We start from the raw sequence: 288,358 nt of genomic DNA on the forward strand, positions 1-288,358 counted from the left end.
GTAGAAGTAGGGAGGTGATTTTACCTCTCTGTATGGCATTGGTGATACGGATACTGGGATACTGCATCAAGTTCTGGTGTCAACATTTTAACAAGGATGTTGAAAATTGGCGAAGGTGCAGAAAAGAGAAAAAAAAATGATTCAAGGTCTGGAGAAAATGCCTTACACTGAGCTTAAAGAGCTCAGTGGACCACACCCTGAAAAAATTCTTTCCCAATCCCTCTCTTCTGGCCTTCAAACAACCCAGCCAAGCTCATCATCAGAAGCAAGCTCCCCAGAGACCAGGATCCACCAACTCAAAGCAACGCCAGATCCTGCCAAAATAACAGATGCAAAACTTGCAGATATATCCCCATTGCTACAATAATAAATACCCACACAATACACCTTTCAAGATCTTTAGGTCCTACACATAGCCATCACAACATGTGGTGTACCTCATCCTGTGCACTAACTGCCCCACTAATAACTATGTGGGTGAAACAATACAATCATTACACTTGTGAATGAATTCTCACAGGAACATGATATAAGACAAAAAAAAGCCCATATCATATGTGGGAGGACACTTTTCACGAAACAATTACTCCATATCTGATCTCTCAGTCCTCATCCTCAAAGGAAACTTGCACAACACCTTCAAAAGATGAGCCTGGGAACTTACATTCATAACTTTGCTAGACACTAAAAATCATGGTCTTAATAGAGGCACTGGATTTATGGCTTATTACAATTTGTAACCCACTAACTCCCATTTTTGTCCTAAGACTGCAGGGATGTTAAAGGGCCACTTCACCTTGAATGGTCTCTAAGAATATGTGCTAACTACTTCTCCTAAACAATTTGTTCCACTTTGTATGTTGCTTTAATACTCTGAGTACCTTTTTGCGGACCCAAAGCAGAGCTCTGTGTATTTGTTACTTTCCTGACTGCACTTCTGATCAGCACTGTAGCTCATCCCTCCTGGTATTGCCAGTGTCCAGTGATGTGTTCTATGTAGATATCCCTCGACCACCTGATGGCATCTGACACCATGAGTTGCTTCATCAGCCAAGCATAGCGTTGACCAATTCCGCATTCTCTCAGCAGTCACTCATTACTGGGATCCCATGCGCCTAAGGCTCCGACAATCCGTGTGTGTGTGTCTGGACCTGATAACTTTTAGCTCAAAAGGTTTTGGCCAGAGGGGCATATTTCTCTACCTGTCGAGCTCGGGCATTGTGAAAGGCCGGGGTCCTGTTCTTGAATGGCACTGCCACATCCACCATGGTGATCTTCTTCCGGTCCTCATTGGTGATGATGATGTCCGGTCGCAGTTGTCTGTCGGTTCCGGGGATGGCGGCATTTACGGCAACCTTCCCCATGGGTGGTGGGACAGCTTTGGCCAGGTGATCTTGGATGGCGTTGTCGCATCTGCCAAACTCTCAAATGGGGCTTGCAGCTACACAGTAACACATATTTTCCTCATGGATTGCATTTTCTAAATGGACAACCAACCTAATTGTCAATTACTGAGGGACAATCTCCACTCATTGATATATTTTGCTTTCCACAACCAAATCTCTGTCTTTCATGAGTGATGTACCCAAGTATTCAGATTCTAATATCTAAACTGTACTGTTAAATCTATTCACCTCAATTTGGATTATTGCTGATTATGTACTCTATGTATCATATCACTTTTAAAAACAAACTTTGTATTTGTGGATAATCTAAGCACTACACCCAGATGTACAGACACTCTTTTCCCAACCTGTGTATTATATAATTTTTTTAACATTAGCTTTAATAAAATTTTTAAATCTGAAAGCTTGTATCTTCCACCAACAGAAGTTGGCCCAATAAAAGATATTACCTCATCCACCTTGTCTCATTAAAGAGCTCAATCTATTTATTTTATCAAAAAGAAGATTGCGAGATAACCTGATTCAAGTGGGAGACATACTGGGTAGCGGTGGTCTCTTAATTTAGTGGAGAAAAGCAGAACAAGTAGGAATGGCTGAACTCTAACTCAGGCACAAGTTTTGTGACAGTGAGGGTGATTAGCCACTGGACCAAACTACCAAGGAATGTAGTGGATTCTCCACCTTTTGATGTTTTCAGATCAAAACTAGCTGCCTTTCTGGAAGATATGCTTTAGCCAAACACAAATTATGCATAAATGAAACAAATTATTGGGCTCTGCTTAGTTTCCCTTCCTTAATTCCCTTTCCCCCCACTCTTAACTCCAGGCTTTTTTCACATTTTCTTATTCTATTCTATTCTTATACCACCCACAATGCCTAATATTTGATTGCCTTTGAGTGATGCATTAAGTGATATGACTAACAGCAGTCACCTGTGTTTCATTGTGTCTCTCTCTCAGATCTCCCCAGGGGGATAATTGTGTTCAATGAAATGTTTCATTTAGGTGGGGTATTGTTTTTATTTTTTGTTTATTAAATGTTCATACTGCTCTGTTGATACTGAAGAAGGCAAGTCAAAAAACTGCCCTTTCCACTTGAAGTAGAAAATGGTGAGGTCTGTGGTGGTCTTTCATTCCTCTGGGAGCTAAGTTCACAGTCCTGAACTGTTCCCTAGGAAAGCGGTCTCCTGTCCAGATAAGCTTTACCCTTAGTGTAGAAAGTTCCATTGTACCAGAGGAGCTGAGCTGTCTGAGTTGTCTGTCTTAAGCGCAGAGCTTTTGGCCATCTTCTTTCTATGCTGGGTCAAGGTTATTGAGTGATTTCAGGATAAGGAGCGAGACCTTGAAGTTGACTCGATAGAAGAGGGAAGTTGTTCCATGTATGACTATGTGCTGAGCTTCTTCCAACTCCACAATCCTCCTTAAGACTCACAGCTTTTTGCTTAATCCTCCATTGTTGATCAGCCATGACTCAGTCTGCTCTCCGCCTCACGCTTTATCCTTTTAGTTGTTTGGTTTATATTTATCCGATCTGGATGGTAAGCAGCTTGGTGAAGTGCAGTGCTCCCATAGTACTTGCATGTGTTGTAAAGCTCTAGTGTGCTGTCCTCTGGTGCTATGTAAGTAACTAAAAGTAATAACATTGTTGTAAAGGTTTCATAAAGCTGGGAAATAGGTGAGCCAATAAAGGACAGCTCACTGGTGAATTGTAGATAAGATAAAATAGGTTTCGATTGCGTAGTGAAAGGAAATAGTCGCAACAGGATTCATGACTTCCAAAACCTTAAAGGATACATTTATTTAATTGTTGTCTACTTTAAATAGTATTTGATCATTCTACACTTGAAATAATAAGACCAAAAGAATAAATAGCACTGGACTGTTTTAAGCACATGCTTAAATCCATCTGTTCAGCAAAACACTTACACACATGACTTCAAAGGGACTTTAACACACACTTACAGTTGGGCACTGTACAAGTGCTTTGCTGAATCAGAGCCTAAGAATATGCACGCTCCTCTCACCCCACCAAATCCTCCTTGTGGTTTCTCTTTAGTTTGCTTTACTATTCTCCTGGGTTGCCACTGTTGTCTGTAAGACAGGACCATACCAGCCAGTACAATACACATTACCAGCCCCACCCTTCTAATAAAAATTAGAGTGAAATGTTGTCTCAGTATGTTGAAATATCAGCATGGAGAAACTCTGAAGAGGGTGGGGTGGGATGACTGCAGAGTCAGGCACACGGTATGTGCAGATTAAACAGGAAGAGTTCAAAATACCTTTACAAGATGTTATTCTCACTTCCCGTGCAAACAGAAAGCAACAAACATTATACCTTTTTTTTGATCCTGCTTATTCCTTCTTTCACAACATTCTTGATCACACTAAATATGAATTAAATGCAAAATGTAAGCACAGAAAAGCCAGACCAGTGCTTTCCAAAGCAAATACAACTTTTCTACTTCCCTCATAGCATAGGTGCTATTTTTATTACTAAACATAGTGTTGTTAGTTGTCTTAGTACATGTCATGTGGTTGTTATAATGGCTGTGTTTTCTGACTTGTGTACCTTTAAGATCTTATTTGAAATTAAACAAATTCAGATACCTGTTTAGAAGTCTTTTGACTTTGGCCAAGAAATGTATTCCATCACCGTAGCTGCAAAATCAAATACCAACTGGCAACATGTGGTCAAACAGAATAAAAGAATTAGGGGAAATGGAACGATTTAGTGCCTGTCTGAGATTAATGGCTGAACTGTTTGAGGAAAGATGGGCCAAACAGGCTAAAACGATTTTAATAAAAAAATCATGGGTATAAGTTTTACTGTATACACATTATAGACAGTGTATGTAAAAATCTACAGTAGGTGCACTTAAGAGTTCACTCCGGTTCTCGCAACATTTCCAGTTCTAGTGGTTGTCCTAAACATCTATTTCCCAAAATAGGGAATAGCTGTGAAATCGTGAGTATCTCTAGGAGCAGAACGAACATTTTAGGTGTTCCCACTGTACTGTAACTAAACTACTCTGAGTCTCAACTCCATCGTTTTCACCTACTTTTTGTCTTGTCAACCTTTCTTTTAATACATTAATAAAATAATTGTATTGCCCTAAATTTTGGTTATCTTTAATAAAAAGTTAGTGACCAAATCTTAACCGTAACGTTGTATGAATGCACAAGTAGGATATTTTTACATTTAATTCTTTTTTTCTATAAAGGAAAAGATTACACAAATGTTACTGCCTTGGAACAGGAGGAAAGAGGTGTATTTGACAATGATTTCAGTGTAATCAGCCAATACTAGCAAATGACATTGCACTCTTTGAGAATAGAAGATACCCACAAATTAGTTCTTGGCTCACTTCTCTTTTTCGTATCCTTGGCCATGCAACTGAAGGCTGTCTTAGTGCTTTTCTCCCCAAGCTCTAAGCATGCTCCTGGATTACTTTAACTCATCGCTAGCCAAAGAGCAGTTGTTCAGATGTCTTACCATTGTTTTGATTTGGTCATGTATTTGAATAAGGAACTCAAATGGAATTGCTGTAAACCAAGTCAGGTCTCCCACACATCATGCTTTGACCCTGAAACAAATCATTTCTTTTTCTCTTTCTTTCCTCCACTTCATATGACCCACCCCCAGCTCAGGGCTTGGCCGTAAGTCAAAGGCTCAGATTTCTAAAGCTATTTAGATGTTGCTCTGATCCGTGTTGCAAGGCCTAAATGACTTAGATGGCTAAGTTCCATTTTCTAAAGTGACCTAACATCCTAAGTCCCACTGACTTTCAATGATACTGAGGCCTGGACTACACTAGGAATTTACTTGGGTATAACTATGTCTCTCAGGGTGTGAAAAATCCACACACCCCCTCCAAGAGACGCAGTTAAACTGACCTAATCCCCAGTATAGGCTAGGACTAGGTCAACAGGAGAATTCTCCCCTCCACTTAGCTACCATCCCTTGGGGAGATGGATTACCTACGCCAGTGGGAGAAGCCCTCTCAGCAGAGCACTTCACTAAAGTGCTACAGCAGTGCAGTGGTCGATTTAGCAGGTCTAGTGAAGACATGCCAGATGGACAGCAGATTGCTCTCCAGTCGACCCCATACTCTACCCCTGATGAGAAGAGTAAGGTAAATTGACTGGAGAGTTTTTCCCGTCGACCCCCCATGGTGTAAACCCCGTGGTAACTCAACCTAAGGTATGTCAACTCCAGCTACGTTATTCACATAACTGGAGTTGCGTAGCGTAGGTCAACTTACTGTGGTAGTGTAGACATAGCTTAGACTCCTAAGGGCCTAAATCACTTTTTAAAATGTTATATCCTAAACACCTTTAAAATCTGGGTTAAAATCAAGTTTGATATCCAAATGATCTTGGATTATTTCCTACAGAAATAGCCTGGAGCATCCCCAATGACTTCGCCAGGAGTACTCAGGGAGGAAGCACCAGCAAGGGTATCAAAATCTGGCCTCTTCGATAAATGCCCAAGTAGAATAATAAATAGCTGGGATCGGATAGCAAAGCCTTCGCTTTCATTGCTGACCACTTGCTCATGCAAGCAGGAGCAGCCCTAGCCAGGTAGCTGACCAGAAAACATTTTTGGTGCTCACCTCCCATCCCCCAAGTGGCTGAATTAAAAAAACCCAACCCAAAGACCAAACCAACAAAACCCACAGCCAGCCAACCCCTGGAGAAAGAAAAAGGCTGAACATTGCAGTGGTCCAGCACCCCCTGGAGTCCCAGGCCTGGTAACCACTATCTCAGAACAACTGGGCAGGGAGAAGTGGGGAGCAGGTGGAGTGATGCTCCATACCAGCCAATATATCCATCCAGGCACCACAGGGGCAGTAGAAGAGGGTTTGGGCAGCTCTTAAAGGGACATTGCACAGTACGCCTCCACTCTCGAACACAACCAGGGAGCTGCAGAAAATATTGTGCCTCCCTGGTGCAGCCTACCACCTGGTGCTGCCTGTGGAGCATTGTGGTTGTGCACCACCCCCAGTGCAGTGCTGGTGTGGCTAAAAGCCACACTCTCTCCCTCGGTGGAGTTTGTGCAACATTTCAATAAGCTGTTCAACCAGTTACTTTCCCCATTATTCACATACTGTTGTTCCATCAGTGGAGTCAGACTCACTCATGCTGGTTCTAAATTTAGCCCAAGAACTTTAAACCACAAATCACTGAGATTCCCCATGAGTTGGGAAGCTAGGAAGCCCTCTGCAGGCCTGATTCTGACTCCACGTGCACCAGTGTAACGCCACTGACGTAAACATAGTTACTCCTGCTTTACACCAGTGTATGTGAGTGCAGCATCAGGCCCTATCTCTCTTAGCCCTGCCCAGGGCGTCAGCTCTAATGGATAAATCAGGAGGAATTATTCCATGTCCAGAAGCTGCCTGGCAAGCACTCTGGCATTTTATTTTCTCTTCTTGAATTCACAAACAAAGTAGATAGCCAAATGGCACTCTGAATCATTCCACTCTCCCGTGCTGAGCATTTCCACACAGTCCTCATGCACAGACACATCCTTCGGCTCCCCTTCCTTCCAGTTGCTGTAATTCTGCAGTGGGGTGTTGTCCACATACATGAACTGCCCTTCCTTTTCCATATCATTCACCCCAATGAACACGCGGAAGAGGCCGCTCTTGGAGATGTAGTCGGCAATCAGTGCATTGGTTGCCTCATCCTTCGGCATTGCCAGCATCCCCCCTCTGATCCTGCAGTGGGTCATGGCCTCCTTGTAGCTCTTTTCTTCTTGGACAATGTAATAGAATTTCTCATCTGTTTCCCTGATTCCTGCTATTACTTTAGAAAGAAAAACAAACATCCTATTAACGGTCTCTCAAAATGTACACGAGCCTCTCCTTAAACAGAACAACAATGGAAATAGCCCATAAAATGGGGAAATGGGTTTCCCACAACTGAGTTTCTGGTGACAATGATGAAGGCTTGAACAGGGAATGATATTAATGAGGATGGCATGCTTCTTATACAAGTGAGGGCAAGGCATAGTGCTCCTCAGTCCTGAATGCCCGGCATCTCCCTTGGCATTTCAGTTCTGGGCCTCTCTGCAGCAGTGGTTCTCAGATCATGTCCTGCCAGATGGACAAACAAGCCTGGGCAGTTAGAGGAGATCATCACATTCGCTTCACTTGTGACTTAATATAGTGCTCCAGAAAGCAAAAGCGAGAATGCTAACAGCATTAGGGCCCTCTCAGTGTAAGTGGAGGCCAATGTTCTGGGTGACTAAAGCTAAGCCTTTGAATTTGGCCCAATTTTCATAGCTGCTGTGTCTCCACAATATCCATGGACTACAAAGGGTGCTGAAGGTGCTCAGCATCTCTAATAATCAGGCCTCTGAGGGTTCAGTCATGTCATACAAGCACTGCCCTGCACTGTGCATAGTGTGGAATCCTACCCAGAGCTCCCAGGTGTGCTGGGGCAGAGTAGCCGCTCTTCTGTCTCTTCAGGGAGTACAGCACATTCCCCAGCTGCATGCTTGGGCAACTCTGACCACAAGCATGCTTCCTCGTTATCCATGCTTACCCCCTTTCGGGTGTCTGGCACCCCAGGTGCACTAGGAAAGAGTGAGCACTGGGACTCCAATTGCACCCAGCTACTGTGCAAGGGTAGAAGGGGCAGGCGGTTTCTCATGTCCTCCTTTTCCCTTGTACACCATGGAGCAGACTGGCACACACTTGTTCCTTGTATAGTCAGGGTAGTCAAAGTGACTATAAAGTGCTATCACCCTGATTGCTGCACATGTGGAAGTGACTAGCCCAGGTGGCAGGCAGTGGAGAATCGGAGCTGAAGGCTTTTAATTATATTTTTAACATTTTCCAACAAGCAACTTTGTGCTTTCTCCCTGACCACCCCTCAAGCTTGGGCGCAGCTCCTAGTAAATATCTACAAAGTCACCCCATTGTCCTCCTTCAAATCCCACCTTAGCTCTTCTCTGCTGTGATGCCTACTACAGACTTGACAAAGGTTGGGCAGTGGGTGTGCTGTGCCCAGTGACACTCATGGTAGTACCTATCATCTCCTTGGTCCCTGGGGCACCCTTTACCTCTTTGTTTGTATCCCCCTGTTGCTTATAATCTTACACTTAGATAGGAAGCTCTTTGAGGCAGGGACTGTCTCTTTATATACATTTCCACAGTGGCTAGCATAAGGGGGCCATGGCCTCTAGGCAATACCTTAATATAACAATAATAATAATGAATTAAAAGGTGGGAACTGTAAAATAAATGATAATGAAGTTTACCATTTTTGACAAATTTCATGGATGTCTTGAGTCGAGCAACATTAATATCCAGTTGTCCAACAACTTTGCGGTATCTCCCACAGTCACAGACTGTGCCTGGTACAACACAGAAAACACCTGATTCACCAGCTGGGAAGGGCGGGCGGGGATGCATGGTATTGCCTGATCTGCCATGATACTGCTGTCAGACCTTCTAGAAGACTTACTGCTGACTTGTGACAAGCTAGCATCTCTTTATCCCCAGTGCTGCACCCATGGATGATAACACTCTGATTGACCTAACTGGGAGCTGGACTTTGCCTCCTTAACACGGGATTGTAACTTTTCATTGATGTTTTGGTTTAGATTTTTCTCACCCACTTAGATATCTCTGATCTTGAAAAAGAACAGTTCTTTCCTGGGGTAGGGGAGGCCCATCCCAGATGTAGGAGGTTTCACCCCCAGCTGGCTTCCTAGCTCCCCCTACTCTTGCTCCAGAGAGTTGGGGTGGGGAACTTCTATGAGGTCAGAGAAAGGGATGAACATGCCACAGACATGGAACACTCCCCCTTTTCAAGCGTAGACTCTTCTCTACCAGGGACATAGAAAAGAGCATGGAGCCCTTAAACTGGAAACTTTTTGGAGGTGGGGATTATGTCAATAAACTGTCTTGTGCACTTATGGTGCAGTAGAAATAATTAACGACCATCACAACTTGAAACCATTGAAGTTTGGGTTGTGTTTGGGCCTGATAATATATGACCTCTGGGGTGCTGTGTATTTTATTTCATTCTTCTGCTACTCCCAGGAAGACGAGGGATGCAGTTAATTTCTCACAAGGATCTTTATGGTTTGCACAGCCTAAGCTGCCATTTAGTTAGAAATCCATATTTTGTTTTAAAAAAAATCTTGATAAAGAAACAGGTTTAAATTAAGGATGAAAAACATTTCATGGATCTCAATTTTTGCTGTGAAACCCCAAACTTACAAAATGTCAGGAAACCCCAGGACCCCAGCAAGTTCAACCACCCTTAGTAGAAAGACACAATGCAGGAAATGTAGTGATAACCAACATACAGTACCTGCTTTTCCCTTCCCTCCAGACACCCCAGATAAACCTTTGACTCCTTTGTCACCTGAATGAAGAAAAAAAATATGTTCACATGTCTCAGGAGAACATGTTTGAAAAACACGTTGGAAATTTATTTAGTAATGTATTAGCAGTGTGCATTTGGCAGAAGCACACTGATGTGCTGTTCTAGCAGATGTGCCAAATCAAACAATCTATGATTAATTCTGGTGAATGAAAAGAAGGAGAACACTTTACTAGCTGACTAATTGATAGCTCAGGCTTCTTGTGGGTGGCTGGTGCCTGGTACCCACTCAATTTAAGGGGGAGCTGCACAATGTCCTTTATATAGCTGGATCATGAGATGCTGAAAGCCCTCAGCAAGTCAGTGAGAATTCTCTCAGCATCTTGCAGGACTGAGACCATACTGCATTGAATTACATCATGTAAAATTAAGATACAGGATAAGGCTGGCTTGACAAAACCCAGTGAATTTCCATGGATGCATTAAGCAATGCACACAGCTGGCAAACGGCTCTCTAGCTGAGGTAGGTAGGGGACCTCATTTCATTTCAGAATGTGATATTTTTTATTATGATTTATTTTATCACAGAAATGTGATATTTTTTATTTTGATTGTGTTTCTCATATTTTGAAAATCATTCAAATGATCCATATCTAAGTGGATGTACTAATACAAAAAGATGAGTGAGCAGCTTTATTTCAAAGTCACTAATAATTATTTGAATCACAAAACTGCCTGACTTTATTTAAAATTCATTTCAGTGCTCTCTGGTAGATTAAATAGCACCTTTAGTTCAGAGCTCAAACCCTGCTTAATATTAATTCTATCTTGTAGAATTCTACACACCATGTATTTTTACATTATTTCTTTTCCTTCATATAGTTGTATTTTTTTGGAAGACATCAGGAGCTTACACACATTTTAATTAAATATAACTGACTCCCTTTTGTACAGAGAGATGGAAATTCTGGAAAATTTCATTAAAGCACCTAATACTCTATAGCGTTAAACCATGAATGGGTTTGGATTTTCTGTTCATATACTGAAGAATATTAATATATCTAGTGTGACAGGGTCGGGCCAGATGGCTACAGGAGAGTAATAGAAGGCAGATATATTAGCCCCAGGCTAAGTAGGTCCCTTTTCCCTGAGTAAGGTAACAGGGAAGGTTCCAGAATAATCAGGAACCTTCTGGAGACAATTAAGACAGACTGATTAGAACAACTGCAGCCAATCAAGAAGCTGCTAGAATCAATTAAGGCAGGCTAATCAGGGCACCTGGGTTTTAAAAAGGAGCTCACTTCAGTTTGTGGTGTGCATGTGAGGAGCTGGGAGCAAGAGGCACTAGGAGCTGAGAGTGAGAACGCAGACTGTTGGAGGACTGAGGTGTACAAGCATTATCAGACACCTCGGGGAAGGTCCTATGGTGAGGATAAAGAAGGTGTTGGGAGGAGGCCATGGGGAAGTAGCCCAGGGAGTTGTAGCTGTCACTGTTCCAGGAGGCACTCTAGACAGCTGCATTCCACAGGGCCCTGGGCTGGAACCCGGAGTAGAGGGCGGGCCTGGGTTCCCCCCAAATCCTCCCAACTCCTGGTCAGACACAGGAGGAGTCGACCAGGACTGTGAATTCAGAAAAACGGCCAAGCTGAGGGCTGCCATGAAGCTCCAAGGTGAGCAAATCCGCCAATAAGCACAAGACCCACCAAGGTAGCGCAGGAACTTTGTCACACTAGTAAAAGCTAAATTCTATGGGCAGTTAGTGCTCTTAGGCAAGCCAGGATGCAAACTGGCAGTGCACCAGCTTGCTGTACATCAACATCCCTGTGTGGACACAGCTGTGAAAGTCCCGGGTATGACTGATTATTACCACTTGAAAGCCTAGTACACTAAGCTGCACTCAAGGACTTCCAGTGTTCTGTAGATTCTCACAGTAATTTGCCATGTAGAAACCCAAAATTACATCAGTGTAAATACATAACAACACTACTGCCTTCTTATCTCATGAAAATCAATAATAGACATTGGCCAACATTTTCAAAAAATGACTCGTGATTTGGGGTACCACAATTCTCGGGTGCCTTATTTGATGCACCTTAAAGGGGCTTAATTTGCAGAGGGTGGATGTTCATTAAAATCAGGCCCCTTTAAAGTATCTCAGATTAGTCACTTAGAAACGGAGGCACGCAAAAACACCAGTCACTGTTTTGAAGATCTTCGCTGTTGTTTGTAATGGCATAAGGAGCCGTATTAAAGAATCACTTGCTGTGGACAAATTCTTGACAAATGTTGATAATAAAGAATGGGATACTTTGGCATCAGAGCCAGTTCCCCCATTTTCAGAATGACCTTTTCTATTTTTAACCTGAGATGCCAAAAATTCTTTCCCACTGTCTGCCCCCATCATAGATATATGGTAAGTTAGCACAATAAAATACATTCATCTCTTGGTCTGTGTATAACCTCAGTTTTGTGACAGGAAACACCTGGAACACCTAAAGCAATAAACTGAACCCTAATACCAGCAGCAATTTCTTCCATCTGTCTTGAATGGCCTTTGCTTCTGGAAACAGAACCACATTTTTTATTGTTTGTTTCCTCATTTTCTTCCAAACAGATGGTATAATTCTTTCTCGACCATCAGAGGCGGTATAAATGTAACAGTCACTATGCTAGACAAACAGCTGGACTGAGTTAAAAAGTTGGGGTCAGATTTTCAAAGATATGTAGATATTTAAGGATGCAAGTAGGCACCTAGTGGGATTTTCAAAAGCATCTTAGCAAGTTATTGAAATCAGTGGGAATTAGGCACCTTACATGTTTAGGTGCTTTTGAAAATCCACTAGGTGCCTACTTGCATCCTTAAATATCTACGTATCTTTGAAAATCTGTCCCTGGGGTCAAATTCTGCAAATGCTGTATAAATCTGGAGTAATTCCACTGAAGTCAATGGGACAGAGGAGATCTAAGCCACTTTTCTGCTTCCTTAATTTTGTCTAGGAGCCTAAGGGCCAACTGTTCTCAATTACGTGGTCTACATCAGTCAGCTAGGGACCACTCCTTCCGCTACCCATCTCCTGCCTACTCCTACTCTTGGGAGCATACTGTAGCTTTACACCAACTGGGTATTTCCCCTGTGTCAGGAGAGTCCCCAGCAGAGGTCTAAAGCAGCTCTCTATTCTCTTTGTGCAGCTCTCTTTATTCAGCCATGTCTCCCATTGAAGCCAATAGGAATTGATGTTCAAAAAGGCTGTAGGTTGAGACTCAGTAATGCAAAGCCAAAAGTTAGACTTGGCTTTTTTTCTTATTTGCCTTGCAAAGTCCATATAGTTCTTTCAGATTATTTAAACAAATGTTTCGGTGTTCTTTTGTCTTAAAAACGAACACAAACAGTGCTAGTGCCCAGGAATCACACACTAATATAAAGCTGAGTACACAGGCGTTGCATTTTATGTTTGGTTGTTACAAGCCGTAGTAAAAATTAAACCACACAGCACATCAGGCAGTCGTGTAGCTGTATCAAATTTCCATTCCGCTGTAATAAAAGTGTTGTTCCTTTTCCTCCTGCCTAAGTGGAAGTTAAACCAAACAATACAAATAAAGAGGGCACATGTTTATTGATGTATTTATACAGTAACTTATAATTGTTTGTGTATAGTTTGTAGATGTGTGTGACTGAAATAACAGTCTTCCACAACTAGATTTCTACTGAAGCAACTAGGAAAACTGAGGGCCTCTTCTGACAGGTCAGACAGGTGTAGTTATATTCTACCTTGATATACAGGGGACAGGCTCTCAGACTAAGGAATTGCTGTCAGAACATGAGTCCTAAAATCACTGCCAAATTTAGGTCTCCTGCAAGGAGCTTGCCCATTGCACCCCAACGTGGTTAGTTAGCTCCAGACTTTAGGCATGAATAATAAGCAGCAGAATATTGACTCATGATCCTTGGCTTTGAAAGCAAGGAGGTAAAATCCTGGCCTCATTGCAGTCAATGGGAGTTTTGCCATATTGAAGCCAGGATTTTAGCCTGTGCTTTTTATTTTGTAATCTAAAAGAGATCAGCTTTCTTAGTTTAGCTAGAACATACACACACCAGACTGTATCATGATCCCCAATTTGCTTATGTAAATATATTTGGGGAAAATAAACCAGACATTATTTGAAGCTGAATTATTTTTACCTAATAGCTGTAATTCTTAAAAACATACAAATCATGTCATAATTGAATATGTACCTTTACAAAAAAAAAAAAAAGTAACATGAAACAATAAATTACCTTTGCCACCAATTGGGCCAATTTTCCCAATCATTCCCTGATCCCCACTATCCCCCACTGCTCCTTTGTTTCCTGAAAAGGAAAGCAATGAAAAGAAGATGAATGGTTCAACCCATCCAGAGGACACTGTTTAACTCTTTAGATGATTTGTTACTTTTTGAAGGTGTGCAAGTGCAATCAAGCAATGTGTGTTACCGGGCCTCTTCTGGGCCGATCCACAGGGAATATGAGTCTGTGACATAGCAGCTCATGCCGTTAGCTTTGGAGGTCCCGCAATGTGCTGGCCAAAAATTAAGCTCTCTATCCTTGTCAGTCTCTGTAATTGACAAGTTCTTAGCAGGCATCAGAAATGTAACTTTCATGCTGGAAAAAAAAGATTTAAACAAGATTCCCATTGATTTTATGCAGAGGATCTTCTATCTTTCCCCCTCCTGCTCAGTCTCCCTGGCCCAGAATTTTAAATGTATTTAGGGATTTGTCTGCTCAGCACTGCAAGGCCTGTGTCTGGAGGTATTAGGACAACTACTAATGGATGGTTCTGACCTCCTGTACCATGGACTAAACAGCATGACATTTCAGAACTGTTATATTAAAACTCTCAATTGACATACCCAGAGGCATCTTTTATATTGAAAATACAGATTAAAAGCCATTTTAGTTATTCGTATATTAATTATGCTACAGAGCTAATCCATAGCCAATAGCTCAGTGATTCTCAAACTATGGGTCGGGACCCCAAAGTGTGTCATGACGCTGTTTTAATGGGGTCACCAGGGATGGTATTAGACTTGCTGGGGCCCGGGACCAAAGCTGAAGCTTGAGCCCCAGTGCCTGGGGCCAAAGCCCAAGGGCTTCAGCCCTGGGCAGCAAGGCTCAGGCTACTGACCCCCTGCCTGGGGCTGAAGTCCTCGGGCTTCGGCTTTGGCCCCCCTGCCTGGGGTGACAGGCCTCTGGTGGGCTCAGGCTTCGGTCCCCACTCCTAAGGTCATGTAGTAATTTTTGTCAGAAGGGGATCACAGTGCAGTGAAGTTTGAGAACCCCTGTCAAGTATTTTTTTTTACTTCTTTTACCGGACCAAATTCTGAAGTCCTTACTTGTGATAAAAGTCAGGATTGCCAAATGTGGCCCAGTGTTTTCGCTGAATGTCACTACAGGATTTTTCCGATGGTAATACGCACCTTTATACTTGCCATTGTTTTATGTTGCAAATTGGCTGGCTAAATTATGAGCTCCTAGTTTTCTGGGCTCTGCATCTGCACATATGACTTTAATGCCACAAAAACATTTAATAAACACACTTGTTAACTGATCCCTTTCCTTCTGCTCTGCTCCAGTCACTATTTTATGATTTGAAGCAATGGCATGCATGGTCCTATGTAGCCCATGTATATACAGAATTAGAGGATCTATTCATTATAACAGCTAGTAAATAAAATTTTTAAAAATATTCTAGCTATAAAATGTAAAACAATGCTATGGATTAGCACCCTGAAATACTTAGCCCATTGCCAGATGGGAGAATGAACATGTGTATGCATCAGTATTGCAAAAACAGCTGGTTAAAGTATGAGATGGGACACCCAAATAAGCTTTACTCTAAATCTGTAATTAGCAGTACTTATCTCTGCCTCTGAATGCTGTTGTACTGTTCATTATCCAAGGAGGGGGTATGTCTAATACAGCAGAGTGCTGAGAGTCCTTGGCTCTAGTCCCAGTTGAGACAGCGACTTGCTGTTTGACCGTAGGTAATTCACCTAGTCTCTCTGGCCCAGATCCTTACAGATATTTAGGCTCCTACCTTCCATTGATTTCAATGGATGGGAGCAGCCTAAATACTATTGAGATATGGGCCTCTATGCATCAGTGCTCATCTGTAAATTTGAAAATTCCACAGATATTGGCTTCTGTTGAGATAAATGTCAAGATTTATTGACCTAGAGGCAACTCTTAGCCTAGATTTCACCCAAGGCGGTATTTGACTCAAGGGACAATAAAACCTTGATGTATGTTGAAATATGAAGTCAGGCTATGTATTGTTACATGTGGCTTTGAATGTTCCTAATCAGAGCTAAATGGAAATCCCTCCATCATAGCCATACATTTCAGACATGTTGCAGTTTTTCCTCTCGTTCACATTCTGAAGAGGAGATTAAATTAGGGCCCAGGTTACTTTTGATGAACTAGCCCTGAGGCCAAGATGTGCATATGTGATCTGATCGGCTAACAATCTTCCACACGCGTCAGTCACGATGAACTGCCGCAATAGAAGGAAGTCAGCAATAGAAACTTATTGGCCTGTCACACAACTGTTTTCAGTCAATCATGAGTTGTGACTTTCTTATGGTATAACACAGTAATAGTAATACCCATATTAATAGTAATTCTGGCATGTTGTTAGCCTTAATCAATTCATGTTTAGAAAATATTCTGAGATCTCTTGGTACAGCATCAGTCCAAGGTATTAAGCATTATCATTACTAGCAATTGGCATATTGTTCTGTTTTATTTATATTAATATCCTTATATTAATACTGTCAAAACTACCACACGTACCTCTTGGTCCTTTGGGGCCTACTTTTCCATGTTTTCCAACCTCCCCTTGATCTCCTTTTTCACCGTCATCCCCTTAAAAAGCATAAAATAAAACATCATACTCCAGCTCACACAGTCCAATAAACATTACCATGTGTTTCTCCAAAAGTAAAATTGACTGTCTGATGCTACTGGCTTCTTTAGTTGTCATTCTGAAGGTACAGTGGATATATATGGGACAAACTTCAGAGGAGAGCAGGTCCAGCCAGTGTCTGACCGGCTTCTGGAAATGCTGCAATACGTTCTGCTTTGAAAAAACCTTCCCACCATAACAATGACATTCACATTCCCTTCTGCCTCAAAACCCTCCCCACCCAAAAAACAAAATAAAGGCCTATCCCAAGCAGAGCTGTGACTCCAAAAAGGTAGAAATACCACAGTGCACTAGGGCCTTTGCTGTTTCTATTGATTTTATCTGGAAGGCATTCAGATACTGTTGTGATGGACAGCAGGATAAGACCTTCAGGTAGATAGATTGATAGCTGTAGAAATTGGAATAAAGCAAACTGTAGATCCCAGTAAGTCAACCCATCAACCCTCAGCAGGTGCTGTATGTGTGTCTGAATATAAAATTTGTGTTTTGCAAATACTCCCACACATGCCTCTGAAATTTGTCTGCAGGGAAAGTCCATAGCAGTAAGTTCCTTGAACTTTACTTCCGTAGCACATAGATACCCCAAGTAAGACCAGGGTCCCTGTCAACGTTCCTTCCCAACTCTGAACTCTAGGGTACAGATGTGGGGACCTGCATGAAAGATCCCCTAAGCTTATTCTTACCAGCTTAGGTTAAACGCTGCAACCACCAAAGTGTCTAACAATAATAACAGGGGAAGTGACCACTTGGAAATGTCTCCCCCCAAAAAAATCCCCCCAAGCACTACACCCCCTTTCCTGGGGAAGGCTTGATAAAAATCCTCACTAATTTGCATAGGTGAACACAGACCCAAACCCTTGGATCTTAAGGACAATGAAAAGCAATCAGGTTCTTAAAAGAAGAATTTTAATTAAAGAAAAAGTAAAAGAATCACCTCTGTAAAATCAGGATGGTAAATACCTTACAGGGTAATCAGATTCGAAACACAGAGAATCCCTCTAGGCAAAATCTTAAGTTACAAAAAGACACAAAAACAGGAATATACATTCCATTCAGCACAGCTTATTTTATCAGCCATTTAAACGAAACAGAATCTAAAGCATATCTAACTAGATTGCTTACTGAGTTTTTACAGGAGTTCTGACTTGCATTCCTGCTCTGGTCCTGGCAAAAGCATCACACAGACAGAGAGAACCTTTGTTTCTCCCCTCCCCCGCAGCTTTGAAAGTATCTTGTCTTCTCATTGGTCATTTTGGTCAGGTGCCAGCGAGGTTATCTTAGCTTCTTAACCCTTTACAGGTGAAAGGGTTTTTCCTCTGGCCAGGAGGAATTTAAAGGTGTTTACCCTTCCCTTTATATTTATGACAGCTCCATTGCACACATGGTGCTTTACATACAGTAGTAAGAGACAGACTTGCAGGAAAGCATTTACACTCTTAGTAGACAAGGCAGACAAATGGTGGCAGAAATAATCTCACTTTACAGATGGAAACCAGAGGCACCGGATAATTGAATTGCTCAAGGTCACACAAAAAGTCTGGGGCAGAAGTAGGCCTTGAACCCAGATCTCCTGAGGCTCAGTCTGGAGCAGCAAAAAAACCAATAACCCCAAACTAAAACAACAACCAAAAACTTCTCCTCTGATGTACACAGCTACATATCGCAGCAAATAGAGAAAAATGGAGTCTGCCTTGTCAGTGATAGGGAGGTCAATAATACAACCAGCAAGTGAGCCAAATGAAAATGTGGGAAATAAGCTGGGAAGTTGGGCCCTGCTCTGATCTCATATCATTTGTTTCTGAACTATACCTGATGGTGCCAAAAGAGAAATGAAGTTTGCACTTTCTTTATATGAGGCAGGTTTTTAGATTTGGTTCTGTGAATAAACTAGTGATATGCAATTGAGACCAGCTTTGACAGGATTCATGTCAAGCTTTGGGACTCTGGTGATTTATGCCAGCAGCCGGACCAGCGCTCATTAGCTCAAAATAAGGAAAATAAAGGTTGAGTGTCAAGCTGAGATTAAAGCGAGAACATCTGCTAGAGGGAGGGACGAGAACTCCTGGGGATAAACAGCCTGGGAGGAAATATGGCTGAGGAACGTGCTAAACTGTCAGTGAGTGCAGTCAGTAAGTACAGTCCGTGCCCATGGATTTGTTTAAGTTAATTAATTGCTTAGGTAGCAGAATGAAGACAAACCTCAACTCACTCCTAAAGGTGGCTTTGCACAAGAGCCTGCCATGCATATGCTGGATGGGGATTATGCTCACTTACATAAACATTGTTTTGGATTTTTAAAACTGATTGTCACAAAACAAATACAGAAATTCCATGGCTTTCAATTAGCAAATAAGGGACCATTGAAGAACCTTTATCTTGAAGATCTCTGCAGTGATTCTGCAAAGGTGCTTCATAAAGCCAATACAGATACAGGTTGGGAAGCTAGGCCCTTTAGAGATCCAGATCAGCCTTTGGGTCCAGCCCTGGAGTTAGTGGGAATGTTGGCATTATTTGTATTATGGCAGTGTCTAGGGGCCATCAGTCAAGCATCACGGCCCCACTGCACTAGCCACTGTGCACGCATAATAAAAGATGGTCACTGCTCCGTAGAATGTGTGTCATTGTCAGGTACTTTCCCCTAGTCCTCCCAAAGAGTGATAAAAGCTGCAATGGTTCCTTCTGTATCAGAGTACCTAATGAGCAGCATGCATTCAGAGTTCTGGGCTGTCAATGGTTTAACTGTGATCTTGTGTGAGGCACTTGACTGAGAGTTGCCAGCAACTCATTGTATGATTAGAGGTGAGCCAGTTCACTAAACTGTGCCTCAGTTTCCCTCTCTAGAAAATGGGGAAATGCTACTTGCCTGCCTTTGTAAAGAGCTTTGAGATTATAACGGTTGAATATTAATTCTGATTACTTTCCATACCATTCCCCCTGTTAATTAACTCGTAGATGGGCTGTTGTGAAGCAAGGAAAGCCTGGACGAGGAAGTAAGGACAAGCAGAGTGAGGTACTATCTTTTACTGGACTAACTTCTGTTGGAGAGAGAAACAAGTTTTTGAGCCACACAGAGCTCTTCTTCAGGTCTGGGAAAGGAACTCCCAGCGTCACAACAAAATGCAAGGTCAAACTTGTTTAGCATAATAAGTAGTTAACACATGTTGTAAGGGACCATTCAATGGAGAGTGGCTCTGCAGTCATAGGCCAAAACAAGGGGCTTAGTGGGTTACAGATTGTTGTACTAAGCCATAAATCCAGTGTCTCTGTTCAGTCCATGGTTTTTAGTATCTAGCAGAGTTACGAATTTAAGTCCCCTGCTTCCCCCTGCTCCTCTTTTGAAAGTATTTGCAAAAAGAACAGGAGTACTTGTGGCGGTTTCCTTTTGAAATGTGAAGTCTTAAGTGATGCTGCCCTCTTGTGGTTTGTTACTGTGTTGGAAGGACTAGGATGGATGCATTTCTTTAAATGAGCAAGTCCCTCATCATCTCTTGTGATTTAATATGTACAGGCCACCTGCGTCTTTTTATCCCCTTACCTTCTTTCAGCCTGTACATTACAAATGATATTTATGTTCACATCAGAGAGGGGCTTGAATCACAACTCTGGATTGAGATCAGAACATCCTATGACATGCATCCGACGAAGTGGGTATTCACCCACGAAAGCTCATGCTCCAATACTTCTGTTAGTCTATAAGGTGCCACAGGACTCTTTGCCGCTTTAACATCCCACTGCTTTTCTTTGTACAGTACATGTTGCTTTACAGAAAAAGAAGACTGAGTCTTTGCCCCGAGGAGCTTACAGGCTAAGGCCTACATTCTGAGCTGCTCTTGGTGGTATTCAGGGGTGGAGGCAAAGGTGGCTGTGTAGTAGGTTCAGTTTTATCACAATTAACCAATTGTCTCCTTAAACTACAGTTGCCCAGAGGTGACTTTCTTCTACCCCTATGTGTTGGCACTTCAGTGCATCAAACTGAAGCACAGTTATGTCTTCTGTACCCTTTTGGTATTCCACCAAATTGATCCACTTGCCATGTGTCACTAATTTAAAATACAAAGCTATTAAAATGAACATACTGAACAGGAAGTTGCTCAGCTTTCTTGCATTTGTGTGAACCAGGAGAGCAAAAGCTACAAAAAAGCACTTAGAGACCTTTAACAACCATCACATCACCTCTTCTTGTAACTGACAAGGAATGAGGTAAAAAACAAAACAGTCCCAAGAAAGTGGCTTGAGCATTACCAATCAGTAGAACCTTTGTGCAATTTAAAGGGGCACTGCCAATATAGAAAACAACAGTTAAAGAGAAAAAAATATCATTTTATTGTTCTTCTCTCACTCCTATCCCATTCCCAGTTAGTAGATAGAAGCCCAGTTATACCCATTCAGAGTTTAAAGAACTCCTAGTGTATACCCATTGACTTCAGTAGAGTTACTGCTGATTAGGACTGGCTGGAAAACAATCATCCTAGTTTGCAAAGAATTTCAAAGTTTCTGAAAGTTTTGTTTGTTCTACATCAGGATGAAATGGACACAGCAGGAAATGTGTTTGAAGAGGTGAGAACACCCCTTCCCCCCACCAAAAAAACCCGTTGCACAAAAAAGAGAGAAACACCCGCTCCATTTCTTGAATAGCCAATAACTCACTTCAAGTCCCTGCTTTCATCCCAGGCAAGCTAACCCATCAGGCTATACCATCTGTTTTTCTCAGATTGGAGCTGTTCATTTTGAATACATGATTACATCCCATGGGGCTGTAGAGACTGGAACCTGGGTTTCCCCACAGCATAGATGAGTGTCCGAGCCCTTGGGCTACAGTGTAGGTGATCACTTTTGCTCTCGCCCCTCCCCCCGCATATTTAATTAGCTATACAATGGCACAGCTCCCACAGGAGAGATTGCCTCAATAGTCCTGTGGATGGGGACTTACCAGCAATGAGGGAGACTCAGGATGAAGATCTGGCTCCAAATCAGGTGCTAGGTCTCCCACATGCCAAGTGAGACCCTAACTGGGCTATTCCCGTCTCTGGCTCTTTGGTTCCACCTGGAGAAACCTGTTTCAACAAATTGGTATTTTCCAAACAAAAATTTCTGACCAGCTTTACTCCTGATTTCCATGAGGATTGATAGGCCAGATCCTTGGCTAGTGTTGACTTTAACAGAGCTATGCTGAGAACCTGGGCCTCTGGGTGGGATATTTTGGTAAATAACAGAAAAAACATTTACACATTGGGCCCAATTCTCTTCTTATTTACATGTGTTTTACACAGGTGTAACTCTTGGCCTAATTCTCCTGTCACTGCCCTCATAATGTTACTCCACAGACTCATGATTTACATTGGTCTGCATGGGGAGTCAAACTAATGTTGTTACACTGATGTAAAACCAGTGTAAGTGATAAGAGAATCCAGCCCTTCATGTTCTGAGTTTATATATATCACCTCGCTCAGGTAGATATTCTGTTAAAAGAATGCACATATACTACATGCAGAGTACAGCAGAAAGAAAGAGAGCTCTCAAGATTCCAAATACGTACGAAATTGGATGAAAGTAACTTCTGAAATTATAGGGTTTTTTAGCTCAAACATATGAGGCGCTGACAGGGAACACGGGTTAGAACAGCCTATGGGATGTGGTAAGGTCATTTATATATTCAGCAGGAAAAGTGAACACTGGCAGGTCTGGTTTCTGACAGAGTTTGAGATTTTCCAGAAAGAGAATTGTGTAAGCTCAGGAAGTAAGGCTGAGAGATGGACAGCAGTACCGGAGACCACAGTAAATGTTACTTTGAAGCACTGACCCATGTCAGAGAGTTTACAAGCAACATTTGTCAGAATAATTAAAGGAAAACATTAAAATATATATTATATATATTGCTAGAGGGAAACTCCCTGTATCCTTCAGATTTCATTCCAGTCCAGATTCTCATCCTGGCCCTAATCCAACTCCCTTTGAAGTTCCTGGAAAGACTCCCATGGACTTTATAGGACTTGGACTGAGACCTTAGGGAGCTGGCATGGTCTAGGGCCAGGTCTTCAGAAATACTGAGCACCTCCACCTCCAAAAGAAGTCAATAGCAGCTGTGCAGTGCACTTTTGAAAAATCAGGCCCCCAGTGCTTATAGACTGAGACTAGGGGTATTGCACATGAACTCCAGGCTCTGACTCAGGTTTTAGCCCAACCCCCTCTTGTGTCCACAGACAAATAGTCTGAGTCAGGTCATCAAGCACTCAGGACCTGGGTCCTAGGATCTTGCCAGGGGGCTGGGTCAGAGCTCATGTCCCTCTGTGACTCAGGACCAAGCCCTGTCATTTTGCAGTGTGGGCATAGTGCAAGCCACAGACCTGAGTCCAAAGGTCTGCTTAGTGCAGTATAGATGCATTAGCACAGATGTGAGACCAAGGTCCAGTAACTGCAAACCTATGTTTACAATGCAGGGTGGATGCTCAAGCATGGGTTTGGAAACACTAAGTCCACAAGCCCAGGTCCCAGAGACCCAGGAGTGTAGACATACACTTTAACTCAAAAGATCTAGGTTCTATTTCTGATTTTACCCTGAATCACTATTTGATCTTGGTTAATTCTCCTGGCCAGATTCTGGTCTCATTTGCAGTGGGGTAGTCATCAAGTTCTGAATTTGGCCCTTACTGCCCTAGCTACCCTGGGTGTACAATGCTGATAAATGTTAACTTTGTAAAGTGTTTAGAGATCCTCGGATGAAAAGCTCTAGATAAATGTGATGTATTATTTAAACATGATTTGACACATTAAAACATTGACATTAGTTCGTTTTTGCCCAGATACCAGGTGACAAGATGCTTTAGAAATATGAAAACCTAGGCAGATCTATATCGTTGTGTTTCTGTACAGTAAAAGCAGCCAACAGTGCGGTTTATGGTGTTCTCTAGTACTACTTCCCATGTCATCCTAAGTAATTGTGTTTACACAAATCTGCTTCTGGAAAATCTCAGTCTCTGTCAGAAACCAGGCCTGCCGCTGTCCTACCGAGGTAATAAGAGACAAAGTTGGGTAAGTAGTAGAAGTAGGGTCATGAAGGCAAGGAGAAGAAACTTGCACCTGATATGCTGGAAAAGGGGAACTAGTAGAGGGTTCAAAGAGGAGTTGATGTAATCAGATTGGCATAAAATTTGATTTTAGTGGCCTAATTTTATGTGGATTAGAGGAGGGCACTATGGGGGGTCAGAAGATACAGAGAAAAGCTTATAACCATCAAGATGGGAGAGTATAAGGGCCTCGGTGAGAATTGTAACGGTCTGGACAGAAAGAAAAGGTCAGGTTTTTGAGGAAGAAGTGATAGGATTTGGATGCGAGAGGCATGGGAAAGGAAGGAGACCAAGATTACCCCTGGTATCATGATGCATTTAACAGTGACAGAGAATGAGGGGAAATGAGAGGAGGGTTTCAAAGAAAGACCAGGAGTTCACTTTTGGCCAGGTTAGGTTTAAGTTGATGGTGTGACATCCAGACTGAGATATGGGACTGGATAGAGTGAGACATCCCAGAAATGGGGAGCAAGATTTATGAGGCCTCAGTTCAGAGATAGTAACTAAAGCTGTATGAAAGGATGGTATCACTCTGAGAGGATGTGCAGGGAAAAAAGGAAGAGGCCAAGGATGGAAACTTGTGAGACTGCCAAGGAAAGTACAAAAGGGAAGGGAACACTGAAGGAACCATCGGACACAAGGCAACCAAGAGAGGTCACAATTGTAAAAACTAAGGGAGGCTTAAAGTTCCCTAAACATCCCTTGGTGATGGTGTGGGGTGTGAGAGAACAGGCTATTGTGAAAGAAAGAAAGAAAGAAAGAAAGAAAGAAAGAAAGAAAGAAAGAAAGAAAGAAAGAAAGAAAGAAAGAAAGAAAGAAGCAGCAGAAGCGATCCCAGAAGGTTTCTGTGGAATTTTTTTGGCTCAATGTGTCCTAGTAGTTTAGACTTGATTAATACAGATGCTGTCTGGGAAATGTCAGTGACTTTATCTCATCAGACAGAGATGTCAGAAGGGTAATAAAGTGACCTGGTGCACACTGGCTGTAACATGTGCTTAAGGAACCGCTCCGTACACTGTGCTCATGAAACATTTTTTTTTCTGTGTAATTTTTACTGATGATGCATAAACAACCACATCAATCTAGAAACCACATTCCACTAATAACAGTACTGATCACAATGTCCAGTTCAGAGGCTCATTGCTCAAACTGGATGAAACTTGGGTTGTTTAATTAGAGGTTTGTGCAAATTTTATCCTGGCTTCTTTTTGTATGGGTTTGCATCCATTGGGCTTTGCTTTGGGCTGATGTCTTCAGTGAAACCAAGTGAGAGACAGCAGTGTTTCCATTGCTTCTGTCTGGGACTGTACGCAAGGTCCAGTTTTTCCTCTTAAGTTGCCTACTATGTGTGTAGTTAGGGTAGTCTTCCCCCTTCAGGGCATCAACTGAATCCAGGAATTGGCCCTTGTCTTCTAATTTTTAATCCTGAATAGTAGCCTAAATTTTCAAAATTGGCTAGCAATGTTGAATTTTTGGGGGGTACAAGTTGTGGCACCTTAACCTAATTTTCAGAGAGTGTGTGCTCAGCCCTTCTAAAAATCAGATCCCTTTAATGTCTCCCAAGTTGGGCATCCAAAATCACTAATCACTGTGTTGACCTAAGTTTTCAAATTCTTATAGAGATTTTGGCCCAAAATACAGAATTCTGTAGTGAGGTTATAATCTGCTGTTAAATTTCATCGGTGAGTTTACAGATTCTATAGAGAGGTCATCAATCTTGATGACATTCTATAGGTTTATTCTGAAGAAATTGTATAGAACCCTATTAGAATTTATCAGGGATGAAACCTTCTCAGAAAGGTGGGACCACAGTAAATTATGCTATGTTACTGCAGTAATATTATGCTCAAATTCATCAAAAGGATTAGTAGCCTTCTTTGCAAACCTGAGCTGAGTTTTAGATTGGAGGGGAAACTGGAAACCAGTTGAAGTTTGCCTGCTTCTTCGTGTATGTGTGGGTGTGTGTGTTAGCATGCATGCAGAGGTTGGTCATCTGCTCATATAGTGCTTTAAAAAATTATAACAGATCTGTACGCACTAACAGTAGAAAAAAGGGTGTGTGAACAGAAAGATGGAGAAAACAAACAGGAATACTAAATTAGTCAGTCATTAAAACATGCATTGTAGATATAATTCATGACCACTAGAGGTCAGGCTTTAACGTCTATTAAGTTATTAATAACAAACACTTCTAATAGATACTAACTCGAGGGCTTTATCATAGAAATTAAAGATGGTAAAGATTTATTAGGCCCTCTAGTCCATCCCTACTGCAGAATCATTCCCTCCAGTACATTGTCTAGTGTTTGTCCAGTCAACTTTTCAAGGCCTCGTTTTGCCTCATTTCCCTGTGAGCCTAATAACTCTCTGTCATGAAGGCTTTTTTTCTGATATTCAGCCTAACTTTCCCCTCATTTATTTTCACCCCATTACTCATATCCCCTTGTGCTACCTCAGTAATTAATTTGACATCTCTTGATATGAGTGTAAAAAAAGTTACCAATGTTTTGAGCAAATAATTTTTGGGTGAAAACTGGCCCTTTTTGAACAAAGGTTTCCACACGGAGCACATGGGAAAATGTAAGTTCTTACTGCTGTTTCCTGTAGGAAACATGGACTATAAAGTAATGCAAGTGCCCAGTACAGCTTCAATTTAATGTGGAGCCATAGGGTCTGAGGCAGTCAGTGCACCTACAGGCCTCTTACGGTGAAGGTAGATTATGTCACAGGAGAGGCACAAAGCCTGTGAGGGGCACAGCTACAAAGTGATTGCCCAGCATATTGTGTGCTCTCTCAGCAGAATAAATTATGCTATGATGCCTGCCACTAGAAGAGGAAAGGAGATGGTAAAAGGATTAAATGTGGGCAAACTGACTAGGAAGCTGGAGAGTTGCCTATTTTCTGAAGACTGGAAAACAGGCTGCCCCACAGATACAGCATTTTTAAAGAAAAATAATGTTGGTGCTAAAAGCAATAGAATCCTTCATTTGAGATACTACAGTTAGAAATACAGTAGGAAAGTTTTGTTGGTGGATTTAGTGCTGTTAACAGCTAGAATACCTGGTGTCTGGAGTCCTCTAGTCACAGGACAGGTACAGTGTGGGCAGCAGTACTGCAAACTTTCTCATGCCCTCTTTGGCCAATGTGCCTCATCACTGACCTTGAGAGACTTGTCTACAGGTAAGGGGGAAGTTCAGACATTGTTCCATTCAGTCTTTAGATTCTCACTTGGACTGCAGATAAGGCTGTCATGCCAGTAAAAGCCATCTGTGACTTTTCTAACATGGGCTCTTGTCCACTAGGAACTGGAGTGAGACCACAGATTCATCTCCCATAGAGTATAGAATGCTGTCAGATGGTCATTTGTCACCTGTTTGGCAGGAGATTTGAAGCAGTGACTTAAAGGTGATGAACTCCATGTCCAATTACTAGTCTTGAGCCATTCAGTCCTTTGGAAATAGTAATATTCTAGTTCTGAGGAGCATTAAGCATCCCCTCAATATACTCCTTTTGTTCTTCCCCTCCCCTGGTGTCATCATGCCAACCCATTATTCAGGCCAAGAACAACAGAGACTGAACATCACAATTGCTGGATTCGCTCATTGCTAGGCTTGAGTTACACTGAGTGCTCCTAGTCCCTGCTGGATGAGACCAAGGGAACAAGTCTGAGACCTGGACGTATATCTTAGCTCTATTCATGATATGGTGTCACTAAGCCATGTCTACACTACCACCTATGTCAGCAAAACTTAAAAAAACCATGCCCCTGAGCGACATATTGGCATAAGTGGGAGTGAGCCCAGCACTGTGTTGGCAGGAGAGCTTGCCACTCATCGGAGGCAGTTTCATTATGTGGTAGACCAGCTACATGAGCAATAGTATAGCTGCGCTGTTGCAAGGTCTCTAGTGTAGACATAGCCAACTCAGGCATATTTGAATTGCAAAGTTTATTGTCAGCCAAACTCTCTCTTCCAAGCGTGTACGCTTCCATTATTCAGATAATAACTAAACGAACTTGTACCACTCCCTCTGGTTTCATTGTAGCTCCCTGAGTTTATACTGCCTCAGCAAAGATTAAACATCAGGCTTCAATCTTAAAGAAATGAATGTGATGATTAAAAATGGTACTTTAAGCAACATTCATTTGAATAATCCATCAAAAAAACAAATGAGCCTTCAGCAATGTTTTTGTGTTGATAAAGTCTCTTTTCTGTTTAAACTATAAATCACTTGCATTTGTTCCCCTATTCTGTAGCCTACGGAGAAATATAATGAATTCCTAACAAGGAAGCAGCAGTCTAAGCTTCAATAGCCATTGCCTGGAATAAATGTTTTAGAACTGCCACTGCAAGATATATCTCTTTTTTATGGGCTAAGTTCCTGGCTGATTCACACCCTAGGCAATTCCATTGACTTCAGTTAGGTTACATGGGTTCAGTTGCATAAGCTGATGCATGGAATTTGGCCTCAGATATTTGCAAAGTGTCTTAGAGATGAAAGAATGATATGCTAAAGAGCCGACTGAGATCCTGTGGAAGTCAGCGGTGAGGCCCCTATGGACTTCAACAGAAGCTCCTAGATCAAGTCTGATATGTGCTGCAGTGATCACCATAGAATCATAAAATATCAGGGTTGGAAGGGACCTCAGGAGGTCATCTAGTCCAACCCCCTGCTCAAAGCAGGACCAATCCCCAACTAAATCATCCCAGCCAGGGCTTTGTCAAGCCTGACCTTAAAAACTTCAAAGGAAGGAAATTCCACCACCTCCCTAGCTAACGCATTCCAGTGTTTCACCACCCTCCTAGTGAAAAAGTTTTTCCTAATATCCAGCCTAAACCTCCCCCACTGCAACTTGAGACCATTACTCCTCGTTCTGTCATCTGCTACCATTGAGAACAGTCTAGATCCATCCTCTTTGGAACCCCCTTTCAGGTAGTTGAAAGCAGCTATCAAATCCCCCCTCATTCTTCTCTTCCACAGACTAAACAATCCCAGTTCCCTCAGCCTCTCTTCATAAGTCATGTGTTCCAGTCCCCTAATCATTTTTGTTGCCCTCTGCTGGACGCTTTCCAGTTTTTCCACATCCTTCTTGTAGTGTGGGGCCCAAAACTGGACACAGTACTCCAGATGAGGCTTCTCCAATGTCGAATAGAGGGGAACGATCACGTCCCTCGATCTGCTGACAATGTCCCTACTTATACATCTCAAAATGCCATTGGCCTTCTTGGCAACAACGGCACACTGCTGACTCATATCCAGCTTCTCGTCCACTGTAACCTCTAGGTCCTTTTCTGCAGAACTGCTGATGAGCCATTTGGTCCCTAGTCTGTAGCGGTGCATGGGATTCTTCCGTCCTAAGTGCAGGACTCTGCACTTGTCCTTGTTGAACCTCATCAGATTTCTTTTGGCCTAATCCTCTAATTTGTCTAGGTCCCTCTGTATCCTGTCCCCACCCTTCAACGTATCTACCTCTCCTCTCAGTTTAGTGTCATCTGCAAACTTGCTGAGAGTGCAATCCACACCATCCTCTAGATCATCAATGAAGATACTGAACAAAACCAGCCCAAGGACCGACCCTTGGGGCACTCCACTTGATACTGGCTGCCAACTAGCCATGGAGCCATTGATCATTATATCTATAAGTAGGCATTTATAAACAGTGACCACATGATGGTATTCTCCCCCTAAGTGTAGAAACAACTAGCGTAACCATGAGCTGTCTCTTGGTTAATGCTTGCTTTTAAGGGAAGTCACGGTGTTATTATTTTGTATATCAACTGCCTGGGAACACGTACGTTGAACAGGAGTGATCTGATTTAGCTGAAACAATGTGGACAAGACATTTAGTTTATATTAGTGGTGTTCAAATAATGTAGTTTACCATGTACCCCCTTCTAAGATAGGTAGAGGTGATGTGTGGGATGGGTACATGGGGTCACGTGCTCCCCACAGATTTCTGCCTTCCATTTGGTAACAGCTTCTAGAGGTTTTCAAACTGTGGGGCATGTCCCTCTGGGGGGCATGGAGGAACATTCAGGGGGGCAAGCGGTAACTTGAGTTTGAACTTTTTGAGCTGAGCCCCCTGTGTGCGTTACAATTTTTGGTTGCATCCCCCCCCACCAACCCAGACAGGCTGGGTGGCCTGCTGAGGAGAGTCAGGGGGTGGCGGTGGTGCTCCCTCTCCGAGCCCTGCCATGCAGGGCTGGTCAGAGCCCTCTCAAAACATTCCTTGCACCCCCTAGGGGAGCATGCCCCACCACTAAAAATATCTCTGATTCTGAGTTGCACAGTGGCTGCAATTTTAATTGAAAGGAGACTAAACGTTGATTAGATTGCCAAGTCTTACTAAATAAAATGCATTGTCTGGCATTACAGAATTGTTCCAACGTACCCCAGACAAAAGCTTATGTACCCCCAGGGGTACGCATACCCCAGTTTGAAAACACTTTATATGAAAGTGCAGGAGCTGGTTCCAGTAACTTTTTTAAAAAATTCCACAATTCTCAAGTCTCCTCACTGCAGCCCTTCTTTCCCCTTTCCTTACAAATTTCATTTGGCCTGGTCTGCAATTCTTCAGATCCTTCATCTCCAGCCCACTGGTGAGGCACATCCCACACCACAAATCCCTTCATGGCTCAGATTTCAACTCTGATCAGCTTGGTATTAACTAGCAGTTTGGTATTCCTCACCTTTTGGTCCAGGTAAAATGGTGTGTGTCGAACAGATGTCTGTTGCAGGTTGATTGTCAGCATCGAAACCAAAAATTTGAACTTGAAAAATAAAGAACACTACTAAAGTTCCACATGTCCTCCACTGTTGTCCTTTCATGCTGCTCATCCCTGCAGTTCCTCAGGAAATGCCTTTCGTTGTTCCAGTCTTGAAAAATACAAGTTGATTCTAAAATAAATGTTTCACTAAATGAGGCAGAGCAAAGACTTGGAAGCTTACATTTGAAAGAAAGCTAAATAAAGTGGGGAAAAGGAGGTCACTGATGTGTTAGTTTTTTTGTATCCTGCACAGATGATACATTGTCCAGAATATTTATTTAACAGTGACAGCTGTTTATTCCAATTTATCTTTTAGTTGTGAAATATTTAGCTGCATTGGCCAGAGGAAATGTCTTGGATATATGAGGCTCTCTCTGTTTTTGTTAGCCTTTTCTTTTTACACTTATAATGGGGAAACCCGACACTCCATTCATTCAGAATAGAAAGACTTTGATTTTCTATCCAAATGAATGTCAATTAATTATAAGATGCTTGTACTGTGTTGTTAGGTAAGGAAATTAATTTATGCTCGTCCTAACAGGTAAGGGACATATACCAACAAGAGCCTGCCAAAACCCCCAGAAGCAATAGAATGGTGCAGCTCTGCTTCAAGGAGAAGTCATAGAATGGGACTTCACACCTCCTGCATGCCATGCTGCAGAATTCTCTGGTGGCTCCAGGCAGCATGGTGGAGGACTGAGAGGGAAGGGTGAGAGATGGGTGTGAGCAGTGGGTCTGTGAACCAAGCTGATCTGCCAGCCAGAATCCACAGGACATGGCTGCTATTAGGGCCTCGAAACTGTTGTAGTGGTTGCTTTGTGGCCTCCCTGGCTTTGTTGCTGGACAAGATCCAGAAGGACAACTTTGAGCACTGAAGCCACAGAAGAGGTAAAGTTTGAGCAATAGCAGTGCAAAATTCTCCACCCCGCCTTTACCCCATGCATCCCATTGCCAGCCAGGAGAGATGATCTCCATAGGCAATGGAGTAGTTCAGGCTCCATGCCCATTCAGTCTTTGTTTTCTCAGCTGCACTGCAAAAGAGGTTTTCAGTTAGTGCTGGTTTTGATTTGTGTGACATGGTTCTCCGAGTTTTGCTCTGAGTTTGTGGGTTTGAAGCTCAAACTCAGAGACAAAGGGGTGTAAAATCCCCTGTTTAGAGGAACTAGTGTGTGATTCCCTGGAGGAATTCTGGCAATCACAAGAATTCTTCCTGGGGCCTCTGTTTACTGTGTGGTCCCGGTGCACCTTTTCCCAGAGCAACCCTACCCAAAAAAGGCAGGCTCTAGCTCTTAATTAGATAAAAAACATAGTAAGAACATCAACGAATCATGGCAGGTGGGGAGCAAAGGCAGATGGATGCTCATATTAATCTCTGGTGGGACTCTACTAACTTTTGTCCCATTACATCCTGGATGACTTTAGCTCAATAAGGGGAGAGCTGCTCTTGAAGTGGGGGCCAATTTGTTAGAGCTGAGCAATTTATTGCTGGCTACACACACGTTTGTTTATGCTACACACACATGTTTGTTTAAGCGAAAACATATTAAAGAGGAGAAATACCTTTTCAGATGCTTTCCTCATTATTTAAAGAGAAATTAATTTTATAGCCCTACAAGCTTTTGACAGACAGATAACATCGCAGCAAGTATTCCCATACAGAAGTGTGCAGTTACACAAGACACTACTCTTTTTTGATGGCTGGAGACCTTTGAATCTCAAGCACGTGGTGGGGAAATCTTGGCCACATTGGAAAATTACCACTGATTCGGCAGGGTGAAGATTTCGCCTCCAATATCCAGTCTTGTCATGGGTTACCATGCTGTTTCAAAACAAACACTCCCTCTCTCTTTATTATTGTGCCATGCACTCTGCTTTTCAGAAATGTAAGAAGACAGATCCTTGTCCCAAAGAGCATGCAGTCTAAGTAAGACGGAGGGAATGAAAACAAATACACCATAGCTAGAGGGGGATTCAGGAAGAATAAGAATTGGGATTGTGGGTGGATGGAGTTGCCCCTGGAATAAACTTGACTGTGGGTGATTTGCATTGTGAACTGTGCCTATCACTTCGTAAATTGTAAATGTGTGTTGTTTATCCTTGCCCTTTTTCTGACACTTCACTTCCATTTTGGGGGCAAAAAGTCCATTTAAGCACAAGACACCCATGGTGTAGGAGCAGGAAGTTAGTGTAGTTGGTTCTGAGGAGAGCTTTAAAGAGGCATGTTGGCAAACCAATGTGAATGGCAGAATCTGCTCAGCAGTGCTGAGAAATCTTCCAGCAATTGTCTGATATTCTTCAGCAGTAAATAGTGATCGGGGAAGTGATGCAGGCAAACGTTTGCTCAGAGAATTCAGTGGTGACTGAGCTGTAATGAGGTACATTGGCCATTGTGAAGGAGTACTTGTGGCACCTTAGAGACTAACCAATTTATTTGAGCATAAGCTTTCATGAGCTACAGCTCACTTCATCGGATGCATAAAGTGGAAAATACAGTGAGGATGTTTTTATACACACAGAACATGAAAAAAAAATTGAAGATGTTTTTATACACACAGACCATGAAAAAATGGGTGTTTATCACTACAAAAGGTTTTCTCTCTCCCGCACCCCACTCTCCTGCTGGTAATAGCTTATCTAAAGTGATCACTCTCCTTACAATGTGTATGATAATCAAGGTGGGCCATTTCCAGCACAAATCTAGGGTTTAACAAGAACGTCTGAGGAACAGTGGGGAGAGAAGGGGTAGGAAAAAACAAGGGGAAATAGGTTACCTTGCATAATGACTTAGCCACTCCCAGTCTCTATTCAAGCCTAAGTTAATTGTATCCAATTTGCAAATGAATTCCAATTCAGCAGTCTCTCGCTGGAGTCTGGTTTTGAAGTTTTTCTGTTGTAATATCACAACTTTCATGTCTGTGATCGCGTGACCAGAGAGATTGAAGTGTTCTCCGACTGGTTTATGAATGTTATAATTCTTGACATCTGATTTGTGTCCATTTATTCTTTTACATAGAGACTGTCCAGTTTGACCAATATACATGGCAGAGGGGCATTGCTTGCACATGGCGGCATATATCACATTGGTAGATGTGCAGGTGAACGAGCCTCTGATAGTGTGGCTGATGCTATTAGGCCCTGTGATGGTGTCCCCTGAATAGATATGTGGGCGCAGTTGGCAACGGGCTTTGTTGCAAGGATAGGTTCCTGGGTTAGTGGTTCTGTTGTGTGGTATGTAGTTGCTGATGAGTATTTGCTTCAGACTGGGGGGGCTGTCTGTAGGCCAGGACTGGCCTGTCTCCCAAGATTTGTGAGAGTGTTGGGTCGTCCTTCAGGATAGGTTGTAGATCCTTCATAGTGCGTTGGAGAGGTTTTAGTTGGGGGCTGAAGGTGACGGCTAGTGGCGTTCTGTTATTTTCTTTGTTAGGCCTGTCCTGTAGTAGGTGACTTCTGGGTACTCTTCTGGCTCTGTCAATCTATTTCTTCACTTCAGCAGGTGGGTATTGTAGTTGTAAGAATGCTTGATAGAGATCTTGTAGGTGTTTGTCTCTGTCTGAGGGGTTGGAGCAAATGCGGTTGTATCGTAGAGCTTGGCTTTAGACAATGGACCGTGTGGTGTGGTCAGGGTGAAAGCTGGAGGCATGTAGGTAGGAATAGCGGTCAGTAGGTTTCCAGTATAGGGTGGCATTTATGTGACCATCGCTTATTAGTACCATAGTGTCCAGGAAGTGGATCTCTTGTGTGGACTGGTCCAGGCTGAGGTTGATGGTGGGATGGAAATTGTTGAAATCATGGTGGAATTCCTCAAGGGCTTCTTTTCCATGGGTCCAGATGATGAAGATGTTATCAATATAGCACAAGTAGAGTAGGGGCATTAGGGGATGAGAGCTGAGGAAGCGTTGTTCTAAGTCAGCCATAAAAATGTTGGCATACTGTGGGGCCATGAGGGTACCCATAGCAGTGCCGCTGATTTGAAGGTATACATTGTCCCCAAATGTGGAATAGTTATGGGTGAGGCCATATGGGTGGCCATATGGGTGGCCAGATGCTAGTGCCAACTTGATTGATTAGCACAGTCCCACATACTGGCCTCAACTCTTTACACATACTGCCTATACCGGAGATAAGACTCAGATCGGAGTGCTCAGGGTCCACCTGCAGCAGCTCTAGCCCAAGACTTCAATAGTTCAGGGAGCTTCCCTATACTTGTACTGACCAACTACTAGGATCTGCAGGTGTTCAAAGGCAAAATGTCTGCCAATGGTACTTACATGGCCCAGTGGTTTGAGCATTGGCCTGCTAAACCCAGGGGTGTGAGTTCAATCCTTGAGGGGGCCATTTAGGGATCTGGGGCAAAAATTTGGGATTGGTCCTGCTTTGAGCAGGGGGTTGGACTAGATGACCTCCTGAGGTCCCTTCCAACCCTGATAGTCTATGATTCTATGATACTACCACAGTATCTGAGGACAAGACTTTCCAGCCTGCCATACCAGATATTAAGTTAATTCCAATACTGTCAAAGCTTGGAACTGATTAGAGAAGGAAAGAATAGAGGGAAATAGAATGGTATGATATGGCACACAAGAGACGGGGCGGGGGGAAGGTATTTTAAAGCTTTTAGGCCCAGATTGGGATTTAGGTGCCTAATTCTCATTGATTTCTCATTTAAAATCTGACCCTTTGTGTTCTGACACCATGTCATATTTTATAACATTTGCTTTATGTGGCTGTAGTCTGTAAACAGCAGCTCTGCACTACGTTATTCCAGTCAGAGACTCGGGCAGTGACTGGAATAACGTAAGCAAACAGCTTTATGAGCATCGGCAAACAGCTTCCAGAAAGAACTGCACTTTACAGCTGATTAAAAGAATTCATCCCAAGTCTTGTTGCCTGTACAGTCAATTAAATAGAGATTTTAAGATAGTCTGCAATAGTCTCACATAACTTCCAACATGATATTCAAGAGGTTACACGTGACCCAGCCGTCTTGGTGACAATGGCCTAATATCCATTCTGGCCTTGCTTATGTTGCATTGTTCAAACATATCCAAGTTACGCTTAGCCTCTGCTCACACTTATACTGGGACGTCACAGCCTTGTGTCCCTAGTTATGCAGCGTGCAAGGATTTACAAGATCAAAGCCTACATTTATTATAGATCTTCAAACATGTGGCCTGAAAATAATATATGGTCAGTTCTTACTTAAAGCCCACTTCAGTGGGGTGTATAAAATATGCAGCAACAGGCCCTCTTCACGCTTATTCACACCTCCCAGGAATCACACCACATTAACAGGAACATCTAGGTTAATTTCATCCCTATTGTCAGTTCAAGCAGTTGGCCACAGAGCACTTCAAGTTTTTCCTGTTACTGAAAATGACTGTTGGCTACAATAATACTCTCATGAGACTCCATGAAAGTCCTGATATTAACTAATGTCACCCTTATGGCTGTCCATGGAAACACACATAGATACTGCCAAACATTGGGGTTGTTTTAAAAAAAAGGAATTCCAAGTTCTGTTATATATATATATAAAGGTATATATATAAAGGGAAAAGCTGCAATTGTTTCATAATTTGTGTTAGAGTGCAGCCTGTTCCTATGTCAGAACAGAACCCAGCAAACAAGCAGGCAGTGATTCAGTTCCAGTGAATGACTTACAAAATAGCCTCCAGCTCTTGCTGACCTGAGTAGCACTGAATAAGTGTCCTACCCTGGGAAAATATTTCCTGCTTCATTTTCATAAATATTTATGTAATTCCTTCTGGGAACCATGCCTCCTTTAGAAAACTAAGCCCGCTGCTTCATGACACAAATTTAACTCTGTTTACATTTGAGAGAGGAGCCCTATCTCAGATATCTTTTTTTTTTCACTTGCATATCATTCTCCCTTCAAAAATCTAATAATGGGCCCGAGTCACAGGATTAGGATCCAGATCTGCAATTTGGCCATTCCAAAGGTGGTTTGGAGTGCTAGTATTTCACGTTGTCAACACAGGGGCCAGATGCAGAATCCAGACCTGAATCTGAGCTTCCCCATCAGTTCAGATCCACGGGTCTGGTTTGAGACCCATCTCTAAACACTATATACAAGGAACAAAACAATTGCAGGGTAGAACTCTCAAAACTTTTATAGTTGGAAACAGCCCTCCATTTATAGCAGGAAATGCACTGCTTCCAACCTAAATGGAGTTAACCTGGTATCTTCAAGTATCATCTCTCAGTGCTTGATGATACCACCCTTGTATTGGCAGGGGGAGGAAGGGAATCATGCACAAAAGATGGGAACTGAGAATCCCCCTGGGAGAGCGAGCATTTTCTTCTTCTCCACAAAAGCTAAGTTTAGGGTGACAACATGTATTTTAATATATTAAAGCACAGATAGACCAAGGATCTTGGGGGGAAAGGGGGAACTGACAAGAAGTCAGTATGGCATACACCCTAACACACTATTGTCCCCTCCACTGAAGGATAGGCAGTGTTTGGGACTTTGGAGGAGGTTTGTTCATTGCTGGGAGAGAAGTTATTGACAGAGGGTGAAATTTGGCCTTATATAGAGAGCCAGCACAAGACGTAGACCTTATGCTGGTTCTCTGCTTAGGGCTGAATTTCATCCTAACACCTAAGCCTTGTGCTGCCTCTCTACATAGGGCCAAATTTCACCCATCTTGTACACAAGTCCTGTTTACCTTGAACAATAATGGCAAAACCAACAGCAAAGCTCCTCAGCGAAAGCTCCACTTCCAGAACTGCAGTGATAGTACTGAGCACCATTAGCCATCAGATTCTCTGGCCAAGTCTGTCCCTGTCTCCCTCTTCCAGCATTCTGGCTGTTGTGTTCTGCCTATCCCCCTTTGTTTTAAATGTTGCTACCAAACACATGGTGGTGTATTATAAATCGTGTTAAAACTTTAAATGCTCAGTGGTTATTTCTGGTCCTGCCTGCAGACTAGAGGGCTTTGTAAGGAAGCAAGGGATGTGGGCCCAGCAGAGTCAGTGATCAGAGAGCCAGGCTAGAGTCAGGTGGAGTGGGTTGTGCTTTCTGTTTTGGGTTCTTGTGTGTTATTGTTCTGAATTCTAAGAAATAAAGAAGTGTTACATTGCAACCTTCCAGCAAGAGTAATTTATGATTTTATCTAATGCGTGTGTGTCTGTGTGTGTGTGCCTGGAACATAACACCCCCACACACACAAACACACACGCACTTGCTTAGTTATTTATTTATCTTTTTTCACTATTTAGTGTATGATGTCATCCAAACTTGTTACCCACACAAATTCTCTGTTACACACGCACTAGGGCACCCACCCTTACCCAGTTCCCAAGGCTCAAGGCGTGACCCACTTGATTTAGACAAACCCACCCTTTCCCAATTGCCAGGGCTCAGGGTCACCAGCTCCCAGGGCTCAGTGCATAATCTGGTTAATTTAAGTACTCACCTGTCCCTTTCCTAATTCCTAGGGCTCAGGGCATACTCTTTACGGGTTTGCATGACCTTTTACCAGCAAAAGAGCCTTACACAGTAATATACTTTTCCTCTATTTATTAACAATTAACAAGCAAAATGTTATGCTCACCAATCCTGATCATGCAGGCGGACTTTCCCTGTTGGCCAGGCAAGGTCACTCTTGTCTGTATTCTGGTTGCTGCACGTCATGGTCATGCAGAGGATTCTTAGCAGTTCTGATCTTAGGCTGTGCCTTAGAGGTGAGTTCTTCTTCTTCCAGGTCTTTCCTGCTTCTTATTCTGTTCCTTCTGCGGGTCTCCTTCTTGGACCCCAGTTTATATAGTAAATAGCTATACCTGCCTAGTTATACCTTAACCAATCAAAACTGTGCTAGGCACTTTCCAAACAAGGGTCCCTGCCCTGAAGTGCTTTCTTAGAACTTCTCTAGAATTTTACATCTGCAAATCTCAAAACACTTTATAAAGTGGTGCATGGTAGAGCAGGCAGAGGAGAGAGGAGGCAGCTGGTGGTCCAGAGTAATTTCTGAACTCATTCTAGCTGCTTCAGTAATTTTTGGCCTGCAAATTAAGAAGGGGGGAAAAAAACCCAAAGGGACTCAGGTGGGAAGTGAAGAGAGCACTGCATTGTTGGGGTGGGGAACGAGTAAGTGGGAGCAGGACCCACTGGGAACTAGAGAAACCTTGAAGGTTTAGAGTGCATTCTGAAGCACAGTTTGGCAAAATGTGGCCTAGAACACTGTGTTGGTATCCTGCTAGTAAAATATTTGTTTAAATAGACTTCTAGCTAACACAGTTCCAACTCTAGCATAGTCCATGTCTAGCACAGTCTGTGTCCTAGCTGAAGGCTTCTTCGCTTCTTGGGTCACATCATTGTGCAGCGTGGGGTATATTGGCTCTGTAACACAAAACCCCTTACAGCTCTGTGCGTGTTTTATGAATGTCTTATACAGCCATCTAGTGTCTGGCACACAGAGGCTAAGGGACTTACTAGTAGATACAGTTCTCCTTTGTCTTAAGTGGTAGAGGCTTGTGATTTTGGATCTGAAAGACCAGGTGCTAGTCCCAGGTTCATGTGCATATCTGATTTACACAGTCATTGTTGTTTTTTGTATTACATGGATTTGTTATAATGTCGCCTTGCATAACACACAAGTGTACAATTCAGTACTAGTATGTAGTGATTTCTCTGCTTCTGGAGAAGTTCACACCTCTCTAGACATTGTCCAGCCATCTGTGACAGAAATAAATTTTATCTCCGGGGCTCATTAAAGTACTTCTGGTTAGTAATTTCCCATTGGAATGTACCAGTGTGAAGCAAATAGCAGGTGTTTTCAGAATATGTTCTTGGGATAGGATAACCAAAACTACAAGCTATTTCCCCCTCATGTTTCACATTCCATACATTTAGGTGCTTTGCTCTACAATTAATCTACTGCCTGCACTTACATATTTAGTCCTGGGTATACAAGAAATGTTCATAAGTCACAGAAGTATTTCAACCATCTCCAGATTTTGCCCTTTGGCATTGTTTAATCATTGGAATTCTAAGCTGATGGGTAATGGAATTTGTATTTAGAAATAACATTAAATCAGTGCCAGAGAGAGATAGCGTAGGTAAAATCTTATCCAACATCTTAATTTCTTCAAATGTTTCTTATCTAGATCCAGCTGGAACAATGTTTTATTAATATGAACCACACTCTTTTTCAGTTCAAGGTCCAGATCTCCAAGGACTTTACATTAGGAATTATACATTTCTGACCAATATTGCCTAATCCAAAGCACTGCATGCTAATGTGTTTTTATCCTAACTTAGATATATTTTAATTCTTTGTTTCCAGTGGAGAGACCTAAAGCCCTGGGTAATAACTAGAACTTGGCATGAGCTGCATAGTTCAGAGCTAGATTAAGATCTGAATTCTTCCAGGGGTCTGGGTTCTCAATGCCAGACCATTTCTAATATTAACCAGTTCCCATCCACAGTGCATAACAGGTATGTGCCATAAAAAGCACACACAATGCTGCATCACATACCTGGTATGGTACCTTTTAAATGCTTATTTCCCACATCAAGAATGATGGTGATTCACAGGGTTTGAATGTGACAAAATGAATAAAGTAATATCATGAAATCTCTCCTCCCCAGTCCTTGTGCAACACACATTCTGGTCCCTGAGATGCAAAAAACTCACTTTGCACGGCGGTGGAGGCAGTTTGGCTGATCGCTCAGTGAATCCATCTCTGTGTTGTTGACATGGCTCATTAACTACAGAATATGTCCACATGAGCAAGACATGCAGCTGTGTCCACATTCCTGGGCTTGGAATCCTGCCCTTGTTGCCCACAGTCAATGTATGCACATGATCATTTAGGTACCCATTCTAATACCCATGTGGTAGGATGGAGTAGTGCCTACTCACATAAGTGGTAAGCCAATTTCACTAGGGCACAGATGAACACTGAAGATGGACTTAGATTAGCATCCTGCTTACTGCTGCTAGTGCCCGCTCCTTTGCTGCAATCAGTCTCTTCTCTATGAAAACAATTTCTTTATGAGTGAATGAGTGAAACCAAAAGGGATTCACAGAAAGCATGTGTTTCACTTTACGGAGGATGTGGAATGAGTCATTTATTCCTGAGAGACTATCCCTGCATGTGGGTGTCAATATGCGCTCAGTACCACCCTGGGCTGACTCTTTCTGAGGTCATTAGAATGGACCTCTTTCATACATAGGTGTGGGGGTGGTGTGTCTTGACATTCTACACCACCCCAGCACCAGAGAAAGTCATGGAATCCTGCACTTTAAGGGGTGACAGGCAAGAGATGTGATTGGCTGAATAGAGTCCTAAACCGAGATTGCAAACTCATGCTGACCTCCTATATGTCTGTACAGCATCAAGCACTCTCTATATAATGATGAACAAAAGCAAGCAATTAAGAACAAAGAGGGGAAACAAAGAAACCAACTGATCTAAAAGAAATAAAAGATAAATGAGAAGACACAATCCATCTATTAGTCAATTGCAAAGGATTAAAACATAGACTAGAAACATATGTTATGCTGAGTTTACTGCTGCCCTGATTCTACAACTCTTACTCCTAAAAGTAATACCTACCTAAGTGGTAATTCAAGGTAGCAGATTCTGGCCACAAGAAAGCCTTTAAATCCTATTCACTATTTAGAATGTGAATCTGTCCTGATTAAAGATTTGGTTTTCTGATTTTCTTTGAATTAGCTGAGCTAAAGGGAATCTGTAAAGGAGTGTGTCACTGGTTTTTTAAAAAGTGATGCAAGGGGTCATATCGGTGATGCAAACAGCCATTAATGATCTAAATCATAAATGTGTGTCAAACGCCAGTTTACAATAACCATAAAGTACTATATATGGAACATATTATGGTTTCTGTCATTAAGCATGCATTCTGATAATACCTTATCATAGACAAAGTGCAGCCACAAAAATGATGCATATGGACAAAATATAAAAGGAAATTATGGGTTTCTATATTGAAATGGAACTACTGATGATGCATATGCCAGACATGAATGACACACAGAGTAGAATTGTTAGTAAACATGGGATAAACTATAAATACACATAAGACCAGACATCACACATTTTTTCAAGTGCCAAACTTCGTATTAACAGAAACAAAACACATCACAAATCTAGACAGACAGTGCTGCTAAGTTATATGGCTGCATGATTCATTCCCTAATGAAATCAATGTCAAGATGACATTTTCCCTCAGGCAGTACTGGCAGTGGCTTATAATTTGGGTAAACTTTCTCTTCCCTATAAAAAAACAAACCATCAAACCAAAAGGTAACCACTGAAATAGCTACCACTTAGCCAAAAAAACAGTATTTAAATGGAGAACAATATAAACCTGCATGAGTCAGTCTACTGTAATTTTTCAGAAAATAGTATGGGTCATAGGGAACAACTTCTGTGTTTCCAAAGAACATAGACCTATTTGGTACGCTTTTTGGAAACAAACTTTGTTTGAATGCATCCGACTAAGTGAGCTGTAGCTCACGAAAGCTTATGCTCAAATACATTTGTTAGTCTCTAAGGTGCCACAAGTACTCCTTTTCTTTTTGTTTCAAATAGTAATTCCCTGCTTTCAATAAACCATTTATCCCTCCTCCTCTTCCCCCCAACACACTGTTCCTCAGACGTTCTTGTCAACTGCTGGAAATGGCCCACCTTGATTATCACTACTGTAAGCAGTGTCAGGATGAGCTCCACCCTGACATCTGGTGGTGAGGTGTGGCAAGTTGTGGAAAAGAACTTCAGGGGCCGATCTCATTTGCATAGGCACACCCACCCCGCCTAGAATGAGGCCATAGCTGCCCAAATGGTCACTTTGGCTGCTGTGGGATCCCCAGTGTCTCTGTTATTGGGGCAGGAAGAATAAATTGTTATTACCCTGATTATGGGAACTGTGCTTGGAACTGTACTTGGCCTTTTGTTATGATGGAGGGACTCACCATCAACTAAGTAGCACTCCCTAGGCAAGGGTCATGGGTTTTAAAACTCTGTGACTGGAGAGAGGCTGGGGACAAGTATTAATACTTGGTGGTATGGGCCCCTTGGTGAGGGCCTTACATGCTGATTGCACTTCCTCCTCTCTCCACTGTGGAATATCAGAGCTAATTTTGATTTTTATTAGGAGTCTAGTTACAGGCTGCTGAGCTCACTTTGAGCTACTAGTGCACCAGCACTGAGGCTCCCCTACTACAAGCTGAATTCACCAAAGAGCTGAACTGACTAAGAGCTGAAATCACTGAGCGTTGTGTTAAGTAGTGGGGGAGCCTGAAGATAGATTGTGGAGCAGTTTGCGGGACGGCTGGAGTGCCTTGTGGACAGGCTGGTGGAGCAGTTCGTGGGACGGCGGGAGCTGCTTGTGGGCCGTGGAGCGGAGCTAAGCGAAGGAGTTCGTGGGGCGGCTGGCGGAGCGGAGCGCCACTATGGAGCTGTGGGGCGGTCAGCTTCAGATCACGTAAGGTGCCTCTTACCCCCGTCCCATCTCCACCCAGGTTGGGAGGTAAAGCTCCGCAGATAAACTTTCGAACTCTGGAGCTGCCCTGACCAGGGACAGAGACTTTTGGGTCATTGGACTTTTGGGACTTTGGGTGATTTGGGGTTGCCGGACTCAAGAACCAAAGGGAAAGGGGCATGCCCCAATTTGTTTGGGGTGGGTTTTTTGCTCATGGGTTGTGTTATGAATCCTGTTGGTGGTGTTTCCCCAACATAATGCCACATTGTTTCTCTCTGTTATTAAAAGGCTTTTTGCTACACTCAGACTATGTGCTTGTGAGAGGGAAGTATTGCCTCTTGGAGGCGCCCAGCGGGGGTGGTATATATTTGTCCCAGGTCACTGGGTGGGGGCTCGAGCCGGTTTGCATTGTGTTATTGGAATGGATCCCCTAGATATTGAACCCGGCCCTTGTTGCTGCCAACTCTGATGGGCAGAAGGGTTACACTACGAAAGGTTCCCCCCCCTCCTGCTGGTAATAGCTCACCTTTCCAGGCAGGTGCACGGCTCTACCTGTGTGGATCATTTTGCAGGATCCTGGTCTTAGACTGTACTTAGATTGTGAGCTTCTCAGTACCAGTGTATTGTCTTCAGGTTTATCTGCAAAGCAGCTAGAATATGCTGGTGTTATATAAATCAATGTAATAAGTAGAGGGGCTTTAGGGAGGCAGAGGGCAATTTACCCATAGAGTATTAGAAGCTGGTCACACCACATGCTCACAGAAAGATGGCACAGGTTGTTTATCAACAAGAATAAAATATTTTTTGCCTTTAAACGTAAAAGTTCAATTTTTGCACAGACACATTTCCTCAAAGAAAGGATATTTTTATACTGCTAGCTAAATCAAAATGAGTTGTAATGGGGAATGTCTTGCCCTAACATATTGTGACCCATCTCTGCTTACTACTTCTCTTGGGATAATAGTTTGGAGGTCCAAAGATTTTGTTCACTGCAGTAGATAGCGCACTTGACAACTCCACAACTGTGTGTATTGGTGTCTTTGGTATTACCTTGAATGGGAAGAGACTGCGAAGATGGTATCTGGCTGTCTTCAGTGACCTTGGTTGTTCTTATTTGATTCATCTTTGCTTGTTAGTCAAGGAATCTCAGTTAAAGGGGTTGGATCCAGATGTTGAGATCTTTGATATCATTTTTTTGACTTGCTATCATTTTTTGATGAGATTGCAAGTGTGACAGATAAAGGCAATAACACAGATGCAAGATAGTTACACTCCTGGAAGGTATTTGACTTGGTACTGTACAATATTTTGATAAGAAACTAGTGTAATACCAAGTCAACGTGGCACACATTTAAACAGATTAAAAACTGGCTAACTGATAGGTCTCAAAATGTAATTGTAAATGAAGACTAATAATCAAATGGGCATGTTTCTAGGTAAGTCCTGTAGGGACTGGTTCTTGCCCATATTCTATTTAACATTTTTATCAATGACCTGGAAGACAACATAAAATCATCACTGATAAAGTTTGCAATGACAAAGACTAGGGGAGTGGTATGAAGACAGGTCACTGTTACAGAGCAATCTGTATTGCTTGATGACTAGGTGCAAGCAAACAATATGAGTTTTAGTACGTCTAAATGTAAGGTAATACATTTAGGAACAAAGAATATTGGCCATGCTTAAACGATGGTCTTCTCTATAATGAGAAGCAGTGACTCTGAAAAGGACTTGGGGGTTATGGTCGATAACCGGCTGAACATGAGCTCCCAAAGCAATGCTGTGGTTGAAAGGAGTAATGAACTGTTTGGATAAATAAACATGAGAATATTGCGTAGGAGTAGGGAGATTATTCAACTTCTGTTTTTGGCACTGGTGCAACTGCTACTTGAATACTGTGTCCAGTTTGTGTCCATTCAAGAAGAATGCGGATGAATTGGAAGTAGGTTCAGAGAAGAGCCAAGAAAATGAGTAAAGGAGTGGTGAGCAACATAAGGAGCTCAGTCTATTTAATTTATCAAAGAGAAGGTTCAGAAGTGATGTGATCGTACTTTATAAATACCTACATGGACAACAGAAATTTGATTAATAGAGCTCTTTAATCTAGGAGATAGAAATATAACAAAATCCAGTGGCTGGAAGTTGAAGCTAGACAAATACAGATTAGAAATAAGGTGTACATTTTTAACAGTGAAGGTAATTAACAATTGGACCATCTCACCAAGGTTGTAGTGGATTCTCCATCGCTGGAAATTTTTAAATCGAGATTGGATCCTTTGCTAAAACATATGCTCTAGTTCAAAGAGGAATTAATTTAGGGAAGTTCTATGGCCTATGTTATACAGGAGACTATATATCAGACTAGATAATAACCATAGTCCCAACTGGAGACTATATTATCAGACTAGATAATAAGCATAGTCCCACCTGGCCTTAATATCTATGAATTTAATAGAAAACGTTAACTTTTCCACTGGTTTTTTGGGCAATCCCATAGAACATAATAGAAAATTATACTCCTGTTACAGATTTCTATAGGATAGTGCAAAAATACTGTTAAAAGACAGTAGTTCTCAGCTAACTTTGATTTCTTTTTAGACTAACAGCTATAGAACTCACTTCAATTTCTATAAATTCCAATTGGTTTAATATCTATGGAACATTCCTATAGAGTTTAATAAGGGTCAATTTCCCCATATGTTTAACAGAAATAATAATTATGTACAAAGTTCACCAAGATATCATTAGCTTAATTAATATTTGTATAACACTTTGTGAAATGTTAATCCCTAGATATGATTTTTCATTTTGTTTTTGGAAATAAACTGAATAAAAACAGCAAATCATGTAATAAAGATCCTGAGAATCATCTGGAATTGTTTCTCATGAAGACTGTTCTACACTTTTTTGTCAGGCAACAGGATTTTCTGTCCTTCAGGGCTTTCCTTCTGATATGGCTCATCAATCTGAGTTAAGTCTAGTGCAGAAGCTCTTGAGGCCTATGTAAAACATAGGCATGAAGCCAGTTTCTTAGGGAGCAATCACAAGGAGAAGCTGTTGTGTTTAATATTAAAACTCACATTATATGTAAGCAACATCCCAAACAAGGGGGCAGATACAGCTGGTTCCATCATTGTCTTAGCAGGAATACAGCCCTGTGCATTTGATTATGTGGTGCAACCTGTTGGAGACCAGCAAAAATTGGTCAGTGAGAGTGATATTTATGGATTTGGTTATACTTTAAAGTGGTCAGTAAAAGCAAGGTTTCTAATAAATCTATCACAGAAAGGAAAATGTCAGTGCTGACTATACAGATGTTCTTGGATGGTTGAAGAGCATCAGTCTGTTTTTGTTTTGTTTTTTTAATCTTACAGGAAAAAATAGTTGTGTAGATGTGTTTCCTTAAATGGATTTTAAACTTCTGAGCCAATTCCACAAGGCAAATTCCCTATAACCTGTATCAGATGTTCTATGCTGGATGCCTTGATAAATTTTGCCAGTAATTCAAAGAGAATTATTTGAACACAAACTTTCCAATATATCTTGATAAATGGGAATGTTACAAACGTTTTTCTCCTAAATTCAAAATGCGCCTCTTCTTGGCTTCATAAGAAAATCTGTTGTCATCTGCATCTATGTGTTCTTTTTAGTCATTTGGGAACTATTAACATAATCTCTTGCTTTCTCTGCTATTATTTTTGCAGTACTGACTGACTGAAAAAGGAAGAAACATGTAACTGTAAGCTCTCATTTGGAAAATCCAAATCTTTTGCAGAAGAGTCATGTAGAAGGTCCCTTCTCTGAACTTTCTGGTGGTCTGTTGAGTCAAGAAAGACCTAGGTCTGGCAATCCCCAAAGACGAACCAAGTAAGAAAAATAATTTATTTTGAAAGGATGTTTCCTCATCAAAGCTCATTGAGAGAGAATGTGTGGCAACTGGTGAGGAAAAGGATCTCTTTTCTGAGAATATTCATGGCAGACATTCAGACTTTTCCACTATATATCTAATATCCTGATTCATACAGGCAGGCCAGATATCCAAGATGATCAGGGCTCCCGACCTTTTTCACACTGAAGTAAACAGTAAAACTCTTATTGACTTTAACTGGACCAGAAGTGACCTCCCCATTCCACCTTTATGCTAATATGGTAGCATTAACAGGAAGAACATAAGAACGGCCATATTGGGTTAGACCAAAGGTCCATCTAGCCCAGTATGCTGTCTTTCGACAGTGGTCAATGCTGGGTGCCTCAGAGGGAATGAACAGAACAGGTAATCATCAATTGATCCATTTCCTGTTGCCTATTCCCTGCTTGTGGCAAACAGAAGCTAGGAACACTTCAGAGCATGGTTTTAAATTCTTGTCCATCCTGGCTAATAGCCATTGATTGGACCTATCCTCCATGAACTTATCTACTTCTTTTTTAAACCCTGTTATAGTCTTGGCCTTCACAACATCCTTTGGCAAAGAGTTCCACAGGTTGACTGTGCATTGTGTGAAGAAATACTTCCTTTTGTTTGTTTTAAACCTGCTGTCTATTAATTTCATTTTGTGACCCCTAGTTCTTGTGTTATGAGAAGGAGTAAATAACACTTCCTTATTTACTTTCTCCATACCTGTCATGATTTTATAGACCTCTATCATATCCCCCCTTAGTCATCTCTTTTCCAAGCTGAAAAGTCCCAGTCTTATTAATCTCTCCTCATATGAGAGATGTTCCATACCCCTAATCATTTTCGTTGCCCTTTTCTGAACCTTTGCCAATTCCAATATATCTTTTTTTAGATAGAGTAACCAGATCTGCACACAGTATTCAAGTATTCAAGATGTGGACATACTATGGATCTATATAGAAGCAATATTATCTATCCCTTTTCTAATGATTCCCAACATTCTGTTAGCTTTTTTTACTGCCGCTGCACATTGAATGGATGTTTTCAGAGAACTAGCCATGATGACTCCAAGAGCTCTTTCTTGACGGAAAATAGCTAATTTAGACCCCATTATTTTATATGTATAATTGGGATGATGTTTTCCAATGTGCATTACTTTGCATTTATCAACATTGAATTTCCTCTGCCATTTTGTTGTCCAGTCACCCAGTTTTGTGAGATCCATTTGTACCTCTTTGCAGTCTGTTTTAGACTTAGGGTATGTCTACACTACGAAATTAGGTTGAATTTATAGAAGTCAGTTTTGTAGAAAGCGATTTTATACAGTCGATTGTGTGTCCTCCCACACAAATGCTCTAAGTGCATGTAGTCAGCAGAGTGTGTCCACAGAACCGAGGCAACCGTCGACTTCCGGAGTGTTGCACTGTGGGTAGCTATCCCACAGTCTCCGCTGCCCATTTGAATTCTGGGTAGAAATCCCAGTGCCTGATGGGGCTAAAACATTGTCGCAGGTGGTTCTGGGTACATATCGTCAGGCCCCCGTTCCCTCCCTCCCGTCGTGAAAGCAAGGGCAGACAATCATTTTGTGCCTTTTTTCCTGAGTTACCTGTGCAGACGCCATACCACGGCAAGCATGGAGCCCGCTCAACTCACTGTCACTGTATGTCTCCTGGGTGCTGGCAGACGCGGTACTGCATTGCTACACAGCAGCAGCAACCCATTGCCTTGTGGCAGCAGATGGTACAATAGGCCTGAAAATCATCCTCATCATGTTTGAGGTGCTCCTGACCGCCTCGGTAAGGTCGGTCAGGAGTGCCTGGGCAGATATGGGTGCAGGGACTAAATTAGGAGTGACTCGACCAGGTCATTCTCTTTAGTCCTGCAGGCAGTCCTATTGTACCATCTCATGGTTAGCAGGCAGGAGATGAGGATGGCTAGCAGTCCTATTGCACCATCTGCTGCCAGCCAAAGATGCAAAAGATAGATGGAGTGGATCAAAACAAGAAATAGACCAGATTTGTTTTGTACTCATTTGCTCCCCGCTCCCCCTCCATGAAGTCCTGCCTGAAATGCCAGAGGGAGGGATAGCTTAGTGGGTTGAGCATTGGCCTGCTAAATCCAGGGGTTTGAGTTCAATCCTTGAGGGGGCCATTCTGTGTGACAGCTGTTTTTGTTTCTCCTTGATGTAAAGCCACCCCCTTTGTTGATTTTAATTCCCTCTAAGCCAACCCTGTAAGCCATGTCGTCAGTCGCCCCTCCATCAGAGCAACGGCAGACAATCGTTCCGCGCCTTTTTTCTGTGCAGACGCCATACCACGGCAAGCATGGAGCCCGCTCAGATCACTTTGGCAATCAGGAGCACATTAAACACCATGTGCATTATCCAGCAGTATATGCAGCACCAGAACCTGGCAAAGCAAAACCGGGCGAGTAGGCGATGTCAGCGCGGTGACAAGAGTGATGAGGACATGGACACAGACTTCTCTCAAAGCAGGGGCCCTGGCAATGCAGGCATCATGGTGCTAATGGGGCAGGTTCATGCTGTGGAACGCCGATTCTGGGCCCGGGAAACAAGCACAGACTGGTGGGACCGCATAGTGTTGCAGGTCTGGGACGATTCCCAGTGGCTGCGAAACTTTCGCATGTGTAAGGGCACTTTCATGGTGGGACACAACTGAGACTGTAAATTCAGGACAAATTGCTCAGGGCAGTTACAGCCCAAGGCTGGGGGTTTTCCACCCCTAAGGCAAACCAGCCACATGGAGAAAACTTTGGTTTTGCCCCACTGGTTAACCACAAGTCTCGCAAGCAATTCACTTAGACACTCCAGTTTCCCAGTATCACCACCAGTGCCACTTGTTAGGGGGTTGAATGGTAATGAAAACCAATATCCCAGTAAAAGAAAAAAGGTTCTCTTGATCCCAAAGGACCAAGGCCCAGACCCAGGTCAATATACAAATCAGATCTTACCCACAAATCATGCTTTTGTCAATCCTTTAGAATCTAAAATCTAAAGGTTTATTCATAAAAGGGAAAAATATAGAGGCGAGCTAAAATTGGTTAAATGGAATCAATGACATACAGTAATGGCAAAGTTCTTGGTTCAGGCTTGTAGCAGTGATGGAATAAACTGCAGGATCAAATCAAGTCTCTGGAGTACATCCACAGCTGGGGTGGGTCATCAGTCCTTTGTTTAGAGCACCAGTTTGTAGCAAAGTCCCTCCAGAGGTAAGAAGCAGGATTGAAGACCAGATGGAGGAGCTGCAGCAGCTTTTTATAGTCTCTTGTCATGTGGTCTCGGCTTTCTTTGTACAAAGACAAGCTGTCCATCACATGGCCTGGAAAAACCTTAGAGTTCTGTCCATAGGCATGCCCCTGCATACCTTGCTGAGTCACAAGGTGTGTCTGCCGGCTCTCAGTGGGTCAGTTGTATAGCTGATGGTCCTTAATGGGCCACCAAGCAGGCTAGGCAGTGCTGATGCCAAACTGTCTGGGGTGTCACCCAGAAGTATAGCACAAGTTTGAAATACAGTCAGTATGGAGCCAATACTTATAACTTTAAATACAAAAATGATACATGCACCCAGATAGCATAATCATAACCAGCAAACCATAAGCTTTCCATAAACACCTTACACGACAACCTTTGTACAATATTTGCTGCAAATACATAACAGTGGTTGCAACCATGATTTATACAGTCACAGGTTATATTAATAACGTCACACCGGACACCTTCCATTACAAAAAATTCTTGTGATCTTTTTGATCATCTTTAACACCTTCTGTTGTTGTTAGTAGGCCTTGAATTAGAGAAGTGCCTTTTTCTTTATCCTATGAATTCTGCTAAGGTTTTGCTGACATACAAACACTGAAAAATCACAATTTCCCATTTCACTTGCATTGCTCAGGAAAATGTTGGCAGCCTGCCAAAGTAGCAATTGAACACAAATGTTCTAAGGTTGGGCCCATGCTTCCACCAAAGCATCAGGTTGATAGCTGCTGGAAGAGCAGCAGTGAAGGGGGAGTTTGGGGGAGGTCAGACTTCCTTACACCACCTTCTTGGGCCCAGCACAGGGAATGTATTGGAGACAAGTTTTTATTTCAGAAGGTGGAGAAAGCCACTAGGGGAGAGGCTGGTCTAGATTTGATTTTGACAAATAGGGAGGACCTGGTTGAGAATTTGAAAGTGGAAGGCAGTTTGGGTGAAAGTGATCATGAAATGATAGACTTCATGATTCTGAGGAATGATAGGAGGGAAAACAGCACAATAAAGAAAATGGACTTTAGAAAGGCAGAGTTTAGCAAACTCAGGGTGCTAGTCGGTAAGATCACTTGGGAAGCAAGTCTAAGGGGAAAAACAGTTCAAGAGAGTTTGCAGTTTTTCAAAGAGACTTTATTAAGGGCAAAAGAGCAAACTATGCCACTGTGTAGCTTGCATAGGAAGTATAGGAAGAGACTACTCTGGCTTATCCAGGACATCTTCAATTATCTAAAATTCAAAAAAGAATCCTGAAAAAAGTGGAAACTACGTCAAATTACAAAGGATAAATATAAACGAACAACACAAGTATGTAGGGGCAAAATTAGAAAGGCCAAGGCACACAACAAGATTAAACTAACTAGAGACATAAAGGGTAATAAGAAAACATTCTACAAATACGTTGGAAGCAAGAGGAAGACCAAGGACATGGTAGGCCCATTACTCAAGGGGTTGTGGGAGGTGAAGGAAATAATAACAGAAAATATGGAAATGGCAGAAGTGCTAAATTACATTTTTGTTTCAGTTTTCACCAAAATGTTTTAGTAGCAATTATCTAAACAAATTCTCGTGAAAAATGAGATAGGATCAGAGGCTAAAATAGGGAAAGAACAAGTTTAAAATTACTTCGACAAGTTAGAAGTTTTCAAGTCACCAGGGCCTGATGAAATACATTCTAGAATACTCAAGGAGCTGACGGAGGAGATATCAGAACCATTAGCAATTATCTTTGAAAAGTCATGGAAGACAGGTGACATTCCAGGGGTAATAAGATAAGATAATAAGGTGATAAATAACAGTCAACCTGGATTTGTCAAGAACAAATCATGTCATACCAACCTCATAGTTTTCTTTGACAAGGTAACAAGCCTTGTGGATAGGCAGGAAAGGGTAGATGTGGTATATCTTGGCTTTAGTAAGGCCTGTCTTGCATAACCGTCTCATCAATAAACTAGAGAAATGCAACCTAGAAGGAGCTACTATAAGGTGGGTGCATAGCTGGTTGGAAAACTATTTCCACGGTACGCATCCGATGAAGTGAGCTGTAGCTCACGAAAGCTCATGCTCAAATAAATTGGTTAGTCTCTAAGGTGCCACAAGTACTCCTTTTCTTTTTGCGAATACAGACTAACACGGCTGTTACTCTGAAACCTATTTCCAGAGAGTAGTTATCAGTGGTTCACAGTCAAGCTGGAAGGGCATAACAAGTGGAGTCCTGCAGGGATCAGTTCTGCGTCCGGTTCTGTTCAATATCTTCATCAATGATTTAGATGATGGCATAGAGAGTACACTTATAAAGTTTGTGGACCATAACAAGCTGAGAGGGGCTGAAAGTGCTTTGGAAGATAGGATTAAAATTCAAAATGATCTGGAAAAACTGGAGAAATGGTCTGAAGTAAATAGGATGAAATTCAATAAGGACAAATGCAAAGTACTCCACATACAAAGGAACAATCAGTTGCACACATACAAAATGGGAGATGACTGCCTAGGAAGGAGTACTGCAGAAAGGGATATGGGAGTCATAGTGGATCACAAGCTAAATATGAGTCAATAGTGTAACACTGTTGCAAAAAAAGCAAACATCATTCTGGGCTCTATTAGCAGGAATGTTGTAAGCAAGACACAAGAAGTAATGCTTCTGCTCTTCTCCGTGCTGATTAGACCTCAACTAGAGTATTGTGTCCAATTCTGGGTGCCCCATTTCAGGAAAGACGTTGCCAAATTGGAGAAAGACCAGAGAAGAGCAACAAAAATGATTAAAGGTCTAGAAAACATGACCTATGAGGGAAGATTGAAAACATTGGCTTTGTTTAGTCTGCAGAAGAGAAGACTGAGGGGGGGGGGGGGACGACACGATAACAGTTTTGAAGTACCTAAAAGGTTGTTATAAGGAGGAAGGAGAAAAATTGTTCTCCTAAACCTCTGAGGCTAGGACAAGAAGCAATGGGCTTAAATTGCAGCAAGGGGGGTTTAGGTTGGACATTAGGGAAAAACTTCCTAACTGTCAGGGTGGTTAAGTACTGGAATAACTTGCCTAGGTAGGTGGTGGAATCTCCATTATTGGAGATTTTTAAGAGCAGGTTAGACACACACCTGTCAGAGATAGTCTAGATAATACTTAGTCCTGCCTTGTGTGCAGGGTATTGGACTAGAAGAACTTTCGAGGTCCCTTCCAGTCATACTATTCTATAATTCTATGATTACTACAGCATCAATAGCGGTTAAAAGACCCAGCAAAATTGTTGAGACAAGCCCCTGCCTGAACAGCTCTTGATCAGTGTACAAAAACCATGTTAATATAAAAATTTTTTTTGCATTCACTGGATCTGCTTATATTCACACTTTCTTAGTAAAAGCTTTTTGACACAATGCCCAAAGGCATTTGGACTCCTCACATTCACAACTATAAGTGTTTGTTTAAAACTGACTTTGAGACCTGACAAGATATTGCTGTAAAATGTGTCCCTCTTGTCAGCCTCATGTTGCTTGAGAAAATATTCATACTTAGATACTATGGTGACAGGTGCTTTGGAAATTTAAGCTACTACTAATAATAAAAAAGTGGGGGCAAAATTAGTTAGGGATTATTGTGTTCACTCAAGTGCCTTTGACCTATCCCTGGTGAGCTTGAGGGATCTTTCTTCTCTTGGTTCACCCCAAGAGAATACATTTTCAGGGTGATGCATGGTAGTGGAACAAATCCTGCCCTCTTGAATGGGTGTGGAAGGCATGAAACCACTGTGATTCTGCTTTGCAAGGGAAATAGATGATAGAGGGGCCCAGGCTGTGGGACTTTGTTTTCACTGCTTCATGGTGGCTTTCTTAGATCCAACACTGAGAAAGCCGAGAAAAAGATAAGGACAGATACTGTCCCTACCTGGATGAGTTTACAGTCTTAGGGAGAGACTATGCAAATTGCTGATAGCCCATAAAAAGAGGAGCCCCAGTGCCATAATACTTCCTGGGCTGTGCGCGCAGAGCCTCTGGTTGCTCACTGCTACACCTCTTGCAGAATGAAGCTTGCTTCCGATGGAATGCAGGGGAAGATGGATTCATGGAGACACTTTCCTACCTGCCCTGTGGAAACCCCAGGAAACGGGGACCTTTAATGTTTAATCTGGTCACATCTCTTGCTATCATGTCTGGACTTATTTTATTATCTCTTCCCTACACAAACTAGAATGTCAACAGCAAGTATGAATCCACACTGGCAATTTGTTCTGTCTTAATGTCTCATACAGAGTAAGATTTTCTTGATATTTCCTAGACAGAAATAGTCACTTTATTTAGCTGATAATTCCTGGACAGAAAAAGTCACTTTATTTAGGTGATAAATAACTGAGTGGGTATTGGGATGGCCTTTCCTTTCTTGGAGAGCTACCTCCAGGGGTTCTGGAAAAATGTGTATAGTGGGGGTGCTGAGAGACATTGAACTGAACTGTAAACCACTTATGATGGAAACCACTTCAAGCACCCCCTAGTTCCAGCACCTATGCCTACCTCTGAAGAATTTTCAGGTGTTTTGCTGTGAATTACTGGGCCACTCCTAAGAACCCCCTCTTGCATGCTCTCTTCTCTCCATCTAGAGCACCAGGGATTGGATAAAAGAAAAGAAGGGTTGAAAACACACTTAAGATCAAATTGGTCTGAGTATGCAAGACTAACAAGCATCCCTGATATCTAGAGACACCAAATTATTCCACTGGTTACACACCTGTCTCTTCCATTGACATCAGTGGGACTGGTGTGTGCATTACTGAAGGAAAAATTTGACCCATAGTCCTTATGACTCTTCCTTTAATATCTACTGTACCCGTCGATGATACTGATGATGCTATTAGTGACAGGTCAATCTTTTGTTGAGAATAACTGTTTTCAATAAGAGTCCCAGCCATTTAACACTTGTATTAAACCAAAAAATGTAGGTCAACAGCTGATTGTGCTCAACATTTTTATGTAATGTGCCCAGCAAGCCTTACCATGGCAGCAGACTTAATTATTAATAATGAATAATGTATTCAACACATTTAGCCTTTTGTGTCCACAAATTTTCCATAAAAAGTGCCATTTTCTTGAATCCGTTTCTTTTTTGTTCAAATTATCTGCCAAGAATTTCTGTTAATAATTCTTGTGGTACTTCCAATTTCTCATGCCAAACATGAGAGAGAGCACTAGATAGTGTTTCAGGGGAGGATTTTATCACCTCAGGGTTTGATCCAAGCCTGCTGAATATCAACGTGATTGTTGGTTGGGCAATTGGTTCAGTGGATTTAATTAGAGAGAGCTTGTATTTTCACTTTCCCCATAAGAGTTTTTTGTACCAGTATTTGAGGAATTGGCACTTCTCTTGCTACTTGCTCTTTATTCTTAGTAGTTTTCCACATGCCACATTTATGTAACAGTTTTTCATAATAACTAAAATCTGTAAAGATCATCCACGCAGTGAGTTAAAAACATGACGCAGACATTGTGGGGAGGGATAGCTCAGTGGTTTGAGCATTGGCCTGCTAAACCCAGGGTTGTGAGCTCAATCCTTGAGGGGCCATTTAGGGATCTGGGCCAAAAATTGGGGATTGGTCCTGCTTTGAGCAGAGGGTTGGATTAGATGACCTCCTGAGGTCCCTTCCAAGCCTAATATTCTATGATAGGTGCTGGAACTAGCAGTGCTGCTTCAGCCCTGGGCTTGAAGTTTCCACCATACATAGGGTTTACATATTGATTTCATGGCTCTCAGCACTCGCACTCTACAAATTGTTCTAGCACCCCTGAACACAGAAATGATGGATGTTTCATTCTGAGAGGGTTTGAATGATCAGACCTTTCCATAGTAAGTTCTCTCCATTCCACTCAAGAAGTAAATATTAAAACCATCTAAATAGGTAGTTTATAGTGTGTTGAAAATATTTATGGGATGAATAGCCATTGGGTGGTTGTACTCTGGATATTGCTGTGGGAAAATGGACCAAACAGTGAATAGACAAATGCCAAAATGTGGTTTTGTGGATGTGTGATAGAAAATAAAATCTCCTTTTAATATGACAGCCATTGTTTATCAGTGCTTACAGCCCAGATGAAATGATACAATGTCGGTACACTTGCTTGTGAAAAAATATTGCCCTTTGCTTTCCATTGGCATACAACTTACTGGATCTGTTGGACTAAGGCAGTTTCTTTGGATATTTGATGTGGGGTTTTGGTATTTGCAGTCAAGAATCTAATTAGGCGATGTAAACACTGACGAATAGATTCAAGATGTCAACAGATCTTTCCTTCATTGCCTTCCCCTCCATTTCCCCATCATTCTCTCATACAAGTTTCCCCTTATAGATAAGATATTGCAAACTAGTACCACAATTTTAAAGGGGAGGTGTTTTGTACTTCAGCAATAACCACAATGGATATCTGCTTTCCCCTCCCTCCCTTAGACAGTTTCATCCTGAAGTCTCCTATAAAGTTATGTCCTCTCCCCAACAGTTATACACTGAGGTACCAAAATCTCTACAATCACTTGAGATACAAGCAATATGTAACACTGTACATCTACTGTAAAGATCAATATACAAACAACTGGATGAGGTGATTTAAACAATTTTGATGAGTAAGAATATAGCTCACAGTATATTATTCTCATTGAAAAAAACTACTTTAGTAACTAGCTTTAAGTGTCAATAGACAAAAATTTCAGGGTTTACTCCAAATCTCTGTGCCTTGTAACTGCATCCCCTTGCAAAAGCAGGAGCTAATCCTGGCATCAGCTCTTAGCAGCTTGACTTCAGAGGTGCTGCACACCCGCAGCTCCCATAATTAGATTGAACAACAGGTGTGGGTGCTTAGCGCCTCTGCAAGTCATGACACAAACCAATATTATACTTGATCTTAACCAATCGACAAAAACATGTACCTCTCAGGAGGAGGCTCATTTAAATGATATCTAGGAAACATCTCAACACCCAAATGGTTCTGTGGAAGTGTGAAGTGCTATCACGTTGTGATACCTAAGAAATTAGGTTCTTTAAGATAGCAACTGAGTCCATTATCAGCCTGGCTTCCTTGCATATATGCCATGTGCATGTAAATTATTGTATGAGACTTTGTAAGGTAGAAACTACTTCCATTAACCACTGAGGCCTGGTCCTGCTTAATTTTAAGCATATGAGTAATCCTACTGAAGTCAACAGAAATAACAACTGCTGAAAATTAATCATAGAATCATATAATATCAGGGTTGGAAGGGACCTCAGGAGGTCATCTAGTCCAACCCCCTTCTCCCCAATTAAATCATCCCAGCCAGGGCTTTGTCAAGCCTGACCTTAAAAACTTCTAAGGAAGGAGATTCCACCACCTCCCTAGGTAACGCATTCCTGTGTTTCACCACCCTCCTAGTGAAAAAGTTTTTCCTAATATCCAACCTAAATCTCCCTCACTGCAACTTGAGACCATTACTCCTTGTTCTGTCATCTGCTACCACTGAGAACAGTCTAGAGCCATCCTTCTTTGGAACCCCCTTTCAGGTAGTTGAAAGCAGCTATCAAATCCCCCCTCATTCTTCTCTTCCATAGACTAAACATCCCCAGTTCCCTCAGCCACTCCTCATAACTCATGTGTTCCAGTCCCCTAATCATTTTTGTTGCCCTCCGCTGGACTCTTTCCAATTTTTCCACATCTTTCTTGTAGTGTGGGGCCCAAAACCGGACACAGTACTCCAGATGAGGCCTTACCAATGTCAAGTAGAGGGGAACGATCACGTCCCTCGACCTGCTGGCAATGCCCTTGCTTATACATCTCAAAATGCCATTGGCCTTCTTGGCAACAAGGGCACACTATTGACTCATATTCAGCTTCTCGTCCACTTTAAACCCTAGGTCCTTTTCTGTAGAACTGCTGCCTAGCCATTCGGTCCCTAGTGTGTAGCGGTGCATTGGATTCTTCCATCCTAAGTGCAGGACTCTGCACTTGTCCTTGTTGAGCCTCATCCGATTTCTTTTGGCCCAATCCTCCAATTTGTCTAGGTCCCTCTGTATCCTATCCCTACCCACCAGCATATCTACCTCTCCTCCCAGTTTAGTGTCATCTGCAAACTTGCTGAGGGTGCAATCCACACCATCCTCCAGGTCATTTATGAAGATATTGAACAAAACCGGCCCCAGGACCAACCCTTGGTGCACTCCACTTGATACCGGCTGCCAACTAGACATGGAGCCATTGATCACTACCCGTTGAGCCCGACAATCTAGCCAGCTTTCTATCCACCTTATAGTCCATTCATCCAGCCCATACTTCTTTAACTTGCTGGCAAGAATACTGTGGGAGACAGTGTCAAAAGCTTTGCTAAAGTCAAGGAACAACACATCCACTGCTTTCCCTTCATCCACAGAACCAGTATATAAGCATATGTGTAAGGCTTAACTCCTTTTTCTTTATGTCCTTAACCTTCCATATAACAAATGTTGACCCAATTAATTCCTCAAATTTGATACAAAGAATGTCCTCGTGAGCTGAGACCTTAGCACAGTAAGCACAGCAGAACTATAAACCTCTGCAAGAGAAGGTCATAATGCACTGGCTGTCCCTTAAATGATTGTGGCACTGCCAACATCACTTTAACAGAACCAAACAAAAATGAAGAATATTTTAAAATTAGTTCTATGCAATTGCTTGCTCTATTTGGATCAGAGTAAATAAAACAGTCCAAATTCATCCCTGCTGTAAATCTACTGAAGACAAATACGCTCCACCAGGGATGAATTTGGACCAAGATGTTAGATATATTTTGAATCCCTAGAATGTCATAATCTGCGTCGTATCAGACATGCACGGGAATCCTGGAAGGAAAAACTAAGTGTTTGCAGGAAGTGGTATCGATGACTCAGAAGATGACCATTCTCAGTCACTGAGTCAGTAGTGAAATAATATCCTGCTGACTGCTGGGGGTGCACCTCCCAGGTAAATCCTAGCACTGAGGTTCTCAGACTTAACTTAATCATAAAAGATCAGCTGTCACATTTCACAAGAAGAGGAGTATCTCCCTTGGTTCCTGGCCATATTACAGCTGGATAATTACCTACTTCCTCTTGTTGCTTTAACTGGCTAAGGTACTTTCTTCTTTACTTCCTTCCCCTCAATTTGTGTACTCTGGCTGGCACTGTTACAATAGCTGCTGTGTTTCTAGAGGTGGCTGGCTCCGCTTGATCCCAGAGATGTCTGGCTGCATTTTAATGGCTGATAAAGTGATTCCTATATGTTGATTCTGTTAGCTTCCGAGCTCATTTAGATAAGGACTATGCCACCTTTTGTGTTTGGAAAAGGTCCAGCCCATTGTGAGCCTTATCATAATAGTAACAGTCTATAAAGCATCTGAGGTTTCTGCTATGCCAATCAATACAAATGATCTTTGTTACATATCACACACAGTAAGGGTTACGAATAAAGTACCCCATGCACTTTCATTCTTCATCCAGCAGAGAAAACAGGCAAGACCTGTTCATGTCTTAACTTAGGCCAATCACAAATCATTAAAATATTTTAATTTTAAAGTATTGTTTTAACATTTCCAGCAAATTATCAGCCACGTATGTCTGGAAGAGGAGCTCTCAGCAAGTGCTCTCATCAGGAATGAGCAATGATTCTATGCTCGGCAAGTTATTTTTGAAATAAGATGACTCTAGGTTTCCATTATGGAATAATAAGCCTTGCAACTTTCTTTTAAAAAAGCAAAGTTTGTTATGTTTTTTTAAAAGACATGCAACACTTGTTCTGCTAAACTTGAACTTAATTTTTTCCTTAATGCCACAAAGACTTTTTTTAAAAAATGAAAAATTAATTCAGTGCAATTTTTAAAACTACTTTGAGGCTGAGAAACTGTACACCAAATCTCTCCCTTCAGCAGATTTTTATGGCTGTTTATAATGAAAAAGTTGATGGACCCATAGCTATTGCTGTGCTATTAGATGCTGCTATAATTTCAGATTAATATGCTTCATGTTATTGGCTAGCTCAGCTGCCTGCATTGCATTCATTATGGTGTTACAAATTGCTAGTTCCTTGGGGATTTTTTTAATGTCACTGTCTGCGAGTAGGCGTTTTGGTTTCTACTCCTAATCAAAGCATTTCACGGGAAACACCCTCTTACTGATATTCATTATGGATCTGATCTTGTTGAGTGCCACTTGACTTGGTTCCATTGACTTCTAAGAGCTGAGGGCACTCAGCACCTTGCAGAATCAGGCCCTACTTGACCTGTGTGAAACTTGTGGTTTTGGCTCACAGAGATTCATGCAAATTACTTTGCATTTATTTTTGGTCCTGCTGTATGTGGTTTTGCACCTCCTGATATTTGCGCTTTGAGTTTCACGTTCAAGTGAATCCAAAAAATGTAAAAGTTCTTCAAGAGCATCACATGTCCTCTGGCTTCATAATAAAAACATGTAGTTCTGGTACATTTTACAGAATTTTGATGCAATTCTCTCCCCCTCCCCGCCGGACTGTGTCATATTTGCTTGAAACTGGAAAGGGTTCAAAAGGTTTGTGAGTCTGAGCAGATCTTCTGATACACATAATCTGAGTTTTGAGTTTGTTACTAACCACAAAACCCAACAAGTTTCATGTGAGTTTTGGCATTATCAGGAAAATTTCATATAGCTTAATTTATTAAGGGGCATATTCTTCCCTGAATCTTTGCCTGAACTCCCATTATTGTCACTAGAAGCTCTATGCTCTCAACAAGTATATCACCTTATTTCCATAATGATTTTTGGTTGTTCAAATACATCCTTCTAACACATGGACCCATATGCTTAAATGCATCCTCCTAACACATGTAGCTGAATAAATGTTCCATGCTCATTATCATTTGCAGATATGGGACAGTTGTTTATTTGCTGACTTTCTGCAAAGATTACAAGAGGGGGTAGGTGGAACCAAAATTTCAAGCAAAGAGTAAAAAAAATTAAAGTACCTAAGTGACTTAAGAGCCTACATCCTGGTTTCAGAAGTGGCTTTGAGCTTGTTTTCAGTGCAAAATTAACCTGAGTTATACCTGGCATGTTGCCCCTTAACTCGAGGGTGGTGCTGCTTTTAACCTGAATTGCTGGCTATCAAGGGGTATAGGCTAAGCTGGAGTTAACACATCTCTGAGGCAGCACACCTTGTCAGCTGCTAACGTAACCACTCTGTCCTGTGAATGCAGACTGGTTCCACTCAAGTGTGCTTGTCACCTTCCCACAATTTCCCCCACGTGCCCCCGAAAGCAAAGACAAGTTTTTCCACAGTTCACTGGGAAAGAATTCATAGAGTGGCTCATCTTACTGCAGCACAGACTATCCTCGGGTATGCCCCCAGGAGACATAGCCAGAGCCAGTGTAACCACTAGGCGAACTAGGCAGCCGCCTAGGGTCCCAAGATTTGGGGGGTGCCAAAAAGCGGTGCTCCAAAATTTTTTTTACACTATTGCTGGAAAACGAATGAATAAAGAAAAGAGAAACATCATGGAACTTGCATTTTAACTTGTCATTCTCTCATACCTTACAGCTATAGCCTATGCCAGCTCTGCGTTGCGGGCACAAGCATACTGCTTCACTACGGTACAAAGTGGCAATGACGTCATTTTTCTCGTCGCGCGCGGCCGTTACCAGTTCTGACAGGCTGTTTATGATGCTAAGTTTACTAATTTTCGGAGGTTGTCGATTGAAGCTGACTATTTTTGTTGAGTTGTTTCAGATCTAAGACTCTGGCAATGGCAGCTGCATCATTTCGCTAATACCTTGTGTCCATTGTGTGTGTATGTTAGGTATTTGAGTGTGTATGTTTATCATGTGCGAATATGCATGTGTAGGCTGTTGAAATTTGTCATATTGATACTGTCAGTTGTTGTTGTATGACGGAGTACCCGCCATTCTAATTTTATAAATTTTATTAATAACAATAATTGGATATTCTAAAGGTAGAATAAAATGTAGTAGATTTTGATATGAAAGAATGAAGGAAGGACGTATACATGACTAAAAAGGGTGTATTTCTGATTACAATCAACATTGCTTAATTTTAAGGAAAAGTCATCTTGCTCTCTTAATCAATGTTTACGTCAAACATTTGATGAAATTCAAATAGTGACTCATAGTAAGTGACATTTTTGAAAATTTATAACAGTTTATAATAGGCGATGCTCTGGGGGGAAGGGGAGGGAAGGGGGGCGCAAGGTGGAAGTTTCGCCTAGGGCACAAAATATCCTTGCACCAGCCCTGGACGGAGCACCACACACAAGTGAGTACAGCATCTGTGTGAACACAGCAACTCAAGTGTTATTTCACAGTGCAGCTGCCTGACTTGAGAGGAATAACTTGAGTGTAGATAAGATTTAATCAAAACAGAGTGTGTGCACTAGGACCTCACCCACATGTTACACATTAAACAGACTGCAATGTCCTCTGAAAAAGGGGTTGGCCGTATTATGAAATAATCATCTTTTTTGCCAGCACGACTCCCACCAGCACAGATGGAACTGAGAGTCAGGACAAAGCATGCCTTTTCCAGTATTCCACCCCCTTAGACCCGGAGCCGGAAACACACAGGGTTCTTGGAACTGGCAACAATATTTGAATTCATGCTAAAACTGGACTTTTTAATGTTTTTAAATACTTGAGTCACATCAGTCAGTGCTATTTACAAATTCTGTTTATGGACACAGGTGGCCACTGTGACTCATGACACATAAATACTAAATATAGCCGAGACAATCTGGGAAAATCCCATAATGAAAGAGGGAATAACTGCCTGATTTTTAAATTTATACTCTTGGTCACTGGATCCCAGTAACGGAGCTGGTATTATTTTCACAAAAATCATATGATGGGATAGTAAGAGGCTGAATGAGTGCCAAACTACAGAAGGAGAATACAGACTCCAAGCAGGGTATGGAGGGAAGTTGGTTGTACTGCAGTAGTTTGTAATTCCCATTTGTTGTAATGTAGTCAGCAACCCAATCCATGTCTGCCAGGAGTCAAAGAGACCCAGTGTACCCTAGGCTGAGTGTACTCACACGTGCTCAGGAGGCCAGCAAAAGGTTATGCAGCACTTCAGTCCCACCTAAGACCTATTATGAGGATGTAAGTAGTGCATGGGCTCCTCTGCACTGGGGCACATTTTACCCTTTGTAGGTTAGAGATCCAGGGAGCTACTACATCTATACATGTTCAGAAACCCAAAAGAAGAATGCCATGTTTACTATACCTGGATCCTGTTCAGATAAATACTTTGCTGCCAAGGGCATATCTACACAGCAAGTCACTGCACTGCAAGCTAGGGCGTGAATCTACAGCATGCCTGCTGCCACGCGTACCGTCTTGCGTGGGCACTGCTACAGTGCATCAAAAGCCTGGGCGTGTGCTTGGCACACTGCTTACTGAGCTACTGAAAGGAAGCTGTCTGTGGCTTCAGTCCACCACCTGCCTTCCAAAAATGTAACCACCTGAAAGCAAAACAAAGCACATTAATCAGTCTCCTAAAGTTTACGCAATGCATAAATTTTACATTCTTTCCCTGAATGAGCAATAAGTTGAATACTCTAGATGCCCTGCTGGGCATGGGGTGGATAATCAGCTGGACATGAGCGCCTACTGTGATGCTGTGGCCAAAAAAGCTAATGGGACAATTGGATTCATAAATGAGAATCTTCAATAGGAGTACAGAGGTTATTTTACCTCTGGATTTGGCACTGGTGCAACTGCTGCTGGAATACTGTGTCCAGTTCTGGTGCCCACGATTCAAGAAGGATGTTGGTAAATTGGCGAGGGTTCAGAGAAGAGTCATGAGAATGATTACAAGAGTAGAAAACCTGCCTTATAGTGATAGACTCAAAGAGTTCAATTTATTTAGCTTAACAAAGAGAAGGTTAAAGAGTGACTTGCTTACGGTCTATAAATATCTATGCGGGGAACCAATATTTAATAATGGGCTCTGCGTGTGTGCATGTGAACACCCTTGTCCCAAGGACTCTCCCCTCTGACTTTGGCATGACAGGATCATAATAGAAAGACCACACTGTCTGTCAGCCAAATTGTTGGAGAAAGAAATGCTCCAGCAATCAGATACCATAAACTTTTTTGTAAACAAGTCCCTACAATGTTGGACTGTCCAAAATGTCTTAAACAAAACCAAGACACCACAGCATCATCTCAGGTTTCAGAGTGTAGTACTCTGCACTGCTTCCATTAAGAGGGAGAAGTATGAGTTCTTTCCTTTGCTGAATACAAAAAATCCTCCCACTTAACTCTGTGCTTTGATTGGAGAGGCTTTCTTTTTTTAAACATTTGAGATTTTTGTAATCCATTGTGTCTACATATTAAAATGTTTCTCTTCTAATAGAACCCTTTTTTAACACCCCGAGCCCTGCATCCAAGATGTTTCCAGTGCTGGGGCAGGTGTACCCCACAGAGCTATATCGGTATAACTATGTTGCTTCTCCCGTTGACATAGCTACTGCTTTTTGGAGAGGTGGATTGACTACACTGATGGAAGAAACTATCCTGTCGGCATAGTACAGTCGTCATTAAAGACTGTATGGGAAGACAAGCCTTTAGTGAGCCCCTCACCCTAGTGTCATTTAAAGTTACTTACTTTCCCGGGGGGGGGGGTAAAAAGGGGGAGGGAATCACACTTATTTAACACCTCTTTCACTTGTCCAAGCTACACAGGAAGCTTAGGGCAGAATCCAAGTCTCCTGAGTCCCAGTCCAAGACCATAACCACTGCATTGCTAGGGAGCAAAGGGGAAGAAATGGTAGCAGTGGCACCTTTCTCAGTAGTGGAGCCAGAGGAGGAGCCCACAAATAGTGGAAAAGGGAACTGTTGCAACTTCATTATGTGTGCACCTCTGTGTGAGGTCTGCCTGCTTATGCCAGAGGTGTTAAAGTAACCCACACACCTCCGAGGTGTGGTGCTCTGTCCCATCTAGTGGCACTGAGACCACGCAGGCTATGTCTACACTACAGACAGGATCGACACTCTGAGATCAATCCACCGGCAGTCAGTTTAGCAGGTCTAGTGAAGAAACACCAAATCGACAGCATATCGCTCTCCAGTCAACCCCTGTACTCTACCCCCGACGAGAAGAGTAAGGTAAGTCGACGGGAGAGTTTCTCCCGTCAACCCCCTGTGATGTAGACCCTGTGGTAACTCAACCTAAGGTACGTCGACTCCAGCTACATTATTCACGTAGCTGGAATTGCGTAGCCTAGGTCAACTTACCGCAGTAGTGTAGACATAGCCTCAGAGAGAGACATTAATGAGCCTGCTCTACAGCTTTAGCTAACAGCCATACAGCTTTTAGCTCACGCAGTAGAGGCTCATGCACTAAGCTCCAGTACTCCCAGGTTCAATCCTGCCCGCCAACGACCAGGGTCTGTCGGCATTACAAGTAGGGGCTCGTCCAGGATTTCAACTGGGAAGTCTCTGAAGCTCTGGACACACTTCCTCAGCTAGGGGAAGTATGTAACCCACACACCTCCTGAATGTGGTGCTCTGTCCCATCTAGTGGCACGGAGACCACTTAGAGAGAGAGAGATTAATGAGTCTGCTCTACAGCCTTAGCTAACAGCCATATGGCTTTTAGCTCATGCACTAAGCTCCAGAGGTCCCAAGTTTGATCATGCTCGCCGATGACCAGGGTCTGTCGGCGTTACATTAACATAGCTCTCATTGAAAGCTATGTGGGCTTTGGAATCATCCAATCAGGAAGCAGAAACAATATCATCTAACCAATCACACACTGTGTAAAGCACATTGGGTGAAATGCTGGCCCCACTCAAGTCAATGGTAAAACTTCCAATGACTTAAATGGGGCCAAAATTTCATCCATCATGAATAGTAAACTCTCAAAGCAATAGTGGCTGTGAAATATGTTCTCTCAACCCATTCATCAAATAATTCTGAACAAACAAGTGAATGAAAATCAAAGTCAGTTTGCAGATCATTCATGAAAACAAAAGGTGCCCTAATTTATTGAATACACCATTCATTGCAAAAAGTTCCCTGAATTCTAATCATAATGAAGAAGGGAGAGACAGCTGTGATAAAGAGAATCACTGTAAGAGTAAGACCATGAAGTTGGACTATGGTAGCTAAAGAAATATACCTTCCCCATTAATTAGCAACTAAATTACACTGGGCTTAACTTCCTGTGGAGACGTCCTGATTAAGCATTTTTCCAGAACAGTGAGGTGTCTCAAATGGAATGTGATGTAATGCTTTGCACTTCTACAGCATCTTAAACAACATTACTTTGGGTAACTTATATGCTGTGACTTATGTTCTCAGCTCTATTGGTTATGTTGGTTAAATTATGCACATTTTATATCTAACATATAGCAGTGTCTTTGTTTATATATGCTTCTTATTATTATTGTATTATCTTTTGAAACAATCTCACCTATTTCCAAGGAATGTACCAAGTCCAAATCTGAATGCAGGAGGAACCCAAGATCAAAAAGAGCTGTTTCTTCAAGCTCTCTCTAGCTTTTTCTAGATTCACACTGTGCTCTCAGGCTACTACTTGGCTTTCTTGCTTTTTGCCTCTCTCTCACTCACAAATGTCTGGAAGTTAAAGCCCGACAAATTCACATTAGAAATAAGGCACAAATTTTTAATTTTTGACGGTGACTAACCAGTGGAACAAACTCCCATACTAAGTGGTAGATCCTCCATCTTTTCAAATCTTCAGATAAAGGGTGTGTCTATACTTTGACCTGGGGGTGTGATTCCCAACTCGAGGAGACATACTCACACTAGCTCAGATAATAACTAGCTCAGATAACTGGCGTGCTAAAAATAATGTAGCCGTGGCAGCGCAAGCAGTAGGAGGCGCTAGGCGACCCACCTGAGACTCTTGGTGTGTACTTAGGGAGGCTAGGCCCTCTCACTCTTTGTGCTGCTGCAGCTACACTCCATTTTTAGTGCACTAGCTCAGTCAGAATCATGCCCCCAGCCTGAAGTGTAGACATACCCCAGGACTGGCTGCCTTTCTGGAAGATATGCTTTAGTCAAACACAAATTACTGGGCTCAGTAACTGGGTGAAATGTTATGGTTGAGGAGATCAGACTAGATGAGCTAATGTCCCTTCTGACCCTAAAATCTACGAACCTTGGAATAAAATGACTAGTTATATTTTAATCTTTCTTTCAGCTACATATATTTTAGCAGTTAGCCAAGGCAGAATTTGGTTATTTCTAGTAAGGAAGTGACAGAAAACTGTGGGTAATGTTTCCTGGAAGCCCTCAATGGTCTAAACATCTTGATGTGGTTGCTTTCATGGTTTCACTCATGAGGAACTTTGTGCAGTATGTGGGACATGAGTGAGCTCAGGGTCTATGAGGTCACACTGTACTATAGACCCAGTGCCTCCTTACGTTAAAAAAATTAGATGCAGAATTCTCTTCCAAGGACAACACCACGCTGTGTTTTTCCCTTTGAAGTTATGCTTCGTAATGTGAAATTCCAGTTGTTGGCGGGGACAACAAAAGGCCGTATTGTCAACTTGTGTCTAAGAGTGCAGCTGGACAGCACAGTGGAGTCACTGAGCCCATGGATGGTTCTGTACCAGCCCAGAACTTGGCATAATTTGGAGCAGGCTCAGGATTGCTCACACAGCTGTCAACATCCCTCAGCCCTTCAGGCAGCTAGGGGTTTCTAGGGCATTGGGACATCCCAGCCTTGGTCTGTTTTCCCCTGGACATACCCACACCAAGGTTTGATGGCTGGTGTAGGAGCTGCTATAGTGGATCAGCTCCAACAGCAGATTCCCTTATGCAGCAGGGGTCCTCTGCCAACAAGTTAGGTCAGCTTCGTGCCAAGCATCTATCTTCATATGTTCCTGAATGTTTTGCTGCTTCTATATATTAGATCAAATACAAAAGCAGCAGAGGGTCTACAATATTGAACTGTCAAGAATAATCCCTTCAAAGTCCTGCTCAGTGAGCTCCCGTCCCTCCTTCCATAAAAAACCCTGTGAAATCAGTTTTTGGCCCTCTCATCATACAGTCAGTCATGCAACAAGAGAGAAAAGTTAATGGTACCAAGCACTACACTAGCTTGTAAGTATTTACATGATCAGGCCCCCAAAATTTCAGAGCCAATAAAGTGATTTTAATCAGCCCAAACAGAAACAAAGCAAAATTTCATTTCCAAAATGGAATGCTGCCACCTAAAAATATTGATGAATTACTCTAATTAATCTAACTTGCCAAGCTTTCCAGCCAGTATCTGCTCTTTGGGTAAATTTACCCCTGGGTGGAGAGTCTGTGCCAAGTTCTTCACACTTGGGGACTCCTACGATGCCACTGAGCAAGAGGACATTGGTGGAGCTGCCAAACTGCAGATGAGAATAAATTGGCACAGAGAGGCATGCTGGGATAAGCTGCCAGTCAATGTAGAGGGGGCACAGATGGGCAGAGATTGCTTTTTTGTCCTGTGAACTGTGGTAATGGACATGGGAGGACTGCAGCCCCAGACCTTATCCCTAAACTGGAGGGGAATAAATTCCATCCTCCTCAGTAACCCTCCTCTGTCCCAGCCCAGCCCCATGTGGAAAGTCACCATTTTGACTTGGTTTATTTCATCCATTATGAATAGGATCAACACACAACCACACTCCATCCACCCTTGAGTTATAAAACCTTACAAAAAGCAGTGATCTCAGATAAACTTGCCTCAAATGGGTCTGCACAAGAGCCAGTAAACTGTGTGTCATAGACTCATAGAGTTTAAGGTCAGAAGGGACCATCACAATCATCTAGTCTGACCTTCTGCACATTGCAGGCCACAGAACCTCACCCACCCACTCCTGTAATAGACCCATAACCTCTGGCTGAATTACTGAAGTTCTCAAATCACCATTTAAAGACTTCAAGTTACAGAGGATCCACCATTTACTCTAGTTCAAACTAGCAAGTAACATGTGCTCCAGGTCGGAGGTAAGCAGCCACTACTGCCAGAACTTTTAAGAACACCCTTGGGGCAAAGGAAAGGCTAAAAGGGAGCACTCGGTATTGAAAATGATATTGGCTTTTAGTTAGGCCAAATTCACGATCCATTTTGGTCGATTTCACGGTCACAGGATTTTAAAAATCAGCTCTTTAAATCTGAAATTTCACGGTGTTGTAATTGTAGGAAAGGAGTTGTGGGGAGTTTGGAAGGTTATTGTAGGGGGGTTGCGATACTGCTACCCTAACTTCTGCACAGCTGCTGGTGGCGGCGCTGCCTTCAGAGCTGAGCAGCTGGAGAGCGGCCGCTGTGGCTGGGAGCCCAGCTACGAAGGCAGAGCCGCCACTGTGCACAATGCAGAAGGAAAGACGACCTGGTGTGGTATTGCCACCCTTACTTCTGCGCTGCTGCCATCAGAGCTGGGCTCTCAGTCAGCAGCCGCCTCTCTCCGGCCACCCAGCTCTGAAGGCAGCAGTGCAGAAATAAAAGCGGCATGGTATGCTATCGCCACCCTTACTTCTGCACTGCTGCTGGCAGGGCGCTGCCTTCAGAGCCGGGTGCCCGGCCAACAGCCGCTGCCCTCCAACTGCTCAGCTCTGAAGGCAGCACAGAAGTAAGGGTGGCAATACCATGATCCCCCTAAATTAATCTTGTGACCTCCCTGCAACTCCCTTATGGGTCAGGACCCCCAATTTGAGCAACACATGTCTCCCCCATGAAATCTGCATAGTAAAGGGTAAAAGCACACAAAAGACTTCACAGTGGAAGACCAGATTTCACAGGCCATGATGCATTTTTCATGAATTTCCATGAATTTGGTAGGGCCCTACCTATAATTAACCCTACATATTTCCTGTGTGCTGGGTGTTATCACCCAGAGCAAGCTGCTCATTTGGGCTCAATAATGAGATCTTCCCTCGGTGCCATCTGCTATGACAATGACACCTGTTGACTGGCAGTCGGTGCCATATACATGCCAAAGTATTATGGATCAGCATCTATTAGCCAATGTTACAAAACAAAACAAAACTCAGATTAGGTGTTTTTACTTTTTTGTAATTTGTTATGAGGACACATTTGTTTATAGAACCATAAGAGGGCAGCATTTCACCTGTCATTCATTCACTCTCTCTTAGGCACGTAAGAGAGGCATTTTCTCTAAGGTTTATCACATAAGCAACAGTGATTTTGAAAAATATGTCAGCTCTATTCGAATTCTGATCCAATTTTCATTGAAGTCAGTGGGAGTCTTTCCCTTGATGTCAATAGGTATTACATTAGGCCTTCAGACCATTATGAATGACATCAAGAGAAACTGTCTGTATACTTAAAATATAAAGATATCGTACCTATCTCTGTACGTACTTAGGAAACATATGTCTGTTACTAATGTTGAAGGTGACTGACCATTTGAACAAACTATCAAGGAAGCAATGGATTCTCCATCTCTTCATATTTTCAAATTGAGATTGGATGCCTTTCTGGATGATATACTCTATAATCAAACACAAGTTGGGCTCAATATTGGGTGAAATTCTTTGGCATGCATTATACGGGAGGTCAGATTAGATTATCTAATGGTCCCTTCTAGTCTTAAAAATCTATGAATCTGTTAACTGATACTCTGAACACAGTGCAGCATATTATTATAGTAATAAATTAAGTCCTTAAAACAATATTTCATATTAATGATACCTACCAGATAGGTTTTTTTGCAAAATTCTAATTTAAAAAAATGGAGCACTGGAGGGCCCAATACCTCATGGGACTGGAAATGGGATATAGAGCCGTTCACCTCTAAGCTGCTGATTCAAATCCAGACCAAGTCACTAGTCACTGAAAGCTACTAGTCTTGTGGATGTTTGATGTCCTAACTGTTACAAATTTGAATATGTCAGTCCAGTTCGCAGTGAACAGGTGTTAACTGGCATCTTTACTGGCAGTCTCAGCAGAGAAAAAGAAGACTGAATGGTCATGGAGACTAAGCTACCTTTTCTTTGCCTCTGGAGTGGTGAATCAACTCCAACTCTCATGGGCTTGTGATAAAATTGTATTTTGCTTGTTTGCTTATATTATCTCCAGGGGCGGGAAAATCCTATATGTGTCTTTCAGTCATTTCAACATGCCACTGTAAATACAATAACAGGGACAAAATGTGGTTCTATTAAAATTTCCTGGGAACAGACCAATGGTAGCTCAAATGTGCAGCATTCAGGCAGAATGAAATGCCTGAAATGCCCACACCCATTAGAAGAATACAAAAGAGCCCCATGAAGAGATGATGCAAGGACACAAGCAAAATACAATTTGATCACAAATCCACTAACAATTACACTTCATTTTTATTTGCTTGTAACTTTTCATATGTGTTTTGATATGTGCAGCTATTAAAGAGACATGATTTCCGCAGCCCTCAGTTTTATTGTCCGTTAGCATTTATTACAAAACCATTATTGCTGCAGAATTGTTAATTTCCTATTTGAATTTTTGGTGAAAGTTTGCCAGTCTGGAATTTATTGTGGTGTTACCACTAGAAAAAAATGTGAAGCACTATTTAATTCCCTATAACTTCCACTATAAAAATATATTCAAAAGCAAGTAAATGTTGCTAAGGTGAGTGCGTATTTCATCTTTTGGCAGAAATAAAGTAGTACATGAGTTCATGTTTAGCTCCCACCCCCCTTTAAAAAGGCTTTGATTTGCCATTTTTTGGATCAAATGTTAATAATGTTAGTCAATTGTGTTTCCTATGTCTTTAACCAAAAGAGTGATAATGTTTAATAGCATCCACATTCTGTATGTTATTTAGACTCCTAATTTCCATTGATTTCAATGGAAGTTAGCAGGCTAAATATGAAATGTACGTACAATATGTTAAGGAAAAGTTAGCATATGTAACTCTATTTTGGTTTGGGGCCCACCATTGTCTAAAAGCAAGCACATCATGCACCAGGAGGAGTGTTTCTTAGATACTGCATTCCTGTGAAAATCCCCCCCCCCCCCTTGTCTCCAGCCTGTTTTAACTCCCGGTTTCTGTTCTCTGTCTGTTCCTAACTCCCTGCCTCCTGGCCTTGATGTGGGCCTCCCATCCTGATAAGAAAAGTTACTGATGTATTGCTTTAGGACCATGTAATGTAGTTAAAGTAATGGTTTAGCACGGGGAATGTACTTAGCAGGGATAGGTGGTAGATAAGAAAAGGGTTTGTTTATTGGCTAAGGTTTCCGATGCACGAGGGCAACATGCTTTGCTAAAAGATATATAATCTTTGTATAACCTGCATGTGGGGTTCCCCTCCTGATTAGCAGGGGGGCACCACACTCGTGCGTAATACACTTAGTATTTTTGGGAACCCTGCAGTTGTGGACTTTTGTTCGTGTGCCTCAGCCTAGACTCGAACTGTGCATGACCTATCAGGTATAATTTGTAGCAGCTTGTGTGCATGACCTGTCAGGTATAATTCGCAGCAGTTTGTGTGCATGACCAATTAGGTGTAATTCGTAACAAATATTTATATTCCAGCTGATTTATTTTATAATCATATGGTAAAAATGAGAAAGTCAGCAATTTTTCAGTAATAGTGTTCTGTGACATTTTTGTATTTTTATGTCTGATTTTGTAAGCAAGTAGTTTTTAAGTGAGTGAAACCTGGTGTATAAATGACAAATCAGACTCCTGAAAGGGATACAGTAGTCTGGAAAGATTGAGAGCCACAGCATCTGGGTATAAGGCCCCAATTCAGCAAGGTACTTCAGCATATGAATAGTCCCATTAAAGTCAATGGATTTACTCACTTATGTAAAGTTAGACATGCAGACTTTGCTGAATCAGGGTCTTATGTAGACTGAAACTAACCCCTGTATAGCAGACTAAAACAATACCTAAGCACCACTTACGTCCCCACCTAAGCCCTGTTTTGAGACCTGAGTTGGAATTTAATTGGTGCATAGGGCTTGTGTGTTTAGCTCATTATAGAAAGAACATAAAAGGGGAGAAAAGGAAACAGGAAAAAGAATAGGAGTACTTGTGGCACCTTAGAGACTAACCAATTTATTTGAGCATCCGATGAAGTGAGCTGTAGCTCACAAAAGCTTATGCTCAAATAAATTGGTTAGTCTCTAAGGTGCCACAAGTACTCCTTTTCTTTTTGCGAATACAGACTAACACGGCTGTTACTCTGAAACCAGGAAAAAGAATGCAAATCCTGCATTTTCACATATAAATGAGATAACTGCCTGCCTAGCCACTCAATTGGGGCAAGTAAATGGTTATACAAGCACAGATTAAACCCATTATAAAAGTGTGGTCCAGAAAGTTAAATGTGAACTTTATGATATTATAGCCCCAAGTATCTTCCTCCAGCTTTGCCAGCACCCATGGAATACCATGTTTTTCTTAAAGCCTGGGGGTCATGTGAAAACTTTAGTATCTCAGCTTTGGTTGGTAAAATAAAGTAAGTTTCTGACCCCATGGTTACGGTATGGCCAACTTCAAGAGATCAAAAATCGTGAGTCGGATCCCGAAAAATCACGAGATTTTTTTAAAAAGATGATACTGTGTTTGTACGTCAAGCTCTTGATTTTTGAACTCCCCCTGCCCATCCCCAGGGTGTGCGCATGTGACAGTGTTGCCCCCTCTCCCACATGTACTGGATAAGGTGATTTTGGCTCCTACTTCAAGAGCTCTCACCCCCACATCTGCCTAGTTCCTGCCCAGCCATTAATCCTGTTACCCCTCAGTTCTGTCCCCACCCAACCCCCCTTCATTCAGCCCTGCTCAGTATACTCTCCCAGTCCCCATCATCACTACCCCATCAGGTCAACCCCCCTACTCCAGTGACCCCCCCCCATCCTTAGTTCACCCCCCCAGCACTCACCCCGTCTACTCAGAGACCACCATCTATACAGGCCCCCACGCCACCAGCCCCCACCCTCCTCATGTCATCCCCCCACTGCAGCCTGCAGGCCATAGTTCAGCCCTCCCAGCCTCACGTCTGCTGCTCCTCTTAGGGTTCTTCACCCTTCCCAGGCCTGGGGGGACTGTTGTAGGGTCCCCTCTCTCACTTCCCAGGCTGGCAGGGGAGCAGCTGCCCAGGACTGATGGCTAGAGCCCCAGCGGCCCACAGCTGACAGTGATGTCTAAGTAAAATTAAGCCTCACTCATGATCTTGAGACTGAAAAGAAAAACAAAAAAAAAAAACCCCAACCCTGATATTTGAGAGCTCTATTGCAAGATCATGAGTCAGGCTTAATTTTACTTAGAAATTGCATCTCTCACAATAAATGTGCGAGAGTTGGCATGTCTGTAGCTATGGGGAAAAAGGCTGAAAATATGAACCCGAATGCCTCTGACTCCGGAGTGCAAGAGAAAGAACCAAAAATGTATTTTAAAAATCTCATGATTTTTATGCCAGTTTCAAGGTTTTGGAGGGTTTCACTCATGACCTTTGAACAGTTGGGGTTGTCAGTACTGGTCCTCCTTCCCAGGATCCAAGGGTTAAACGCAGAAAATTTGTTTCCTAGAAATTTCGTAAATGTAGTTTGTGTTTTTTTATAAGCTTTTATAACCCTTGCTTTGAGCACCAAACATCTCTGTTTAACTGCATCGGCCTGCTTAGCCCAAGGTGTCTGTTTCCTGCCGTCCGAGCTCTGCAGGCTATGGAAGCCCATGGATATTGACTCCTTTGACAGATGGCTGACATATTCAGAGGGGAGGTCATCCTGCTTAGTGAGCAAAAAACCAAGGAGCACGTTGCAATGAAATAAAATGTACTATCTAATTGAAACAAGAAAAGGAGTACTTGTGGCACCTTAGAGACTAACCAATTTATTTGAGCATAAGCTTTCGTGAGTTACAGCTCACTTCATCGGATGCATACAATGGAAAGTGTAGAAGATCTTTTTATATACACACAAAGCATGAAAAAATACCTCCTCCCACCCCGCTCTCCTGCTGGTAATAGCTTATCTAAAGTGATCACTCTCCTTACAATGTGTATGATAATCAAGTTGGGCCATTTCCAGCACAAATCCAGGTTTTCTGCTCCCCCCGCCCCAAAAACTCACTCTTCTGCTGGTAATAGCTTATCTAAAGTGACCACTCTCCTTAGAATGTGTATGATAATCAAGGTGGGCCATTTCCAGCACAAATCCAGGGTTTAACAAGAACGTCGGGGGGGAGGGGGTAGGAAAAAACAAGGGGAAATAGGTTATCTTGCATAATGACTTAGCCACTCCCAGTCTCTATTCAAGTCTAAGTTAATTGTATCCAATTTGCAAATGAATTCCAATTCAACAGTTTCTCGCTGGAGTCTGGATTTGAAGTTTTTCTGTTGTAATAGCGCAACTTTCATGTCTGTAATCGCGTGACCAGAGAGATTGAAGTGTTCTCCGACTGGTTTATGAATGTTATAATTCTTGACGTCTGATTTGTGTCCATTTATTCTTTTACGTAGAGACAGTCCAGTTTGACCAATGTACATGGCAGAGGGGCATTGCTGGCACATGATGGCATATATCACATTGGTGGATGTGCAGGTGAACGAGCCTCTGATAGCGTGGCTGATGTTATTAGGCCCTGTGATGGTGTCCCCTGAATAGATATGTGGGCACAGTTGGCAACGGGCTTTGTTGCAAGGATAGGTTCCTGGGTTAGTGGTTCTGTTGTGCGGTATGTGGTTGCTGGTGAGTATTTGCTTCAGGTCTGTAGGCAAGGACTGGCCTGTCTCCCAAGATTTGTGAGAGTGTTGGGTCATCCTTCAGGATAGTTTGTAGATCCTTAATAATGCGTTGGAGGGGTTTTAGTTGGGGGCTGAAGGTGACGGCTAGTGGCGTTCTGTTATTTTCTTTGTTAGGCCTGTCCTGTAGTAGGTGACTTCTGGGAGACAGGCCAGTCCTTGCCTACAGACAGGCCCCCAACCTGAAGCAAATACTCACCAGCAACCACATACACATTCTAAGGAGAGTGGTCACTTTAGATAAGCTATTACCAGCAGGAGAGTGGGTTTGTGGGGTGGGGAGGGGAAGGGGTGTGTGTGAGAAAACCTGAATTTGTGCTGGAAATGGCCCAACTTGATTATCATGCACATTGTAAGGAGAGTGATCACTTTAGATAAGCTATTACCAGCAGGAGAGTGGGGTGGGAGGAGGTATTTTTTCATGCTTTGTGTGTATATAAAAAGATCTTCTGCAGTTTCCACAGTATGCATCCGATGAAGTGAGCTGTAGCTCACGAAAGCTTATGCTCAAATAAATTGGTTAGTCTCTCAGGTGCACAAGTACTCCTTTTCTTTTTGCGAATACAGACTAACACGGCTGTTACTCTGAAACCTATCTAATTGAAACAGTAGTTTTGGTTTGTATAAATCTTTTTGTTGTCACAGTTAATGCACAAAACACCAGGGCCTGTCAGCATCAATTTTCACTCAGGCAGAGGGAATCGTGGGAACAATGTAAAGTTCTCCCTCCTTCTTACAGGCTGATAAGCTTACTCCACAGAATTCCCAGCCTGGGAAGCATGGGGCCACACATAAGACCTGGCACAGTAAAAGACCTGTGAGTGACAAAGATTTGTAAATATCCTATTCCACTGGTTGTCAACCAGGGGTACATGTACCCCAGGGGTACACCGAGCTCTTCCAGGGGATGCATCAACTCATCTAGATATTTGCCTAGTTTTACAATAGGCTACATGAAAAGCACTAACAAAGTCATTACAAACTAAAATTTCATACAATGACTTGTTTATACTGCTCTATATGCTACACACTGAAATGTGAGTACAATATTTATATTGCAATCGATTTATTTTATATTTATATAGTAAAAAATGAGCACATAAGCAATTTGTCAGTAATAGTGTGCCGTGACTCTTTTGTATTTTTATGTCTGATTTTCTAAGCAAGTACTTTTTAAGTGAGGTGAAACTTGGGGTACATAAGACAAATTGGACTCCTGAAAGGGGTACAGTAGTCTGGAAAGGTTAAGAGCCACCTGTGCCATATGCTTGTAAGGTTTATAAATAGTAAATTTGCTGCATTTAGCTATGGAACTGTGATGTCTTTGTTTCTGGTGAATGCCAGCTTTGAAAATACTAAGTCTGCTTGTGAGCAGCTTTGCCTTCAGAGCTGCACGAGCCTATGGAGAAGAGACTCATGCACTATGTACTCTCATGGAAACTTTACCTTTGTTCTTTCTTGTTGCTATTTTCCTGAGTGTAAATTAAATATTGTTCAGATTGAAATTATACAGTTATTCCTTGTATGTGGGGGAGGAGGGGCAGGATGGGAATCCTAAGTAGCAGCACTAGATTTTGTTAAGATACAGATCATTTTGGCACTGATTCTGACCTGGGCACCCCAATGAGTTCATTAAGCTAGCAGAGGTTATAAGTGAGAACAGAGTTTGGCCCTAGAAACTGGAGAACAGACTTTTTAGGTCACCTGCAGACTAGTGTAAAATGATTCAAGTGACACAGGGCTTCCACAGCTTACCTTGGGAGAAAATGCCTGTCATTTTCCTCTGTTTTATTCATTTAATCATAGTTGTGCTCTTTGAATTAATCCTTTGCATTTAAAAGGCCAAATTCTACCCTGGCTTACATTCTCCGCAACTCTACCCTTAAGTAAGCTTGACTCTGCTATTGTGGAAAAGCCCTATAAGAGTTGACAGGGATTGAAACCCTTAGGATTCTGTAGCAATTATTGTAAAAACCTGACAGAATTTACTAAATAGTGATAATTGGGTAGCGGGTTCTTTGTTTGTTTAAACCATTTTATAGCAAGGATGTCATTCTCTATTCAATTCTAACAGTTCAAAAAGCCTTTAGAAAAAAAATAATCATTTTCTATTCAATTCTGAAGGGATTTTTCCAGGAGGATATAGGCAAGCCCTATGGGAACGGCTAGTTATGCTGCAGAAGGATTTTCCAGGCTTACAAAGCTTCCGGGAGGTTGTTTTGATGCATTAGCATGCATTCTGCATTCTCGCCTGGTGTTCCGCACGTAGTATTCTGTGTCTCTGCAAACTACTCTGGATTCAGATCAAAATTATTTAAAAGAATTCATGGCAAAAAATGGGATAGTAGTTCCTATACATTTCCATATTTCCTTCATTTTTCATAGACATTTTGTCTTTTTAAAGCAATATGAGAAGAGGAAGCAGAGAGAGAAAAGGCCATTTTCTCCTGAGAAATGCCTTTACATTTTGGAGTGAAGTTCTCACAACAAATCAGACCGCTTTTCCCCATTGCCCTACTTTCGCTTGCCTTGTGTATTCAGTACAAACAATTTAAAGTGGAAAAAACGGAGTTCTTTAGCTGAGAGTTGTTTTTTTGTTTTTAAATAAATTCTTTCTTGTTTGTAACCCTCCATTTAGAAACTTGAAGATAAAAATGCTTTTCCCTGCCGGTTTTGTACTTTTCCATATGCCAGACATTCATTTCCCCCGCCCCCTCACTATTTTCCTTACTTTCCTCAGGCACTTCTGCCCCACACCCTCCCAGCAGTACAGCTGGTTAAGGAGCCAGGGTCTCCCCTTCCAGGGCTGAAATCACCCTCATGGCAGTGGGGGAGTAGACAATGCAGAGCAAGGTTTCAGGAAAGATCAAGCTTGGAGGGTCTGTCACCGAGAGGTCTGAACTGCCCCTGCTGTTTGTGTCCCACATGCTGGACCTGTGTGCTTTTAAGCTTCAGTTGGTCTGGGAAGGCTCCAGCACTGTCACTTTCTGCGGGACCCACTCTGTGGCATGGTTCCCGGGCACAGACTTTGTCTGTTACTTTTTCACAGAGGTGAGACCTCACAGTGCAGGCTGCCGTAGGTCACCAGGACCAGTGTTGACCCCCATGACACCCCAGTTGCTTATGTGCCCCCTTTCCTAGAGCTTTAACCTTAAGCACACTCTGCTTTACAGATTACCTCTCCAGGGACACATGAGAGTTGAACCACATAACACATGGGCTTTGCAAAAGGGATGCTGAAACAATTTACTCTGTAATGAGATAGCACAGCAGAGATACTGATCCAGACAAAACAATAAAACACCTGTACACGATTCCCTACCTCAGTTTCCTCATCACTCTGGGGCATTGTTTGGGCTTAGATCAGAACCCTTAGGCCTTGCTTTGCGCTTCTGGCCACTTCTCCCTCCCTGTAATGTGGCTGGTGAGAGAATCCCCCTTTTATAAAGTCTCAGCCCCCTGTGTCATGTGACATCCCCCGCCCCACCCCCACCTCCCCAGACCAGCTTTGTCAGGTATTTAAAGTCCCTCCCTAGCTGGTCCACTGCCTGGTTACTAGCCCACCTGCCAGGACCAGTTTTCTTGGTTTGTCCACCTTTGTCATCCAAGGCTGCTTCCATTTGACAAGAAGACTAACAAGGTCAATTATTCAGTATTAGCCCTGTACCGCTGCCCCTTGGAATTTCATCCCAAAATAGAGGTAAAAAGACAACAGAGCCTTACAATCAAAATGGAGTTTGATATAGATCTAGAGCAGTGATTCCCAAACTTGTTCCACCATTTGTGCAGGGAAAGCCCCTAACGGGACGGGCCAGTTTGTTTACCTGACGCGTCCGCAGGTTCGGATGATCGCGGCTCCCAGTGGCCGCGGTTCACTGCTCCAGGCCAATGGGAGCTGCTGGAAGCGGCAGCCAGTAAGTCCCTCGGCCCACGCCGTTTCCAGCAGCTCCCATTGGCCTGGAGCAGCGAACTGTGGCCACTGGAAGCCGCGATCGGCCGAACCTGCGGATACGGCAGGTAAACAAATTGGTGCGGCCCACCAGGGGCTTTCCCTGCAGAAGCAGCGGAACAAGTTTGGGAACCACTGATCTAGACAAAGAATTAATAATCCAAGAGAATTCATACATTGTGCATAGATTACTCAAATCATCACAGGCTCACCTTCAGATCCATGTGTTCACCAGCAAATCTCCCCTTTGTGGCTGCCAAGAAAATCTGTTTCTTCTTTGCAGACTGGAGGGAGAATCTTTTAACTTGTTGTTCCCCTGGAGGAATCTACTGCACAGCACCCCAACTTGGATTGTGTGCTGCTTCCCTAATTTGGTCCATCGCGATTGATGACATTCTCTGAGGGCCTGATCCATGGGACTCAATGAGAGTGTGGTAGTTTGCAAGAAACTGCAGAGATGCAGAGTTATTTTGCTCATGCTGGCAGCCACACCAAGTATCTTGACTCCAGTGCTCTATTCCTGGTTGACAGGGATGGTAAAATGCACCCCACTGCACTTTGCACAATCAGAGAGGTAAAACCTCGCAAGGTACTGATGGACTGAACAAAAGGAGGCGTCCAGTCACCAGGAACAAAGAAATTATTTTTTTGTAATTAATTACTACTATGTAGATCGATCAGCTTTTTCTGGACCAACATTCCTGAGGCGATTGAAATGCTTTCCACATTTTTTCCCCTGCATCTTCTGCTTTCTGAATTTTCTGTGCCAACCAAAGGACAAAAGCTTTATTATGCCTGATGTGTGTCCAGAGGCAAAAGTGCCAACAAATCTTTGGAGCATTGACTACACAAAATGTACTCTATCTGCAGCAGACACAGCATTGCATTTCAAATAACTATTGCTACCTTCGTCTCATGTGGCACATCTTCATTTTGTGTTCAAGATCCACGTTCTGTCTTGGCTTACACCATGGCAATCCCACTGAAGTCAACAGGGCTCGAGAGGTGACACTGTAGGCAGAATTTGGTCCAGCATGTGCAAGCACATTTGTGATCACCTGTTAAATATTTATTTACTTACTTGTATTGTGCCTCGGTCATTATGGAAAGCCCTGTGTGCTAGGAGCTCCACTAACACAGAGGAAGACGTTCTCAAATGTCCATGCAAAACCCTGTGTAAGCAGAGACAGGGTGGGCTCCACCCTGACATCTGGTGGTGAGGTGTGGCAAGTTGTGGAAAAGAACTTCAGGGGCTGATCTTATTTGCATAGGCCCACCCACCCCACCTAGAATGAGGCCATAACTGCCCAAATGGTCACTTTGGCTGCTGTGGGATTCCCAGTGTCTCTGTTATTGGGGCAGGAAGAATAAATTGTTAGTACCCTGATTATGGGAACTGTGCTTGGAACTGTACTTGGCCTTTTTGTTATGATGGAGGGACTCACCATCAACTGAGTAGCACTCACTAGGCAAGGGACATGGGTTCCAAAACTCTGTGAACTGAGAGAGACTTGAGACAGGTATTAGTGCCTGGTGGTGTAGGTCCCCTTTGTGAGGGCCTGAAGCACCAATTGCACCTCTGTCTCTCTCCACTGTGGAATGTCAGAGCTAATTTTGGGTCTATTAAGAGTTTTGTTACTGGTACTGTGCTGAATTCACTTCAGCCTTATGGTGCACCAGCACTAAGGCTCCCACTACTATGAGCTGAAATCACTGAGCACTGTGTCAAGTAGTGGGGAGCCGGAAGATCTAGTGTGCAGCGGAGCTGTTTGTGAGACAGCGGTTTGTTCGAGAGACGGCGAGCTGAGCGGAGCCGGTCGTGAGACAGCGGTGTGTTCGAGAGACGGCGAGCTGAGCGGAGCCGGTCGTGAGACAGCGGTGTGTTCGAGAGACGGCGAGCTGAGCGGAGCCGGTCGTGAGACAGCGGTGTGTTCGAGAGACGGCGAGCTGAGCGGAGCCGGTCGTGAGACAGCGGTGTGTTCGTGAGACGGCGAGCTGAGCGGAGCCAGTCGTGAGACAGCGGTGTGTTCGTGAGATGGCGAGCTGAGCGGAGCCGGTCGTGAGACAGCGAGCTGTGCAGAGCGGAGCCGGTCGTGGTGGAGCGGAGCAGAGCCCTGTGGAGCAGTCAGCTTCAGGACACATAAGGTGCCCCTTACCTCTTTCCCCCACACCCAGGCACATTTTAGCCAGACTGGGGAGTAACACTCTGCAGATGAACTTTTGAACTCCGGGGCTGGACTTTTTTTGGACTTTGGGTGATTTGTGGATTGCTGGACTCAAGAAATGTTTGGGTTCTGGGACTCAAGAGCCTGAGGGAAAGGATGTGGTCCAATTTTTCTGGGGTGGGTCGGTGTTCATGGTTTGGTTAATGAACACTAGTTGTGGTGTTTCCCCAATTTAATGCTGATGTTGTTTACCTCATGTTATTAAAGATTCTCTACTACACCGAGACGCCGCGCTTGCGAGAGGGGAAGTATTGCCTCCTTGAGGCGCCCAGGGGGTGTGTAAGATTTTCCCAGGTCACTGGGTGGGAGCTCGAGCCAGTTTTGCATTTGCTTTAATGAGAGGGAACCCCTGTGTACTGAACCCGGCCCTTGCTGCTATCAACTTGGCGTGGCAGAAGGGTTACACCTGGAGTGAATCATTTTAATGAACAGTCCAAAAGAGCTGGCAAACTAAAACTACATGTACAGCTTGGGAGAGGGGAATGCAATCAAGCAGATCCACTTTTTGAACATATATTAAATACCCTGCAGATCAATGGGCAAGGTAGAGGAACGGAGTAGGCCTGTGTGGAATAGATTTTTGGGGTGGGAGACAAAGGAGATGCTGTGTGGTGTCTGGAGTCACTGGAGAGATGATGTTACTTACCTTCTTCACAGGAATGATGTGAAGCCTATTTGAGATCCTTGGCATCATATATATTATTTTTATTACAGCTGGTTCCTTGAAATGTCTGGACAGTAACGTTATTTACTTTGTCTCAGCCCCCATAAGGGAGATCAAACTCCAGGTGACACTCCACCTATCTCCTATCCAATCTCTGCCCCAACTACCTTCGCATTCACAGATCACTATTAAACCACAGGGCCTCCTGGTACAAGAACCAAAATGCAGCCCCTTCTAATAACTGCTAATAGCTGGTGTCTAATTGATTATCTTCCTGGCTGGCAGCGAAATCAGACATTCCTCAACACTGATAGGAGACCACAATACTCCACAAGGCCATCAAAATTTTTTTTAAAAAACAACACAACAAAAACCAGTTCTAGAGCAGAATGGGATAGTCCCTCCATTGAGATGTCTGAGTGGATGGTTGGCTTATAGGGCTGCCAGCCCACCACGGTTGTCCTTGAGTCTCCAGGAATTAAAGATTTATCTTTGATTAAAGATAATGTAATGTGATGGAATTCATCCAACCAAAGTTGGTAACCCCATTGGCTCACCCAACAGGGGTATTCAAACCAGACCCAGACATGACAGTGAACACATGGCTGACACTTCCATGCAAAACCCTGGAGTCAATGATTTTAATGAAGCATGCCATCCTGCCTGTTGAAATCCGGGGGAGAGGGAGAAAACTTGCAATATCTCCTTATCACCCAAACATACAGAGTGGACTCAGATGACAATAAAGTTATATCAGTTGATCTTGAACTAACAGGACCATCGCCCTTAGCCAGTGCCCTGAATTACAGCATCACAAGCAAATTAATAAAGATTAAAATGAAAACCCTGTTAGCTGGAAAGACTTGCTGGCTAAAACTTGTGTTGTTTCAGTTCCAGTATTGTTTACTTTTGACAGATTTAAAAATAAATATACTGCCTCTTTCAGAGCATTGGCGGTAACTAGAATATATGTTGATTTGGTTAATGACAAATTCCTGCTGATCAGAAACATGGGTTTTATTACTAAACTGGATTTTGCACAAGAAATGAAAGTTATCTGACCGGATGCAGTCTCTCTGAATCATGTTGCAGGATGGCTTCTGTCCACTTCGAGACAAATCAGTTTACGGGGTAAAGCATGGCCAAAAAGATCAGCTCGTCACTGAGTAAATAAAAGAGTCATTTCCTCAGATCCGGTTCCTCAGAATACTCAGGTTTCAGAGTAGCAGCCATGTTAGTCTGTATTCGCAAAAAGAAAAGGAGGACTTGTGGCACCTTAGAGACTAACCAATTTATTTGAGCATAAGCTTTCGTGAGCTACAGCTCATACACGGTATGCATCTGATGAAGTGAGCTGTAGCTCACGAAAGCTTATGCTCAAATAAATTGGTTAGTCTCTAAGGTGCCACAAGTACTCCTTTTCTTTTTTCAAAATACTCAGTATTCTCAGATTCTTACCTTTGCCTTATTTGCTAGTTCTTGCACTCTCTCTTCAAGTGATTTTTTTTAAAAATTCTAATTACAGCTGTTAAAGTTGTTACTGTAGCCAGAGTGTCCTCTAAATCTAATGTGATCAAATACTGCAGTGATGATGCCATGTAAGAACCTAAATAGAATGGAGTACATGACTTTCTGCACTCTGAAACTTTTAAGAATGTCTGTCTGTCACTGTCTATGGCTGACAACGTGCTGTTATCTAACATTTTATGCACCAAGTCTACTTTTTTGTGACTGTGTCCTTCATTTCCTTCACTGCAACCTTCAAATTCTATGATCCCACATCAAGATCTGCCTTGATGGGGCAAGCATCATCTTTGCCTCCCTGAATGCACAGTTTGGAGGAGGAGTTTTTCCTTTACGCATGTTTACTCCACATATCTGCCCTTTAGTATTCCCAAAAGAAATGAGGTAAAGCTTCAGTTGAAAAACTGAGGCAAATCTGCTCCAAAGGAGTAGCAAACTACAGAGCTAAAACCAATACATCCGCTTAATCAGTATATATGAACAGCCAGTTCTCTGTTTTACAGCATAAGTTTGATTACAATAATGATATTAATGATTTTAAAAACTCCTCTTCTGTTCCCTCAGTATATGTCTGAATCAAAACCTCTCCCTTGGACCTGCTGTTCTCAGTTATACTGGGGTACAGTCACTACAGTGGCATGATATCGATGCACCAAATTTTACAGCTGGAGTAATTGTTCTACTTCACTGACAGAATCTGAACCATATTTACCTGTGTTCCCTGCCCGACTACATTTTCTACCAAATGAACAGCATGCCATTTCTTCAATGATCCATTTTGAAAGTTCTTCTGGGACATTTCAGATCACCAGCTATTATAACTTTAGCAGAATTGTTCATTTTTAAGGGATTAGCCTGATGGCTTGGTAGAATGCCAGATTGCTCTCTTTTTGCAGCTACTGTTATGACTGCTTTCCACAATGTATCCATTTGAGATCCTCCCTCCTTAACTGGAAATAAATCTATTACTGGTGAAGCTCTTGGTGTCTTTTAAATGTAATCTCTGGTGAACAGCAAGTCCTGTGCTTGAAGCCAGAATTTTCCCACTGTTTATTGACTGAACTCAACAAATATCTCATTGAGATCCTGAGATGACTCAAGGTCACAACATTCACCTACCAGCACCGAGTCACTGGTCTGGACTTCTGAATTTTTCCAGATAGCAGACAGGCTTAAAGAGCAAAGCCATTTATAGACCCAGTTATTATAATGATGCACAGGAAGAAAAATAGATTTATAACAATCATAACATACAAAATGGTAATACAAATACTGAGAATTAGAGCTATGGAAAGACAAATACTGGATACTGGATCTATGACTACTACTAAACCAATAAACTGCTATCCCACCTGAAGCACACCATTCTAGAACAAAACATACAACAGAAACAGATTTCACTCTTTAACCTGAAATATAGAAGTTTTATGTATTGATACAACTCTTGCAATGACTTATTCCTGCTCTCTCCATAGTTCCTGCTCCCTACATAGTTGTTTATTGATTACTTTTTTAATGTAAACCAGCCATTTTTCCTGTAAGAACTACTTGGTTTCTTTATATGCACACTGAATATGTTAAACTTATTTCTGGAAAGAGGAAATCTTAATGTGTAAGCTTCTTTTCATCCTACAACTTTTAAACTGTTTTAAGGAAAGTAAAGTAAAAGCAATTAGCTTTTAAAAATAATTTTAAAACTGTGTTCAAACACCCTTCTATGGGATGTGGTCACAAACATGATACTTGTAAAACACTGCTGAAAGCAGTTTGGTTGTCATGTGGACAAGTCTTTATTACAGGGTTTGCTACGTTGTAATATGATTGCATGCATTGCAAAGCACATCTTAATTAATTCCCAAAGGCAAAGTGGGAATGTGCTAAGGCAGTTGTGAAAACATTCTAACTGCAGTTTAGACCTTGTAGTTCTGCTCTGAAAAGCGACTCTAAAAATGGCATTGTGGGATTCTGTATTTATTGTTGGTCCATTCTTTCTAGATCAAATATGCTCAGGTATAAAGATTTTTTTCCCCTTACTAGCCACGGTCTCATCATGAGATCCAAAAGTTAAAGCTTTCTGGTTCGTGCACCACCACCTGTAAGAGATTCTGTCAGCAAAATGCTGCCTTGCTTTGCCTCTGGCCAAACCCACTGTCCCCACTAAATTAGGCAGACTTTGGTCCAGCATGTGCAACTTAATTAATTCTGGGGAGGATCAGAGACCTCAAAGAGAATCCAGCTCCCTCACTCAAAACTGTGTTAGGTTTTCAATGCTAATGGAAGTAAAAACATAGTAAAAACATTTTTCACTAAAGTCAGCAGATCTGACTCTGAAAACACAGAGGGAGCAGAACTTTTGAGGGAAAAGATGCCATTTTTATATGGTCACTTTTCAGACCATAACCACCCTTTAAGCTAAACAGTTTTTTAAAAATGTTTTTTTTAACTTTGTGCTAGTGTGTTACATGGCACAAGAGACTTTCATCCCTAGAAAAACTCTGATAGGTGTTGAACAATAAACTGTATGTATTCTAAGCTATAATAATACATAAACATTTGCATTAGCTCCTATGGGCTTTGTCATTTCTGTATAGGGATGGGCCCAGACCCTCAAAGGGATGTAGTTGTCTACCTTCCTTTGATTTCATTTCTGCTGAAGTCAATAGGAACTGGGAGCCTAATTACTTTTGAGGACCTGGGCCATAAAGACTGAGTATTCATGGCAGACAGTTAGAGATGGGAAGATACTCACTGAAGTAAGTGAAAAGACTCAGAGATTCATTGATTCTAAGGCCAGAAGGGACCACTGTGATCATTTAATCAGACCCCCTGTATAGCACAGGCCACAGAACTTCCCCAAATTCCCACTGACTTCAGTGAGTTTTCATTCAGGTCCATAAAGCAGAAAAAACATTACACTGAAATCAAGTTACACTGTTCTGTTACTCTCATACTAACAGTAAGTATCTCATAGGCTGGAGCTAAATATGAGTTTGGTGCTTTGCATTTCTCAGTTGGGAGCAGTAAACTTCATCCACCTTCAGGACATAGGGTGAACTCACATCATGGGTTCCTGTCCACTACCAGGAGAGGGGACTCAGCAGTGTAAGCCCCCTGCAGCCTTTGCTTCACTGGGGTGCTCAGAACTAACCGATAAAATCCCCAAAGCGGGCAGGACTGACCCAGGAAGGGCTTAAAGGAGGCTGGTTGGGACCGGGAGCAGTCCAGATTTAAGGCCTGCCTCCACTGCAATAAAGAGGTGTGACTGAAGCACAGGTAGACATATCCGAAATAGCTTGTCTCTAACAAGATCAACGCTAGCTCACGTAACAATAGCGGTGTAGCTGTAGTAGCATGGGGGGTAGCAGAGGCTGGCTGCTCAAGCATGTACACAGCATCCTGTCCTCTCCTCTCAGTGCTAGGGTTTCTGTTACCCTTTTCTAGCTTCTCCACTAACACGTACAAACAAACCGCCATTAGATCAAAGCTTGCTTGGGTATGCCTTCATAAGCTGCAACCCCACCTCCTGATTACCGTGTAGACAGACCCAGAGTTCCTGTCTTAGGCAGCTGGTGCTGGAGAGGCTGCTAGGAAATTATGATTTAAAATTGGCTTCCCTGTGAAGCCCCTCTCTGGTGCAGCTGGCCCATGTGGCTGAATATAGCTCATTTAAAAAAATATTGCTTTTCAGAAGAAATTTAGGGGCAGATCCTCAGCTAGTGTGAATCAGTGTGTAGCTCTTCTGAAGTCAGAGCTAGGCCCACTTGCATCAGCTGTGGATCTGGTCCAGAGTGCCTTGTCAACATGTAGGTTAAAATACAGATCTAAGTATATGATAATACATGTGTTAAGGGAATAGAAACCCACTAAAAGTAAAATATTACAGGAATCGTTGCAATACACCTTCCAGGTGCATAAATCATCAATTAGCTTTTATACAGCTAAATAACAGAAGCATTTCCTCTCTTCTCAGTGCCATTGTTTCTGTTCCCCTTTTTCCAGTTTCCCCACAGTTACTTACAAACAAACCATCGTTTGTTCAAGTTCCTCAGATTTTTACACCATATATCAGGTGTTGAAGGGGGTAATTGAGTATATTGATTTCTAATTTAATAACATCATGGCACAATGCTTGCTAGGAAATGGTTCCTGTATGGTTGCAGAAGGATTCAGATACACTTTCTTTGCTCTGATGACAGGTTTCATAGTGGTAGCCATGGTAGTCCGTATCAGCAAAAAGAACGAAGAGTACTTGTGGTTCCTCAGAGACTAACAAATTTATCTGACCATAAGCTTTCGTGGGCTAAAGATATATATATATATATATATATATATCTTCCTACTGTATTTTCCACTGCATGCATCTGATGAAGCAGGCTTTAGCCCACGAAATCTTATGCTCAAATAAATTTATTAGTCTCTAAGGTGCCACAAGTACTCCTCCTCCTTTTTCTTTGCTCTGTTAAAGTGGTCACTTCTTTTATATTACTTAGTGTAAATGCCTCTCCGGTTTAGGAGTTTTTGTCACACAGTGTGCAAGCTTTCACCTCCCTGGGTTCTTGCCAACCCCCCACAATTGTGTGGGCCAACTAGCAATAGGGCAAAGCTGCAAAATTCAGAGCCAAATTGGTATCTCTATTTCAAACACTCCAAAGTTGGAGTATCCATATATGAAGTTTTGGTCCAATACAAAGAGAGAGATGTGAAATGTCAATCCACATCTAGGTATGGACTCTACCCCAGGCGCCCTCAAAGTTTGGGGTATGGATAATGGGTTTGATTTAGGCCCACTGTCTACTCCCAGCATTTGAAAGCTATTAGATTTTAGTCCTTGCCAAAATATTTTTGGACTTTGTGTATTTCATGTAGGGACAGAATGAGAAAACTGGAACCCTTCTGAAAAAGTGATCCTGCTAGAGGGGGGCAGAGGGCATACTAAAGATTTAGGATCTAAGGAGCTGAACCTTTCCCCCCTAAGTCAATGGCAAAACTCCCATTCATGTTAAACAGGCTCTAAGGAAAGTGACAAGGTTGGCAATTCAGCAATCAGTATGAGTGAAGAATTAGAGTATATTGAAAAATTTTGAAAGAAAAGCACCTTTAAGACTAAGATTTCATCTCAATAAGTTTCACAACATTAAATAATTAATCTTCACCACAATCTCCAATTTAAGTGGGAAAACTTAAAACTAAGGAGGTCAAAGAAATTTGCCGATTTCTCCTCCCTGGTGTAAGAATTTATCCCCACTCTTTCCCCCTTTCACAATATCTACAGGTTTCGGGAAAGACATATACTTCCTGCTGCCTTTTTTTTTTAAGGGAAACCTTCTTAGTTCCAGTTGGCTCTGATCCTGCATTCCTTATACATGCAAAACTTCCCTGGTTTCCAGAAGTGGGAACTCCTGGGAGTTCTCCAAAAGTTTGGGGCACACAAGGAAGGCAGGATGGGGCCTGTGGTGCCTACAGGGAAAAAAACCAAAAAACCCCACATTGCACATACCCTGCCATCCATTTCGATTTCAGTCAAATGTAGTGAAGAAAAGACCCAGGCTCAGGATGAATGAGTGCTGACCCCCAGTGATGTCAATGGGGCTACTCCTGTGAGCAAGTGCTTGCCAGCCTAAGGGTTCCACAGCTGGAGCCTTCGTTTTTTCAGATTATGAATGTCTGTGTCCTTTCTGGCTAGAAAGAATCATCATTATGCTCGGAACTTCTGCATGTTCCAAGCCCTGTACAGCCAGGAAATAATTCCACCACTACTGCACTCCCCCCGGCTTTCTGCAAAGCCCCCCTGTGCTGCCTCCCCAGCATCCTAGGGACTGAAGAGGCCTTTACACCTGCAGGCGGCCCATCCAGCTCTGCGGTACCCTCAGGGCCCAGGAAAACCAGGGCTGAGGCCCCCGGCCAAGCGAACCAGGGTGGATGGGGAGCGATGAGGTGGCTTGTTCCTGCATTAGGAGCGAGGGGGAATCCGTGGAGTCCCCTGGTTTCCTACCCACCCCCCGCACGGCCGCAAATCACGGGGCAGCCCGGGCCCTACCCCGTCCTCCCCAGCTTCGCGGAGGTGCAGCCGCAGAGGCAAAGCGCTAGACGTCTCTGCACCGCAGGCTGGACGGAGGGAGAAATTTTATAAACCCGCCTCCGACGAGCCCAGGGCCGCCGCTGACTGGCTCGTGCCCGGTCCGAAGGTGACTGATTCCCCCTCCCTCGAGCGAGGGCCAGGCCGGCAGCCGGCAGCCAGCGCCCGTCGGAGGCCAGCCCCTGACACTCCCTCCTGCGTTCCCCAGCCTGTGGTGAGCCCTGAAAGGGTTCCATGAAGTCACCAAGTTTTACAGTTCCTTGGGGCTGCGGGGGGTGGGGTGGGGTGGGTGGGGAGGGGAATCCACGTTTGGTGCTGGACAGGGGATGAGTGATCAAAGCTGAGCTAATGCTTCCTGTTGCAGCAGGGGCGATATATATACAACGTGCCTTTCATGTAGGGGGGAGTCAGCAGCAGGCTGCGAGGGGACCGGAGCTTTCACTGCCTCCCTGTCTAGCGTCCCCAGCTCCCTGAGGTTTCTCCCGCCGACCACAATGAACACGGTCCTGCGCTGCACGCTTGTGGTAAGTCCCTTCGCAGAGGTAGATCGGAGCCTTTGGAGGGCTGCAGATCCACTCTTCCCCTCGGTTTTTTTTCGTTTGCTCTTCCTTCTGGTTAACGTGTTCCAGTTTCATCACCGTGGGCTTTTGTGGTAAGATTTAAACTGGGACGGGGGCTTCCAGCGTCAGGAGAAAAGAAGATACTTTTATTACATAAGGTATTGACATCATTTGCTTTGCATTCATGTTCTTTCCTGCCTTACTCTTCCCCCGTCTTCGCAGGCTCACATCACTCTTACACTAGCAAAAACGATATGAGCTGGCAATGGATTTTTAGCTTGGGATGTTTCTTTTATGACTTATTAAAACTCCATATTTGCCTAGTCTTCCGAGTCACTGTTCGTTATTATTGCACAAGTGTCGATCAGTATCTTCAGGTCTTGGGAGAACATTCTTGCTTTAGGAAAAACGGTGTGACCACAGAATGTATTTAAAAGCACAGACAGATGATGTTTCTTTTGACTTTCTAAACTGCTCAATTTTGCTTTGTGTACACAAACAGAGGGTGAATTAGTAGTAGTGTCCTTCATGTCATTGCAGGAAATGTTATTGCTGGGGCAGCAGGTGTCTTCTAAGCCCCTGCTTTTAGTGGTTGGTTAAAAAGTTTGTTCCAGTGCTGAGACCACCACAGGTATACTTAGAACAATTTTTCAAAGATAGATAGATAGATAGATAGATAGATAGATAGATAGATAGATAGATAGATAGATAGATAGATAGATAGATAGATAGATCTTTGAAAAATTGCTCTAAGTATACCTATGGTGGTCTCAGCACTGGAACAAACCTTTTAAAATGTTGTTTAATCTATTTAGCTGTTTGGAAGTTAAAATTGCATTAAATCAATTTTTGAAATGTGTATAGACTTCTACTGTGTAATAAATATTTAAACAGTACTTGGTTGTTATAACAATGGACTATTACATATTCATATACAGTTACTTTTCTAGAATGTCTTAGCAAGTATCGTGACATTAATGTCCAGGTAATCTCTGATACAGTTAGAACTGAGTTACATATTCTAAAAGTTCATTAAACTGCATGTGTGTGTGTATATTCATGTAAAACAAATTAGAAGATTTCCAGTCACTGATGAGTAATGCATGTGTATTACTTTGGGTAGAATTTCCTGAAAGAGTTTTTTGAAAAACAAACCAAAGTAATTAATGGGGGCTGGAGGAAGAGCAAAAATTGTTATGTTTATGGTCAGCAAATTGAAATGTGAGACTAAAACCTTTTTATTTACCTTATATTATTATGCCTTTTTTTGTTTATATAAATGGACAGGAAGTTAAGTGTGGAATGTCAGCAATAACTTGTTACCAACTTGCCTTTCTATCTGTTCATCATAATGTAATAGCATTTAAACATTTTAATGTATTAGATTCCTAGTTAACTGTAATATAATAAACTGGTACATTTTCTAAAATAACAATTTACAATGAAATTAAACTTGATCTTCATTTTATAGCAGCATTGATATCACCAACAGACTTTCATGCACCAAGGAATGTGAAAAAATGCCAATAAGTTGTTACTGTATCCTGTTACTAATCCCCCACTTTATCTCATCTCCTAAATTTGATCTCTCTCTCTGCTATTTTGGATCTCTAATATGACACCCTTTTCTTGGTGTGCCTGTCTGGTCTGTCATGTGTAGGCAGCTGTTGTTTTAATCTACTGTAGCAATTTTGATGCTTTCTCATTTATATTTCTCTTCGGTCATGATTCAGCCTCTCCATTGAATAGGATTGCTACTAACTCACCATCTTCCTGACCAAACCTGAAGAAGAGCTCTGTGCAAGATCGAAAGCTTGTCTATGTCAGCAGCAGAAGTTGGTCCAGTAAAAGAGATTACATCGCCCACCATGTCATCTTCCTGGAAGAATACTATGTTTGTAGTAGTAGTAATTCTATTCAGTGTAGAGGCTTCATGTATCCATGACATGAATTCATACCTATGACAGTTGCATGGCATAGGTCTAGGTTATCTCAGAAATCCTGCTGTCACTATAAGATGTGTAATTTTACCTAGAGATTAATACATGATTTGAAGATCTGATGCATCTTTCCAGAGCTGTTCTGTTGGTTGGTTATTTTTTTTCTTCACTTCCTCATTCTCATCCTCACAGAGATTGTGAATCCTAGCTATGAAGAATATTTAGTTCACCGTTTCTCAAACCCAAGAGCAGCTGTCTGTCTGCTCAGACAGCTGAAAATGGAATAATACTAATTTAGACTTCCAGAGAGCCTTTATCCACAATTCTTAATGTAAAGGTGTAAATTTGTAAATACTGACAAAACAAAAGCTCTGTAAGGTAGGCTACATATCTCATTTCACTGACGAAGAAACTGAGGGCTTGTCTACACAGCAAGCTACAGTAACTCCTCACTTATCGTTGTAGTTATGTTCCTGAAAAATGTGACTTTAAGTGAAACGATGTTAAGCAAATCCAGTTTCCCCATAGGCATTAATGTAAATAGGTGGGGGTTAGGTTCCAGAGAATTTTTTTTCACCAGACAAAAGACTATATATATATAGTATATATATACACACACATACACACAGAGTATAAGTTTTAAACAAACAATTTAATACTGGTACACAGCGATGATGATTGTGAAGTTTGGTTGAGGTGGTGAAGTCAGAGGGTGAGATATTTCCCAGGGAATGTCTTACTGCTAAATGATGAACTAGCAATCAGCTGAGCCCTCAAGGGTTAACCCATTGTTGTTAATGTAGCCTCACACTCTACAAGGCAGCACGAATGGGGAGGGGAGACAGCATGGCAGACAGAGACAGAGACACACACCGTGTGTGAGAGAGAGAGAGATGCGCATTGCCCCTTTAAGTATGCTGACCCCACTCTAAGTACACTGCCTTTTTAAGTAGATCAGCAAGTTGAGACAGCAGCTGCTGCCAGGAAGCTCCCTCCATCCTGAGCCCTGTCGTGTCCTCCCCCTACTCTATGGAATTGGGGTAAGCGGGGTGCAGGAGCAGGGGGGAGGGGGACATCCTGACATTAGCCCCGTTCTTTCCTTCCCGTCCCCCCGCACAGCAATCGGGAGGCTCCGAGGAGCACCTCCAAGGCAGAGGGCAGGAGCAGCACATGGCAATGGGGGCAGGGACAGCTGAACTGCCTGGCAATTGATAGCCTGTAAGGCGGCTGCCATACGGGGAACTTAGGGGACCTGATAGGGGGGCTGTCGGTCCACCCTGGTTCCAAGCCCCCACCAGCTAGCTCCAACGGGCTGCTCTTCCTGCAAGCAGTGGACAAAGCAGGCGGCTGCCAAACGACATTATAAGGGAGCGTTGCACAACTTTAAATGAGCATGTTCCCTAATTGATCAGCAACTTAACAACGAAACAAAGTTAACCGGGACGACTTTAAGTGAGGAGTTACTGTACTGAGTGGCAAGCTGGTGTGCTGTAGATTCATAACCGGGCTTGTGTAATGTCCTGTGTGAACACTGCTATAGTGCAGTGAAAGTCCCTGAGTGTGGATAGAGCACTATGCTTTGAAGTCGCAGTACATTAAAACACACTCTGAAACTATCACAGCACTTGTAGCTGTGTCCACATGGCAAGGTAGCATGTGGCAAACTGGTGTGCTATAGATTCACGCCCTGGCTTGTAGCGCAGTAACTTGCCATGTAGACAAGCCCTGAGACAGAGGTTAAGATCCACATCTTTCAAATACTGGTGCCTATAGTTGGCACCTACATTCATATTTAGGTATAGTATCTAAATAAGTGCCTGGTTGTTAGAGTTGCTGAACACATGTGCCTTTCATTCAAGTGAACTAGGTAACAAAGTTTGAAAATGTGTGCCCTAAATGACTTGCCTGGGTTAATATAGCAAGTATACGGTTAAGCCAGAGAGACAAACCAGATCTCCAGGTTCTCAGCCTTGTGCTTTAACCACCAGCCTACTTCCTCTCACATTAAGGGAAAAAAGTATTGGCTAGATATCTTTCTAAAAGATTAAATTGGACAATTCAATAATTAAGAGATCTCAGTTTGTGCAATTAGGGTCTGATCCTTTGATGAGCTGGAAGGCCTTGTTAATTTGTCATATAGCCGTTGAGTTCCGTTTGCAGTTTAAGGGTATCTTCTGCATTTTTCCAGATGTGGAGAATACTGTACTAAATATAAAGAAAAGGAGTACTTGTGGCACCTTAGAGATTAACACATTTATTTGAGCATAAGCTTTCGTGAGCTACAGCTCACTTCATCGGATGCATTCAGTGGAAAATACAGTGGGGAGATTTATATACACAGAGAACATGAAACAATGGGTGTTACCATACACACTGTAAAGAGAGTGATCAGGTAAGGTGAGCCGTTACCAGCGGGGTGGGGGGGTGTGGGGTGGGACCTTTTGTAGTGATAATCAAGGTGAGCCATTTCCAGCAGTTGACAAGAACATCTGAGGAACAAAGTGGGAGAGAATAAACATGGGGAAATAGTTTTACTTTGTGTAATGACACATCCACTCCCAGTCTTTATTCAAGCCTAAGTTAATTGTATCCAGTTTGCAAATTAATTCCAATTCAGCAGTCTCTCCTTGGAGTCTGTTTCTGAAGTTTTTTTGTTGAAGAATTGCCACTTTTAGGTCTGTTATCGAGTGATCAAAGAGATTGAAGTGTTCTCCGACTGGTTTTTGAATGTTATAATCCTTGACGTCTGATTTGTGTCCATTTATTCTTTTAGGTAGAGACTGTCCAGTTTGGCCAATGTACATGGCAGAGGGGCATTGCTGGCACATGATCACTGTCGTTACAGTGTGTATGGTAACACCCATTGTTTCATGTTCTCTTTGTATATAAATCTCCCCATTGCATTTTCCACTGAATGCACCCGATGAAGTGAGCTGTAGCTCACGAAAGCTTATGCTCAAATAAATTGGTTAGTCTCTAAGGTGCCACAAGTACTCCTTTTCTTTTTGCAGATACAGACTAACACGGCTGCTACTCTGAAACCTGTACTAAATATGCTGCAGTTAGATTACATGAAGAATTCAACATGGCGTTTAGGTTGTTGAGTGCTTTCTGGGACTGCTTCTGCTCCCACTGCAATCAGACAAACATCCCAGTAACTCCAAAGGGCCCAAGCCCTTTATGTAAAAAAAAAAAAAAAGCAATGGTGGAGTTGTGTAAACCCTTTATGAAGAGATCCCAAACCACATGAAACCTGCTTGATTTTAGCTTCTGTTGCACACCTGAAACACAGCCTTTGTTTGCCAAAAGGTTTGCTGAGTTTGGGCTGAGGTTCAAGTGCACCTATGACCAATTATGACTTTGGGTGGAAAGTATGTAAAGCTCAGTCATTTTGCAAGTGTTCCATGGCAAAACAAGTCGAACTTGGTGATTTCAGATGGATTTTGCTTTTGGATTAATAACACCTTCCCCCAAAAAGTAACAATCAAGGGGTGCAATCCCACAAGAAAGAAAGCCTGGAACATTTTGCACAAACCAGGACCACATATCTGTACAGATCTAACAATTGCCTATTTAGAATGTGATCCTCTGAGATGTCCACTGCCTTTAGTTTCCATTGAAGTCTTCGGAGTTGAGGTTACTTCGCATCATCCAGGATGAGGCCCATAGGAAACATAACATAGTTCCTATTAATAAGTAAACATACAAGTATTTGAGACACCACAGATTTTTTTTTTTAGAACAGTCGATAACCTGTGGTACCACAGATAGTGTTGGGAGGTAATTGATGTTCATTTTTTAATGATGTAGATGGAATAAGATGTCAATCATTCTTTGTTTGTCTGCACTGGTAAAGGTATTCCAGTTTCTAACACAGAGGTTAATATGCAGTGGAAAGGAGTATTTTGTAATCCCTGTGAAGTGTACAGTGTATGAAAAAAGGCTGTGACATAAATTGAAAGTGGATACAAGAATTTTCACACAATGTACAATGAAACCTTAGGACTCACCACCACAAGATATTTTGTGGATAAAATCATCAGCAAGATTTGAAAAGCACTAGATAGGTCTATAAATAAGAATAGCACCTGCAGTTACGTGAGATAAAATTTACAAGGTCTGTCCAGACTCCTGCTTCAGAGTATGAGGTGATCATGAGCTGAGTTCAGGAAAATAAATTTTTCCCATGGGGTCAATTCTGTTGAATTTACTCAGAGGTGAGTAGTCCCAATGAGGTCTTTGAAGTAATTAGGATTTGGTAGTAAGGAAAGTGAGGAAGTTTAGGCCCATGCTTTTAGTATCTCAGTTAGCCAGGTGACAGGATTCTCCTCCCATCCCATTCCCCGGTCTGAAAAATTTTGCATACTGTCAAAGACAGGATGATAGGATTAGACGGCCATTGATCTCATCCAGTTTGGCGATTCACGATGTGCTGTTTTGACTCACTAAACTATTAGTAGTGTGAAGGCTTTTTAATGTTGTCAAGGTTCCTTCCCCACTCTGAACTCTAGGGTACAGATGTGGGGAACTGCATGAAAGACCCCCTAAGCTTATTCTTACCAGTTTAGGTTAAAAGCTGCCACCACCAAAGTGTTACACAAAGAACAGGGGAAGTACCCACTTGGAAATGTCTCCCCCCAAAAAATATCCCCCCAAGCACTACATCCCCTTTCCAGGGGAAGGCATGATAAAAATCCTCACCAATTTGCACAGGTGAACACAGACCCAAACCCTTGGATCTTAAGAACAATGAAAAAGCAATCAAGTTCTTAAAAGAAGAATTTTAATGAAATTTTAATGAAAGGGCCTTCCCAAAGGCTTTCCATAGTTCCTGCCAGGAAATTAGTTCCTGCATCTGTGAGGATGTCGGAGGACCAACCTACCCTGGCAAAAATGTCTGCTAGTGCCTGGCACACACTTTTAGCCCTGGTGTTGCTTAGAGCTACTGCTTCCGGCCATCGGGTGGCAAAATCCATGAAAGTCAGTATGTACTGCTTTCCTCTGGATGTCTTTTTCGGAAAAGGACCCAGAATATCCACAGCTACTTGCTGAAATGGAACCTCAATGATGGGAATGGCTGAAGAGGGCCTTTGACCTGGTCTTGGGGTTTTCCCACTTTTTGGCACACCTCACAAGACCGGACATAGGTAGAAACATCCTTGCCCATTCCCTCCCAGTGGAATGACCTCCGAAAACAGTCTTTGGTCCTGTTCACCCCAGCATGGCCACTAGGATGATCGTGGGCTCAGCTCAAGAGCTTTACCTGGTACTTAGTTGGAACTACCAACTGTCTCTGAGGATGCCAGTCTTCATGGTGTCCACCAGACAGAGTTTCCTTGTATAAAAGTCCTCTTTCTACAACAAACCTGGATCGATTAGAAGAGCTGAGAGGCAGTGGATTTCTCCGTGCCACCATCCAAGCTCTCTGGAGGCTTTCATCTGCTTCCTGTTTGGTCTGGAACTGTTCCCTTGATGCTGGAAACATCAGTTCCTCATTGGATTGTGGACCTAGGCTTGGTCCCTCTGGAAGCGATGTAGGGGATGGCGCTGTTTCCGTTGACTGTGAACCGCTGTCCACTGGTGCACTATGTTGGGGTTCAGGTTCCGGCTGAGCTTCTTGTGTAGGGTTCTGCTGCCGGTTCAAGTTCGCTGGGGCCCTCTGGTGTTGGGGTTGCAAGTACTGTATTCAGTGCTGGCAATGGGTCTGGTGATGGTTGTTCTGCCTGTTCTGGTTCTGGGGCTAGCTCTGTCTGGGTCTCTGGGACTGGATTCACTACTGCTGTTGCTGTTGTTGGCATGGGGTCCGGTTCCATCACCTCTGACCAGGTCCTGGTAGAAGTTTCTGGAACAGAGCTAGGCATGACAGCTTGTTTAGCCTGGCTGCGGGTGATCATTCCCACCCTCTTGGCTAGCTTCACATGATTGGCCAATCTTCCCCCAGCAGCATGGGGATGGGATAATCATCATAGACTGCAAAAGTCCACATTCCTGACCAGCCCTTGTACTGAACAGGCAACTTGGCTGTAGGCAAATTGAAAGAGTTGGACTTGAAGGGTTGAATTGTCACTTGAATCTCTGGGTCAATTAAATTTGGGTCCACTAAGGAAGTATGGATAGCCGACACTTGTGCTCTGGTGTTCCTCCACGCGGTGACCTTCTTCTCACCCACACTCACAGTTTCCCTCTGCACTGAGGGTATCTGGGACGTATCTGGGCCTGAGGACCTCTGGTGTGATTCCGGTGCAATGAACTGTAATCTGTTGGGGTTCTTGGGGCAGTTGGCCTTCACATGTCCTGGCTCGTTACATTTAAAACATCGTCCAGCTGACGGATCACTGGGGCGAGGTGGGTTGCTGGAGAACGGTGTGGCAGGACGATAAGGTGTCTGGAGTGTTCCTTGGTGTGTAGTTGGGGCCTTGGGCTTCCCCCAGTAGTAGGGTGTGGTCTGAGGGTTTCCCTTCTGGTATCCGCTCCAACTGCGACCAGGGTTGTTCCTCTCTCCTACCTCCACCTGTTTTGTTCCGGCTTGCCCCGCCTCTCTGGTGGTCAGGGACTGCTCGTATCGATCAGCCTAAGAAGCAAGACTTTTTGCTGAGTCCATTTCCTTATCCCATAAACACTGTTTTATTTTCTCCTTGGACATCTTCAGGAATTGCTCCTGAGCTATCAAATCACACATTCCATCAAAGCTAGTGACACCCCTTCCTTGGACCCATTTATCTAACAGATCCTTCATCTGGTTTAGATAAGCCACATTACTTAGTCCAAGCCCTCTCTTAAGGGTTCAAAATTTTACTCTGTACGTTTCAGATGTAATTTGAAATTGCTTTAAAAGCAAATCCTTGAACTTATTATAGTCAGAAGCCTCATCAATAGGCATCTTATTGAATATGTCCAGAGCTCTTCGAGTCAATTTTGCGACCGATGTGGTCATCTTGTGAGCTTCAGGAATTTTATGGAGAGTGCACATTCTCTCAAAGGTGAGAAAATATTCAGCAATATCACTGGATACATCATACTGTGGACATAGTCGCTCCTATTTGTGGATTGTTGGAGAAGGATGGTTAGGGTTATCCAGTAGATTCCGCTCAGCCTTTGCCTTCTCCATCTCCAGTGCATGATTCCTCTCTTTTTCCTTCTCCGCCTCAGCATGCTTCCTCTCCCCAGGCAGAGACAAAAAAACTCTAACTGCTTTCAGCTTAAAACCTGTTTCCAAGCAGCCCAAAGGAAAAAAAAATGTCCTTTTAAAATCTGTGCTTCTGGTTCAGAAAATCTTAAATTGATCTCAAAATGATTTCAAATTAATCTCAAATTGATCCCACCGCTCTGCCACCATGTCAAGGTTCCTTCCCCACTCTGAACTCTAGGGTACAGATGCGGGGACCTGCATGAAAACCCCCCGAAGCTTATTCTTACCAGCTTAGGTTAAAAGCTGCCACCACCAAAGTGTTACACAAAGAACAGGGGAAGTACCCACTTGGAAATGTCTCCCCCCCAAAAAAATATCCCCCCATGCACTACATCCCCTTTCCAGGGGAAGGCGTGATAAAAATCCTCACCAATTTGCACAGGTGAACACAGACCCAAACCCTTGGATCTTAAGAACAATGAAAAAGCAATCAAGTTCTTAAAAGAAGAATTTTAATGAAAGAAAAAATAAAAGCATCACCTCTGTAAAATCAGGATGGTAAATACCTTACAGGGTAATCAGATTCAAAACATAGAGAATCCCTCTAGGCAAAACCTTAAGTTACAAAAAGATAGAAAAACAGGAATATACATTCCGTTCAGCACAACTTATTTTATCAGCCATTTAAACAAAACAGAATCTAACGCATATCTAACTAGATTGCTTACTAATACTTTACAGGAGTTCTGACCTGCATTCCTGTTCTGGTCCCAGCAAAAGCATCACACAGACAGAGAGAGAACTCTTTGTTCCCCCCACCCCGTCCCGCTTTGAAAGTATCTTGTCTCCTCATTGGTCATTTTGGTCAGGTGCCAGCGAGGTTATCTTAGCTTCTTAACCCTTTACAGGTGAAAAGGTTTTTCCTCTGGCCAGGAGGGATTTAAAGGTGTTTACCCTTCCCTTTATATTTACGACAAATGTCATTTCTGGTATTTCAATACTATAGGCCGTATTGTGCCACTAAACTTTAAGCAGGACCTTCCCATTTATTTCAATTGAGAGTTCTGTTTAGGAACTGATGGCATGATTTAGCCCTCTGTTTTCACTTCATTCAAATACCCTGAAAAGCAAAGCCGCAGAATTCTGAGATTCTACTTTGTATCCATTACAAACACTGCAACATTTTTGACAAAGTGAAATTGAATCATAATTTATCAAGTAGGAAAATATGCTTCAGGATGGACTTGGAGTTCAAAACTGAAACAGATTTATCTCTTTCAGTACATTAAACATTATTCTATGGTCTGCTACCCAAAACCACAAAGCCAAGCCAAATAATAATATTTTCATACTCTGAAAAACTACTTTCCTTTCTCCCAATGAAGTGATTTAAGGGAATGATGCTTGAAGGATTTTGCTGTATTTGCTGTATTTTTACTGTATTTCATTTTTAATTTAACAGAGAAAAGAAAGCAGCTATTTGTCTTACATCTGAAAATAAAAGGAAAGGGTGTGTACTGCTTTTCATGCCCAAGGTTTAAAATAAAGTAATAAGATCACTTTATTTCTCTTTCTAAAGCCTCTTCTAAAGGCTCAGAGGGGGAAAAAACTGTCTGATGTTGCATTTGGCAGATCCTCTGACTTCTCTGTGCAGATTGATGTAAAGTGTGTGTGAAAAAATGTTGCTTTAGGCCCATGTGTTGAGTGGCACTGCCAAAGGATTGCTTTTTAGTCTTGTGTAACTAATTTTGAATAATATGTTAAAAGGCATTAAACATGTTAAACAAACAATACATAAACATAGAACTATTTGAAATTTTGTTTAAAAGATCATCTAAGTTAGCCACAGACTTTAGAGGGTTTCTGGACATATCAATTATGACTAAAGAATCATGTATTATTTCATTATTTTTCATGCCATTGACCAATTTAAAGGTTATATGAAAGTCTTTAAGATCGATCCCAAATCTTCTTGGAAGAGATCTAAATTCTGTGCGATTTAGCACCTCTTAGCAAGATTGGACCTTTAGGGTCCAATAGGAACCTTCATAGGATTGGACCTATGATGTGACATCAGAGATCAATTTAGGTGAGTGGATATTGTTCTTTTTCTAATGCATATGGCATGAGATTTTTTTTGGTGTACAAGAATTTTTTTTCCCAGTATCATTTCAGAATTGAATTGTGTTTTTGTTTTGTTTTGTTTTTTTAAATTGAGCCTTAAGTTCCAGCAAACTGACAAATAACTTCTGTCGACCTTACTCTGTAGCAAAACACCTGTTGCTCTACATTTGTCCACTGCTGAGTTTGTAGTTATGGTGTAAGGGCTCAGTCCCACAAGGTACTCAGTATCATTAACTTCAGAGGGTGCTGGGGAAGTTCAGGGAATACCCTACAGAATCAGTCCCAAGTTGCTGTGTACGGTTGGCTGTTTTCAGATAGCACCCTGATTTTCTGTGCAGTAAATATTGATCCCATTCATGGACCTAGTTTCCCACTCCTCGGTCCATTGGAGTCTGTCTATTGACTTCAGTGGGAGTGGGATGAGGGTCTGAGCCAGCCATGGTTGTGGGCTCCTGGAAGGGAGATGCGGCACTTTGCATCAGTCTTCTGGATGGTAGATGAGGAGCCCTCACTACTAATGAAAAGAGTCCTGTCCAGCACTGCTTGGTCTGAATGGCAGTGGCCAGGGGGGCTTTAAATCTGGGCATAGAAATCAGGGGAATCTTGAAAGGATTCTCAAGGATCCAACAAAGTACTTGCAAAGACTAAGTCCAGTGTTTTTTTTTTTCTCTGTTACGTTCTCTTTTCTTTAATACTGGTTTTTCAGAGCCTGTGTCTGGTAGTAGCATAGAATGGCAATTGTGATTGAAAGTGATAGTCGTTATATGTACAAAGGTTGAGGCTAACTGTTGAGTTTATGATTTGGGGCATGACTGGTTACGGTAGACTCCTTGTGCAGTGCCTGTAGGGTCTATTACAGGAGTGGATGGGGGAGGTTCTCTGGCCTGCAATGTGCAGGAGGTCAGACTAGGTGATCATGATGGTCCATTCTGGCTTTAAAGTGTATGAATCTATGAGTAAGGGATTAACTGGACATCCATTCATTACAGTTTTTTCAACCATTGTTTGTGACTCACTTACATAAATTCAAGACAGACTGTTTTTTCCTTCAAAGTAAAACGTGCCTGTTTTGGATTTGGTGGTTAAGTAGTGATGAGTTCATGTGATCTAGTGCCAAATTCTGCTCTCAGTGAAACTGTATTGAAGCCAATAGACTTGTAGTAGTTTAAAAGTCAAGAATTTTACCCTTAGTATTTAGAGTACCATGAAACGGTAAAAAGTCCAAAGTCTAACTTTAAAAAAAAAACTAATTGAAGCTCTGTTTCCGCCTACTAAAAATCCTCCTAAAAGCCTTTTAATTTCAGTATTGCTGCCATCTAAAATCTAAAATCCTCTAACATTTTTGCTCAGGGTAGGACACATTTTCACTGTTTTTACAAAAATGGTCAGGTATATGCAATGTAATTGAATTTCCCATCTTTTCTCTAAGTTGTGTGAATGAATTCAAGTCACTACTTTCCATTAACCAATAGGCATTCAGACAAGAGGTTTCTGTCAACTTTTTGTGTTTTTTCAGATAACAAATATATCAAACGTATCTCTGGAGTTAAGATGACGGTCTGCATCTTCAGCTAGTGTCAATGGGCTTCATTGACATCGGTGGAAGTATGCCCCATTTGCCCCAACTGAAGTTCTGGCTCATCAATATAGTTAATTCAATATACTGTTTTTTCTGTTTAGGCCACCAGCCCAGCAACTGAGGCTGTGCTTTCATTTACTCTAAAATGCCTGTTTCTTATGAGCGGTGGTGTAGTGCTTAATATTTTCTTTCAGCCTATTCTAGCCACAGGCCTTTCACATTAATAGGAGTTTTGCCTGAATGAGGAATAGGCTTAGTCCCATGTGGGCTGGGTGTGGGGGGAGCCATCTGCTATATAAAGCGTCATACACACCTAAGTTAGGAATGATCCAAAATGAAGCAGACGCAGAAAAATGTAAGCTCTTTGGGGCAGAGACTGTGTGTTTGAACAGCACCTGCCACAATGGGATACTAGTTCATGAGTAGGGCTCCTGGGCACTCTGGTAATACAAATAATAATAATGCTGTGTAATGCCTCTCTGCACATACTTCTATAACACTTCTGAAAATCAGGTAGACACCTAACTGGATTCTGGAGCTTAACATTAGGCCTTCAGTTTACACAGTCCTGACCAGAATGCCAAAAGTGTTGTATCTTAAGTTGTATCTTAAGTGTGTTGTATCTTAAGTTGAAGATATTCCTCTGAACAATATATTTCCTTGCCTTGGTCTTAAGGGGTCATTTTGCTGGGCCTACAGAACTGTGGTAGGGCAATGAGACATGGGAATGACGTTCTGTGAATGTATGGATGAATAACATGGCACTGGGTTGAAACGAAGTGTAATATCTGCTAGGACATTGAGACACACATTTGATTTATGCCTGTAATGTTACTTAAAAACCTCTAACAAAACAGAATAGCACAGTACTATCTACTTATGGATGAGACAATGAGGGCAGTCTGGATTATTGCATTTATACATCTGCACAAAGTGTGTTTCAAGGAATAGAAGAAGAATATTGCCTAGTGCCTGTGGTATTTTTTTCTTTTTAAAACAAACAACCTGGCCTGCTGAATGCTCTTCTTTCTCTTTTATATCCACATTTAGATTATTTTGGCTGCTGCTCCACCATAATATTACGTGGGCATCTGTGCTTACCAGGGTAGAGATTCAAATGAGTAGATTCACCCATGCACAGGTCTATTTGTTTTCTTTACCCCCACCAGAATGGACCTCGCTGGTCCCAAACGCTATATTTATATTAACTCCCCTCTGAACCTGGCTGGAAGAATTTGCTTATAATTTTTAATGAGTTGCATCATTTAGGACTAGATCCTGCCATGCAGTGAGTGCCCCTGTCTTCTTCACTGTCTCCCCTGCCATCTGTCCCTGATGATGGGAGCTGAGCTCTTTTGAAAAACTGGCCCAACCCCTACAACAAAATCTCATGCTTTATGGCCTCCCCTATATGGTCTTCTGTGGAAATCGGCAGCTTGTGACAAGGGGCCAAATCCTGCTCTCCTTACTCACACATGTCACAAGGGGAATGCCTGGGTGCTGAGAACTCTGGGAAATGTGTTCCCTGTGAGTGCACAAAGAGAGAATGAATGGCAAGAGCTAGAGTTCTACAACTGCAGTAAGAGATGGCTTGTCTTCTGTGGAAGCATTCAGATGCATTACAGTGTAGAGATATTCTGTACCCAGGACCTGCTGTAATTTCCATTCGAGCTGCATAATTATTTTCACATAATGCCAGCTTCCCATCTGTGCTGAGTACTATCTGAAGCTCCCAGAGCTCCATAAACATCTAAATTACAGCATTTGGCTTAGAAGTGTCATTCCAGTTTCTCCACCCCACACTGAAGTCTGACAAATGCTGCTCTAATGTGCTGTGTATGCCCAGGCAAGTGTGTAGGATAGTCGGGAGGGTGGTTTCATTCTTGCTAAATGATCTGTCTGATGAAGGGGAAAACAAACCCTAAAAGGAATCTTGGACTGTTAACAGCAACGATTTATGAGATTATCAGGCCTCTTTTCTTACTAGAGTAATAGTCAGAGGTTTACCAAGGGTGAGTATGCGGCTCATCAGTGAAAAGCCATTCATTTTTCAAAAACGTACTACACCCTCTTTTTAAATAGCTGTGAATCAGATCCAGACATTTAAGAAAAACAGAGCTGTAAATCATCAAGACAAATTCGAATTAGAAATAAAGCACCCATTTTTAACAGTGAGTGTGATTAACTATTGGAACAAAGTACTGAGGGAAGGGTTAGATTCTCCTTTTTATTATGTCTTCAGATGAAGACTGGATGCCTTTCTGGAAGACATGTGTAACTATAGCATCCCTGTGACCATCATGGAGTCCGTTCTGTGGGCAGCTCCGGCCAAGAAAAGGCATGCGTAGGAATGCAGCAGGGAAACTCCCTTCCACCCCACGGTGCTGGAACAATTTGTATAGTGGGGGTGCTGAGAACCATTGAACCAAACTGTAAACCCTGTATCTGATGGAAACCACTTCAAGCTAGGGGGTGCTGCTGCACCCCAGCACTCCTAGTTCCAATACCTATGCTTCCACCCCAGAAACTCCTGTTCCAAATCCCCCAGAGTACATACACACACACACAATACAGTGGAATAGTACAATAAATATAGGAAAGGGAAACATTTATTTATTGAGGGATGAATGGAGAAAAACAACAGGAGGAAGAGATGGGGGAACAGTAAAACAGTGTTACATCTAACACAAGGACCCATCAGGCCAGTGGTACCACAATATAAAAGGATAGACACTGAGTCTAGATTCAGAGGTTAGGAATCCTGGGTAGAGTTCCAGTCCAACAGTGAGTCTTGAGTCATCTTCCACACCAGTAAACTTTCCCCAGCAAACCCTTCTGGTGCCCTCTTCTGCTGCTCCAGACAAACCCACACAGAGCAACAACCTCCCCACTTAACTAGCTATAACTTCCTTCCTTATTCCCAACACAAGGTCACAAGCCCTAGTATGCATAGCCCCATGCAGCGCTGGGTGACAGTGATACTGAGACTGGCTGTGGTTTGGCCTTCTCAGGTGATCCCTTCTTGGCACAGTGTTCCTCCGGGCTCCTGTGCAGGGACATCCCTGGTCAGCTGCTCTGTCTCTCCCAGGCTTCAGGCTGGTTCTTGGCTGCTTCTGTATGTGAGGGCCTGCTCGATTTGGGGCTCTTGTCTGGAGCTCCAGAAACACACACTCCCCTGTGGCTTCCCTACCTTAATTCCCCTCCCTTTGGAAAAACAAGGCCTTCCTCTGCCTTAGGTTTTAAAAGAGTCGTGCTCTCTAAACCCCAAGGGAGATACACAGGCTTTAGTCACGCATAGGTTATTGAGCTCAATGAAAGGGTACTGGGTGAAATTCTATGCCCTGTGTTATATAAGAGGTCAGATGAGATGATCTCGTAGCCCTTTCTGGTCTTAAAATGTATGTATGAAGCCTCTGCTGCCATGGGGCTAAGCCTCCCCAAGCCTCGGCTAATGCTCCCCGCCACGGCCCCAGACTGTAGTAGGGCTCAGTGCTCCTCTGGACAACCAGGACTCAGACAGGCAGGTGGATCAGGGTGGATTGGGAAGATGGGTGGGCCGGGGTGGCTTGGGCAGGCTGGCCAGGTGGGGCTTAGGGCAGCTTAGGTGGGCGGGCCGGGGTGGCTTGGGCAGGCTGGCCGGGGCTCCTCTGGCCCCAGCAGGTGAGAGTGGAGAGATGGAGTGGGGTCACAGTCTTGGGTGGAAGGGGTGGGGCCTCAGGTGGAAGGGAGGGGCAGGGGGCTAGCCTCCCTGAATGGGGAGTTGATGCGCCATCCATATGTGCTGCACTTCCATACATTTTCTAATGGAGGACTGGATTAATCAGGGGCGGCAAAGAATGCCTTTTGACCCCTAACAAGGCAGCAGAGACCAAAAGTCAGTACAATCTGATACATAGGTGCTGGAACTAGGGTCACTGGGGTGCTCCCACACCCTCTGGCTTGAAGTGGATTCCATTATATACAGGGTTGACAGTTTGGTTCAATGGCTCTCAGCACCCCCCCCCCACACACACACACTATACACATTGTTTCAGCACCCCCGATTGAATAGCTGTTTGGAAACCTGCATGATAATCAAGTGATGGTCAAGTGTCCACATCTCCCATTGATATCCGTTTTGGTTTTGTGCCTGAAGGAGTTTTGCTTATGTAGAGTGCACATCTGGTTCCCTTGAATGGAGCCTCAATACAGAGGCTAATGCTGAATGGGCATAGAATGTGAGATACCACTTATACCTAGAGATGGTTCTTCAGGGTGAGGGTAAGGGCACATCGGTGGGATGGTGTGGAGAAGCTTGTGTTGCCATTGCCTGTGTTACATTTGTTCTTTGTATCAACAGAGAATTATGGAGCTAGAGCTATCAATCCAGCACCACTGATGGACAGCCAAATATACTTTAAATAAATAATGTTCTCCTTGTATAAAGCTTCATATTCAGTTCTCATTATAATCCATTCCAGAAGATGAATCCCTCAGTAACACACACATGCTTGTTTTCCACAAATAGCCACAAACAGAGGTAATGCATAGGAACTGATTCAGATAATGTTTGTAAAACCAACAATATTTAAAAGAGTAGCAATGAACAGAATGCACAATGTTGGGCTGGAGCAGAGTTCTGGGTCCCAGGGCCGTGCCCATACCTACTGATATCACATGTATCATAGCACTTCATGCATGGAAGTAAACAAGTGCACTCATACATTTTGTTGATGCGTTACTGGAGAAACTGCAAACCAAAATTTGTATTTAGATGACAAAATAATGACATTCCAAGGGACAATCTCACACCTGAGCAGGGTCATCCCGGATTAGCACTTCCTGAGGCCTCCAAGGAAAACTCAAATTACTGCAGGAAGTTGAGCTGATTATTCATTAGATAGCTCCCAGTATAGTGTTAGGGTTGTTATAGGGCATGTGCCTTTTGGATAAGGTGTAAAACTAAGATCCCATGACAGGAAGCATTAGCCCTAATGTTCTGGGGCATTCCATTTTGGGAGATTAAATTCTACCCTCCTAAAGCCTCCCTGTACTTTCAATTAGCTGCAGCATTCTTAGCATGTCTAAAACTATTGTTTAGTGTTGCTGTTGGATATTAAACAGCAGTTACATTTTATCGCAGGAGTGGCTGAATGTCAGTGCTAGATTAAATGAAAGGCACTTTCAAAAAGCATGCTGCTACATTTATTTGATTGTTAAAAATAAATATAGGAAAGGAGCGTCCTTTGAATTTTGATCTACCTTTTTGGTAATAGTGCAATCTAGTAGTTTTTTTTTCTATCACAGCATAATTAAAATAGCTCAACAGTACAATAATATATTTATAATTTCTTTTGCACTATAAGTGTGCGTGATGGTGGGGGATAGCTCAGTGGTTTGAGCATTGGCCTGCTAAACCCAGGGTTGCGAGTTCAATCCTTGAGGGGGCCATTCGGGATCTGGGGCAAAAATTGGGGATTGCTCCTGCTTTGAGTTGGGGGTTGGACTAGATGATCTCCTGAGGTCCCATCCAACCCTGATATTCTATGATTCTATGGTTCACGATACAGATGGCCTGATTCTCCTCTCACTTACATCAATGTAAATCAGGAGCAATTCCACTGAAATCTGTGGACCAGATCCACAGTTGGTGCAAACAAGCACTGCTCCTGGGCCCATTGGAGTTACACTAGTGTAAGTGAGAAGACAATCCAAATCCATAGTCCTGTTCCCACAGCATTTACAGTCTAAGAGCTCTATCCTACAAAGAACTGCTTAAGTGATTTACAGGGTAAGTCCCTTTGATAGATAATGAACGGACCCGGGAAAATAGAGGGGGATCACGGTAAAATCATGCTATTTAATTGGTTAGGGTTAGCTTGGACTTTGTTGGTTCCAGGATATTTTAATAGTTGTAATATGGAATGCCTGTTTTTTTTTTCAAATATTAAATTTTCTGTGATAATGTAGCCTCTGGAAAGTGGGAAAGTTGGTTCATATTTTCATATATTGCTGTAGTACGTCTTTTTTTAATGACTTTGAAGAAACAGACATGATTAGATACATAAGCACATAGAACTGTAAGGTTTTTTTTTGGCTGTGCTGTCTCATAGGACTAAAGAGAACAATATTTAATTTTCCTTTTGCTAGTTCTTGGATATCTATGTTAAGTGGACAATTCAAGAAACTGCTCCCCCAAAGTACCTCCATTATGACCCAGTGACATCTCGCCAACTGATGTGTGACCTGTGCTCTCCGGGAACCTATGTAAAACAGCACTGTACAGCTACAAAAAAGACTGAATGTGCACCATGTCCAGATCAGTACTACGCAGAGGACTGGAACAGCAATGATGAATGCCAGTACTGCAATGTAGTGTGCAAAGAGCTGCAGTATGTGAAGCAAGAATGCAACAGTACACAGAACCGCATCTGTGAATGTATTGAAGGGAGATACCTTGAGCTAGAATTTTGTTTAAGGCACACAGAATGTCCTCCTGGATTTGGTGTAGTACAACCAGGTACGTATTTGCTTTCAATATGCAACAGAATTAATTAGAGCTGTACAAAGCATTAAAGACTTGTGGCACTAAAAGATTAGGAAACAAGCTTGTCTAGATGAAATTACAGACTAATAAACAGCAAAGCTAATGCAACCTGTTACCATTGTGACATTGCTTTGGACTATAGCCAAAGGAACATTTCTCAGTGGAATACTCTGCTCCTACTGAATATGTAACTTAACGGTAGTACAAATGTAGCAAATTGCACTCTAATGAGAAACATGATGGATAGCCTCTTTTAAAGGAACATTATCTGGGATACAGTATTTCTGTTCTTTCATTTTGAAATCTGCTGTTTCAAGCCACTGTGTATCTTGACAAACACCAGAAGCATTAACTGATACAGCACCAAGAGCATAATTATAACAATATCAATGTAGCTCTAGAGTCAGAGCAAAACGTGGTAATAATTAATTACCAATGCCCTAAATGGGAACTGCAAGAGAAACCATTATTATTATCATCCAAAGACCAGCCAACTACTTCTTTGTCAGACAAGCTAGTAACATGCTGTATGTCTGGGAGGGATAAAGGCTGTAGCAATGTTGTTTCCATGGAGCATTTTCTTCATTTTAGACAAAATAAATTGTTAAGACTAAGTTCTTGTCTTGAAACAAAATATTTTGTCATCCTGCAAATGATGTGGCCCAGTGTTGTGCTAACATTGAATGTGGCCTAAAAGAAATGGAAGCTGGCATTCTGACTAATCATAGTTACACCATATCCTGCATGCTACTGCATAGATCCATATGGCATTTAAATTGTTTCATGGGCTCTGATTGTGCAACAGTATCTGTGTGCACAGACTTCTATGCCTTTGTTGAATCCCACTGAATTTTGGGTGTAGAGATCCATGCAGGCAAAATCTATGGATTTCTGGGTATAAGGATCCATGCAGGTTTGGGGCCATAGTTAGTATCACTGTTAACTTTGAAACTCTAGTAGCAGAAAAATAAAGGATAATGAACAGGAATTTCACAAGTAGTTAGCATTGGCCTACCTCTATTCCTGTTGAAGCCAGTGACAGTTATATTATTGACCTCAGTCGGAGCAGAGTTAGGCCCCCAGTGAGTATGTTTAAAAGAAGTGAGTTGAGGGCCCAAGTGGACCCAAAGTTTGAACATTCAGCTCCTTATGGATTTGGTATAAAAATCAGCCTTCCTAGCACTGAGTAATTATTTTGGAGTCTGTATTATTGTGTGTTCCACCTGAACAAAGGTGTGAATGTATGCTGTATGGTTGTGGATGATGTAGATACACAGCAGGGTTTTATATGTGACCAGCAATGTAGGTGTATTTGTACTTTTTATGCAACAGAACAGGGGGTTAAAGAGTTATTGTAGATTCCTGGTGGTGCTGTCCATATCTGCCCTGATTGATGTGGCTGTGCTGTGCATACTAGATTAAACAATTCAGTCTAGTAATCCATCAGTCAAGTAATTTGTCCTTTATTAAAACAAAGAAACTGTTTCTGATAGTAGCAGTAGCAGATTCACATGGCTATGATGTAGCCATGGTTGCCATAGAAGAGACTTCTTTCTTCAGTGGTCCCTTGCAAGTCACCTTCCTGTGAGTCAGTATGGGAGGATTTAGACTTCCTAAATCCCTCAAAATTGCATCTTCCAACCTCATTTGTGGTCAGTCCTGTGCTCTGCTTCCTTTGACCTCAGACCTACAAAGCTTCTGTAAAAGTGTATCTTCTGCACATTGGATATAATTCCATCATTGCTGTCATCTTGTTCTCAACTGGTGCAAGACTGCAACTTGCCAGGATTCTCTAAGTATCTCCTTGTTTGTGACAAAATCAAACCAATGGCTGTTAAGAATATGCCATAATTTCAGTATAATTTTTTATACTGAAAGCTATTTAGTTTCCTCTCCCTAGTTGTTTTTAACCGCCATGTTTCTGCTCCATACAACAATTGTCATCACTACTGCATTGAACACTCATATCTTAGTTGTCACACAGATATCCTGCTGCCCAAACAGAGGTCTTTGAAGATGCTCAAATGCCATTGATGAAAGAATGATCCACCGTGTAACCTCTTCAGCTATTGAACCTCCTGCGGTCAACCAGCTACCCAAATAGACAAAACTATTCACTCATTCAGTCTATTGCCATCGACATACAACATCAGCAGGTCATTCATTTCCATTTTATAGGAGGTATGCCTAGCTTTGGTTTATCACCATTGATCTTAAATCCCATAGATTCTGCAGTTAGTTGCAGCTCTTCCAGCAGTAGCTGTAGTTGGTCAGTAGTCTCTCCAAGTAAGGCAATTTCACTGACATACTCAAGATCCCCTAAGGATGAATCTTTAAGTTTCACACCTTCTACTTTGGCCTCAAGCAGCTTTGTCATCAGATTGTCTATTAGAACATTAAATAATATAGATGAGAGACCACATCCCTGGAGTACTCCTGATTCTTCTGAAAACCAGTCTGTAATATAACCGTTGACCCTCAGACAGCTAAATTTATACTGGTACAGGTCCTCCACTAGGCCCACAAGTCCTCAGGCACTCCATACTGGTATAGTAGTATCCATAATTCTGATCAATACACTGGGTCAAAAGCAGTTACAAAATCTGTACATGAGATGTTAACTTCCTTTGGTCACTCTAGTCATTTTCAATAACATTTCGCAGAACGTCAAGTATCAGAGGGGTAGCCGTGTTAGTCTGGATCTGTAAAAGCAGCAAAGAGTCCTGTGGCACCTTATAGACTAACAGACGTATTGGAGCATAAGCTTTCGTGGGTGAATACGTCTGTTAGTTTATAAGGTGCCACAGGACTCTGCTGATTTTGCAGAACGTATATTGCATGGACTGCAGGTTGAACTGTAAAGAAACCTTGTGGTTTTTTGGTTGAGATAGTATTTCAGTTAGTTCAGTAGTATGATCATAAACACCTTCCCTGGGACTGACAACAACAACATTCCCCTATAATTTGAGCAAGCTGATTTAAAAAAAAAAAGAACAAAGAGTGATGCAGCCATTTTTCCAATCTTCTGGAATGTGATCAGTTTCCCAAACTTTAAAGACAACTCTGAAGCCAATGAACTAAATCCAGGCCTCCTCTCATTAGCTGTTCTGATGAAGTATTGTCAAGACCAGGTGCTTTATCTGTTTGACCATAAGCATCACTTCTTCTAATGTCACCAGCCTGTTTTCTACAGGGTTCATTTTTGGATTAAGTTAAAGGTTATGCCTTGATGGGGATCTGTTCACTAATTCACAATAATGCTCATGCCAATGCTTAAGTTGTGCATCAATATCGTGACAGAACTCTCCATTTTTGTTCTTAACTGGAAGAAGCTGTGAGAACAGATGTCCCATTAGGATTTCAAAGTGTCAAAGACACATTTCTGATCATGTCTTTTAGAGGCTTCCTCAGTGCACTGTGCCATATGAGTCCACCATTGCTTACAATCACTTTGACAAGCCCTCGTGACTACTTGTTCAAGACATTTCTTTTCCTGTATTGCCCATTTCCTCTCCTCATCACTGACTCAGCTCTGACTTTCCAGTGCATCCATTCTGCAATGCACCTCTTTTTTTCCTATAATTTGATGGTATCATCTGTAATCCAGTGTTGCTTTTTCATTCTCCTTAGTCCTAGTTGTTCTCCAGCAGTCTTTGTGATAGAATCCCGAAATAAAGAATCCCGTTCTTCTTTCACGGTACACAACTGGTTATCCAATATACAATATTTGTTGGAAATCGCTACCATGTAGCTATTAACAATTACTTCAACATGAAACTTATCAGCATTGAAGCATTTCAATGCAATACATACATGTCTCTGGCACTTTATTAAACAGAACATCATTGTTGCTATTAGGAGCAAATCAATACTCCTAAATACACATACATCCCAGAGGAGTTTAGTCAAGAGTGTCTGAACTAGAATGTGATCCAAGGTTTTATTGTCACCCAATTGATATCAAAATGTATACATATGGCAATTCTTGTGCTTAAACCAGATACCATTAAAATAGTCCAATATCTTGATAGTAGCTGATAAAATAATGCAGATTAAGACACAGGACCGGCAGTCAGAAGATATAGGTTGTATTCCCAATTCTGCTATAGTTTCCTGTATGATCTTCAGGCAAATCATTCAACCTCTCTGTGGCTCATTTTCCTAATTTGTAGACTGGAGTAATAATGGTCACCTCTTACACAATATGTTCTTTGGCTTAACACGCTAATGTTTGTCAAGAACTTCATGATCCTTGGATGGAAGGTACTATAGAAACGTGCAGTAATAAGAATAGAGGCAGGTACAAACTTGAGATTGGTTACTGCCTGGAGAAGAGAATGAAGGGAAGGAGACACAGGAAAACAAAGGAATGTCTCAGAAATAAGTCTTTTTCAACTGTAATGCCCCAATCTCCAAAGTTGCAGAACTGCTTTCCATGTCATGCTCATACAGAAAGAGGCAAGAGATTAAATATCATAGGAGCATTAGCTGAAACTTTTAGAGCTACACTATTCATTGGTATGCAGATTGCAGAAGCATTGCTAGATAAGAAGTTTGATGTAGTGGCTTTTACAGCTAGGTTAGAAGCAAGAGTCAAGGGGCCTGAAACAAAGTACATAAGGATGTCGATTTGAAAGACTCACAAAAGAAGTCTGAGTTGTGTGGGAAGCCTGCTTACTATAGCCATCAAAGGATAATAAAATAATGGCTAACAAAACTGAAGTCATCAATCCAAGACCAAGCCAAATGTGTTAGGCTTCCAGAAGAAGACAAATGATCTAATCACATAATCTTTTGGAGAGATGGGTTCCCAAACTACAGCAGAGTGCATCAACTAAACGGCAAGTTGGCCTCAAACAAGAAACAGAGATACAGACTCTGGCAACACAATAACTTTTATAATCTTCAGGTTTTTAAGACAAGGTAATTGCTGGAAAACTTAAAAACAGTGAACCAAATTTTGTTCTCAGTTACATCTATGCAACATCACTGAACACAATGTGTTTGTACTGGTGTAACTGAGGGTGGAGTGTGGCCTTAGTCTATCAAAAATATGCCTCATAATCAGATATGGAAACAATGTGGTTCAGTGGCTGGGATGCAGGCTGGAGAATCGGAATCTGACTACTGCTCCCAGTTGCCACTGCCTCAGTGTAACCTTGGGCAAATCACTTAACCTCTCTGCTTCTCAGTTTCCATATCTGTTACTGCAGATAAAGGACAATTAACCATCTTTGTAAAGTGCTTTGAGATCCATTGAAGTATAGCACTATAAAATTAAGTATATTTTTCTTCCATGATCTTAGTCCTGGCACCCAGGCTACAAGGCATGCATTGGTGGCACTATAAATCTTTCTGTGGCAAGGGAATCAAAGCAGAGGTCACCCTGCTGGCCAAATATTATCTACACCATCAAAGCATATTTATTCTGGGAAGTGATCCTACTGTCAGACTATTAGACGCTGTTAATTTAGCAGCCATCCAAGAGAACTCATTGCACATTATTTGTTTCTTTTGGATACAAAAGGACCTCACCTTCTCTGGGACTGTTCCTATATTTATACTATAGTATATATAGCCTCTTTGTCCTACAAAATTGATTCTGGCAACTGGAAATTTCTTATTTTAATGTATTTTGTAAACTGATCAGATTGTTTCTCACACTGGTGCTCTCTGGTCTGTTTAGTTCTTGTACTTTACTAAGGTTTGCTATTTTGTAGTTTTAATAACATATGCCTCTTACTTTTGAAATTCATTTTAACTAGAATATGAGTTCCTTCGAAGGATTGATAAGGAACTAGAATTGGGCCAAAATTAGAACCCCAAAAGCAAAAGTACCTTCAAATTGCAAAGAAGAACAGGAATTTAATCTGTCGACCTAAATCAGTCATTATATCTTTGATTCTAGGTCAGATCAAAACTACATGGGGCTTGTTTTCTGGTTTGGGTATGGATGCAATTGAAATCACACAGTAACATCTATTCTCAGGACATTTCACCCCAAAATGACAGAAATTACATGAGATCACCTGATCGTGCAACGTTTCTGCCATTTTGGACCATTTTGCAAGAACAATCTTTGAGATCTGATCCTGTCAAATCCAAACCAAGCCTTCGCCACTCTCTGCACTATGGTGCCCAATAATGTGGCAGGCTTCCTAGGAGAAATCCACTTGGGAGTTAATGCAGATCAAAGCAGTGTTAGCTCTCACTGTGCACCTGCTATTCCCCTCAAGCGGGCACCAGGGGGACAGTCAATGGCAGCACAAATTCTAAGTGAGGGAGGCTGGAGGAGCAGTGCACCAGAGGTGCCATACTGCTTTAACCATGTAGAACCTAGGACTTTGCTGGGTTTCCAGATCACCCACCCTACTCCTTTCCCATTCAGAGGAAGATGCAGAAGAAACTCTGCAACCTACTGGAGTTTCCATGTACTTTGTCCCCTCCTGCAAGTATTTCTGGGAATGAGGACAATCTATCTCCATCTCCCAAAATATGGAGATGCTAATCTCTTTGGAAGGAACAACCTGAAAAAGCAGCATATCCATGGTAGGGGAAAGTCCACCAGAAATTCTCTTAGCAATGGTAGTTGATGCCCAATCATCTGAAATGTGCAGATCTCTGTCAGTTGGACTTTCATATTGTTTATGGCAGCTGTCATTGCGTAATATTAGCAGATTAAAAAGGAAAATCTCTATGTAGCCTTCTGTGGTGCATTATTCTGTCACTACCTTTTAGAGGGTTGGCTATTGCAAAATTAATTTCTTTTAAGTAATTGCACAGAATCACTTTTGAAGTTAAGATATGAACAAGGAGAGCTCTTGCTCTCCTGCACATGTTTTTACTCATTATCTAGTGAAAGCAGAAGTTCTGCGTTTGAGTATATATAAATATACTCTTTATTTCTTGGCTACTTGAAAACTCAGAGATTCATATCCTTTTGTTTCTAAGCAAGTCTTAGAAATGTAAAATTGTAGCAAAGGTGGATTTGCTTATTTTTACGCAAACCTCTGTGCATTTAGCTTTTACAGCAAGTACTCCTAAAATACACTAGATGGAGGCATTTTCAAATGCAAATATAGTCCTCAATTCCAGCAAAGAATTGAATAATAGACTATAGACTTCAGAGGGGTAGCCATGTTAGTCTGTATCAGCAAAAACAACGAGGAGTCCTTGTGTTGCCTTAGAGACTAACAAATTTATTTGGGCATAAGTTCTCGTGGGCTATAACCCACTTCATCAGATGCATCATGCCATGCATCTGATGAAGTGGGTTATAAACCACGAAAGCTTATGCCCAAATAAATTTGTTAGTCTCTAAGGTGCCACAAGGACTCCTCGTTGTTTAGACTACCGACTAATAGACTTTAAGGTCAGAAGGGACCGTGTCTTTAAGTGCATCCTTATTTAATGACGCATTTACTCATGTGTTTGACTTTGGGCATATACTTAAGTCTCATTGGTGTCAAGGAGACTTAAGCATGTGCTTTAAAGTTAAGACCATGCTTAAATACTTAGCTGAATAGGAATATACTGCTGAATTGGGGATATATTGTATGAGCTTTGATTTGAACCAGAAATTTCCTTTGATAGACTCTTCACAGTAGCTGCCTGGCTTAAGTTTCATACATTAATTTTCTCCCTTTCAGTCAATGTGGTGCAGTAATGTTCCATGTTGTCTCAGTTCTTTAACTGTGGGACAATAAATATTCTTTATAACAGCAGTTAGGGCAAATACTGTCTATATACTTTTCCTGATCATACATAATTATTAGCTATTAGGCAAGTATAGAATAATATAATCAATCCAAGAAAGAAGGGTCAATATGTAATCTTGAATTTACCATGTTACTGAACAACAACTTACTTTTAAAGGCTTTGGAAACTCATTTAGATTATGCAATGGCATAATTTGTTATAACTTTGGAAATTCATATTTGAGAGATTAAAAATATTTATTGGAGAAACTTCCACAAATATGCATATATAAAGGAAGTGAGGAAAGTCACAATGGATGAATGGTTTTAATTTAAAGGCCAATATGTAAACTGTATTCAAATTATAGTACAGAACACACACAAAAAGAAGAACCTGCCTGCAACAGATTTAAAAAAATGGGCTGAATTCTACTCAGTTACAAACAGAGTAATTTATTTTAGTGATTGTCTGCACAGATGTAACGGAGCAGAATTTGGACCAATGTTTTGTGCCCTTTAATTGATTCTCAGAAAAAAATGTATATGGAGGAAAATTGAAGGTCAGACACCTTTTGTAAACATTTGAATAAAGTCAAGTTATCTGGTGCTAATTTACAAATGTATGCAAGGGTGAGAAGCCAGTGTGTTTAAAAATATTATTTAACATACTTTTGTAGCATGAGCATCTGAATTTGAGAGACAAGTTTTCAAAATTATACAAATATCTTCCAAGTGAGTGTTCAAGTAGGAACGAGAAAGCATGAAAATCCGAAGTCATGGTTTATTTTTTGCTATTTTCTTTCCTGGTGCACAAAAACTCACACACAATATGTATCTTTTATAAAAGATAGTGGGTTTTGTTTTTCGAAAGGCACCCCTGAGAGTGACACCATTTGCCAGAGATGTCCAGAAGGATTCTTCTCAAATGAAACTTCATCCAAAGCAGCCTGCCAAAAACACACAAACTGCAGTGCACCAAGTCATAAAATAGCACTGAAGGGCAATGCGATTCATGACAATGTGTGTCATGAAAACACGGACACATCAACTCAAAAATGCGGAATAGGTATGTATAATGCCAAAGTGTAGTGTAAGTATCCCAACAAGCATTATTAAAATGGGATTAGCAATGGCTATGATAAAAATTATTAAAACTGTTAGGGGCTCAGATACTACGGTGATGGGAAAACTTTAAAATCTAGTTACTGTCGATTAGATGATATAGAAGGGGTAAGAAGCATATATTTCATAGCTCTAAAGACCAGTCCCTTATTTTAAACATGGTTTTAAAATAGTTTTTCTTACAATTCTGGACCCTCTATGTTTTGTTAGGGACAAACAATTTCAGAAGAATTCAGACACTTGCTGGGATCATCTTGGCTTATTTCACCAAATCAATTCCCTATCATTGCAGGGGCCTCGGGCGTTGGTGTACCTTGGTCCCTTTTGTTATGTGCTTGTGGCGCACAATAGTTTAACCTCTCCTGAAAGCTGTAATTCTAGTCTATCCAGGTTATTGGGGTCAGTGCAGGAGTAACTGGGTGGGGATTAGTGTGTCCTGTGATGTGCAGGAAATCAGCCTAGATGATCTGCTGGCCCCTTCTAGCCTTCACTTCCAGGACTTAACCTATCTTTTTCTCTCTGATTTGTTTTCAGATGTAACCCTATGCGAGGAAGCACTTTTCAGGTTTGCTGTTCCAGAAAAACTCACCCCTAACTGGCTGAATGTACTAACGGACGGTTTGCCTGGGACAAAGATTAATGCAGAAAATATAGAAAGGATTAAACAAAAACGTAGTTCTCAAGAACAGATGTTCCAACTGTTGAAATTATGGAAGCAGCAAAACAAAGAACAGGATATGGTCAAGAAGATCATTCAAGGTAATTCAGACAGCGTAGCAAACACATTTAGAAGTAACTTTTCAAATAGCACTTTTGTAATCTCCTGGAGCCAAATTCTGCCCTGGGTGGTGGGCACACTGCTCACACTGATGCCAATGGGAACTGTGTAGGTGCAACTGTGTGCAGAATTTAACCCTTTATGTTCAACAGAAAGGACCAAATTCTGCCCAGACTCGCAGTCTATGTGACCCTATTGAGTAATATGTATGGAGTGTAAATCAATTCCCCTTTGGGACCATAAGAGAAGGAAATATTGTGATACTCAGGGTCCATACTGCCCTCATTTACACCGGAGCAAGAACTAAAGAAGTCAATGGGAGCGGGGTGTGTACAGATCAGGGGAAACCAGGCTCACAGTATATGATATAAGTAGGGCCCTATCAAATTCATGGTTGTGAAAAACACATCACGGACTGTGAAATCTGGTCTTTTGTGTGCTTTTACCCTATACTCTACAGATTTCACAGGAGAGACCAGCATTTCTCAAACTGGGGGTCCCGACCCAAAAATGGGTTGTGGGGGAGTTGCAAGGTTATCGTAGTGGGGTCGCGGGATTGCCACCCTTACTTCTGCGTTGCCTTCAGAGCTGGGCGGCCAGAGGGTGGAGGCTGCTGGCCAAGGGTCCAGCTCTGCAGGCAGCAGCGCAGAAGTAAAGGTGGCGATACCCTACCAGGCCACCCTTACTTCTGCGCTGCTGCTGGTGGTGACGCTGCCTTCCAAGCCAGGCTTCTGGCCGCCCAGCTCTGAAGGCAGCGCTACTGTCAGCAGCAGTGCAGAAGTAAGGCTGGCAATACCACAATCCCCCTACAATAACCTTGCAAACCCCCACCCTCTGCCCACTAACCCATTTTGGGTCAGGACCCCCACAGTTACAACACTGTGAAATTTCAGATTTCAATAGCTGAAATCATGACATTTATGATTTTTTAAATCCTACGACCGTGCAATTGACCAAAATGCACCGTGAATCTGATAGGGCCCCAGATATAAGCAAGGCACTATAGGTGCTGGCTTGAGAGACCTATACCCTTTAGATATCCACGAAGAGGAATAGTGTGGGCACTGGCAATTCAAAGTCTCACACGTACCCCTGCAAACATGCTTTTCTCTTCTTGGAAAGAGTATGTCTGTGAGGGGAGGGCTCCTGCCTCATACTGGGAATGAGGGGCGATCAACAGGTTATCTCAAGTGCTTATATACAAATGCACAAAGCCTTGGTAACAAGCAGGGAGAACTGGAGGTCCTGGTGATGTCAAAGAACTATGACGTGATTGGAATAACAGAGACTTGGTGGGATAACTCACATGACTGGAGTACTGTCATGCATGGTTATAAACTGTTCAGGAAGGACAGGCAGGGCAGAAAAGGTGGGGGAGTAGCACTGTATGTAAGGGAGCAGTATGACTGCTCAGAGCTCCGGTACGAAACTGTAGAAAAACCTGAGTGTCTCTGGATTAAGTTTAGAAGTGTGAGCAACAAGAGTGATGTAGTGGTGGGAGTCTGCTATAGACCACCGGACCAGGGGGATGAGGTAGATGAGGCTTTCTTCCGGCAGCTCACGGAAGCTACTAGATCGCATGCCCTGATTCTCATGGGTGACTTTAATTTTCCTGATATCTGCTGGGAGAGCAATACAGCGGTGCATAGACAATCCAGGAAGTTTTTGGAAAGTGTAGGGGACAATTTCCTGGTGCAAGTGCTAGAGGAGCCAACTAGGGGGGGCGCTTTTCTTGACCTGCTGCTCACAAACCGGGTAGAATTAGTGGGGGAAGCAAAAGTGGATGGGAATCTGGGAGGCAGTGACCATGAGTTGGTTGAGTTCAGGATCCTGACGCAGGGAAGAAAGGTAAGCAGCAGGATATGGACCCTGGACTTCAGGAAAGCAGACTTCGACTCCCTCAGGGAACGGATGGCCAAGATCCCCTGGGGGACTAACATGAAGGGGAAAGGAGTCCAGGAGAGCTGGCTGTATTTCAAGGAATCCCTGTTGAGGTTACAGGGACCAACCATCCCGATGAGTCGAAAGAATAGTAAATATGGCAGGCGACCAGCTTGGCTTAATGGTGAAATCCTAGCGGATCTTAAACATAAAAAAGAAGCTTACAAGAAGTGGAAGGTTGGACATATGACCAGGGAAGAGTATAAAAATATTGCTCGGGCATGTAGGAATGATATCAGGAGGGCCAAATCGCACCTGGAGCTGCAGCTAGCAAGAGATGTCAAGAGTAACAAGAAGGGTTTCTTCAGGTATGTTGGCAACAAGAAGAAAGCCAAGGAAAGTGTGGGCCCCTTACTGAATGAGGGAGGCAACCTAGTGACAGAGGATGTGGAAAAAGCTAATGTACTCAATGCTTTTTTTGCCGCTGTCTTCACGAACAAGGTCAGCTCCCAGACTGCTGCGCTGGGCATCACAAAATGGGGAAGAGATGGCCAGCCCTCTGTGGAGATAGAGGTGGTTAGGGACTATTTAGAAAAGCTGGACGTGCACAAGTCCATGGGGCCGGACGAGCTGCATCCGAGAGTGCTGAAGGAATCGGCGGCTGTGATTGCAGAGCCATTGGCCATTATCTTTGAAAACTCGTGGCGAACGGGGGAAGTCCCGGATGACTGGAAAAAGGCTAATGTAGTGCCAATCTTTAAAAAAGGGAAGAAGGAGGATCCAGGGAACTACAGGCCAGTCAGCCTCACCTCAGTCCCTGGAAAAATCATGGAGCAGGTCCTCAAAGAATCAATCCTGAAGCACTTGCATGAGAGGAAAGTGATCAGGAACAGCCAGCATGGATTCACCAAGGGAAGGTCATGCCTGACTAATCTAATCGCCTTTTATGATGAGATTACTGGTTCTGTGGATGAAGGGAAAGCAGTGGATGTATTGTTTCTTGACTTTAGCAAAGCTTTTGACACGGTCTCCCACAGTATTCTTGTCAGCAAATTAAGGAAGTATGGGCTGGATGAATGCACTATAAGGTGGGTAGAAAGCTGGCTAGATTGTCGGGCTCAACGGGTAGTGATCAATGGCTCCATGTCTAGTTGGCAGCCGGTATCAAGTGGAGTACCCCAAGGGTCAGTCCTGGGGCCGGTTTTGTTCAATATCTTCATAAATGATCTGGAGGATGGTGTGGATTGCACTCTCAGCAAATTTGTGGATGATACTAAACTGGGAGGAGTGGTAGATACGCTGGAGGGGAGGGATAGGATACAGAAGGACCTAGACAAATTGGAGGATTGGGCCAAAAGAAATCTGATGAGGTTCAATAAGGATAGGTGCAGGGTCCTGCACTTAGGATGGAAGAATCCAATGCACCGCTACAGACTAGGGACCGAATGGCTAGGCAGCAGTTCTGTGGAAAAGGACCTAGGGGTGACAGTGGACAAGAAGCTGGATATGAGTCAGCAGTGTGCCCTTGTTGCCAAGAAGGCCAATGGCATTTTGGGATGTATAAGTAGGGGCATAGCGAGCAGATCGAGGGACGTGATCGTTCCCCTCTATTCAACATTGGTGAGGCCTCATCTGGAGTACTGTGTCCAGTTTTGGGCCCCACACTACAAGAAGGATGTGGATAAATTGGAGAGAGTCCAGCGAAGGGCAACAAAAATGATTAGGGGTCTAGAACACATGACTTATGAGGAGAGGCTGAGGGAGCTGGGATTGTTTAGCCTGCAGAAGAGAAGAATGAGGGGGGATTTGATAGCTGCTTTCAACTACCTGAAAGGGGGTTCCAAAGAGGATGGCTCTGGACTGTTCTCAATGGTAGCAGATGACAGAACGAGGAGTAATGGTCTCAAGTTGCAGTGGGGGAGGTTTAGATTGGATATTAGGAAAAACTTTTTCACTAGGAGGGTGGTGAAACACTGGAATGCGTTACCTAGGGAGGTGGTAGAATCTCCTTCCTTAGAGGTTTTTAAGGTCAGGCTTGACAAACCCCTGGCTGGGATGATTTAACTGGGAATTGGTCCTGCTTCGAGCAAGGGGTTGGACTAGATGACCTTCAGGGGTCCCTTCCAACCCTGATATTCTATGATTCTATGATTCTATGATCCCTACTCATTCCTTCACCTTTCTGCTGAAACGGCCACCATCAGTGTCAAAGGGGAGCTTATGGTGGCAGTTTTTGTGATGTTAACACTTGTTGCTGCAGTTTTCACTGAAAACTACCAAACCCTTTTCACATGAGCCACCATCAGCAACCATCAGATTTGAATGACTTTTGCTCTACAAGGAATGGATTTGAAATGGTGTCCTTGAGAAACTGTTTTTAATCTATGTCTGTTTATATCACTGTAACGTGTCTGTGCTGGAGCTGATGCTATGTTGGAACTGAAGCACCAGTGACAGTTATAGCTACAATGTCTCGGCATTTCCTGTATATCAGGAGTAAAACATCATGTAGTGCAATGTGAGATACAGAGCCCTGCCTCATGCACTGTACATATGTCAAGATGAGCATTACAAAATTGTAGAAATAAATGTGTGATAGCAAGTATGTGCGTAACTTGGGATTACTTACATGAAGAAAGTTACACACATGCTTAAGTGCTTTCTAAGACTGAGAGTTAAAACAGCAATACTAAAAGGGTTATTTGGAAATAAAACTAGGAAACATTTAGTGGGTACATGTCCTTTTCTGACTTTAGAGTTTGTTTTAAGCCATTATAAAATAGTAATGAATCATATGAATGTCCCTCCTTGCTTTTTGTAGGTATTGACCTCTGTGAAAACAGCGTCTTAAAACATCTTAGCCAGGCTAATCTAACCTTTGAACATCTCAACATTCTGATGGTGAATTTACCAGGAAAGAAAGTAAGAAAAGAAGATATTCAGCACACTATGAAGCTGTGCAAACCTACGGAACAAATTCCAAAGCTTCTTAACCTGTGGAGAATAAAAAACACTGATAAAGACACAATTAAGGCCCTAACGCATGGGGTAAAGCATTTGAAAGCTTACCACTTTCCCAGAAAACCTATCCAAAGTCTGAAGAAGGTGGTCAAGTTGCTTCACAGTTTTAAAATGTACCAATTATACCAAAAACTCTTTTTTGAAATGATAGGGAACCAAGTCCAATCAGTAAAAAAACGAGGTGTCTAATTCAAGATATTTTTCCATTCATTCTCCACTATTTCCCCTTAATTACTGTTAGCAGTAATTAACGTAGAACATTGTTCCCCTACATTGTACGTGATTATTTATAGAAATGTATGACTGGAATGGCTCTAAGCTCTCAGAGCTTAGAGCTTTTTTTATTATAAAGTCACTTCTGTAAAAGCTATAATCATTTGATGACATTTAGGTCCTGATCTGCAGCCTTTGGCATCTAAAATCGAAAAGTACCACTGAAGTCATTGAGTGAGCAAAGAATGTTGGACCAGGCCTAATACAGTATTTACTATTTATATTCACTGATATAAAGGTTTTTGTTGTACATATTTATTAACTTAAATGGAAATTATATGAGACTTAAATTTAGAAAGAGAAATTAAATACAAACTATATTTTCAAGATAGACTAAAATGATCAAGTATATTTTTAAGCAGAAATTATGTAGCATTTCCTAAGAGATCCTACTTTCTTTACTTTGTGGATATTTTTAAAATTGTTACTTAGTTTTATGTGTATAAGTTGTGGTATCTTTTGGTAGGTGTTGTTTAATTTATCCAAAGTTTTTAACTCAAATAGTCTGAGAAATATACCATAAATGACCTGAATATTTAAATATTCTGTGAGAAAGTGAATGTATCATATTTAAAAACTGGATGTTCAGATATGATTGTAGGGTCTTATTTTATAAAACAATTAATTTTTTCAGCTTATCTTTTGTCTGTTTATGTGGTTTCTCTCATCGGAAATGGACAAATCTGACAGAGATGTTTTCCTACAGATTTTGCTCCCTGTTTTGAAGACATAGGGCCTGTTTCTCCAGTGCCCCAATATCTTGTGTAGTCACTGATACTTGAACAACACGAATGCAAAGGGATTAGATATCAGTATTCTGGTAGCATTGTGCACTCACTACACAGAGGTCAATGACTATTCAAGGTACGAGGCAGTGGAGAATGAGGCTCATGGTGAGGCTTAAACAGATCTGACACAAGCAGCTATAATCCCATTGAAGCCTGATTTCAATTTGGACCATAGTAATCCTTTCAGAGTTCACAACCTTTGAACAAACCACAGATAAAGAATTCATGAAGGAAGGATGCACTGGCCTCAATGAGCTTGGAATGCCCCATTCCACAATGCCAATGCAAAGGGAAGGGTGAAGATATGGCACCACAACTATGCAGCTTCACAGGCCTAACCCTTGTGAGTAGGGAGTGTGCAAAGGCCCTAGGTGCTATTAAAAGTCCATTTGCTATAACTGTGGCAGCCAATCAGCTTGGGCTATTTCAAGTGAAAGGACTGGAGAGGGTTGCTTGCCTGAGTGCCCCTTTAAACCATCTATAAAAGCCTGAGCGACAAGGTGGGTGAGGTAATATTGCTTATTGGACCAACTTCTGTTGGTTAGCAAGCCACCCAGAGCTCTTCTTCGGATCTCTAATATCCTGGGACCGACACAGCTACAACTACACTGTGTATACAAAGCTTGTTCACTCAGGGTGTGGTGAGCCAGGGGAAGGAAAGGGACAGCAGCATTTAGTCTCAAATGAGAATTATTATTACACCAGAGGTGATGAAATCTTTATATACATTAAACAAAAAATGGGAAAGAGGCTACTGCAATATATAATGGATTTAGAAATATGCACCAGAAGCAATTTCCTTCTAGAGAACTCAAAATTGAGGTGTGTTTATAAATGTTTGTTGTTGATGTTTGAGTATGCAGGAATAAATTCTCCTTGATATTCTGAATGAGATGGATTAAAATCTAATTAGGTGTAGCTCTACTTTGAAAATATGGGTTATGTGCATAATTTTTAGAAAAAAGATTCCTCTTACACATTAAAAGCATGTACATGATTTAAAATGAATATTATAATAGAACTTGTTTCAACTAAATTATAATAAAAGACCATCACAAAAGAGAATCAGTTGATTTGAAAAAGAGACATATCATTTCAAGACACTTTTCTAAGTGTAAAAGCTTGTTTGGATGTTAAAGGCATTAAAATCAGTGTAGCAGTCATCCCATTTACAGCATTATAAAGCGAAATCCAACACATTCTCCGTAAACATTTGTCTTAAAGTAACCTGATCCAGATCCATTTAATCCATGAAACAATTTAGCAATTGTCACTTCAGCTACAGCGCCAAGTGGCCATACAATTAAAACCATCTTCAAAGTAAATCTAAAAGCACTAATAGACAAGCAGAAAACTCAGTTGCTTCTTAAACAAGTATTTTATATTAACACCAGTCATCTTCAAAATGGATACCTTTGGGCTTCTCCATCAGAATGAAATATTAATAATAATGATCATTTAAATAGCATTGAATATGTACACAATGCGCCGCAAAACACAGAGTATGACCCTGGGGAGGTTTTCAGAGACACAAAGGACAGTTAGGCACTTAATTCTCATTAATAGTCAATGGGAACTAGGCATCTAACTGCCATTTGTGCCTTTAAAAAATCTCCTCCTTGCCTAAATACAAAGTTGCAGCTGTTAACTAAAGATGCATTATTTAACCAATGTAGTTAAACAGGTGCACACTCATGTGAGGGCATTCTTAAATCAGTTTAAACCCAGTTTATATCAATTTAACTTAATTCTCTAAGGAATCTACTTAATATTATGAGGGGACAATGCCTAGGACATGCTGTTGCCTTCCACAGGGAGCATACTGCCCAAAGTAGGCAAGACATACAAAGACAAGACCCAAGAACATAAATGGAAAGGATGCTCGGGAAAACTTGTGTTTTCAAGGAAGGTTTTGAAGGAGGAAAGAGAAGGGATGCACTAGCAATAGTGGGAGAGCCTTCCACGTACAGGGTGCAATAGGAATGAAGTGCAAACTGACAGTGAGGGAAGTTGGAAGGAGTAGCAAGGTGGGAGGACAAAGAGAGAAAAGAAAAGCAGAAGGAAATGCAAGCAGACCTATAAGCAGGGGTGACGTTACATACCGTACCACTCTAACCTTCAAGGCAAACACAAAGTAAGCTCAATCTGTGCCAGTCCCTGAGCTCAATCTGTGCCAGTCACAGGGCTTTCCAGTTAGGCTCAGTTACACTTGTGCAGTCCCATTCTAGCTAAGGGGATAATTTGCCCTGCAAAAATCTCTCTTAGTGGGGATGGTGCATGAAGTTGAAAGACTACAGTCTGCTTTTCATTTTTTATTCCTGATTTCACCTCACTCCTTTTCTCCACATTCTCTGCTCCTCTTCTGCTTGCTGTGCCCTCATTTCTCAGTTCTCTCATTCTCCCCACTCTCTGTCATAAGAATGTCCATACTGGGTAAGAACAAAGGTCGATCTAGCTCAGTATCCTGTCTTGCAACAGTGGCTGGTGTCAGATGCTTCAGATGGAATGAACAGAACAGAGTAATGTATTGAGTGATCCATCCCCTGTCTTCCAGTCCCAGCTTCTGCAAGTCAGCGGTTCAGGGACACGCAAAGCATGGGGTTGTGTCCCTGACCATCTTGGCTAATAGCCATTGATGGGCCTATCCTCCATGAGAGGGATGAGGGGACAGTTAACACTATGAGACACCAAAAGGGGCAGCACTGGGGAATGGGGAGCAACAGAAGGGATGTGGGAGGCAGCAGAGAAACAACACAGGAATGGGAGATGGAGGACAGGGCAGGGGCAATGACTGAGGTACAGTGGTGGGAACTGAGGACCCACAGCACTAGGAATGGGGGAGGGGCAATGGAGAAAATAGCAAGGGGACAGCACTGAAGACAGAGAGAGACATGTAAAAAAGTATAATTAGGCAGCCCAGAAAATAACTTGAAGAGCAACTAGCAAAAGACACAAAAACTAAACAGCAATTTTTTTTAAGTACATCAGAAGCAGAAAATCTGCCAAACAATCAATGGGGCCACTGGACAATCAAGGTGCAAAAGGAGCACACAAGGAAGATAAGGCTGTTGCACAGAAGGTAAATAAATTCTTTGCATTGGTCTTCATGGCTGAGCATGTGGGGGAGATTCCCACACCTTAGCCATTCTTTTTAGGTGACAAATCTGAGGAACTGTCTCAGACTGAGGTGTCAACAGAGGAGGTTTTGGAACAAATTGACAAATTAAACAGTAATAAGTCACCAGGACCAGATGGTATTCACCCAAGTGTTCTGAAGGAACTCAAATATGAAATTGCAGAACTACTAACTGTGGTATGTAACCTATCGCTTAAATCAGCCTCTGTTCCAGATGACTGGAGAATAGCCACTGTAATGCCAAATTTAAAAAAAAGAGACTAGAGGGATCCTGGCAATTACAGTCCAGAGAGACAAAGCAGATGAGGTAATATCTTTGATTGGACCAATTTCTGTTAGTGAGAGAGACAAGCTTTTGAGCCACAGAGCTCTTCATGTCTGAGAAAGGTACTCCTAGCCTCACAGCAAATGCAAGATGGAACAGATTGTTTAGCATAAATAGTTAGCACGTATTGTAAGGGACCATTCAGGGTAGAGTTGTCCATTAACACTTCTTCAGTCATAGGACAAAAGTGGGAATCTACCAGTGCTCTGACCCAGTATGGCCATTTTTTTGTTCTTCTGTTCTTAGTTTCACCCTCCATTTTGGGGACAAGTCACACCACATTTACCCTTTGGTTCTGTTTCTCCTCTGCCTCCTTCCATTTCTAGTGATGTTCCCTTCCTGCTTGAAGTTACTCCTGACATGTCTCATCCCCATCCCCATCGTCCCCAGTGCTATAAGGTGCAGTTTCTTGCCTCTTGCCACAGAATCTGTTGGAAGCTGCACTAGGTAGCACCACCTAGTGGATGAAAAAGGTCAGAGACCCAAGTTAGAGGAAGTGACCTTAGACAGACACAGTTAGAGGAAGTGACCAGCACTGGAGCTGGCTAGAACAGGCCGCAGAGATGGACACACCTACTTATGGCCATACCCCGCAAATTGGGAATTCCTGCTATACAGACTTCTGAGAGCATGGTCAAGTTCTGTGGTTCTTCTCTGAATGGAGGAATGCCCTATGAGGTTTTACCAGCCTGTGCTTGGGATAGGCACATTACTCAGTGGTGAAGTCAGGAGTGAGCTATGCTGGTCATCCCAGAAGAGTGCCAGCCAAACCTTTCTACCACACCACACCACACCCTCTTGCACTCTACATATGCCATGTGTTACAGGAAAGCGGTTTCAGGAATGTTTTACAGCAATTTAAATAGTTTTTGATGGGACTGTTTTTCATATCCCTCAGCTTGTAAAGGCAGTTGCCTTAGACTCAGATCCTCAAAGGTATTTAGGCTCCTAATGTCCATTTAAATCAATGGACATTAGGAGCCTAAATACCTTTTATAATCTGGGCCTTAGTTACCACCTGTACAACTGTGCAGGGCTCACAAGGCGACAAAAAAACTCTAAATCTAACCAATATTCTCTAGATCTAAAAAAAGGTCATGAGATTAAGGCCCAATATCTTGGCTCTTCAAAGAACTGACATTTTTAGATATAGAAAACCAATCACTGGTGCAGACCTGAATTTTGGCCCTCTGGAACGGGGTAAATTTTGGTGAGTGGAAGGAAAATTCTGTATCTGGGGGAGAAGGTAGAAACAAGATATTGGCGCAAGGACTGACTTTGTTTAGTGTTTGTACAGTGCTTAGCATAATTGGTCCTGGTCCATGACTTTTTCCTATGTGCTACAGTAATACAAATAATAAATGCAGGTTGATGTAAAAATAATGTCCTCTGAGAGTTGCTCAGCAATTTAGATAGCTGGAGCAGTCAGATCCAATGAGGTGATCAAAAGTGCATGATAAATGTACTTATTTCTTGTCTTTGAAATTTATCATATGGCTATCACCGACACATACTCACTATCTAGGTCTATCTAGATATCTATGAATAAGGCTGCGATTCTGTCAGGGAGGTCATGGGTTCTGTGGCCTCCGGGACTTCTTCTGGGGCAGGGCTGGAGAAGGTATCAGCCCCAGACTACTGAAGCAGCAGCTGCTAGAACAGCTGACCAGTGGCCAGCCCCAGGGCCACCGGAACAGCTGACCAGTGGCCAGCTGTGAAGCTGCAGGAGCAGCGGTCCCCAGCCCACCAGAGCAGCAGCTGGGGTTGGGTCAGCCCCTGCCACAGGAGCAGCCGCGGGGCTGGAGTACCTGCAAGCCCCAGCAACGCTCTGTCACCCTCTTCAGGGTATTTTTAGTAAAAGTCAGGGACAGGTCATGGGCTTCTGTGAATTTTTGTTTATGGCCCCCGATCTGTTTATGGCCCCAAAAATCTTAGCCTTACCTATATAAATATAGCTATAAACTAGCACAGAGAGATGGGATAAGTAGATTTTTTTTTGGCAGCTTGATTGCCTAACAAAATGGATTTTTTCCAACCTTCTAAAAATACCAAACCTTGGCCTTAGGCCAAGTATGAGAAATTTCCATCCCAAAATCCTGTTTTGGAGAAATAACTGTAAGAAAAGGTTTTGAATTGGTCCTTCCACACCTTAATTAAACACTAGCAACTCTGCTGCTAAATAAATATGGAAACAAGATATATGGAACCAATACTTCAGCCCTTATTTATGTGAGTAGCCCATGTAGATTAAATGAGGCTACTCATATGAGCAGGGGCTACAGGATTATGTTTCATGATTGAAAAGGGTGGAACAACACTATTTATTTTACAAGTCTAGTCTAGTCACAGAGCTCCCAAGTACAAAAGTAAAGCAGAACTCGAGTGAGGCCTGTTTGGTCACCCCAAATACATGAAAATAGTTTATTCCACTTTCATCATCATGCCTGATATTTATGGCAAGTTTGCGTAGGATTTCTCATTTGTTTTTTCATGTTTAAAAAAAGTTCTTTCGTACTAGCAGGTTGTTTTTTTAATCATCATGACCTTTGGTACCCCAGAGGTTATTTAAAAGCAACCACATGATGAGTGTGTAGGGCTTTGGCAATATGCTATACATGAAGAGGACAGGGTGCGGTCAAAAACTGTGGAATATGGCATGTTCTAGAGAATATTTTCCCTTTCCTCCTTAATCTAGGAAGAAAGACTTCACTCAATATGAAAATAAACAAACAAACATTTACCAGCAATGAAATCATATATCATTCTGGATGCCTAGAATACTGCCAGTACATGCAAAGCTGCAAAAATGTGCTTTATTTTAATTAATGGTAACAATGATTTATTATTTGTATAGTGCCTTTCGTGTGCATGATACTGTCCAGAAAAGTGAAACCACAGGTCTCTACCCTGAAGAGCTAAATGAGAATTCATACAGAAAGGGCTGAAATTACACCATAGGCTATGTCATCACTGCATTGACTTAACTCCTCTAGAGCAGTGGTTCTCAAACTGTGGGTTGTGGCTTCGGCCCAGGGCAGCGGGGCTCAGGCTTTGGGCCCATATGGCCCAGCTAGGGTTCGAGCTTGGGCTTTCTGCCCTGGGTCCCAGCAAGTCTAACGCCAGCTCCCTGCCGAAGCCCAAGCTCCGCTGCATAGGGCTGAAGTTGAAGCCCAACTAACTTAGCTTTGTGGGGCCCCCTGTGGCGTGGGGTTGTGTAGTCATTTTTGTTGTCAGAAGGGGTAACAGTGCATTGAAATGTGAGAACCGCTGCTCTAGAGATAGCATGGCTCAAGTGAGAGCATTCACACTGCAAAATAACACTCAAGCTGACAGAGTGATTGGATTATTGCACAAAGTAGTCATGTTTGCAGCTGACAAGGAGTGCCAACCCTAGCCAGTACTCTTTGATGCTCCTCTCCTCTGCAGGGAAAGAGTAGCAAAAGCTGTCAGAGATGGTCGGGAAACAGCAGAGAAGAGGGCATAGCTGCTGGGGAGAGGGGTGCACAAATTAGCTTGACTGTTTTTACACCTGGGGTTGCTCTAAACTATGCCAGTTGGCTGTGGTCAGCGGGGATCATTATGCAGGTTGAGAATATGTGAAGCCCAGAAGTGCTCTGCCCATGACCCTGATATGCCCTCTACACATAAATAATAGCCAACTATGCCAGCTGGGGAAATCCACGACAACAAGGGAAGCCTCAGATGCCAAAATCTTGTATTTTCTGGCCTCTCTGCTCCACCACAAAGGGGCCTGACTACAGAAGAGAATCTAGCCCTTTGTTTATAATTTGCATTTAATTTTTAAAAAAGGCACACATTTTTAACAGTGAGGGCAATTAACCACTGGGACAATTTACCAAGGGTCATGGTGGATTCTCCATCACAGGCAATTTTTAACTCAACAATGGCTATTTTTCTAGAAGAGATGCTCTAGTTCAAATCGGACTTGTTTCAGGGAATTTCTATGGCCTTATGGTGTTATACAGGAGGTCAGGCTTCAGGATCACAGAGCTCCCTTCTGACCTTACAAAGTAGCAGCCAAGCTCAACGGTCAATGCTGTAGCAGATTTTGCAGTGCTGATATGACAATACATTTGACAATCTGTCCAAAGGCATAGCTGCTCCCATTTTTATTAATGATACACTGACATACAGAATATGTTGCTCATAGGACCGTCAGAGGATTGCTCACCATGCAGTACTTCGCAAAGCACTGATTTCCAAGTTTTTTGGGAGGTTGCTGTGTAACCTTTGGGTGGGCTAGAGTTCACTTCATTGCCCTTCTCCAGTGCCTAAAACTCCCAGTTCCCACAGAAAAGCAGCTGGAGACCCAGAATTCAGCCTCTAAGGATTTTCAGCAGGGATTGCACAGGGTCAACCACCCCACATTCAAGTCCCAAAAGAACCTGGAAGGGATGAATTTAATTATCAACTTTATAAATTTTATGACAAAGAAACAAATAATAATAATAACTTAATGTTTACAACATAACACGATTTTATAATCCACATACATTATCTTCACAGTTATACATAAACATAAAGAAAATAGGTCAGCCCCCACAGAAACACATGGAAAAGAAACTCAAAGTTCCCAGAGGTTTAGGTTGAGTTCAACTGAGTCTCAGTTAGAGTCTTTGATCACCAAAAAGCTATACAGTCGGCTGAGTCAAAAGCAAAATCTTCCCTCCACTTGCTTGTGGGAATCTTCAGTTGGGATCCAGGAAGACTCTTCCTCTGCTGAAATCACTGCTGGCCAGTCAGCTAACTGATTAACCAACCACTCAGTTAAATGTATAGATTAAAAAAACCTTCTGTTACAAGAAAAATACAAAACTGAGAATAAAATAAATGACTCTTCCTCGTGATCACATTTAAAGAAATGTTGGTGAATCATATTAGTTGAGACACTTTAAATAAAATAGTTTGGTTAAAATCAAACAACATTCAAAGTACACAATTAAAATAAAAAATTATTTTTCCCTCCCAATTTTCTCTTTCTATAATTAACTCTGCCAGGGCTTCCCTGTGGGAGGGTTAATAATATCACTAACCTGCTTCAGAGTTAAGGAAAACTCCATTTTCTGCTCCTGTGGCTCAACTTTACCCGGCCCACACAGGTCACTGGCCTTTTGTAAAGTACCTGACTACATACCCTCATGGTATGGGCGGCAGGTCCATATTTGGGTGACCAGACAGCAAGTGTGAAAAATCAGGACAGGGGGTGTGGGTAATAGGAGCCTATATAAGAAAAAGACCCCAAAATCGGGACTGTCCCTATAGAATCAGGACATCTGGTCCCCTGCATAGACTGGGGGAAGCTGTGCTTCCCCAAACAGCCAGGTGTGGCCCTGCCCATGTTCTGCCCCAGTCCCCCCACCCTGCTTCCCACTTGCTCAGCGCGCCTCCAGTCTCCCTGTGCGGTGGCCCTGGCTCAGGCTGCGCTGCCCACCCTCCCGTGCTCCAGGGCTGGAGGGGAGGCTGCAGCTGTGCCTCCCACCCTCCCATTGCTCTTGGGCTGGAGCCGGTGGCTGCGGGGGTGGCTCTGGGCTCCGGCGGGGGCCGAAGGGGCGAGGCCTCGGGCGGAAGGGGTGCAGCTGGGGGAGTCTGAGTCCAGCTACAAAGAACCTACTGAGCATACCCAAAACTACCACATCCAATTCCAGAAACTTCTAGATGTGCTGTGCTAACAGCTGCCTAGTACCAATGACCCAGACACCTTCACTTCTACCCTTGCCCTCCCAATAGCTCTTTACAAGATCTATCTCCCAATTAGGCATGTGGGTTACAGTTGGATACTGGAATTTTACATGGCTACATAACCCAGAAGCACTGTTGGACCTAGAGTTTTCTTTAAAAAAAGCACTATTTCAGCTTATCATGAATGTATCACACATTTAGAATCCCTCAAGGTACCTTCAGAAAGCTTTCATAACAAATTATTGATTCCCTGTCATAATGCATTAAACTTGCAACTCACAATCCAACAGCATAATCTGCAGGGAGTTTGTATCACAGGCTAAACAAAGGGGGTGGGGGAGGGAAATGAGAGGGAAGTCTGATGAAGACTGATGCTTAAATGTAGAAGTTCTGCCTGAGGAAGTAGTGAAAAGCCTTTGTTTACAGCAGTTAATAAAAATCAGAACTAACTGCCAGTAACTGAGATTCGCCCTTCAATTAAACATTCTCAGACAATATTTCTATGTGCACAAAGAGATGCTGTCTTTTCAAAAAGAAAAATAAGCTGTATGACCATCCATGAATAGCACAGTTAGTTCTGAGTGTTCAGGTTATGTATTATTTGTTCCATTAAAATGATTCTGCTCACATAATAAGTCTGTGTCTGCTTTCTTGGGGATCAGAAGGCATTAAAAAGATTTCCAAATAGATTATGTATCTCTAAAGATAAGGAAATATGGATCTAATTTGAAGACATTGATCAATATTTTCCTATCAGTCACCCTCCAGTAAATAATAGGATTTTGGAAAAAATAGTTCAGTACTGAGATTGAGAATTGAAAATGACAAAATGTTGGTTACAGTTAGTGGTGGGTCACAACATGGAGCTACGCTTCTCATAGGGCAGGGGTGGGCAAACTTTTTGGCCCAAGGGCCACATCTGGGTATGGATATTGTATGGTGGGCCACAAATGCTCATGGAACTGGGGGTTGGGGTGTGGGAGGGGGTGAGGGCTCCAGCTGGGACTGCAGGCTCTGGGGTAGGGTCAAAAATGAGAATTTCAGGGTATGGAATGGGGTCCGGGCTGGGGTGCAGGGAGTGGGGTCTGGCTGGGGGTGCAGGATGGTGCTCCAGGCTGGGACCGAGGGGTTTGGAGGGCAGGGGGGATCAGGTCTGCGGCAGGGGATTGAGGCACAGGAGAGGATCAGGGGTGCAGGCTCCGGGCGGCACTTCCCTCAAGCAGCTCCTGGAAGCAGTGGCATGTCCCCTTCCTGCTCCTATGTAGGGGGGCAGCCAGACACCTCTACACACCGCCCTGTCTGCAGCTCCCATTGGCTGTGGTTCCGGGCCAATGGGAGCTGCAAGGGTTGTGTTTGGGGCAGCGGCAGTGTGCAGAGGCCCCTGGCTGTCCCTAAACTTAGGGGCTGGAGGGGGGAAATGCTGCTGCTTCCGTGAGCTGTGCAGCGCCACGGGACACACGGAGCAGGGCAAGCCCCTGACCCTGCTCCCCAGCTAGAGCACCAGAGCAGGGCAAGCCCTGGACCCTGCTCCCCAGCAGGAGCTCGAGGGCCAGATTAAAACGTCTGAAGGGCTGAATGTGGCCCCCAGGCTGTAGTTTGCCCACCCCTGTCATAGGGCCACGTGTCTCATTCCATGCAGCAAACATGTGGAAGGAGAAAATTTACTTGAATAAATCCATGGCTTCCAAAGGCAGCCTTAAAGGTAGCACAAAATGGAGAGTGGGTACAACCTGAAAACTGCCTGGAAGCAGGAGATCTGCAGGAAGAGACTGGCCCCAACTCCTGGATCTACATCTAATGTGTCTACCCTTATGCCAGCTTCCCTGTCCCCTGTCCTTCCTACCCTGGCAGTGTGACTGGCTCAGTAGATGTGCTATCATTGACCCCTCCCCCCCCCGCCATACCTGCTACCTCCTGCCCTCACTGAGTTAGAAGCTGTAAGACACAAATCAATACCACAAGGAGCAATGTTAACTCTGTCAGGGATTTGCACCAGAATGAGTTTGCTAGTGGAGAATGCCACAAAGAGTGCTGCATGGTTTATCCTCTCCCCGCCCCGCCCTGTTGATGGTCACACCCCCGATTCCCAGAAAGCTCCAAATTCATGGGAAACACATGCAGCGGAGCTACTACATTGGCTACCCTGTATTTGCAAGCCTTTGCACCCATTTTTTCCATCAGGGCTGATACTTGGACCTTTAAAGCAGAGACCGAACAAATGCTGAATGCAGTACTGCAATAACACAGTGATTAAAGCTGTACCCTGCAGTATAAACCACAGCACTGGAGGAGCACGCTTCGTATGCAGAATAAAGAGAATCAGACAAACTGAATACCTGGGTTATGTGAGTGGTAATTAGGAAAAGCCTTAAGCTAAGAAAATGCAGCTCTATAAAGAATCTATACTACTCCCCGGTGTAGTTACTATAGGACATATGCGCCAATGTTTCTGGAGCAACAACAAATCTGATAAGAAAATATCAGTCCTGTTGCCTGACAAATCTCCCGCAAGGCTAGAGCTGTGACAAAGCGTATTCAGCACTAAAAACACTTATTCAGCAATTTCCTGCTTGACTCCCAACAAAACGTTTAGTGTAAAAATAAATGCACGCTTCCAAAGCGGCCTACATATGCAGCATGTCTAATTTAATAAAAAAGGAGTATCTCTTGCTCTTATTTACTCATCAGCTATGTTCCTCTTTTGTGTGAGAACATTTGGATTTAATATTGGGCTCTGGAGATATTCACTGTTGTTTAAAAGGAAGTTAGTTTCAATGGGCCTAATTCAGAGATAGAGGAAACCTCTGGTCAAAATTGAAGGGAGGCTTGGGGTGATTTCTCTGCCTCTAGTGGAATTCACCACCTTACTGCATCCATATATGAGATACTATATCTGGGGTACATACAAATACTTCTTACGAACATCTTCTCTTCCCCCTCGCGCTAAATGTGAGGTTTTATTTAAAAAAATATATATCCCCGAGAGGTTTAACAGGCAGTGTTTGCCTGAAACATCCTATTCTGTTAGGAACAGTTGACCCTGCCAGGAAGGGATTAAGTGGGCTCTAGTTACTCATTGAAATAGATCACTCATTACCCAACCCATATAGAAAGAAATGGGAGAGTGGCTTTTTAGAAAGGAAGAAGTACACAGACATGGGAAAGCAACAGACAGCACTGGGGAGCAGGTTTGAGCTGAACTTTATGGTCTGTTAGTGTTAATAAAGGCAAGGAAGGGTGAGAGTAGACTTGTTTGGGATATAAATGTTTGCATGGTCTCCACATGAATGCATGTTACTCAGGTCCTCTGAACGTCTTATTTTGATTAAACTTGTGTCTAAAGCCAAGTTAGCTGTCTAAAGCCAGCTGTAGCTTTGGGCCTCTCTCTGTTCTTCCCCTAAGCAATGAGGAACACTTTTCCTCCTCTCATTCAGATCAGTGCTCTGAAAAAGTTAGCAGTCCTTCTTGCATTAATAAAATCCGAACTGGATTTGAAAAATGAGCTAGTTACCATTGAGGTTTTAAAGCTTCTTGCTGTTGGACGACATAAAGTGTTGATGTCAGCTGCACCAAAGAGTAAGCCAGTTTCCAACCTCCTTCAACCATATTTTTCACAATCACAAGTAATTGTAGTGTTTAAATATTTTTTTAAAAATTGGTTTATTACAATTTAAGGATATTACCCTGTATTCCTTGCAACCCCCAAACTCTCATTGATTTGAGTAATAATTTTGGGTCTGGAAAAAATGCTTGATAAGCCATAGTGCAGCAGGCTGTAAATAAGTGTTATATCTCTGCCATTGGCAGTCTGAGAACTCAGTGTTACAAAGGTCACTGCTTGTAGAAAGATGACTAGAGTTTTAGACATGAGAATTTTAATTTAAAATGTTATTTTTAAAGTTTACTTGGGGTGAGAGGGCTTTCTTGTCTTTGCAGCTCTTGGACTGTGGGGCTGAACAAAATGGCTACAATTTAACTTAAATGTAAGTGTACTGCATAGGATTACTCAAGCCATAACTAAATTATTGGGAACCTACCCACCCATTCAACATATTATATAGGAGTCATATTGAACCACTGGCTAGAACACTGAAAAGTAAGTAGAGAAATGTTGCTACAATTCAGATATCAGATTCATGGCTTTCTACTCATTATTCATAGGCAATTGGTTAATGATTGTTCTAAAGGGGAATTCTGACTCATCATAGACAGACACTTTACTGTGCCTTCAGAACTCCTGAAGAGTTATGCCAAGGTGGAGGGTTTCAGTCTGCTCTCTGCAGATTTTCCCTGTATTAGTTTTGGTTCCTCTTTTCTGGCTGCATCCACTATAAGCTGAAACTTAATCTTTCTATGTGAGCCTGATTCTAATCTTGCTTGGACTGGTATTACTCTGCTATAACTCCATTAACTTCAGTTTTCAGAGCAGCAACTGTGTAAGTCTGTATTCGCAAAAAGAAAAGGAGTACTTGTGGCACCTTAGAGACTAACCAATTTATGAAGTGAGCTGTAGCTCACGAAAGCTTATGCTCAAATAAATTTGTTAGTCTCTAAGGTGCCACAAGTCCTCCTTTTCTATTAACTTCAGTAGAGTTGTTCTTAACTGACAGCAGCATGAGACACAAATAAGGTGCTATGGCTTAATCTACACTAGCTCTTTTCCTTCTACTGGTGCAACACCAATGGTGGTTATAATGCAAACGAGGCACCAGGAGTTACCATCTTATGTAGACAAGATTAGAAGACAGAGGCTAGAATTCCAGTCAGCACCTGAGCATGCATCCGATGAAGTGAGCTGTAGCTCACGAAAGCTTATGCTCAAATAAATTGGTTAGTCTCTAAGGTGCCACAAGTACTCCTTTTCTTTTTGCTACAGTAGCTTCATCACTGGTAACAATGGTGGAGAGTTCTGGGGGAGGGGGGAGAGAGAAAAGACTAATGTGTGCTTGGCTAGTTTCTTTATGAAAGGAGCAGAAATGATATCACTAATTAAGCTGAATCCTTCTTGTAAATAGTGAATCACTTTTTCCCTGTGTATTTTTGGGACTTAGAAATTGTTTTGTTTTTTTTTTAAAAAACTAACATGCTGGATTAATCCCAGTACCCCAGGAGGGAAAAAAAGCTTTTAAAATTAACTTATTACATGTTCTTGGCTATAGTTAAATACTCTTGAGCATAGCTGCTAATACCAATATGCTAGAGTTCCAGAAGATTTGGAGTTGTGGTTCATTTGAATATGAAAACAGAGTGGCTTGGATTTATCATTCTAAACACAAATGGCCAAATTGAGCCCTGGTGTAATTGACTACAGTCAATGAAATGGTACCAATTCACACAGGGGCTGCATGTGACTTGAAAAATCAGGAAACCCCTTCTTTATAAATCAGCAACACATTTATTGAAGCTTCTGAAAGGAATGAATAGATCTGTTTCTCTGGAAGAATGGGATGCAACACGTAAAGTATCACTTTACACTGTATGTGTAGTCTGGATATTTTCTAGGAGTTTCTTCCATTAAATAAGTATATAATACGCTGCATGTGATTTACATACAGTGCATGGCTTAAGCAGCTAATGGGTGGAATATTTAGGTGCTTTAGCAAAGCTCCCCTAATGTTCCTAAATAGCCAACTTTTCCAGGCCTCCACCAGTCTACTTTTATGAAGAAAGTAACATCATTTACTGTTCTGCTAATAGTCTGAGCAATGTAAATATGGGGCCTTGGGTGCACATGTTTTCTTATTATGATCTACTGTATGACTTGGCAAATACTTAGGATTTATATATGGCTAGATTATAAACAGACCATACTTAGCATGCAGGGGAGCAATAGCTCCTGAACTCACCTGTTCATATTGTGAGTCTGCCTGCAGTGAGGAGGTCAGGGACTACTTGTCTGATACCACCTACTACAAGGAAGGGGATTGTAAAGGAGAAGGATTGAGAGGACCACTACCTCCTTCCTCTTAGTCATTGTCAGAGCAGGTGCTGCCCTGGTCAGAGATGGAACTGCCTGAGGGCTTTTCTGCACATGGAGTTATTCTGTAATAGGTTCTGCTTCACACTTTACCTTAGTCTGAATTAATTTTCAAATTAAAGTGTAGAAAAGCCCCGAGTTGCAATTTTGTTTTCTTGTTTGCTCTTAAAACAGTGTAGCTACATCCTACCTCTTATTCAGACCAGCTTGTCAGATTGCATTCTAAACCATTGTGGTTTTCATAACAAGATCTAGAACAAGTCTGCTCCAAAGTTACAAAACTAGGTAGGAGGTCAACAATACCATGGTGGAATGACCCTTACAGAAAAAGGTCAGCCATTCACTCTCTCATTCTGCTTTTTACCAGAGTTATACATTAATTTTTCCAGACAGAAATGAGTCATGTTGCTGGGTGTAATAAAAACAATAAAGGGCTACTATTATCTGATGTCATATGAAATTATCTGATACTCTAAAGCTTGTAGCAGCTGCACTTTCACACTAGAAATCGGTCTCTTAAAGTGGTGGTTTATGGCCTTTCATATAAGAGGTGTGAGTAATACAGTAAACTTCCCACTCATGAACAATCCCACAGACTTTGTTTAGAATTACAATCTGGTGTGTCTAGTAGCGCATGAGGAAACACATTTTTTCCCACTGCTGTCTATCCAGAGCAAGATGTTTGATTCCATCATAAATTGTCTCCATGATGGCAGCATCCTTTTCAATCATTCTGCCATAGGTCATTCTTTGTCCTCCACACCTTTCCTTCTCTCCAGGTGAAATCCAATCTAAGATGTACTTTGTGCTTCTGCCTTGGGTTAGCCTGATGACTTGGCCAAACCACTGTAGTCATCTCTGTCAAATTAATTAGTCTGCCATCTGTTGCCCATACAATGCAGCAGTTCTGCACAGATTACACAGTCTCTCCAATGAATCCCCAAGATTACTTGCAGACAACACTGATGGAGGGCAGTCAGCTTCCCATTGTCTACTTCCACCATCTGCCACATTTCTGAAGTGTACAATAGTGCTGGAAAGACAACAGAGTTGTACAACCCTATTTTACTGTGTAGATGTATCTTCTTACTCTTCCAGAAGTTTGACAAATGGAAAATAATCCACTGGCTTTACTGATTCTTGCCTTCACTTCTTTAGTGAGCTGCCTATTATCAGATATTGTACATCCAAGATAGATAAGCCTCAGCTCTTACATACCGTTATCCATCAATCACACATCTGCCAGTGTTGACAGCATTCTCCCCTTATTCCACAGTCTTGGTCTTCTGCATACTGATTCAAAGACCCACTATACCAGCTTGTTTTATGCTTGTGATGGAGTGTTCACCCCACACAAGACCTGAAGGTGTTAAGGTGGCTAGGAGGGCCAATTTCTTCTCCAGGCTGCACCTGGAGGAGAAGCCAAGGAACAGGGATTAATTAGAGATAAGGGTCCACTGGGCAGGAACAGATGGGACCTGTATAAAGCCCAGGAGCTGAGAGCAGAAAGGGCCTGTAGGAAAATAGTCTGAATAGTCACTTCCTGGTAGAAGGGAGATATGTTTGGGGCTGTAGAGGCAAGTAGCCTACAGTTACTTCCTGGAGGAGGGAGTTGCGTGGCTGGCAAACCCAGGGAAGGGAGGAGAATCTGAAGGTACAGAATGGCTCAAGGAAAAGGCAGCAAGGTCCAGGATGGAACAGACCTTGGCTACTAACTAGAGCACGAATCTGGAGTAAAAGGAATCTGGTGAAGTGGTACAGACCAGGCAGTGGATAATGGACTGCCTGGGTCAATTTGCCCTGAAAGACTCTGATGCCCCAGAAGGGGAGAACCATAGTGACCTGGCTTGAGGGCCAAGTCACAAAGAAGAAGCTGTAGCTCCTGGAATTAGAGGGGCTGCAGGGTGAGAGAGCATGATGGGTGGAGAGACAACCAGAGATGGGTGCAGCACCTGGAAGGAGCTAAGTGGCCAGGCGGAGGTGCAGATAGGAGTGTCAGCCCTCTCCATTTATTGCAGATAAGCTTGTGACCGAGTGCTGGGCAACAGCAGCTGAAACAGCACCATGGTCACTGTACCTCCAATTGGTTGCCTGGAAGTAAATCCAACAATGATAACAGTGCCTAACCGATAGCTGGGGGATGGGCTGGAGAGAGCTACCAAGCTAATTAACACATTAGCCTACAGAGTAGAAAAGGCATAGGAAGGAAGTGGAGGGGAAAGACAGTGAGAGAACCAGGCTCTCAGAGTCAATCCCACGAGAGAACTCTGAGGGAGAGATCTCCTACTTCTCTGATCCTTGATGGAGAGGGTGGAGGATGACATGCTGTTCTAAATAAGGTGCTCCACAACAATGTACAGGTGGTAGGGAACACTGAAAATAAAACACACATGGGGTTACAAGGTGAGCGTCTGAGGGTTTCATATGCGTGTGCGGAAAAAGACAGGAGGAGAGCCTTGCCTTGTTTTAGGGCTTTTACAGATTATACCTCTTCTCCAGTCTTTAGGAGAGATGTCCTTTTCCCAAACCATTCTATACAGCCTGCACATGTATTTCACCATCACTTGCTCTCCAGCTGTTAACATTTCAGCATCTATCTTATCATAGATGGATGCTTTACAACTCTTCAGTTGGTTTGTGGTCTCAGTTACTTCCTCCAAGGCTATTACTCCTAGTGATATAGGTTCGCTATTTCTCCCCCTCGGTCAATGCATGTTAATGGGTCTGGCTGGCTGAGCTTAACCTGGAAATGTTCCGTCCAACAGGCTCTGTCCTTCCTCTGTGGTTAGGCCTATAGGCTCTACCCTGGAATGTTGGGGCTGGGCATTCAGAAGCTGGTTTGCTATGTGAATTAATGCCTGGAGAAAATTTTCAGCCTGCGTGTTCTCCTTTAACGTAATAACATAGGCCTAGATTTATAAAGGTATTTAGGCCTTGCTTCTCTCAGCATTGCAAGGCCTAAGACACTTAGGTGCCTAAGTCTCAGTGCTAAAACTGAGTTAGGTATCTAGGCACCAAGTTGCCACTTATAGAGTCCTTAGGAAACTACGTACATGTGAGTATGTGCACAGCCACCTCAGTCCTGATGGCCAGCTATTTGGTTCACACTGAAGCCCTCTTGAGATACTCAAACTAGGTATCTCCCTGCCTATCTTGCCTGTAGGGCTCAGTCTGTTAGGTGTGCTGTTAGATGTGACTTACTTGCCTGATTTCTGTCTGAAGACTAATTAGACTACTTGCAAGAGTAAGGACTGCAGCTTTGACCCCATAGCTTCAAGAGCAAAGTCAATTTGGCATGATTATAGTAACATAGAATCATAGGACTGGAAGGGACCTCAAGAGGTCATCTAGTCCAGTCCCCTACATTCATGGCAGGACTAAGTATTATCTAGACCATCTCTGACAGATGTTTGTCTAACCTGCTCTTAAAAATCTCCAGTGATGGAGATTCCACAACCAGTGGTTAGGGGTCTATTACAGGAGAGAGTGGATTAGGTTCCGTGGCCTGTGATGTTCTTAAAAAAAAAAAATCTCCAGAGATGGAGATTCCACAACCTTCCAGGGCAATTTATTCCACTGCTTAGCCACCTGACAGTTAGGAAGTTTTTCCTAATGTCCAACCTAGACTGTCCTTGCTGCAATTTAAGCCCTTTTCTCCTTCCATCTTTTAGGTACTTGAAAAGTGTTATGTCCCCTCTCAGTCTTCTCATCTCCAGAAGAAACAAACTCACTTGTTCCAATCTTCTCCCATAGGTCATGTTTTCTAGATCTTTAATCATTTTTATTGCTCTTCTCTGGACTTTCTCCAATTTGTCCATATCTTTCCTGAAATGTGTTGCCCAGAACTGAACACAATACTCCAGTTGAACCCTAATCAGGATGGAGTAGAGCAGAATTACTTCTTGTGTCTTGCTTACAACACTCCTGCTACTACATCCCAGAATGTTGCAGCAAAAAAAAAAAAAAAAGTGTTACACTGTTGACTCATATTTAGCTTGTGATCAACTATGACTCCCAGATCCCTTTCTAGAGTACTCCTTCCAAGGCAGTCATTTCCCATTTTGTATGTGTGCAATGGATTGTTCCTTCCTAAGTGGAGTACTTTGCATATATTCTTATTGCATTTCATCCTATTTACCTCAGACCATTTCGAATTTTAATCCTATCCCCCAAAGTATTTGCAACCCCTCCAATTTTGTATTGTCCACAAACTTTATAAGTTTACTCTCTGCCATTATCTAAATCATCGATGAAGATATTGAACAGAACTGGACCCAGAACTGCTCCCACTCAATATGTCCTCCTAGCTTGACTGATAAGTACTCTTTGGGAATGGTTTTCCAAACACATATGCACCTGCTTTATAGTAGCTCCATCTAGGTTGTATTTCCCTAGTTTGTTTATGAGAAGGGCATGTGAGACAATACCAAAAGCCTTACTAAAGGCAAGATATTCCACATCTACAGCTTCCCCCCCTCAATCTACAGTGCTTGTGACCCTGTCAACAAAAGCTATTAGGTTGGTTTGACATGATTTATTCTTGACAAATCCATGCTTATTGTTATTTATTTCTTTACGTATACATAACATAAAAACATGCGTCTGTGATTTACCACATGGATACTGCCTCCAACGCAAAACCCTCTGAAAGCAACTATCCCACACACCCCCAGGACTGACACAAAGAGCTCTTCACAAGTACTTGGAGAATAGGGGTAGAAATAATAAGGCAGAACTCATAGCAGTTTAAGCAAAGGCCTGGGAAACAGCAAACTGCCTCTATGTACAGCCGTATCCAAGTCCTTGAATGGACCTTGCAAAAAGTCAGTCTCCTAAAAAAAGGCTTCTACTACATCTTAGACTTTTTTCCTCTTAAAAGTTATCTGTAACCATGCCTTTGGAAAACCACCATAATTCAATTTGCTTTCATATTATTTTAGGGACGCTTTCAGAATTTCAGATGAAATAAACAGGTCATGGAGATTATGAAATAGGGCTTCCAAAATTTTCCTTGGAGACTATCACTTAAGCCATTTAAAGCTGAATTAGACAAACTAGAGAAGAACCAACACACTATAGGGAACACACCTGCATTTGTTGGGTGGGAAGTGGTCAAGCTGACTCTTTTCCTTCCCAGTTTCAGCATTCACAAAGACAACTACACATACAAGGTAAATTGATTTGTAGTCTGCTCCAGTGAAATCCCCAGGATGGTGCTCTGTACAAGCAGCATGACTGGCAATGCACAGTGTGTCCTTGGAAAGAGGGCTCATTGTATAGTTTTTTAAAAAGCTACTCTAAAAAAATTTGGAAGCACTGAATTGGCCATATAACTGGTCTCTGTAAGCAAGTGCTCATATTGTTACACTCACATTCCCTCCTATGTATTACAAACTTTGTAATGGGATGGGACTCACCCCTACAGCACCTCCTGCTGGTTCCTGGGAATTAGCTCTGTTTCCAGCTCCAGAGCACCCTCTGAAGGCCAAGTCCCTCCTGGACCCCAGTGCCCCTTTCCTCTGGGTTCTACACCCTTGCAGTACCCCACAATCTCACTGGGTCTCCCCTCCCCAGGGAACCCTCAACTCCCATCCCCACTTTGCCTCAGTATAGGGCTACTGCCAGTCACCATCTAGCCCCATTCACTGCAGCATACTTGCCACTCATCACAGGCAAGGGGGGTTTGGGCCTGCTGCCTCCACCTACCCCCTGCAACTCCAATACCTATTTGGCTTAAGACTAGGCCTGCAGCCTGGGAGGTTTCCAGGCTGGAGCTCCCCAGCTCCTCTGGCCTTCCTCTAGCCCTACTCCAGTCTAAGTACCCTGCTTAGCATCTAAGCAACCAAGCCCTTCTCCCTCAACAGCTAGAGGAAGAGTCCACTCTGGACTCTGGCCCACTGCCCTCTTATATGGGCCAGCTGGGCCTAATTAAGCTGGCCACAGCTGTGGTCAGCTACTCACTCAGCTTCCCCCCGCTGTTCTCACTCCTCTCCCTCCCTACAGCCCTCTCCAGGGCTGCTTTAACCCCTTCAGGGCCAGAGCGGGGTAACCACCCTGCTACACACCTATTGTGTCTTGTCTTCAATTAAAATGTAAGCTCTTCAGGGAAGGGTCCATGTCCTTCCATACAATACAGAATGAGGACTCTGATTTTGTCTGCCGCCTGTTGTGCTACAAATAAATAATACATAACTGTCAATTTTGTGGCAAATCTGGAAAGATTTGAAGAAAAGAAACTGCGTAGCTAGGACTGGAAGGGCAGCTAGTTATTTCTTAAACACTGGTCCTCTTGGTTACTGACCTATGTGTGTGTTCATATAATTATGAATAAGAACATATTTGTGCTTGGGAGAGAAACCTCACTGGAGCTAAAGAGAAACTGTCTTGGAAAAAGTAAAAGCTTTAGAAGGTGAATGTTTTAAGCAGAGATCTAGTCCACCTTCTGAATCTTGGGAAAGTTGGGATCAGCATCTGAACTTTATAGCATGGCCCTTTTTCTATGACCAACTGGACCAACACCCTGGACCCACCCCTCATCCTCTCAAGTCTGGGAAAGTTCAGATCTGGATCCAAACTTTGCAAGTTGTGTCGTCTCATCTGAAGAATTAACTTGTATTCATTGGCAGCTGTTCCAGAAAAAAAAATTACTCTTGTTTTCTTTTATAGCAGCTTATTTAACTGGTTTATCTTGAAGAACAGCTTAAATGGTTTTTAATTGGCCTCTTTGGTATTGTGTTTCTTTGCCTATTGGGGAGCAAAAGAGGGCTGAAAGTGAGGGGGGATATTGGGTATGTGAGAAAGAGGGAAAAGATTCAGAAGGGAGCGGGGAAAGGCAATGGTGGTGAAAAGAGTGGGATAAAGTATAGGAGAATAAGGCTGGATATGCAATATATTTATGTATGGTTGTGATATAACCCCAGGTATAATCTGGACTATTGAATAGCTGCATCACTCCAGTTCTCCAACCTAGGGTGCCTCTTACACTGCTTTACTGTGGGAACAGCCACTCCTGGCCAGTTAACACACAGTCTCCAGCATGTGGCTTGCTCCCAGTTACACAATATTGAGTGCTACAAGCTAGCCACTCATGAATTGAACTGCAGCACAACACCAACAAGCTCTCTAGTCCCAGACTTTCCCCCAGAAATGTGCATCTTCTACTGTCCAATACACTGCTGAACAATGCAAGCTCATATAAAGTCTGTCATTTCATCAAGGGAAAATGATATGCACCAGCCTTGTTATCCCAGATGGAATTGCCCACACACTTTAATCCAAACACACTGGTTAAGATAAAACAGTAAAATAAGTTTATTAACTGCAGAAAGAAAAGAAATATTTTAAGCGGATACAGGTAATTAGGCATAAAAGTCAGGATTGGTTACAAAAGAAATAAAAAGATAAAATGCAAGCTAATTGCCTAACTTAACAAATTAAGTGAATTTAAAAGCAAAAGATTTTTCTCACCATAAGCTTACAGCAGTCTATACTGGCTGAAAAGCCTCCCAGCCAGAACCTCCCCAACCCTAAGTTCCATTCTTTGAAAGTTGTTGATGCTACGAGCAGAGATGAAGGAGGAGAGTGAGGTCAAGCAATTTTCTCCCCTCTTTATAATTAAATTTCTTGTGCTAGAAACATCCTTGTTGAGTGACAAACTAGTGACAAACTGTCCCTTGTGGATGTGAGGTTTGAACCATCCTTGTGGTGAAATGCAAATTTCTTGTTCAAACCTTCCCCCTGCCAGAGAATGTCACTTAACTAAGTGATAATCCACTTGATTTTATTGATACCTGTCTGCAGGTACTAATGTCTCTGTCTCTGAAGAACTGGTTTGATCCTGTCTTTCTAACTCTGGAACATGTTACACAGTAGAAACATATAACTTTACATACAAGGTTGATACACATATTTTACCAGGACAATAATGTTCAGCAGATTATGAGTTTTCAAATGATACCTCACAAGGCATACTCTGTACCAAGTTTGTAATAATTTTGTAAAAGTGATGAACATAATGCTATACACTGTCACAATGATGTGTTGTACTGTGTAAACAGCGTGTATGTATGGTGTGCTGTACTGCATAATAGAATGTATGGGATGTTTTCATGCATATTAGAAAAAAGTTTATTATGCTGGTTGTGAAAGGACTCCGTAATATTAAACAGCTATCAGTGCATTGCATGTATAGAAGTGTCAAAGCCTGTTGGCATTAGGATTCAAAGCACAACTTGGGATGTCTCTTTAATGTTCATAGTGACCAGTGATTGCTTTGAAGTTGCACAGACATAACCAGAACTCAGAAGGAAAAAAAGACGGGAAGGAATCAGAGACGAGAATTACTGACACAGTGAAAAAGAAAGTAAGCAATAGGAAGAAAGCAGCAGCTTCTGCCTGTCTTCACCAAGCAGCCTCATTAAAAGTAAGTAATTAGAAGCCTCATGAGATGTGTGTGCATTTACCAGATACAGTACTTCACTTTAAAATATGACTAGCCCTGATGTTGTCCCTCGGATAATCAGGGAAGCTATTTATTGTAACAAAAAGCAGGAATGGTCCTTCACAATATCTGGCAACACTATGTTTTGTGAAGGGGATGGGGGAAGATAAAGACTTTCATCAAATCCTGGGGCTGGGGCTGAGGACTGAAAAGAGAGGGAGGGCTTTGGAGCAGAGGGCACAGGTGCTGGAACTAAGGGTGCTGGGGGTGTTGCCGCACCCCCTGGCTTGAATCAGTAATAAAACCCCAAATACATGGTTTCCACCTTCAGCACTCCCACTATAAAATTTGTTCCAGCACCACTGATGGGGTGGGGGGAGTTCAAGGCCAAGATTTACTATGGAGGTGCAGAGGACACAGAGCCAGAGAAGACAGAATAAAGAAGGTCTTAAACGATTTAATAGAAAAAAAAGATGTGATCACAGAACTATATTTAACTGAACTGGAATAATTCCTCATAACAGTATCTTTCTTCAGTTATACATATTTTGACAATAACTAGGGACAAATTCCTGAGAGGAGCTGAGCGTCCTTAACACCCAGTCAGTGGGTACTCGGCACCTCTCAAGCTCACACCCATGAAGTGTCCAATTACAATCTAGACACCTTTGAAAATTATCCCATTTTTGACTCCAGAAAGTCAAGGGGCAAAAATCTACATACTGTGACTGTTTTAATCAATGAACTAGAAACAGAAGAGATGACTGCAAAACATAATGAGACTTGAGTAAAAAAAGAACTGTCTCCATTCTCATCACTTTCACTGGCTTTTCAACTTTGTACTTGACCAAAGAGTCACCTGTTTTTGTATAATAAAATGGATTTGAAAAAAGAACTTATTGTGGTGTCCAGTGTGTTTATTTATGTTTAGTTCAGAAGTGCACTTGCCTCAGCTGATAATTATTCTGCATTTTTAGCATCAGGGTGGGCAAATCTTTCTATTTTTTTCATTGGACAAAAAAAATATTATTTCCTTCCTGTTACATAACTCAGAAGTCCCAGTGTCTGCTATTGTGATAACACTGTCTACCTTCTTAACACATGAGCTAAAGTTGCTCAAGGACAGACAGACATATTTAACCTGTCTTATTTTAAGCTTTACATTTTTTTACTAATGTGAAATTTCAGGTCAGCTGGAGTTATCTCTGAACTTTTCAGTCCATAATTCTGTAATACTAATATTGTTCTAACAGGCATTGCATTGAAATCAGACTTCAGCTCCGTATATTTAAATTGGAGCTGTTTGTGGTTTATTGGATATATGCGGGATTACAGTTCTGTTTGTCTTGGGGTTTGGTTTTTTTTAGACACTCCCTAAATTTATAGTTATCCACTGAGTCTCTCTTCCAAGAAAAAGCCTTATTTACTTTTAAAAACACACTTGTCTATATATTTAGACTACTCTTTTGTTATTCTATACTTTACTAAGATAAAATACTGATAAAAACAGATTAAGAATGAAATCATTCATCATGAAAGCCTGTTGTTCAGTCATTAAGAGCGTCCATATATGTAAAATGCAGAGACTCTACCTAATTAGGAGGCTAGACCTGGACAATCTGTCTATACAGAAAACAAACAAAAATATGAGACCTAGAATGAGTAAGAAATCAATCATAACAAATACTGAAAACATTACAGAAATAGACAATATACAACTTTAGCTCAACTCTCTGTTAAGAAACAATGCATGCTGTAATCAGGCAAAATGAATATGAAAGTCTACCAGGGTTCCTTTTTGATCTAAAGCTATGCTTTTGATAAACAGGCCCTGGTAAGAATAGCCTTGATTAGATTGAAACATACTGAGCTTACCATGAGAAAGGTATGTGAAGGTAACACGTCTCTAACTAGGCTCTTTCAATAGCAATTCAGACCATATGACTGCACAGAACAGTCTGGAAACCCTTAATAAGTAGAGCAGGTCAGAAAAAATTCTGACAAAACACTTTTTCATTGGGATTTGTCAATTTTGCCCCACCCAGTCTAAACGTTTCATTGCAGCATTTGTGACTAAGTTCCAACAGAACCCAGGTTTCGGAATCCTCCATGGTTTCTTGGCAGCTCACCTGTTCTGCTCCGCAGTGGCTCGCCTGCCAGTCTGGACTTCCCCAGAACTCCTGGCCTTTTCATAAAGGCTCCCTGGCCTTTCATGGGGAATTTCGGAATTTTGGGTTTTCGTTCTGAATTGGAACAAGACCAAATATTGAAATCGTCCATGAGACAGATTTACTTTTCTCCTCACAGGTCTAGTCATCAGGTGAACCTACTACTTTATGTTCCCAGAAGGGATACATCTCTTGTACCTTCAGGAGGAGACCATTTTGTACAGCATCTCTCGTTCTTTTTTAATTATTTATATTTGTATAGTGTACTTGACAAACAATAGTGAGAAACAGCTTCTTTCCTGAACAGCTTGGAATCTAAATATACATGGTGAAGGGTGGGAGGGAAAAATAGAGGCACAGAGAAGTGAAGTCACTTGACCAAGGTTCACAAAGCAGGTCTGTGGCAAACCCAGGAAGAACAACCACATTTTCTGACTCAGTTCAGAGTTCTATCCGCTAGACCACACTGCACTTGTACTTATCTTTTCTTTTCATTTTGCTGCATCTTCTCTTAGGCCTGGTGTTAACTCAGTCATAGATAACTACAGTTAGCTCTGCAGTGAACTCCTCTCAAGTTAGGTCATGTCTACACGAGCGAGCTTACAGTGGCACAGCAGTACCAATGCAGCTCCGCTGCTGTAAGATTGCTCATGTAGCCGCTCTATGCCAACGGGAGAGAGCTCTTTCACTGACATACTAAAACCACCTACACAAGTGGTGGTAGCTATGTTGGTAGGAGAAGCTCTCCTGGCAACATAACGCTGTGCACACTACCACCTATATTGGCAAAACTTATGCCGCTTGGGGGTGTGTGTATTTTCACACCTCTGAGCAACATAAGTTTTGCCGACAGAAGTCGTAGTGTAGACAGGGCCTTAGTCTAGCTCAGGTGAGCACGGGTCACACTGCAGAAATTAGGCGTGAATAAAGACTGGGAGTGCTTGGGTCATTACAAAACCTAAACCTAATTTCCTCCTAGTGTTACTCACACCTTCTTGTCAACTGTTTGAAACGGTTTCAGAGTAACAGCCGTGTTAGTCTGTATTCGCAAAAAGAAAAGGAGTAATTGTGGCACCTTAGAGACTAACCAATTTATTTGAGCATAAGCTTTCATGAGCTACAGCTCACTTCATCGGATGCATACCATGGAAACTGCAGCAGACTGCTGCAGTTTCCACGGTATGCATCCGATGAAGTGAGCTGTAGCTCACGAAAGCTTATGCTCAAATAAATTGGTTAGTCTCTAAGGTGCCACAATTACTCCTTTTTTTTTGTTTGTTTGAAACGGGCCACTCTCATTACCACTTCAAAAGTTATTTTTCCTCCCTTGGTATCCTACTGTTAATTGAATTGTCTCATTAGACTGACCTCACACTTGGTAAGGCAACTCCCATCTTTTCATGTATTTATACCTGCTCCTGTATTTTCCACTCCAAGCATCTGATGAAGTGGGTTCTAGCGCACAAAAGCTTATGCCCAAATAAATTTGTTAGTCTCTAAGGTGCCACAAGGAGTCCTTGTTGTTGTTTTTTTATGGATTGTTTGTGTTAGCAGCTGATGAGTTGAGCTAACTCGAGCTGTAGCCTATACTCTCTGACAGGCTAGTCAACTTGAGTTAAAAGCAGTGCTTAATTTGTGCCGGGGCTGAGCCTATAGCCCAGGCACCTCTGGGCTTGCCACATCAGTTATGAAAGTAAAAAAACTGCTTGAGCCCCGGCACCTTTTTCATTACAAATTAAGCACTGGTTAAAAGTACCACCAAATATGAGTTAAAGGAGTTTTATATGTGAACAGGACTTGAATTATAACTCTAGTTAACTCAGCAGTGAAGACAAGGCCTTAAAAACAGAAGGCAATAATAACTAGAGCCAAGATCTACATGTACTTTCAATGAGAAATCATACGGGTCTGTGTGACTGTTACCAGCCTGTTTCAAATGTACAGTACTCTTTTTATGTGAGAAGTCTTTAAACAGGATGTCTCCCTAAGAACTGATTTAGGCCTAATTAAACTTAATAGCATGACTGTCTCTTGGTAGGGATATTAATTTTCGTTTCATTGGGATGCCTTCAAGTAATTTAGTGCTGCTTAATTCTTTGTGCCTGTCGCAGTCTCATGCTGGTTCTGTCTGCATGTTCCTTTTAATAACATTTTCTCAGTCACTCCTAAGCTGTGTTTCAGACAGTTCTTATAACAAATGAACTGCCTGCTAGTTTGCTCTTTCCACATGGTGCCATTACATCACTCCTTCTATCACTGGCAGTGGGTTTGTTCCCTGGAAAACTGCAGGTCACCATCTGCTCAGCTCCACAAGCCTATCCAGTGACATGAATAGCCTGTTGCAACACCTTAGATAGCAAGACCACTACTGAATTGCTGTTATGTTTTTCTGATACATAAGCAAGCCATCAGCCTGCAGTTTGTTTCCTAAATCTGCAATAAACACACAGGGCCAGATCCTCAGCTGATGCAAACTGGTCTAGCTCCACTGACTTCAATGGAGCTGTGCTGCCTTATACCAGCTGAGATCCTGGCCCCAAAATCCTAGCTCTTAGGATTGTGGAGGGAACCTTCAAAACGCATAGGAGATGTGAGAGGGATGATCTGGACCAATGGCTACGGGTGCAGGGTGGGAAACAGAGAGAACTTTTTTGTTTATTTAAAAGACACTTCTTGAAACTAATGATGTAACTACATGTGCCTATTTTCATTAACCTCCTTCTTTCAGTTCTCCTTTCCCCTGTGATTATCACACTGACTTTTCGTGGCATTTCCAATTGGATTGGACCCTTCTGCAGGCGGAGACCATGTCAACCTGCATGTGAACCAAACCAGTGAAAACTTTGCCTGGCACTGGCTCTCAGCTCCTTGGCTAACTGACACCCTTGGATAGGGAGGGCTCAAGGCATGTGCCAATTCTTTTATTTTTGTCATGATGCTCCCAATAATCCACAGTCTATATGTTATGGTGTAGTCTGCCCCTTAAGGGTATTAGTGCCTCACAGTCAGCCCACCCCTGGTCATGTGGCATGGTCCTTTAAGGTTTTGGGAGGGTTTTTTGGGGGGGTATATAAAGACCTGGGAAATAAGAGGTAATAGAGGAGAGGAGATGGTCCTGGGAATAAGTAGTCTTTGGAAGAAAGTCAGTCACTGCTTCTTTATGGGCCTAGGACCTGGCGCCTTGCAGAGTGGAGGGCAACACTCCCCTCTCACCCAGCCAATTGGGAATGACCTGGGAGACAGGGACTAGCATATATGTTGCCTCCTCCCACCACAAAGTAGGGCAGTAGGGAAATCTGCCTGCTGAGTCTCTAAGCTGGTGGGGTGGGGTGGGCTAATTGGGAAAGGGTGCTCAGCTGAAGATGAAACTGGTTAAGGCTTTGTAGCTGACCTAAACCACTACCCCCAACTCTATGGAAGAGGACAGCAGGGGAACTCCTGTTTGAAGGAGGGAGATATTGTTTGTCCCAAAGCGAGCAGCAGAGAGACTACCTGAAATACAACCCCAGCCCTAGACGGAGGGCTGAAAGACAGGCTCCTGCCTGGAGGAGGGAGATATTGGGCCCTTAAGTTGAGAGACACAGGGACTACTCCCAGCTGCTGTCAGAGGGTCTGTGAGCATCTCTGAGGACGTGCCTCTGTAGCTGGCTGAGAAGAAGCTGTGAGGAACTACAAGTCCAAGGTGGAGATGAAAGAGCCTGTAGATCTGGTGAAGACATTGACAAACAGGGCAAAGGTAGGAGCAGCCCAGGGAAGTGGTCAAGGGATTGAAAGAACAGTCCTTAGCTGCCTAAAACAGGGTGCCTGGGCTAGAACCCAGAGGAAAGAGTGGGCCTGGGTTCCCCTACCACTTCCCTGGATCATGAGGGGAAGTACAGGCATCAAGAGTAAAGAGACAAGATCTATGAATCTCAGACAAAGACCAAAGGATGGGCTTGGAGACCATTAGACTTTGGGCTTTCTTGGTTTTGGACTTTTCTGTTTACCCCAGAAGAGGAACTGCCTGAGAGATGACCTGGCCTGAGGGCTAGGCCATGGAAAAAGCAGATCATTGTGGAATCAGGATGGGCAAAGAGGGTGACTGCACCCTGACACAAGAAGGTGCACCAGAGGTAAGAGTCTAGACTACACCATGTAAAGCGTCTTCATTTTTATATAGGGGCACTCAGCTTGGATGGCAAAACTCATGTTTTGGACCATAGTGCAAAACCAGACTCCCTGGAGGGAATGAATCTGCATTTACTAGCTTTAACGTGGCCAACCTGTTCTCTCTCTCCATTCTTGTGTCTCTTTACATGTTTCAAGCAAGCAGCACTCCAGCATCCTCTTGATGAAAACACAGCAGCAGGGGCTCTTCTCTGTATGCCCACACAGTGAAATCCTGGTCCCACTGATGTCAATGGGAATCTTAGCATTGACTTCAATGGGGCTATGATTTCTCCCATGGGCCATGACATAACCCCCATTGAATCATAGAATCATAGAATATCAGGGTTGGAAGGGACCTCAGGAGGTCATCTAGTCCAACCCCCTGCTCAAAGCAGGAGCAATCCCCAATTAAATCATCCCAGCCAGGGCTTTGTCAAGCCTGACCTTAAAAACTTCTAAAGAAGGAGATTCTACCACCTCCCTAGGTAACGCATTCCAGTGTTTCACCACCCTCCTAGTGAAAAAGTTTTTCCTAATATCCAACCTAAACCTCCCCCACTGCAACTTGAGACCATTACTCTTTGTCCTGTCCTCTTCTACCACTGAGAATAGTCTAGGACCATCCTCTCTGGAACCACCTCTCAGGTAGCTGAAAGCAGATATCAAATCCCCCCTCATTCTTCTCTTCTGCAGACTAAACAATCCCAGTTCCCTCAGCCTCTCCTCATAAGTCATGTGTTCCAGACCCCTAATCATTTTTGTTGCCCTTCGCTGGACTCTCTCCAATTTATCCACATCCTTCTTGTAGTGTGGGGCCCAAAACTGGACACATGATGAGGCCTCACCAATGTTGAATAGAGGGGGACGATCACATCCCTCGATCTGCTCGCTATGCCCCTACTTATACATCCCAAAATGCCATTGGCCTTCTTGGCAACAAGGGCACACTGCTGACTCATATCCAGCTTCTCGTCCACTGTCACCCCTAGGTCCTTTTCCGCAGAACTGCTGCCTAGCCATTCGGTCCCTAGTCTGTAGCTGTGCATTAGGTTCTTCCGTCCTAAGTGCAGGCACTTATCCTTATTGAACCTCATCAGATTTCTTTTGGCCCAATCCTCTAATTTGTCTAGGTCCCTCTGTATCCTATCCCTACCCTCCAGCGTATCTACCTCTCCTCCCAGTTTAGTGTCATATGCAAACTTGCTGAGGGTGCAATCCACACCATCCTCCAGATCATTTATGAAGATATTGAACAAAACCGGCCCTAGGACCGACCCTTGGGGCACTCCACTTGACACCGGCTGCCAACTAGACATGGAGCCATTAATCACTACCCATTGAGCCTGACAATCTAGCCAACTTTCTACCCACCTTATAGTGCATTCATCCAGCCCATACTTCTTTAACTTGCAGACAAGAATACTGTGGGAGACTGTGTCAAAAGCTTTGCTAAAGTCAAGAAACAATACATCCACTGCTTTCCCTTCATCCACAGAACCAGTAATCTCATCATAGAAGGCGCTTAGATTAGTCAGGCATGACCTTCCCTTGGTGAATCCATGCTGACTGTTCCTGATCACTTTCCTCGCATGTAAGTGCATCAGGATAGATTCTTTGGGGACCTGCTCCATGATTTTTCCGGGCACTGAGGTGAGGCTGACTGGCCTGTAGTTCCCAGGATCCTCCTTCTTCCCTTTTTTAAAGATTGGCACTACATTAGCCTTTTTTCCAGTCATCCGGGACTTCCCCCGTTCGCCACGAGTTTTCAAAGATAATGGCCAATGGCTCTGCAATCACAGCCACCAATTCCTTTAGCACTCTCGGATGCAACTCGTCCGGCCCCATGGACTTGTGCACGTCCAGTTTTTCTAAATAATCCCTAACCACCTCTTTCTCCACAGAGGGCTGGCCATCTACTCCCCATGTTGTGATGCCCAGCGCAGCAGTCTGGGAGCTGACCTTGTTAGTGAAGACAGAGGCAAAAAAAGCATTGAGTACATTAGCTTTTTCCACATCCTCTGTCACTAGGTTGCCTCCCTCATTCAGTAAGGGGCCCACACTTTCCTTGACTTTCTTCTTGTTGCCAACATACCTGAAGAAACCCTTCTTGTTACTCTTGACATCTCTCGCTAGCTGCAGCTCCAGGTGCGATTTGGCCCTCCTGATTTCATTCCTACATGCCCGAGCAATATTTTTATACTCTTCCCTGGTCATATGTCCAACCTTCCACTTCTTGTAAGTTTCTTTTTTATGTTTAAGATCCGCTAGGATTTCACCATTAAGCCAAGCTGGTCGCCTGCCATATTTTCCATTCTTTTGACACATCGGGATGGTTTGTCCCTGTAACCTCAACAGGGATTCCTTGAAATACAGCCAGCTCTCCTGGACTCCTTTCCCCTTCATGTTAGTCCCCCGGGGATCCTACCCATCCGTTCCCTGAGGGAGTCGAAGTCTGCTTTCCTGAAGTCCAGGGTCCATATCCTGCTGCTTACCTTTCTTCTCTGTGTCAGGATCCTGAACTCAACCAACTCATGGTCACTGCCTCCCAGATTCCCATCCACTTTTGCTTCCCCTACTAATTCTTCCCGGTTTGTGAGCAGCAGGTCAAGAAAAGCTCCCCCCCAGTTGGCTCCTCTAGCACTTGCACCAGGAAATTGTCCCCTATGCTTTCCAAAAACTTCCTGGATTGTCTATGCACCGCTGTATTGCTCTCCCAGCAGATATCAGGAAAATTAAAGCCACCCATGAGAACCAGGGTGTGCGATCTAGTAGCTTCTGCGAGCTGCCGGAAGAAAGCCTCATCCACCTCATCCCCCTGGTTCGGTGGTCTATAGCAGACTCCCACCACTACATCACTCTTGTTGCTCACACTTCTAAACTTAATCCAGAGACACTCAGGACCTGAGGAACTGAGATAAGCACCCGTGTAGGTAGTTTTCAGAGTAACAGCCGTGTTAGTCTGTATTTGCAAAAAGAAAAGGAGTACTTATGGCACCTTAGAGACTAACCAATTTATCTGAGCATAAGCTTTCATGAGCTACAGCTCACTTCATCGGATGCATACTGTGAAAAGTGTAGAAGATCTTTCTATACACACAAAGCATGAAAAAATACCTCCCCCACCCCACTCTCCTGTAGGTAATACCAGCATGAGAGTGGGTTTGTGGGGGGCGGGGGGGAAGGTGAGAAAACCTGGATTTGTGCTGGAAATGGCCCAACTTGATTATCATACACACTGTAAGGAGAGTGATCACTTTAGATAAGCTATTACCAGCAGGAGAGTGGGGTGGGGGGTCTTTTTTGTTGCCCTTCGCTGGACTCTCTCCAATTTTTCCACATCCTTCTTGTAGTGTGGGGCCCAAAACTGGACACAGTACTCCAGATGAGGCCTCACCAGTGTCGAATAGAGGGGAACGATCACGTCCCTCGATCTGCTGGCAATGCCCCTACTTATACATCCCAAAATGCCATTGGCCTTCTTGGCAGCAATGGCACTGTTGACTCATATCCAGCTTCTCATCCACTGTAACCCCTAGGTCCTTTTCTGCAGAACTGCTGCCTAGCCATTCGGTCCCTAGTCTGTAGCTCCACATGGGATTCTTCCGTCCTAAGTGCAGGACTCTGCACTTGTTCTTGTTGAACCTCATCAGATTTCTTTTGGCCCAATCCTCCAATTTGTCTAGGTCCCTCTGTATCCTATCCCTACCCTCCAGCGTATCTACCTCTCCTCCCAGTTTAGTGTCATATGCAAACTTGCTGAGGGTGCAATCCACACCATCCTCCAGATCATTTATGAAGATATTGAACAAAACCTGCCCTAGGACCGACCCTTGGGGCACTCCACTTGATACCGGCTGCCAACTAGACATGGAGCCATTGATCACTACCCGTTGAGCCCGACAATCTAGCCAGCTTTCTATCCACCTTATAGTCCATTCATCCAGCCCATACTTCTTTAACTTGCTGGCAAGAATACTGTGGGAGACAGTGTCAAAAGATTTGCTAAAGTCAAGGAACAACACATCCACTGCTTTCCCTTCATCCACAGAGCCAGTTATCTTATCATAGAAGGCAATTAGATTAGTCAGGCATGCCTTGCCCTTGGTGAATCCATGCTGACTGTTCCCGATCAGTTTCCTCTCCTCTAAGTGCTTCAGAACTGATTCCTTGAGGACCTGCTCCATGATTTTTCCAGGGACTGAGGTGAGGCTGACTGGCCTGTAGTTCCCAGGATCCTCCTTCTTCCCTTTTTTAAAGATGGGCACTACATTCGCCTTTTTCCAGTCTTTCGGAAATGAACAGCACTGGTTTTCCTCTGCAGCTGTTCATCCACATATCATAGGTTCTTACTCTGAATAGCTAGTTAAACACATCCTGACTAACAGTATAAACCTCCAATACGCAGTGGGCCTGTTTCCCCGTTCACACCAATACAAGTCAGGAGTGATCCTACTGACATGAATGAGCTTAGACCAGCGTGAAAGGAATGTATCTGGCATATGTGACTTGGATTATCCATGTACAGAAAAGCCATGCTTGGCAAATTAAAGCTACTGGGCCTCTGCAGTTTGCTTCTCATCTCATTTACACTTTTTTTTTTTAAATCAGTGTAGTTTCATCAGCTACAATTCAGTATGTTGACATTTCTGCCAGTGTGTAAGAGTGGCTCAGACCTATAAACTAACTGCACCAAATGAAAAACTAACTTTGATGCAATGAGTAATCTGGATCACTATTAACTGAGGGATATAAAACTTTCATATAGTGCTTCACTGTAACTTTGAATGCAACTGATTGATCAAAATACCTCAAAAAAGGAAGTTATTTTCTTAATGTTCCAAGTGTCATTTTATTGTAGCTTCCTAAAGAGCACACTTCCCCTTTGTACTACTATGACTGCAGTTACTAAAGCTTTTTGTTAAGATCTTCATGTACATGCAGGACACAGTAGGAGCAGATGTTTCTCTCCCACTATCAAGTTGAGAAAAGAGGGGCCTTTCTTTAAGCACATATATTTTAAAGTGAGGGCAAAGGAACCACACTCTTGCTTATGCAATGACCACTACACTGCTTCATTTTTTTCCACATCAGTTTTGACACCAGTTCAGCAGTGAAGTCTGCAAGAAAAGCAGAAGCAATGAAATGAAGGGTGTTGGCAAAACAACAAAGAACATGTTAAAAGTCAAAGTCCATATCCTGCCCTTGTGACACCAACACTCCTCCCCACACACACACAATGCTCCCATTGATGTCAATGGCAGTTTGGTTTGTAGAAAGAGGGTCAGATATGGCTCTCAATTCATGTTCCTCTTTAAGCACATGAACTGTCTTACTGACTGCAATGAGGCAGGCACGGTCTTTTGTGTCTTGCTGAAGTCATAGACTTTAAGGCCAGAAGGGACCATCATGATCATCTAGTCTGACCTCCTGGGTTGAATGACTAGTTCTAACAACAAAGGCAACTTATGCAATAATAATTGCAATGTAACATTTAACTGCATAAATATATTCAAACAATTAAGTATCTCACTGCCCTGGCATATGGACATCATAGGCCATATTTGTTATTCTCTCCAGGTGGTAAAATGAATTATCCATACCATTAGACCCCAGCCCATGACACATAGATTCCCCTGGGAAATAAATTATTGTGGTGATGAGGAGGAAGAAATACCTGAGTAAATATCTACCTGGGTATTTATTTGGTCTTCATCATTGTAGTTTCTGAGCACCTTTGTGCTATGGTAGAAAGTGAGAGGAAGCAAGTACCACAAGAGGTTAAACCAGTCTAGAGTGGACCCTTGGAGAGGGTTTGCAACCTCCTGCCTGGGACACATGTCCACTTCTCCTACTTTTCACAGGGCTCTGGCATTTGAGCCCTGACTTAATGAGGTGCTTTCAGCTGAGGGCGACCCCCTCATTTGGGACAGGTTAAGCACAGTTCTGCTCCCCTTTATTCACAATAATGCCAACATTGGTAACAGCATTTCACTACCCCTGCATTCAGTACTAAGATGATTTGTAACCCAACACCAGCCAAAGCTGATCATTGTGAGCAGCACACCGCTCTATCTGCTGAATATCTAAGCAGAGTAGGTGTGTTCAAGTAAATACAGATTGCTCATGAAGTCTCTCCCCCACCCAGATAGCTATCGGGGAAGAATTCAGCAGACACTGCTTACATATAGTTCATCAGCTACCCTTGGCCTACAACTTTTCTTCTGCCTGTTTCAAATTTGAACAAAACCCTTGACTTGATGTTCCTTGTTCCCTTTCGACACATTAATAGCAATAAAGAAATCTGCTGAAACAACTTAAAAAAATTAGGTTTATGATTTGTCTATAATTACCATGTTACTTCCCTTTTATGTCTGTAAATTACAGGGAAACAAGCTAATCTGTTTTCTGATGTTCTATTATTTTAAATTACCCGGTGGCTTTGTGGGGCCAGTGTAACTGAATAGCTTTGTTGCTATTACACAGGGAACACCTTCCCCATTAACTTTATGACTCTTCCTCAATCCTAAAGGATAGCTTCAGGAGAAATAAAAATTCATTTCCCCTTTTAGTGGTTTAGTCAGTTTAATATAGAGTTTTAAATTCTGCGCGTAGGCTTTAAATTAAATAGGATTACGCAACTTCTGCTCTTGTTTCAAGAATATAATTTGCCAGGAGTATCTTGAATGAAGAAATCAGGATTTTTAGAGACCACATGGATCAACGATTGGTTTTTAGTCAAATGTGGTCTGCAGTTCAGCATTTCCTGGAGCAGCCACATCTGCTACCACCTGTCTTCTCTGAAACTAACTGAACTGTGACTTTCAGCTTTCTACCTTTATAGGAAGACACAGCACAGCTTTAATTAGAGCCCCTACAGTTCTCACCAGCACACAACCTACCTGCATATTACATATAGAAAGAACCACTGTGGGACAGAGTTAAGGTTGGTGTGATGCTGTATGGTTGAATATGACCACTTATAAAATTGATATTGCCACTGTTATACAATGCAACTCTTGTACAAAGTATGTCATGTAAGGTGTCAATGGAAAAGTTATGATTTGCTAAATAAGATTATCCTGTTCAAATCCATGTATCATCACCGTTTGTGAAGTTATGAATATTGGCTATGTATCTGTATCTCAAATGTGTTTGTTCCTGGGGTAACGGGTGTTTACTTCCAGTCTCACCAGCCCATTCTGAATGGACTTTTCAAACTTGATGGCCCATTAAGGACACTTCACTCTAACAATGGAAGTTACTCATCCTGCCCATTAAGCCTTCCTGTGGATGCCTCAGCAAGTATATGGGTAATGGCTGCCCCTGTTAGTCATCAAAGCATATAAAGACATGTGATATGCTCATATGACCCTGAACTCCATCTTGAACCAGTAACTTTCCATGCACCTGGGCTGTGAGCTTTGTTTAAGCCAGTACATTTCCAGGCACATGGCAAAGGGTATAAAAGATCCTTGAGGTATCTCCATTTTGCCTCTTTTCTGCCTTGATTCTCTGGACTGCATTTACAATTAAAAGGAACATTTTGAACAATAGACTGAGGATCTTCAAATCTTTTGGAAGTTACCAGAGAGACTTTACAAGCTAGCAGTTTATTCATTCACTGCTACAAACCTGATATAAGGACTTTGCAAGTACTTGTATGTATATGATCTATTAACCATTATTAACTCTCTGAGTTATATATTGACCTGGCTATATGGCTGATCTCTTGAGATCAGAAGAACCCTTTGTTTTTGGTTTTCAATAACCAAATTGGTTTTCAATAACCACTCATCATAAAGTCTAGTGTCTGGGTGGTGAAATAAGGGCTGGAATATTAAATAAGGGCTGGAATTAGATAGCTAATGTAACGCCAATATTTAAGAAAGGCTCTAGAGATGATCCTGGCAATTACAGACCGGTAAGTCTAATGTCAGTACTGGGCAAATTAGTTGAAACAATAGTAAAGAATAAAATTGTCAGACACATAGAAGAACATAAATTGTTGTGCAAAAGTCAACATGGTTTCTGTAAAGGGGGATCATGTCTTACTAATCTATTAGAGTTCTCTGAGGGGGTCAACAAACATGTGGACAAGGGGGATCCAGTGGACATAGTGTACTTAGATTTCCAGAAAGCCTTTGACAAGGTCCCTCACCAAAGGCTCTTACGTAAATTAAGTTGTCATGGGACAAGAGGGAAGATCCTTTCATGGATTGAGAATTGGTTAAAAGACAGGGAACAAAGGGTAGGAATAAATGATAAATTTTCAGAATGGAGAGGGGTAACTAGTGGTGTTCCCCAAGGGCCAGTCCTAGGACCAATCCTATTCAACTTATTCATAAATGATCTGGAGAAAGGGGTAAACAGTGAGATGGCAAAGTTTGCAGATGATACTAAATTGCTCAAGATAGTTAAGACTAAAGCAGACTGTGAAGAACTTCAAAAAGATCTCACAAAACTAAGTGATTGGGCAACAAAATGGCAAATGAAATTTAATGTGGCTAAATGTAAAGTAATGCACATTGGAAAAAATAACCCCAACTATACATACAATATGATGGGGGCTAATTTAGCTACAATTAATCAGGAGAAAGATCTTGGCGTGATCGTGGATAGTTTTCTGAAGATGTTCACACAGTGTGCAGCGGCAGTCAAAAAACCAAACGGGATGTTAGGAATCATTAAAAAAGGGTATTGCCCTTATATAAATCCATGGTATGCCCACATCTTGAATACTGCGTACAGTCTGGTCCCCTAATTTCAAAAAAACATATACTGGCATTAGAAAAGGTCCAGAAAAGGGCAACTAAAATGATTAGGGGTTTGGAACGGGTCCCATATGAGAAGAGATTAAAGAGGCTAGGACTTTTCAGCTTGGAAAAGAGGAGACTAAGGGGATATGATAGAGGTCTATAAAATCATGAGTGGTGTGGAGAAAGTGAATAAGAAAAAGTTATTTACTTGTTCCCATAATATAAAAACTAGGGGCCACCAAATGAAATTAATGGGCAGCAGGTTTAAAACAAATAAAAGTAAGTTCTTCACTCAGCGCACAGTCAACCTGGGGAACTCCTTGCCTGAGGAGGTTGTGAAGGCTATGACTATAACAAGATTTAAAAGAGAACTGGATAAATTCACAGAGGTTAAGTCCATTAATGACTATTAGCCAGGCTGGGTAAGGAATGGTGTCCCTAGCCTCTGTTTGTCAGAGGGTGGAGATGGATGGCAGGAGAGAGATCACTTGATCATTACCTGTTAGGTTCACTCCCTCTGGGGCACCTGGTATTGGCCACTGTTGGTAGACAGGATATTGGGCTGAATGGACCTTTGGTCTGACCCAGTATAGCCATTCTTATGTTCTTATATTATGAATGCCTAAGGAGACTGCATTTTTTTGCTTCTTGTTAACCATTGTGGCGAGACAGAAGTTTACTTTTGTTACTGGATTGGTATAATATAATGATAGAATAATCACCAGTTTGGGGTGAGTCTGCCCTATTTCTCATCAGTTTGTCCTGAATGTGGCATTTTTCAGCTGTGACCCACTGAGGCACAGTGACAGTTGGCATTAAAATAGTAATTAAGCAATCCCTAGTTCTCTCAAGTTGAAATCCTCAACCTTAACTCTGGATCCAGAAAGTTGTTTTGTTTGGGGAACTGTGTACTTATGACAGAGGTCATACATGCTTTCCAGTGAGAAAAGACTTCATTCCTTACTTAGGTCTCCTGGCACCCTTCCCCGTTCTTCACCCAAGGAGCCAAGTATAATCAGGCCTTAAACTAATATTGGCTCAGATACTCCCTCACATTATCTTCCTTTGTTATTTGACTGCTATTCTCTTTCCTTTTTCCTTATGTTTTAACGCCATTTCTTTATTGGAAATTGATAACAAACAGGTCTCACACTATACAAATCAGATAAAGTCTCAGGTTCATATTTATTGAAAGTAAACTACACATTTGTTTCTATTCAGATTTTTTAAAAAACACAAGCAAGGGTAATTAGGGGCACAAATGTGTGAAGTAAATACTTGTTCAAGTGATGCCTCAGTTCAAGGAAAAGCATTTATCAGGGTTTTTTATCTTCTTTTTTTGTAAAGAATTTCTACAAGAGACTCATGAGGATGGATGTTAGTACTCAATAGAATTAGTTTACTTAATACATAACTGCTTGGATCTATGTTTTCATGTTATTGCCCCTTTAGTGGTTAGCCAATATTTGAAGCCTTGCTGGGTTGTTTCCTTTCGGTGGAAAAATTGGTGACATGAGTCAGGGATATTCATGGTGTAATCTTGTTTGTTTACAAAAAACAACCAACCAACAACCCACTTACACAAAGTCTTATTTCCCTGAACAAAATAGAAACCACCACCAGTAGGTGGTATCCTTGCTCAGAAGTCCCCTAATCTGCCATTCTAGCAAACTCTATGCCCAAGAAGCTGTTCCTTTCAGGCAGAAACTCACAACTCCTTCTCCTGGCTTACTGGTGCCTCCTAGACACACATCCTGTACCCAGTCCTAGCTCCTGTGTTTGTAGCCAGGGAAACTGCTGAGTCCACATGGACTAGCAGTGACCTGTCTCAGCTAGTAGCCCCACAGCCTCTACCTATTGTCACTACATAAAGGGACTTGATAGTTCCTTCCGTTGAAAGAATGACTGTGATACCCATTGGCTTCAACAAGGTCTTTCAGCATAACAATAACAGCACTTTCAAAACATTCATTTATACTTTGTTACACTATACCGTATACAAGAATTGTACAACAGTTTCTTACACATTAGTTACCATTCAACTAATAAAGTTACTGGAACATGGGTCCTTCCTATCCTATAGCATGTTTCCTCTGATTCTAAGCTTACTTTGTTTTTGCTGTATTGTACTCAGTTGAAAAAAGAAGCAAAGACCAAAGTAAGTTCTGTTCCCTCCCAGCATTAACCTAATATTGTTTTTGTCTCTGGCTCAGGGAAACAAATGCTGGGCGAAAAATAAACACTAATCAAATCTTTGCTACATATAGGTCAGGAAAGTCTGATAGGCCAGAGGATCCAAATTATTTTTTTCTGGATTGTTAGAATTGTATTATATTGCACTGTGTTGAATCATATATTCTATGTAATGTGCTTTTGATTGCCTTTGTATGATTAGATATATGGTTGAGCTGGTTTCATATATTGTGAACTGGAGCAATAAAAAGCCGAAGTAATCATTCTCTAAGGTATCTATAATAATATTTGATTTTTCCTTCAAAGTACTCAAGAAAAAAAAACCACAATTCTCTCTCCATCTGGCTTTGCTACAGAAGAAATATTTAGACCATTGCTGCAACAAGGCTGGGATTAACATTTGCCCTGAATTACAACTATGCAACCCCATTTAAAAACAAAACAAAACAGAGGTTGCACTAATAAACAAGGGCAACATTTAGCCATTGTCTTGTCTGTCTTATCACCAGAAATTGGTCCAATAAAAGACATTACCTCACCCATCTTGTTTCCCTAATATCCTGGAACTAACACGGCTGTAACCACACTACGTAGGATATCAGTAGTCAGCATTCTTCTGTAAATCCTTCTGCCTCAGGTGCCTTTGACAGTGGTGCAGAGGTAAAGGGCCCAGAGTCCTGCCTAGGGTTGCCAACTTCACAATATTTAAAAACTGGACACTCCAGCAGGAATGCTGGAACCTTCCTTTCCCCACCCCTTCTCCCTGAAGATCTGCCCCTGCCCCGCCTCTTCCCCTGAGGCCCCGTTCCTGCCCTGCCCCTTCTCCCTGAGGCCCCACCCCCATTTGCTTCTCTTTCCCCCTCCCTCCATCACTCACTGCTTTTCCCCTCTCTCCCCCCTCCCTGTGTGGGTTGGGAGGGACTCGCCTGCAGAGCTGGGGCTGGGAGCTGCAGTCGCCCAATGCAAGTAGGAGGGGCTGAGGAGGGGCTGGTGCAGGTGATGACTTGGTTCCTCCTCCCCCACACCACCACCCGCCCATAGTAACTGGACTTTGGATGTCCACTCAGTAGATGTGACCATACCCTGTCAGATCCCCTTTTTCACTTTCCAGTCAAAAACCAGACACCTGGCCACCGTAGCCCTGCCTGAATTTCCTGAGTCTGCTATATGCTCAGTGGTGCACACTGTGTGCAGTACTACATGCAGACCATTGTCAAAATCTTTGAATAAAGCTGCTCTTGCTACCTTTGGATTACAGAGCTGTCTCCAAGGTTTTTGCTGCCCTATGGAAAATCTCTCTCGCATTCACTAGTTGCTGACTCATAAAGTAGCCATTTAACATTGTACTGGCCTAGGAATCTTCTTGTCCTGCTTAGTGTTAACATTTGTTTGAGTAGCTTTTCTTTTAAAACACAATTTCCACCTGAAAATCACTAAGAGACTGATGTGCAGAGGTCATAGCAGAGAGGCAGGTGGCAGCAGAAGGTGACTGACAGTCGGCTGGCGAATGAGTGGCTGGTGAGGCGGTGAGCAGAGCAAGCAGCCGGCAGGGCAGCTGGCGGAGAGGGGCAGCGGGCGAGTGCCCGAGCAGTCGAGTGAGAAAGGTGCCTCCTTCCCTTCACCCAGGGTGGGAGGTGACTTCTGCAGGTGCACCTCTGAATTCTGGGTCTGCACTGACCAGGGACAGCAACTGTGAGTGTGGTGCAGAGAAAGGGAATTTTGGGTTGCTGGATTTAAGAACCTGAGGGAAATAAGGATGCTGCCCAACTTACTTGGGGGTGGGTCTTTTGTTCATGGTTTACGTTTCTGAACCCTGTTTGCGGTGTTTTCCCAAATTAATGCCGAGTTACTTCCCTCCTTTTATTAAAAGTTTCTTTTCAACACTCAGCTTGCAAATGGGGAAGTATTGCCTAGAGGTGCCTGGGGTGGTGTATAATTTCCCCAGGTCACTGGGTGGGGCCTCCAGCTGGTTCTGTTGTGTATCTATGGAAAGGAACCCCTAGCTATTGAACCTGGCCCTGGTTGCTGCTGGCTGTGTCTGGCAGAAGGGTTACATATATAAAACAGAAGTGTTTAGCATGCTGGAAAGCAAGCAATCAGCTGCTGAAGAAAGTAGCAACTGCTTAATACAGAGAATAGTAAACCAACAATGTAACTTTGCATGTCTGTAATACCTTCAAACTTTGCATCTCAGAGATTCACAAATCAGAGTGAATTAAACCCTCTGAAATAGGTATTGCAAGGAGTATTATCCTCACTCTACAGATTAAGGAATGGAGTCACAAAGGGTTTGAGTGACAGTGACACACAGATTCAGACAGGAAACCTGTGGCAGAATCAGGAACAGAACCCAGACCTCCTGACTCCAGTCTATTATTAAACCCATTGGCTCTTCTTGATGAATTCTTCTGACTGAGTCAGTGAAACCCATACTCTGCAATCTGCATTTTTAACTTCAAATAAAATCGGGCCACTTGGGCCATCTGTTAGGGTATGTGTACTGTTGCTTTAAATATGTGGCAGGAAGGGAGTGGGAAAGCATCTAAAGAGATGCTGCCCAGTCTCTCAGCGTATGCACAGTGTGCCCAGCCATTTGATAGCATCGTCATCAGCCAGGTGAAGAACTGGTAGCCTGCCACTGAAGTAAGTCAGCGGTCACTCATTATGTCTGAAGTTGACCACATCTACACTGTGGGTTGTTAGAAAAACCCCATGTGAAGAGATTGGCCACACAATTGCCTTGTTCTGTTTGAAACTGGTTCAGGGATGACCACAAGTGCCTTGGCAGGTGTAGCCAATTAGTTTATTGTTCATTTATTGGGTGTTTTATCATGTTATGTCATATATAATCATTGTATGCTAATAGAGTTAAATTGTAGGATTATAGAAATATAAGACTGATCAGTAATTAGAAGGGATAATTATGTATTAGGTATCTTAGGGTATGTCTACACTACGAAATTAGGTTGAATTTATAGAAGTCGATTTTTAGGAAGCGATTTTATACAGTCAATTGTGTGTGTCCCCACTAAGCGCATTAAGTCGGCGGAGTGCGTCCACAGTACCGTGGCTAGCGTCGACTTTTGGAGTGTTGCATTGTGGGTAGCTATCCCACAGTTCCTGAAGTCTCCGCTGCCCATTGGAATTCTGGGTTGAGCTCCCAATGCCTGATGGGGCAAAAACATTGTTGCGGGTGGTTTTGGGTGCATGTCGTCAGTCGCCCCTCCCTCCATGAAAGCAACAGTAGACAATTGTTTCGCGCCTTTTTTCCGTGCAGACGCCATACTGCTGTCAGCAAACGGTGCAGTAGGACTGCTAACCGTCGTTGTCATCCACCGCTTCCACTGCAACTCTGCTTTCCTGCTGTCCTGGTGCCATGAATCCACCTCGCAGATCCTCTCGTCGTTCTGTATAAATATCTATTCTTGTGGCATCCATCATCATTCACCGCTTCCACTGCAACCCTGCTCTCCTGCAGACGCCATACCACGGCAAGCATGGAGTCCGCTTAGATCACTGCTGCTGTTGTGAGAATTGCAAACACCTTGCACATTATCCTGCAGTATGTGCAGAACCTGCAAAAGTAGGAGAGGAGGCGACAACAGTGTGATCACGATAGTGATGAGGACATGGACATAGACTTCTCTCAAAGCACGGGCCCTGGCAATTTGGACATCATGGTGGTAATGGGGCAGGTTCCTGCCATGGAACACCGATTCTGGGCCCGGGAAACAAGCACAGACTGGTGGGACCGCATAGTGTTGCAGGTCTGGGATGATTCCCAGTGGCTGCAAAACTTTTGCATGTGTAAGGGCACTTTCATGGAACTTTGTGACTTGCTTTCCCCTGTCCTGAACCTCAAGAATACCAAGATGAGAGCAGCCCTCACAGTTGAGAAGCGAGTGGCGATAGCCCTCTGGAAGCTTGCAACACCAGACAGCTACCGGTCAGTCGGGAATCAATTTGGAGTGGGTAAATCTACTGTGGGGGCTGCTGTGATCCACGCAGCCAGCGCAATCACTGAGCTGCTGCTATCAAGGGTATTGACTCTGGGAAATGTGCAGGTGGATGGCTTTGCTGCAGTGGGGTTCCCTAACTGTGGTGGGGCGATAGATGGAACGCATATCCCTATCTTGGGATCGGACCACCTTGGCAGCAAGTACGTAAACCACAAGGGGTACTTTTCAATGGTGCTGCAAGCACTGGTGGATCACAAGGGACGTTTCACCAACATCAATGTGGGACGGCCAGGAAAGGTGCATAATGCTCGCATCTTCAGGAACTCTGGTCTGTTTGAACAGCTGCAGGAAGGAACTTACCAGAAAATTACCATTGGGGATGTTGAAATGCCTATAGTTATCCTTGGGGACTCAGCCTACCCCTTGCTCCCATGGCTCATGAAGCCATACACAGGTACCCTGGACAGTAGTAAGAAGCAGTTTAACTATAGGCTGAACAAATGCAGAATGGTGGTAGAATGTGCATTTGGACGTTTAAAAGCTCGCTGGCACAGTTTACTAACTAGGTTAGACCTCAGCAAAACCAATATTCCCATTGTTATTGCTGCTTGCTGTGTGCTCCACAATATCTGTGAGAGTAAGGGGGAGACGTTTATGGTGTGGTGGGAGGTTGAGGCAAATCGCCTGGTGGCCGATTACGCACAGCCAGACACCAGGGCGATTAGAAGAGTACAGCTGGGTGCCCTGAGCATCAGAGAAGCTTTGAAAACCAGTTTCATGACTGGCCAGGCTACAGTGTGAAAGTTCTGTTTGTTTCTCCTTGATGAAAACCCACCCCTTGGTTGACTCTACTTCCTGTAGGCCGTAGTTTGCCCACCCCTGGCATGGTTCCTACCGTTGGTCTTTATGTGTTCCTAAAGACTCTAAATCTGAAGCAAGTAGCAGAGGTGACTTTCACTCTGTTAAGCTTGAAACTGTAGCCATTGCAGAGCCAAATCTACAGTGGTGTAATAACACATTACTAAATTCACTTTAAATAAAATAAAAGGCTACACAGCTCAAAACCTGGTGGATAAATGGTTGGGTTGGTGATGAGAGAGTGATTAACGACTGTCATCACTGACCACTTATTACACCAGGCAGATTCCACCGTCATGTCCTGGGGTGGCATAAGTGACCATAAAGGGCATCTAGAAGACAGAGGAACTGGCAGGTGGTTGAAGAAAGAGCATGATGGAGACCCCTTCATGGTGAATATAGGGAAGTGCTTTGTTACTAATATTGGCAGCCATGGCACATAAAGTCCCAGTAACAATGCGCATAGCTTTGTTAAGCTCTACATCAACTAGCCTCAAGTGAGACAAGAGACACCGGCAGGAGCACAGTACTCTGCTGTTCACTAGCAGAGCAAGGGCTGATGTTCTAAGCATCCAGGTGCTCACATCCCAGGCTGAGCTGGCCAGCTTTCTGAACAACTTGTTCCAAGTGCTAACTTTGGCTGCTGTCTTCCTCAAGTGGTTGTGGTATGTTGATGACCTACCCAATGTCACGCCAAGGTAACCTGGGTTTGCGTCATGCTGCAGGCATTGACCATTTAAGAAAATATTTAACTTGTGGCTTGCGCTTGCATTATGCGGATGAAATATGCTATAAAACATCTTAGAAAAGCTCGGTGCAGGTGCCATTAATTACGGTAATCTGTCATGAGCGTCATATCATCTTTCAGGACCTTGTCAATGTCTGAGAAGGACTGAGCTTGATAGCTGCAGCAGACGACATCAGCGTAGATAAACTTGCACGAGAGAGTTGCTGGCAAGTCACTGATGTACACATTGAACAGTATTGGTGAAAGAACAACCTTGAGGAAGACCATTAATCTGATACTTCCAGGAACTGCAACGGTCACACATGTGTACTCCCTATTTTGGACAAAATGCTCTACTACTTTGACCACGCAATGTGAGGCAACTTAGAGTTTACACAGAAGGATTCTGGGCCAGACCATGTCATAAGCGGCGGTCAAATCCAGGAATATGTCTCCTGTCTTTAGATTTTGTTGAAAACCATTTTTGATAAAGGTGATCAAGGCCAAAACTTGATCAGAGGTGTTATGTCCTTTCCTGGACCCTGCCAGTTCAACCTGCAAGACATTGTCCAACTCTGGAGCGATTCATTCGAGGATCAAGTGTTCAAATACCTTGAAGCACACTGACAGTAATGATATTGGGTGGTAACTCGCCACGTTGTGGGGGTCCTTGCCCAGCTTAAGAATGGCAATAATTTTTGCTTGATACCAAGCGCATGGTAGCTTCTTCTCTCTGTGACACATATATAGAAGTCAGTGAGCCACTGTTACGCCTTTGGTCCAAGGTACTTAAGGAATTCCAGCAAGATGTTATCATGCCCTGCTGCTGTGCTTGGTTTGATGGAGTTAAGGCCCTTATTTAGCTCATGGACCATGAATGGCTCTGGTTGACTTCTGCCCACATTCTAATGTTGAATGTGAAGCAATGGGAGATGGAGTAACTTTAAGGATAACAGTGTTTTCCAAATGAAGTTCCTTATTCAGTGCTAGAAGAAAGTTACTTACTGCCGCTGTTTTCTGTTGTCACATGACACAGTCGAAGACCCAGTGTCTTGCATGGCAATTTAGACACTGGCGTTGGACAGCTAGCAATCTTGTATTCTAATCTGAAGTGGTCAGGAGGTCTGGGCTTTCTCCCTGGACTCCAGAATGTGTGGTCCCTCCATATATGCCATGGTACATTTGTGGGCAAGGGTCCTGACGTTCTTGTTTCCATTTTAGTTTAGTTGCTTAGGGATTTTATGTTGTTGGCCCTGAATATCTGTTTTTATAGGCATTTTGCCCCATTTTATTGCAAACTCATTTTTAGTTATTTTAATTAAAGTTGCCCAGTGACTGTTAGGCATGGATGCCTATAAATTAGCATGTATTATTATAATAAAGTTGCATCATTGCTGAAAGTCAGACTGTCGAGCACAGACATCTAAATAGAGGGGTAAGTGAGAAGTTGGAAGGCTTCATCACTTTGCAACAGGGAATGCAGCAGAAAATATCTAATCTAGAGAAGCAGGAAGTATGGAGAATGAGGTATTCAAAAGAGAAACCATGCAAGTTTCTGTTAGCTTCCAAACTCAGTTGAAAGGCCTAGAAAATTGGGATATTAACAAAAGATCTTAAGGACTGTCAGTCTTTCAGAGGGAACTAACAAAAATTACACACTTTTAGGACAATCACAGTAGTTGGGGTTTTTTGTTTGTGTGTTTTTAACTATTGGGACTAAATGCTAAGAGGCAGCATACTTATGATCCCTTCCAAATGGCCCCACCAGATCAAGAGAGCAGTGATTGTGTACTACCACAATTACAGAAAGAGGCTGCTTGTAGCATCAGCTACTTATGAAATGGAAGAGTGTAAGGATCAAGCGCAAACAGGCTGCTATTTTTAGAAGCTGCATATGCATTGAGCTCACTTCAGTTTATGGCTTTGGAAAGAGCAAACCATTTGCTATTATTTGGTATTGATTGGCAGTCCTCTGCTATGCTTACCCCTGGTAATGGGCAAACATTCAAAGGTACAGAGGTTCTGTACATATAACTGTGGAAAAAGTTGATTATTATAATATACTCTTGCACTCAGAAAGTACCCTTTCTTAGGATCTCAAAGTACTTTCCAGATACTAAGTCTCTCTACACCTCTGTGATATAGGTAGATAGCTCCATTTTCCAAATAAGGAAACTGAATTACAGAGAGGTATGGACCAAAACTTTCACATCCAGATGACTAACATAAAGTGCTTAAATTCACACTGATGCACTCAAGTAGTGCACAGGCCTCCTTTTCAGGGGTAAAGGGGTAAAATTCATCCTATGTGCAAACTCCTAGGCCATGTCGGCACTACAAAATTACATCAACCTAACCTACATCAGCATACAGCCACTGCCAGTAACAGTTGACGTAAATAACGCGCTGTCTACAGTGACATTGTGTCAACCTAATTACATCAACTGTGACTCCATGCCACTTAGAGAGCTGGTGTTACTAAATCAGTGTAAAGAGGCACTTACGTCAGTGGGGGCCAAATTTAAGTGAAGATACTTCCACAGCTAGGTCAATGCAAGGCAGCTTATGTTGGCCTAACGCTGTTGTGTAGACCAGGCCCTACTTTCACAACTAGGAAGCACAGTTTTAAAATGTATCCACCAGTCAAGCAGCCAGCTCTATTTTAGTACCAAAAAACAAAAGCTAGGTCCTACTATACACTATCTTGACACATCTGCTGAAAATGCATTCCAGTTCATTGGGAGTGTATCAGATTTATTCTGCATGTCCTTTCACATTCTGTAAAAACCTAGGAATTGCATGTGAGTTTGTACAGTTTTCCTCCCATTATATTTGCGTGGTTTGATTATTGTCTCTTCCCAATGGAAAAATCAAATATTTCGTTTCTCATGCACCCTGAAAAAGAACAATGAACAGAAAATATTGCAAGGAAATTCTGCTCTTGGTACTAAGATGTGGAAGTCAGATGACTGATATGCAATAGATTTCTTAGTGATTTTTTCTTCTGAAGTTAATTTAGCATCTGATATCCCCATTTATTTTAGTGAGTGGGATTAGATTCAACAGATGTTAGTAGTTTCATCTAACACTATGTGATACTGTGATCAGAATTCATGCTTCCACTTACAGCCTTCCCTTCTATGGAGAAGTCCTACTTTTAATTTTGCTATATGGAAAACGGATGCAAGTTTTGTCCTGAAAGCAAAAATCACAAAACAGCCTGAATTAAAAATGTTCCTTTCCTATTGCTCATTTTTGAAATGGTAACTTTTCCTTTACATATGAAAATATTGCCTTGTGAGACCATATTGTCACTTCCAACTGATACGTCCCCAATTTATAGCACAAGTTCCTGTTGTTAGTCCCTAAATGCACGACCTCGCACTTCGCACTATTAAATTTCATCCCATTTCTATTACTCCAGTTTACAAGGTCATCCAGTATCATCCATTCATACAAGGTCATCTTGTATCATATTCCGGTCCTCCTCCATATTGGCAATACCTCCCAATTTTGTGTCATCCAAAAATTTTATTAGTACACTACCACTTTTTGTGCCAAGGTCATTAATAAAAATGTTAAATAACATCTGTCCCAAGACCAATCCTTGAAGAATTCCACTAGTAACCTCCCTCCAGCATGACAGTGACCTTTCAATATGACCAGTTGTAGTCTCCCCTTTAACCAGTTCCTTATGCACCTTTCAATTCTCATATTAATCCCCATCTTCTCCAATTTAACTAATAATTTCTCATGTGGAACTGTATCATTAGCCCCCTCTCTAGTAAGGTGAGGGTATGTCATCTCACACCTCAATAAATGTACAAATTAATAAATGTAAATAAATCCACACAAAGCTTTAACATCAGGTCCTAATTATTTCTCTCATTTCATAAATGTGGATGCTTGAATGAAGGTCAGTTCAGAACATAAGAATGGCCATATTGGGTCAGACCAAAGGTCCATCTAGCCCAGTATCCTATCTTCCAACAGTGGCCAATGCCAGGTGACCCAGATGGAATGAACAGAAAAGGTAATCATCAAGTGATCCATCCCCTGTTGTCTATTCCCAGCTTCTGACAAACAGAGGCTAGGGACACCATCCCTGCCCATCCTGGCTAATAGCCACTGATGGACCTATCCTCCATGAATTTATCTAGTTCTTTTTTGAACCCTGTTACACTCTTGGCCTTCACAACGTCTGGCAAAGAGTTCCACAGGCTGACTGTGCATTATGTGAAGAAATACTTCCTTTTGTTTGTTTTAAATCTGCTGCCTATTAATTTCATTTTTGGACCCCTAGTTCTTGTGTTATGAGAAGGAGTAAATAACACTTCCTTATTTACTTTCTCCACACCAGTCATGATTTTATAGACCTCTATCACATCCCCCCTTAGTCATCTCTTTTCCATGCTGAAAAGTCCCAATCTTATTTCTTACCTCATACAGAAGCTGTTCCCTAATAATTTTTGTTGCCCTTTTCTGAACCTTTTCCAATTCCAATATATCTTTTTTGAGATGGGGCCACCACATCTGCACCCAGTATTCAAGATGTGGGCATACCATGGATTTATACAGAGGAAATTTTATATTTTCTGTCTTATATCTATCCCTTTCTTAATGATTTCCAACATTCTGTTAGCGTTTTTGACTGCCGCTGCACATTGAGTGGATGTTTTCAGAGAACTAGCCACAATGATGCCAAGATCTCTTTCTTGAGTGGTAACAGCTAATTTAGCCCCCATCATTTTATATGTATAGTTGGTATTATGTTTTCCAATGTGCATTACTTTGCATTTATCAATATTGAATTTCATTTGCTATTTTGAAAATTCAACCTGTGGTCCGCAGATCCCTACCATAGACACCTTTGATTTAAAACTGACTGAACAGAATTCAACTATAAATGTGGCATGTACTCAGCACTCCATTTGATGCAGCATGAGAAAAGGGTACTAAATGGTGGTCTTCTATGGTAATGACAACACTTCCAGATTTTGACCTGTAGGTGGGGGTATTCACATAATTTTGATTGATCAGGAAAACAGAATGCCCTCTCCGGGATCTGAAATTTTATCTTCATAGTCAGACCCTTTACACATGGTCCGTGGACCACTGCATTATATAAAGTGCTTAGACCGTCAATGGAGAAGGCAATCCCTCCTTAGTTCAAGTGCATAGCTACTTTCATTCCTATAATCTAAGAATAAAGTATTAAGATAATATTTGCTTCTGAAAAGGCCTGAACATATATATATATATATGTTCTTCAAGAAAACAATTTCTCCTAAAAGATTATGCAGTATTTTGGAATGCACCCAAGTATGATCTTTAATTCTGCATAAAATTAACTGTCTGGTTTTCTGGTGGTTTTACTCCCTCAAATGAAACAGCTGTGCTCAGGTTTTTCTGCCCTCTGTCAATAGAGGCATAAGTACTACAGTTTAAAAAAAAAATCTGGTAACCGAGCCTTTGATATACAAAAACCACAGAGCTGAGTCATGAACTATGGAAACAAGACAACTAATTGTGGGTTATGTTAGGCATGGGGAACTGGTTAACGCTTACATAATTACAATTGAGATAGCTGTCAGGGAAACGGTCAGGGAAACACAGTTAATAGAAAGAAGCAAATTAAAATGTATTGATATGTATCAGGGAAAACAACAGAAATGGCTGCTTTTTAGCTCTTTCAGTGACTTTGAATGTTCAGTAGATTTACCACTATTGAAAAAATATTCCTATTGTTACAGGGAATATCCTGATATTTGTTCTAAATAATTAGACTAAGTACATGGAAGGAATAGTAGTGACGGGGTTAATAAAAGCATCTTTAACAAATACACTGTCATCAACTGCATTAGCGGCTGAATAAAAGAAACAACTACAGATGAAAGCAACACATTATTGTGTGTCTTGGAAACAGACTGCGGGAGCAGGGCATCAAACTGCAGAGATCAGATAGGCTGGGAAAAGGGTGCCAGCACATGAGGAAGGCTGAAAGTCAAAGGGCTAAGGAAATAAAAAAGTGATGTGGGGAGATTGGAAGTGTCTGACAGGTCTCATGCTTGGAGCTGTTCATGTGCATACGGGGAAGGGAGAGGAGGAAAGGGTGTGTGTGTGGAAGAGCCTGCCAGTGCCAATGTGATGTCTTCTGCTTATATTCCAGTGAATTAGGGTGTGGGAAAAAAGTATCTCCATGGAGTTGTGTTAATAATGTCCAATAATATTAGAATATATTAGGGAAGTTGTCCCCTATATATCCCAATAAGTTACTGGACATTATCGTTAACACTTAGCTTCATGAAGCTACTTTTCCTCCACACCCTGCTGCACTGGAGGAAGTAACCAGAGGGGCAGCCATTTTAGACTTGATTCTGACCAACAGGGAGGAGTTGGCTGCAAATCTGAAGGTGGAAGGCAATGTGGGTGACAGTGATCACGAAGAGAGAGATTTCATGACTGTAAGGAAAGAGTGAGAGCAGCAGAACTAAAAGGATAATGCACTTATAAAAAGCAGACTTACACAGACTCTGAACTGGTAGGTAAGGGGAGGAAAATCTTAGGGCAAAAGGAGTGCAGGGGAGCTGGCAAGTTTCTCAAGGAGACAATATTAAAGGTGTAACCCTTCTGCCCGTCAGAGTTGGCAGCAACAAGGGCCGGGTTCAATATCTAGGGGTTCCATTCCAATAACACAATGCAAACCGGCTCGAGCCCCCACCCAGTGACCTGGGAAAAATATATACCACCCCCACTGGGCGCCTCCAAGAGGCAATACTTCCCCTCTCGCAAGCACATAGTCTGAGTGTAGCAAAAGTCTTTTAATAACAGAGAGAAACAATGTGGCATTATGTTGGGGAAACACCACCAACAGGATTCATAACACAACCCATGAGCAAAAACAACCCCACCCCAGGCAAATTGGGGCATGCCCTTTTCCCTTTGGTTCTTGAGTCCAGCAACCCCAAATCACCCAAAGTCCCAAAAGTCCAATGCCCCAAAAGTCTCTGTCCCTGGTCAGGGCAGCCCCAGAGTTCGAAAGTTTATCGGCGGAGCTTTACCTCCCAACCTGGGTGGAAATGGGACGGGGGTAAGAGGCACCTTACGTGATCTGAAGCTGACCGCCCCATAGCTCCATAGCGGCGCTCCGCCAGCCGCCCCACGAACTCCTTCGCTCAGCTGCGCTCCGCTCCGCCAGCCGCCCCACGAACTCCTTCGCTCAGCTGCGCTCCGCTCCGCCAGCCGCCCCACAAACTCCTTCGCTCAGCTGCGCTCCGCTCCGCCAGCCGCCCCACGAACTCCTTCGCTCAGCTGCCCCACGAACTCAGCTCCACGGCCCACAAGCAGCTCCTGCCATCCACACACTGCTCCGCGTCGAACTGCTTCACCAGCCGTCCCGCAAACTGCTCCACAATATATCTTCAGGCTCCCCCACTACTTAACACAACACTCAGTGATTTCAGCTCTTAGGTGAATTCAGCTTATAGTAGGGGAGCCCCAGTGCTGGTGCACTGTCAGCCCAAAGTGAGCTCAGTAGCCTATAACTAGACTTCTAATGAAATCAAAATTAGCTCTGATATTCCACAGTGGAGAGAGGAGGAAGTGCAATCAGCATGTAAGGCCCTCACCAAGGGGCCCATGCCACCAAGTACTACTACTTGTCCCCAGCCTCTCTCCATTCACACAGTTTTGGAACCCATGACCCTTGCCTAGCGAGTGCTACTTAGTTGATGGTGAATCCCTCCATCATAACAAAAGGCCACGTACAGTTCCAAGCACAGTTCCCATAATCAGGGTAATAACAATTTATTCTTCCTGCCCCAATAACAGAGACACTGGGGATCCCACAGCAGCCAAAGTGACCATTTGGGCAGCTATGGCCTCATTCTAGGCGGGGTGGGTGTGCCTATGCAAATGAGATCGGCCCCTGAAGTTCTTTTCCACAACTTGCCACACCTCACCACCAGATGTCAGGGTGGAGCTCATCCTGACACTGCTTACATCCTCCCCCCAGCCGAGACTTTGTCGTCCCGACAAATCACACTCCCTTTATACCAACTCATTGGTTTCCTCCAAAGGGCCTCAGGAAGCCCACTTTAGCTTCCACAAGCCTGTGTGCTATATGTATTGGCTCCTCACTAGTCACCCCAGGTGCATCATAAGTTAACCGTTTCACTGGTCTTATCACCCTGTCTCGTCTATTGAGAATCTCTGTTGCCGAGGTAGGGGGAACATCCTCTTGAGTGACGGATGGAGAGGCTTCCCTGGAGGGTCCCTCGGCTACTGGCGTAGGCCCCTGCACTCCTAGTTCTAACGCTGGAGGGTCCAAGGTGCCCAGGACATCCTCTACCTGTCTGTCCCCATTGTCCAATAACCTGTGTGTGTCATCACAGGGGGGTCTCATCAGCAGCACCGGGGTATCAGAAATGGGCCTAAATAGTTCCGCCATTGGGTTTAGGGCGGAAGAGAGAAAACTCTCGTTTGGTTCAGCTGATCGAGACTGAAATCTTGTCTCCATCCCAGGATACACCAGGGTTGTGTCTTCCTCCTCAGACTCACTCTCAGATGTGCAGAATAGGGGTAAGTTAGCTGCAGGGGGCCCACTGTCTGTGTTGGATGGCGGCTTTGGTCTAGCACCTCTGTTCTGCCCGGCGGCCCTGCCGTGGCCCATCTCACAAGGGGTGCTTACCAATTCCCCCACAGGGAGCAAAAGGTTTCTATGCACCGTCTTTATTTGCCCTGGACCGTCTTCAGGTTTGATCTTGTAGACTGGCAGATCTCCCAGCTTTTCCATCACCAGGTAAGGTATTGCCTTCCATCTGTCAGCTATCTTGTGTTTGCCAGCAATACCCAAATTTCGCAGCAGGACTCTGTCCCCCGGCTGGAGCTCCTGCGAACGCACTCTAGCATCATATCGATGTTTGTTGCGGTCTGCGTTCTTCCGAGCCGCAGCGGTAGCTAAGCGATAAGCATCCCGCAGCTTTTCTCTTAGTCGGGATACATACTGCTGATGAGTTTCATAGCTATCTCCATCCTCTGATACACCAAAGCACAAGTCTATGGGTAATCTTGGTTCTCGCCCAAACATCAAGAGATATGGGGTGACTCCCGTAGCATCGTTCTTTGTGGCATTGTAGGCATGCACCAGAAATGCGACATGCTGGCTCCAGGTTGCCTTCTGCTCTGGTCGCAAAGTTCCCAACATATCTAATAGGGTTCGATTGAACCTCTCGGGCTGAGGATCACCTTGGGGGTGATAAGGCGTTGTCCTAGACTTTTTAATTCCTGCTATCTTCAGCACCTCCTTCAGAAGGTGACTCTCAAAATCCCGCCCCTGATCAGAGTGTATCCGAGCCGGGAATCCATAGACTGAGAAATATTTGTCCCACAATACTCGAGCAATGGTGGTGGCCCTCTGATCACGTGTGGGATATGCTTGTGCATACCGTGTAAAATGGTCAGTCACTACTAGAATGTTTCCAACATTCCTCTTGTCTACCTCCACAGACAAGAAATCAATGCATACCAACTCCAAAGGTTTGTTGCTGGTGATGTTCTTGAGATATGCAGCCCTCGTGGGCAGAGTTTTCCTTTGAACACATCGAGCGCAAGTCTCACATTTCCTGCGAACATCTTCAGCCATTCGGGGCCAATAGAACCTACTACGAATAAGTTCCAGGGTCCTCTCCATCCCTAAATGCCCAAAGTCATCATGCAGGGCCCTCATGGCCAGGGCTCTGTACTTTTTTGGCAGTACTAGTTGTGCTCGTTGTTTTTGTAAAGGGTCAGTGGTCATTCGGTGTAGCACTCCCTGAATCAGTTTTAGTTTGGTCCATTCTCTCAATAGTAGTTTACCCTCCGGGTTAGGTGGGACAACCGCAGCTGGGCTTCGCCCCTCCCTTTTGGCAAGTAGTGTATCACGAATGTCAATATCTTGCCGCTGGGCTTCTTGCCAGTCAGCTGCATTGAGCATGGGCAAAGGAGATTGGTCTAATGCAATATAGTTCACCGAAGCAGAAGGCATGCATTCAGGGGGCAGGCCCAAAGCTTCTGCAACACATCCCTGAAAGTCTTCACGGGCCTCTGGCTCTCGGCGACTCACACTGCAAATAGCTCTCACTCCATCTGTGGGTATCACAGCAACTTCTGGAGCCTGCGGACGCCTGGACAATGCATCTGCATCTACATTGCTTCTCCCTGATCGGTACTGAATGCTGAACTCATAGCTAGCCAAGGCGGCCACCCATCTCTGCCCTGTAGCATCCAGCTTAGCACTTGTTAACACATAAGTCAGTGGATTGTTGTCTGTCCACACCTGGAACTGAGCACCATACAAGTAGTCTCGAAATTTCTCAGTGATGGCCCATTTCAAGGCCAAAAACTCCAGCTTGTGGGTGGGATAGCGAGTTTCACTATCAGACAATCCTCGGCTGGCAAAGGCTACCGGTTTACATTTGCCTTCCACTTCCTGGTACAGGACTGCTCCCAGACCCTCCAAACTGGCATCAGTATGCAGGATAAATGGTTTGCTTGGGTCAGCAAAAACTAGGACTGGAGCATGAGTTAGGCAAGTAATGATTTCTCGAAAAGCCCTTTCACATCTCTCATCCCACCGTGGCCCAAATGGTGCAAAGGGGCCATTGTGTCTCTGCACAGGAGGCTTTGGGGACCTCCCCTTATTCTTGGACTTAGATTTGTTCTTGCTGGACTGATGTCCCCTGGTAAGATCATTCAGAGGCTTTACAATCGTAGCATAGTTTTTCACAAATCTGCGGTAGTAGCCACTAAATCCAAGGAAGGTCTTGAGTTCTCTGTAGTTACTTGGACGTGGCCATGTAGTGAGTGCTTCTATTTTATCAGGATCGGTACTCACACCTTCTTGGGACACAATGTGACCCACATACTTCACTGAGGTTCTGCAGAACTGGCATTTGTCAATTGAAAGCTTCAGACCATAATCCTCCAACCTATCAAGCACTTTAAGAAGTCTTTCTTCATGCTCCTCTAAGGTTCTTCCAAACACAATCAGGTCATCCAAATAAACTAACACTTGCAGTAAATTCATGTCTCCCACAACTTTCTCCATGAGACGTTGAAAGGTGGCAGGTGCTCCAGAAATCCCTTGGGGCATGCGTTCGAACTGATAAAACCCTAATGGGCAGATGAAGGCTGTCTTCTCCTTATCTTCTTCTCCCAGAGGGATCTGGTAGTATCCACTTCGAAGATCCAACACAGAGAACCACTGGCTTCCCAGCAAACAGTCTAAGGCGTCTTGCACTCGAGGCATAGTGTACTGGTCGACCACAGTACGGCTGTTTAGGGTGCGGTAGTCAATACACATCCGGATTTTCCCATTCTTTTTGCGGACTACCACAATGGGTGAGGCGTATGGGCTGCGGGACTCTGTAATGATGCCATTCGCAGCCAGCTCCTGAAGATGATGTCGCACATCTTCCATCTCAGAGAGAGCAATCTTCCTAGATCTCTCCCTGAAAGGTCGAGAGTCATGTAGTCTGATATTGTGCTCTACTCCTTTTGCACATCCCACATCCCACTCATGCAGTGAGAACACCTTGGATCTTTCACAAAGTTTCTTCCTCAGGCGATCTTTCCAGTCCTCGGACACTGGTGAATCTCCAAAGTCAAACTTTGCTGGGTCTATTGCCGAAACTGGAGTTTCATACTGGGGTTTTACAATCGACTCAGGCTCAAAGAGGTCTGCTATCTTTTGTCCTTGCTTCACAAAAATATCACGACTCGTTTCATTAGCAATCAGTATAGTCACCCTTTCCTGGGCTTCAGCAGGTAGGGTTATGACTCCACTGGGGACCAGCACTCCTTCAGGGAGCTCTCCTCCCATCGGCTGCTCTATCATTGCTAACATCCCTTTACTGCCTTTCAGACAGGTACTCATGACAAGCACTTCTTGCTCCGTCCTTGCAGGCACTACTAAGGGGGTTGTGCCCGCGTACTTCAGTGCCCCAAGCGGTAGCTCAGATGTGTCCCTTTTAGCGCTCTCAATTTTCCTATAGGCTTCAGCACAAAGCGTATGGATCATCAGGGTATTCAGGTACTGGTCCCCAGCCCGCCTTCTGCAGTAATCCGCGAGTACCTTGAAGAGACTGGAGTTGGTCCCTATCAGCACAGACACATCGGAAGTCCCTTTAGGGTCAGGGCATATTAGGGCAGCTGTGTCTACCTCTTCTCTTACCCCAGCAACCTCCTCTGGGAATTCCAGGTGCACTATGACATACCCTTGATAGGGGTATTCATCCATGCTGAGGCCACATAGGCCAAGGCCAGTCAGTGGCTGTATAGGCAGGTGCCTAAGCATCTGTTGGTAGAATGACTGAAATATAATAGTCACTTGAGATCCAGTGTCAAGCACTGCTTTACACTCCACCCCTTCGATCCTCACCATGACCTCTGCTCGAGGCCCTATCAGTCCTGCAGGGATCCCAGCTGGACAGTCTTTTCTGGGGGAATCTTCAAATCCTGCAGACCTGGGGGGTCCCCGTCCCCAGACCCTCTGGCAGCTACCGGATCTCTCCCAACTGATCCTCAGCTTTCCATACACTAAGGAGGGGTTTTCTTCATTACGGCACTTGGCAGCACTGTGTCCATCCTGACCACATCGGTAGCAGAAGAATTGACCTTTCCCCCTTCGCCTGGGGGGGATGGTGGCTCTAAGTGCGGGCTTCTCAATCGCCACAGTTTGAGGCTTCTTATTCCTAGAAGTCTTAACTCGGTCAACGGTACTTTGCAGCTCAGCTATCCGTTCCGTCAGGACCTGCATTTGTTGGGCAAGTTCCTCTCTGGTGCTCACCATCAGTACACTGGCCATTTGCAGTGGTGTTGTGCTGGCTGGCTCCGATGTTTGGGCTTCCCAAAACTCACTGGCAGCCTGCCTTTCTTCCTCCTCTCTGACCTCTTTTATCAGCTGGGAGTAACTTGGGGGATGTTCCCGTCGTTCTCTTAGCCGGAGATGAAGTAGAATCGGGTTCTGATACTGAGTTCCTCTTACAATTTGAGCCAGTCTGGTCTGATCCATCTGCTCAGCAGTCACTGCTCCCCTCATGACAGCTCTCTGAAGCAGTCTCTCCAGTCTCTGTATGTAGGCTGAAGCCTTCTCGCCCTTTTGTTGTCGGGAATTAAGGAACTTACAGTAGCTGTCTTCAGGGCCCTCTACGCTCCCAAAGTTGTGTTCAAGGGCCTCTAGGCAGTCCTTCACACCGACCCCAGGGTCAATGAGCTTCAGGGTGCGAATCACATCTAATGCTGGGCCGCCAAGGCTCTCTATAAGGCATCTTCGCTTTTCTGCATCTGGTACGGCCCACTCTTGCAGCATTTCAGTGGTATGCTCTAACCAGGGTTCAAACTCCTCCTCCCCAGCAAATAATCTTAACTTACGACAAGAGTCTGACTCAGCATGGGGCAGCACAACCTTTTCCAATATTTGCCCCAGAGCTTTTGTCCAATCATCAGCCGAGGCTGCAGCCTCCGAGCTAGAAGCTGCTGAGCCAGGGCCCAACAAACCTGACATATTAGCCATTATACAAACAGTAATTTCCTCAAAATATAAGCACAAACAAAAAAATATAAATTGTTTCCCAATGTAGTGGATCACTCAACAGGTGCTTGCGAGGAGTACTGACCCAGGCGATCCCGGACGAGCCCCCAAAAATGTAACCCTTCTGCCCGTCAGAGTCGGCAGCAACAAGGGCCGGGTTCAATATCTAGGGGTTCCATTCCAATAACACAATGCAAACCGGCTCGAGCCCCCACCCAGTGACCTGGGAAAAATATATACCACCCCCGCTGGGCGCCTCCAAGAGGCAATACTTCCCCTCTCGCAAGCACATAGTCTGAGTGTAGCAAAAGTCTTTTAATAACAGAGAGAAACAATGTGGCATTATGTTGGGGAAACACCACCAACAGGATTCATAACACAACCCATGAGCAAAAACAACCCCACCCCAGGCAAATTGGGGCATGCCCTTTTCCCTTTGGTTCTTGAGTCCAGCAACCCCAAATCACCCAAAGTCCCAAAAGTCCAATGCCCCAAAAGTCTCTGTCCCTGGTCAGGGCAGCCCCAGAGTTCGAAAGTTTATCGGCGGAGCTTTACCTCCCAACCTGGGTGGAAATGGGACGGGGGTAAGAGGCACCTTACGTGATCTGAAGCTGACCGCCCCATAGCTCCATAGCGGCGCTCCGCCAGCCGCCCCACGAACTCCTTCGCTCAGCTGCGCTCCGCTCCGCCAGCCGCCCCACGAACTCCTTCGCTCAGCTGCGCTCCGCTCCGCCAGCCGCCCCACAAACTCCTTCGCTCAGCTGCGCTCCGCTCCGCCAGCCGCCCCACGAACTCCTTCGCTCAGCTGCCCCACGAACTCAGCTCCACGGCCCACAAGCAGCTCCTGCCATCCACACACTGCTCCGCGTCGAACTGCTTCACCAGCCGTCCCGCAAACTGCTCCACAATATATCTTCAGGCTCCCCCACTACTTAACACAACACTCAGTGATTTCAGCTCTTAGGTGAATTCAGCTTATAGTAGGGGAGCCCCAGTGCTGGTGCACTGTCAGCCCAAAGTGAGCTCAGTAGCCTATAACTAGACTTCTAATGAAATCAAAATTAGCTCTGATATTCCACAGTGGAGAGAGGAGGAAGTGCAATCAGCATGTAAGGCCCTCACCAAGGGGCCCATGCCACCAAGTACTACTACTTGTCCCCAGCCTCTCTCCATTCACACAGTTTTGGAACCCATGACCCTTGCCTAGTGAGTGCTACTTAGTTGATGGTGAATCCCTCCATCATAACAAAAGGCCACGTACAGTTCCAAGCACAGTTCCCATAATCAGAGTAATAACAATTTATTCTTCCTGCCCCAATAACAGAGACACTGGGGATCCCACAGCAGCCAAAGTGACCATTTGGGCAGCTATGGTCTCATTCTAGGCGTGGTGGGTGTGCCTATGCAAATGAGATCGGCCCCTGAAGTTCTTTTCCACAACTTGCCACACCTCACCACCAGATGTCAGGGTGGAGCTCATCCTGACACTGCTTACAAAGGCACAACTGCCAACTATTCTGATCTGAAGAAAAGATAGGAAGAGGCCAGTATGGCTATATCAGGAGTTCTTTAATGATCTGAAAATCAAAAAGGAATAAATAAAAGAGTTTTGTTATAGTTAAGCATTAGAACAGGCTTCCAAAGGATGGTGTGGAATTCCTGTCAGTGCAGTTTTTTTCAGAACAGGTTAGACAAACACTTGCCAGTGTGATGGGTGTACAAACCCCACACTAGGCAACAAGGGGTTGAGGGATCATTTTGGGCTCAGCCAGCCCCACCCTGCCACACCTGCAGCAAATGCTCCATCTGCTGGAGCAGGTAAAAGGCAGGGAATTGGTTCATTTGGGTGGCAGAACTGGAGTGGAGTGGAGTGAAACGAAACGAAACCTCAGACTCTGATACAGCTGTCCCAAAGGGGCCCTTCCTGAAAGAAGGCGGGGACCCACCCTGGCAACAACCAGAGAGGGAAGCACCATGTGGACCGTTCACATTGGTAACTCCCTCTTACCTATTGTGGTTTAGGGTTTCCCCTGCAGGGGAAAGCCTTGGACTAAACTGACCCCAAGCGGGGTGGACGAGAGGAAGAGACCCAGGGAAGACAGCCTTCAGCAGCCTTGGTTGCCAGACCACCAGTAACCCAAAGGGCCCTAGGTCAGAGCCCAGGGGAGTGGGAGGGCCCAGGCTCCCCTCCCCACAACCCCCTTGGCAATCAGGAGTTACAGCTGTGCCCATTAGGCCATGCTCCCCCAGGGGGAACCGTTACAAACTGGTGGAGAGCTTGGCAACACCCCATCCCTGAGAGAAGGGGAGACTGACTGACCCAGGCAACCAAACCCCCTGATTTAGAATAACACGGACTGATAGACCAGTGGAGATGGAGTTAGAAGGATTACTGAAGTGGATGACTGAGAACCAGCCGCAGGCAGCACAACAGCACCAACAGCAACAGCTCCTGCAACAAATGGCCACACAGCAGCAGCAACTGGTTTGGGACTTAGGGGCCCAGCAACAAGAACAGCAGCAAAGGTTAGTTCAGCAAGTCATGGCATTTAATGCAGCCTCCAGGGTCCCCCAGTGCTTCTCCATTGGGGGTCTGGGCCCGAGCCCAGGACCCATCAAGCTCGCAGAGATGGGTCCTGAGGATGACCTCGAGGCTTTTCCGATGACATTTGAGAGGGTGGCCAGTGGGCTATCCTGCTGGCACCCTACCTGACTGGGCCAGCACAGGCTGAATACTGGGGGCTGGATGCAGAGACTGCCCAAGACTACCCCGGGTCAGAGCAGCCATCTTGGACTACCTCGACATTACCGAGGAGACCTTCTGCCAGAGGTTCCGCAGGGAGAGGTACCCTCTGGGGCCCAACCCCAGGTTGTTGCCCAGAAACTGCAAGACCTATGATGGAGGTGGATAAAGCCCGAAGGGCAGACTGGAGTAGAGGTGGCTGAACTCATCCTGGTGGAACAGTTTGCCCAAATCCTCCCGAAGGGGGGCAGGGACTGGGTGCTGAGACATCACTTACTGACACCATGCGAATAATGGAAAACTATCTGGCAGCTGAGACAGCTCTAACTCCCACATCAGAGCCATTGCTTGACTCCAGAGGGACCCCTCGACAGAAGGGGGAAGCCAGCCAGAGGAGACAGAAGCTAAACTGGGTGCTTCCTAAGACCCCAGCCTATCGGGGGCCCAGCCAGCTCTCAAGCCCAGGTTTGGGAGCCCAGGAAAAGCCCCAGGCCTTGCAACCTCGGCCCAGTTCCCAACCAGCAGCCACAGGGCTAACTCTGGGGGCCTGTTTCTCCTGTGGGCCCCAAGTTTTATGCTCGGGCATTCTATACAGCAATGGGCAAGTACTCCATGTAGGGGCATTCCCGATAATGGTGACCCTGATAGCCACAGGAAGGGTGAGGAGGCCAAGCATCTGGGGAAAGACATCTCTAGAGGCCCAGTTCCCAACCAGTGCCCGGGTGGAGGTTACCCTGGGGAGGACACTAAGCCCCTTGTCGTAGGGCTAGCCCCAACCCTGCCTACCCTGTTATCTTGAGTCGGGATTGGGAACACTTCTCTGACATAGTGAGGGGGTGTAGGCCTGATCCTGGGAACCTGGAGGAAACGCCTGAGAGAACCAGGGTAGGCAGGAAAACCCGGCCCATGACACTGGTTGGAATAGGCGAGGAGCTGGACACCGGGGAGGTGGGTTCCAACCAAGAGGAAGTACTACCGGAAGATTTCCCTAGCGAGGAGATGGTACGAACCCTGCACCAAGAAGGGGACTTACTGACCCGAGAGATGGATTTCTTGACAGACCAGAAGGAAGATGAGGCCTTGAGCCATGCATATGAACAACTCTCAGTGGTTAATGACGAGGTCATAGATCCCCACTGGGCGGCGCAATACCCCAACTTTGAGCTCCAGGAGGAATGACTATATCAACTGGAAAAAGACCATCGGATGGGGGAACTTCGGTCCCAACTCCTCATCCCTCAGCCACATTGATGAGAAGTCATGCGCCTAGTCCATGCAATCCCCTCTGCAGGCCACCTTGGACAGGAGAAGACCCTGGCCTGGACAGGAGAAGACCCTTAGACCACTTCTTCTGGCCTGGCGTACATCAAGAAATTAAAAACTTCTGCCACTCCTGCCCTGAATGCCAGCTAGTCAGGCCAAAAGGTGGGATGAAAGCCCTACTTATCCATCTTCCAATCAGCAATGTCCCCTTTGAATGCATTGGTATAGACCTGGTTGGCCCCCTGGAAAAAAGTGCTGCAGGATACAGACACCTATTGGTGATAGTCAGTTATGCTACTCGCTATACTCAGGCAATCCCACTACATAACACCAATGCAAAGACTATTGCCATGGAACTATTGAAAGTCTTTGATCAAGTAGGAGTCTCCAAGGAGATTCTCACTGGCCAAGGCATGAATTTCACATCCCGCTTGTGTGATCTTCTGAAAATAAAGAGCCTCTGTACACCAGTTTATCACCCACAAATGGATGGCCTGGTTGAATGCTTCAACCGAACCCTGAAACAGATGCAAAAAAGGTTGATGCAGGGCTTTTGGCATAATTGGGATCAACTGGCTCCCCCCCTCCCATTCAGGAAGTACTGCAATCCTGTATGGGTTTTTCTACATTTGAACTCTTGTATGGGAGATGGTCCTGGGGAGTCCTTGACTGGTCCTGGAGATATGGGAAGGACTGTAACGAAGCGGGACTGTTCTTAATGTTTCCTCTGAATATTATGGGGGTGCCTCAGTTTCCCCATGCAGTTCTTAAATATTTAGGTGGTGGGATAAGGGTGTATGATCATTGCAGAGCCCTAGAGGGCAGGTGTGTGCAGGGGTCTGGACACAGAGAATGGCCCAACACCCTGTTTCCTGGCAACTGATGGCCTGGCCCTTCCCACCTGCAAGGTGAGAGCTAAAGGGTTGGAGAACAAAGGAATCAGGTGCCCTCCTGGCCCAGGAAAAGGACAAAGCCCAGAAGAGGAGGGGCTGGAGAGAGTTTCAGTTTGGGGCTGGCTGGGGATGTGGAGTGAAGTGGGGATGTGAAGTGCAGACATGGTTGTCTGGCTCACTGCCCCCCAAAATGGACCCAGCTGAGGGGTCCTGTTCTCTGCACCTACAAGCTCTGTTTTAGACCATGTTCCTGTCGTCTAATAAACCTTCTGTTTTACTGGCTGGCTGAGAGTCACGTCTGACTGCGAAGTTGGGGTGCAGCACCCTCTGGCTTCCCCAGGACCCCGCCTAGGCAGACTCGCTGTGGGAAGCGCACAGGGGGAAGAGGATGCTGAATGCTCCGAGGTCAGACCCAGGAAGGTGGAAGCTGTGTGAGCTGTGTGTCCTGCAGACAGTCTGCTCACAGAAAGGAGACTTCCCCAGAGTCCTGACTGCCTTCGTAGGGAGCAGTTCCAGAGCATCCGTGGGGACTCCGTGACAAGGACAAACCCCAAGAGCTCGGAATGTCCTACAATATGTATTGAGACTCAGGGGGAGACTTGGGATGGTGGGAGCTTTGACTAAAGAAAACCTCCTCACTGCCCAACAGACCCAAAAACGCTCCTATAACAAGGGACTGTGAGTACGCACTTTCAGACCAGGCGATTAGGTCCTCCTTCTACTCTAAACTATTGGCCAAGTGGCAGGTGCTCTATGAAATTGTGTGCCAAGTCGGGCCAGTCAATTATGAGGTTCGACAGCCTGACAAATGGAACTCCGCCCAGGTCTATCACATTAACCTGCTGAAGGCATGAAAAGAACAAGAAGGCCTATTCAATGCCTCATACCCCCCAGAACCAGAAATGGGGCCCGAAGTGCCTTATGCCCTGTCCCTAGAGATTATACAGGCGGGGGAACAACTTTGCCCTGAACAAAGGGCCCAGGTGCAGAGCCTGATGAAAGCCTTCTTGACTGTCTTTTCATCCCAACCAGGAAAGACCCACCTCACATACCACCACATGCAGATTGAACCTGGACAGATTGTTCAGGAAAATCCACGGCTACTTCCCCAGAAAGTGCGTGAAGTGGTAAAACAGGAAGTCCAAACCATGGTGGAGCTTGGGGTCATTGAAGAATCCCACAGCAAGTGGCAAAGCCCTGTCATATTAGTCCCAAAGCCGGCTGGCACTATCCAATTCTGCATTGACTTCAGGAAGGTCAATGCGATTTCCAAATTTGATGCCCACCCCATGCCCCATGTGGATGAACTACTAGACTGACTGGGCAAAGCTCAGCATATCACCACCTTAAACTTAACAAAGGGGTATTGGCAAATCCCACTCATGCCAGAATCACAAGAAAAAAACGCCTTTGCCATTCCATTCGGCCTCTACCAGTTTCAAACTATGCCCTTTGGACTCCCTGGGGTACCCGCGATGTTCCAACACCTTATGGACCAGGTTTTATGACCCCACAACTTGTACGCCACAGCTTATTTAAATGAGGCAGTCATCTATAGCTGAACCTGGGCAGAACATCTGGCACAAGTGGTGGCTGTGCTCCGCTCCCTACGACAGGCTAGACTAACAGCAAACCCTGCTAAATGTAAAACAGAGAAACAAGAAACCACCTATTGGGGATACATTTTGGGGAAGGGCCAGATTCGGCCCCTTATACAACCCTCAAAAGTTTGGAGACTGCTGGTCTAGAATGAGAATTTGCCTGATCAGCTAATTAGTCTGCTTAATTCAATACTCTGCTTCCAGCAGTGGACATATATACTCACCTGGATAGCTATCTCTGTTGAATACGTCAGAATATGTTCTATCTCTCACATGTATCCAAGCATTGTTTGGTTTAGCTCTAGACTTGACAGACATCTTCTAAGTAAATTAAAAGGTTGTTTTATACCCTGTGCCTTTTTCCCTGAATGTGTCTTTCAATTTATGAGCCCTTCAACATACAAAGGAGAAGCTGACGCTCTGTAAAGCACATTGGCAGAAAAATTTATCCAAGCTATTTGCTATCATGTTGTGCAGTCACCCCATGTGTTTAAATCCATTTAGAGTTTCTCACAAGCCCCCATAGTTTTCATTAATGAAAACCACTTAGTCATCAACAAACTAACTCACTGGCTGTCTACTTTGTCCCATAAATCATTAATGTATCAACATAACACTGGACCCAGTACTGACCCCTGGGTTACCCCACTATTTACTTTTCTGCACTATGAGGAACAGCCTCTCTCAGCTTCTTAATCCATTCCAAAATATTTCTCCTTGACCTCTGGTTATGTATATCCCATCACCATTTGGATTGTGGACATTCCATACAAAATTTATATGTTCTATTTAAAAGGTCAGTAGTTACTTTATGGTACAGATGTGGTCCCCTCATCTCAAAAAAGATATACTGACATTAGAAAAGGTCCAGAAAAGGGCAACTAATGATTAGGGGTTTGGAACGGGTCCCATATGAGGAGAGATTAAAGAGGCTAGGACTTTTCAGCTTGGAAAAGAGGAGACTAAGGGGGGATATGATAGAGGTCTATAAAATCATGAGTGGTGTGGAGAAAGTGAATAAGAAAAAGTTATTTACTTGTTCCCATAATATAAGAACTAAGGACCACCAAATGAAATTAATGGGTAGCAGGTTTAAAACACATAAAAGGAAGTTCTTCTTCACTCAGCACACAGTCTACCTGTTGAACTCCTTGCCTGAGGAGGTTGTGAAGGCTAGGACTATAACAGGGTTTAAAAGAGAACTGGATAAATTCATGCAGGTTAAGTCCATTCATAGCTATTTGCCAGGCTGGGTAAGGAATGGTGTCCCTAGCCTGTTTGTCAGAGGGTGGAGATGGATGGCAGGAGAGAGATCACTTGATCCTTACCTGTTAGGTTCACTCCCTCTGGGGCACCTAGCATTGGCCACTGTCAGCAGACAGGATACTGGGCTGGATGGGCCTTTGATCTGACCCAGTATGGCCATTCTTATGTTCTTATGAAGGATCTTTTTCAATACTTGTGTAAATTGTATCCACCAGGTTGCCTTTTATCTACCCTAAACTTCAACTGCTATTCAGTCAGTCACTAATAAGATCATAGCCAAACCCATGATTTAAAAGAGGAGGGACCTGCTAGCTTCCTTCCAGACCAAGAATTGCTTCACAATGCTCTCCCCCAAGATCTCTAACCCAGTTCACGAGCAGGTGGAATTCTGCAGCCACAGAGCACCAGAAATAAAAACTAATTATAAAGTTTCAAAAAGTGAACTATAATTACAAAGGAAGTACATTTTAAATGCGCTCACAATGTATTGTGATGGATGAGTCTGTCTTGGTGATGAAAGATGTCCTGCATGAGCTTGAATTAGGGGGAAAGAGTTACTTTTGACCAATAGGTGAATGCGATCCTTTTTTTTTTTTTTTAAATCATCACCTCCATCCAAGAGAATCCTGACTGACAGAAACAAGAGGATGAAAATGGGATGAGAACTTCAAAGGCTTCTGCTCTTGAAACAGGGTACTCTGCTTTCAGGAACCCAAAATCTCTCACATTCTTCACTAGAGTCATTTCTAAGCTCTTCCCACAGGAGAGGTGTGATGGGGCATAATAAACATTTGGGGCCTGCGACTAGACTGCCAAGCTGCCGCAGAGAAGGAAGCTCCACTGTGTATTTTTGGTAATTGCTAAATTTTTTACTGTGCATGACATACCTGATCTTGCATGTATTACTGACATTTAGCTGGATAACTCATCTGACCCTTTGTTGATACAGCTTGCTATAACCAGATATTCAGTCCAACAGCCCACCAGCCAGCACATCCAGCTGTGCACTTTGCTTCTGATCATAGGTGCTGGCGATGTTTTTCGCCAAGAGTAGATTCATTGGAGTTCTAATATAAAATGTGAGTCCTGTGATACTGGACTGTCCTACTGCCTATTAAAATAGATAGCTGTTACCTCTTCCAAAGAACTCTAGCAGGTTCAACAGGACCAATTCTCCCTTAAAGAACCTAGAATCTGAACTCCTTTTAATATCTGTGGGTGCTGGATTTGAATGCCTGGATCTGAATTCTCCCTTACTGTTCATGTAAGTACTGTATCAGAACCTAAACTAGAAGGGTTTAACTTCTGGTTCAGAAAACCTCTGAGCATGGCAATATTGCAGTATTTCTAGCACTGTGGGCTGCAATTATGCAAGAACAACTCATAAGACTTTGGCACCATCTAATCCTCAAACATAGTCTTGTTTCAAACTCAAACCCCATACTGTAGCCTAATTTCACCTGCAAACATGATTTCTTTTGTGTTGAACTTAGAAATGGATCACTTTTCACAGACTGAAGTGAGGAATAACAGGGCTAAACCTCCACATGTGCACCAAGACTGAGGAAATGGGGTGAGGAGGGTTGTGTGTATAGGGGGGAGTGTTGATGCGAGGGGATGGTATCCTCACCTCAAACAAGATGACCCAATTGAGGGTGTCAGTTGAACCAGCCTGATTCTGGTTATCCTTTAATACAGGAGGAAGTAGCCAAAACCCAAAGAAATAGGTGAGCAACTATGTGGGTTAACACTGAGGACAGCAAACAACTTTTCTATTTATTGTGTGTATATATATATATATATATATATGATTGCCTATGCTGTATTATTGACCAGCTGCATATTGAGCTCCCCAGCCATGCGTTATGAAACCACAGGGCCTAATCCAAAACCCACTGAAGTCAATGGAAGCCTTTCCATTGACTTCAGTGGACTTTGGATCATGTTTCACAGTATCTACTTGCTTTTTCTTATCTTTCCATAACCAACATTGTACCAACACCTTTGTTGGCCACTGTAGCATCTGGCCCACAACGCTACCTTGCAGTCAAACCCCCAGCCATGCTTGACATATTCCCCTACACCCCACGGCTCAAAGTGCTATCCATTATATATAGGGTGTACAGTTTGGTTCAATGGCTCTCAGCCGCCCCACTATACAAATTGTTCTAGCACCTCTGTAAACACCTGTTACAATCTGGAGTGCAATTTTTCTCTGTTCACTGTTCCTTTTTATTAAATATGTGTAACTCTTCTGCCTGTCAGAGTTGGCAGCAACAAGGGCTGGGTTCAGTATCTAGGGGTTCTGTTCCAATAACACAATGCAAAACCGGCTCGAGCCCCCACCCAGTGACCTGGGACAAATATATACCACCACCACTTCCCCCCGGGGCGCCTCTAAGAGGCAATACTTCCCCTCTCGCAAGCGCAGAGTCTGAGTGTAGCAAAAGCTATTTAATAACAGAGAGAAACAATGCGGCATTATATTGGGGAAAGACCACCAACAGAGTTCATAATACAAATACCATGGGCAAAAACCCACCCCAAGCAAATTGGGCTGAGTCCTTTCCCTTTGGCTCTTGAGTCCAGCAACCCAAAAGTCACCCAAAGTCCCAAAAGTCCAACAACCCCAAAGTCCAGCAACCCCAAAGTCTCTGTCTCTGTCCTTGGTGAGTCCAGAGTTCAAAAGTTCATCTGCAGAGTTTTAACCCCTCCCCAGCCAGTGCAGAAATGGGGGGGGGAAGTAAAGGGGCACCTTACGTGCTCCAACAGCCAACTGCCCCCCTTCTCTGTGGGTTTCTGCTTCAGGCTTCTCCACCAGCTGCTCCTCTCCGGTAGCCAGCCTGCAAGCCACCCACCAATATATCTTCAGGCTCCCTACTACTTAACACAATTTCAGTGATTTCAGCTCATAATAGGGAGTCCCAGTGCTGGTGCACCAATGGCCCAAAGTGAATTCAGCTCTGCAATCTGTAACGAGACTCCTAATAGAATCAAAATTAGCTCTGCTATTACACAGTGGAGAGAGGAGAAGATGCAGTTGGCATTTGGGGCCCTCAGAAGGGGGGGGGGGCATAGTACAAATGTTTGTTCCCAGCCTCTCTCCATTCACTGAGTTTTGAAAACCCATGTCCCTTGCCTAGCGAGCGCTACTTAGTTGATGGTGATTCCCTCCATCATAACAAAAAGCCAAGTCCAGTTCCACTGTCCTTGATTGACATAATCAGGATAATAACACTTTATTCTTCCTGCCCCAATCACAGAGAAACTGGGGATCCCACAGCAGCCAAAGTGACGATCTAGGCGGGGGGGGGGGGGGCTTTGCAAATGAGATCAGCCCCTGAAGTTCTTTTCCCACAACCCACCACAACTCACCACCAGATGTCAGGGTAGAGCTCATCCTGACTCTGCTTACATCTGTCCACAGTACTTACATCAGCCTAGGTCCTCTTTCTATAATGGTAAAATAATAACAAACTGCTAATAGCATTGCTGAAGCATAACCTACCTTGTGAAGCATCTCAACAATCTATGGATGAAGAGTGTATCTGCAATTATTCAAGTCTTCCATCTTTGTAATAATATACATAAAGGTGAAAGCTGAAAACAAATAGTGAGCATTTTATTTAAAAAATGGTATTCTTTTATAAGCATATCTTACTTACTAAAACAAGTGGGTAATGCTGTCATCAAGAAAACACTGTTACTTGGCCATGGTCAGATTTGCATTCTTCCCATTGGATCATAATTCCTTTTCTTTCCATTCCATAAAAGTTCATTCAGTTCTAACTTCTACAGTAATGTTTATCTAGAGTACCTAATTATATAGTGCAACCTGCATCTGGAGTGCTGGTTTGACGTTGTTATAATTCCCCACAGACATAACAAAAATATTGTTTTAAACTTATCCATTGAATAAAATGGCTGCCTTTTACTTTGACCACTGATAACACATGGATGTAAAATAAAATTAGATCTTTTACAAACATAGCTATGTTGACCAATTATAATCTGATCAGTAAAAGTGCTCAAGTCATTTAATATCACAGAACTACCTTCTGTTTTTTTTGTCCCTGAAGCAGCCATAAAAACGGATAAGTTTAAATAAAATGGACCAGATATTGTTAAAATGGCAGCTCAGACAAATAATACAAGAAAATTTTGTTAATATGGTGAATGTATGATTAAAACAAAACTTGGAAGGAGTGTTGTGTGGGAATAATGAAAAGGGAATAATAAAATTGTGTAGGGATAATAAATTCACGGTTCTCAATACTCAAAGCCTAAAAAAAGGAAGGTTCTGGTGAACCTATATTGTAATAATTATATGCAGAGCACCATTACTCTTAACTATAAAGAGGATTTTATTTTCTTCTTTTGGCAACAGTAAAAGGAAAGTGGGCAGATAAAACAAACTCTTTAATTCATATGTCCTTAGTCATAGGTTTCCCGTCAAGCATGTCTTCTTCTTCATTTAGAATCAATACTAAGTAAGGAAAGTATAAATATATAAATTGAAAAACACTTTCTGTGGGTGCACCGGTAGCCAAAGTAAATTGTCTGAGGTTTGGAGAGACCATACATTTGTTTTGTACTTTCTCTAAAACTCTCAAGTGAGGAAGAAATGTTTTGTTTAAATCCCTGGAACGATATTTCTAAGGACTGCCTAAAGTATGGGATGTGTGCATAAAATGCAGCAGAATAAGTAAATGAGGATAAAATGCTCAGTGAGTTCCTTGCCTTTTATTTGCACTCTCCTTGGAGAAGGCTATGGTCTCACTTAAAGCAAAAGATTGGAAGTGCGGACAACTTGGTTCTGTTCTTATTCTGCTACCAACTCTTATTTATTCAGTGCCAAGAGAATGCATGGCATTCTGGCTGTAGGAAACAAAAATAGAGGCCCCTGATCCAGCAAACTACTTAAGCAGATGTTTAACTTTAATCATGTGAGTAATCCCTTTGAAGTCAATAGGGCTACTTGTGCTTAGAGCAAAGTACGTGCTTAAAAGCTTGGCTGGACAGGGACCTAAATTCAGACTATCCCTTTTACTGTCACAAAATTATTTCTTTGCCATCAAAGGCATGTCACTAAACTTTTGTCTGCATTGCTTTCCCATTTGTACAACAATTACATACTTTATAATAATTAGTTCTGACTTTATTGCATGATAGGAGTGTTTTGAGAACTTTTGAGAAAAGTGAGTTAGAAGCACAGCCCACACACTTTTATTGCTTGTAAATCCTTTTCCTAACTGCTCAGATTGGACAGCTCTCAATGATAATATCAAACATGTTATCATTGTTGAGAGGATGATTTAGCTCCCATTTCAAAAGCAGAGGGCTTTATAGGATTCTCTGATTACCAGCAGCAGCCCTAAATAAATATCAAAGTTTATTTAGGGGAAAAACGAGTAAGAGCATTCAAACATATTTGGAGGGGACCAGCTGTATCTTAGCACTTGAAACAAGGTAAATATGATAAAAAATAGGAAGGTATGAAATGTACCCACACATGTAGATGGAGTCACTCCCGTGCAAAAGCCCACACAATCCCTGTATTCTTCTGAAGTCCTGTGATACTGAAGCTCTACTTTTGAGCTCTTGGGCCTTGTGTGGTCACTCTGAGCCAGAGTGAATTCCATCCATGCAAATCAAGGTAAGCCTTGGTGTCACAGGGTGGCTTTAAATGAAGTGGATCCTGCTCCCCTATGCCAGCACAAGTGCATCCCGGGTTGACCGGATTAAGATGGCATCTGGGTCTAATTAATGTAGGGAGACAGTGGTGACTGAGGAGGAGGTCCCTGGTGGGAGTTCCTGGGAAAAGCTGAGGGCAGGAGAGCATCCGAGGGGCTAGCCTGCTGAATGTTCTCAGGCAGAGACTTAGAAATCTGGGAAGGACTCCAGCTGGAAGGGCTAGGGTGGCTGTTTTAATAAAAGAACAAGCAGGGACTGAAGGAAAGCTCATGTAAGACTGAAGGTACCAGAGTTGGGGTATGAGGTGTGGTGTTGTACTGGGAATCTTGTGGACTACGTGCGCTTTGTGGGAGATAAATGGACTATTTGACAGCTTTTGAGGACTACTTGCTCTATATGGGATAATAACCTGGCTCTGAATAGGGGTAATAATGGACTTGTGGTAGAATCTTTAAGGGGCCTGAGAGAGGAAACTGAGGCAGTAATCCCAGCATTATTACATCCAACTGCTTGAAGGTAAGGGGGAATCATGACACTTGCTCATCTCATTTTAGAGCAACTCTTTATTCTTCACAAAGGGCCTGATCTTGTCAGGTACTGAGTATCTCCTGCTAGCTGCTGAGCACACTCAGCTTGGTAATTTAGGTACAAGTTATTGTGACTTGATCACATTTATAATGCGCAAAAAGAATAAAGTCCAGACTAGTGATACATATACTTGGTGCTTTAAAAAGCCAGTTTCACAAAGCTGAAAACAATTATGAGGCAGATCAACTGGAAGGAAGAATTTAATAGAAAAATTTGAATGATAATTGGGAATTGTTTAAGACTGTGTTACCCGATGCCCCAAAAGTCACAACTGAGGACAAGGGCTATGTTGGTTAAAAAATTTACCTGGTTTAGAGAAGACGTGAAGGCAGCTATAAAATTATTTATATATAACAAATGGAGGAAAGGGGAAGTTGATGGTAATGACTATAAATCGGAAGCCAGGAATTGTATAAAATTGATAAGGGAAGCAAAGGAACACAAAGAGAATGATATGGTCAGAAAAGTTCAGGACAATCAGAAGGAGTTTTTAAAATATATTAGGAACAAAAAGAATCTTGACAATGGTACTTGTCCATTACTTGGTGGAAATGGTAGAATTATCAATAATAATGCAGTATTCAATAAATATTTCTGCATTTTGGAAACAACATGATGCAGTCATATCATATTATGATACACTTTCCATTCCACTGTATCTCAGGAACAGAGCCTGGGCTTTGGGAAAGAACTGTTGAACCAACAAGGGGCTGAAGAATCTATAGAGTCTGGGAAAGACTTGTTTTGAGTTAACTTGACAATGAAACTATGATATAGTTTTAGTAAACCATACCTCAAGAAGGGGTATGTGATTTACAAGAACCTGGGTGCAGTTTTTGAAAAGCCCTAAAAAAGGGAAACTGGGGCAGTAGCAGGGTGAAGGCTAGATAAGAAACAACAATCTTTAAAAAAGAAAAGGAGTACTTGTGGCACCTGATGCATCCGATGCACTTGATACATCCGATGAAGTGAGCTGTAGCTCACGAAAGCTTATGCTCAAATAAATTGGTTAGTCTCTAAGGTGCCACAAGTCCTCCTTTTCTTTTTGCAAATACAGACTAACACGGCTGCTACTCTGAAACCAATCTTTAAAAAGATATATTAGAACAGTGGCATAACTAGAAGTGGAAATTTGGGTGGGCCCTGACTTTCAGGTGGACGGGCATTGTCAGACTGTGTTAGCTCAGCTTCTCAACCCATGCCATGCCCTCTTCCTACCCCTGGTGCCAACAGACACAGGGCTTCACCTGCTGAGCTGGGCATGCACATGCCTCAGCTTGGGCAATCACCTTCTTTGCCAGGCTCAGCTCACCTCTCCTCAGGAGAGCCATGGTGCCTCCCCCTTGCCCCGCGCTCGCAGGGGCCAGACGCGGTGCTGTGTGTTGTTGAACCCGGCAGGGACCTGGCATAGCACCCATGCATGCCTGCTACCCCTGCTCTCCTCAGAGCAGCTGCCGGTGGGGGCCCAACCATTCCCTGTCCAGTGGCAGTGAGGAGATGAGGCAGTCACCCTTCACTGCGCATGGGATTGATTCCCCAGCACAAACTGCTCTGTGCATGGGGTGGTGGTTCCCACTGCCTCCTTTCCAATCCTTCCCCGCACCCCCCGTGCACATTAGCGGACTGATGGTATGGCCGGGCGGAGGGGGGTGATGTGGCAGCAGAACAGTTTGTCAGTTTGACTGTGTGCTTGATTGTTTGAAAAGTGTGAATTGGGAGTGCTTTGTTCCAGGTGAGCCTTGAGTGGGCCTGACTGTTATAAAAAGGCAGTCAGCTGCGAACCAGCTGAGTGGCGAACAGCGGAGAGGCTAACAGAGGGAGTTTGCCCGGGGAGAGCCCACTGAGGCTTTCATCTTGCAGGCTTCTCTGAGTAGTTACTAGAACACCTGAGGAAGCTCTTAGAAGGAAGGTAATATGGATGGTGAGCTGTAACAATGCTGGTTCTATGGATCCTGCTGACTACGCCACTGTAATGGTGCTGCCCGTGGGAGCCAGCTGAGGTCACTCAATTAGGGTGAACTGCAAACAGAACGGGGCAAACAAACCCCAAACGTGGGTGGATATTCTAATACTTAGATTTACCAAGCCAGCACAAAACAGCTACTATAGTACCTCCCTGATTACTCAGAAGTCCAAATAATGCAGTTCCCTTAAAGTACCCAGCCTCGGGCCTCCATCCAGACACACATGTCAAACACATGATGATAAATTCTGAAAATCTTATTTCATCATATGAAAGGAAAGGTGCTCCTGACCCCAAAGGACCAAGCCCCAGACCCAGGTCAAATAATAACTTAGATCTTACCCCAAATACATGCTTACAGTCAATTCTTATTAACTAAACTAAAATTTATTAAAAAAAAAAAAAAGAGAGAGCGTGTTGGTTAAAAGATCAATATACAGACAGACTTGAGTTCAATTCTTGAGGTTCAGATACATAGCAGAGATGAGTTTGTCTTGAAACCCAAAGCAGATCTGAGATGAAGAAGGATCATGTCTCAGGGTTTTTATACATTTCTTGCAGCCTTTCAGCCTGAGAAAACAATAGGCTTAACTTTCCTTCTTCCAAACATCATGACAATTAGCACAGGGTAATTTATCCATTAAACAGTTCAGATACAGGTTATCACAACCTTCAAAGAGACATAGACAATAATACTATTTCACTCAAGTATATGTTAATATTCCCTTTTTGATGTTTGAATCAAAGCTATAGCCATAGAAAAGACTTGCTTGCTTACATCACAAGACCTGAGCAAACATCTACTCTTCTATCTCTAACAATGCAGGCTTGCATTTCAAAGCTCTATTCATTTACATATCTTCCTAACTAGTCTCTAAAGTTCCGCCATGGGTCAGGTCAGTCTTTGAGTTAATTAACTCTTTCTGGCCCTGTCACCTTTCAATGAGATATTATATCACACTCATAATGTCACATGGGCATTCAGCTGTTGTTACCTGCACAGAATGTGCCATGTTTGTCTTTCTTCTACAGGACAGAAGCGACTTTGTCTGTACAAAGTGCAAGCTGGTCTCCATATTGGAAGAGAAGGTTCAAGGTCTGGAGAAACAAGTATCGACCCTGTGTTGCATAAGAGAAACAGAAGATTTCCTGGACAGACATCAGGATATGCTTCTACGGGCACAACATTCTGAAGATTCAGAGCAGGCTGCGCAGCAGGGACAGAAGGACGGTGAAGAAATTTGGCAGCATGTGACCTCCAGAAGAAGAAACAGGAGCATCATGTACCAGCAATGCAGATTCAGGTAAGCAACCATTTTCATATTCTCTCCACAGGTACTAATGCGGAGAGTGGACTAGATGATACATCTGAGGGAAGGGAGCAGGAGGAGACTCCGCCAATTGGAAGGCATAAGATGCACTGTCTTAGGGAAGGGAGTTCCAAGACCACCACTCCCAAGAGAAGGATGCAGGTGGCGGTGGTCGGGGACCCCCTCCTCAGGGGGACTGAGTCATTTATCTGCCACCCTGACCAGGAAAACCGAGAAATCTGCTGCTTGCCAGGAGCTAGGATTCACGATGTGACAGAGAGACTGCCGAAAGTCATCAAGCCCTCAGATCGCTACCCCTTCCTACTTCTCCACTTGGGCACCAATGATACTGCCAAGAATGACCTTGAGCAGACCACTGCAGACTATGTGGCTCTGGGAAGAAGGATAAAGGAGTTTGAGCCGCAAGTGGTGTTCTCATCCATCCTCCCTGTGGAAGGAAAAGGCCCGGGTACAGACCATCGAATTTTGGAAGTCAACGAATGGCTACGCAGGTGGTGTCAGAGAGAAGGCTTTGGATTCTTTGACCATGGGATGGTGTTCCAAGAAGAAGGAGTGCTAGGCAGAGACGGGCTCCACCAAACAAAGAGAGGGAAGAGCATCTTCGCAAGCAGGCTGGCTAACCTAGTGAGGAGGGCTTTAAACTAGGTTCACCAGGGGAAGGAGACCAAAGCCCAGAGGGAAGTGGGATACAGAGAGGAAGCATGAGCAGGCGAGCGCAAGCAGGGAGGGCTCCTGCCTCACACTGAGAAAGCAGGACGATCAGCGAGTTATCTTAAGTGCTGTAAACAAAAATGCAAGAAGCCTGGGAAACAAGCAGGGAGAACTGGAAGTCCTGGCACAGTCAAGGAATTATGATGTGATTGGAATAACAGAGACTTGAGGGGGATAACTCCCATGACTGGAGTACTGTCATGGATGGATATAAACTGTTCCGGAAGGACAGGCAGGGCAGAAAAGATGGGGAAGTTGCACTGTATGTAAGAGAGCAGTATGACTGCTCAGAGCTCCAGTATGAACCTGCAGAAAAACCTGAGAGTCTCTGGATTAAGTTTAGGAGTGGAAGCAACACGGGTGATGTCGTAGTGGGAGTCTACTATAGACCACCAGACCAGGGGGATGAGGTGGATGAGGCTTTCTTCCGGCAACTAACGGAAGTTACTAGATCGCATGCCCTGGTTCTCATGGGAGAATTCAATCACCCTGGTATCTACTGGGAGAACAATATAGTGGTGCACAGACAATCCCGGAAGTTTTTGGAAAGTGTAGGGGACAATTTCCTGGTGCAAGTGCTGGAGGAAGCCAACTAGGCGCAGAGCTCTTCTTGACCTGCTGCTCACAAACCGGGAAGAATTAGTAGGGGAAGCTAAAGTGGATGGGAACCTGGGAGGCAGTGACCATGAGATGGTCGAGTTCAGGATCCTAACACAAGGAAGAAAGGAGAGCAGCAGAATATGGACCCTGGACTTCAGAAAAGCAGACTTTGACTCCCTCCGGGAACTGATGGGCAGGATCCCCTGGGAAAATAACATGAGGGGGAAAGGAGTCCAGAAGAGCTGGCTGTATTTTAAAGAATCCTTATTGAGGTTACAGGGACAAACCATCCCGATGTGTCGAAAGAATAGTAAATATGGCAGGCGACCAGTTTGTCTTAACAGTGAAATCCTTGCTGATCTTAAACACAAAAAAGAAGCTTACAAGAAGTGGAAGACTGGACAAATGACCAGGGAAGAGTATAAAAGTATTGCTCAGGCATGCAGGAGTAAAATCAGGAAGGCCAAATCACACCTGGAGTTGCAGCTAGCGAGGGATGTTAAGAGTAACAAGAAGGGTTTCTTCAGGTATGTTAGCAAGAAGAAGAAAGTCAAGGAAAGTGTGGGCCCCTCACTGAATGAGGGAGGCAACCTAGTGACAGAGGATGTGGAAAAAGCTAATGTACTCAATGCTTTTTTTGCCTCTGTCTTCACTAACAAGGTCAGCTCTTAGACTGCTGCACAGGGCAGCACAACATGGGGAGGAGGTGACCAGCTCTTTGTGGAAAAAGAAGTGGTTCAGGAGTAATTAGAAAAGCTGGACGAGCACAAGTCCATGGGGCCGGATGCGCTGCATCCGAGGGTGCTAAAGGAGTTGGCGGATGTGATTGCAGAGCCATTGGCCATTATCTTTGAAAATTCATGGCGATCGGGGGAGGTCCCGGACAACTGGAAAAAGGCTAATATAGTGCCCATCTTTAAAAAAGGGAAGGAGGAGGATCTGGGGAACTACAGGCCAATCAGCCTCACCTCAGTCCCTGGAAAAATCATGGAGCAGGTCCTCAGGGAATCAATTCTGAAGCACTTAGAGGAGAGGAAACTGATCAGGAACAGTCAGCATGGATTCACCAAGGGCAAGTCATGCCTGACTAATCTAATTGCCTTCTATGATGAGATAACGGGCTCTGTGGATGAGGGGAAAGCAGTGGACATGTTATTCCTTGACTTTAGCAAAGCTTTTGATATGTTTTCCCACAGTATTCTTGTAAGCAAGTTAAAGAAGTATGAGCTGGATGAATGGACTATAAGGTGGATAGAAAGCTGGCTAGATCATCAGGCTCAACGGGTAGTGATCAATGGCTCCATGTCTAGTTGGCAGCCGGTATCAAGCAGAGTGCCCCAAGGGTGGGTCCTTGTTCAATATGCGGTTTTGTTCAATAACTTCATTAATGATCTGGAGGATGGCGTGGACTGCACCCTCAGCAAGTTTGCAGATGACACTAAACTGGGAGGAGAGGTAGATACACTGGAGGGTAGGGATAGGATACAGAGGGTCCTAGACATATTGGAGGATTGGGCCAATAGAAATCTGATGAGGTTCAACAAAGACAAGTGCAGAGCCCTGCACTTAGGATGGAAGAATCCCATGCATTGCTAAAGACTTGGGACCAAATGGCTAGGCAGCAGTTCTGCAGAAATGGACCTAAGGGTTACACTGGACGAGAAGCTGGATATGAGTCAACAGTGTGCCCTTGTTGCCAAGAAGGTTAACGGCATTTTGGGCTGTATAAGTAGGGGCATTGCCAGCAGATTAAGGGACGAGATCATTCCCCTCTATTCGACATTGGTGAGGCCTCATCTGGAGTACTGTGTCCAGTTTTGGGCCCCATACTACAAGAAGGATATGGAAAAACTAGAAAGCATCCAGCAGAGGGCAACAAAAATGATTAGGGGACTGGAACAGATGACTTATGAGGAGAGGCTGAGGGAACCGGGATTGTTTAGTCTGCAGAAGAGAAGAGCAAGGGGGGATTTGATAGCTGCTTTCAACTACCCCTAACTTGAAGGGGAAAGGAGTCCAGGAGAGCTGGCTGTATTTCAAGGAATCCCTGTTGAGGTTACAGGGACAAACCATCCCGATGAGTCGAAAGAATAGTAAATATGGCAGGCGACCAACTTGGCTTAATGGTGAAATCCTAGCGGATCTTAAACATAAAAAAGAAGCTTACAAGAAGTGGAAGGTTGGACATATGACCAGGGAAGAGTATAAAAATATTGCTCGGGCATGTAGGAATGTTATCAGGAGGGCCAAATCGCACCTGGAGCTGCAGCTAGCCAGAGATGTCAAGAGTAACAAGAAGGGTTTCTTCAGGTATGTTGGCAACAAGAAGAAAGCCAAGGAATGTGTGGGCCCCTTACTGAATGAGGGAGGCAACCTAGTGACAGAGGATGTGGAAAAAGCTAATGTACTCAATGCTTTTTTTGCCTCTGTTTTCACTAACAAGGTCAGCTCCCAGACTGCTGCGCTGGGCATCACAAAATGCGGAAGAGATGGCCAGCCCTCTGTGGAGATAGAGGCGGTTAGGGACTATTTAGAAAAGCTGGACGTGCACAAGTCCATGGGGCCGGACGAGTTGCATCCGAGAGTGCTGAAGGAATTGGCGGCTGTGATTGCAGAGCCACTGGCCATTATCTTTGAAAACTCGTGGCGAACCGGGGAAGTCCCGGATGACTGGAAAAAGGCTAATGTAGTGCCAATCTTTAAAAAAGGGAAGAAGGAAGATCCTGGGAACTACAGGCCAGTCAGCCTCACCTCAGTCCCTGGAAAAATCATGGAGCAGGTCCTCAAAGAATCAATCCTGAAGCACTTGCATGAGAGGAAAGTGATCAGGAACAGCCAGCATGGATTCACCAAGGGAAGGTCATGCCTGACTAATCTAATCGCCTTTTATGATGAGATTACTGGTTCTGTGGATGAAGGGAAAGCAGTGGATGTATTGTTTCTTGACTTTAGCAAAGCTTTTGACACGGTCTCCCATAGTATTCTTGTCAGCAAGTTAAGGAAGTATGGGCTGGATGAATGCACCATAAGGTGGGTAGAAAGCTGGCTAAATTGTCGGGCTCAACGGGTAGTGATCAATGGCTCCATGTCTAGTTGGCAGCCGGTATCAAGTGGAGTGCCCCAGGGGTCGGTCCTGGGGCCGGTTTTATTCAATATCTTCATAAATGATCTGGAGGATGGTGTGGATTGCACTCTCAGCAAATTTGCGGATGATACTAAACTGGGAGGAGTGGTAGATACGCTGGAGGGGAGGGATAGGATACAGAAGGACCTAGACCAATTGGAAGATTGGGCCAAAAGGAATCTGATGAGGTTCAATAAGGATAAGTGCAGGGTCCTGCACTTAGGACGGAAGAACCCAATGCACAGCTACAGACTAGGGACCGAATGGCTAGGCAGCAGTTCTGCAGAAAAGGACCTAGGGGTGACAGTGGACGAGAAGCTGGATATGAGTCAGCAGTGTGCCCTTGTTGCCAAGAAGGCCAATGGCATTTTGGGATGTATAAGTAGGGGCATAGCGAGCAGATCGAGGGACGTGATCGTTCCCCTCTATTCGACATTGGTGAGGCCTCATCTGGAGTACTGTGTCCAGTTTTGGGCCCCACACTTCAAGAAGGATGTGGATAAATTGGAGAGAGTCCAGCGAAGGGCAACAAAAATGATTAGGGGACTGGAACACATGAGTTATGAGGAGAGGCTGAGGGAGCTGGGATTGTTTAGCCTGCAGAAGAGAAGAATGAGGGGGGATTTGATAGCTGCTTTCAACTACCTGAAAGGGGGTTCCAAAGAGGATGGCTCTAGACTGTTCTCAATGGTAGCAGATGACAGAACGAGGAGTAATGGTCTCAAGTTGCAGTGGGGGAGGTTTAGATTGGATATTAGGAAAAACTTTTTCACTAAGAGGGTGGTGAAACACTGGAATGCGTTACCTAGGGAGGTGGTAGAATCTCCTTCCTTAGAGGTTTTTAAGGTCAGGCTTGACAAAGCCCTGGCTGGGATGATTTAACTGGGAATTGGTCCTGCTTTGAGCAGGGGGTTGGACTAGATGACCTTCTGGGGTCCCTTCCAACCCTGATATTCTATGATTCTATGATTCTACCTGAAAGGGGGTTCCAAAGAGGATGGCTCTAGACTGTTCTCAGTGGTAGCAGATGACAGAACAAGGAGTAATGGTCTCAAGTTGCAGTGGGGGAGGTTTAGATTGGATATTAGGAAAAGTTTTTTCACTAGGAGGGTGGTGAAACACTGGAATGCATTACCTAGGGAGGTGGTGGAATCTCCTTCCTTTGAGGTTTTTTAGGTCAGGCTTGATAAAGCCTTGACTGGGATGATTTAGTTGGGGATTGGTCCTGCTTTGAGCAGGGGGTTGAACTAGATGACCTCCTGAGGTCCCTTCTAACCCTGATATTCTATGATTCTATGAACAGCTGGGGCACTAATGTGTCTCTGCAGTGCTGCCTTCGCTTCTTCATTGTTTGTGGCTGCTGCATACCCCTGCTCAGATTTGGGTGGGCCTGGATGCTAAGTGGGTGGGCTGCAGCCCACCCATGGGTACGCCACTATATGAGAACTGGATAAAGTACAGAGAAGGGCAACAAAAATGATATGGGGTATGAAACAGCTTCCATAGGAGGAGAGATTTAAAACACTGGGACCATTCAGCTGCAAAAAGACACAACTAAGGGGGAATATTATACAGGTCTATAAAATAATGAATGATGTAGAGAAAGTGAGTTTGGAAGTGTTTTTTTATCCCTTCACATGATACAAGACCCAAGGGTCACCCAATTAAATTAATAGGCAGCACATTTAAAATAATTAAAAGGAAGTACTTCTTCTCACAACACACGGTCAACCTGTGGAACTCATTGCCGGGGATGTTGTGAAGGCCAAAAGTATAACTGGATTCAAAAAAGAATTTGATAACTTCATGAAGGATAGGTCCATCAAAGACTACTTCCCAAGATGGTCGGGGACACAGCCCCATGCTCTGGGTGTCCCTAAGCCAATGACTGCCAGATGCTGGGACTCGACAACAGGGGATGGATCGCTTGGTGTTTGCCCCTGTTCTGTTCATTCCTTTTGAAGCATCTAGAATTGGTCACTGTCAGAAGACAAGATACTGCTCTAGCTGGAAATCTGGTCTGATCCAGTATGGCCATTCTTATGTTAAGTTCTTAACCCTGTTACAGAGCCTTAATCCTGTAAATGTCATAAATCAATTTTCTTTCAGATTCTCATTAATGGGATAATAATTGATAGGATTGAAAGAACTGGGATATTGCTACCACTCGATGTTGCTCCCTTTCAATCCAACTTGAAGGAAAATGGCGGGGTGGGGGGTGGAGGGCAAGGAGTGTTGAGACCTTTGTTCCACTGGCAACACAGACCTAATCAAAAGCAGTGCTACATCATATAAAAATTACATCCTCCGTGATGCCTAACAAGCTGACCAGTGGATAGCTCTACCATCTATACAGTCAGTGTGTTATAAATATTTTTCTCATCACAAGAAAAATAGTCAGATACACCCTATTTTTAAAACATTTACAATTTGTTAAATAGCTCTGAAGATTTTAAATAACAAATAAGATTAAATGAATCGTCACACGATACAAAAATATTTCCGGGCCACAACAAATTTACTTTTGTAAGTAAAATGCATTTTTAGCTCATTGTTCCCATAAGTAAGAGCTCTACCATGCCTTGGGCCCCTGCCCTGCGTTTGGCGCAGAATGCTGAGTTCTTTGCTATGCTGGGGTATGTGTGCGATGGATGCACCACTCCTTACGGGAGTGCAGCTTGCACTGTCCTCCTGTTCTGGATAGCCCTGCTGTCCGGTGACCATTCCCTCCTGCTCCCTTTTCTTTGTGCATGTGGTCCAGAGTTCCTAAAGATTCTGATTCAATCCAACACCTATGACAGAATTTAGAGGAAGGGTTAAGGGTGGGTGGGCAGAGGAGAGGAATAAACCTGCTGCTTCCTCTCCCCCTCCACTGCACACTCTCACACTGTGCAAGCCCCATTTTGTCCTAAAGAAGAACCCTGTACAAGTGATGGGCCAAATTCTTCTTTCAGTTACACTGCACTGGTATTGTGGAGGAGAATTCCCCCCTCTGCCTTTCTTCCCCAGAGTTCTAGCATAATGAAATCTGTTTGACTTTTTCCCATAACATTTCAAGCATTTGAGAGGTTTTCAGTCAGAAAATACCAGACATCCCAGTGCACTGGGGTGCCTTGGATTTTAATGAGCATCATGTACCATTTGTCTTTGTGGAAGTTAGGAGTAAAAAGAAACCATTCTGTTGACCAAGAAAGTCACCAAGATTATAGCATCCTTTGGTTGTGCCCACCACTTGAAAGCATTTAGCAGAACTTACTTTCTCATTGGTGGGATTATTTTAGCATTTGAAATATTGAAGATAGCATAATTGAATTTTAACTATCTGATCCAAATTTATTTCAGGGAATTGAGTCAAAACAAATACAAGTTTGCTTACTATCCTTGAAACCAGCTACACACCCCCACACTCTTCAGACATCACCAGTTACAGCATTAAACTTATTTCTGAAATAGTTGGCCACATAGCATATCTATCTAAAACCATCTCCCACGCTTCCAGGCTTAGCTGGGGGATCATCATGACGTTTTCTATTGCTAATTCAAATTATAACGTTCACAGAAAACATTTTCTAATAGCTACTTCATGTTCCTTGTTTTAATTTAAAATTATGGCTTCTTCAAACATCAATTGACCCACAGGATTTCATTTTTGGACCATTTCTCTGAGCCACTGAAAATGATGAATTCTTGGAGAATGCAATCTAAGCGTCATTTAAGCCCACATACCAAGGCCTTATCCAAAGCCATGGCAAAGAAGCCAAAATCAATCCCATACCACTTCCGAGGGCTAAGCTGCATAACGAATGTGTACCCTCCCATAAGAAAATAAAGGGCTTTGGCCTTATGCTGTACTTTTCATAGACTGATATCCATCTCTTGGATTTTGCTTTGCACTATGTAATCATGGTCCTGTGTCATTTGTAACTGCTTGAGCTCTTGTATTCCATAATTTTCATTTCTGGCTTGCTGTGATCTGATGAAATGAAGATCTGTATGCCATTCAAACAGCATTTGCAGCTAGTGACATTGTGTTTGTATTATCTGCCAAATCTTGCTCTTAATCTTTTATGTTTTGTTATTTGGATTTCTACAAACATCAAACATGGTGCCTATAGTGCATGTTACAAAATCGGCACCTTACTCTTGCCTCCCGCCATAAGCGCCAAGTGAAGTGACCCTCCTATTTCTTACAAAACACCTCTCCTCTATGCAGCTCTATCCCCCATCAAACTCCATTCTACATGTGCGCAACACCTTCATCTACATCTTTAGCTGGTGTAAATAGTCTTCAACTGAGCTATGACAGTTTACAGCAACTGAGGATCTGCCCCCTAAAGTCAAACCAGAAACATAAACAGATAGAAAATGCAGCAGCCTACATAATCAGCTGTGCTTCCTGGTGGGAACACACAGCACTGGTGTTTCATGATCTGCACTGGCGGCTTGCTTGTTGGTTTCCAGATTTAATAGTTTTCACCTATAAAGCTCTAAGGCCCAGATTTTTCAAGGTATTTAAGCATTGCTGTGCTCAGTGTTGCAACTCCTAACTGATCTAGAAGTCCAAATCTCATTTTCAAAAAGGTTTTATGCACTCAGTAGTTTGCCAATGGGGAATCATTAAAACTATACTTGAGTAAAGATACTGTGTCTTGGTGCACCCCAGTCCCAGCACAGACTCTGGCTGTTCCCTTTTATCAGGCAGGCTTTCCATTAGTGTTTCCGTTCACCACCTGAACCTCCTGGCTCTACCCCTACCATTCTGCCACCTCAGCTATAGGCTCCCACATACCCCTGTTCTTCGACACTCCCATTGTGGGAGGCAACACAAAGCTTAACTCCAAGATTAAACAGGTTGCTGCAGTTTCCCTGCAAGGCATGCCTGCTTCTCAGATCCTCCCTTATGCAAATGCAATAGAAATAGGATAGTTCTGTGTTTTGCATGCTGGGAAGCAGTGCCAGGGAATAGAATGAACAGCTTTCCCTCTGCAGAGGAAGGAAAGAGCAGGTCTGTTAAGGGAACTGAGGAAGTACTCAGGCCAGGAGGAGCTGTGGCAAGGCCCAAAAAGAAAGAGGCTAGAGAAGGACCCTCAGGAAGGGTGAAGCAAGAGAAGGAATAGATGTGGAGCAATACAGGACTAATGTGGGATTGAAACCTGGTGATTCTATTCTGCCCTTTTTTAAGTGCCAATTTGCAGGTCCACTTAATGGACAGCAGCATTAGCTTTGACTTCTTAATGATCCACAGGTGTGGGTATAACACCAACAGACCTGGGTCGTCGGCAGGCGGGATCAAACCTGGGACCTCTGAAGCATAGTGCACGAGCCTCTACCGCATGAGCATGTGTAGTCCCATCCCCATGTAGGAGCTGTGAGGGGATGGCGTGTGCTCAGTGCAGATGGAATCTTTGGAGAATTTAGCTGCCAAACTGCAACAAGTTTTTACTGAGCATGTGTGAACTGAGATTTTCCAAGACTTATAACTTGGCCAGAATAGGGCAAATGTTCATGGAAACAGCAAAAGGCAACATGGAGGCACCACAGCTTCTTAAAAACTATTCGTATAATCAATTCATTAACATTGGCAAAACAAAGTATTTCCCATAATATTGTTTTCAGAAACAGCTAAACCATTTTTGGAGAATTTTTTTAAAAAAATTCAACCTGAGGCAGACATCTGGCATGAAAAATCTCAGCCTGAACCATTTAAATTTGACAAAGATATAAGCAACTGAACACAGGGTCTTATAATGGGAAGTATGGACAACCTTATTATTACAAATTATTATTATTATTTTATTACTGTTGTGCCTACAACCCCTAGTCATGGAGCCCTTTGTGCTAGGCCTATACAAACACAGAATAAAAAGACAGTCCCTGCCCCCACAGTGCTTACAATCTAATATAAGAGACAACAGATGGAGATAGATAGACAACCCAAGGAATACAAGGAAACAGTAAGATTATATTAGTCAGCATGATAAGCAATCTTCTCTACACACATGTAGTTTAACTGTTGTTGAGTTTATTGTAGGCATCATGGGAAAAGGGAGTTCTGAGGAAGTATTTAAAGGAGGATAATGAGGTAACTTTGTCTATGTTTACATGGAGCTCTTTCAAAGCACATGGGGCAGCATAGGAGAAAGCACCAATGTGCTTTTATTGGAAATTTAACAAGTGAGTAATGGAGGCTAGTATTATGGACTGACCAGAGGTGAGTGTCAACAGCTCGATAACGAATGAGAGCTGATCATAGATTGGCGATAGACCACAAAGGGCCTTGAAAGTGAATTCAATCATCTTATATTTGATTTGATAAAGAAAGGGGAACCAATAGAGGGATTCACCTATATGTCTGATGTGATTAAAAAAAGTGGGGGTAAGTGGAGGGATGCAACTGGCATTGCTATTTGCAGCTATCTGCTAGCTGTGTGGTGGAAGATGTGTCTCAGCTAGGGACGCACCCACCCTTCCCCTTTCAGAGCCCCACTCCTCATGTAAGGAAGGAACATGGACTATACTCCTCTTTATGGCTCTGGCCAGCAACTGCATGGGTGGGAAATGGCATTCCTTGTGTCATCTTGAGACCCCATCTCCATGTGCTCTTGTGAAGGTGCTGGTCTGAGATAACTTTAAACGAGAACTCTTAACTAGATGTTTCCAATTCAGAGTCCCACTTTTTGCAGAATGGGGTATGCTTTACCTTTTCCACTAGCTTTTGGAGGTTGAAATGACCCACCTAATGTTCAGCATTGTTCTGCAGCTTTCTCCATTCCAGGGGCTGGAGGATAGTGGGAGTGGCTTGCCTTTGTTATGCTGCAACCTCTCTGGCTGACTGATTCGCACTGATGGGCTCTGAAGGGAGTACTGTCTTTAGGGAGTTCTCCTTTCCCTAAAGGATGGTGGCAAAGTTATGGAAAAAACCTCAGGGCTTCAGCAGGGATATAGAAGACCCTGTTGGAGTAAACAGACATTTGTCCTATCCAATCAGGTTTATTAGTATCTAAAATAGATTCTGAGTATATCACAGGCTATCTTCTAGACTGCAGTCACTCTGAGTACATGGCCTCACAACTGTTTGCCAGGTTAAATGCTTGGATATTCCAATATTTTTGCATTACAGTCACTGAAATAATCCAGCTAAGACTGCAACAGCATTGGTTTTCAGAGCATGAAAAACCCACGTATGGCCTGGAAATGTGGGTATTTGATTCAGACACAAATTAAACAGAACAGCACCTTGAAGGAGTCAGTCTACAGATTCGTTTTACATATTTGTTTAAGCAGATTTCCACCTATTCTAGGTGGCCAGTTTTTCTTACAACAACCTTTGATATCGGGTTCACAGGAGGGACCACTTTTCAATTAAAGATAGCAGCAGCATGCAGTATGACTGCCATCTCCTGGACTAGGCCTACCACTGCTAAAATGTCACTTGTGCAAGTTACTTTTTCTTGTAACTCTGACTTTTAAAAACAACAAGGAGTCCTTGTGGCACCTCAGAGACTAACAAATCTATTTGAGCATAAGCTTTTGTAGGATATAACCCACTTCATCAGATGCATGGAGTGGAAAATATAGTAAGCAGGTATAAATATAAGCACATGAAAAGATGCCTTACCAAGCAGGGGGGTCATTGCTAACAAGGACAATTCAATTAGGGTGGAAGTGGCCCATTCCCAACAGTTGACAAGAAGGGATGAATATCAACAGAGGGAAAATTACTTTTTGTAGTGTTAATGAGGCCAATTCAATCAAAGTGGATGTAGCCCATTCCCAGCAGTTGACAAGAAGGTGAGAGTATCAACAGAGGGAAAATTACTGCATGCATCCAATGAAGTGAGCTGTAGCTCACGAAAGCTTATGCTCAAATAAATTGGTTAGTCTCTAAGGTGCCACAAGTACTCCTTTTCTTTTTGTGAATACAGACTAACACGGCTGCTACTCTGAAACCTGTCATTTTTTGTAGTGACCCAGCCACTCCCAGTCTTTATTCAGGCCTAATTTGGTGTCAAGTTTGCAAATTAATTCCAGTTCTGCAGTTTCTTGCTGAAGTCTATTTTTTGAGTTTTTTGTTGAAGAATGGTGACTTTTAAGTCTGTTATTGAGTGTCCAGGGAGATTGAAGTGCTCTTCTACTGGTTTTTGAATGTTACAATTCTTGATGTTTGATTTATGTCCATTCATTCTTTTGCATAGAGACTGTCCAGTTTGGCCAGTACATGGCAGAGGGGCATTTCTGGCACATGATGGCATATATCACATTGGTAGATGTGCAGGTGAACGAGCCCTTGATGGTGTGGCTGATGTGGTTGCGTCCTATGATGGTGTCCCTTGAACAGATATGTGAACAGAGTTGGCAATGGGGTTTGTTGCAGGGGTTGGTTCCTGGGTTAGTGTTTCTGTTGTGTGGTGTGTAGTTGCTGGTGAGTATTTGCTTCAGTCTGTAAGCAAGGACTGGTCTGTCTCCCAGGGGCTGTGAGAGTAAGGGATCATCCTTCAGGATAGGTTGTCGATCCTTGATCATGCACTGGAGAGGTTTTAGTCAGGGGCTGTAGGTGATGGCTAGTGGCATTCTGTTACTTTCTTTGTTGGGCCTGTCCTGTAGTAGTTGACTCCTGGGTACCCTTCTGGCTCTGTCAATCTGTTTCTTCACTCCCCAGGTGTGTATTGTAGTTTTAAGAATGCCTGATAGAGATCCTGTAGGTGTTTGTCTGAGGGATTGGAGCAAATGAGGTTGTATCTGAGGGCTTGGCTGTAGACAATGGATCGTGGGATGTGGTCTGGATGAAAGCTGGAGGCATGTAGGTAAGTATAGCAGTCAGTAGGTTTCTGGTATAGGGTGGTGTTTATGTGACCATCACTTATTTGTACAGTAGTGTCCAGGAAGCGGATCTCTTGTGTGGACTGGTTCAGGCTGAGGTTGATGGTGGGGTGGAAATTGTTGAAATCCAGGTGGAATTCCTCAAGGGCCTCCTTCCCATGGGTCCAGATGATGAAGATGTCATCAATGTAGCGCAAGTAGAGACCTGAGAAAGCATGGTTCTAAGTCAGCCATAAAAATATTGGCATACTGTGGGGCCACGCAGGTACCCATAGTAGTGGCCTCGTTATCACTACAAAAAGTAATTCTCCCCTCTTCACTTGATATTCACCCCTTCTTGTCAACTGTTCGGAATGGGCCACTTCCACCCTAATTGAATTGTCCTCTTTAGCATTTACCCCCCTACTTGGTAAGACAACTCCCATCTTTTCATGTGCTGTGTATTTATACCTGCTTACTGTATTTTCCACTCCATGCATCTGATGAAGTGGGTTATATCCCACAAAATTTGTTAGTCTCTAAGGTGCCACAAGGACTCCTCATTGCTTTTACTGAAACAGACTAACACAGCTACCCCTCTGAAACCTGACTTCTAAAAAACTTCTGCTTTCCAGGATTTTGTGAATGCTGGACCCTAGCTAGGAAAACAGAGTAAAAGTCTAGTGCGCTGTATTTTTCATGATGTATAAAGACCCCAGTCAAAGGCTGATCTGATTATCATTTCCTTCAGACTGAGCTCATGGCTTGCCTCACTCTGACTGGGGGATGTGCAAGGTAGATGGATGGATTAAAGTGAATCCCAGAACTCTGTGATCTACAGCTAGGGTGCTTATCGCTGTGGATCCAAGTGCCTTGACCTGAAGAAGAGCTCTGCAACAGAAGTTGGTCCAATAAAAGATATTACCTTACTCACCTTATCTCTCAAATACAGTGATTCACATTTGCACAGAGGTATCCGTAGTGGACCCTACACGTCACCTACCCATGATACAGCAGCGTTGCTTGGAGTCTCTATTCAGGTTTATAACCTTTTGATGACAAAAAGGACTTTTACAAAAACCTGAGTCTTGAGGCCCACTCCAAAAGCAGTTGGGAGAGCTCATCTCCTCAGGTTGGTCATTCCAGAGTCTGTAGGCATCAGCTGAGAACACCTTGTCTCCAACTCTCTCAGTTCCATAGAAGGCATTGGCAGCTGCATTATCCCAGAGGAGGGGTTCACAAATGAAGATATAGTCTCTAATATAGTTGGCCCAACCTTGACAACTAAGAGACTCTTTACACTGCCCCACAGTTCAGATGACAGGGGTGTGAATAGCAGCGCGCAACAAAGTGCTGCCTGTAACTCCCGTGTGCGCACACTGCAGGGGCTCACTAAAAAATTCCCAGTTTGCATTAGCATAGTCCTCTTCAAACAGGACTACATTAATGTGAACTAGGAACCGTTTAGTTCCTGCCCACAGCATACACATGGGGGAGTTACGGTGTGGCTCTCTGGTGCACACTGCTATTCATGCCCCGTAGTCCAAACTGCAAGGCACTGCAGACATAGCCGTACAGCCAAGACTAAGGTCTTGAATTAGCACCCGTAGAATCTGAGTCATTGGAGTAAGCAGAGCACAAGTGTGATGTAGTCTCAGATGTTTGTCCCGGTAAGGAGAACCCTTGGAGGGATAACATTGTCGTCCACTAGACTACAGTGTCATTGCCCTTATGTGACCATCACCAACTCCTCTTGTCTCTTGGCTTGGGTTTTTGGCTCTTCAACTTCATAGATTCATAGCTTAAGGCCAGAAGGGAACATTAGATCATCTAGTCTGATTCCAGTAGATCATCCATAGAACTACACCCATTTCCCCTTGTAAATAATCCCAGTAACTTCTTTGTCTTCCAGAAAGGCATCCAGTCTTATTTTGAAGCCATCTAGAGATGGAGAATCCACCTTGGTACTTTGTTCCAGTGGTAAATCACCCTCACTGTTTAAAAAAAGAAACTGTGGCTAATTTCTAATTTGAATTTGTCTGGGTTAGCTTCCAGCCATACATTTTTGTTATGCCTTTCTCTGCTAGATTAAAGAGCCAATTAGTACCCTGTATTTTCTCCCCCTGAAGATACTTATACACTGTAATCAGGTCACCTTTCAATCTTCTTTTGATAAGCTAAACAGATTCAGCTCTTTAAGTCTCTGTCACTATAAGACATTTTATCCCACCCTTCAATAATTTCTGTGGCTCTTTTTTGGCCTCTTCTCCAATTTCAGACAGCTGCAGCGGCACAGGAGCCAGCAAACAGAGCTGTAAACAGGGGAATTTGAGTGGGAGTTTTTGTATTGCGGTGCTTGTTTGGGGTTTGTTTTTGCTGTGGGTGTTGATGTTTTGGTGTGGTTTGTGTTTCCCAGATTAACAGGATTTAGGTGGGAAGGCTATGACAGATACAGAGGCAGCAGTGGGAGTGACCCATGTAGTGGAAGACACAATGAAGATGACTGGATGTGGAAGCTGCGGTATGTACATGATCCTGGAGGGCGTACCTGGAAAGAGTTTCGTCTGCATGAAGTGCCGTCTGATAGAGCTGATGGAAGAAAAGATCCGAGGACTGGAGACGCAGGAGGAAAGTCTGGTTGAGTTTAGAAGGGGGTTCAAGTGGATTATGGAGCAAAGACATGAGGCAGCTGAAGGAAAAGCTCAGACTTGCAGATGGAAGCAGGACTGAAGAATTCTGAGGGGAGACTGCTGGGTGAAGAAAATGGACAAGGGAAACATGTGACTAAGAGAACCAGGCAGAGGAAAAGACGGGCTAGTGAAGGAGAAATAGAGCTCAATAACAGGTTTGCAGAGTTGGAAAATGAAGAAGGGGCTCAGCAGGTGGTCACTGATGGTGGAAGGGCAAGGAAGAAGAGAAGAGCAGCTAGTCCTATAGGAAAAGGGGAAGAGTCAATGGAGACTACACCAAATATGAGCCCCAGGAGGATACAGGATGGGTTGAAGAGGATTACAAGGGAGAATAGGAATGGAAAGAACTTGCAGCTAGAGGGAACAGGGGATAGACCAGAGAATCGCACAGTGACTAAGAAAAGGCAGGTCTACGTGATCGGGGACTCCTTACTGAGAAGAATGGACAGGCCTATAACCAGAGCTGATCCAGAGAATAGAAGGGTGTGCTTCTTCCAGGTGCTAAAATACAGGATGTGGACCTGAGGTTGAAAAGGATCCTAAAGGGAGCAGGAAAGAATCCACTGATCATCCTTCATGAGGGAACAAATGATACCGGTAGATTCTCGCTAGAACGTATCAAGGGAGATTATGCCAGGCTGGGGAAGACACTTAAGGAAATCGAGGCTCAGGTGATCTTCAGTGGGATTCTTCCTGTTCCTAGAGAAGGGCAACAAAGGTGTGACAAGATTATGACTATCAACAGACGGCTCAGGCAGTGGTGCTATAAGGAGGGCTTTTGGATGTATGGCCACTGGGAGGCATTCATGGACAGAGGACAGTTGTCTCAGGATGGACTTCATCTGAGTAGGGAAGGAAATAGACTTCTAGGATGGAGGCTGGCACAACTGATTAAGAGAGCTTTAAACTAGGAATTTGGGGGAGATGGTTGGGAGATGTCCAGGTAATCTCCATGCCGGATTTTAGCATTGAGAGGGAAGAAAACAAAGTAAGAAAAGATACAGCTGTGGGTAGGAGAATGAATATAAGGAGGAAGGGCAGTGTAGATACCAGTCTAATAGGTTATACTGGCTGTAGAATGTCTGTGCCTAATAGGGTACAGAATGTGAGTGAGGCCAAACAGCAAAAATTAAGAGGTTTGTACACCAGTGCGAGGAGCCTGGGTAACAAAATGGAGGAACTAGAGCTACTGGTGCAGGAAGTGAAACCAGATATTCTAGGGAGAACAGAAACATGGTGGAATAGTCGTCATGACTGGACTACAGGGATTGAAGGGAATGTGCTGTTTACGAAAGACAGAAATAAAGGTAAAGGTGGGGGAGTAGCACTGTATATCAATGATGAGGTGGAATGTAAAGAAATAAGAAGCAATGGAATGGATAAGACAGAGTCCGTCTGGGCAAAAATCCCATTGGGGAAGAAAAGTACTAGAGCCTCCCCTGTGATAGTGCTTGGGGTGTGCTATAGACCGCTGGGATCTAATTTGGACATGGATAGAGCCTTCTTTAATGTTTTTAATGAAATAAATACTAATGGAAACTGCGTGATCATGGGAGACTAACTTCCCACATATAGACTGGAGGACAAGTGCTAGTAATAATAATAGGGCTCAGATTTTCCTAGATGCAATAGCTGATGGATTCCTTCATCAAGTAGTTGCTGAACTGACAAGAGGGGATGCCATTTTAGATTTGGTTTTGGGTGAGCAGTAAGGACCTCATAGAAGAAATGGTTGTAGGGGACAACCTTGGTTCGAGTGATCATGAGCTAATTCAGTTCAAACTGAATGGAAGGATAAACAAAAATAAATCTGCGACTAGGGTTTTTGATTTCAAAAGGGCTGACTTTCAAAAATTAAGGAAATTAGTTAGGGAAGTGGATTGGACTGAAGAACTTATGGATCTAAAGGCAGAGGAGGCCTGGGATTACTTCAAGTCAAAGCTGCAGAAGCTATCGGAAGCCTGCATCCCAAGAAAGGGGAAAAAATTCATAGACAGGAGTTGTAGACCAAGCTGGATGAGCAACATCTCAGAGAGGTGATTAAGAAAAAGCAGAAAGCATACAGGGAGTGGAAGATGAGGAGATCAGCAAGAAAAGCTACCTTATTGAGGTCAGAACATGTAGGGATAAAGTGAGAGAGGCTAAAAGTCAAGTAGAGCTGGACCTTGCAAGGGAATTAAAACCAATAGTAAAAGGTTCTATAGCCATATAAATAAGAAGAAAACAAAGAAAGAAGAAGTGGGACCGCTAAACATTGAGGATGGAGTGGAGGTTAAGGGTAATCTAGGCATGGCCCAATATCTAAACAAATACTTTGCCTCAGTCTTTAATGAGGATCTTAGGGATAATGGTAGCATGACAAATGGGAATGAGAATATGGAGGTGGATATTACCATATCTGAGGTAGAAGCGAAACTCGAACAGCTAAATGGGACTAAATCGGGGGGGCCCAGATAATCTTCATCCAAGAATATTAAAGGAATTGACACATGAAATTGCAAGCCTATTAGCAAGAATTTTTAATGAATCTGTAAACTCAGGGGTTGTACCGTATGACTGGAGAATTGCTGACATAGTTCCTATTTTTAAGAAAGGAAAAAAAAGTGATCCGGGTAACTACAGGCCCGTTAGTTTGACATCTGTAGTATGCAAGGTCTTGGAAAAAAATTTGAAGGAGAAAGCAGTTAAGGACATTGAGGTTAATGGTAAATGGGACAAAATACAACACGGTTTTACAAAAGGTAGATCATGCCAAACCAATCTGATCTCCTTCTTTGAGAAAGTAACAGATTTTTTAGACAAAGGAAATGCAGTGGATCTAATTTACCTAGATTTCAGTAAGGCGTTTGATACGGTGCCACATGGGGAATTATTAGTTAAATTGGAAAAGATGGGGATCAATATGAAAATTGAAAGGTGGATAAGGAATTGGTTAAAGGGGAGATTACAGCGGGTGATCCTGAAAAGTGAACTGTCAGGCTGGATGGAGGTTACCAGTGGAGTTCCTCAGGGATCGGTTTTGGGACCAATCTTATTTAATCTTTTTATTACTGACCTCGGCACAAAAAGTGGGAGTGTGCTAATAAAGTTTGTGGATGATACAAGCTGGGAGGTATTGCCAATTTAAAGAAGGACCGGGATATCATACAGGAGGATCTGGATGACCTTGTAAACTGGAGTAATAGTAATAGGATGAAATTTAATAGTGAGACATGAAAGGCCATTCATTTAGGGATTAATAACAAGAATTTTTGTTATAAGCTGGGGACACATCAATTAGAAGTAATGGAGGAGGAGAAGGACCTTGGAGTATTGCTTGACCACAGGATGACTATGAGCCGCCAATGTGATATGGCCATGAAAAAAGCTAATGTGGTCTTGGGATGCATCAGGCGAGGTATTTCCAGTAGAGATAAGGGGGTGTTAGTACCGTTATACAAGGCACTGGTGAGACCTCATCTGGAATACTGTGTGCAGTTCTGGTCTCCCATGTTTAAGAAGGATGAATTCAAACTGGAACAGGTACAGAGAATGGCTACTAGGATGATCCAAGGAATGGAAAACCTGTCTTATGCAAGGTTTCAGAGTAGCAGCCGTGTTAGTCTGTATTCACAAAAAGAAAAGGAGTACCTGTGGCACCTTAGAGACTAACCAAGGAGACTAAAGGAGCTTGGCTTGGTGGGAGCAGACACCTTTTTCTGTGGCCCTTGACCATGACTAAGTGAGAGGTGTATGGTTCTGAAAATTTTTACCCCTCAGCACTTCTCCTTAGGAAATACAGCATTCTTTCCTCTGGGTATGTGTAATAGTAAAACCTCTCCTCAAGGGTGCCCTCTTGGGCCTAGAGGCATTGCAAGGGGCCCTTGTCTCTGGCACTCCCTAGTGGCCATTTTATTGGCCCCGTAATGGCCTTTCTGAGCCTGTCTCTTCTTCTAGTTCTCTGTCTGGGTCTTCTGTGGCCTGGCCTTTGGGTCAGTCACATAAAAGTTCAAACTCCTTCCAGAGTAACAAAAGATCCAAATATATCTTCAAACTAAAACTCTTCTGCCCCTTTTGGGCCACTCTAACGTCTTCTTCTTTGCATCCCCTCCTGGGTAAGGTGGCCACTTGCACAGTCACAGAATACTGGACATTCTGGTACTTCCAGGAATGGCGTGGGCCTACCCCAATGATGTAACCCCACTGCCTCAACGTGTCTTCACAAGTACATGTGCAAGGTCACGCCAAATGGAGGACACCATTTTAAAGAGCTTTAAAGTACTGCGCCACCCCCACCAGCATAACCTTGCGTGCATGATGTGTGCAAGGTTATGCTGGGGGGAGGAGGAAGGGAGAGTGGTGTGCTCTTCATTAGGCCATCCCACATCTGATACCAGACAAAACCACATCTGGTTTTGTCTCAGTACCAGATAATGGACTGACATTAAAAAAGCAAGACTGTCTGGTTTAAAACCAGACAAAGGGCCTGTCTTCTCCTGGGCCTTGCAGAGTTCCTGCTCTGCTGATTCTTGTCCAGCAGGATTCCTTCCCCAGGGATGCAGGCAGTTTACTTCAGGGATCTCTCCGACCCACGCAAGCCCTGTCTCTGTGTCACCCGCACAGGAGCCTGACCTGCTCCTTGTGTGTCTTGTCCAGCCTGACTTCCCCAGGCCTTTACCAGACAGAGAACTGTCTCCTTGTTCCTCTCTCCTGGGTCTCTCCCTCCCTAATTGCACTCTCCACTCTGTTTACATTCTTTTCCCAACGCTTTCACAGCTGGGGTCACCAATTATCATTAAATTGCCATATCACAATCAGCTGGGGCTAGTTGGTAGGTCACAGGGAAGGCTGAGCCCCGCTTGCCTTAAACAGCCAGCCAGCCTCTGACAAGATGTCTGCATGAAACAGTCATACAACAGCCATCTTAAAACAACTAAGTTTTATTAAAAACAGAGAAAATGGAATAGAAAGAAAGAAAGCAAAGGCTTGCATTTACACGTCTCAGAAACCAGACAAGGCATTTTCAGCTCAGTTGCAGAGGAAAAAGGAAAGCAAAATAGCTTTAACCCCTTGAAAGTAATCCCATCTCTCTGAGCACTCCCTGTTCAGCCTGCCATCATCGCTTGCTGTCTAGGGAGAGGCTTTCTGTGCTGTGTCCAGAGATCTTTCTTGTTGAGCCTACATTGCCCAGGGTTATTCCTGTTTTCCAACCCAGCTGTTTCCAGTTAATTACACATACAACAGGATCTGGACTTCTTGGTTTCTTTAAGGCCTACACACAGTTTTTGTACCCATTTAACTATTTCAGTTAGGTGATATGATTTTTCTTTTTTATTGATACAATTTAATCTGTACAGTCACCATAGCATGGATTCTATATGCAGCGCCGTATAAAGATGTCTTACCCCAGGATAGGTTATTCCCCTGACCTTAGTGGAATAACAGTGCACACACTTGGGGGGTCTTACCACTTTAACTAGACCAGTTTCAAAGGGATATCATTAAAAGGTACAAAAAATGTGTGTGGACCAGCACTAAGATATCCTGTTGAGGATACAAAGACCTTTCGTGGTGATTAATAGCCATCTTTTAACTGCTTAGCTCAGGGATCATATTCTGCACATTCTTATCTGCTCAGAACCCAGCTTATCCAGCCTCTGGTTTCAAACCTTTTAATCAATTTCCCTCCAAGCAATTTTTACTCTGCTAAAATATGCATATGAATTCTGGGCCCCACAACTTCCATCACATCTTGTAATCAACTTTTGGTCAATGCCTGTCAGTGCACTGGCCCCCAGATACACACGCCCACTACATCATCTTTGAAAGTGATGCGTGTTGTTCGCAGAAGGCCTGAAAACAAATGGAGCAGCAGGGGAAAGCTGAGCGTGTTGGTAGCAGAAGATGTCCTCTGAATCTGGCCAACGGCGGCACAGACACTTTTTTGCTGTGGTGGAAGCTAACGCTTTGAATACATTAAACGTTATTTTTATTTTTTAAAAGAAATACTTCAGTGCCGCACTATCGCTGGGGCAGCTCCAATGGGGCCAGTAATGTGCTAGTGTAACCCCCTTTTCTTTTTTTTCTGGTGTTCAGCCAAAACCATTATTTCTGCAATGACAGCTGGGGTTTCTCCTTGCTCTGAGTTGATATGGAAACATTCCCAGACAAGGTGGCGATATAGAGGCTTACATGGCTGCAAACAAGTAGTGCTATTTCAGCACGCTAGAGGGGGCGCGGGAAGTTGTTAACCGTGCTCAGCAGCTGGTCTGAAGCTGGCACGGAAGGCGGTGCAGGGGGAAGACATTCCTGCATGTACAGACCCGCATCCTTAGTTAGAAGCTGAAAGCTGAAAATCCAGCTGTAGTCTCTCGCAAGGATATGAATTCATGATTTGTGAAAATGCTTTAAGTCAGATAGAGGAATTCTGTAATTGGTAAGTAAACTGACTTCCTTTGATGTAGGTCACACTAGTATAGGCTGGGCACAGGCATTTTTAACCACAATGTCCTCTAAGCCTGCTCAGAGCTAGTCTAGGTAACATGGTTAAAATGCCTGTTCCTAGTCTACACTTTCACTATCTCCAGGAGATCTGCATGGTCGATAGTGCAAATGTGGGAGATTCTCCGAATAGTGATAATGCAGGCACAGCCTAAGATGTGATTCATTCCCTGAATCATAGCACTGGTAAAGTCTCAAGTAGCAGAACTCCTTCAAGTAATGAGCAAGCCCATTAATCTGGACTCTCCCCTTTCAGAGACATGACTTCTTTCTTGTGAACAGTTTTCAAGCTGCTTTACAGCTAAGGTTTGTCAGATCTGAGACAGTCTGCTCAGTATTATTGGACAGCGTCAGGAAGGCGAATATGCCATTTTCTTTTGTTTCTGTTGTTAGATTTGACCTGGTAAAGTAGACATGATTTCCTCTGAGACAGATCATGGGGAGAAATCCTGGCTCCATTTAAGTCAATGACAAAATTCCCATTAATTCTGTGGAGCCAGGCTTTTACCTTTGCTCCTCAGTATTGGTGCAATCAAGTAAATAGCCTTTTTCCTCACTATTGAGGACTTTTAATGACTCTCCAGTGTGAACAAGGAGCCTGCTGCTTTAAAACAAGTAATTCATAGAATCATACAATGTCAGGGTTGGAAGGGACCTCAGGAGGTCATCTAGTCCAACCCCCTGCTCAAAGCAGGACCAATCCCCAACTAAATCATCCCAGCCAGGGCTTTGTCAAGCCAGGCCTTAACAACCTCTAAGGATGGAGATTCCACCACCTCCCTAGGTAACCTATTCCAGTGCTTCACCACCCTCCTACTGAAATAGTGTTTCCTAATATCCAACCTAGACCTCCCCCACTGCAACTTGAGACCATTACGCTTGTTCTGTCATCTGCTACCATTGAGAACAGTCTAGAGCCATCCTCTTTGGAACCCCTTTTCAGGTAGTTGAAAGCAGCTATCAAATCCCCCCTCATTCTTCTCTTCTGCAGACTAAACAATCTCAGTTCCCTCAGCCTCTCCTCAAAAGTCATGTGTTCCAGTCCCCTAATCATTTTTGTTGCCCTCTGCTGGATGCTTTTCAATTTTTCCACCTCCTTCTTGTAGTGTGGGGCCCAAAACTGGATGAGGCCTCAGCAATGTCAAATAGAGGGGAACGATCTCGTCCCTCAATCTGCTGGCAATGCCCCTACTTATACAGCCCAAAGTGCCGTTAGCCTTCTTGGCAACAAGGGCACACTGTTGACTCATATCCAGCATCTTGTCCACTGTAACCCCTAGGTCCTTTTCTGCAGAACTGCTACCTAGCCATTCGGTCCCTAGTCTGTAGCAGTGCATGGGATTCTTCCATCCTAAGTGCAGGACTCTGCACTTGTCCTTGTTGAACCTCATCAGATTTCTATGCCCAATCCTCCAATTTGTCTAGGTCCCTCTGTATCCTATCCCGACCCTCCAGTGTATCTACCTCTCCTCCCAGTTTAGTGCCATCTGCAAACTTGCTGAGGGTGCAGTCCACGCCATCCTCCAGATCATTAATGAAGATAATGAACAAAACCGGCCCCAGGACCCACCCTTGGGGCACTCTGCTTGATACCGGCTGCCAACTAGACATGGAGCCATTGATCACTACCCGTTGAGCCCGACAATCTAGCCAGCTTTCTATCCTTCTTATAGTCCATTCGTCCAGCTCATACTTCTTTAACTTGCTTACAAGAATACTGTGGGAGACTGTATCAAAAGCTTTGCTAAAGTCAAGGAATAACATGTCCACTGCTTTCCCCTCATCCACAGAGCTAGTTATCTCATCATAGAAGGCAATTAGATTGGTCAGGAATGACTTGCCCTTGGTGAATCCATGCTGACTGTTCCTGATCAGTTTCCTCTCCTCTAAGTGCTTCAGAATTGATTCCCTGAGGACCTGCTCCATGATTTTTCCAGGGACTGAGGTGAGGCTGACTTGCCTGTAGTTCCCGGATCCTCCTCCTTCCCTTTTTTAAAGATGGGCACTACATTAGCCTTTTTCCAGTTGTCCGGGACCTCCCCCGATCGCCATGAATTTTCAAAGATAATGGCCAATGGCTCTGCAATCACATCCGCCAACTCCTTTAGCACCCTCAGATGCAGCACATCCTGTCCCATGGACCTGTGCTCGTCCAGCTTTTCTAAATAGTCCTGAACCACTTCTTTCTCCACAAACGGCTGGTCACCTCCTCCCCATGCTGTGCTGCCCTGTGCAGCAGTCTGAGAGCTGACCTTGTTCGTGAAGACAGAGGCAAAAAAAGCATTGAGTACATTAGCTTTTTCCACATCCTCTGTCACTAGGTTGCCTCCCTCATTCAGTAAGGGGCCCACACTTTCTTTGACGTGATTAAGTTCTTCCTCAAGAAACCATTTCTTTATGTCATCAGTTTTTACATAGCCTATCACCATCCCTTCTGGAGAAGTTTATCAAGATGATCATGAATGGCCATCTCCAGGGGCATCTGGATTTCTCCAACTGCTATAATCCTTAACTTAGTTTTCAAGTCTGCATATAGCACAGATCACAAATGAAACATCTGATGGTTGATATCTGGCAATGGAAAAAAGTTATAGTATCCACTATTAGTGGTGGTGGTGGTGTCACATGTAAGGGCCCTAATCAGGGATTGGCACCCTATCATGCAAGACGCTATCCAAACATTTGCTAAAGAAAATTCCTGGCCCAATCAGTTTAGTCCACGCTGATTCTATGGGATCTTTCAAAAGCCTTTAATAAAGCTGTCCACCAGGCACTGCTGATTCTTTTGCAAGACGAGGCAAGGGCAAATGGGATTACTTGACAGTGAGTCCTTTCCTTCCTTTCATGGAGAACTGACAGACTGGTGACACGTGCTTGCTCATCCTCCCCAAGGTTCTGATCTCTTGCAGGACCTGCAGGGTTCCATCTTGCCATCAGTCTCGTTTAATATGAAATGAGGCCACTGGTGGAGACTGTGCGATGCTGATTAATTGTCTTAGTATTCTGAATTTTGCACTGGCTTCCTCTCTGCCTCTGGCTGCAGTTCAGAATGTTCACAACTACCCAAAAAGCATTAAACAACCTGAGGCTTTGTCTGCACTTTAAATGGTTTGTCAGTAGAGATATAACGGCACATCTGCACTGGGAGGCCCCGCTAGTGAAGACACAGCTTACAGCAGCTGTTCTTGTGCTGGTATAGTTCTTGTGCTGGTACAGTTCACACTAGTTCCTCAGATGAAATAAGCACTTTTTTTGCCAATATAACTGTGTCTATGCTAGAGCTTTTGCTGGCATAGCTATGCCAGTTAGGGGCATGATTTTTTTTCACACTCCTAACCAACATCATTTTGCCAGCAAACCTTTTAGCTGTAGACCAAGCCTGACTGTTGTACTGTTGTATTCAGAAGCAGCCAAGTTGGATCATTTATTTGACAGCTTTTGAGTTATATAAGTAAAACAGCACTGTGACCACCAGAGGGAGCTCTTGTAGAAACATAACAGAAAATGACTTTAGGCTCCCTATCATTGCACTGGCTGTTAGGGAACTTCTCCCACTTCCTCCATGGTGTCCATTGCACTTGGCAGGATTGCTGTTGCTTGCTTTCATTAGAGTTGAAGCCCAGAGAGCGGAGGCCAGAGTGTTCTCTGTCAGGGGTTCCTGTCAGTGGAATTTGCTCCCACTTGATGAACATTAACACCTGAATTTATCTGTCTTTCAGACAGAATATTGCCTAGCACAGGATGATTGATGGTGCGTGGAAATAAACTGAGCTGCGGTGTTTTTTGGTTTATTCATTGCCTGAAAACTTTGGAAAAAAACCCCACAAATAAATATTCTATTTTATATTTGTGCATAAGAATGTCTATGACACACATTACACATGAATGGCTAAACATACTTTTCACACACAAATCATTTTATGTAATCTTTTATATTTTTAGTAAAAGAAAAGGAGTACTTGTGGCACCTTAGAGACTAACCAATTTATTTGAGCATAAGCTTTTGCGAGCTACAGCTTATGCTCAAATAAATTGGTTAGTCTCTAAGGTGCCACAAGTACTCCTTTTCTTTTTGCGAATACAGACTAACACGGCTGTTACTCTGAAACCTATATTTTTAGTGTATCTGTTACTGTAGCATACATGGAAATAGTAACAGAATTCCCAAGTGCCTAAGAGTTTATCTGTCTCCTGATATCTTTTATAGTCAGTAGATTTTAAACAAAGAACACATAACAAAAACTCATTCTCAACGGGTTGTGCACACCCCATCGATAACAGCAAGAGAGATCACCCTCTTTATCTGCCTATCATTGAATATTGCTTTTGTCTTTTCTAGAATAAGCTCCACATACCTTCCTATCTCAGCCAACCTAGATGTGACTCATATTTTCAAAGAGCACCCACGATGCTGGGTTCGTCTGAAAATGTGATCCCAGCTGTGCTAACCTCACAAATTTGACCCTGGGCCATCCAGATCAAATGAAGAGAGGGAGCATGTGTGTAATTTAATTATTTTTTTTTATTCTTAACTGATATACACCTTAAACTTTGGATGTTGAAGAAGGCAGATGTTCAGGGTATTTTCTTTCTGAACTATTCACCCTTTCTAGAATGCAATTCAGATATAAAATAAAACACTTAAAAACAGGTAGATAAAAATAACTTCTGGTAAGCTGCATTTACATGAAGCTGTGGGTTAGAGGAAATATTGATGTTTAAACAACAGTAGACTAGAAAATCATTAATGGATGCAGCAGTTTGCAGGTGGGGGAAAGGATGCTTCAAAAATAGGATTCCTTGTAATGTACACAGTGAGGAAGAAAGTATCAATAATAGTATTGCCTTACCAAAATAGTCATCCTTGATCTGATTCCTTCTGTTTGAATAAATATGACCTTCGGCAAGTTATTTTTTGTCTTTTATGTGGTATGTCATAGGCTGTAATCAGTATGTATAGAGGGTAGAGACTCAGATAAGCATGGAGACTATTGATTAAAAACACAGCAGCAACTGAGCTACAAGCCCAGGATAGCTACTAAGAATGAATTTCCACTGTGTACCAGGAGTCACAGTGACAGGAGAACCTACACAATGCTCTGAAGCTGCAGAAACTTTATAGCAATATATCTACCTACAGAGCTGAATATAACTGCATGACCTGCAGATTATTTAAAAAATGCTTGGAATAATGACTAGGGCTGTCAACTGATTAAAAAAATAATCACAATTAATCATGAGATTTAAAAAAATAGTCGCAATTAAAATCGCACTCTTAAACAACAGAATGCCAATGTAAATTCCGCATGGAAACATATCCTCTGGTATGGTGGCCGAATCATGAAGGGACATACGAATGTTTAGCATATCTGGCACGTAAATACCTTGCAATGCAGTCTACAACAGTGCCATGCTGTCAAGGTTCCTCCCCCACTCTGAACTCTAGGGTACAGATGTGGGGACCTGCATGAAAAAACCTCCTAAGCTTATCTTTACCAGCTTAGGTCAAAACTTCCCCAAGGTACAAAATATTCCCCCCATTGTCCTTGGACTGGCCGCTACCACCACCAAACTAATACTGGTTACTGGGGAAGAGCTGTTTGGACGCGTCCTTCCCCCCAAAATACTTCCCAAAACCTTGCACCCCACTTCCTGGACAAGGTTTGGTAAAAAGCCTCACCAATTTGCCTAGGTGACTACAGACCCAGACCCTTGGATCTTAAGAACAATGAACAATCCTCCCAACACTTGCACCCCACCCTTTCCTGGGAAATGTTGGATAAAAAGCCTCACCAATTTGCATAGGTGACCACAGACCCAAACCCTTGGATCTGAGAACAATGAAAAAGCATTCAGTGTTTTACAAGAAGACTTTTAATAAAAAATAGAAGTAAATAGAAAGAAAGAAATCCCCCCTGTAAAATCAGGATGGTAGATATCTTACAGGGTAATTAGATTCAGAAACATAGAGAACCCCTCTAGGCAAAACCTTAAGTTACAAAAAAGATACACAGACAGAAATAGTTATTCTATTCAGCACAATTCCTTTCTCAGCCATTTAAAGAAATCATAATCTAACACATACCTAGCTAGATTACTTACTAAAAGTTCTAAGACTCCATTCCTGTTCTGTCCCTGGCAAGAGCAGCATACAGACAGACACAGACCCTTTGTTTCTCTCCCTCCCCCCAGCTTTTGAAAGTATCTTGTCTCCTCATTGGTCATTTTGGTCAGGTGCCAGCGAGGTTACCTTTAGCTTCTTAACCCTTTACAGGTGAGAGGAGCTTTTCCCTGGCCAGAAAGGATTTCAAAGGGGTTTACCCTTCCCTTTATATTTATGACACATGCGAACACCTGTTCTCAATTTCAGCTGACGTAAATAAGAAGCGGGCAGCATTATTTCCTGTAAATGTAAACAAACTTCTTTGTCTTAGTGATTGGCTGAACAACGAGTAGAACTAAGTAGACTTCTAGGCTCTAAAATTTTGCATTGTTTTATTTTTGCGTGCAGTTATGTAAAAAAATTCTACATTTGTAAGTTGCACTTTCACAATAAAGAGATTGCACTACAGTACTTGTATGAGATGAATTGAAAAATACTGTTTTGTTTATCTTTTCTACAGTGCAAATACTTGTAATAAAAAATAATATAAAGTGAGCACTATATACTTTGTATTCTGTATTGTAATTGAAATCAATATATTTGAAAATGTAGAAAAACCACCCCAAAATATTTATAACAAATTTAAATTGGCATTCTATTATTGTTTAACAGTGTGATTAAAACTGCAATTAATTGTGACTATTTTTTAATCTAGTTAATTTGTTTTGCATTAATTTCTTGAGTTAACATGATTAATTGACAGCCCTAATAATGACCCGTTCTGCTAAAATGATTAAATGCTCCTTTAATGTTGTGAAGTTTGAGATATTAGCCCTCTTAAAATATGTATCTGAATTCGTACCATTCAATGGCTCACTCTCCAGAGTTTTCCATTCTTATTTCAGGATCACATGAAAATTGTTTGTTTTTACCTAGTGTAAAACACAATGGCAAAGGTTTAGGAATTGTGTGTTAGAGGATTTGGTATTCATGACAGATGCTGAATTGAGCCCCTCTATTTATTCACAGTTACAATCTAACATCATTATGCCTCAAACCTGAACGGGAGGGTCCTCCTTCAGAAGTAAGAAGTAGAGCTGGTTGGGAATTTTCAAACAGAAAATGCAATTTCTGAAAAATCAAGATTTTCTGTGAGAAAATCTTGGGGTTTGCCAGAAAAATTCAATTTTCTGGTGAGAAAATCTAAATGAAACATTTAATTTGGGGTCGGTTCTATGGCGGGATCCCCGGGGTGCAGCCTGAGACTGTTGGACTGCTGTGCCTCCTTAACTCTCTCCAGCCTGGGCTGTCTCTCACAATGTCTTGCTAGTGACCAGCAGCAACCTCCCCAGGTGCTGTGATCACTCAGCACATCAGCATATGGAGCCCCACACCCAGCTAGATTGCATGAATGCTCCCAGAGCCACTCATGAATCACACAGAGAAAGGCACCAGAGTCAAATCCCCCCCAGCTCCCAGCACTGTACCCCAGGAATATACTGTTTTATTAATTGGTTCACCACTTCAACAATGGAAAGTGGACATACACCAGCCTTTGCAAAACCTGAGCAGATTTGCCCCACGCTTCAGACAAACTCACTGGTAAAGATAAACAATTAAACAAATGTATTGACTATAAAGGTAGATTTAAGTGATATTAAGTGATAGGCAAAAAGTCCGAGTTAGTTACCAAAAGAAATAAAATATATGCACGCAGTCTACACTCTCAGCCCTAGTCACCTGGGCAACAACTAGATTGAGCAGTTTTTTCTCACCCCACTGGATATTGTAGTCCTTAATATACAAGTTTGTTCCTTAAACAAACCTGTATATCAGGGGGTACAGTGATCCCACAGTTGCAGGCTACACCCCAGGGAGTCACAGGTTCAACCTCAAATGAAATAGTTTGTTTAGTTGAACTACGCTGACATGTTTTGTTTTGAATAAGTTAAATAAAACATAAAACTGTTTCCTGATCAGCATGTTGCCTTTTGGAATTTGTAATTCAGACCCCTATTCTCTCCAATAGGCCAAGCTCCCTCGAGGACTACATCTCCCATAATACAAGCAGATTTCCCTCTAACCAAGCTCAGCATGGTGCATCATGGGAGTCACATGAATGTGGGTGTATCATGGGATATGTAGTCCTGCCAAGTGGAAAAGATCTCAGAAGGAATCCCAACAGTTGCAAGACTGTACCATGTCCTCAACTTGACCGCACATGCCTGACCAAAAGACAGCATCTTGAGATCACCTTTTACATAGCTCTGCTCCTGGGTGACTTGCACGAATAACAGCAAAGATCTCTTTTCGGAGACTTTCTGGTACTATAATTCTGTGACTTTAAAGACAACTCCATCTTGCACACTTAGCTCCTGTCTATATAACCAATAAGCATGGATATCCTCTGGTACTTCAGGTCTCTTGTCTGGCCATCCTTGCAAAATGTAGTGTGGAAGTATAACATTGTATAAGTATAGCGTTGTATAAGGGGACATGCTGGATACATTGTATATGAGAGGGCATGCCAAAACATGTTACAAAGTATCTGAGGGAGCACACGTAGGGACAGTTAGCTTTTGAATGGAGAAGCAATTAAGATAGAGCCAGCACGTCTAAGAAGCAGGCATCAGAATGGAAGGTGTGAAGGGCAATTAGTTAAGTTAACTGGAAGCTGTTAAAGGAGATTGTTAAGGGTGGCAGGTAATTGAAGATACGTGACTGGTCTCAGGGATCTCGAAGGGTGGAGACTAAAATCTTTTTTCTTCTTTTGTCTGTAACTTCTCTGTAACTTGTTTTCCAAAAACTGTATAAATTAAGAGACACAAGCCCCACCCGGGGGGCTCACTTCTAAATGTATTAGCAGAGCAGCTTTGCTAATAAAACAGAGTGGTCTGATAAATTGTGAGTCTGAGTCAAACTTTGACAGTAGTTTGTCTTAAAGTTTACAGGACAACATCATTTGCAGTAGCTGCTTGAAATTCTTTCAGTTTCTGTTCTGAAATAGGCAAAAAAAAGACATCAAGAAATGTATTGCAACATCAGGTTCCTCTGAATTTACACCTTCACCATGCAACATTTATGTTCTGGATAAAGTGTCAGTAATAGCTAACTCTTTTCCTGGTCTGTATCCATCTTCAATTGATATTTCTGGAGTATTCATAACCATCTTTAAATCCTTGGTGGAGCATTGTTCAAAGGTTTTCTGAAAATAGCCTCAAAAGGCTTGTGGTCTGTATCCACAGCAAGGTTTTTTTAGGGCTGTCGATTAATAGCAGTTAACTCATACGATTAACTCAAAAAAATTAATCGTAGTTTTAATCACACTGTTAATAGAATACGAATATCAATTGAAATGTATTAAATATTTTGGATGTTTTTTACACATTTTCATATATATTGTATTCTGTGTTGTAACTGAAATCAAATTGTATATTATTTTATTATAAATATTTGCACTGTAAAAATGACAAATAGAAATAGTATTTTTCAGTTCACCTCATACAGTATACTGTAATGCAATCTCTTTATCCTGAAAGTGCAACTTACAAATATGTAAAGTTATGTAACTGCACTCAAAAACAAAACAATGTAAAACTTCAGCGCCTACAAGTCCACTCAGTCCTACTTCTTGTTCAGCCAATCGCTAAGATAAACAAGTTTGTTTACATTTACAGGAGATAATGCTGCCCTCTTCTTATTTACAATGTCATCAGAAAGTGAGAACAGGTATTTGCATGGCACTTTTGTAGCTGGCATTGCAAGGTATTTACGTGCCAGCTATGCTAAACATTCATATGCCTCTTCATGCTTTGGCCACCATTCCAGAGGACATGCTTCCATCCTGATGATGCTTGTTAAAATATAATGTGTTAAATAAATTTGTGACTGAACTTCTTGGGGGAGAATTGTATGTCCCCTGCTCTGTTTTACCCAGACTCTGCCATATATTTCATGTTTATAGCATTCTTGGATGATGACCCAGCACATGTTGCTCATTTTAAGAACACTTTCACTGCAGATTTGACAAAACGCAAAGCAGGTACCAATATGAGATTTCTAAAGATAGATAAAGCACTCAACCCAAGGTTTAAGAATCTGAAGTGCCTTCTAAAATCTGAGAGGGACAAGATGTGGAGCATGCTTTCAGAAGTCTTAAAAGAGCAACACTCTGATGCAGAAACTACAGAACCCGAACCACCAAAAAAGAAAATCAACCTTCTGCTGGTGACATCTGACTCAGATGATGAAAATGAACATGTGTCAGTCTGCACTTCTTTGGATTGTTATCAAGCAGAACCTGTCATCAGCATGGACGCATGTCCCCTTGAGTGGGGGTTGAAGCATAAAGGGACATATGAATCTTTAGCGCATCTGGCATGTAAATATCTTGCAACGTCAGATACAACAGTGCCATGTGAATGCCTATTCTCACTTGCAGGTGACATTGTAAACAAGAAGCGGAGAGCATTATCTCCTGCAAATGTAAACAAACTTGTTTGTCTGTGTGATTGGCTGAACAAGAAGTAGGACTGAGTGGACTTGCAGGCTCTATAACATTTTACATTGTTTTATTTTTGAATGCAGTTTCTTTTACATAATCCTATATTTGTAAGTTCAACTTTCATAATAAAGAGATTGCACTAAAGTACTTATATTAGGTGAACTGAAAAATATTATGTCTTTTTTTTTACAGTGCAAATACTTGTAATCAAAAAATATAAAGTGAACACTGTACACTTTCCATTCTGTGTTGTGATTGAAATCAATATATTTGAAAATGTAGAAAACATCCAAAATATTTAAATAAATGGCATTCTATTATTGTGTAAAAGTGTGATTAATCGTGTGATTAATTTTTTTTAATTGCTTGACAGCCTAGTTTTTTCCTATAGATAAACTGATGAAACTGAGTACAGGCAAATACCGTTGCTGGCATTTATTTTTCTATATGGGCATAGTTCTGTTGTGCCGTTGTCAGAGCTTTAGAGGCATAAGCAACAGGAACCCTGCTTTGCAGCTATACAGCCCCTAATCCAGTAGAACTTGCATCCACTGATGCAATAACTGGTTCTTTGACATTAATGTACTTCAGCACGGGTACCCTTGTATGCAATTGTTCAAGTGTTCATATGCCACCTCATGCATTGGCATCCAGGTGAACTTGAATCTTTTCCAAACAGTTGTCTTAAAGGAGTTGCTTCCGTTGATGTGTGCAGCATAAATTTCCCCAAATAAGTAAACATTCCAAGAAATCTTTGCAATTCAGCCTTGCAGGTCAATGTGGCTATTTCAGTTCTTTCCATGTTTCAGTTTAAAGGTTTAGAACTTCTTTTTTTTGTTAAGTAATGCCCCAAATATTTTCTCTCTCCCAGAGCCAAATTGCATTTGCTCTGTTCAGTCACAGGTTCCTTTCACAACACGTCTAGCACTCTCTTGAGCCCTTCATTTCCCCGCACAGCTGGTATTTCCCCGCACCAGTATGTCATCTATATAACATTCAACAGCTTCCAGACTGTCAAATGTCTGTTGGATCACTCCTTGGTATACTTCAGGAGCTGAACAGATGCCAAAAGGAAGTCTGGTGAACCTGTACCTGCCAAATGATGTGTTGAATGTCCAGAGTCTAGAAGTTTTGTATTTGCCAGAATCTGCTATGGCATCCAAGGCAGTGAAAACTGTAGCTCTTGCTATCTTGCTGGTGATGTCTTCTACTGTAGGCAACTGAAGATGTTCTTTTCATATTGCTTTATTCATATCGCTCGGATCCAAGCATATTCTTATTTCTTCTCAATCTGGTTTGTATCAAGTTATTGTAGAATTGATCCATTTTCTAGGATCTTCCACACTTTTTTTTGGTTTTTTTACTTGCAACCAAGACTAAGATTTAGTTGGGGGCATTTTTTGTACAAGTCATGGACAGGCTGCAGGCAATAAACAAAACTTCATGACCCGGGACCTGTCCCTGACTTGTACTATAAATACCTCTAAATCCTAGCTGCTCTAAGGGGCCTCTGGGGGGGGGGCAGGGTGCTTCTGCTCTGGGGGGGACAGGGTGCTGCTGCCATTCTGGGGGGCCCCGGGGTGCCGCTGCTCCTTGGAGGGTCCGGGGGGGGCGCTGCTGCTCTGGGGGAGTGGCCCAGGGTGCTGCTGCTCTGCAGGGGGACGGGACTGGGGTGCCGCTTCTACTCTGGTGCGAAACAGGGCAGGGCGCCACTACTGCTCCAGGACCACTGCTCCGATTCTGCCCCCAGGACCGCTGCCTTACTTGCAACTATTCCTTATGGTGCAGTTCACTGTCTATAATGCTACTGGAACTTCACAAGGTGCATGAATTACAGGTGGTAGTTGCAAGTTCATCTTTATGAGGTGCTTATCTCACACCCACCCTAAACCTTCAAATATATCCTTGTATTCTTTAAATATATCCCAGTCACCTTCTGGTTCTTCCTTTAACACATTGACTCTTTGCACTAAATTTAAAAGTGTCACAGCCTCTAAGTCCAGTGTGACTTGTGAGTCAAATTCCAGCACCTGAAATTCCAGCAATGCTTTTTTACCCGATACTCAAAGTCCAAGTTGCATTTATCATGTACTGTACTTGCAGTTTTTCCCCTGAGTAGCAGCTGGATACTTGCGTTGCAAAGTTGTCTGTCCATTAAAATGTTGTACAACTTTACAGATATTGCACTGGCCTGTGCCCCAGTATCGATTTTCAAACTCACGGTTTTGTGATCATTAGTAAGCAAATCCACATTGCACTCGTCCCTGGGAGGTTCAGTACTTAGCGTACTGAGGAACAGATCTTGCAAGTGCTCATCTGCTTCTGTGAGATTAAACATCTGTTTTGTCCTGGCATTTCCTTTCCCAGAGTTGCACATTTTGGCTAAACAATTAGCTTTCTTCCATGTGGCAAGTGCAGTGTTGTGACAAATTTTTAAAAGGTAAACGGGACGACTTGGGTAATTATAGGCCTCTCAAACTGACATTGATCCCAAGCAAGATAATGGAGCAGGTGATACAGGACTCGATTAATAAAGAACTAAAGGAGGGTAATGTCATTACAAATCAACATGGGTTTATAGAAAATATATAATCAAATCTGATATCTTTTTTTTGATGAGATCACAAATGTAGTTGATAAAGGTAATAGTGTTGTTGTAATATACTTAGACTTTTGTAAGGCATTTGACTTGGTACAACATAATGTTTTGATTAAAAAATGAGAATGATACAAAATCAGCAGGCCACACATTAAATGGATTAAAAACTGGCTAAATGATAGGTCTCAAAATGTAACTGCAAATGGGGATTCATCATCGAGTGGGTCTGTTTTCAGTGGGGTCCTGCAGGGATCGGTTCTTGGCCCTGTGCTATTTTAACATTTCTATTAATGAGCTGGAAGAACACATAAAATCATCCCTCATAAAGTTTGCAGATGACACAAAAATTGGGGAAATGGTAACTAATGAAGACAACAGGTCACTGATTCAGAGCAATCTAGATAGATTGGTAAACTGGGCGCAGGCAAACTATGTGTTTTCATAGAATCATAGAATCATAGAATATCAGGGTTGGAAGGGACCTCAGGAGGTCATCTAGTCCAACCCCCTGCTCAAAGCAGGACCAATTCCCAGTTAAATCATCCCAGCCAGGGCTTTGTCAAGCCTGACCTTAAAAACCTCTAAGGAAGGAGATTCTACCACCTCCCTAGGTAACGCGTTCCAGTGTTTCACCACCCTCTTAGTGAAAAAGTTTTTCCTAATATCCAATCTAAACCTCCCCCACTGCAACTTGAGACCATTACTCCTCGTTCTGTCATCTGCTACCATTGAGAACAGCCTAGAGCCATCCTCTTTGGAACCTCCTTTCAGGTAGTTGAAAGCAGCTATCAAATCCCCCCTCATTCTTCTCTTCTGCAGGCTAAACAATCCCAGCTCCCTCAGCCTCTCCTCATAACTCATGTGTTCCAGTCCCCTAATCATTTTTGTTGCCCTTCGCTGGACTCTCTCCAATTTATCCACATCCTTCTTGAAGTGTGGGGCCCAAAACTGGACACAGTACTCCAGATGAGGCCTCACCAATGTCGAATAGAGGGGGACGATCACGTCCCTCCATCTGCTCGCTATGCCCCTACTTATACATCCCAAAATGCCATTGGCCTTCTTGGCAACAAGGGCACACTGCTGACTCATATCCAGCTTCTCGTCCACTGTCACCCCTAGGTCCTTTTCCGCAGAACTGCTGCCTAGCCATTCGGTCCCTAGTCTGTAGCTGTGCATTGGGTTCTTCCGTCCTAAGTGCAGGACCCTGCACTTATCCTTATTGAACCTCATCAGATTTCTTTTGGCCCAATCCTCCAATTTGTCTAGGTCTTCCTGTATCCTATCCCTCCCCTCCAGCGTATCTACCACTCCTCCCAGTTTAGTATAATCCGCAAATTTGCTGAGAGTGCAATCCACACCATCCTCCAGATCATTTATGAAGATATTGAACAAAACCGGCCCCAGGACTGACCCTTGGGGTACTCCACTTGATACCGGCTGCCAACTAGATATGGAGCCATTGATCACTACCCGTTGAGCCCGACAATCTAGCCAGCTTTCTACCCACCTTGTAGTGCATTCATCCAGCCCATACTTCCTTAACTTGCTGACAAGAATACTGTGGGAGACCGTGTCAAAAGCTTTGCTAAAGTCAAGAAACAATACATCCACTGCTTTCCCTTCATCCACAGAACCAGTAATCTCATCATAAAAGGCGATTAGATTAGTCAGGCATGACCTTCCCTTGGTGAATCCATGCTGGCTGTTCCTGATCACTTTCCTCTCATGCAAGTGCTTCAGGATTGATTCATTGAGGACCTGCTCCATGATTTTTCCAGGGACTGAAGTGAGGCTGACTGGCCTGTAGTTCCCAGGATCCTCCTTCTTCCCTTTTTTAAAGATTGGCACTACATTAGCCTTTACAGCTAAAAGTATACGTTTGGGAACAAAGAATGTAGGACATACTTATAAGATGGGGGACTCTATCCTGGGAAGCAGTGACTCTGAAAGAGATATTGGGGTTATGGCAGATAATAAGCTAAACATGACCTTCCAGTCTGAGGCTGTGGCCAAAAAAGCTAATGTGATCCTGGGATTGATAAACAAGGGAATTTCAAGAAGGAAGGTAGAGGTTATTTTACTTCTGTATTTTGTACTGGTGTGAGCTTTTCTGGAATACTGTATCCAGTTCTGGTGCCCACAATTCAAAAACTTTGTTGATACATTGGAGAAGGTTTAGAGAAGAGCCATGAAAATGATTAAAGCCATGAAAATTATTAGAAAACATGCCTTATAGTGATAGACTCAAGGAGCTCAATCTATTTATCTTAACAAAGAGAAGGTTAAAGAGTCACTTGATTACAGTCTATAAATACCTACATAGGAAAACAAATATTTAATAATGGACTCTTCAGTCTAGCAGAGAAAGGTATAACATGATCCAGTGGTTCGAAGTTGAAGCTAGACAATTTCAAACTGGAAATAAAGTGTTAATTTTTAACAGTGAGTATAATTAACCATAGAACAATTTACTAAGGGTCGTGGTGGATTCTCCATCACTGACAATTTTTAAGTCAAAATTTGATGTCTTTCTAAAAGATCTGCTCTAGGAATTATTTCGGGAAGTTCTATGACCTGTGTTATACAAGAGGTCAGACTAGGTGAACACAATGATCCCTTCTATGAATTTTCAGCATTCTTGTCCATTCCCAGGACAGTTCCTTATGGTATGGCTACAGCCACATTTCTATTCTTAGTTGCCTCTAACTGCTCTTTTTTCACTTCTCTTGATTGCAAGCTTTTATTAGCAGCAGGCTATCCTCCAGTCCATGTCTGCATGTCTGGGTAGTTACTAAAGGCGGATTTATCCTGCAGTGTGTGCACGTGTTCTTTTGGTGCACCCTGCCCTTTCAGTTGCTTTGCAGTCATTTCATCTGCACAACATAAGCCCACAGCACGTTCACTGGTTAAATTACTCTCCCTCAACAACCAAGCTCGCACTGAGTCTGACACAATACCACACATGATGCAGTCTTTAATGAGTGATTCAAACACTTCTCCAAATTTGCATTGTGCTGCCAGTTTTAAATCAGACATGCATTGGTCTATAATTTCCACATCTGTCTGACTTCTGGTGAAAAATGTGTGCCTCTGATATGTTTCATAGTGGTAGTCGCGGTAGTCTGTATCAGAAAAAACGAGGTATCCTTGTGGCACCTTAGAGACTAAGAAATGTATTTGGGCTTAAGCTTTCGTGGGCTATGCCTCAAACTTATTCTTAAAGCCCTGGTCTACACTAGGACTTTAGGTCGAATTTAGCAGCGTTAAATCGATGTAAACCTGCACCCGTCCACACAATGAAGCCCTTTATTTCGACTTAAAGGGCTCTTAAAATCGATTTCCTTACTCCACCCCTGACAAGTGGATTAGCGCTTAAATCGATGTTGCCGGCTCGAATTTGGGGTACTGTGGACACAATTCGATGGTATTGGCCTCCGGGAGCTATCCCAGAGTGTTCCATTATGACCGCTCTGGACAGCACTCTCAACTCAGATGCACTGGCCAGGTAGACAGGAAAAGAACCGCAAACTTTTGAATCTCATTTCCTGTTTGGCCAGCGTGGCAAGCTGCAGGTGACCATGATGGAGTCCCAGAATCGCAAAAGAGCTCCAGCATGGACCGAATGGGAGGTACGGGATCTGATCGCTGTTTGGGGAGAGGAATCCGTGCTATCAGAACTCCGTTCCAGTTTTCGAAATGCCAAAACCTTTGTGAAAATCTCCCAGGGCATGAAGGACAGAGGCCATAACAGGGACCCGAACAGTGCCGCGTGAAACTGAAGGAGCTGAGGCAAGCCTACCAGAAAACCAGAGAGGCGAAGAGCCGCTCTGGGTCAGAGCCCCAAACATGCCGCTTCCATGATGAGCTGCATGCCATTTTAGGGGGTTCAGCCACCACTACCCCAGCCGTGTTGTTTGACTCCTTCAATGGAGATGGAGGCAATACGGAAGCAGGTTTTGGGGACGAAGAAGATGATGATGAGGAGGAGGTTGTAGATAGCTCACAGCAAGCAAGCGGAGAAACCGGTTTTCCCGACAGCCAGGAACTGTTTCTCACCCTAGACCTGGAGCCAGTACCCCCCGAACCCACCCAAGGCTGCCTCCTGGACCCAGCAGGTGGAGAAGGGACCTCTGGTGAGTGTACCTTTTAAAATACTATACATGGTTTAAAAGGAAGCATGTAAAAGGATTACTTTGCCTTGGCATTTGCGGTTCTCCTAGATGTAGTCCTAAAGCCTTTGCAAAAGGTTTCTGGGGAGGGCAGCCTTATTGCGTCCTTCATGGTAGGACACTTTACCACTCCAGGCCAGTAACACGTACTCGGGAATCATTGTAGAACAAAGCATTGCAGTGTATGTTTGCTGGCATTCAAACAACATCCGTTCTTTATCTCTCTGTGTTATCCTCAGGAGAGTGAGATATAATTCATGGTCACCTGGTTGAAATAGAGTGCTTTTCTTCAGGGGACACTCAGAGGAGCCCATTCCTGCTGGGCTGTTTGCCTGTGGCTAAACAGAAATGTTCCCCGCTGTTAGCCACAGGGAGGGGGGAAGGTTGAGGGGGTAGTCACGCGGTGGGAGGAGGCAAAATGCGACCTTGTAACGAAAGCACATGTGCTATGTATGTAATGTTAACAGCAAGGTTTACCCTGAAAGCGTGTAGCCACTGTTTTATAAAATGTGTCTTTTTAAATACCGCTGTCCCTTTTTTTTTCTCCACCAGCTGCATGTGTTTCAATGATCACAGGATCTTCTCCTTCCCAGAGGCTAGTGAAGCTTAGAAAGAAAAAAAAATGCACTCGCGATGAAATGTTCTCCGAGCTCATGCTGTCCTCCCACACTGACATAGCACAGACGAATGCGTGGAGGCAAATAATGTCAGAGTGCAGGAAAGCACAAAATGACCGGGAGGAGAGGTGGCGGGCTGAAGAGAGTAAGTGGCGGGCTGAAGACAGGGCTGAAGCTCAAATGTGGTGGCAGCGTGATGAGAGGAGGCAGGATTCAATGCTGAGGCTGCTGCAGGACCAAACCAGTATGCTCCAGTGTATGGTTGAGCTGCAGCAAAGGCAGCTGGAGCACAGACTGCCACTGCAGCCCCTCTGTAACCAACCGCCCTCCTCCCCATGTTCCATAGCCTCCACACCCAGACGCCCAAGAACACGGTGGGGAAGCCTCCGGCCAACCAGCCACTCCACCACAGAGGATTGCCCCAAAAAAAGAAGGCTGTCATTCAATAAATTTTAAAGTTGTAAACTTTTAAAGTGCTGTGCTTAAAGTGCTGTGTGGCATTTTCCTTCCCTCCTCCACCACCCCTCCTGGGCTACCTTGGTAGTCATCCCCCTATTTGTGTGATGAATGAATAAAGAATGCATGAATGTGAAGCAACAATGACTTTATTGCCTCTGCAAGCGGTGATTGAAGGGAGGAGGGGCGGGTGGTTAGCTTACAGGGAAGTAGAGTGAACCAAGGGGCGGGGGGTTTCATGAAGGAGAAACAAACAGAACTTTCACACCGTAGCCTGGCCAGTAATGAAACTGGTTTTCAAAGCTTCTCTGATGCGTACCACGCCCTCCTGTGCTCTTCTAACCGCCCTGGTGTCTGGCTGTGCGTAACCAGCAGCCAGGTGATTTGCCTCAACCTCCCACCCCGCCATAAACGTCTCCCCCTTACTCTCACAGATATTGTGGAGCACACAGCAAGCAGTAATAACAGTGGGAATATTGGTTTTGCTGAGGTCTAAGCGAGTCAGTAAACTGCGCCAGCGCGCCTTTAAACGTCCAAATGCACATTCTACCACCATTCTGCACTTGCTCAGCCTGTAGTTGAACAGCTCCTGACTACTGTCCAGGCTGCCTGTGTACGGCTTCATGAGCCATGGCATTAAGGGGTAGGCTGGGTCCCCAAGGATAACTATAGGCATTTCAACATCCCCAACAGTTATTTTCTGGTCTGGGAATAAAGTCCCTTCCTGCAGCTTTTGAAACAGACCAGAGTTCCTGAAGATGCGAGCATCATGGACCTTTCCCGGCCATCCCACGTTGATGTTGGTGAAACGTCCCTTGTGATCCACCAGAGCTTGCAGCACTATTGAAAAGTACCCCTTGCGGTTTGTGTACTCGCCAGCTTGGTGCTCCGGTGCCAAGATAGGGATATGGGTTCCGTCTATGGCCCCACCACAGTTAGGGAATCCCATTGCATCAAAGCCATCCACTGTGACCTGCACATTTCCCAGGGTCACTACCCTTGATATCAGCAGATCTTTGATTGCGTGGGCTACTTGCATCACAGCAACCCCCACAGTAGATTTGCCCACTCCAAATTGATTCCCAACTGACCGGTAGCTGTCTGGCGTTGCAAGCTTCCACAGGGCTATCGCCACTCGCTTCTCAACAGTGAGGGCTGCTCTCATCTTGGTATTCATGCGCCTCAGGGCAGAGGAAAGCAAGTCACAAAGTTCCATGAAAGTGCCCTTACGCATGTGAAAGTTTCGCAGCCACTGGGAATCATCCCAGACCTGCAACACTATGCAGTCCCACCAGTCTGTGCTTGTTTCCCGAGCCCAGAATCAGCGTTCCACAGCATGAACCTGCCCCATTAGCACCATGATGCCTGCATTGCCAGGGCCCCTGCTTTGAGAGAAGTCTGTGTCCATGTCCTCATCACTCTTGTCACCGCGCTGACATCGCCTCCTCGCCCGGTATCGCTTTGCCAGGTTCTGGTGCTGCATATACTGCTGGATAATGCGTGTGGTGTTTAATGTGCTCCTAATTGCCAAAGTGAGCTGAGCGGCCTCCATGCTTGCCTTGGTATGGCGTCCGCACAGAATAAAGGCGCGGAACGTTTGTCTGCCATTGCTCTGACGGAGGGAGGGGCGACTGACGACACGGCTTACAGGGTTGGCTTCAGGGAGCTAAAATCAACAAAGGGGATGTCTGTACATCAAGGAGTATTTCAGGCAGGACTTCACGGAGGGTTCCAATAAGAAATGGTGCACCTAAGTTATCGTTCTTATTGGAACAAGGAGGTTAGCCTGGCCTCTGATTGATACATGGCTAGATTTACCTCACTGCACCTTCTCTGTGAGTGACTGCAGTGTGACCTAGAGGAATGAGTCCCCTAGACAGGGGAGGAGGAAAATGAGTACAAAACAAATCTGGTCTATTTCTTGTTTTGACCCACTCCATCTATCTTTTACATCTTTGGCTGGCAGCAGACTGTGCAGAAGAACTGCATGCCATCCACATCTCATGGCTGCTCGGCAGAAGATGGTACAGTACGACTGCTAGCCATCCTCATCTCTTGCCTGCCTGGCAGAAGATGGTACAATACGACTACTAGCAATCCTCATCTCTTGCCTGCCTGGCAGAAGATGGTACAGTACGACTGCTAGCAGTCCGTATCGCCTGCCCGCTCACCATAAGACGGTTCAATAGGACTGACTGCAGGACTAAAGAGAATGACCTGGTCAAGTCACTCCAAATTTAGTCCCTGCGCCCATGTCTGCCCAGGTGCTCCCAGCCGACGTGGCCAGGAGCACCTCGGACACGACGAGGACGACTACCAGTCGTATTGCACCGTCTGCTACCAGAAGGCAATGGGTTGCTGCTACTGTGCAGCAAAGCCGTACCGCGTCTGCCAGCACCCAGGAGATATAGGGTGACGGTTACCTGACCGGGCTCCATGCTTGCCGTGGTATGGCGTCTGCACAGGTAACTCAGGAAAAAAGGCGCAAAATGATTGTCTGCCCTTGCTTTCACGGAGGGAGGGAGGAAACGGGGGCCTGACGATACGTACCCAGAACCACCCGCGACAATGTTTTAGCCCCATCAGAGTGCTCCATTGTGACTGCTCTGGACAGCACTCTCAGATGCCCGATTGTTTGCCATTGCTCTGACGCCGGGAGGGGCGACTGAGGACACGGCTTACAGGGTTGGCTTCAGGGAGCTAAAATCAACAAAGGGGGTCGCTTTACATCAAGGAGTATTTCAGGCAGGACTTCACGGAGGGTTCCAATAAGAAATGGTGCACCTAAGTTATTGTCCTTATTGGAACAAGAAGGTTAGCCTGGCCTCTGATTGATACATGGCTAGATTTACCTCGCTGCACCTTCGCTGTGAGTGACTGCAGTGTGACCTAGAAGAATGAGTCCCCTAGACAGGGGAGGGGGGGAAGCAAATGAGTACAAAACAAATCTGGTCTATTTCTTGTTTTGATCCACTCCATCTATCTTTTACATCTTTGGCTGGCAGCAGACGGTGCAGAAGGACTGCATGCCATCCACATCTCATGGCTGCTCAGCAGAAGATGGTACAGTATGACTGCTAGCAGTCCGTATCGCCTGCCCGCTCACCATAAGACAGTTCAATAGGACTGACTGCAGGACTAAAGAGAATAACCTGGTCAAGTCACTCCAAATTTAGTCCCTGCGCCCATGTCTGCCCAGGGGCTCCCAGCCGACGTGGAAGGAGCACCTCGGACATGACGATGACGGCTACCAGTCGTACTGTACCGTCTGCTGCCACAAAGCAAGGGGTTGCTGCTACTGTGTAGCAATGCCGTACCGCGTCTGCCAGCACCCAGGAGACATACGGTGACGGTTACCTGAGCGGGCTCCATGCTTGCCGTGGTATGGCGTCTGCACAGGTAACTCAGGAAAAAAGGCGCAAAATGATTGTCTGCCCTTGCTTTCACGGAGGGAGGGAGGGAATGGGGGCCTGACGATATGTACCCAGAACCACCCGCGACAATGTTTTAGCCCCATCAGGCATTGGGATCTCAACCCAGAATTCCAATGGGCAGCGGAGACTGCGGGAACTGTGGGATAGCTACCCACAGTGCAACGCTCCAGAAGTCGACTCTAGCCTCGGTACTGTGGAAGCGCTCCGCCGAGTTAATGCACTTAATGCACTTAGAGCATTTTCTGTGGGGACACACACACTCGAATATATAAAACTGATTTCTAAAAAACCGACTTCTATAAATTCGACCTTATTCCGTAGTGTAGACATACCCTAAGACCGTTTTTTTTTCTTTAGCTGTACATCGTCAAAATGAAAAGTGGTAAATACTTCTCTTGCTTCTTCACCTGCCACAGGAAGAAATAATACTATTTTCATCCCTTCATCTTTTTTGACTCCGCCACTTAAAGTGCAGTCCAGCTCAGAGCCTTGCAACCTTGCTTCAATTTTCTCCAATTTTTTGCTGCATTTCCTTCAAACGCTAACTTTCTTGGAGGCTTTAGTTGGTCCATTTCTTTTCAGGTTTGTTCTACTCTTTTCTTACATTTAGGTTTTTTTCTGACACCATGTAATAGTTGTTACCAATTTGCTATTATAACTTAAGAAAAAATACTGGAGACTTTTTAAATAACAGTAAACACTTTACTTAACTTGTTGCTGAGAACTGTACAGATAGGTTATGCTGGCTTGCCTGCCTGGCTCCCAGTGCAAGCAATGATGTGCTTCTACTGATAAGACTAATTCCCCCCCCCCTCCCCCAGCATACAACAGTATGCATAACTTTAGTTCCTACTCCAAAGTTCCTACTGTTATTACAAATGGCAAGCAATTGAGCCAGTTTAACTAGCAATACAAATCCTTACGTAACCATAGCTATGATTCATCTTGTCATAGCATGAAGAAATCAAGACACTCAGGAGAGAGTTGACAAAGACAAAAGAGAGAAGTGGAAGGATTTAAAAATGTTCCTACATAAATAGAAGAGAGAAAAAAATGCAGAACATGAGACTGAAGAATAGAATCAATGGTTTGAAAGTGACTTTGATGTCAATCAGTAAAAATTAGAAAAATAACACTGCAGGTTCATCCTGGACACAATGTGTCAATACAGTAGGACCCTTCCAGTGACAGGAGTGGTCTCAAGAATCTCAGATCCATTGTGACAAATGCAGTCTGCCTTCTGGCTAATTCTCTCCTTGCCAAATCATGTAGCAGCTTCATCTTCCAAATACAAGACAGCTGGGGCTGTCTGTCTGGGGTAATAACACAATTAATATCGCTAACTACTTCTGCGTGTCACGACCACCCACTGTGCTGCCAATAAGGGACTATCACCAAAAAAAATCCTCTTTGCCTGTGATAAGCCCGGATACAACATGGGGGGAGCATGTGCTGACACTCAGAAAGGAAAGTAATTTCCTCTTCAGATCTATTTTATGAGTACCAGCGATAAGTCATCTCTGGCAGGGATGATTTAGCAGCTATCTAGAGAGCTCCATCCCAGCCAGTATTATCTCATTTCTTCTTTCAGTTTGGTGGTAAAATTTTAACAAGGGGTTCCTGAGGAGATCCCTCAAAACACATCACTGTATATAAATCATTACCTCCATCACACCTGATGTCTTGGATTTTCTGGATAGGGTACATTTCCCTAAAATGACTGTAAAAACCAGAGGCCATACTTGATCATAACACCTGAGGATGTCCAGATGGCTATTCTAAAAATGTAGTCATGAAAGGTCCCTGGCCCTGATGGCTTGTAAGCTGATTTTAATAAAAATTAGGAAATATTTTATCTCCCACACTGACTGTTATTTCAATACCAAAAAAAAAAAAAAATCTATCTGTTATCCAGTTTCACTTTGTTAATGCCACAAACCATTTGGAATCCATCTCCTATAGTAAACAATACAAAGTGCCTCTGATAGTCCAGCTTCTACCTGATTTCTTTTATCTAACTTATTTCTACTTGGTCCTTTTTATCTGCATCAGTACCGGGTTTACATGGCACTGGGCCCATACTCAGAAGGCACGCTGGTGCCTGGATCATGGCCCCTGTCCTCCTCGCTCCCCCTACTCTGTCTGTGCTCTGCCCCAAGGCCCCACCCACAGCTTGTTCTTTTTTGCCCCCTCTTCCCCCCAACCCCTAGGCATGGGGCCAGTGGGTGCAGCTGGGCTGGGCAGGCTCTCGGGGATCATGTTGCAGGGGTCTGCCCTGCTCCCTAGTGCAGCTCTGGCTCCCGGCGGTTTCTGATGCCTGTCACCTGCGGGCCCCCGCCCACCACCCCAGGGCTGAGCCTCCTGGGGCCGGTGCAGGGGCCAGGGTAGGCCGGTCTCAGCCAGAGGGAGGGGGGTCAACATGGGGTGCTTGGCCGGGCCCCACCAGGCAAGTGGGTCCTGAGGGAGCCTGGCCCGGGCAGGCCCCACTCCTGCTCTAGCATGGCTGTTTGTGCCGCTCCCAAAGAGCCAAAGCAATCCCCAACCAGTCCCAGTTGTGCTGCCGGCTCAGCCTAGTGGACACAGTTACCTCCCAGGGGGGCTGGTGAGTGTGGCTGAGGGGCAGGGCATGGAGGAATGGGTCTCTGGGGGATCTATGGGGGGTGCTGGACAGTGTGGGGTTGGGGCGCTGGGCAGTGGAGGGTGGTCTGTGTGTGTTGGGATGCTGGGCAGGGGTGGTCTATGTGAGATACTCCTGGGGGAATGAAAACAGGTCATCCCGCAGATTTCTTTGCTTCCCACTCTGCAGAAAGTGATGGAGAAGCAAAGGGAAGCCAGAGGGAGGGGGTCTGGGTATTGGGATGGTGCCAAATTATTATTATGAATTACTGTGATTGATATAAATGAATGTGGTGAACATGAGTTTGGTATGGCTTGGTACGTCTAAATATGCTAGAGGATTCTGGGAGCAGGGTTCTTTTAGCATCAGTTGGTATGGAAATTTACTGAGAGTGTTTATACACTCTATCTGTGTGTGTGTTTCAGCATAGAACTTTGGTCATACCAGCCAGGGTCCAGCTCACCAAGTAAAGAAAACGCAAAAACATGCCACCAGTGAGCTTGGCACAGGCTGACCCGGGTCAAAATGACCCTTCTGGATGACACCACTCTAAGAACTTAAGTGAATAACTGAGAGGGTAAACGTCAACTGATCTTTGGTTTGTGTCTGTTTCCAGCCCCCTTCTAAAATATTAATTAAAAAAACAGTAATGAAACGCCCACAGGGCATATTTCTGGGACACATGACTCCTTTGAAAATAAGAGGTATAAATGCTAAGTAGAGTGAGTTAGTTACTTCCCCAATTAATATTTGAAGAGGTCTGTGATGCTGTGAGAGAGAGGGTCTCAGTGTAACCAAGACACTGCTACAAGGGACTTTTGAACCAGAGGGCCTCGGGGTAACCAAGACTCTTCTTCGGGGGACATTTGACAGACGAAGTACTTGAGAGGGGAAATGAAGAGAAGAAAAGAAGTCTCCATCTAGGACTGGTAGCGATACCTGCTTTGTTTGCCAATCAGGACACCGTGTAAGCCCAACATAGTTATGGAGGGCTTATGCTTGGGGAATTAAGGCTTATTAGGGAAACATATTATATAACCTTTTACTGCTTGTGTGATTCTTTCTCAAATAATTGCTGTGCATTGAGCAAATTGAATCTGAATTTTCACTGGTACCAGTAACAATCTGCCCAGCTATGGGCCATTAAAGATCCGTTTCAACAGTGGGGACACCCATAGGTGTAGTTTGGGGGAGTGGCATTGCCCACCAAACAGAGGTGGGCCAGTGTGCGTCTGGTGGCTGTGAGATTGTAAACAGTGCCCTTGTGCTGGGCTGCATGGAGCAGGGCCACCCCGCCTCACCGTGTCCCATGGCCCCAGCGGCCCCTTGCTCTGGGGACTGACCCCCCCCCATCCCTCTAAGCCATGCCCCAATGGGCCCCACAAATATGTTTGGTGCCAAGCCCACAAAAGGTTAGTTCCGCCCTGATCTGTATAAGTGGTACTGTTGATAAGGGGAAGTAGATAGAACTATAATTTGGGAAATCAATGACTGATAATCAAAACTTCCTGAAGATGTAATTTCTGAAGCCTTAAAAATACAAAGAGTGGCTGATGTTTGTTTAGATTCTTACATGATGTTTGTACTGTCACACAGTAGTGTCCAACCACTTCTAATGGATATGAATGTGAGACCTGGAGGACAGTAGGTAACAGGAATTGACATACGTTTTGAAAAATGGTTATCCTCAGAGAGTATCTTCAGAAGTTCATTCCTGCTTAGGCCAGGAAGAAACACTGGGAGTAAAAAGTAATGTCTTTCATAATGTTTAGTTAACCTGTGGAACCCACTGTCATAAGTTATTGAGGTCAAGAGTTTAGTTGCATTAAAAATAACATGTATATCGGTAATGTTACATTAAATAGGATGGAAAAAAGGTTATAGAAGCAATATAAACCCTTCTGCTACAGGGCACAAAGTAATCCCTAATTAATAAGGAATTAGGAAGAAACTTTCCCTAGAGCAGGTTATCATATACTTGTTCACTATTGGGTTTCTTGCAGCTTCTACTGAAATACCTGGTATTGGCCACTGACTGACTATTAGACTAGATAAACAATTGCTTTGACCCAGTTTGGCAATTCCTATGATCTGGAGTACCTATGGGGGATATTACCCTAAAGAAAATCCTGGTAATGTTTCAATACTATGTAATTACTTTTATGTCTAATTTAGTGATGACGTCTGTACTATTTGCATGAACATCTATATTTAGCTACGGAACTTATCTAAATCCCATTGAACTTTGTGGGAAAATACTCATTGACTACAGTGAAATTTGGATGCAGTATAAGGTCACCAGCAGAGAAAGGTTTATGGCTAGAGATAGTAAAAAAAAAAAAAAAATTCACAGAAAATGAAAAAAACATATTTTTAGAAATTTCCCATTAAAAAATTCCGATTGTTTTTTGAGGGAAAAACAATGATCAGACAGCAACATTTTTTTTCTGTTTAAAAAAAGGGATGGCTAAAAAGTCAGTCTTAGAAAATCAAAATTTTATCAAAAACTGAATTTTTTAAATCAAAATCAGAACTGAAAATGAAAACAATTTTTCCTCAAAAAATTCCAATGAAAATGTTTCAAATGGCTCTAATTGGCTTTCCATCCCAGTCAGAGGCACTGAGGGAAAAGGGAGGACCACTGTGAAAACAGGGAAAGTAAATGTCCTGAAGGGAGAATGCCCAGTTACACAGATCAAAAGCCTGGTCTCACTTAGAATCATAGGGTAGACAGAACTACAAGGGTCAGCTAGTCTAACACCCTGCCAAGATACAGGATTTGTTGGGTCTAAACCATCCAAGACAGATGGCTCTCCAGCCTCCTTTTGAAAACCGCCAGTGAAGGAGCTTCTATCACTTTTCTATGCAGTCTGTTCCATTGTCCTGCTGTTCTTACAATTAGGAAGTTTTTTCTGAGATTTAATCTAAACCTCCTATGCTGTAGCTTGAACCTATTCCCTCTCATCCTGCCCTCTGTGGCAAGAGAGAACAACATTTCTCCATGTTTTTTATGGCAGCCTTTCAAGTATTTGAATACCACTATCATGTCCCCCTTAATCTACTCTTTTCTAAACTAAACATACCTAGTTCCTGGCTTCAGCCTTTGCTTGTATGGCTTGCATTCTATCCCTTTGATCATCTTTGTGGCTTGCCTTTAGATCCTTTCCAGTTTCTCTACATCCTTCCTATACACTGGTGACTAAAACTGGACACAGGACTCTAGCTGAGGCCTAACCAGCACTGAGTAGAGCGGTACTATCACCTCCCGTGACTTGCACTATGCCTCTGTTAATGCAACCTAAAATTGCTTTTGTTTTTTTTGCAACAGCATCACATTGTTGAATCGTGTTGAGGTGTGATCCACCACAACTCCCAGATCCTTCTCAGCAGTGTTGCTGCTAAGCCAGTTATCCCCCATTCTGTACATGTGCATTTCGTTTTTCTTCCTTAAGTGTAGCACCTTACATTTGTCTTTTTTTAATTTCATTTTGTTGTCTATACCAATTTATCACGATCCCTCTGGATTTTATCTTTATCCTACAAAATGTTGGCAACCCCATCCTCTCAGCTTTGTGTCATCTGCAAATTTGATCCATATGCTCTCTATTCCTACATGCAAGTCATTTAATAAAGGTGTGAAACAACACCGGACCTAGAACAGATCCCTGTGGAACCCCACTTGAGACCTCCTTCCAATCTGACATAATTCCATTAATAGTTACTTTTTTTGCGTTTGTCTAACCAATTATGTATTCACTTAATGGTAGTTCCTCCAAGCCCACATTTCTCCATACTTATACCTGTATGACTCTACTGATGCCATATAACAATTATTAATCCTTGCCGATGCTCAGGATTCTAATACTCCTGGTTCTAATTAATCTTAGCCCTCATGTCCTATTTCTCATGTAAAATAAAAAAATAACAGGTTTATAACAGATCAAGGGGATTTTTTTTAACATGAGGCTTATTTGTGGAACTTTCTGCAAGATGAAATTGAAGTAAAGAGCTTAGTAAATTTCCAAAAAGGATTAGAAATTTTTAGTGCACACGTGAATAAAAATAGTATCAGCTGTTAAAATCGCAAGGATGAAATTACAGAGGCAACAAATCATCATGCTTCAGGGCATCAAATTGATCACCAGCTGGGGTTTGGAAGAAATCCTGCCCCCCTACCTCTACCGCCCAATATCATAGAATTGCACAATTAAAATAGGTGCATGACAAAGAAGATTGCATTTCTCTCTGAAGCTCTTGGCATTGGTTAGGATAGGATACTGGGGGGATGGACCACTGGTCTATTGTAATACAGCAATTCCATTGGTAGGTAGCCAAACAGTAACATTTCATTTAAATTCAAGTGAATTAGGGCAGTTATTTGGGATAAAAGGAATAAACTGGTAGAAGGAATAAAACAGTAAGAATTTAACTGCCAGTTGCAAGGACTGCTGGATCTCTGGGGGACCTGATGATCTTATAAAGAGGAACTGTAAATATTTGGTCTCTCAATGAGACTTTAGTTCTGCAAATGGAAACATGAGTGTGGCTAAACTTCAAATATAAATGTTCTCCTGTGAATCCCAAGAGGCCTAGTCCTGCAGTTCTTCCTCAGGCAAAACTGCCACTGCAGTTCTTAGGCTAAACCAGGGGTGGGCAAACTTTTTGGCCTGAGAGCCACATCTGGGTATGGAAATTGTATGGCAGGCCATGAATGCTCACAAAATTGGGGGTTGGGGTGCGGGAACCATGGCCAATGGGAGCTGTGGGGGCAGCGCTTGGGGCAAGGGCAGTATGCAAAGTCCCCTGGCTGCTCCAAGTACGTAGGAGCCAGAGTGGGGGTATGCCACTGCTTCCAGAAGCTGTGTGGAGCCACGGAACACACAGAGTGGGGCAAGCCCCTGACCCCACTCCCTGGCTGGAACGCCAGAGTGGGGCAAACCCCAGACCCCACTCCCCGGTGGGAGCTCAAGGACCAGATTAAAACACCTGATGGGCCAGACACAGCCCATGAGCCATAATTTGCCCACCCCTGGGTTAAACTGTGGCTGTAAGCACAGTCTGCAGTATGGGGTGGGGCAGAGGAATGTATCTCCCATAGGCACTACGAGCCTGGCCTCTGCTATATACTCTTGTTGTGAGGTCGAGTGGCCTCCCAGAGAGCCAAAGGGGGAGGGACCATTCTCTGATCCCTGGTGGACAGAGCCAGGCCAGGCTCGCCCCTCCCGCCAGAAGTTAAAAGACGGGACAGGAAGTACAAAAGACGGAGCCTCTGACTTAGTTGCGTCTGAGCCAGGGAAGGGAGCAGACGTCTCCAGGCCGCTGCAAATACCCAGATCTGAACCTGTGCTGTGCGACGGCCTGCCCCTGGAGGAGACTGGTCCAGGAGAAGAGCACCAGGATTGCCACTTGCCATGTACCCCAAAGAGACAGAGGCTACTGTCTGAACATCGTTCAGTGTGTTTCGGGCGGATCCCCGCTGACCCTGTGGCGAAACACTCTGCCACTGTTAGGGCCCTGGGTTGGGACCCAGTGGAGGAGTATGGGTCCGGGTCCTCAGACCCCCTGCTGCAAACCCCACCCCTGGGGTGGCAGCCTCCCCTCCTTAGGCCAAGAGGCCTGTGTTTCTCTGCCATCTGCCAGAGCCAGGATGTCATACCATCTGCTTATTTGCTCTACCTTGCCTGGGGCCTGAACTCCTAGACCAGCAGTTTCATAGAATCATAGAATATCAGGGTTGGAAGGGACCTCAGGAGGTCATGTAGTCCAAACCCCTGCTCAAAGCAGGACCAATCCCCCAATTTTTGCCCCAGATCCCTAAATAGCCCCCTCAAGGATTGAACTCACAACCCTGGGTTTAGCAGTTCTCAAACTGTCGGTCAGAACTCCAAAGGGGGTCGCAACCCTGTTTTGATGGGGTCACCAGGACTGACGTAGACTTGCTGGGGCCTGGGGCCAAAGCTCGAGCCCCACTGCCGTGGGGCCGAAGCCCAAGCCAGAGGGCTTCAGCCCTGGGTGGCATGGCTCAGGTTACAGGCCCCCTGCCTGAGGCTGAAGCCCTTGGGCTTCACCTTTGAGCCCCCCACCCAGAGTGGTGCAGTCAGGCTTTGGGTTTGGCTCCTCTACTCAGGGTGGCGGGAGTTGGGTGGGCTCAGGCTTCAGTGCCCCCTCCTGGGGTCGTGTAGTAATTTTTGTTGGCAGAAGGGGATCACAGTGCAATGAAGTTTGAGAACCCCTGTCCTAGACTATTTGGGGCTCTGCCCTGCCTCATGGCCAGAACCTTAAGACTGTTTTCTGTTCTGCCCTGTCTGCAGGCCTGGGCTCCTTAAAACTGTTAAACTGGGCTATCCTGTATAAGGGCTGTGGCTTTAGTCCCCGATAGGGAGTGGCACCCCATAGATATAGTGAGGCAAAGTAGCCTCTCCTTGAGCTGGTGGGGGAGAGATCCCCACTAACCCACTACAACTCTGTTATAAAGAGGAGTCTTCTCCCTCTCATCCCCCTACACAGAGAGGCTATGTTCCTGTCTCTCTTTCCCCATCTACCACAGCACAACATTCAGATTGTGGGCAGGAAAAATTTCTTATATTCTTTCCCCACTCTCTGCACAGGTGCAGTGACAGTCTAGCTCAGGACTGCAGGGATGGCTTGCTTAAGGACTAAGCATTGCAGGATTTGACCCAAAGATCTGATTATTTAAAGTAACATCCTGAAAAGGGTTAATAAACAAATTGAAATTCATGCATCGAAGACATATGGCTATATGCCTGAAATAATACAGTGGAAAAATGAAAGAACACTATTTTCAGGTGGTATTGCTTCTTTCTATTTAAGTTCTCTGACCTTCAGGGAATCAAGTTAGTTCTAGCTTTTAGTTTATAGATTTTGTGTTTGGTATTCAAGGTTAACTTCTTGCTTGATTAGACAGGAGCAAATGTTAGCAGCTGCAAGTACCACCGTGGAAATGAAATATTGTACTGTGTTTGGTCAGAAATGTCAAGGACCCGGTAGTTAACTAAAAAGATATCAATTTGTCTTCTATTAGCAGCTCTAAAGTAAATTAAATAGTCTTTCCTTTTTATGTCGCAAAACATAAAGATGTCATAATCTGGAATATGTACAATAATTTGAAGATAAATACCCTCCTTTTATGCAGGGAGTGGTGTTCTCCCTTTAATTCATTACCAATATTATCACAGAACCAACAGATGGAAGTTCAAGAAGTTAAGAAACATTTGTATGCTAAAGGAATTTTTAGTCATGTGCATTGTCTTAGTAATGAAATATAAGTGTGTTAAAAATCACTAAAAGAGGGTACTATACTTTTTCAGTACCAGTGTACTATTGGTATTATGTAGCATAACACTCTCTCTGCCTTTTTGTAAATAGTTTTCTGGGTACATTTTTTATGTAGTAGCATTGTAAGCATGTGGGATTCACCCCTGCGGCGCCTCCCGCTGGTGTCCTGGGAATTAGCTCTACTTCCAGCCTTGGAGCACCATCTGCAGGCCGGTGTCCTGCTTACGCCGGCCACCCATGTCCCTCCCGGACCCGGTGCCCCTTGTACGCCAGGGTGCTGCCCCCGGCAGTAACCCCTCACTTGCAGGGTCTCCCCTCCCCAGGGAACCCCCACCCCCTATCCCTACCTCGCCTCAGTCATAGGCTACTGCCAGTCACCAGCTAGCCCCCGCACCCTGGGGCAGACTGCAGTATAAGCCACTCATCACAGGCAAGGTTGGGTTTGGACCTGCCACCTCTGTCTAACCTTGGGCTGTCCCCTGCAACCCCAGTACCGGTTGGGCCTAATGCTAGGCCGCAGCCTGGGGCTTTCCTGGCTGGAGCTCCTCAGGCCCTTCCCCAGCCCTGCTCCAATCTAGGTACTCTGCTTAAGTCCCTGCAGCCAGGTCCCTCCCTCTCAGAAGCTAGAGAGAGTCTTCTGAGCTTCAGCCCAGCAGCCCCTTTATAGGGTCAGCTGAGTCTGTTTGGGGCGTAGCCACACCTGAGGCTGCCTCCCAATCAGCCCAGCCTAAGGCTCCCAGCCCTGGCCCTCTCCAAGGGCTGGCTTTTAACCCCTTTGGGCCTGGAGAGGGTGACCACCCCGGTGCAAGCATCCTGTGAAGATATATAGGGCAAGATCCTAAGCTGGTATAAATTGGTGTCGCTTCATTGACTTCAACAGAGCTACACTGATTTTCAGTGCTGGCCCCTAATTGCCAAAGAGCTACATAGAATATAGCAGGGATCAGCAACTTTTGGCACGCAGCTCGTCAGGGAAATCCGCTGGCAGGTCCGCAGGTTCGGTCGATCGCAGCTCCCACTGGCCACGGTTCGCCGTTCCAGGCCAATGGGGGCTGGAGGAAGCGGTGTGGGCTGAGGGATGTGGTTGCCGATCCCTGGAATATAGCCACATAATGCCCAGTAGGTTTTATTTGATATAACCATCTGCATTATTTTAGATGTTTCCGTTACAAAAATCAAGCCAGGTGAATTACATATGCTGTGCCCCACTGGTGGGGCATAAAAACTGAAATTGTCACAAAACAGACAAAAATTGCTTCTAATTTTTGGGTGCTATGTATAGATCCTGGTTTTTAGAGGTGCTGAACTCCTATTGATTACCCCTGCTGTGAGTGCTCCTGGCGTCTGAAAATCAGGCCGTAAGTGTCTCAACTTGGGCTCTCCAAAAATAAATAAATAAATGGAGGCACCAAAAATTAGATGCCACTTTTGAATATATTGGCCTAAAATGTTGTATCACTCTGTGGTGTACTCAGGTATCACAGGGTGAGCGCAGCAAAAGAACTTAGATACAGAGGCAGATAACCAAGGAAGCCCAGATCGGATGCCAACAACTTCCCCTCTCTCCTCGTGCTTCTGTCCAGGGCCAAGTACAGCCTCACCCTTGCATCTCCGGCACCCAACAACCAAGGGAAGTCCTGCATAAACAGCAGTTCTGGGCTCCCCATATTTGGAGGAGTGTAACTGGTCTACTCATCTGCTCTCTATATTGGCCAGTAGTGCTAGGCTGCCAATGAAGAGAGACCACACTGTGGCTTGGAAGAGGGTTGGGCAGAGACTGCTCAGACCCCATACCCATAGACACTTGGACACAAGGACTCTGAGAGGACCTACTGGTGTGCAACCACTCCCAGCCCCACCAGGAATGTTGGCTTAGAGCCAGAGTCTTTCCCTATGGTTTTCAGTGCACAGATACTATTGACAGGTTTCAGAGTAGCAGCCGTGTTGGTCTGTATTCGCAAAAAGAAAAGGAGGACTTGTGGCACCTTAGAGACTAACCAATTTATTTGAGCATAAGCTTTAGCTCACGAAAGCTTATGCTCAAATAAATTGGTTAGTCTCTAAGGTGCCACAAGTCCTCCTTTTCTTTTTGCAGATACTATTGAGTTCACTACCTTTGAGCCTTTGGCTTTAAGAGGCATGAGCTAAATTTGAAATCAAAGGCGACATCTTTGAAGTAACCTTGGTGGAACAAGTGTTTGTTATGTGTCAGCCTAGAGTAAACTCAACAAAGAGAATACACACTGGCTGCCTTGTTTAATGCATATTTCAAGTGCAGACTTGAGAGTAGTGGCTGGAAATGTTCAGGCAGATCACTGGAAGCATGTTTTCAGGTACAGCTTCCTCCTTCACCTCTTTTTTTCCTTCCTTCAATGTCATTTCCTTCCCAGAAATTTCTGCAAGGCATCAGCAACAGTAGCTGCCATATGGTCAAGTTACTTTTGTTTGGAGACTTCACAGCTCAAACAGGAAAATGAGTCTATAGAGTTTTGCTGCAAAAAAGAATAACATTTGTTTTCACATGGTAATCCAGGATTCGTTTCAGCATTCTTCCAAGTGGGATGGCGGTCTTTTAACACCGAGCAAGGGAAAATGGAATGGAGAATGATGAATTCATGGCCAAAAATGGACATATACATTTTGAAAAGAGCATCCAGCAGCTCCCAGTTAAGCACCTGAATGGCTGGTTTTTCAAAAGATGTCAGCTCCCAATGCGGCGCCTAAAACCCTGATCATTCAGTGGCACAATTCAGTGGAATGACTTAAGCATATGCATAAGTCTTTGTAGAATCAGAGCCTAAATGAGTCACCAGATTTTCAACATCTGGTACCTAGCTTCCAAGGGCTTGTTTGAGCAGCCAGTGACTGTGGAAACTCAAGGGCTCTTCAGACATGCCCTCATTTCCCACACCATGACCTCTTCTCAAAGAAAGGAGTAATACCCTAGTCTCTTGAGGGTCTCCTTTTTCCGAGTTACCTAGATGTGTGGGTTGGTATTACGCCATATCAAAACCAATGGAGAAAGAGTGAGTTGAATTTTAAATTTAATATGGGTTTGAGTCAGAGAGGACAGGGGAGAGAGCAGTTTGTGGAAAGGAGATCTATAGGTAAATTATGCCTTCTCCCATATGAGCACAGTAGGGGTGAAGGGAGGACTAGACTCCTGCTTAGTGTGTTTGTTCTGAATAACTTCATAACTTGGCTGCACTCTATTGACTCTAGAGGAGAGGGTTTCTGTCCAAGGTCATAGCCTTGCTGCTAAAAGAAAAGGAGTACTAGTGGCACCTTATAGAATAACCAATTTATTAGAGCATAAGCTTTCGTGAGCTACAGCTCACTTCATCGGATGTATTCAGTGGAAAATACAGTGAGAAGATTTATATACACACAGAACATGAAAAAATGAGTGTTTTCATACACACTGTAAGGAGAGTGATCACACAGCGGAGGAGGGGGGAAGAAAACCTTTTGTAGTGATAATCAAGGTGGGCCATTTCCAGCAGTTAACAGGAACGTCTGAGGAGCAGTGGGGGGAGGGGGGGAATAAACATGGGGAAATAGTTTTACTTTGTGCAATGACACATCCACTCCCAATCTCTATTGAAGCCTAAGTTAATTGTATCCAGTTTGCAAATTAATTCCAATTCAGCAGTCTCTCATTGGAGTCTGTTTTTGAAGTCTTTTTGTTGTAATATTGCGACCTTTGAGTCTGTAATCGAGTGACCAGAGAGATTGAAGTGTTCTCCGACTGGTTTATAAATATTATAATTCTTGACATCTGATTTGTGTCCATTTATTCTTTTATGTAGAGACTTGTCCAGTTTGACAAATGTACATGGCAGAGGGGCATTGCTGGCACATGATGACATATATCACATTGGTAGATGTGCAAGTGAACAAGCCTCTGCTAGTGTGGCTGATGTGATTAGGCCCTATGATGGTGTCCTCTGAATAGATATGTGGACACAGTTGGCAACGGGCTTTGTTGCAAGGATAGGTTCCTGGGTTAGTGATTCTGTTGTGTGGTGTGTGGTTGCTGGTGAGGATTTGCTTCAGATTGGGGGGCTGTCTGTAGGTAAGGACTGGCCTGTCTCCCAAGATTTGTGAGAGTGATGAGTCGTCCTTCCGGTTAGGCTGTAGATCCTTGATGATGCATTGGAGAGGTTTTGTTTGGGGGCTGAAGGTGATGGCTAGTGGCATTCTGTTATTATCTTTGTTGGGCCTGTCCTGTAGTAGGTGACTTCTGGGTACTCTTCTGGCTTTGTCAATCTGTCTCTTCACTTCAGCAGGTGGGTATTGTAGTTGTAAGAATGCTTGATAGAGATCTTGTAGGTGAACACTAGCATGGCAGTGCTGGGGGGAGGGCAGCTTAGGATACACCCTTCGAAAGGTGAAGCAAGACTGGTTCCCCCATTGCCTATAGAGATATCCAGACACCACAGCTCACACAGTGCACCTCCTTCCCCTCCCCAGTTTGCCACTGCCTCTGAAGAGGCTTCATTTGAATTTTAATATGTTTGGGGCTTTTTGTACCAGAGCATCCCCAGCTCTGTGTATCTGGGCTCTGCCATCTCTGCAGGATGTTCTGGGGCAGGAGGGTGTGTGGCTGGGGTGGATCTGCGTCCCAGTAATATTGCACCATTGCAATAGCCCATCATAGGCATGAGGGGAGGGCTGCTCTAACCTTCCCTAGGGACTCTGAACAAAGGACTGAATGACCCATCCCAGCTGTGGATGTACTCCAGAGACTTGATTTGAACCTGTAGTTTATTCTATCACTGCTATAAGCCTGAACCAAGAACTTTGCCATTACTGTCGGTAACTGATTCCATTTAATCAATTCTAGCTCTCATCTACATTTCTTTCTTTTTATGAATAAACCTTTATATTTTAGATTCTGAAGAATTGGCAACAGCATGATTTGTGGGTAAGATCTGATTTGTATATTGACCTGGGTCTGGGGCTTGGTCCTTTTGGATCCGGAGAACCTTTTTTCTTTTATTGGGGTGTTGGTTTTCATAACCATTCATCCCTATAATGAGTGTCACTGCTGGTGATACTGGGAAACTGGAGAGTCTAAGGGAATTGCTTGTATGACTTATGGTTAGCCAGTGGGGTAAAACCGAAGTTTTCTCTGTTTGGCTGGTTTGGTTTGCCTTGATGTGCAAAGGGACCCCAGCCTTGGAGTGTAACTGCCCTGCTATAAGCAATTTGTCCTTAATTGGTACTCTCAGTTGGGTCCCACCAAGAGCAGCATCGTTAAACATGTACCTCTCTAGATCCATGTGATTATGGGGTGACTAGTATACACTTTTTTATTATTATTAATATAAGGGTAATGGTTCTCTTCTTCTCTCCAAAGGACTGTAAAGTACATCACAGACACTAATTTTTATGTCTTGGAAACCAAAGCTGGAGAAAACTGTCAATAAGACTTACATACATGACTAATAATTTTTCTTGAGAAGAACTTAAACTCTTAAAAATCAGCCAGCTGGCACTTTTAAAGTCTATCTGTAAATATTAAAATCCTTCACTTGAAAAGAATGATGAAATATTATCAATATCCCCGGTGTGTAATTCAAATAAAAATGAAGTCAACCAAAAATGTTACCACAAATCTTTTATGGTACTGATATCAACTAAAAGGAGAACTTCATTATGTCACAAGGTATGTCTACAGAGAAAAAGATGCACACAGGCTAGCCTACCCAAGCTAGCCTGAATCCAACTAGTGCAGATAACTATAGCAGTGAAGACAGTGCAGGCACAGTGGAAGTTAGAAAGCTGAGTATGTACCCAGGGTCTATGCTGGGCTTGAACAATCAGTGCGCTGCTGTCTTCACTTCTATTGTTACCTGCACTAACTGGATTCAGGCTCGCTCAGGTAGGCGAGCCCATGCTGGGTAAACGTAACCTAACTGCTTGTACAATTGGGTTTGTTTCATGGCAATTCTCCTTTATATACATGAAGAATTTTATTGAGATTGTGCATTCTTATACATTTTCATACTTGCTATTTATTTTCACCTGTTGTATTGTGGTAGTGGAACCCACAGTGCCCAGTTTACACAGGATATGAGTCCATTATAGCTGTAGATTGAGAGCTTTAGCTCAAGCTGCAGTTGTGCATGCTTTCTAGCTCTGGAATTTCAATCTTGGTGTATCTGCCAAGATGGTGAACCTCTCATTAGCATGTAGAGGCCACAATCATGCATCAGGATCCCCTTTGTGATAGACACTATAATGCTATGTCTTTGCATATAATACTGGCCATATTTCCAGTAATTATGGGCATTCTGCTACGTAAGTATATTCAGACATGATGGGCCTCAGTCCTGCTACTCGATCTGCACAGCAGACCCATTTGAAGACCTGTGGATATCAGTGGAGCTCTGCTTGCCTGTGTAGATCCAATTGCAGAATTTAGGGATTCATACAGCATAAGGAACCTTGCAAAAATAATGGTAATTCTCTACTTCTGAATTATCAAAAATAAAGCCTGTGATGCAGAAGAAATAACAGTCCCAGGCAAAATTACTATTTAGATTAAAAAATAAGGGTTGTTGCAAATTAAAGGAATACAGTTCAATCAGTTCAAGCACAGACTTTGCCAAGTCTGAGTCCTACTGTACACAATATAAATTGGTTATTCAGAAAGACAAAATGGGCATTATGCGGTCAGGGTTTTTTTTTAAAGAAAACTATCAAAACTAATGAATGAGCATGAAAATGTGGGTGCAACTGTTTCTGTAAACCAGTAATGTGAGAGACGATCAAATATTTAGGTTACATAATAGAACCCTCTCATTATGTTCTGTTTTTGGAAACCAAAAAAAATGCATGGGCTTCTCTGAAATGAGCATTTAGTAACGTAATCACAAATGTGAAACAACTTTAACAAAACAAACAACACCCGTCAGATTGTGGGGTCAATGGAATGCTCCGGAGTGTTTCTCCCAGTGTAGTACATGCTGTCTGAAAACAGCCATTACAGAGGGGTGTGAGCTACTGCCATGGTCAGGCGGAGAGTGTTTCCCAAATCTCACCTGCACTCTCCTGTGAGTTGGGAAGGTTTTTATTAATGGGGAGTGAGGTTTTTAGATAGCTAATTTAAAGAGCAACTGATGAGTTGGTAGTGTTGTGCCAGAATGTTCTATGATGTAGTAAGAGAGGCAAGGAAGAAGATGGCCATAGCTCAGATACGTAGGAGAGGTCCGCACTCTACATAAGATCCATGGCAAACAGACAGTCTTTGTCTTTGCTGAGGCACAGGTAATCTGGAGTTACACACTTACCCTGAAAGCCATTGTGCACTTCCGCGGTTAGCCAAAGAGAGCCCTGGAGAGGGGTGACCAACAGGAGCTATGCCCTCAATCCCAGTCAGGCTCACCATTGCCCTGAGTACACTAAGCTACTGAGTCTTTTGAAAAAGTCTACTGCTTAGAGGACACCACCAAAATAAACCGGTCTGCTGCCTCTAACTGCATTGAGGACTTGCCATGATAAAGAAAACATACCAGTAAGTCTCCTTGTGGATCACATGTAGCTTTGATAAGTTACACATACTCTGCTATGAATGTGATGCATGAATGACTCCAATATAGTATTCGTCTGCGGTAGCAAGGTTCCCCAGAGCTTGCTCAGGCCCGTATAAGCTTAACAAGTCTATTACATCAGAACACAGTCATTGTACCTGGATTTGTGTCTAGAGCAAATAGGGAGCCCAAATGCTATGCACACCATAGTGCCTCACTCAAAGAACACTCACACTCTTGACACTGCTGCATGGCAGGAGACAAAGTGCCGTCTTAAATCCTGGCTCTTCACCCCTGTTCTTTACCCTCTGAAGGCAGAAAAGATACAGCAGTGCCTTTAAATGCACCACAATGATCTCTGCGGGTATTGAGCCTTTTCAAAATGCATTTCAGGTGTGTGCATCAGACTGGTGTCACAAAAAGCCCTGAGGAAGCTAAACATTATATTCCTAATACACTGCTGCCCATCAGATGAAGAACTCCCTTGGCTGAGTGGGAAGATTTTAATGATCTTATAATAAATCCTGCAAATAAGGGAGACAAGGATGAGCAGGCTGTGGAAGTAATATAGGAAGCAGGAGTACTGGATTGGGAAGGTGGTGGCAAAATAAAGGAGCTCATATATTAATAAGTTAGCCTGAACCCCTAAGCTGTAAGACTGATAGCCAGCAACTATGCTGGTGAGCTATAAAGGAAGAATAAACACAGGCAAAGAACACACTCAGAGCTATGAAGGGGTGGGGGTGTTACTGTGCTTATTTATTAGTCATGAGATCAAAGCAAATATAGGCTGACGACATGATAAGTATACGTTCCTACATAGAGGGAGAGGAAGGGGTGCTGTTTGTCTTCATTAAAGTTGGCTGCTTCCTGTTTCTTTGCCCCTGTTGTAACAGTTGCTTCCTTTGAGAATATAAGGAAGGCCATACTGAGTCAGACCAATAATCCATGTAGCTCAGTAGCCTCTCTTCTGACAGTGGCCAATGCCAGATGCTTCAGAGGGAATGAACAGAATAGGGCAATTACTGAGTGATCCATCAACTGTCATCCAGTCCCAGCTTCTTGCAGCTTTAGGGACACCCAGAACATGGGGTTGTGTTCCTGACCATCTTGGCTAATAGCCATTAATGGATCTGTCCTCCATGAACTTACCTAATTCTTCTTTGAACCCAGTTATACCTTTGGCCTTAACAACATCCCTTGGCAATGAGTACCACCAGGTTGTCTGTCTGTTATGTTAGTTTTAAACCTACTACCTTTTTATTTCATCAAGTGATCCCTGGTTCTTGGGTTATGTGAAGGGATAAACAACACTTCCCTATTCATTTTCTTCATACCCTTCATGACTTTATAGACCTCTATCATATCCCCCCTTAGATGTCTCTTTTCTAAGATAAACTCTTTTCACTCTCTCACTATATGGAACTGTTCCATACCCCTAATAATTTTTGTTGCCCTTTTCTGTACCTTTTCTATTTCTAATATACCTTTTTTCAGATGGGGCAACCAGAACTGCATGCATTATTCAAGGTGCCATGGATTTATATGGTGGCTTTATGACATTTTCTGTCTTTTTAGCTGTTCCTTTTCCTAACATTCTGTTTACGTTTTTGACTGCTGCTGCAGATTGAGCAGATGTTTTCAGAGAACTATCCACAATGGCTCCAAAATCTCTTTCTTGAGTGGAAACAGCTAGTGTACAACCCATCCTTATGTATGTATAATTTGGGATTATGTTTTCCAATGTGCATTATTTTGCATTTATCTATATTGAATATCATTTGCTATTTTGTTGCCCAGTCACCCAGTTTTATGAGATCCCTTTGAAATTCTTCACAGTCAGCTATATTCATCTTTTGAACCAGATTCCGTGCTCCACTTAGGACTAAATCAAAAATTGTCTCTCCTCTCGTGGGTTCCAGAACTAGCTGCTCCATAAAGCAGTAATTAATGGTGTCTAGGAAGTTCATCTGCATTCCTTCCTGAGGTGATACATGTCCAGTTAATATGAGGATAGTTGAAATTACCCATTATTATTCTGCTTTATAGCCTCTCAGTTCTCCCAGAACATTTCACAATCACTGTCACCATCTTTGTCAGGTTGTCGGTAGTGTATTCCTACTGCTATATTCTTATTATTCAAGCATGGAATTTCTATCCATAGAGAATCTGTGCTACAGTTTGATTCTTTTAAAATTTGCTATATTTGCCTCTATGCCTTTTTTTCACACAGAGTGACTCTTCCCCACCAGCACGCACTACTCTGTCATTCCTATTCATTTCGTACCTGGTATTACTGTGTCTCATTGATTTTCATCGTTCCACCAAGTTCCTGTCATGCCTATTGTATCAATAACCTCATTGAATAACAGACACTCAAGTTCACTGTGGGTTCCCCCAGGGTGCCACCTGGAATTAGGGTACCATTGAGCCCCCCTGACCCACCATCCTGGGCTCCCTTTACACTGTACTTCTGTGACAAGCTAACAAGCCCTCTCCAGGCTTCAGCCTGCACTTTCACCAGCACACAGGTAGGGACACACCAAGTTGCAGTTACATACAGATACTGTGACCCGCCCCTACATGGGAAGGCGCCAGTTAGGGAACTACTCAGGCAAGCACCACCTCTGGAGTGTAAACCCAAAATTATACCGTCTTGCACTGCACAGGGAACCGTACAGTGTAAGCTCATGAAATTTGCCCCCTCCCTCAATGTGGATTGGAATACACCACAGCTTTCTGCCTCGAGTTATGACTGCCACACACTGGTTTTAGATAAAGCAAAAATAAGTTTATTCACTACAAAAGATAGATATTAAGTGATTGTAAGGATAACAAACAGATCAAAGCAGTTTACCACGCAAATAAACAAAAATGCAAACTAAGCTTACTATATTAAATAGATTGGATATGAACAGCAGATCCTCACCCTAAGTGATAATACAAGTAGGCTGCAGGTTCTTAAGGGGCAAGCTGCACTTGCTTACAGATTGGAATTCCCAGGTGTTCCATTCACAGGCTAAAAAGTCTTTTAGCCTGGGTCCAGCACTTCCTCCAGTTCAGTCTTTGTTCCTTAGGTGTTTCCAGGAATCTCTTTGGGTGGGGAGTCAGTGAAGAACCTCAGTGATGTCACTCCCCTTATATAGCTTTCGCGTATGGTGGAAACCCTTCGTTTCAAAGCTTGGTTCCCACACAGGTCAGTGGAAAAATAATGATATCCCAAGATGGAGTCCAGCACCAGGTGACGGGGTCACATGTCCCTATAGTGTGACAGCAGCCATTACTGGGAGGCTGTTTGTAGCATTCTCAGGAAGGCTTCTCAGGTGGGAGATAAGCTTCTCCTAAGGCCTATTGTTTTCCTAATGGCCTTTAAACTTAACTGGGCCCTTCCCAGCCAGCCAGCTAAACTCAGAGCCTTTTACCTAGTGGGAATTCCTCAGGTGTAAACACATTTGAAATACAGATACATAGTTAATATTCCTAATTTCAGAAACAAAAATATGTGCATACAAATAGGATAATCATATTCAGAAAATCATAACCTTTTCAATAATATCTTACGTGATCTATCTTGCATAAAATACATCATAATTATATCATACTCATTTCATAATAATATCACTATGAAGAATATGGGGTGCAGTGTCACAGACTCATCTTAATATTTAGACTTCTATCATTTGTAAACAAGTACTTATAAAATTTATCAATATGTAGTTGTCTGCCTTCGTGTGATGTAATTGAATGGGACTATTTTTTGTTCGATTGTTTCTTTTAATCTCGGACCTGTATTTCATCAACTTCTAGCCTCTTCTCTTTGCTAGGATACAGAGTATCTTCTTTAATAAATCTTCACCTAAGGGATGTCTCTGTTTGCTGTTCCACACCTGTCAAGGCTGATTCCCCACTCTGGCAATTTGAGTGCAGAAGGTGGAGGCCAGCATATATTCTAAAAATTAATACTGGCCATGCCAGGCTCATATTAAACTTCCAAGGTTACAGCTTTTCTCTGACCTTGGATGTGTAGATGCTGCCACCACCCAAGTGCAAAACCAATTTGAGGCCCCAAGAAGGCGCACTTGGGAATTCCTTCCTGTGGAGTACCCTCAAGTCCTTTCACCCTTTTTACTGGGGAAGAGCGAAGAAAGAAAAACAAAGAAAATCAGCTGTTGCCACCAGCTAATTAAACAAGATTTGCGCAAACCCCTTAGGACACAAAAACTCAATCCCATTCTTTAAAAAAAAAATTATTAAAAATAAAAAGAAAGAAAATACATCTGGGAATTTAGGCTATTGCTAGATTTAAGAAAAACCACTTACAAGGATTAATCATTAAGAATAATTTTCTTGAGGTCCATCTTAAAGGTTACAAGCAAAACAAAAGCATTTGGGGTTAGCAAAGAGGAGTCCACAAGCCATAAAGAAATAAAAAGAGATAAACCTAATCGTGTCTTCCTAGACATTTCCTGATCTACTAACATATCTAGGATTTCAAATGAGTAGTTTCTAGGTATGATACCGATGATTGTTTATACCTGGGCCAAAGCTTCTTACAGCATAACTGCAGCCCTGTCTGCCTTTCCCTGAGAACAACAACAGACAGACAAAAGGGGAGTCTTGTTTCAATTTTTAAAGTTCAAGCCTTCCCATTGGCTCTTTTGGCCAGGTGCCCACTTGCTTCTTTTAACCCTTTTCCGGTAGAGCAATTAGACAATAGCTACTAAGAGGGATTTTATAGCTACTGGCTGGCGGGGTGTCCATAAATGAGAGCTACCCCCCTCCTTTCATTTATCACAACACCTATTGGCTTTCCCCCAACCTTTATTTTAAAAACTCCTCTACAACCTTTTAATTTTTACATGCCAGTAATCTGGTTCTGTTTTGGTTTAAGTGGAGCCCATTCTTCCTGTATAAGGTCCTCCTTTTCCAATAGATTCCCTAGCTCCTAATAAACCTAAATCCCTCCTCTGAACACTGTCATCTTATCCACACATTGAGACTCTGAAGCTCTGCCAGTCTAACGGTCCCTGTGTATGGAACTGGACGCATTTCAGAGATGCTACCATGGAGGTCCTGGACTCTTACCTAGCAGCCAAAATTTAGCCTCAGAGACCTTTCTCTTACCTTTCCCTGTGTCATTGTTACCTACATGTACCATGACCATGGGCTCCTCCCTAGCACTGCACATAATTCTGTCTATATATCACAAGAGGTCCACAACCTTCTTACCTCACGATTCATTGTGCAGTTCCCAACTATCTATATTTCTAATAATCAAATCCCTCAAACTATTATCTGTCTCTTCCTAAAATCAGGGGTCCTGTCCTGTGGAGAGGTATTCTCAGTGCTAGAGGATACCATGACATCATCTGGAAGGAAGGTCCCAAGTATGGGATTATTTCCCTCTCTCCAGTTCGATTTTCTCCTTCTCCAATATTTTCATCCTCCTTGACAGCAGAAGCTATCAGAGTACGGGGGTGGGACTGCTCTACCGTGTCCCAAAATGTCTCCTCTATGTACCTCTCTGTCTCCCTTAGCTCCTCCAGTTCAGCCACTCTGCTCTCAAGAGCCTGTACTTATTCTCTGAGGATCATGAGTTGCTTGCACCGGATGCACACATATGCCACTTGCCCAGCATGCAGGTAAGCATACACGCTGCATTCGCTACAATACATTGGATAGTCCCCAGTCTGTTGCTGGATTTCTGCCTGCATGATTTTTACTCTTGCAGGAGTGTTTGTTCATTCTGTAGGAGGTTGTGTGTGGGCGGGGTGTTTATTGGACTAAATTTAGAGCATGTTAGGTGTATCTGACTCTCACACTCCATCTTTAAACTGCCTTGAAAACTCCCCTGTTGGCTGCTCCTGTTCACTAGCTTTGAAGGCTCCTTACACCGGGCACTGTGCCTTGCCAAAATGGCCGTGGTACATGCAAAGCAGCTAGGTTGCTTATCCTCTCCTGGTGAGGACACCAAATTGTTCTGTACGGGGTGCCAGATTCTGGATGGTTGCTGTTAGGGTCAGAGCAGAGAAGGGGTTATGTGCAACTACACTTGGGGTGGGTTTAAAAAATAAGGGTTCATCTTAGGTCTCTGCCTCTTTCATTCGTGGAAATAGTAGCCCTGGAGTTGCTGCAGTAGTCCACGTGCCAGTCTTCTGTTAGCACAGCAAGAGGGTGGGAGTGGGGGTGAGTGACTGGGGAGAAAGAGTTATTGCTGGGTCTGGCATAGCATCTGCTTGTCAGTGTCTGGAAAGGATGCTGCAGATCCTGTGTTCATTCTTTGAAACGCTGCCACAGAACAAATGTACGGTGTAACCCTCTCGGGGCCACTTTGTCCCACACTACTCAGCCAGCCAAACACAAGCCAATGCCAAGTTAGAGTGGGACAGTGCTAGATTTTTCTGAGCTCATTAAGAATGATGGTCTCTGATTTGTTAGAGTCTGCTGAGTATTCCTATAATTCTCTATGAGATGAGCCCCTCCTTCAGTAAATTCATCAAGAGGAGGCTTGTCTGTTGCTGCCCCTGGGAACTGGCAGATGGAGATTGTGCTGCAGAACACATGTGCATAGTTCTAACAAGGAGAAGAAATTAACTACTTTGCTGCTGGAAGCTCCTTTGCCCAAAATACCAGCAGTTCCACTGAAGCTGTCATATGAGCATCCTGTCTCTGGCAGTGGGCTATGCCAGATGCTTCACAGGAAAGCAAAACAAAATGTAATTACACTGGGTTTGGCCAGTTAAGAAATACTGTTACAGGAAGGAGATTCTTCCTGACCCTCAGGGTGCCACAAATCATATGTGACGGTTCCAAAACTGAAAAGGCATGTACACGTGAGAAAGGTGAATGTACATGCCTTGTAGAAAAAGATTGTCAGATGGTGAAATCTAATTCCACCCCTACAATGTAAAGACCATCCGGCGCGTGTGAGGCTATGGCAATGTGGATATCTCACAGGGAATTCAACATTTGGAAAACATTTAGGAATTTTGGTTCTGATTCCAAAAGCAGCTCCAATTCTTTGACATTGAAAATGCAGAAGAGGAATGGCAGATTTGCACACCAACAACCCAATGGACATGCACACTGTGTGATGAAAACCTAACTTTGCAGAATACATTTTGTCAAGAGAACCCCTCAGTCTAGTTTCTGCTTCTTGAAAATCTAAATGCCCAGATGTCTTACTTCTCTCTTCTCCTTTGTGCCCATTATTTCCCATTTAAAGCATTCATCTGTTTTAGTTGGAAAGTGTTGAGTGTCTGTACTCCTAGTATAAGCCATATTGCCACTGCATTAACTTAGCCTTAAAACAATTAAAACTTTAAGACACTTGTCTTATGGCATGCAAGTCCCTACATCAAATAAAAAATGTTCTTCATTGCTTCAAACTCAATACTAATTTCTTCCAAAGTCCACGTTCTCCATCAGTCCAATCTACACAAGCTCACACTAATTAACTGCATAGCTTCTTTTAAATTTATAAAAGCAATCATTCTTTGTGATAGCTTTATACCTAGTTCCAGCGATCTCTGAATAGACTTTAATGACACGGTAGCCATGGTTACAGTATATAAAATATGCAACCATGAAATGTGGAAATGTAAGTGTAATGTAATCTCTGGAAAATAAGGGACTTTTTTGGCATATACACATTAATTAGGACATCACATTAAATATTTCTCATATCTGCATTCTTGATAAAAATAAAATCCTTAACGGCTAAAATGACTTTCACATTCAATCCACTAGGAAATGGTTCCAATAGGAAAGGCATTTTCTCTGATGAAATATTTTGCCAGGCCAACCAAAGTGCCATTCTGGTAGGTCTGTACTACAGTATGTTGGAAAGAATCCCTGGGATACATTCCCATTGGACTAGCTGTATGTCACAGAGCTGATTAGAAGGAAGTGGCAAGCTCTCTCACAGGTAGAACTGGGGAGATAATGAGGAAAAGTTTTGAACCTTTGTGACATTCTGTTCAGGACACCCAGAACTGTGAGTCACTGTGTTACCCCTCTGCCTTAGCAAGAGTGAGCTTTACTAGAGGTCAGACTGTGTGCCAACTCTCGGCCACACCAATTTGCCCACCTCACCAGCAAACTCCTCCAGATTCTGCCATTCTTTACCTTGCGTTGCAGGTAACAATCAGTGAACCCCATTTTTGAGTTCCCCAAAATGTCTCTTTGTGGTGTCCGGTCCATCTCACTGCACACTCACCGTTCACTGCCTACAAAGAGACAGTGCATACATGTGGCTGTTAGGTGAGCGGAGGACTCACTTTATACTTCAATATCACAGCACTGAGATAGCTTATAGTAAAACTAAGCCCTGGTCTATACTGGCGGGGGGAGGGGAAATCGATCTTAATTACGCAACTTCAGCTACATAAATAACATAGCTGAAGTCGACGTACTTAGATCGACTTACTGTGGTGTCTTCACCGCGGTGAGTCGACTGCTGCCGCTCTCCCATCGACTCCGCCTGTGCCTCTCACCGCAGTGGAGTACAGGAGTCGACAGGAGAGCGCTCGGGGATCGATTTATCGAGTCTAGACTAGACACGATAAATCAATCCCCTCTGGATCGAACACTACCCGCTGATCCAGCGGGTAGTATAGACATACCCTAAGAATAAGTTTATTAAAGAACAGAGATTTAAGTGATATTAAGCACAATAAAAAGAGACAGGTATGCTTACAAACAACAAAGTAAAACACACTTTCTAGTGTCTAAAGCTTAACAGATTACAGTCTTGGTTTTAGGCAATTTCTCACCTATAGGCAGTTCCCAGTTCAACCTAAGTGTTGAAGGATCCACCTTTCACAGAATCCAAGAGCTCTGGCCTCTTTTGCCCCTTAAGTGATAGATAACTACATCTTATATTTTTCAAAGTGCATTATCTTTGTCTCAAGAGCCAAGAAGGCTTCCTGGGGGTGCAGATTCGGACCCTTGGTGAGCTCATGAAGGTCCTTCCTCCTTGCTTGTTAGCTTGCTTGTTTTGTTTGTCTTATACTGAATTGTACTTTCGTTGTCCTTTGCCTGTAATCAAGCTACGCAGAAAAGTGAATTCACATTCCTTTGTCTAAGTCAGGCTGGGTTTATGCACTGCCTCTCAAACACATTTTAAGAACATATCTCTAGCACACGCGTATATAACCCTTTGTACACAACCCATACATACATTGTGCAATGATTTTCAGAACCAGCCTGTCACCAGTTTACATAGGATACCTTACATATGACTCCTTTTAGCTACATATTATGACAACAGTGTGTTGTGGGTAGTGAGTGTGTCAGGCCTGGTACAAGTTACAGTGTAGTGAGCCCTCTGCCAGTGGGCACTGAGGGGCTCTTAGGGTCACAACCTTTCAGCAAAGTACAAACCAAGTTTCGATGCACCATGTTTGCACCGCTTTTGTTTTCCCCTTTCACAAACATGCTTGTGAACGAAGCTTTGTTCAACAAGTGTTCAAGGAAAAAGAGTGTTGGACCTGCAGTCAGATCTCATTTCTTGATAAAACAAAACTTGTTTTGGGCAATAATGGAAAGCAGTTGATTTCCTGTTTTCCTAGTCAGTTTGTCCAAAGAGTTCTCCATAACAGATTGTCAGGTTCTGTCTATCTAAGGTTTTTCTATGGCCTCCATTGTTGTAGCACTTGAGCTCTTCACAATGTTTATTTATTTATCCCCACAACACCTCTGGGAGGAAGGGAACTACTATTATACCCATTTTACGGACGGAGAACTGATGCTAAGTGACTTTGCCAGGGTCATACTGGAAGCAAGTTTGACTTGAGCTAATTGAGTCAGCTTGAACCCAAGTGCCCTAACCATCTGCCCTCTTTAGGTTGGCCTGAGATGCAGGCGTTGGCCAGAATATCCAAGTGTTGAGGACAAAACCGGGGATTCCTATAATGAGTTGTTCCAATGTGCCCTGCTCACCTCCTCCTGGCCGCTGGAGATTAGCTCTGCCAGGTTGATGCCCCTTCCTGCAGTTGCACGCCGTCACTTTCTCAGTCTTGCTCTCTTGGGACTCAGCTGGTCCTGCTTCATGGCTTGGCCCTCCAGCCAGGTCACAGTGGCTTTTCCCTTCTGGGGAAATCATGTGTATCAAAGTCTTTCTGGATCCACTGTCCAAGGCAGTCTTCTCTTTCACTGTCTTCTCTTCCACTTCCCCAGAGGCTGGTAGGGGAACCCGGGCCCACCCTCTACACTGGGTTCCAGCCCAGGGACCCTACAATAAGCCGTCGAGGTCTGCACAGTCCTATCCCTTACTGCTGTATCCCTGGGCTACTTCCTACCTTGGCCTCTCACCTAACAGAAACTCCCCTTGCAGAGCCCCTTCTACTCTCTGCTACTGGGTTTTATACAGGCCCCTCCTGTTCCTGTCCAGCTGAGCCTCATCTCTAATTATTCCTTGTTCCCTGATTCCTCCTTCAGATGCAGCCTAGGCAGCTAATTGGCCCACCTGACCACTTTAACCCCGTTAGGCCTTGTGTGGAGTGGATCCCCCCCATTACAAAGGCTTTGCTTTTTTTTTATTGCAGTGATATGACCAACTGCAGTAACAGCATGATAAGCAGTGACACATATCCACAGTGAATGCAGTTCTCAAGCGACACATAGGTTGAAACTTTTTTCCTCAGGAAATATTTGATACGTAACTTTTAAGGGAAAACTTATTTGTAAAAATCAGCCTGTTTGTGATCAGTATGTGCAAAGAAAAGGTGAAATTGACTGACAGATATTCATTATAAATATTTGATCCTGCAAACCCTAATCAGTTGGGTATTCAAAGATGTTCTAGAGCCTCACATTTCTGCCTCTCACCATCCCAGACACAGCCTAGCGAGGGCATCACAAAGAGGCTGCTGCTAAGGAGGGAAGATTAACCTTATAGGATAAAAAGGATGAATGTGCTGGAGAAATCCTATTTGAATCAAGCTAGCTTTCTACAAGTCATCAGCATCTGTGAAAGCAAGAATTCCCATTAGATAATTGCAGTAAGAGTACTGGATATGCAACCTGGTCCTTGTGTCTCCTTCATCCTCATTGCAAAAAGAGAAGTGAAGGATACACCTATTTTTATTCCAAATACAAGCCTACAATAAGATTGTAACTCAAGAAAATGTACTGAATTTCTTTTTTGGATTATTTTCTTTGGAATAAAGAAAGGATTCACAGGTTCCAGGCCAGAGGGGACCCTTATGTTAATATAGTCTGACCTCCTATATGACACAGGCCATAGAACTTCCCCTGAATAATTCCTAGAGTATGAACATTTTTAGAAAATCCAGTCTTGGTTTAAAAATTGCCAGTGATAGCAAAACCACCATGACCATTGGTAAATTTTTCCAGTATTTAATTACCATCACTGTTAAAAATCTACACTTTATTTCCCATTTGAATTTTAACTTCCAGCCATTGATTGTGTTATACCTTTCTCTGCTAGATTCAAGAGCCAGCTATTAAATACTTGTTCTCCATATAGCTACTCATAGACTATAATCAAATCACTGTTTAACTTTCTCTTTGTTAAGTGAAATAGATTGAGTTCCTTGAATCTATCACACTAAGGCATGTTTTCTAATCTTTTAGTCATTATTGTGGCTTTTCTCTGAACCTTCTCCAGTATCCTTTTTGAACTGTGGACACCAGAACCGGACACAGGATTCCAGCAGTGGTCACATACCAGTGCCACATACAGAGGTAAAATAACCGCTCTACTCCTATTCAAGATTCCCTTTTTAAAATGTCCATGGATTGCATTAGCTCTTTCGGCCACAACATTGCTCTGGGAGTTCATGTTCAGCTGATCATCCACCAAATCTTTTTCAGAGTCACTGTTTCCCAGGTTAGAGTCCCCCATCCTATAACTATGGCCTACATTCTTTGTTCCTCGATGTATACATTTACATTTAGCCATATTAAAATGCATATTGTTTGCTTGCATACAACTTACTAAGTGATCCAGATCGCTCTATATCAGTAACCTGTCCTCTGTGTTATTTCCACTCCCCCAGTTTTTGTGTCATCTGCAGAATTTATCAGGGATGATGTTATGTTTTCTTCCAGGTCATTAATAAAAATATTAAATAGCACAGGACCAAGAACAACTGGTCCCTGTGGGACTCTACTAGAAACACACCCATTTGGTGATGATTGCCCATTTATAGTACATTTTAAGACCTATCAATTAGCCAGTTTTTAAACCATTTCATGTATGCTAAGTTAGTTTTATATCATTCCAGCTTTTTAATCAAAATGTCTTGCAGTGCCAAGTCAAATACCTAACGGAATCTAAGTATATTACACCAACATTACTACTTTTATCAACCAAATTTGTAATCTCATCAAAAAAGGTATGTAGTTTGACATGATCTATTTACCATTAACCCATGTTGATTGTTATTAATTATATTATCCTTCCTTTAATTCTTCATTAATTGAGTGAGAGAACGCAGCTGCATACATCCTGTGATATTCTATAGAAAAGCCTTACAGACACAGGTATCTTAGTGAGTGTTCTAGCCAACTGCAGGATGTGAACCATCCGTTGAGCTGTTATGAAGAAACGGCAGGTGTGTGTTTGTTTTGGTAGAAAGAGACTATGGTGCCTATTTTAAGTGGGGATGGAATGTTCACTGCACACTGTATTGACCACTAAAGAGAAACTCCTACTAATGAGAGTTTGCAAACTAAGATGATGTGCTAAATATATGTATGCAGCACTACTCTTCTCTTGAGCTGCTAAACCACATCTGTCTATAATGGGAAACTCAAAAGCCTCTTAGCTGGATCCCTTTTCCCACACAGAGGAGTTTTGCTGTGACAGCTGAAATGAAGAGACCCATCTCTATCTCTCCCCACTGTGTTCTATTCAAGCCAGTTAGCATCTGAAACAGTGCCACAGTATCTGGATGCCCTGAGATTTTTCAGGCAGTCTTGGGAAATCTGGCCAAAGCCTGCATCTCAGGCCAGAATTCTGAGACCAATTATCCTGTCAGTAGGATCTGCATGTGTGTAACTGACAAGCTAATTGGAACCTGCTGAGTGTATGATGATTATGATGAGTGGATGAATGGATTATAAGGTGGATAGAAAGCTGGCTAGATTGTCAGGCTCAACGGGTAGTGATCAATGGCTCCATGTCTAGTTGGCAGCCGGTATCAAGTGGAGTGCCCCAAGGGTCGGTCCTGGGGCCGGTTTTGTTCAATATCTTCATAAATGATCTGGAGGATGGTGTGGATTGCATCCTCAGCAAGTTTGCAGATGACACTAAACTGGGAGGAGAGGTAGATATGCTGGAGGGTAAGGATAGGATACAGAGGGACCTAGACAAATTGGAGGATTGGGCCAAAAGAAATCTGATGAGGTTCAACAAGGACAAGTGCAGAGTCCTGCACTTAGGACGGAAGAATCCAATGCACCGCTATAGACTAGGGACCGAATGGCTAGGCAGCAGTTCTGCAGAAAAGGACCTAGGGGTTACACTGGACGAAAAGCTGGATATGAGTCAACAGTGTGCCCTTGTTGCCAAGAAGGCCAATGGCATTTTGAGATATATAAGTAGGGGCATTGCCAGCAGATCGAGGGACGTGATCGTTCCCCTCTATTTGACAGTGGTGAGGCCTCATCTGGAGTACTGTGTCCAGTTTTGGAGGTCCCTTCCAACCCTGATATTCTATGATTCTATGATTTGGTCTTAGTTTCTATCTCAGCCTTTCTAGCTGCTTCATGTCAATCTGTTAATTTGCTCAGATTTTCCTGAAATGTGATTGTATCATCCCACACTACAAGAAGGATGTGGAAAAATTGGAAAGAGTCCAGTGGAGGGCAACAAAAATGATTAGGGGACTGGAACACATGAGTTATGAGGAGAAGCTGAGGGAACTAGGGATGTTTAGTCTACGGAAGAGAAGAATGAGGGGGGATTTGATAGCTGCTTTCAACTACCTGAAAGGGGGTTCCAAAGAGGCTGGCTCTAGACTGTTCTCAGTGGTAGCAGATGACAGAACAAGGAGTAATGGTCTCAAGTTGCAATGGGGGAGATATAGGTTGGATATTAGGAAAAACTTTTTCACTAGGAGGGTGGTGAAACACTGGAATGCGTTACCTGGGGAGGTGGTGGAATCTCCTTCCTTAGAAGTTTTTAAGGTCAGGCTTGACAAAGCCCTGGCTGGGATGATTTAATTGGGGATGGGCCCTGCTTTGAGCAGGGGGTTGGACTAGATGACCTCCTGAGGTCCCTTCCAACCCTGATATTCTATGATTCTATGATTTGGTCTTAGTTTCTATCTCAGCCTTTCTAGCTGCTTCATGTCAATCTGTTAATTTGCTCAGATTTTCCTGAAATGTGATTGTATCATCTCGTGCACAGGCTGCAGGCTGCAAATCTCACCATCCCAAAAGTCTGAGTTACACCCCAAACGACTACCAGGCAGTGGGAGAGAGCATAACATGGCACATGAAGCTTGTCCAACTTCTGACGCATATTGTAGAAAAAGTGCACGACCTTCCTAATTGGACGCATGGTTGGTCAGGCCCAAATTTTTACCTCAGCATGATGCCTTCTAAGAGCAATGTAAAAAAGGAGCACTCTCACTGACCGACACAATCCCATGTTGGTTATCAGGATACTTTTGCGGAGATCAAATACTGTTGTTCGTAAGCTTTTCCTACTGCTGGCGTATGGTTGCATGGGAGGCAGAATGAGAGGCAGAATAGACAAAGAAGGAAAAGAGACTATAACAAAGCAGACAAAAGGGATCGAGAGCAGAAAAATATAAGAGGCCAAAATGAATTAAAAATAGAAGAAAAAGAAACCCAAAACAAAGTAGGAAGTGAACAAGTACAGAATGTAAAAAATGTAGCTGGAATAATATCAGATCATCATTATTATAGACAGGTATCTTCTGTTTGTCACAGGAACAGTGAATCTTCACTTTTGAAATTGACTGAGCTCACTTTAATTGTACATTAAGCTACTGACAAGGTGACCCAAGTGGAAACAGAATACACAATTATTTTTCATTTTTTCTTAATTAATGTAAAATGACATTCCATTTATATTCTGTTTTTCCCCCCATTAATACTTAAGAAAAAAATTGTCTAAATGAATGGAGCTTTTTGTCCCTGACTGGATCGTCCCTTCCATAATAAGGTAACTTGCCCTTCGGAGGTTTAATTGCTGATTAATTAGGAGCCCCAGGTGTGGAAGTGTGTATAACCCTCATTAGTAGAATCTGGACTGAGGAGTTTGGTGCTGGTTCACCTGAAATGGGTTGTGCTAGCAAGTTCTGCTTTGTCTGTAATAGGAATGCTGCATATTTAGTTGATGGGTAGCACTGGCAATTTCTTGATTCAAATATTAATACCTTATATTCCCATGAGGCCGCTCTGCCCTCATGGTCCTGACAGACTGTAGGGATTTGCTCCCAAGTTCCTTGTGCACCTAAAGCTCCCACTGAATCAGCTGGCCTCCTCATTAAGCAAGGCTTCTAGGAATGGGACCGAAGATGGGAGAGGTGTTTTTTAGAGTGTAAACCTTTTGGGCTCTCTTATCATATGCATGTATGGTGCTCAGCACACTGGGACCCCAGTCCTTATCTGGGGCTTCTATGCATTACCATGGTACAAATAATGAATGAATTAATAAATAAAAATAAGCTATACACCAGCGGTTCTCAAATTGTGGGTTGGGACCCCAAAGTAGGTCACGACCCTGTTTTAATGGGGTTGCCAGGGCTGGCGTTAAACTTGCTGTGACTGGGGCTTGGGCTCAGGCTTCAGCCCCCCCATCCTGGGGTCAGGTAATAATATTTTTTGTCAGGAGGGGGTTGTGATGCAATGAAGTTTGAGAACCCCTGGCATAGACTGACCCTTGCATATTTTCTCACGAAAAAATATAGTCTTTATTTTCTGCTTGCTGGTTGCATTCCTAACTCTCTTATTTTTTCTGACTAGATGTGTTTATTTGAGACAGTTCTAGTGGACCAATTGCTCTTGTTATGCCACAGGTATAATAGATACTACCAAGATTATAGAACATGGACACCCAAAATCCATATCTAGGCTCCTAAGTCAGACCCTGATTCTGCAGTTGCCTTCATGTGAGTGGGCCCCTGCACAGAACTCCATCCACTTAAATGACAGCAGGGGTCTGCTTGACAACAGGTGGCAGGACCATGGCTTAAGAAACCTTGTTTTCAAAAGTGCTGAGCACCCAGCAGCTACTGAGGACTTTAATGAGAGCTGCTGCATACTCAGCATGCTTGACAATCAGGCTGCTTTTCGGGGGACCTAAATATGGACTTGGGGGCCTATAGTTAGGCTTCCATTTTTGAAAATCTTGACCACTGCATGTTAAGGTTAATGACTGCAAGGTTTTCCTTTACCTAGCCCCTTTGCATTCATAATGCAGTGGATAATTCCTCCGGAGAAATGTGTGATATGGAATGGAATGATAGAAGAATGAGCAGTTTGGGTGCGAGGAGCTCAGAAAAGCATTGTGGCACAGTACTGAACAATCCCATCCAACTTGAACAAGCTAAGTTCTTCTAGCACAAGATGCCTAATTTAGAAACAATCATTTGTGATGTAGATTGTTTGCATAGCTATGGTCAAAGGAAGTAAATATTGCAAATAAAAAAGAAGGTAACTGAAATTCTACAGGGCTAATAGAAAATATTCCGAAAGCATATTAACAATTGATGGAGAACAATCAAAACAATTCGCATACTGAAAAAGGGTTTCCATTTTATTAAATAGGACTAGCAGTGGATTTTCAAATAATATGTTGACAAAGAGGACTTAATATTGACTTTAACGTGTAATATTCAACAGTTTTTGCTTTCAGTGGAGAATTTTGACTTTTCATCTAAAACCCTAACACCCAATACCTGAAATATTTAGATTCAGAAATGCCAGCACAGTGGCTCATGGGAGTTACAGTTTTGGGTGCCTGTTCTCCTCCATGGGCTGGGTTTCCCAGCCTGACTGATGCACTATGCCCAGGGTCTCCCATGATGCTGAGCCACCGCAGTGGAAGAGGGAAGACTGTGGTGCTTAAGGGATATATAATCCAGCCAAGGAACCTGGCCCATACGAGGGAATAGGAGTATAAAGCACCTGAACTAAGGCTGATATAAGTCAACGGGGTGTTATTTCGGAATCAAAATTTCTTAGCTTTAAACTGAAATGTGGGGGCTGAAAATTTTTAGGCCAAAATTTTTCAGATATCAGTTTTTGGTTTTGTTTTTGCAAAAAAAAAATCCCAAAACCATTTTTGACTAGCTCTAATTAGAAGAAATATTTATTCTGAGTTAAATGGAAGGTCTATTGATACAGTTAGAGAAGCTTGAGATCTTGACATGCCCACATTATGAGTCATGTTCAGTATTGCCAACTCTTGTGAATTTGTCAAGTACAATATGAATTTTTGATCCCTGCCAGATATAGTCTCATCATAGCGAGAGACACTCCAGCCTTCCTGTAATTTTTTTCAGATTGCCCAGAGGAAAATCCCTCTCATTGGCTGCCTTCCCCACTTCCCTACCTCTTTGGGAAAAACAGCCAAACACAGCTGCTGCAGGAGGGAGGCAGCATTCTCTCTTCTCCCTCCCTCTTCTTTCTTTAAAGAATTTTTTGGATGGGGCAGGGAGAAGGAGCAGAAACAGCCCACAGCTCAGGGCACCTTTGCTGCTTCTTTCCCTCTTGTGAAAAATGGGCCAACTCCTCCCTGCTCCTCACCCATGTGGCAACACCAGACCTGAGGGGAGAGGTGGCCAGGGATGTAAAGATCCTGTGGAGCTACACTCCCTCCAGGCCAGGAAAATGGTGAAGAACCTCCAAAGCTACAGGAGGAGCAGAGGAGTGCTGGGAGGAAGGGGCAGATGTGGGGCTGGGAGGGAAATTATTGTGTGTCCGGGTAGGTGGTATTGATGTAGGACTGGGGCAGATGTGAGTGTCTCAAAGCTAATTGATGTAGGGATGTGGTGGCCTAAATCACATATCTCACTGTAAATTGGCAACACTAATTATCAAACTCAGACTGATGGGCAGGCAGAGGGAGTTCAAAACCCAAAGAGAGCTCAAAACATGACTTATTTAACAATTTTTTTTTTACAATTCTCATGATTATGGGACAAATCATAATTTGTGGGGGGAGGTCTGATTCACGATTTTTGAACTCTTGGGTTTGAATGTACAACATCACACAAATGTAGTTTACACTGATGAAGAAAATAGTACCTGACATGGTCAGAAAGGGCAATTAAAGATAAGACTGTGTGTCTCAGGCCTTTCACCAGTAGGTGCCAGATCTTCAAGAGTTCAGCCTCCAACAGCCCCCATTGGGAGCTGCTGAGTGTCACAGTTTTCTCCTCAAAGACTATGAACAGTGTAATTAGCAAAAGTACCACACAGCTCTTTCTAAGCAAGCACATTTATTCTTAATGTGAAAGCATTAGACAGAAAACATATTAAAACAATAAAAGAAATTACACATATGCTAATAACTTTACCAGAGACAATCATAGAATCATAGAATATTAGGGTTGGAAGAGACCTCAGCAGGTCATCTAGTCCAATCCCCTATTCAAAGCAGGACCAATCCCCAACTAAATCATCCCAGCCAGGGCTTTGTCAAGCCGGGCCTTAACAACCTCTAAGGATGGAGATTCCACCACCTCCCTAGGTAACCCAGTCCAGTGCTTCACCACCCTCCTAGTGAAATAGAGTTTCCTAATATCCAACCTAGACCGCCCCCACTGCAACTTGAGACCATTGCTTCTTGTTCAGTCATCTGCCACCACGGAGAACAGCTGAGCTCCATCCTCTTTGGAACACCCCCCTTCAGGTAGTTGAAGGCTGCTATCAAATCCCCCCTCACTCTTCTCTTCTGCAGACTAAATAACCCCTGTTCCTCTCCTCATAAGTCATGTGCCCCAGCCCCTTAATCACTTTAATTGCCCTCCGCTGGACTCTCTCCAATTTGTGCACATCCCTTCTGTAGTGGGGGACCGAAAACTGGACACAATACGCCAGATGTGGCCTCGCCAGTGCTGAATAGAGGGGATAGAGGGGAATCCCCCAATCAAACAAGGGCTCTGGTAGGAGTCAGTCCTTCAAACCCCACCAAGGACTGTTCCTGTGGTTACAAATTCATAACAGCCTTCACTCAGAACTAGCACACCCGTGAATAGGACAGTCTTTCTTTTATACAAGTTGGGCCTTTGATCTTCAGACTCCAGGAAGGGAATCAGAAGACAGTGATTACCTTCTCAGGGTGAAGGTTGGGTATTTTTGAGTGTATTTAAGGTAGGGAATTTACATTCTCCTCCTCCAAGGGATTCCCCAGGCAAACCACTTGACATGGTTTGTCCCAAATGTCTATTCTTGCCTGGCACATTGTTCAGTATAGTCCTTGGAAGTTCATAACACTTCCCAAGGTTCACATCCCATTTCCTCCCTAGGGAGATGTTACATACAGTCCTGGCCAATGATAATACATAAAACAATCATTTAATAGAAAGATACTTAAACTTAATTCAATAAGGTCTCCCAAGGATGTTGCAGGAAATTGCCATATCTGTCACACTGAGTACTTCTGAAAAATCTAACTCTTTCAATGTGTTGCCTGTATGGGAGCTGATTTCTTTGGAAAGCCTGATCCCAAATACCTAGCTCCTATCTGGTCTGGACTGGAAAATGACTGAAAGTCACTACCACATGATGACTGGTACCTGAATTATGTGAAAAAAATTTGGTAGTTTCAGGCCATTTTCTAGTGGATGAATGTCCATAACACAAAAATCACTGTCAAAGTTGGTCCTGAGGTTTGCTCAGGACTACATGGGCAAATGTATATTATATATATAAAATCCCATTTCACTAGAGAAAGTTATAGACCTTAATGAAGAACATTTTTGTGTATGAATGACTGTCATAAATATAAAGGGAAGGGTAAACCCCTTTGAAATCCCTCCTGGCCAGGGGAAAGCTCCTCTCACCTGTAAAGGGTTAAGAAGCTAAAGGTAACCTCGCTGGCACCTGACCAAAATGACCAATGAGGAGACAAGATACTTTCAAAAGCTGGGAGGAGGGAGAGAAACAAAGGGTCTGTGTCTGTCTGTAGTCGTCTTGGCCGGGGACAGAACAGGAATGGAGTCTTAGAACTTTTAGTAAGTAATCTAGCTAGGTATGTGTTAGATTATGATTTCTTTAAATGGCTGAGAAAAGAATTGTGCTGAATAGAATAACTATTTCTGTCTGTGTATCTTTTTTGTAACTTAAGGTTTTGCCTAGAGGGGTTCTCTATGTTTTTGAATCTAATTACCCTGTAAGATATCTACCATCCTGATTTTACAGGGGGGATTTCTTTCTTTCTATTTACTTCTATTTTTTATTAAAAGTCTTCTTGTAAAACACTGAATGCTTTTTCATTGTTTTCAGATCCAAGGGTTTGGGTCTGTGGTCACCTATGCAAATTGGTGAGGCTTTTTACCAAACCTTGTCCAGGAAGTGGGGTGCAAGGTTTTGGGAAGTATTTTGGGGGGAAGGACGCGTCCAAACAGCTCTTCCCCAGTAACCAGTATTAGTTTGGTGGTGGTAGCGGCCAGTCCAAGGATAACGGGGGTAATATTTTGTACCTTGGGGAAGTTTTGACCTAAGCTGGTAAAGATAAGCTTAGGAGGTTTTTCATGCAGGTCCCCACATCTGTACCCTAGAGTTCAGAGTGGGGGAGGAACCGTGACAATGACTAATTAGAGAGTTTTATAAAATCTTTAGAAGCAGAGTCAGGATGGGCTCCACCCTGACATCTGGTGGTGAGGTGTGGCAAGTTGTGGAAAAGAACTTTAGGGGCTGATCTCATTTGCATAGGCACACCCACCCCGCCTAGAATGAGGCCATAACTGCCCAAATGGTCACTTTGGCTGTTGTGGGATCCCCAGTGTCTCTGTTATTGGGGCGGGAAGAATAAATTGTTATTACCCTGATTATGGGAACTGTGCTTGGAACTGTACTTGGCCTTTTGTTATGATGGAGGGACTCACCATCAACTGAGTAGCACTCGCTAGGCAAGGGACTTGGGTTCCAAAACTCTGTGAATTGAGAGAGGCTTGAGACAGGTATTTGTACCTGGTGGTGTAGGCCCCTTTGTGAGGGCCTGAAGCACCCATTGCACCTCTGTCTCTCTCCACTGTGGAATGTCAGAGCTAATTTTGGGTCTATTAAGAGTCTTGCTACAGGTACTGTGCTGCATTCACTTTGGCCTTATGGTGCACCAGAACGAAGGCTCCCACTACTATGAGCTGAAATCACTGAGAGCTGAAATCACTGAGCACTGTGTCAAGCAGTGGGGAGCCGGAAGATCTAGACTGCAGCGGTGCTGTTCGTGGATAGGCTGGCGGAGTGTTCGTGAGACGGCAAGGTGAGCAGAGCTGTTCGTGAGACGGCGAGCTGTGTAGAGCGGAGCCGGTCGTGGTGGAGCGGAGCTGTTCATGAGACAGCGGTGTGTTCGTGAGATGGCGAGCTGAGCAGAGCTGTTCGTGAGATGGCGAGCTGAGTGGAGCCGGTCGTGGTGGAGCAGAGCCGTTCATGAGACAGCGTAGCAGAGCACAGCCCTGTGGGGCAGTCAGCTTCAGGACACGTAAGGTGCCCCTTACCTCTTTCCCCCACACACAGGCACATTTTAGCCAGACTGGGGAGTAACACTCTGCAGATGAACTTTTGAACTCTGGGGCTGGACTTTTTTGGACTTTTGGGTGATTTGTGGATTGCTGGACTCAAGAAACGTTTGGGTTCTGGGACTCAAGAACCCGAGGGAAAGGATGTGGCCCAATTTTCTGGGGTGGGTCTTTCCTCATAGTTTGGTTAATGAACACTAGTTGTGGTGTTTCCCCAATTTAATGCTGATGTTGTTTACCTCATGTTATTAAAGATTCTCTACTACACCAAGACTCTGTGCTTGCGAGAGGGGAAGTATTGCCTCTTTGAGGCACCCAGGGGGTGTGTAAGATTTTCCCAGGTCACTGGGTGGGGGCTCGAGCCAGTTTTCCATTTGCTTTGATGAGAGGGAGCCCCTGTGTACTGAACCCAGCCCTTACTGCTATCAACTTGGCCTGGCAGAAGGGTTACATATATATAAAATCCCATTTCACTAGAGAAAGTTATGGACCTTAATGAAGAACATTTTTGTGTATGAATGACTAATTAGAGAGTTTTATAAAATCTTTAGGGAAATTCAGATCCAAATTTCATGCTATTTTATCATAAAAATCCTACATCCTTGAATTTTTTGCCCAAATAGCTTATATTCAAGTATAAGAAAGACTGGAGACTTAGTAGGAATTAAAGCTCAATTTATTTTCCTGATTTGAGAGAGACAAGGTGAGTGAGGTAATAGCTGTTATTGATCCAACTTCTGTTGATGAGAGAGACAAGCTTTCAAGGTTATACAGACCTAAAGAAGAGCTCTGTGTAAGCTCAAAGGCTTGTCTCTCTTACCAACAGAAGTTGGTCCAATAAAAGATATTACCTCACCCACCTTGTCTCTCTAAAATATTAATGATACATTTAGCTAATAAATGGAATATACAGTATTGTCTAATTTAGTGCTATATGCAGGCCAAATTTGCCTTTGCAGCTGCTGGCCCAGAGAAGATCTGCAACTTCCATGGCCACACAGCTGTGGAGACAGCTATCCATTGTAAGGGCAGGCAGGAGTTTCCACTTCATAAGTTGCTTTAGCATTGCTTTCCATAGAGGACAATCTTCTTCCTAGGATTCAAAGCTATATGGGAATTACATCGGGGATGCATTGAACAGATGTCTTAAACCAGGGATCTCAAACTCAAATCACCACAAGGGCCACATGTGGACTAGTACATTGGCCCGAGGGCCACATCACTGAAACCTTTTCATACAACTATACAAAAGTATAGTAAAAAATGAAGAGTAATATAGTATGCTATTAAAAGTCAATGTATTAACTTTTTAAAAACTGTAATCTGAAGAGGGGTTTTAATAAAATATAAAACACCTGTAACTATTCCTTATGTGGTCAGAGGGAAGCTTGGCTCCTATGGTGGGCCACGTGTTTGAGACCCTTGACTTAAACTCAGTGTGTTTCTTCCCAGGCTGACTGATCTCACAAAATCAAGGAAGAGATTTTTTAAAGATGGGTCCATCAAGTCAAAGATTCCCCAAAAAGAGTAGTAAAGGGAATGTTTGGAGGAGTGCTTTGGCCGAGGTAGATTCCCACTAAAGTTAAGTATGTTCCAAAAGACAGGATGGAAGCTCTTTCTCTTCCTTGGTGATGTCACCTCCAACCCCATTTAACTTATCCAGATAACACAGTGAGTAAAGATGTCATCAGAACATGTGTGTTTAGGGACAGGGAAGGTAGTGGGGATGAAACAAGCAGAGGCTGGGGGTGGGGAGGGAAGCAGTTGAGACATTAAATACATTTTTTGATGTTTCTTTATGCATGGGAATGTTGGGCTGCACCATTAAAATTGTCATTCTGTTTTAATTTTTAAACCTCAGTCTCTCTACTCCACCCCATGAGGACTTGCAGGAAGA

The 288,358-nt window shown here is 43.3% G+C and overlaps 2 protein-coding genes across 9 annotated transcripts; one reads left to right on the forward strand and one right to left on the reverse strand.

Moving 5' to 3' along the window:
- Positions 1–2,376: 2,376 nt before the first annotated feature.
- COLEC10 (collectin subfamily member 10) lies at positions 2,377–38,454 on the reverse strand. 6 transcript variants are annotated; one of them, XM_073330265.1, is made up of 7 exons: positions 38,119–38,449; positions 30,464–30,650; positions 16,578–16,649; positions 14,025–14,096; positions 9,737–9,790; positions 8,676–8,771; positions 2,378–7,216 (listed from the first exon to the last, which is right to left on the reverse strand). In XM_073330265.1, exons 2-7 carry the CDS (start codon positions 30,609–30,611, stop codon positions 6,828–6,830), a joined length of 831 nt encoding a protein of 276 aa, XP_073186366.1. In that variant the 5' UTR covers positions 30,612–30,650; positions 38,119–38,449; the 3' UTR covers positions 2,378–6,827. The 6 variants fall into 6 exon arrangements, with proteins under 6 accessions (XP_073186368.1, XP_073186369.1, XP_073186370.1 ...); XM_073330264.1 differs by having other exon boundaries at positions 30,464–30,671; positions 38,119–38,447; XM_073330267.1 differs by lacking the exon at positions 8,676–8,771 and having other exon boundaries at positions 2,377–7,216; positions 30,464–30,671; positions 38,119–38,454.
- On the forward strand, positions 38,159–125,545 carry TNFRSF11B (TNF receptor superfamily member 11b). Of its 3 annotated transcripts, XM_073330262.1 has the most exons (8): positions 38,159–38,248; positions 42,687–43,016; positions 46,718–46,880; positions 107,986–108,165; positions 109,776–110,145; positions 118,741–118,935; positions 119,526–119,750; positions 124,472–125,545. In XM_073330262.1, the coding sequence occupies exons 5-8, from the start codon at positions 109,863–109,865 to the stop codon at positions 124,858–124,860; spliced, it is 1,092 nt and encodes a 363-aa protein (XP_073186363.1). In that variant the 5' UTR covers positions 38,159–38,248; positions 42,687–43,016; positions 46,718–46,880; positions 107,986–108,165; positions 109,776–109,862; the 3' UTR covers positions 124,861–125,545. The 3 variants fall into 3 exon arrangements, with proteins under 3 accessions (XP_073186363.1, XP_073186364.1, XP_073186360.1); XM_073330263.1 differs by lacking the exons at positions 38,159–38,248; positions 42,687–43,016; positions 107,986–108,165 and adding an exon at positions 90,679–90,838 and having other exon boundaries at positions 46,750–46,880; XM_073330259.1 differs by lacking the exons at positions 38,159–38,248; positions 42,687–43,016; positions 46,718–46,880 and adding an exon at positions 90,679–90,838.
- The last annotated feature ends 162,813 nt before the right edge of the window (positions 125,546–288,358 follow it).

The sequence above is a fragment of the Lepidochelys kempii genome, chromosome 2 (genome assembly GCF_965140265.1).
Source record: "Lepidochelys kempii isolate rLepKem1 chromosome 2, rLepKem1.hap2, whole genome shotgun sequence".
NCBI lineage: Eukaryota > Metazoa > Chordata > Testudines > Cheloniidae > Lepidochelys > Lepidochelys kempii.

Bases quoted from the DNA above. Each gene is read 5' to 3' on its own strand.
- TNFRSF11B (XM_073330263.1), top strand. From the start codon at position 90,809: ATGAACACGGTCCTGCGCTGCACGCTTGTG. The intron at 90,839-109,775 runs GTAAGTCCCTTC...TCCTTTTGCTAG, and splicing joins TCCTGCGCTGCACGCTTGTG to TTCTTGGATATCTATGTTAA. The intron at 119,751-124,471 runs GTAATTCAGACA...TGCTTTTTGTAG, and splicing joins GGTCAAGAAGATCATTCAAG to GTATTGACCTCTGTGAAAAC.
- COLEC10 (XM_073330265.1), bottom strand. From the start codon at position 30,611: ATGAGCAGCATGAAAGGACAACAGTGGAGGACATGTGGAACTTTAGTA. The intron at 14,097-16,577 runs GTACGTGTGGTA...TTTCCTTTTCAG, and splicing joins AGGCCCCAAAGGACCAAGAG to GAAACAAAGGAGCAGTGGGG. The intron at 7,217-8,675 runs GTAAACTTCATT...TTCTTTCTAAAG, and splicing joins CATGAAATTTGTCAAAAATG to TAATAGCAGGAATCAGGGAA.